This window comes from Salmo salar, chromosome ssa13 (assembly GCF_905237065.1).
Source record: "Salmo salar chromosome ssa13, Ssal_v3.1, whole genome shotgun sequence".
Classification (NCBI taxonomy): domain Eukaryota; kingdom Metazoa; phylum Chordata; class Actinopteri; order Salmoniformes; family Salmonidae; genus Salmo; species Salmo salar.
The window spans coordinates 59,412,653-59,701,010 of record NC_059454.1 but is presented as its reverse complement, the minus strand read 5'-3'; the positions used below and the strand labels follow the sequence as shown (position 1 = coordinate 59,701,010).

The following is a 288,358-nucleotide window of genomic DNA, read 5'->3' as shown; positions in this document are numbered from 1 at the left end:
TACAATACTCTGAAGAGAGCGAGGGAAAAATCTGTGAAGATTTAGCCAGAAGGGCTCTTCCATTTGTTTTGCTACTCTGAGGTTTCAATGAGAGGATGTCATCCTTGATCATCTGCACTGTATGATCTCTGTCGTGTCAGTTAGCTTCCTTATCCTTATTGCTTGACGTCTGTTCAGTTAGCAAGTTCTTAATTGGCATAAGATGTTATCTTTCTTCTGGTGCTCAGTGTCTACATAAGGGCACAGGTTGTGAACACTCACAAAAGCTCTGACGAAGGCCTTGAGGCCGACACGTAAAGCTTAAAAATGAGCAGTGATACTCGCAAGAGCAGTGTGCGGGTTTCTTCTTTTTCTCATCTTATTCAACTGTTACCGTGCACCTGCAACAAAGAGAGCTCAGAGGTGCGAGTGCCTTTTGAATTTTTACTCTTTAACTATCCCAAAGCCACAGACATAGAGTGATATTCAACGGGGCAATCAGCAGTTGCTACGACCTGGTAGAGTCCATGCCCTAACGAATTGAGGCTGTTCTGAAAAACACTGTATAGCCTCACGACATGGTTAAAACTATAATTTTGGGATCATGGATGCTCAGACCTTGCATCCATAGCTCTGTTTATGAATTTGCTTGGTAATTGTGTCTACTGCTGAGTTAAAGTATATGGTGTTTTCTCTTCAGGTATAGAGAACAAGCATATAAGAAGTGCATGAATAAAAATGGGACCATTTTCTAGGTCAGTCTGTTCAGTCAGTGTTCCTAAAACAACAACGAGTGGCAATGGGATTGAGCGATCTGACGCAAAGCCAGATCATGTGCAGTGTGTGCAGCACTCACATCCCTCAAAATGCGACTCGTCGCCAAACTGAGTCAGGCACCCACTCTGTGTAAGATGTCATCGCTCTGTGGCCAATTGTCCTGCCTCCAGGAGATTAGTGGTGAAGGATGGAGAAGCTGATCTAAACCCACAGGCAGGCAGGCCGCAGCCATGCCCTCTGCTTTGTGCCAGTCTCCCAGCCAGGCAGCTAAGGTCCAGACTGACAGAGACAGAGGGATCGGGAGACACGAGGCCCCGGCTAGCATTGTCCTGGGCTGTCCCCCAAATGGCACCCTATTCCCATATATTGTGCTCTGCTTTTGACCAAAGTATTGCACTATATAGGGGATAGGGTGCCATCTGAGACACTGCCCTGGTCTCCCTCTGCCCAGGTCCGCCTGGGTATCTCTGGAAATTAGTCTCTGACTGAGGGAAGACAGTGAAGACCAGGCCAGAGCACAGAGCAGATGCACTTTCATCCCAGAGAATGGGATTGGTCTCAGATGAAATTGTATTGACACAGATTTTAGGTTGGGGGATAAATAACACTCATGGGATATTGAGATGTTATTCCCCACAAATATTGTGAGCTGCATTCAAACTAAACAGAAATGGTCAAAAGTATAGAAAATGTAAACAAACTTGCTAACCCCTATTCTATCTTGGATCCCTATTCTATCTTGCAATGATTTGTTTTTGAGAATGGTTTTTTTCCCCCACATCTGTCTCAAAGGACCATGAATAAGAGTGTAAATGAATAATTTCCTCTGCAGTTTATGTGAATCAATATAAGACCTGATCATCTGAGATAATCTGCGGACACTAATAAATAATTTTTTAGAGAACATTAAAACCAAAACACAGAGTGGAAAACAGAGCGACCCTATAGAAGTCTCATTTTACGATTGATTGATTGATTGAAATACCAGCAATTGTGGAATCTTCCCACACCCAGTGTCAACCAACAGACGTTCCATCTATGGCCTTTTGGAGGGAAATGTCAGATCAACAGAGGGAGGGAGGGAGGGAGGGAGGGAGGGAGGGAGGGAGGGAGGGAGGGAGGGAGGGAGGGAGGGAGGGAGGGAGGGAGGGAGGGTCTGACGAGCAGAGCAGTCGATGGGCAATTCAGCATACTGACAATTACCAGTTCTCCTTTCCTATGAAGTGGCTAAGGCAGCACACCGCTTACATACAAGTCAAGTACCAGTAAACACAGATTCAGACATCTCAATTATGAGAGCCAGCTGTGAGGAGCATTGTGACTGCAGTATATTAAAAAAATACAGTACATACTGTTACTCTATTGTGCGTTTTGATGATCAGGAAACAGTGGTGCACAGAGATTAAACCGATTCATGGTTTAATGAACAAATTGTGTATATAAAGAACTGTTGCTATGGCAGCAGGCTGTCAAACAAATTAGATGTCATTTTACATTCCAGGTCCGTGTGCAGATAAGACAGTTAAACATTAGAAAATTAAATGGAATGACAACCTAGAACTTTAATGTGTGAGCTATCATCAAGAACATGTAGCTACTCTTGGAAAACAACTTCCATTGTTCTTCAAGAGTGGCTACATAGCCTACCTCTCACATAACAAATATTTTCTCAATTATTGCACATTGGTTGGACTGCAAGGTAGTAAATACTGATTCCTTATCCTAAGAATGTAAGCCATGTACATTAGACATTACAGTAGCACATTAAACCCATCCATACTACAGTACACGCATCAGGGATAGTTCCAGACTCCACCGCAGCAGCTCAATGTGTCACTGCACAGTCCGCTAGACCACCCAAGCCAAGTGCCTTCGGAAAGTATTCACACCCCTTTACTTTTTCCTAATTTTGTTGTGTTCCAACCTGAATTTAAAATGTATTCAATTTAGATGCTTTGTCACTGGCTAAAACACAATACCCTATAATTGTGATGGTTTTCATAAGGTGAAGGAGACCAAGGTGCAGCGTGGTAAGTGCTCATGTTCAGTATTTATTATAACTCAGAACACTAAATCAAAATAACAAACAATGGGAAAACGACCGTCACATTCTGCAGGCTTTACTGAGCTGTACAAAAAACAAGATCCCACACAGAAGGACGGAAAAAGGGCTGCCTAAGTATGATTCCCAATCAGAGACAACGATAGACAGCTGCCTCTGATTGGAACCCATACTCAGCCAAAACAAAGAAATACAACACATAGAATGCCCACCCCACACCCTGACCTAACAAAATAGAGAAATAAAATGTCTCTCTCAGGTCAGGGCGTGACAATAATGTCAAAGTGGAATGATGTTTTTTATTTTATTTTTTACAAATTAACACAAAATTGAAAGCTGAAATACCTTGAATCAGTAAGTATTCAACCCATTTGTTATGGCAAGCCTAAATAAGCTCAGGAGTGAAAATATGCTTAACAAGTCACATAATAAGTTGCATGGATTCACTCTGTGTGCAATAAAAGTGTTTGACATGATTTTTGAATGACTACCTCATCTCTGTACCCCACACGTACAAGAAAGGTCCCTCAGTCGAGCAGTGAATTTGAAACACAGACATGGGAGATTTTCCAATGCCTTGCAAAGAAGGGAACCTATTGGTAGATATTTTTAAAAAGCAGACACTGAATATCCCTTTGAGCAAGGTGAAGTTATTAATTTCCCATTGGATGGTGTATCAATACACCCATTCACTACAAAGATGCAAGCATCCTTAGCACCCTAACTTAGTTGCCGGACAGAAAGGAAACCGCTTAGGGATTTCACTATGAGGCCAATAGTGACTTTAAAACACGCAAAGTTTCATGGCTGTGATAGGAGAAAACTGAAGATGGATCAACAACATTGTAGTTACTCCACAATACTAACCTAATTGACAGAGTGAAAAGAAGGACGCCTGTACAGAATACAAATATTCCCAAAACATGCATCCTGTTTGCAACAATGCACTAAAGTAATACTGCAAAGCAATTAACTTTTGTCCTGAATACAAAGTGCAAATCCAATACAACACATTGCTGACTACCACTCTCCATATTTTCAAATAGCGGTGGCTGCATCCTGTTATGGGTATAAGTGTAATCATTAAGGACTGGGGAGTTTTTCAAGATAAAAAAAAATAAGAAATGGAATTGAGCTAAGCACACGCAAAATCCTAGAGGAAAACCTGGTTCATTCTGCTTTGCACCAGACACTGGGAGATAAATTCACTTTTCAGCAGGACAATAACCTAAAACACGGGGCCAAATCTACGCTGGAGTTGCTTACCAGGAAGACAGTGAATGTTCCTGAGTGGGTATTCATACTTTCTGAAGGCACTGTATATTCCCATGTTGACCTGAATCGTTCCCTCTACTTCAATATGAAAGAAGAAACAAGCAACAGCATTTGAAAGTCTTTCGCTTACCACGGGTGCCTTTGTAGAAAGACATATATTAAAAAGAGAGTCAACTGCTGTTGGTAATCAACAACTACTTACATCTAATTAAACAAAACTCAATCAAAACTTTTCATTTTCAGCTGGTGGTAAGTGGTATTTTCAGCTGGTAGCAAAATGGTAAGTTGTAGAACTTGTCCCCCCAAAATAAATGTATAAAAAAATGTTGTGATGGCCAACAGCTAGGAGTTGTAGAGCTTTCTCCTGAATTATGCCATTTGTTTTCCAATTCTAAAAGCCTCCAAGGGCCGCTTTCAACATATTTCAGAAGCTCTGCAAAGTGAGAGGGAGGAGGAGGGGGAGAAGAAAAGAGGAGAGGATAGGGTGGGGGAAGAGGTAGAGGGAAAGGAGAGAGAGAAGATGAGGGAGAGGGATAGAGAGAAAGAAAGAGAGAGAAAAGGCATTAGAGGGAGCAGAGGGGTTGTGGGGCATCATGTATTCCTAATAGAGCTGGCTTCAGAGGGTATTGCATCCTCCTGTGGAAAGAGAGAGAGCAGAAGACTGAGTGTGTCGCCCATGCAGCCTTCCTCTCTCCTTTACCCTCTCTCCTCTCCTCTGCCGTCCTCTCTCCTTTCTCCCCTTCTTCCCTCCTCAACTCAGAGCTCAGACAGACACACATGTCATGGTTTGAGGGCTTCTCTGTGTGATACCACCGCCTGATAGCTTATCTGCAGGGTTCTTCTTTGGTTGGAGTTCAGTCCAGTAATCAGAGGGGCGGGGGAGGGAGGACAGCCATTGACAAAGGCCCGCCGATGAGGAGATCAGATCAGGTGATAGGGAACACGGGCACAAACATGGGAGGTACAGGCTGGGATGGCAGGGGCCAGGAGAATGGCCCGGCATTAGAAAAGAGTTGGGCGTTCATGGTAAACGTGATCTAAATGCGCCATAATTGAGCGTTACCTGTCCCAGTGGCCCGTTGTATAAGTCACATTGTGAGCCTTATCTCTCTCAACACATGGCTGCGCTCGGGACTCAAATCTGCAGCCAATCACTCCCCTCAAAATAAAGAGAAACACGGCATCGGGCAAGCAGGCAGCCTATAAGCCTTGAGTCAACCGCTCCAGCATCCAGCAGCTCGCCTTCAGCCGGCTTCGCCTCCCTCACACAGCTATCGCCCTCCTCTCCTCATGGTGCAATGAGTCCCTGTGCCAGAGTGGAGCTTCTCTGGATGGTATTGTTGAAACACGCGGCGGCAGCCTGAGCCTTTCCTCTGATTAAGTCATTACAGGCCAGGGGAAGAATGAGCAGAGCAGGCCCTGGGTGGAGGAAGAAAGCCCTGATAGGGATTATGACTGCACCCTAGTGGCCACAGATGGATTTAAAGAGGCCTTGGCCTGTAGGGATTTGTTTTACATCTCCTATCATGCTCTCAAGTTTTATTGTCTGTGACTTTGAGATTGGGATTTTCTATTGACTTTGAGTCGCTTAAGAAGGCTTGACATATACTCACCACTCCCCCCAATGCGAGACACAATCACACACACACACACGAAACAAAGCAATACAAGCAAAACAACAAATTCGGAGACCTTGACTAATGAAGGCAATTGTGTTGATGTATGTAGCTCGGAGGGCTAAGAGAATGTACAGCACAGCGTGTTTCACCTTGTTTAGCCCATTGTTCCATTTGATATGGAGTTAGGAGAAATAGCCATTTTTGTCCGGCGCACAACAGCCCATGTTTCTTTATGAATGTTAATGCCCTCCCAGAGCACACAAAGTAGTCTGGGAGCTTCCAGGGAGGGAAGGCTGGTGCCTGGTCAAAAATAAGGCCCAAGAAGAAAACCATGTAATCCAGCTTTTCTATAAAATCCTTTTTTCCTAAATGTCACGTTGAGTCCAGACAAAGCCTTTACATGGCAACATGTAACAACGTAGCATTATTTTCCAGTTAAGATGTCAAGGGAGTGATTTAGTTGTTGGCAAAGTGGATTTGGAGCATGATTCACACACCCTTTCTGTCAGAGTGGAATGAACAGCATGTTTACAAGGCAGGTATCGACCCAGTCCACTGGGATGAGCTTGTTTGATGCTTGTCTGGTCTGGAGCATTTGACTCAGATTACTGTTCATTTGATTGATATGGGGAGAGAATTCCATGTAATGTCCTGAGGAAAGAAAAATATAATTATATAAGGTAAGACAAAATAGATCACAGGATTTAGAGTCACCGCTACAGTCCCCGCAATCAATTTACTTTTCCGTGGTAGAACGTTACATTGTAGCTGGTCTCATTAGATAACCTGGCACATTAGACTTAACCTCACCAGTTGACAACAAATTTTGCATCAGCCTATCAAAGAGTCTTTATATCCACCAAACAATGGCATTTCTTAAAAGGTGCAATATGCAGAAATGGCTCTGCCATTTCCTGGTTGCTAAAAGAAGAAAGAAAATGAAACTTAAGAATGGGAAGCACAGAAATAGTGCACATAGAACATATCTGCACACTTTTTAGACTTGCTTTCAATGAGAATGACAGATCTATAACTCACATTACTATGTGAATTTGGTCAGGTCACACACAAAATTACATTCAGCAGATTTAAAATAGGTCAACCCTGGCCACAAGAGGGATATTTTAAACTAAGGTTTACTTTTGTTCCGTGGGTCTGTAACAAAACATTGTGTGCCAATATTGCATTGATAGATCCTTGACTAAACTACTAACTACTAGTACTAACATTAGACAAAATGTTCACGTTTTCGCATATATAACAAAATCCCATGTTTTTGCTCATCTGTTTCACCCACATCCATGTGCTTTTCCGTAAAAAATATAAATGAGGTCATTACAAGATGTACGTTTACTGCTGGTACTTGATGCTCGATTCAAAACGTATATGTGACAAAGTGGATGATTTATAATAATGCATACTAAAAGTTGTACATCTACACTGAGTATACAAAACATTAACAACACCTGCTCATTCCATGACATAGACTGACCAGGTGAATCCAGGTGAAAAGCTATGATCCCTTATTGATGTCACTTGTTAAATCCACTTCAATCAGTGCAGATGAAGGGGAGGAGACGGGTTAAAGGAGGATTTTTAAGCCTTGAGACAATTGAGACACAGATTGTGTATGTGTGCCATGTAGAAAGTGGAATGGGCAAGAAAAAACATGGAAGCGCCTTTGAATAGGGTATGGTAGTAGGTGCCAGGCGTACTGCTTTGTGTCAAGAACTGCAACGCTGCTGGGTTGTTCATGCTCAACAGTTTCCTGTGTGTATCAAGAATGGTCCGCCATCAGCCACCAGCCAAAAATGGACATCCAGCCGTACAGCGTTGCTTGATACATCCAGCCAACTTGATACAACTGTGGGAAGCATTGTAGACCACATGGGCCAGCATCCCTGTGGAGCGCTTTCGACACCTTGTAGAGTCTATGCCCTGACGAATTGCAACTGTTTTGAGGGCAAGCGAGAGGGTGGGGTGCAACTCAATTTTAGGAAGGTGTTCCTAATGTTTTGTGTACTCAGTGTAAGTTTAGCCTACATAAGAAATGAAGTGGTGTTTCTGGTCCAACAGTGTTGTTCGCATAGGGTTAAATTTACCATTATTATCTGATGGGAAAAGCGAACAAGTGGCGTTTTATCACGGGAACTACACATAGGATTTTAATTGGCTGATGTGGATTTTGAGGCTGAGAAACAGTAAACTGTTTCTAATGTCCCCAGTATATTTTGACAGCAATTTTATGCACCATAAACTAAACCATATCATCCAAGCACCTCACATTAACATAATCTCCCATTTTATATGACTGGTTTTACCTCAGCAGCCAGCGTAACAGTCAAGTGTTTGACTCCCAAGGTTATTGCCTGTATGAGATGTGCAGTATGAAACCAGGGAAAGCTCTGTCAATCATCACTGTGTTAGCCAGACATTGTACATTGAGACTTTACTCAGCTAAACATAGTCTTACAGGGGTTGGTGGTAGGTCTCTGTCTGACTAGTCCTCTGGGTCTTTCAACATTAACGTACTTTCTCCTCCCGTGCTCCCGAGACCATGGGAGAGAGTGAAATTAACATTTCATTATACAAGTATCGATTTGTAGCTTTTCATGTTGCCGATGTACATTTTCTCAAGGTGATGGAGATGATCATATGAAGACGACTTCTGGAAAAAGAAAATAGATTTTCAAATCAAGGAGGTGTTGAATGGAGAGAGGTGAACAAACACCCACACATCAGGTCAGAGAGAAAACAGAGGAAAGAGAGTCCCAGGGGAAAAGACAGAGAAACATACAGTATACTCAGTTCCTGTCTTCATTTTATATCAGTATTTCACATACTCAGGTCAGTAAAGTGTAGAAGTGGTCATTATGAACTCCATGCTGTCTATTTCTCATCCCTAAAACACTAGTTGTCACTGGTTTGTAAAGTATGTGTCAAGAACAGATAGCATGGCTTCATGTTGCTGCGGCAGAGACTGTCAATCAAACACACACGCAGAATGACCATGAGATCCCAAGTGGATGGAGTGGCTACTTGAAAGGCTGCAATGGAAGATGAGAAAAAACAAAGACTCCGCCTGTCCAGCCTTCTCTCTCTCTCTCTCTCTCTCTCTCTCTCTCTCTCTCTCTCTCTCTCTCTCTCTCTCTCTCTCTCTCTCTCTCTCTCTCTCTCTCACAGAAGGCCTCTGTTTTGATCCTCAGACATTGCCTACATATTACATCGAGAGGGACACAAAATGAACAGTCCTTCATAAATGGGCTTCCCTGTAAAAGGTTTCATGACGACGACGATTCAGACTATGGATGATGAGAGTGAGAGACACGGTTGTCGTTTGCGTCCTCCAAACCTCTAATCCTGCCATTCATTCAAAGTAATACAGCCTCTCTTTAGGGATCACAAGTTAGAGCAGGACAGAGAGAAACTTTGAAACGTCAATCGTCACTACCACATTGTCCCAAATAATGCATTGAGTCCTTTCCTAGACAGATAATCGGTTACAATTTGTTCAAGCCCCTCTTGACAAACTGCTCCATTTCTCCTGTTTAGAGCAGTGTGCAGCGTCGTAGTCTAGCCTGGCGCTCCTCAGCGACTGTCATTGTTTTCCATTTGTGACGACAGCACCACCTCCTCCACTCAGGCAGCACACTCCGGGGAGACGAGGCTTCGAGATCTGCTGCCGATCTGCTGTGCTCCAGCGGCCTGGGAGTGGAGTCAATCTGCCTCCCGAACTCCATCTCCATATGCAGCAGGAGGAGGGAGCGACAGACACCATTGCGGCACTATTCGAGACTGAGAGTGCCTAGTGTGAAACTGCTGTAGCGTGCCACGCTACCGGTGCTTACAGGAGTGCCCCTGCTGTGCATAGAATTCAATTTATTTTCTTTTTTACATTCAGGGGAAGTCTACTTTACGCTTGCACGTACTCTGTTCCACTAGTAGACCTTGATTTTGCCAGGAAACCTCTCTGAGAATGTATGAAAGTGTGTACTGTGTGATCAACTGTGAAATCCTAGCAGTTGTTTGATCTTAATGTACCTCTTTTCAAACAACTGCCTCAGAGTTCTGGTATGATAGATAGAGATGATGGACAATCACACACATTCACACATAGGAGAACTCAATTATAAAGCCTTTAATGGGTCATATGTCCTATGATGGAGTCTATATGATGTATTGGGCAATCTCTGCACTGCACTGCCCCGAGCCCTCAATCCTCCCCCTTTCAAAACATTCACATGATCTAATTCCACCTGCAGCGCCGGGAAGAGAGTGTGTGATGCATGCCTGTGCCAGCCTAATGTTGTTGCAGAGGGCTCAATAACCCTGTACCAGACTCCCTGGATGACACAAGACCCCAAAACTGCAGGCTTTACAGTCTCATGCTCTCCACTAGGCTCTGGCCATCAGTCATCTTATTGAGGTGTGATTCCCAGGTAATGGTCTTATTTGGGTGTGTGCCTCAGCAGTCACACTTAGCTTTCAGTAGGGGTCTGTGATGATGCCGGGTACCTCTGCTCTCTCTCCAGCTCGAAAAATAACAGAAGGGACACTGCAGGCCACTGTGTAGGGTGGAGACAGGAAAGAGGTCGAGGTATAACAAAGATTATTTACTTCTATTTACCAAGTCTAGTGAACGCTAATCATGTTGAAATACAATAACTATCAGTTCAAAGTGACTTGTAACCTGGACATCAATCATGATAAATGAAACATGCAGTGTAGAATGGAAGGTTAGAATGTAGAATGTGTGTACTGTAGTTCATACCTCCGGTGTAGAATGGAAGGTTAGAATGTTGAATGTGTGTACTGTAGTTCATACCTCCGGTGTAGAATGGAAGGTTAGAATGTAGAATGTGTGTACTGTAGTTCATACCTCCGGTGTAGAATGGAAGGTTAGAATGTTGAATGTGTGTACTGTAGTTCATACCTCCGGTGTAGAATGCAAGGTTAGAATGTAGAATGTGTACATTTACATTTTAGTCATTTAGCAGACGCTCTTATCCAGAGCAACTTACAGTGGTGAATACATACATTTCATACATTTTTTCCAAGTACTGGTCCCCCGTGGGAATCGAACCCACAACCCTGGCATTGCAAACACCATGCTCTACCAACTGAGCCACACGTGACATTTGGGATAAGTACTCAGTGAATGGTGGAGGGATTATACAACAGCAAGCATCCACCGCACCGCTTTTAAACGCACCATATATATATATAAATAGAAATGATTCCATGTGTAATGATCTAAACCTAACCCAGCCGGTGACTAAGCCAGTGACTAAGCAACTCTGATTGATTGATCTTATTTTAACGAATACACCAGAGAAATATTCTTCTACCGGTGTCTTCGCCCCCCTGAGATATTAGTTACCATTGCCCAGTTCTTTGTGTTAGAGATGTAAGAATACAAAAATCTAAGTATTGTGTCATCACAAGGAGGAACTTTAAAAACTTCAGTGAACAGGCTTTTTTACATGATCTTTATTTTAGTGACCTTGATTGTATTTCAGCTGTCCCTGAACCTGATTTTAGGTTTGAGCCTTTTTGCAGGTGTCTTCAAAACTATTGTGGATAATCATGCTCCCTTCAAAAAATGAAGGGTTAAAAGTTGGTTGAATGCCTGGTGAACTCCAAAATGATCAGAAGTCATTCATAAAAGAGACCATGCTTGGGTTAAGGCCAGGAACACAGGTTTAGACCTGGACTGGTAAGCTTTTAATTTAGCACCTGATGAATCATTGTGTAAGACAAATCAGAAAAGCTGAATCTGATTATTATGTAACCGCTCTTTTGGATTGTATTGGGTATCTGGCTAAATTCTGGAAAACTTTCAAATGCCTGAAGGGTTCTACTTCCTCCTCTCTGCCACAACAAATGAATAGAGACACTGGCCTCATTACGGGGGGAAAAATCTGTCATTGAAATAACTTTGAAAGAACTTCTAAACCTATTCACAATGATATTGGGCTTGATGCTGATATGGGAAACTTGCAGAATGATCAGATAAATTATAGTTGAAGCTTTTCTTTAGTAGATAATAGTGATCATAATATTCTTATAAGGCATTCTTATCTAGCAAAGATTCTTGAGTCCTTGGTAAATGTACAACTTTGCTCATTTTTATCTGAGAAATGTATTTTGAATGTAAACCAATCAGGGTTTGGACCTGGGCATAGCACTATTACTCCAACCACTTTAGTTCTTAAGGATCTAGTCAATGCTAGACACTAAAATGAAATGTGCTGCTTTGTTTGAGAACCTGTCAAAAGCTTATGATACTGTTGATCATGCTGTTTTATTTAATAAGTTGTCCTCGATAGGCCTGAGATCTGATGCCTGTTCATGGTTTCTTGATTATCTTAGTGACAGAACTCAGGCCATCGTGATTGATGGGTTTAAGTCTGAATTTCTTGACGTACATAAAGGTATACCAAAGGGGTCGATTTTGACCTGTTCTCTTCACTATTTATTTAAACACCATTGGTCAATCTGTTTAATATTGTAAAGTTAACCTATATGCGGATTGGCACTATTACGTATGCACTACAGATGGCTATATCTATATCGGTCAGTTTTTCACAATTCTTGACATTTAATCCTAGTAAAAATTCCCTATCTTAGGTTAGTTAGGATCACCACTTTATTTTAAGAATGTTAAATGTCAGAATAATAGTAGAGAGAATGATTTATTTCAGCTTTTATTTCTTTCATCACATTCCCAGTGGGTCAGAAGTTTACATACACTCAACTAGTATTTGGTAGCATTGCCTTTAAATTGTTTAACTTGGGTCAAACGTTTTGGGTAGCCTTCCACAAGCTTCCCACAATAAATTGGGTGAATTTTGTCCCATTCCTCCTGACAGAGCTGGTGTAAGGGCAGGGCAGAGTGCAATAGAGATTACATCATCTGTGGATCTGTTTGGGTGGTATGCAAATTGGAGTGGGTCTATGGGTTTCTGGGATAATGGTGTTGATGTGAGCCATTACCAGCCTTTCAAAGCACTTCATGGCTACGGACGTGAGTGCTACGTGTCTGTAGTCATTTAGGCAGGTTTCCTTTGTGTTCTTGGGCACAGGGACTGTGGTGGTCTGCTTGAAACATGTTGGTATTACAGACTCAATCAGGGACATGTTGAAAATGTCAGTGAAGACACCTGCCAGTTGGTCAGCACATTCCCTTAATTGCAAAACAGTGTTTTAATCAATTATTTGGTGAGTGAATACATTTAGTATAGTTTTATCTAAAAATGATAACTTTTTGATGTTTCACTATTTTCATTTTTATTTAAATTCCCTGAGGAGGATGGTCCTCCCCTTCTTCCTCTGAGGAGCCTCCACTGATACATTGGTGCAATGCATTCTCACCAGCAGAGCTGTAGTTGCTAGTTGGAAAATCACTTTCTACACTGTGAAATGCCTTTGGATAGGAATGGAATACCACACTGGGATTCACCACAAGATATTGGCACTGTGACAGAAGACATGGCTGCATCTGTGGTCCCCTCAGCATAAGGCCTGTCAAGCCAACTCCCCCACCCTACCTCTCCTCCTCCTCACCCATCTCCCCCCTAGCCTTACCGTCTTCAACTGTGGGGAAGAGACTTTCTCTTCCTTCCTTCCTCCCACCCTCCTTCCTCCCACCCTCCCTCCTCCCTCTTGCTTTATGTGCCTTTAAAGAGGGGCCTGGGCAGAAAAATCTAATTATTTGTTAGCTAATAGCAGCCTCCATCTCTGGTTCACCCATCACTCTGCTGGTCAATGACCAGACATTAATCCCGAAGGGCATTCAAACATGTTTACCACAGCTCCTATACTGCACAGAGTTGTCACCAGAATACTGAGATGATATGTCACTCTAAGGGGTCACATGGTCAACCACAGTGACATCACACAGTAAATTCGTCGCAGCAGCTACTGTATACTAAACCACTGACACTGTACAGTAAGACATGTCAGTATTGGTGATGATTTCATCCAGAAGAAACTGGGAAGATCATGACATTTTTATTTCCTGGTATTTCAGTCTAGATTTTCACAGAATCCTTAAATCCAGGTAAAACGCCATAATCTCCTTTTCATCAATGTGTACCTGATATCTCATCCCTTTCACACCCTGAGGCCTTCTCATCTAATGAGAGCTGGTAATTCCTTCCATAGTCCCAGCTAGCCCAGTGCAGTATCAAGACATCAATATCCACTAAACTACTATAATTTAAGTCAAAATGGATTGTGGAGAGGACCATTCCCAAAAGTGGATTATCATTGGCTTGTCTAAAAGATGTAATGGTTTCTCTCAACGGACCAGAACATCCCAGTTTATACATGATCAGTTGAAAGAAGTTATATAGACATCTGAAACAACTGAGGAATATGGCTGCATCCCAAATTGCACCCTTTACAGTGCACTACTTTTGATCTGGGCCCATAGGGCTCTGGTAAAAAGAAAGTAGTGCACTATGTAGGAAACAGGGTACCATTTGAGATGCAACCTATCTGTTCTCATCGAGAAAGACTGTAGTTTAAAAATGTGTTGTGCATGACCTCTAAACAATGATCAGACCTCCAGTTTTAATGGCTGTGCCCTGGAGAGGTTAATTAACACAGAATAGAACATTTTCAAAGTGAGAAAACAGCAAACTATTGTCTATTCTGCAGTACATCAAAGACAACTAATGCACTATTGGAGACATTATCAGGCGGCATGGCACAAAGTACGAGCATATAAGCATGGTTTGCTGAGGCAATTACTTTAGGATCACGTTTATTCTGGTGTCAAAACATTTAAATTAATCTAGTTCGTACTGCTGCGCAGCTTAATTAATGTTTGCCTCTCTTCTGAACATGATGTCTGCAGCTGCAGAGTCTCAGTAAATACTCAGTGTCAGCGACAGAGTACAGAAGCTAGCAGCACTCCACCCATGCCTCCCGTCTCTGTCAATCCCATTCACGGTAGTGGAGACATGTACAGAAGGAGGCATCATCCAATACTGCTGTGTCAAAACCACAAACATCCAGAATGAAGTGTAACCACACTGAGTTTAAAAAGAAAAATCACAATCTCACTTCCATTTTTTAAATTGATTCCACAGATTTGGGATCATTGGAATTGGCATGGAAGGAAGAAGGAGGTCTGTTTTGATCCCATGGCGGTAGATGGCAGACAGCTTAAGGAGAGTGAGTGAGAGGGAAAGATTAGATGAGTGGAGGGGAGGGAAGGAGGGATGAGGAGTGGATGGGGAGGGAGGGAGGAAGAGATGCCCAGACTTATAAGAGAATGGTACATCTCTTGGCCTGATTTCCATGTGTTGGGTGTGGAAGGAATGGAGGGATGACAGGGATGGAAAAGAAGTGGGGAAAGTAGGGAAAAGAGGGATGAAGGGAACAGATGGAGGGAAAGGAATGATGCAGTGGAGGCTTGTGGTAGGGGAGATCTTCATGGGCTATTGATATCCCTCTGCTGGTGTGGGGACAGTGTTTTGGCCAAGTGTGTGGGGTCATGTCCTGCCTGATTGGCTCTGTCCGGGGGTATAGTCAGACTGGGCCCTGACCCTCCTGTCTCAATCTCCAGTATCTGTGCTGCAATAGTCTATGTGCTGTGGGGCTAGGCTCAGTCTGTTATATCTGGTGTAATGCTCCTGTCTTATCTGGTGTCCTGTGTGATCTTAAGTATGCTCCCTGTAATCCTCCCATCTCTCGCTCGCTCTCCCTCTCCCCTCCCGGAGGACCTGAGCTCTATGACCATCCCTCAGGGTTACCTGACTTGAGGACTCCTGGCTGTCCCCATCCAAAGTCCATCTGGTTGTGCTGCTTATCCATTTCTGTTGTTCTGCCTGACGTCAGAGTGCGCAGCTGGACACTGTATGCTGGAAAGACTTGGTTTGTTATTTTTTACTAAAACATAACCAATATTTGTTCAACATAAATACCGAACTTGTTTTTGCATGGATTCCGCAACGCGGGTAGCTTTTAACAGCTAGGACCATTATTTCTTGTCCCGGAATCCCGCTTAACTGACAGGTTAAAGTCTGCTTGAAACAGCTGCTAGCCATCAAGCTAACAAAGTTAGTCCCAGATGACTTTTCCAATGGAGACCTCCAGGTCTGGAGAAGTCAATGAACGGTTCCAGGGCTGTAGGAGCTGTATCTACTATGCTTTGTTTCGGGACAAACTGTATCATTCAGAGTTACAATGCGGAAATTGTTTGCTTGCCGAGGATTATAGGCTTGAGGTGGCTTCCTTGATCACGCAGGTTGTCAGCCTACGTAAGGAACTGGGGAAAATGCAGAGTGGAATGTTTACCTTTTCTACACCGGTGGCTGGGTGCCGTTCGCGCTTGTTGGATGCATCTCCGCCTTGTTGTTTGTCTTTATCCGACTGGCCAGTGTTGCCCGGTGTTTGTTTGCCAAGGGAGCCATCTCCTACCTCTCCTCCCCCGTCTGATAGCGGAGTTGAAGGAGCACAGCAAGAGGAGCATGGCAAATCAATGATGGTCGCATGTAGGGCTGCGGTGGTCATGAAATTTCGTTGGTCATGAAAATTGATTAACATAAACACATTTAGCAACTCCTGGCTTCCACACATAGCCTACAAGCCACTGATGCAGACCTTTGGAACATCTACATTTTAAAAAATCTAATAAATCTACGGATTTCTGAATAAATTGTTAATAAAATTTGATCTGATCTTCATCTAGGTCACAACAATAGACAAACACAGTCTGCTTAAACTAATAACACACAATTAATTATACGTTTTCATGTCTTTATTGAACACACTGTGTAAACAGTGTGGGGAAAGTATGTGAATCCTTGGATTTAATAGCCAGTTGAGCAGCAATAACCTCAACCAAACGCTTTCTGTAGTTGTGGATCAGACCTGCACAACGGTCAGGAGGAATTTTGGACCATTCCTCTTTACAAAACTGTTTCAGTTCAGCAATATTCTTGGGATGTCTGGTGGGAACTGCTCCCTTGAGGTCATGCCACAGCATCTCAATCGCGTTGAGGTCAGGACTCTGACTGGGCCACTCCAGAAGATGTATTTTCTTCTGTTGAAGCCATTCTGTTGTTGTTTTGGGTTGTTGTCCTGTTGCATCACCCAACTTCTGTTGAGCTTCAATTGGCGGACAGATAGCCTAGCATTCTTCTGCAAAATGTCTTGATAAAATTGGGAATTCATTTTTCTGTCGATGATAGCAAGCTGTCCAGGCCCTGAGGCAACAAAGCAGCCCCAAACCATGATGCTCCCTCCACCATACTTTACAGTTGGGATGAGGTTTTGATGTGGGTGTGCTGTACCTTTTTTTTATCCTCACATAGTGCTGTGTATTCCTTCCAAACAACTCAAATGTAGTTTTATCTGTTCACAGAATATTTTGCCAGTATCGCTGTGGAACATCCAGGTGCACGTTTGCTTCAGACATGCGGCAATGTTTTTTTTTTGGACAGCAGTGGCTTCTTCCATGGTGTCCTCCCGAGAACACCATTCTTGTTTAGTGTTTTACGTATCGTAGACTCGTCAACAGAGATGTTAGCATATTCCAGAAAGTTCTGTAAGTCTTTAGCTGACACTCTAGGATTCTTCTTAACCTCATCGAGCATTCTGCGCTGTGCTCTTGCAGTCATCTTTGCAGGATGGCCACCCCTAGGGAGAGTAGCAACAGTGCTGAACTTTCTCCATTTGTAGACAATTTGTCTTTCCGTGGACTGGTGAACATCAAGGCTTTTAGAAATACTTTTGTAACCCTTTCCAGCTTTGCAAGTCAACACTTCTTAATCTTAGGTCTTCCAAGATCCCTTTTGTCGAGGCATGGTTCGCATCAGGCAATGCTTCTTGTGAATGGAAAACTCAAATTTTGTCAGTGTTTTTTATAGGGCAAGGCAGCTCTAACCAACATCTCCAATCTCATCTCATTGATTGGACTCCAGGTTAGCTGACTGCTGATTCCAATTAGCTTTTGGAGAAGTCAAACCTTTTAGGGATAGGGTTGCAGTATTCGGAAGTTTGGATGACTGAGGTGCCCAAAGTAAACTGCCTTTTACTCAGGCCCAGAAGCTAGGATATGCATATAATTGGTAGTATTGGATAGAAAACACTCTAAAGTTTCCAAAACTGTTAACATAATGTTGGTGAGTATAACATAACTGATATAGCAGGCGAAAACCCAAGGAGAATCCATCTGGGATTGTTTTTTTGTTGAGCTCACCACTCATTATAATGGCTGTCTATGGGAATATCAATGGTATACCTCCCAGATTGCAGTTCCTAGGGCTTCCAGTAGATGTCAACAGTCTTTAGAAAGAGTTTCAGGCTTGTTTTTAGAAAAATGAGCTAGGATTTATAGTTTTTTTTAATTGGCTCCCATTTTGGCTGTAGTGTTGTGGTGCGCGTTGCACTTTGTTATTTATCTCCGGTAATGAACATACTATTCTCCGTCTTAAATTGTATAATTTATTTACATATTAGGGTACCTGAGGATTGATTAGAAACGTTGTTTGACTTGTTTGGACGAAGTTTATTGGTAACTTTCGGGATTCATTTGTATGCATTTTGAACGAGGGAAACCGGTGGATTACTGAGTCAAGCGCGCCAACTAAACTGACTTTTTTGGGATATAAAGAAGGACTTTATCGAACAAAAGGACCATTTGTTATGTAGCTGGGACCCTTGGGATTGCAAAAAGAGGAAGATCTTCATAGGTAAGTGATTTTTTTTATCGCTATTTCTGACTTTCACACTGCTTGGTTGGAAAATGTTTGTAATGCTTTCGTATGCAGGGCGCTGTCCTCAGATAATTGCACGGTGTGCTTTCGCCATAAAGCCTTTTTGAAATCTGACAAAGTGGCTGGATTAACAAGAAGTTAAGCTTTTAACCGATGCAAGACACTTGTACTTTCATGAATGTTTAATATTACGAATTTTGGATTTTGAATTTCGCACTCTGCTATTTCACCAGATGTTGTCGAGGTGGGGTGCTAGCGGCACGCCTATCCCTAGGGGTTCACATACTTTTTCCAACCTATACTATGAATGTTAAAATGATGTATTAAATATAGACAAAGAAAATACAATAATTTGTGTGTTATTAGTTTAAGAACACTATGTTTGTCTATTGTTGTGACTTAGATGAAGATCAGATCAAATTTGATGACCAATTTATACAGAAATCCAGGTAAATCCAAAGGGTTCACATACTCTTTCTTGCCTCTGTAGGCTTATGGGCTAGGCTACACGAGGTGTGCAACTATGACTAGAAAAAGTCAACAGAAAAAGGCATTGTTTATTGCCTTAAACTGGGCATCATTCACAAGTGATAATATGTAATTCACATGTGATAAGCTAATATTGTCACCCATCAGACTATTCTTGATTTAATCTGGTCTTTACATATATTATTTAGTCTTTGTGTGAAATTCGTTTTGATTTAGAATGGGACATTATCATGCACCTGTCTCAAAACAGAGGCGGGGGGGGGGGGGGGGGGGGATTCAAATAGCGAATGGAGAACGCTTTCCCTGTGGTTTGTTTTCATGCCAGCCAGGTAGGCTATACTCCTGTTGTAAAGATAAGCAATGTGCTTAATATTTGCTTAATATTCGGAAAGTTGAGAAATAAATATAGTAGCGCTAGCCTATAGAAAGCTGATGAGATCCTCCTCTTTTTAATAGAGAGTATCACTCGGTTTTCTCACGCAATTTCATAGCCTATAGAAATATTGCGCAACATGAGCTCATTTGCTCTCATGAAGTGTTTGATTAGGTTTTCAATTACATTTTCATTGATGTCAGAGTGATTAGAGGAACAATAGAGTGCTGAGTACCAGGCAGTTAGCAAGTTTGGTAGGCTACTAATGACCATCAGCAGCATCAGAGCTTGGAGAAGCCTAATTACCGTGACTAAATGGTCACGTGGAATTTGACTACCTTCATGACCGCCGGTGTGGCGCTAGTCACGAGCCGTGGAAGCCAAAGACAGCAAAAAGCCGTGGAAGCCTCACGCAAAGCAGTCTACACTCCCAACAAGAGGCCCGGAGCGGATACAAACAACAAATAGTTTCGCCGACCTGGAGCCTGATCTTCCTGCACCTTCGTCACTTGGTGTACCTGTGTCTGTGGCCGCTGTGCCTACTCCTACGATTTTGAAGTCGGCAACCTTCCATCCCTGCTCTGGATCGAGCGGGGCTTCTCCATCTGTCAGAGGCCTGCACCGGGTGCTGGGAGCTACGAGCTCAAGTTATCCTGCCTCTTGACCGTCCTTAAAGGGTTCTCAGAATCCTGTGAAGCGTGGGAGGATTTCCTAGTCCTTCTCGCCAGCCGTGATTTTGGGTAGTTCCATGGTAAGAAATGTGACTGTTCCTTGTGCGAAAACAATGTCCTATAAGCTGCTCCCGAATGTACTACGGCAGGACATGGACATCGATTCCATCGTAGTCCATGCGGGTTTTAATGACATTATGAAAGGCAGCTCTGAACAGTTGAAACTGGATTTCAAAGAACTGGTTGACTCTCTGCTAGACACTAATAAAATAACGATCATACCTGAACCTGTGCCCTCTCTGAATCGTGACATTGAACACTTTAGCAGGATTCTTTCTCTTCACAACTGGCTACGTGATTATTGCAGCTCAATTGGTGTAACTTTTGTTTACAATTTGATACCTTTTGGAAACAAAACACGTTTTATAAGGAGGATGGGATGCACCCAAATAATTTGGGTTCCTGGATCCTTTCACAGCATCATGAGGCTGCATTGACAGTGACTTATCAATGACCCAAACCCAGCTCAGTTAGTCCCTACCGTAGTGTCGCTGAGTCACATAATGCTTTAGCAAATATACATTATACTAGGGGCATTGGTAGATATAATGTAAGTAACCTAATGTATGTCCCTCTAACTGCCTTGAATGCCTCTGCTGATCCTACAGCTATTGTATGCAGCAATCATGTGCCTATGAACTAGATTTACACAATTAGCACTGAGGCGCTGTTCCCTAGTAGGAAGTCCTGCACTAACATAAATAACATGACAATATCTACTTCTGCTAAGCTTCCCAGTAAAGCAATGAAAACAAGCAAGCATCCAAGAAGAAAAGTGCTCAAAATAGCCCACCTTAACATATGTCACTTAAGAAACAAGGTTCATGAAATTAATTACTTGCTAGTAACAGATGACATTGTCACACCATGATCTGTTTCACCTGTCTTTGTGCTCGTCTCCACCCCCCTCCAGGTGTCGCCCATCTTCCTCATTATCCCCAGTGTATTTATACCTGTGTTCTTTGTTTGTCTGTTGCCAGTTTATTTTGTTTCGTCAAGCCTACCGGCGGTTTCCCCCCTGCTCCTTTCTGTCTCTAGTTCCTGTTTTCTAGCTTTCCCGGTTTTTGACCATTCTGCCTGCCCTGACCCTGAGCCTGCCTGTCGTTCTGTACCTTGTCACACGACCCTGGATTACTGACACCTGCCTGCCCTGACGCTGAGCCTGCCTGCCATTCTGTACCTTTCGGACTCTGCTCTGAACTACTGACCTCTGCCTGCACTTGACCTGTCGTTTGCCTTCCCCCCTGTTTTTGTAATAAACATTTATTAGTTTGAAACTGTCTGCATCTGGGTCATCTCCTGAGCCGTGACAGTACAAACTGACCATGACGGACCGAGAAGACTCGGACCAGCTCTGCATTGCCGTCTACTCCCAAGGAGCCAGCATTGGAAGGCACGAGGAGTTGCTTCGTGGTCTTATGGAAGGGTTCCAGACCTTGGCCGAATACCATGACTGCGCATTCAACACTTTGCTGGAGCAATTCCTCGGGTTGTCTGTCAGGTAGCATACCATGACGGTAACCTCCCAGCCCCTCAAGAATCTGTCGGGCATTTCTTGCGCAGAGATCTCTCATCATCCAGCTGCAGCCCTCCTCCTTCCCTTCGGACTGCTTGAAGGTGGCGTACCTCATCATGCTGATGTCTGGGAGGGCTCTCGCCTGGGCTACGGCCGTGTGGGAACAACAGTCAGCTGTATGCTTCAGTCTGGAGGAGTTTGTGTCGGAGGTGAAGAAGGTTTTTGATCCTCCATTGTCCGGAAGAGAGGCTGCCCAGAAATTACTCCAGCTTCGGCAAGACTCCCTAAGTGTGGTAGACTATGCTGTGGATTTCTGCTTGTTGGCAGCCGAGATTGCCTGGAACCCAGAATCGCTGTTTGACATGTTCCTGTACGGAATATCGGAGGAGGTTAAGGACAAACTAGCAGACCGGGAACAACCGAAGGATCTCGACTCACTCATTGCCTTGACCATCCGGATCGATGGGCGGCTATGGGAACGCAGGGAGGAGAGGGGGTCCGATTCCACACGCCCGCCCAAGGAATCCACCTGGCCTACGAGGCATCCCGGAAGACCCCGATGTCTCCGTTGCCGAGAGGACCCGAGGCTACCCGAGTTCCCCCAAGAGTCTCCGAAGTCTGCCAAATCACCTCTTTCTCAGCCGATGCAACTCGGCAGAGCTAGCCTGTCCCCAGCCAAATGTCTACACCGGCTTCACACAAAGACTTGCCTATTTTACAGGACTACTGGTTATTTCGTGTCCTCCTGTCCACTAAAAGTCCAGGCTCACCAGTAGCGGCGAGTACTCTAGTGGGCCATACGGATAACTTTTCCTCTCCCCTTACTTGCACCCCTTTCCATGCTGTGGGGGAACCAGTCAAAATCTCTCCGGGTACTCATCGACTCTGGGACCGATTAGAGTTTTATGGACGCTACCCTGGTGTCCGAGCTGGGCATCCCCACTCAGCCCCTCTCCATTCCCATGGACGTTAGAGCGCTGGATGGGTGCTCTATAGGCAAGATCATCAAATACCACTCCCATAAACCTAAGAGTGTCAGGGAACCACAGCAAGGCTATCCATTTCATGCTAATTAAGTTTCCTCAGGTTCCCGTGGTATTGGGATTCTCTTGGCTCCAGCGACACAATCCCCTTATTGACTGGACTGCTGGTGCCATCATGGGCTGGAGCCCATTCTGCCATGCCCATTGCCTGAAGTCAGCGCAGCCTGCCCCGGGATGTCTTCCGGTGGGCTCGGAAGTTGCCCCGGACCTCTCCACCATTCCCGTGGAGTACCGGGACCTCCGGGAGGTTTTCAGTGCGGCACGGGCCACTTCACTTCCTCCACACCGACCATATGACTGCGGGATCGACCTTGTCCCAGGCACCACACCACCCCGGGGACGACTGTACTCTCTGTCAGGTCCAGAGACCAATGTTATGAACACCTACAACAATGACTCCCTAGCTGCAGGGTGTATCCGTCCTTCTGCCTCCCCCGCTGGTGCAAAGTTCTTCTATGTGGAGAAGGACAAAACCCTGTGCCCGTGCATGACTACCGGGGCATCAATGACATCACTAAGATTGAAGAACCACTACCCGCTACCACTCATCGCCTCAGCCTTCGAGCGGCCACCATTATCTCCAAGTTGGACCTGCGGAACACCTACCACCTGGTGCAGACACGGAAGAGGGACGAGTGGAAGACTGCTTTCAACACGGCCAGTGGTCACTACGAATATCTGGTCATGCCATTAGGCTTTACGAACACCCCAGCAGTGTTCCAGGCCCTGGTCAATGATGTTCTTCGCAACATGTTGAATCGGTTCGCCTTCGTCTTCCTTGACAAAGTCCTCGTTTTATCCCACTAGCCCAAGAATACGTGCTCCACGTTCGACAGGTCCTCCAGCGCCTCCTGGAGAACCAGATTTTTGTGAAAGCGAAGAAATGCGAATTCCATCACTCCACCATCCCCTTCCTTGGTTACATCATCGCTGCAGGGAATGTACAGATGGATCCCGGGAAGATGAGAGCGGTGGTGGATTGGACCCAGCCTACATCCAGAGTGCAGCTGCAATGTTTCCTGGGATTTGCCAACTTTTATCACTGCTTTATCCGGGGCTACAGCACCCTGTCTTCCCCCCTGTCTGCAATCACCTCTCAAGGTTCCGTTCACGTGGTCCCCAGCTGCTGACCGGGTGATCCGGGAACTCAAGCACCGCTTCACCAGAGCTCCCATACTGGTTCATCCTGACCCGTCCCGTCAGTTCGTGGTGGAGACCGTTGCTTTGGATGTCAGAGTGGGGGCTCTCCTGTCCCAGCATTCTGCCTTGGACCTCAAGTTACATCCCTGCACCGTCTTCTCCCATCACCTCAACGCCATGGAGAGGAATTACGATGTGGGAAATTGTGAGCTTCTCACAGTGAAGATGACGTTGGAGGAGTGGAGACACTGTTTGGAGGGGGCAGAACAACTGTACATTGTGTGGATGGATCACAAGAACCTGGAATATCTCCGCACAGTCCAGGGTCTCAAGTCCAGGCAAGCTAGGTGGGCCCTGCTTTTCACCCGGTAGAATTTTTCCCTCTCCTACTGACCAGGATCCAAGAATATCAAGCTGGATGCGCTGTCAGGCCTCTATAGCCCGTGGCTACACCCTCAGACCCCGAGACTATTCTTCCTACCTCCTGCCTGGTGATGGCACTCAGCTTGGGAATAGAAAAGCAGGTCCATGAGGAGCAGCGTTCCCAGCCAAACCCCGGGGGGACTCAGATAAACGGATGTTTGTTCCTGACGCTGTCCACTCCTCGGGCCTGGCGTGGGCCCACACCTCCAGGCTTGCCTGACACCCGGTCTCCCATCAGACCCTGGCCTTTGTGTGGCAACGCTTTCGTTGGCCTACCATGGTCCCAGATGTCTCCGCGTTCGTCACCACCTGCACAGTCTGGGCGCAGAACAAGACTCCTCAGCAAGCTCTGGCTGGTCTCCTTCAACAACTGCCTGTCCCTCTCCATTCCTGGTCTCACATATCCCTGGACTTCGTCACGGGTCTTCCACCGTCTGATGGTAACACTGCCATCCAGACAGTAGTGGACCAGTTTTCCAAAGCCGCCCACTTCAATCCTCTCCCCAAGCTACCCTCTGCCAAAGAGATGGCCCAGCTCATTGTGCAACATATCTTCCGGATCCATGGACTCCCAGTGGACATGGTCTCCAACCAGGGATCTCAGTTCTCGTCCCGGAAGGCGTTCTGCACGTTCATTGGGGTCGTCGGCCAGCCAGTCCTCCGGGTTCCACTGTCAGTCCAACAGCCAGTCGGAGCGAGCCAATCAAGACCTGGAGACGACTCTTCACTGCCTTGCCTCCCCCACCACCACCTAGAACCATGTGGGTTGAAGACGCCCGCAACACCCTCCCTCGCTCTGCCACTGGGCTCTCGCCTTTCGAGTGTTCCCTGGGTTATCAGCCCCCGCTCTTTCCACAGGGGTCTGACAAGGAAGAGGTCGGCACCCTCTGCCCAAATGTTTGTCCGCCGCTGTCACCGTACCTGGAAGAGAGCCCGGTCGTCTCTTCTCAAGACGACCTCCAGGTACTGACGCCAAGCGGACCACTACCAGACCCCGGCTCCCCGGTATCATTTCGGGCAGAAGTTATGGCTGTTCACTCGGGATCTGCCCCTCCGGGTGGAGTCCCGCAAACTCTTTCCCCCCCGTTTCAATCGGCCCTTTCCCCCATCTCCAAGATTATTAGCCCCTCTGCTGTTTGTCTTCTGTTACCCTCCGTATACATCCCACTTTTCATGTGTTTAGGATTAAACCTATGTCTCACAGCCCTTTGTCTCCTGTTTCTAGGCCCACCCCTCTTTCCCGTCTCATCGGCAGCCAACCGGAGTACATGGTGAGGCGCCTTCTGATGGTTCGACCACGGGGCAGGGGATTCCAATACCTGGTTGACTGGGAGGGTTATGGCCCAGAGGAGAGGTGCTGGGTCCCTGCTAGGGACATCCTGGACTCAGGCCTTATCGCTGAGTTCCAACACCGGCACCCCTGTCAACAAGGTATGCGCCCAGGTAAGACGACAGGTGGCGCCCCTAGGGGGGTTTACTGTCACACCCTGTTCTCTGTCTGTTGCCAGTTCATTTTGTTTCATCAAGCCTACCAGCGTTTTTTCCCCGTGCTCCTGTTTCTAGTTCCTGTTTTCTATCTTTTCCGGTTTTTGACCATTCTGCCTTCCCTGAGCCTGTCTGTTGTTCTGTACCTTGTCACACCACCCTGGACTATTGACCTCTGTCTGCCCTTGCCCCCCTGTTTTTGTAATAAACTTATGCTAATTCAAAACTGTCTGCATCTGGGTCTATTGAGCCGTGACAGACATTCATATTCTGACAATCTCTGAAACTCACTTAGACAATACATTTGATGATACAGTGGTAGCAATACAAGGTTATAACGTTTACAGAAATGCCAGTGGTGGAGGTGTTGCTGTTTATATTCAGAACTATATTCCTGTAAAGATTAGAAAGGATCTCGTGTTAAATACTGTTGACGTTAAATGGCTACAGGTCCATCTGCCTCACCTAAAGCCCATTCTTGTGAGAAGCTGCTATAGACCACCAAGTGCAGTCAGTATCTGGATAACATGTGTGAAATGCTTGATAATGTATGTGATATCAACAGAGAGGTATATTTTCTGGGTGATTTAAATATTGACTGGCTTTCATCAAGAAAAAGCTTCAAACTGTAACCAGTGCCTGCAACCTGGTTCAGGTTATCAGTCAGCCTACCAGGGTAGTTACAAACAGCACAGGAATGAAATCAACATGTATTGATCACGTCTTTACTAATGCTGCAGGAATGTGCTTGAAAGCAGTATCCAGATCCATCGGATGTAGTGATCCCATTATATTAGCCATATCTAGGAAAACCAAAGTTCTAAAGGGTGGCCTAATATAGTGTATAAGAGGTCAAACAACAAGTTTTGTAGATGATTCCTATGTTGTTGATGCAAAGAATATGTGTTTGTCTATGGTGTGTAATGAGGAGCAAAAGACATTGCACATGACACATTTCTGAAATTGTTTTTCCCAATTACTAATAAGCATGCACCCATTAAGAAAATGACTGTAAAACTGTTAAATCCCAGGGGATTGAGGAGGAATTGAAAAATTGTATGGTTGAGAGGGATGAGGCAAAAGGAATGGCAAATAAGTGTGCCTGCACAACCGATTGGCAAACATACTGCAAATTCAGAAATGTGACTAAACTGAATAAAAAAGAAACTACACTATTAAACAAAGATACATTACATAAAGAATGATAGTAAAAAGCTTTGGAGCACCTTCAATTACATTTTAGGAAAAATGCAAACTCAGCTCCATCATTCAGTGAATCAGATGGCTCATTTATCACAAAACCGACTGATATTGCTAACTTTTTTAATAATTTTTTCATTAGCAAGATTAGCAAACTTAGGCATGACATGCCACCAACAAACGCTGACACTACACATCCAAGTATATCTGACCAAGTTATGAAAGAAAATAAATGTCATTTTGAATTCCGTAAAGTGAGTGTGGAAGAGGGGGAAATAATTGTTGCCGATCAACAATAACAAGCCACAGGTGTCTGACAACTTGGATGGAAAATTACTCAGGATAATAGAGGACGATAATGTCACTCCTATTTGCCATATCTTCAATTTAAGCCTACTAGAAAGTGTGTGCCCTCAGGCATGGAGGGAAGCAAAAGTCAATCCGCTACCTAAGAATAGTAAAGCCCCCTTTACTGGCTCAAATAGCTGAGCAATCAGCCTGTTACCAACCCTTAGTAAAGTTTTGAAAATAATTTAGTTTCACCAGATACAATGATATTTTACAGTTAACAAATTGACAACAGACTTTTAGCACGCTTGTAGGGAAGACACTCAACAAGCACAGCACTTACACAAACTACTGATGATTGGCTGAGAGAAATCGATTATACAGTGGGGGTTGTTTTGTTAGATATTATTGATCATAATCTGCTGCTGGAAAAACGTATGTGTTATGGCTTTCAAAATGTATTTTATTATTTCAAAAATTAACAGCATTGTATTTGGGACAAATCATTCACTAAACCTCAACTAAATCTTGTAATAAATAATGTAGAAATTGAGCAAGTTGAGTTCACTAAACTGCTTGGAGTAACCTTGGATTGTAAACTGTCATGGTCATATTAACTACAACAGTAGCTAAGAACAGGAGAAGTCTGTCCATAATAAAGTGCTGCTCTACCTTCTTAACAGCACTATCAACAAGGCAGGTCCTAAAGGCTCTAGTTTTGTCGCACCTGGACTAATGTTCAGTCGTGTGGTCAGGTGCCACAAAGAGGGACATAGGAAAATTGAAATTGGCTCAGAACAGGGCAGCACGGCTGGCCCTTGGATGTACACAGAGAGCAAACATTAATAATATGCATGTCAATCTCTCCTGGCTCAAAGTGGAGGAGAGACTGACTTCATCACTACCTGTATTCGTGAGAGGTATTGACATGTTGAAAGCATCAAGCTGTCGGTTTAAACGACTAGCACACAGCTCAGACACCCATGCATACCCCACAAGACATGTCACCAGAGGTCTCTTCACAGTCCAAGTCAAGAACAGACTATGGGAGGCGTACAATAATACATAGAACGATGGCTACATGGAACTCTATTCCAATCAGGTAACTGACGCAAGCAGATTTAAAAAACAGAAAAAATAAAACTTATGGAACAGCAGGGACTGTGAAGCAACACAAACATACGAACAGACACATGCATGCACACACGATAACATTCACACTAAACACACACATACACATGGATTTTGTGTTGTAGATATGTGGTAGTGGAGTAGGGTCCTGAGGGCACACACTTAGTGTGTTGTGAAATCTGTTATGAATGTATTGTAATGTTTTTAAAATTGTATAACTGCCTTAATTTTGCCTGACCCCAGGAAGAGTAGCAGCAGCTAATAGAGATCCATTATAAATACAATACAATGGAACCCTGACCTGTTCACCGGACCTGTGCTTCCTTGCTTTCTGTCTCTCTCTCTGTCACAACCTCATCTCTTTCACCTGTCTTTGTGCTTGTCTCTGCTCCACCCTGATCTGTTTCACCTGTCTTTGTGCTTGTCTCCACCTCCCTCCAGGTGTCGCCCATCTTCCCCATTAGCCACCGTGTCTCAACATCTGCATTGCTTGCTCTTTGAGGTTTTAGGTTGGGTTTCTGTATAATACTTTGTATAAGCATCCACCAGCCCAGGGTTTAGAGTTCACACGGTTGTACTTTATGCATTACATATGCACACATGCCTTGCCATTTACACATTACACTATAGTCCCTCTTACACTCCATTCTCTTTTTACTATCTATTTCTGGCACTATTTTCCTGCAGTACATCTGGTGACCTTTATAAGTCATGAAACCTGTCTCTACTCTTGTGAACTAAAAGGTTTCCATTTAAGCTCCCCTTTTCTGTCCTCCACTCTTTTCCCACTACATAGATTGGAAAGCTAGCTATTTGAACCATTTCATTCACACATAAAAGAGGAGGACACACATGCCATTGTGGATAAGACTAAATAAGCCATATACACTTCCTGCTCATGGAGACCTTGTGAAGGGCTTATGGAGACCTTGTGAAGAGCTTATGGAGACTTTGGGAAGGGCTTATGGAGACTTTGGGAAGGGCTTATGGAGACCTTGGGAAGGGCTTATGGAGACTTTGGGAAGGGCTTATGGAGACTTTGGGAAGGGCTTATGGAGACCTTGGGAAGGGGTTATGGAGACCTTGTGAAGGGCTTATGGAGACCTTGGGAAGCCAACACAAAATGACTGGGTGTGTGTCCCAAATGGCGCCCTATCCCCTTTATGGTGCACTACTTTTGACCAGGGCCCATAGGGCAGTGGTCAAAAGTAGTGCACTACGTAGCGAAAAGGGTTCCATTTGCGATGCACTTGGTCTGTATACCTAGGTTTATGCTGTACATCTCTGGTCCTAATCTAATGGCCCCTGGCTGCCCCACACTGATTCACCCCTCATTTGACAATGTCACACACAGAGGTACAGCAGGACAGGAGATAACGGGGGTCCGCACCTGAACAGCACACACATACATACATACATACATACATACATACATACATACATACATACATACATACATACATACATACATACATACATACATACATACATACATACATACATACATACATACATACATACATACATACATAATGAAGCACAGGCAAGAAACAAATGAATGTAAAGAGAAACACCCCAGGTGGTGAGGGTAGGTAGCAACACATCTGCCACGCTGATCCTCAACACTGGAGCCCCCCAGGGGTGCGTGCTCAGTCCCATCCTGTACTCCCTGTTCTCCCACGACTGAATGACTGCAAGTTTTTCACTCCGGACTCTTTATCTGGACATGGTTCGTCAGGACCTCCAACAGCCGAAGCTAAGTAGTAACATTAACCTGTTGGGTCTAGGGGGCAGCATTTGCACGTCTGGATAAAAAAAATTTACCCGATTTAATCTGGTTACTAATCCTACCCAGTAACTAGAATATGCATATACTTATTATATATGGATAGAAAACACTCTAAAGTTTCCAAAACTGTTTGAATGGTGTCTGTGAGTATAACAGAACTCATTTGGCAGGCAAAACCCTGAGACATTTTCTGACAGGAAGTGGATACCTGATGTGTTGTATTGACTTTAAACCTCTCCCATTGAAAAACACAGGGGTTTAGGAATATTTTGGCACTTCCTATTGCTTCCACTAGATGTCACCAGCCTTTACAAAGTGTTTTGAGTCTTCTGGAGGGAGATCTGACCGAACAAGAGCCATGGAACGGTGATGTCCCATTAAACACCTGGGCGCTACTTCATGTTGGGTACCCTCGTTCCAATACGTTATAAAAGGCTATGCATTCGTCCACCTTGAATATTATTCATGTTCTGGTTAAAAAGGCCCTAATGATTTATGCTATACAACGTTTGACATGTTTGAACGAACGGAAATATATTTTTTCCCCTCGTTCATGACGAGAAGTCCGGCTGGCTTACATCATGTGCTAACGAGACGGAGATTTTTGGACATAAATGATGAGCTTTTTTGAACAAAACTACATTCGTTATGGACCTGTGATACCTGGAAGTGACATCTGATGAAGAGAATCAAAGGTAATGGATTATTTACATAGTATTTTCGATTTTAGATCTCCCCAACATGACGTCTAGTCTGTATCGCAACGCGTATTTTTCTGGGCACAGTGCTCAGATTATTGCAAAGTGTGATTTCCCAGTAAGGTTATTTTTAAATCTGGCAAGTTGATTGCGTTCAAAAGATGTAAATCTATAATTCTTTAAATGACAATATAATATTTTACCAATGTTTTCTAATTTTAATTATTTAATTTGTGACGCTGACTTGACTGCCGGTTATTGGAGGGAAACGATTTCCTCAACATCAATGCCATAGTAAAACGCTGTTTTTGTATATAAATATGAACTTGATAGAACTAAAAATGCATGCATTGTCTAACATAATGTCCTAGGAGTGTCATCTGATGGAGATTGTAAAAGGTTAGTGTATCATTTTAGCTGGTTTTATGGTTTTGGTGACCCTGTCTTTGACTTGACAAAACATTACACACAACTCTTGTAAATGTACTGTCCTAACATACTCTAAATTTATGCTTTCGCCGTAAAACCTTTTTGAAATCGTAAAACGTGGTTAGATTAAGGAGATGTTTATCTTTCAAATGGTGTAACATAGTTGTATTTTTGAAAAATTTGAATTTTGACATTTATTTGGATTCAAATTTGCCGCTCTTGAAATGCACCTGCTGTTGATGGAGTGCACCACAGGTGGCACGCTAGCGTCCCACCTAGCCCCAAGAGGTTAACACGATGCCTTCTAATTGCAGTCGCTATACTCAAAAAATACAGGAGAACGATCGCCTTACGGCGAGGATAGCTGTGCTGCAGGCCCAACTTCAGACGCAATCGTTAGGCAAGGGTAATTTCAGTGTAGGAAAGGATGAAACAGCATCTGTGCCACCAGTAAGTACAGATAGTATAAATCCCCTCGCACGGTCCCCACAGCCGGACAACTTTCTCATGGCTTCTGGAGGGAAATGCTGTAGGAATGCTCAACCGGTGTCGCTCATTCAGCTGACAGAAACTTTCAACCGGTTCTCCCCATTAAGCAGCGAGTTGTAGTCAGAGGCCGAGCCTTCTCTGGTCTCTACTCCTCCCATTACGGGGTCTGAGACGCCGAAGCCTCCCACCATTAGCTCTGACAAATTGAAAACCCTAGTCATTGGCGACTCCATTACCCGCAGTATTAGACTTAAAACGAATCATCCAGCGATCATACACTGTTTACCAGGTGGCAGGGCTACCGACGTTAACTTGTTATGGATAGGGGGCAGTATTTTCACGGCCGGATAAAAAACGTACCCGATTTAATCTGGTTATTACTCCTGCCCAGAAACTATAATATGCATATAATTAGTAGCTTTGGATAGAAAACACTCAAAGGTTCTAAAACTGTTTGAATGGTGTCTGTGAGTATAACAGAACTCAAAGGGCAGGCCAAAACCTGAGAAGATTCTGTACAGGAAGTACCCTGTCTGACCATTTCTTGGCCTTCTTTGTCATCTCTATCCAAAACAGAGGATCTCTGCTGTAACGTGACACTTTCTAAGGCTCCCATAGGCTCTCAGAAGGCGCCAGAACGTTGAATGATGACTCTGCAGTCTCTGGCTGAAAAACAGTAGCGCATTTGGATAGTGGTCGATCTGAGAACAATGAGACTGGTGCGCGCATGCACGTGAAGAGGCCATTTTACATTTTCAGTCTTTGAACGAAAACAATGACTCCCGGTCGGAATATTATCGCTATTTTACGAGAAAAATCGCATAAAAATTGATTTTAAACAGCGTTTGACATGCTTCGAAGTACGGTAATGGAATATTTTGACATTTTTTGTCACGAAAGGCGCCGGCGCGTCACCCTTCATTACCCTTTGGATAGTGTCTTGAACGCACAAACAAAACGCCGCTATTTGGATATAACTATGGATTATTTGGAACCAAACCAACATTTGTTGTTGAAGTAGAAGTCCTGGGAGTGCATTCTGACGAAGAACAGCAAAGGTAATCCAATTTTTCTTATAGTAAATCTGAGTTTGGTGAGTACCAAACTTGGTGGGTGTCAAAATAGCTAGCCTGTGATGGCCGGGCTATCTACTCAGAATATTGCAAAATGTGCTTTCACCGAAAAGCTATTTTAAAATCGGACACCGCGATTGCATAAAGGAGTTCTGTATCTATAATTCTTGTTTTTTGTGAACGTTTATCGTGAGTAATTTAGTAAATTCACCGGAAGTGTTTGGTGGGAATGCTAGTTCTGAACGTCACATGCTAATGTAAAAAGCTGGTTTTTGATATAAATATGAACTTCATTGAACAAAACATGCATGTATTGTATAACATAATGTCCTAGGAGTGTCATCTGATGAAGATCAAAGGTTAGTGCTGCATTTAGCTGTGGTTTTGTTTTTTGTGACATTATATGCTAGCTTGAAAAATGGGTGTCTAATGTTTTGCTTTCATTGTAAAGCCTTTTTGAAATCGGACAGTGTGGTTAGATAAAGGAGAGTCTTGTCTTTAAAATGGTGTAAAATAGTCATATGTTTGGAAAATGGAAGTTTTCGGATTTTCGAGGAGTTTGTATTTCGCACCACACCCTATCATTGGATATTGGAGCGGTGTTCCGCTAGCGGAACGTCTAGATGTAAGAGTAAGGCTAATCTGAAGATGGTGCTGGCTAAAGCTAAAACTGGTGAGTGTAGAGAGTATAGAGATATTGTTATCCACGTCGGCACCAACGATGTTAGGATGAGACAGTCAGAGGTCACCAAGCGCAACATAGCTTCAGCGTGTAAATCAGCTAGAAAGATGTGTCGGCATCGAGTAATTGTCTCTGGCCCCCTCCCAGTTAGGGGGAGTGATGAGCTCTACAGCAGAGTCTCACAACTCAATCACTGGTTGAAAACTGTTTTCTGCCCCTCCCAAAAGATACAATTTGTAGATAATTGGCCCTCTTTCTGGGACTCACCCACAAACAGGCCTGTTGAGGAGTGACGGACTCCATCCTAGCTGGAGGGGTGCTCTCATCTTATCTATGAACATAGACAGGGCTCTAACTCCCCTAGCTCCACAATGAAATAGGGTGCAGGCCAGGCAGCAGGCTGTTAGCCAGCCTGCCAGCTTAGTGGAGTCTGCCACTAGTGTAGTCAGCTCAGCTATCCCCATTGAGACCGTGTCTGTGCCTCGACCTAGGTTGGGCAAAACTAAACATGGCGGTGTTCGCCTTAGCAATCTCACTAGAATAAAGACCTCCTACATTCCTGCCATTATTGAAAGAGATTGTGATACCTCACATCTCAAAACAGGGCTACTTAATGTTAGATCCCTCACTTCAAAGGCAGTTATAGTCAATGAACTAATCACTGATCATAATCTTGATGTGATTGGCCTGACTGAAACATGGCTTAAGCCTGATGAATTTACTGTGTTAAATGAGGCCTCACCTCCTGGTTACACTAATGACCATATCCCACGCGCATCCCGCAAAGGCGGAGGTGTTGCTAACATTTACGATAGCAAATTTTAATTTACCAACAAAAAAAAAACGTTTTCGTCTTTTGAGCTTCTACTCAATCACTTTTTAGAGCTACTGTTTACAGGCCTCCTGGGCCATATGCAGCATTCCTCACTGAGTTCCCTGAATTCCTATCGGACCTTGTAATCATAGCAGATAATATTGTAATTTTTGGTGACTTTAATATTCACATGGAAAAGTCCACAGACCCACTCCCAAAGGCTTTCGGAGCCATCATCGACTCAGTGGGTTTTGTCCAACATGTCTCCGGACCTACTCACTGCCACAGTCATACTCTGGACCTAGTTTTGTCCCATGGAATAAATGTTGTGGACTATCGGACCACCATTTTATTACGTTTGCAATCGCAACAAATAATCTGCTCAGACCCCAACCGAGGAGCATCAAAAGTCGTGCTATAAATTCTTAGACAACCAAAGATTCCTTGATGCCCTTCCAGACTCCCTCTGCCTACCCAAGGATGTCAGAGGACAAAAACATAATGTTAACTTTCACTGCTATGCAGATGATGCACAGCTGTACATTTCAATGAAACATGGTGAAGCCCCAAAGGTGCCCTCGCTGGAAGCCTATGTTTTAGACATAAGGAAGTGGATGGCTGCAAACCTTCTACTTTTAAACTCAGACAAAACAGAGATGCTTGTTCTAAGTCCCAAGAAACAAAGAGATCTTCTGTTGAATCTGACAATTAATCTTGATGGTTGTACAGTCGTTTCAAATAAAACTGCGAAGGACCTCGGCGTTACTCTGGACCCTGATCTCTCTTTTGACGAACATATCAAGACTGTTTCAAGGACAGCTTTTTTCCATTTACGTAACATAGCAAAAATCAGACATTTTCTGTCCAAAAATGATGCAGAAAAATTAATCCATGCCTTTGTTATTTCTAGGTTAGACTACTGCAATGCTCTACTTTCCGGCTACGCGGATAAAGCACTAAAATAAACTTCAGTTAGTGCTAAATACGGCTGCTAGAATCCTGACTAGAACCAAAAAATGTGATCATATTACTCCAGTGCTAGCTTCCCTACACTGGCTTCCTGTTAAGGCAAGGGCTGATTTCAAGGTTTTACTGCTAACCTACAAAGCATTAAATGGGCTTGCTCCTACCTATCTTTCCGATTTGGTCCTGCCGTACATACCTACACGTACGCTACGGTCACAAGACGCAGGCCTCCTAATTGTCCCTAGAATTTCTAAGCAAACAGCTGGAGGCAGGGCTTTCTCCTATAGAGCTCCATTTTTATGGAATGGTCTGCCAACCCATGTGAGAGATGCAGATTCGGTCTCAACCTTTAAGTCTTTATTGAAGACTCATCTCTTCAGTAGGTCCTATGATTGAGTGTAGTCTGGCCCAGGAGTGTGAAGGTGAACGGAAAGGCACTGGAGCAACGAACCGCCCTTGCTGTCTCTGCCTGGCCAGTTCCCCTCTCTCCACTGGGATTCTCTGCCTCTAACCCTATTACAGGGGCTGAGTCACTGGCTTACTGGTGCTCTTACATGCCGTCCCTAGGAGGGGTGCGTCACTTGAGTGGGTTGAGTCACTGACGTGGTCTTCCTGTCTGGGTTGGCTCCCCCCTTGGGTTGTGCCGTGGCGGAGATCTTTGTGGGCTATACTCGGCCTTGTCTCAGGATGGTAAGTTGGTGGTTGAAGATATCCCTCTAGTGGTGTGGGGGCTGTGCTTTGGCAAAGTGGGGGGGTTATATCCTGCCTGTTTGGCCCTGTCCGGGGGTATCATCGGATGGGGCCACAGTGTCTCCTGATCCCTCCTGTCTCAGCCTCCAGTATTTATGCTGCAGTAGTTTATGTGTCGGGGGCTAGGGTCAGTCTGTTAAATCTGGAGTATTTCTCCTGTCTTATCCGTTGTCCTGTGTGAATTTAAGTATGCTCTCTCTAATTCTCTCTTTCTTTCTTTCTTTCTTTCTTTCTTTCTTTCTTTCTTTCTTTCTTTCTTTCTTTCTTTCTTTCTTTCTTTCTTTCTCTCTCTCGGAGGACCTGAGCCCTAGGACCATGACCATGCTGGTCATTTATGAACATTTGAACATCTTGGCCATGTTCTGTTATAATCTCCAGCCAGCACAGCCAGAAGAGGACTGGCCACCCCTGTTTCTTCCTAGGTTTTGGCCTTTCTAGGAAGTTTTTCCTAGCCACTGTGCTTCTACATCTGCATTGCTTGCTATTTGGGGTTTTAGGCTGGGTTTCTGTACAGCACTTTGATATATCAGCTGACGTAAGAAGGGCTATGTAAATACATTTGATTTAGGCACTACTCCAACACCATCATTAAGTTTGCAGACGACACAACAGTGGTAGGCCTGATCAACGACGAGACAGCCTATAGGGAGGAGGTCAGAGACCTGGCCGGGTGGTGCCAGAATAACAACCTATCCCTCAACATAACCAAGACTAAGGTGATGATTGTGGACTATAGGAAAAGGAGGACTGAGTATGCCCCCATTCTCATCGACAGAGCTGTAGTGGAGCAGGTTGAGAGCTTCAAGTTCCTTGGTGTCCACATCACCAACAAACTAGAATGGTCCAAACACACCAAGACAGTCGTGAAGAGGGCACGACAAGGCCTATTCCCCCTCAGGAAACTAAAAAGATTTGGCATGGGTCCTGAGATCCTCAAAAGGTTCCACAGCTGCAACCTCGAGAGCATCCTGACTGGTTGCATCATTGCCTGGTACGGCAATTGCTCAGCCTCCGACCGCAAGGCACTACAGACGGTAGTGTGTTCGGCCCAGTACATCACTGGGGCTAAGCTGCCTGCCATCCAGGACCTTTACACCAGGCTGTGTCAGAGGAAGGCCCTAAAAATTGTCAAAGACCCCAGCCACCCCAGTCATAGACTGTTCTCTCTACTATCGCATGGAAAGCGGTACCGGAGTGCCAAGTCTAGAACAAAAAGGCTTCTCAACAGTTTTTACCCCCAAGCCATAAGACTACTGAACACGTAATCAAATGGCTACCCAGACTATTTGCATTGTGTGCTCCCCCCAACCCCTCTTTTACGATGCTGCTACTCTCTGTTTATCATATATGCACAGTCACTTTAACTATACATTCATGTACATATGAACATACTACCTCAATAGGCCCGACCAACAAGTGCTCCAGCACATCTGCATTGTGTCCCGCCACCCGCCACCCACCACCCGCCAACCCCTCTTTATGCTACTGCTACTCTCTGTTCATCATATATCCATAGTCACTTTAACCATATCTACATGTACATACTACCTTAAAACCTCTTAGGGATCCCTTAAAGCGCCAATCCCTTTAGCGGGATCGATTTGACAACATCCGGTGAAATTGCAGAGCGCCAAATTCAAACTACAGAAATATGAATATTCAACATTCACGTTAATATAAGTGTAATACATCAAAATAAAGCTTAACTTCTTGTTAATCCAGCTGCGGTGTCAGATTTCAAAAAGGCTTTGTGGCGAAAGCAAACCATGCGATTATCTAAGGACAGCGCCCCATATACAAATGTATGACAAATCATTTTTAACCAGGCAGTTGCGACACGAAAGTCAGGAATAGCGATATAATATATCCCTTACCTTTGAAGAGCTTCTTCTGTTGGCACTCCAAAAGGTCTCATTTACATTACAAATGGTCATTTTGTTCGATAAAGTCCTTCTTTATATCCATAAAAACTCAGTTTAGCTGGTGCGCTTCAGTCAATAATCCACCAATTTCCCTCCTTCAAAATGCAAATTACCAATAAACTTATCCAAACAAGTCAATCAATGTTTATAATCAAACCTTAGGTACCCTAATACGCAAATAAACGATAAAATTTAAGACGGAGAATTGTTATTGTCTTTACCGGAGATAAATAACAAAGAACGCACTTTCCTCCACGCGCTTGGAAACACTACAGCCAAAATGGGAGCCACTTAGAAAAACTACATCTTCTCCCTCATTTAAAAAAAAAAACAGCCTGAAACTCTTTCTAAAGACTGTTGACATCTAGTGGAAGCCCTAGGAACTGCAATCGGGGACGATTTCACCCTATTATAAAAGTTCCAGCCATTGAAATCAGTGGTATGCTGACATTTTTTTTAGATGGTTTGTCCTCGGGGTTTTGCCTGCCATTTCAGTTCTGTTATACTCACAGACATTATTATAGCAGTTTTAGAAACTTTATAGTGTTTTCCATCCAAATCTACCAATTATATGCATATCCTAGCTTTAGTTTGGGCACGCTTTTCATCCGGACGTCAAAATACCGCCCCCTATCCCAAAGAGGTTATTAATCAGCCTGACTACCCACTGTCTGTATGTAGCCTCGCTAGTTTTATAGCCTCGCTTCCGTATATAGCCTCGCTACTGTTTTTCACTGTCTTTTTACTTTTGTTTTTATTTCTTTACTCACCTATTGTTCACCTAATACCTTTTTTGCACTATTGGTTAGAGCCTGTAAGTAAGCATTTCACTGTAAGGTCTACACCTGTTGTATTCGGCGCACGTGACAAATACACTTTGATTTGATTTGAAGCACTTTTATTCAAATGTAATGTATGTGTTGGCTTTCTTGTGGCGGCAATCGCAGAGAAAAGCTCACATAGGCTGCTGTCTTGAAAGCAGTATTACCCTTGCTTAACCACCGAACATCATTATGTAAAAGTAGATCATGATGCTCAGCAGACTATGAAACAAGCGATGTTGTAGGCTAGATGTTGATAGGATAAAGTGTCATGGTGTTTTTTGAACGAGGGCTTCTTTTGGCACTAAACAGCAGAGTTTTGCAGGGATGCTTTTGCAGATTTCTTTTACACTAAACAAAAATATAAACGCAACATGCAACAATTTCAAAGATTTTACTGAGTTTCAGTTCATATTAGGAAATCAGTCAATTGAAATTAATTAATTAGGCCCTAATCTATGGATTTCACATGACTTGGCAGCCAGGCCCACCCCACAAACAGGCTTTATTAAAGACAGAAATAGTTTTAAGCACCCACCCCACCACAAACACCACCCTCAGATGATCCCACAGGTAAAGAAGCCGGATGTGGAGGTCCTGGGCTGGCGTGGTTACACGTGGTCTGCGGTTGTGAGGCCGGTTGGACGTACTGCCAAATTCTCTAAAACAACGTTGGAGGCGGCTTATGGTAGAGAAATTAGCATTCAATTCTTTGGCAACAGCTCTGGTAGACATTCCTGCAGTCAGCATCCCAATTGAACGCTACCTCAAAACTTAAGACATCTGTGGCATTGTGTTGTGTGACAAAACTGCACATTTTAAAGTGGCCTTTTATTGTCCCCAGCACAAGGTGCACCTGTGTAATGATCATGCTGTGTAATCAGCTTCTTGATATGCCACACCTGTCAGGTGGATGGATTATCTTGGTAAAAGAGAAATGCTCACTAACAGGGATGTAAACACATTTGTGCACAACATTTGAGAGAAATAGGCTTTTTGTGCATATGGAACATTTCTGGAATTTTTTATTTCAGCTCATGAAACATAAGACCAATACTTTACATGTTGCATTTATATTGTTATTGAGTGTATTAATGTTCAGAATTGATCTAAGGGCCATTCTAAATGGATAAAGGGGCTGGATCTGTCCCGCGGGCCACCAGTTGAATAGTCCGTCTGTACGGCATATATCAGCCAGATGCAGTGTTCAGGGTCGAGTTCAAGGTGTCCGAGTGGGATTCATTTTCTGGTGATGCTCCAAATCTCAGTGAAGTATGATGCTCGATATGCTCCCCCACAAATGATGTAAAACCCAGCTGCAAAGAAACTGATCTGAGATGATGTTCAGGCATCACGATCATCATAACCATCATCATTACCACTATGGCTTTTAATTGGCAGAGGCTGTCCTCTTTTGGCTGGGGCTTTTGTAGAATCTGTGAAAAAGCCAGAGTGAGCCAGCTGAAATATGGCAGTGGGCTTACAGGCAGATCGAGCAGCAGTCTACTAGGACACAAACTCCTGACCCTACCTCATGAATCCGGAGCCATCACCATGACTCCAGACAGAGTGTCCTTGAAATGGCTTTGGCACACTGTTTTGACCAGCGCTATAGGCTTGCTACAGGGACATGTTTTATCCTCTTCTCTCTGCTGACAGAATGTAGCCATCCATTAATGACTCTCTCCATTCACAGACTGACCTGCCTGACCCACTTTACTACCAGCAAGACATTTTGTTCTTCTAAAACACACGCACACATCCATGGACGCATGCAAGCACTAATGCACCCACGCGCACATGCGCACCCGCACAGACACACACACACACACGCGCACGAAAGCATGCACGGATACACATACAAACACACACATAAACACACACACATATGTTTGTTGTACTATCCTTGTGGGGACCAAAAAATGTATTCCCATTCAAAATCCTGTTTTCCCTAACGCCAAACCACTAACCCTAAACCTAACCCTAACCCTACCTTAACCCTCAGACCTAAAACTGTCCTTTGATGCGTTGTCAATTTGAAGGTGCTTTGTCCTGTCCTGATATCGGTAATAGGTTAGTAACTTTAGCCACCTGAGCAGTTCATCCTTTCATTTAAATTAAGATACAGTATGTGTCCTAAATGACAACCTAAAAGTAGCGCACTACTTTTGACCAGGGCTCTGGTCAAAAGTAGCGCACTATATAGGGAATAGGGTGCCATTTGGGAAGCACACTGCATAACGTCAAGGTTAGGGCGTTCAGAGGAAATATAACTTCTAAAGGAGTTTGGGCTAGGACATGAACTGATAAATGCACCCGAGCCAGCAATAAACTGATGCTTTCACTGTACTACTATTTGAAACCCTGTGGCATCAGTCTCCATTTCCCCCTGAAGTGTCTAAAAGCTTTGACATTCCCACAAGAGTTGGCTCTCAGGGAGGAAGCCTTTTTATAAACCTCTCACTAACCCATGAGATATTACGTTGACATATAGGGAACCATCGAGGCCTATACAAGCCAAACAAGCCCTGACAGAGAGTGTCCGTTTCCCATCAAGTCCGGCGAGCCGAACGCTTCCGTACTGCACCGTATGTAAATGACAGAGCATCTCAGTGGAGCACGGAGAGCATTGACACGCTGGTCACTGGCTTTTAAAGTCCATTAAAAGCAGCAGCGTGACAAGCTCTCCATAAAGCAACAGCTCCATGACAGAGGAGCGAACCTCTCCCCCCGAGCAGAGCAGGATATGGCCCCTGGATGAGTTATGATAATGGATGCTCTTCAGCCCATGGCGAAACCAAATGTTACTTTGATTTGCATACTCCCCCTCGGCTCCTTCCATTGATTTTTTTTCGCTGAAGAGGGAAGTTGATTGGATTGACAGTTTATTGGATTGATGCTTTATGTCATCTGCAATGGAAATGTAATTTCCTTGTCTCTCAAATTCGATTGGCACCAATCTCCTAACTGCTGAAGGTACACTTATTACATTTAAGCAGCAGAATGCAATCAAAAATTTTTTATGTAAAAAGCATCGTATGTGACTTTTAGAAAATGTCTTGATACTATTACACAAGTCGATTGATGTCATTCCGGCTATACAAATAAATTCAAAAGTTGTCATAAAGATACGTAATACATTGAAACGTTGCGTAACGGCTTTATGAACCCCTACTGCAACGCTCTGGCTGATAAGGACCCGTTGCATTTACTCATATAATATGGCATGCTTAGTCTCTAACAGCAGGCCTGACTATACCAGACTCTCACCAGGCAGTGATGCTGAATGGCAAGCCAAAGCACTCTGAGACTCATATCATTTATATTCATTAGCACATGTTGCTGCCAGACCTCCAGATCTCCCTCCTTCCTGCGCCCTCCAAGAAACGTCCGTCAAGAGGAGATAGTGTTACTCCCCACCCACTAGGGAAGGGAAAAATAAAGCATTGTTCAAAGACATGCCTAGACACTGGTGGTGCATAGCGAAGGTAGCTGTTTGGATGAATGCCAAATACTGTAGGCAAACTCATCCAGTGGACTAGGAAATAGCATTGTCCCTCACTGCAGGGCATAGGCTTCCTCCTGCTACACATCCAACACACAACCTAAAATAGCTGGCGACGAAGCAGACAAACTAACAATCAATTTATTTGGTCTGTGTGGCTATTTCCAGCGGATCAAATCAGATGTACATGCATGGCGTCCCCAGCCAGACTACAGCCCATCTTCTAAGCCTCCAAGCCCCGGCCGCCCGACACGGTCTCAAATGGACATGGAGATGGAGACAAAGTGAAGCAGATCCAAACGTCTATGGTTCTGTGGCAGCTGCACTGTGGCCAACGCCATCCCAGCCTTGACAGGACCAAACTAAAAGCATTATCCTGCAGCAACACGGTCCCGCCATCTGCTCATGAGAAATGACTACGGGCTGCGTCCCAAATGGCACCCTATTCCCCAAATAGTGCTCTACGTTTGACCAGAGCCCAATGGGGGGAAGCACTACATAGGGAATAGGGTGCCATTTGGGATTCAACCTGACTGTTCCTCCTCACTGAAGGCAATCTCTGAGAGATAATCAGCATGTAATAGGAGCAGGAGACTCTCCACTTCAAACAAACACAAGCACGACAACATAGCCTTATAGAGATGTGGATTTATCAGATGGTACATGTTTCAAACCCATTTATTTCCTTTTGTACAATACCAGATGAGATTGGCCTCCACGGGACAGGCCAGCCTCTCTGAAGGAAGAAAGAGAGAATGAAAGAGAGATTGGTTCCTCTCCTATGAGGGCTGCAGATAGGCCTTTCTCTCTGTTCAGAGGAGATTACTACTCAACAGCTATTCAGGCATAGCCACATAGAGGACATGCACTGGTGTATGCTAGTCTTCAAAATCGACTAATTTGGCACGATCAAAGAACTTTCCAGACAGACAAACGGAAATGTTACGCAAGAGTACAAATCCAGAATCAGTGAACAAGTGCTTCTCAGAACAGCAAGAGGGGGAGGCAGAACAGATGCATTGTGTGATGCTCAAGGTGTCCAACAAAGATTTATTGTGGTGCTGCAGCTATTTACAATATAATTAGGGGAGAATTTATGCAGCTGCTGTTTTTCAGCCTTGCCCAGAACCCAAAGTTTTTCCTGTGGCTAGTTTGGTGCCCTTGCAGAAGGGCTGGGTGCCATCACACCTGGCACAGCTGGGGAAACAGATTAGACAGGCATATGCAGTGGATGCCCGTTGGGTTTTCGAAACGCCGCCCGGGGACCAGCAGTAAAAAGAGTAATTCAATCCCCCTTACTCTCCTTCCTCTCCTTCAACCACCCCCACTCCTTTCCTCATCCCCCTCTTCTCCTCATTAGCTAGCGTGTGCCAAGTGTTGGAGATCAGTCAAAGATACGACTGCACACAAAACCTGCCAAGCCTATTAAAGCGGGGTCCTCCATGTTAATAAAGTGGAAGTTCATGGAGTAAGAAGCTATCATTTACTCTCTCATTTGAGCTAGCCTAGCTGTGTGTAGAGCTCTATGCTGTGGTGTGGTTTGTCCACCGGCAAACCTCTAGCTCCCCCTCCTCTCCTCTGGACCTCTCCCTGTTCTCTTTAGGAGTAATAGCCCTGGTCTTAAACCTCATGGACATGACCTTTTCACTGTCTCAATGTGCAAATTATTCTTCATTGCCAAGTATTTTCCCGCATCAGAAATGGGCAGTGCACGAGTCATTCCATGGCCAACCAGTCATATATCACATTTGTAATCTGGGGGTTGTATGGATTTCTAATATCCCGCTACAGCGGTTGTACAGATAGAGCAGATATGGGTTCTGAGCACAAAAAAAAAGATTTCTGTCTGGGAAATCCAAGTAGCCTTCAGTATATACAAGAGATATTAGATTAAACATTTTGTAGTTTAGAGGACCTTGGTATACATTTTGGGATTTAAAATGTACTCGAACAAGCTACTACTGCATTGTGTAATATACAGGGCTCTATTTTCGGCTGGCGTTAAGCCAGCGCAATTGTCAAACGCACGCTCGTTTGCAATTACCTCTTCTATTTTCAAACCTTGGTGCCAGGATTGGTAATTTACCTGTATTATACGAGCTTGCTTGCGCTGAGGTGGGAGGGGTGGCAATATCTGAGTTGTGTCCTTAAAAACGTGAGCCAAAGTGTCAATTTCAGTATGAGATGGTGGGCATATTTAAGACCAAATTGAAGCTGGTCTTAGCGGTAAAGTGGTTGGTTATGTCATGTATTTGGACAACGGAAGTGCAGCCTATACAGCCGTGACATGGAACAAAAGAGACGTGCTTTTTGTGCCTTAAATCTCGTTGTCACGACTCCCGCCGAAGTCGGCCCCTCTCCTTGTTCGGGCGGCGTTCGGCGGTCGACGTCACCGGCTTACTAGTTGCCAACGATCGATGTTTCACTGTTTGTTTGGTTTTGTCTTTATTGTGTACACCTGTTTTTGATTTCCCTAATTATGTTTATTATTTAACCCTCTGCATTTCCTGTTTGTCTTGTACGTGATTGTTTCCTGTTTGGTGTTGTTGGAGGGGTTGTTCCCCAATCCTGTATTTTTGGATTTGGAAGAAGTTTTATTATGAATTTTAGTAAACACGTATTTGTTTACACTCATCCATGTGTCCTGTGCCTGACACCGACACTTCTACTAACTAGTGCATTACACTCGTATTTAGAAACATGGCATGTGAGACCACTTTGAAATAAATCTTAAACACCAAAGCTTTATTGAAAGATTAAGTTTGGCAGCAGCAAAACAGTGAGCGGACACCCATTATTTTGTAAAACAGTAACCGGACGTCCCTTTTTTATCTACAGAGCTTTCAGAAAGTATTCAGACCCCTTGACTTTTTCCACATTTTGTTACGTTACAGCCTTATTCTAAAATTGATTAAATAAAACAATTTCTTCAGCAATCTACACACAATACCCCATAATGACAAAGCGAAGAGCGAATACATTTTTGCTAATGTATTAAAAACAGAAATACCTTATTTACATAAGTATTTAGACCCTTTGCTATGAGACTCGAAATCGAGCTCAGGTGCATCCTGTTTCCATTAATCACCCTTGAAATGTTTCTACAACTTGATTGGAGTACACCTGTGGTAATATCAATTGATTGGACATGATTTGAAAAGGCACACACCTGTCTATATGAGGTTCCACAGTTGACAGTCAAAGAAATTGTCCGTAGAGCTCTGAGACAGGATTGTGTTGAGGCACAGATCTGGGAAAGGGTACCAAAATAATTCTGTAGCATTGAAGGTCCCCAAGAACACAGTGGTCTCCATCATTCTAAATGGAAGAAGTTTGGAACCACCAAGACTCTTCCTAGAGCTGGCCGCCTGGCCAAACTGAGCAATCGGGAGAGAAGGGCCTTGGTCAGGGAGGTGACCAAGAACCCGATGGTCACACTGACAGAGCTCCCAAGTTCCTCTGTAGAGATGGGATAACCTTCCAGAAGGACAACCATCTCTGCAGCACTCCACCAATCAGGCCTTTATGGTAAACTGACCAGATGGAAGCCTTGGAGTTTGCCAAAAGGCACCTAAAGACTCTCAGACCGTGAGAAACAAGTTTCTCTGGTCTGATGAAACCAAGATTGAATTATTTGGCCTAAATGCCAAGCATCACATCTGGAGGAAACCTGGCACCATCCCTACAGTGAAGCATGGTGGTGGCAGTATCATGCTGCGGGAATGTTTTTCAGTGCGAGGGACTAGGAGACTAGTCAGGTTTGAAGCAAAGATGAATGTAGCAAAGTACAGAGAGATCATTGATGAAAACCTGCTCCAGATCACTCAGGACCTCAGACTGGGGCAAAGGTTCACAGCCAAGACAACGCAGGAGTGGCTTCGGGACAAGTCTCTGAATGTCCTTGGGTGGCCCAGCCAGAGCCCGGAATTGACCCCGATCAACCATCTCTGGAGAGACCTGAAAATAGCTGTGCAGCGACGCTCCCCATCCAACCTGACAGAGCTTGAGAGTATCTGCAGAAAAGAAATGGGAGAAACTCCCCAAGTACAGGTGTGCCAAGCTTGTAGCGTCATACCCAAGAAGACTCGAGGCTGTAATCGCTGCCAAAGATGCTTCAACAAGTACTGCGTAAAGGGTCTGAGTACTTCTGTAAATGTAATATTGAATTTTTTGGATTTTGTTTTATTAGCAAAAAATGTATATATATATATATATATATAAAAAAAGTTTGCTTTGTCATTATGGCCTATTCTCGGTAGATTGATGAGGGGAAAAACATTTAATCTATTTTAGAATAAGGCTGTAACCTAACAAAATGTGGAAAAAGTCAAGGGGTCTGAATACTTTCTGAAGGCACTGTATGTAGGCCATGTAATGCCATGCATTAAGAACTATACTCTTTGAAGCCAATTACAACAATGCTGACTGTCAAAACAAATTGAGAAAACACTGGACATTTTTATTTTTCTGTTGCTATCACGTGTTACTGTTGCCTATGCGATGTAATAAGCTGTAGACTCAATCCACAATTAACTAGGACAAGAATATTCTGTGCCCCCAGCTGAATTGGAGTTGATGACAAAGCAAAGACCGTCAATAACCAACAGAACTTGAGACAAACGCATGCAGCATTAAGCCATGGAACGCCTTGATTGGCCTGTGAGTGGCCAAGCCCTCACCAAACCTACAACCTATTTATTCATAAAAACCCAGCTCTTTCGCACCACCTATTGTGCTCATAATAACTTTAAAATGACCAATCCTGGCACTAGGGTTTAAAAATAGAAGAGTGAAATTGCAAACAAGCGTGCGTTTGACAATTGCGCTATGATCGTGAGGATGTTCCATTTTTATGTCACCTAGCAATAAAAACACAGGACGTTGCAAAAATGAATTTCTCTCAACAAGTTGAGGTCAGAAAGGTTAAAATCTAACATTTCAGCAGAGAAAAACAAAAAGAACACCTTTTATTCTCAGGCCTTTCACTGAGAGGTGTGAGAGAGTGATTGGATTCCTTTCTCCTCCTGACAGCCAGACAGTCGCTGATCTGCTCTGCACCACCATTAATTTTATCTACTGTTCTCTCACCTCAAACACCAGGGCTGCGTCCATAATAGCACCCTATTCTCTGGTCAAAAGTAGCGCACGATAAAGGGAACAGGATGCTATTTGGGACGTATCCCTACTCAGCCCACTGGGCACAAACTGGTTGAATCAACATTGTTTCAAAGTAATATGTCAACATATTTTGATGGAAACTATGTTTAAAATACATAGTATTTAAAAAAAGTTATCAATGTAAACTGTTGTTTTGAGGGTGAAATTTCCTCCACAAGATTGTCATCATGGTAACCAATTTTCAACATAAACAAACCTCAATAGACTGGGCTGCACCTCCTACTTCAGAGTTAATCTACAGATTTGTGGTCTCCCATCTAGGGTTTTAAGCAACCCCAGCCCTGCTTAGCATTGATGTATGTCACTGACTACTATCAAATCAAATCAAATTTCATTAGTCACATACGCCAAATACAACAGTGAAATGATTACTTACGAGCCCCTAACCAACAATGCCGTTTAAAAAAATAAGGATCAGAATAAGAAATAAAAGTAACAAGTAATTAAAGAGCAGCAGGAAAAAAACAATAGTGAGACTATATACAGGCAGATACCGGTACAGAGTCAATGTGCTGTGGCACCGGTTAGTTGAGGAAATATGTACATGAAGGTAGAGTTATTAAAGTGACTATGCATAGATGATAACAACAGAGAGTATCAGCGGCATAAAATAGGGGGGGTAATGCAAATAGTCTGGGTAGACATTTGATTAGGTGTTCAGGAGTTATGGCTTGGGGGTAGATGCTGTTTAGAAGCCTCTTGGACCTAGACTTGGTGCTCTGGTACCGCTTGCCGTGCGGTAGCAGAGAGAACAGTCTATGACTAGGGTGGCTGGAGTATTTGACCATTTTTAGGGCCTTCCTCTGACACCGCCTGGTATAGAGGTCCTGGATTGCAGGAAGCTTGGCCCTTTGTGATGTACTGGGCCATTCGCACTACCCTCTGTAGTGCCTTTCGGTCTTCACGACTGTCTTGGTGTGCTTGGACCTTGTTAGTTTGTTGGTGATGTGGACACCAAGCTCTCAACCTGCTCCACTGCAGCCCCGTCGATGAGAGTGGGGGCATGCTCGGTTCTCTTTTTCCTGTAGTCCACAATCATCTCCTTTGTCTTGATCACCTTAAGGGAGAGGTTGTTGTCCTGGCACCAAACGGCCAGGTCTCTGACCTCCTCCCTATAGGCTGTCTCGTCGTTGTCGGTGATCTGGCCTACCACTGTTGTGTCGTTCGCAAACTTAATGATGGTGTTGGAGTCGTACCTGGCCATGCAGTCATGAGTGAACAGGGAGTACAGGAGGGGACTGGGCACGCATCGCTGAGGGGCCCCTTTGTTGAGGATCAGCGCGGTGGATGTGTTGTTACCTACCCTTACCACCTGGGGGTGGCCCGTCAGGACATCCCGGATCCAGTTGCAGAGGGAGGTGTTTAGTCCCAGGGTCCTTAGCTTATTGATGAGCTTTGAAGGCACTATGGTGTTGAACGCTGAGCTGTAGTCAATGAATAGCATTCTCACATAGGTGTTACTTTGTCCAGGTGGGAAAGGGCAGTGTGGAGTGCAATAGAGATTGCATCATCTGTGGATATGTTGGGACGGTATGCAAATTGGAGTGGGTCTAGAGTTTCTGGGATAATGGTGTTGATGTGATTCATTACCAGCCTTTTCAAGCACTTCATGGCTACAGACGTGAGTGCTACGGGTCGGTAGTCATTTAGGCAGGTTACCTTAGTGTTCTTGGGCACAGGCACTGTGGTGGTCTGCTTGAAACATGTTGGTATTACAGACTCGGACAGGGAGAGGTTGAAAATGTCAGTTGCCAGTTGGTCAGCACATGCTCGGAGTACACGTCCTGGTAATCCGTCTGGCCCTGCAGCCTTGTGAATGTTAACCTGTTTAAAGGTAGATAGTGTGGTCTACAGCTTATCATGAGATACTCTACCTCAGGCGAGCATTAGCTTGAGACTTCCTTAGATTTTGTGGACCAGCTGTTATTTACAGACACCGCTGTTCTATCCTGCCGGTGCAGCATATAACCAGCCATCTATATGTTGATAGTGTCATCGTTCAGCCACGACTTCGTGAAGAGTAAGATATTACAACTTTGAATGTCCCTTTGGCAGTTTAATCTACTGCGTAGGTCATCTATTTTATTGTTCAAAGATTGCACATTTGCTAGCAGAATGGAAGGAAGTAGGGGTTTATTCGATCGTCTAGGAATTATCAGAAGGCAGCCTGCCCTCCGTCCCCTTTTTCTCCACCTCCTCTACACGCAAATCACGGGGATCTGGGCCTGTTCCTGAGCAAGCAGTATATCATTCGTGTCGGGCTCATCAGACTCGTTAAAGGAAAAAAAGGATTCTGCTAGTCCGTGGTGAGTAATCACAGTCCTGATGTCTAGAAGTTATTTTCGGTCATAAGAGACGGTAGCGGCAACATTATGTACAAAATAAGTTAAAAATAAGTTACAAACAACGCAAATAAACGAACAAAAACACAATCGGCTGGGGGCACGTAAAACGTCTGCCTTCTTCTCCGGGGCCATTTTATCAACATGTGCTATCGTGAGAATAATTATGGAGAATAATTAATAATTATGGATAATTAATGGATTCACTGTTGCTGTTGAAGTCATTCCAAAGTGTAGATTTAACAGAGCAAATGAAAGGAAACCATACTTTATATACATATATAGAAATGCCTTAAGAAAGTCATCACGCCCCTTGACCATTTACAGCCTTAATTTAAATGTAATTCATTTTTGATTTTGTGTCATTGGCCCACACACAATACCCCATAATGTGAAATTGGAATTATGTTTTACATATATATATGCATTTTACATTTACATTTTTACATGTCTCCGGAAGGTGCAAATATACACAGTTGAAGTCTGAAGTTTACATACACTTAGGTTGGAGTCAGTAAAACTAGTTTTTCAACCACTCCACAAAGTTCTTGTTAACAGACTATAGTTTTGGCAAGTCGGTTAGGACATCTATATTGTGCATGACACAAGTAAAGATGTTTTACAGACAGATTATTTCACTTATAATTCACGGATAGGCTAATTGACATCATTTGAGTCAATTGGAGGTGTACCTGTGGATGTATTTCAAGGTCTACCTTCAAACTCAGTGCCTCTTTGCTTGACATCATGAGAAAATCAAAAGAAATCCGTCTCAGAAAAAAAATGGTAGACCTCCACAAGTCTAGTTCATCCTTGGAAGCACGCTCATCTGTACAAACTATAGTACGCAAGTATAAACACCATGGGACCACCCAGCTGTCATACCGCTCAGGAAGGAGACGCGTTCTATCTCCTAGAGATGAACGTACTTTGGTGCGAAATGTGCAAATCAATCCCAGAACAACAGCAAAGGACCTTGTGAAGATGCTGGAGGAAACAGGTACAAAAGTATCTATATCCACAATAAAACGAGTCCTATATCGACATAACCTGAAAGGCCGCTCAGCAAGGAAGAAGTCACTGCTCCAAAACTGCCATAAAAAAAGCCAGACTATGGTTTGCAATTGCACATGGGGACAAAGACTGTACTTTTTGGAGAAATGTCCTCTGGTCTGATGAATCAAAAATAGAACTGTTTGCATATTGACCATTGTTATGTTTGGAGGAAAAAGGGGAAGAACACCATCCCAAACGTGAAGCACGGGAGTGGCAGCATCATATTGTGGGGGTGCTTTGCTGCAGGAGGGACTGGTGCACTTCACAAAATAGATGTCTTGATGAGGGAGGAAAATTATGTGGATATATTGAAGCAACATCTCAATGCATCAGTCAGGTAGTTAAAGCTTGGTCGCAAATGGGTCTTCCAAATGGACAATGACCCCAAGCATACTTCCAAAGTTGTGGCAAAATTGCTTAAGGACAACAAAGTCAAGGTATTGGAGTGGCCACCACAAAGCCCTAACCTCCACTTATAGAACATTTGTGGGCAGAGCTGAAAAAGCGTGTGCGAGCAAGGAGGCCTACAAACCTGACTCAGTTACACCAGCTCTGTCAGGAGGAATGGGCCCAAATTCACCCAACTTATTGTGGGAAGCTTGTGGAAGGCTACCCGAAACGTTTGACCCAAGTTAAACAATTTAAAGGCAATGCTACCAAATACTAATTGAGTGTATGTAAACTTCTGACCCACTGGGAATGTGATGAAAGAAATAAAAGCTCAAATAAATCATTCTCTCTGCTATTGTTCTGACATTTCACATTCTTAAAATAAAGTGGTTATCCTAACTGACCTAACACAGGGAATTTTTACTAGGATTAAATATCAGGAATTGTGAAAAACTGGGTTTAAAAGTATTTGGCTAAGGTGTATGTGTAACGAGTGTCGTGTGTGGAGCACCAAGACGCAACAGGGAAGTGTATACTCATCTTCTCTTTTTAATATATAAGAATAAGAAACAAAATAAACACGTACACAATTAACCTGTTAAGGCTAGGGGGCAGTATTTTCACGGCCGGATAAAAAACGTACCCGATTTAATCTGATTATTACTCCTGCCCAGAAACTAGAATATGCATATAATTATTAGCTTTGGATAGAAAACACTCCAAAGTTTCTAAAACTGTTTGAATGGTGTCAGTGAGTATAACAGAACTCATTTGGCAGGCCAAAACCTGAGAAGATTCCATGCAGGAAGTGCATAGTCTGACAATTTCTTGGCCTTCTTGATAATCTCTATCCATTACAGGGGATCTCTGCTGTTACGTGACACTTCCTACGGCTCCCATGGGCTCTCAGAAGGCGGCAAAAAGCTGAATCGTGGCTTTGCAGGCTCTGGCTGAAAAAAAGTAGCGCGTTTGGATAGTGGCCGGTAACAGTACTGTGAGACTCAGGCGCGTGCACGAGTGGACTCCATGTTTTATCTTTGAACGAAAACCACCTCTCCCGGTCGGAATATTATCGCTTTTTTACGAGAAAAATGGCATAAAAATAGATTTTAAACAGCGGTTGACATGCTTCGAAGTACGGTAATGGAATATTTAGAATTTATTTGTCTCGAAATGCGTCATGCGCGTGACCCTTATTTACACTTCGGATAGTGTCTTGAACGCACGAACAAAACGCCGCTATTTGGATATAACTATGGATTATTTTGAACCAAACCAACATTTGTTATTGAAGTAGCAGTCCTGGGAGTGCATTCTGACGAAGAACACCAAAGGTAATCAAACTTTTCTAATAGTAAATCTGACTTTGGTGAAGGCTAAACTTGCTGGGTGTCTAAATAGCTAGCCCGTGATGCCGGCCTATGTACTCAGAATGTTGCAAAATGTGCTTTCATCGAAAAGCTATTTTAAAATCGGACACCTCGATTGCACAAAGGAGTTCTGTATCTATAATTCTTAAAATAATTGTTATGTTTTTTGTGAACGTTTATCGTGAGTAATTTACTAAATTCACCGGAAGTGTTCGGTGGGAATGCTAGTTCTGAACGTCACATGCTAATGTAAAAAGCTGGTTTTTGATATAAATATGAACTTGATTGAACAAAACATGCATGTATTGTATAACATAATGTCCTAGGGTTGTCATCTGATGAAGATCATCAAAGGTTAGTGCTGCATTTAGCTGTGGTTTTGTTTTTTGTGACATTATATGCTAGCTTGAAAAATGGGTGTCTGATTATTTCTGGCTGGGTACTCTGCTGACATAATCTAATGTTTTGCTTTCGCTGTAAAGCCTTTTTGAAATCGGACAGTGTGGTTAGATAAAGGAGAGTCTTGTCTTTAAAATGCTGTGAAATAGTCATATGTTTGAAAAATGGAAGTTTTTGTATTTTTCAGGAATTTGTCATTCGCGCCACGCCTATCATTGGATATTGGAGCAGGTGTTCCGCTAGCGGAACGTCTAGATGTAAAAGGTTAACAGAAATGACACTAACAGTTCTGTCAGGTGACAAGCACAAAACAGAATACAACTACCCACAATCCACAATACAAACACACCCCTAATTATAGGACCTTCAATCAGAGGCAACGATAGACAGCTGCCTCCACCTGAAGGCCCCAACACCAATTAACTAAACATAGAAATACAAATGACTAGACAGAACATAGAAATAAACTAACATAGAACAATAACCAAAACCCTGGACTAATAAATCAAATACCCCTCTCTACATGGACACATACACACAACCACCCTGAACCACATAAAACAAATACCCACTGCCACGTCCTGACCAAACTAAACACTAACAAATCATACCTTTACCGGTCAGAACGTGACAGTATGTAAACTTCCGACTTCAACTGTATATATATAAACTCAGCAAAAAAAGAAACGTCCCTTTTTCAGGACCCTGACTTTCAAGGATAATTCGTAAAGGGTTTAAACACTCTTTGTTCAATGAACCATAAACAATTAATGAACATGCACCTGTGGAACAGTCGTTAAGACACTAACAGCTTAGAGACGGTAGGCAATTAATGTCACAGTTATGAAAACTTAGGACACTAAAGAGGCCTTTCTACTGAGTCTGAAAAACACCAAAAGAAAGATGCCTAGATTTCCTACTCATCTGCGTGAATGTGCCTTAGGCATGCTACAAGGAGGCATGAGGACTGCAGATGTGGCCAGGGCAATAAATTGCAATGTCCGTACTGTGAGATGCCTAAGACAGCGCTACAGGGAGACAGGACGGACAGCTGATCATCCTTGCAGTGGCAGACCACGTGTAACAACACCTGCACAGGATCGATACATCCGAACATCACACCTGCGGGACAGGTACAGGATGGCAAAAACAACTGCCCGAGTGACACCAGGAACGCACAATCCCTCCATCAGTGCTCAGACTGTCTGCAATAGGCTGAGAGAGGTTGGACTGAGGGCTTGTAGGCCTGTTGTAAGGCAGGTCCTCACCAGATATCACCGGCAACAACGTCGCCTATGGGCACAAACCCACCGTCGCTGGACCAAACAGGACTGGCAAAAAGTGCTCTTCACTGATGAGTCGCGGTTTTGTCTCACCAGCGGTGATGGTCGGGTTCACGTTTAGCGTCGAAGGATTGAGCGTTACACCGAGGCCTGTACTCTGGAGCGGGATCAATTTGGAGGTGGAGGGTCCATCATGATCTGGGGTGGTGTGTCACAGCATCATCGGACTGAGCTTGTTGTCATTGCAGGCAATCTCAACGCTGTGCGTTACAGGGAAGACATCCTCCTCCCTCATGTAGTACCCTTCCTTCAGGCTCATCCTGACATGACCCTCCAGCATGACAATGCCACCAGCCATACTGCTCGTTCTGTGCGTGATTTCCTGCAAGACAGGAATGTCAGTGTTCTGCCATGCCCAGCAAAGAGCCCGGATCTCAATCCCATTGAGCACGTCTGGGACCTGTTGGATCGGAGAGTGAGGGCTAGGGCCATTCCCCCCAGAAATGTCCAGGAACTTGCAGGTGCCTTGGTGGAAGAGTGGGGTAACATCTCACATCAAGAACTGGCAATCTGGTGCAGTCCATGAGGAGGAGATGCACTGCAGTACTTAATGCAGTTGGTGGCCACACCCGATACTGACTGTTATTTTTGATTTTGACCCCCCCTTTGTTCAGAGACACATTATTCCATTTATGTTAGTCACATGTCTGTGGAACTTGTTCAGTTTATGTCTCAGTTGTTTAATCTTGTTACGTTCATACAACTATTTACACATGTTAAGTTTGCTGAAAATAAACGCAGTTGACAGTGAGAGGACCTTTCTTTTTTTGCTGAGTTTGTATATATTAATTAAAAATGAAAAGCTGAAATGTCTTTAGTCAATAAGTATTCAACCCCTTTGTCATGGCAAGCCTAAATACGTTCAGGAGTAAACATTTTCTTAAGAAGTCACATAATAAGTTACATGGACTCACTCGATGTGCAATAATAGTGTTTAACATAATGTTTTGAATGACTACCTCATCTCTGTACACAACACATACAATTAAGGTCCCTCAGTCGATCAGTGAATTTCAAACACAGATTCAACCACAAAGACCAGGGAGGTTTTCCAATGGCTCGTGAAGAAGGGCACCTATTGGTAGATGGGTAAAAAAAATGTGCTTAACAAGTTGCATAATAAGTTGCATGGACTCATTCTATATGCAATAACAGTGTTTAACATTATTTTTTAATGCAGTTATTAATTACACTATGGATGGTGTATCAATACACCCAGTCACTACAAAGATACAGGCGTCCTTCCTTCTTTACTACAAAGATACAGGCGTCCCTGAGCGGATGACTTCACCATGAGGCCAATGGTGACTTCAAAACAGTTACAGAGTTTAATGGCTGTGGAGAAAACTGGAGAAAACTGAGGATGGATCAACAACATTGTAGTTACTCCACAATACTAACCTAAATGACAGCGTGAAAAGAAGGACGTGTCAAACTCATTCCGTGGAGGGCCAAGTGTATGGGGTTTTTCGCTCCACCCTTGCACTTGATGAATTTAGGTCGCTAATTATTAAGGAACTCCCCTCAACTGGTTGTCTATGTCTTAATTGAAAGTAAAATCCAAAAACCCGCAGACACTCAGCCCTCCGTGAATTGAGTTTGACACCCCTGCTATACAGAATAAAAATATTCCAAAACGCATCCTGTTTGCAATAAGGCACTAAAGTAAAACTGCAACTGTTTGTCCTGAATACAAAGCATTATGTTTGTGGCAAATCGAACACAACACATCACTGAGTTCCACTCTTCATATTTTCAGCATGGTGGTGGCTCCACCATGTTATGGGTACCGTAATTTCCGGACTATTAAGCGCACCTGAATATAAGCCGCACCCACTGAATTAAGAAATATATATTATTTTTAACATAAATAAGCCGCAGGTGCCTACCGGTACATTGAAACAAATTAACTTTACACAGGCTTTAAAGAAACACGGCTTGTAACAAAAATAAATAGGCTTTATCGAAACACGGCTTGTAACAAAAAATAAAAAATGAACAGTAAGCTTTAGTTGTCTTTTTGCACTGAGTCAATTCCTCACGCTGCTGTTTCCAACGTCTTATCATTGACTCATTAAGACCAAGCTCCCGTGCAGCAGCTCTATTTCCTTTTCCAACAGCCAGATCAATCGCCTTCAACTTGAAAGCTACATCATATGCATTTCTCCATGTCTTTGCCATGATGAGGGTGACAAAATGACTACCGTAATCAGAATGATGGGAAGTTTGAGAGCGCTCGATTTAATCTAAACAGTAAACAAAAAAGTTGTTTGACCTTAACCCGTTCGGGCAATTTCATTGGTCTAATGAAAGCTTCATGCCGCCAAAAAACTGAGCACGTCACAGAATGTGTTCTTTTGCAGAATTTTTTTTTTCCGCGTCATTGTTTAAGCCGCGAGGTTCAAAGCCTGGGAAAAAAGTTGCAGCTTATAGTCCGGAATTTACGGTATGCTTGTCATCGGTAAGGACTAGGGAGTTTTTTAGAATAAAAATAAAAATAAATGGAATAGAGCTCAGCACAGGAAAAATCCTAGAGGAAAACCTGGTTCAGTCTGCTTTTCAACAAACACTGGGAGATGAATTCACCTTTCAGCAGGACAATAACTGAAAACACAAAGCCAAATATACACAGGAGTTGCTTTCCAAGATGACAGTGAATGTTATTGAGTGGCCTAGTTAAAAAAAAAATCTATGGAAAGTCCTGAAAATGGCTGTATACCAATGAACAACAACCAACTTGACAGAGCTTGAATAATTTTTTTAAGAATTATGTGCAAATATTGTAAAATCCAGGTGTGCAAAGCTCCTAGAGACTTACCTCTAAAGACTCACAGCTGTAATCGCTGCCAAAGATGTATTGACTCAGGAGTTTGAATACTTATTTATGTAAATAGAAATGTCTCCATTTAATTTTCAATGAATGTCCTAACATTTCTAAAAACATGTTTTCACTTTGTCATTATGGGGTATTGTGTGTAGATGGATGAGAGAAAAAATAATTTAATGCATTTTGAATTCTGGCTGTAACACAACAAAATGTCAAGTAAGTAAAGGGGTATGAATACTTTCTGAAGGTATTTGGTATTTTATTAGGATCCTCATCAGTTGTTGAAAAATCTGCAGCTACTCTTCCTGTGGTCCACAAAAAACACAGCATAATACAGAACATTAATAGGCAAGAACAGCTCAAGGACAGAACTACATCAATTTAAAAAAGGAACACGTAGCCTACATATCAATACATACACACAAACTAGAGAAATAGCATTTTATGTGGTCAAACACAAGTTTTTCCAACAGTTTGCTAAGAGCTGTCAGCAAGCTGATAGGTCTGCTGTTAGAACCAGTAAAGGTCGCTTTACCACTCTTGGGTAGCAGAATTACTTTGGCTTCCCTCCAGGCCTGAGGATTGATGACAGCTTTGCACACTCATGGCATTCTCTCAACCAGCTTCATGAGGTAGTCACCTGGAAAGCATTTAAAATTAACAGGTGTGCCTTGTTAAAAGTTAACTTGTGAAATGTATTTCCTTCTTAATGCATTTGAGCCAATCAGTTGTGTTGTAACAAGGTAGGGGGGTATACAGAAGACAGCTGTCATCACGGAAAAGGGTGGCTACTTTGAAGAATCTAAAATCTAAAATATATTTTGATTTGTTTAACACTTTTTGGTTACTGCATGATTCCATATGTGTTATTTCATAGTTTTGATGTCTTCACTATTATTCTACAATCTAGAAAATAGTAAAAACAAAGAAAACTCCTTGAATGAGTAGGTGTATCCAAACTTTTGACTGATAGTGTATATATATTTTTTTAGCTAAACAGGTGGGGCTCAAAACTGAATGACGGGTCGCTACTGGGTTGCGTTGACAACCAAGCACGTTTCAATATCACTTTTGCAATACAGTAAATAGCTAAAAGTTAAGGCTAGATTACAAACTAATGTAACATTATTTATTCATAGCCACATTTTTATGTTACTGTAACTACAAATGTGTTCTTATGTAATCCTAGAGAGCATACATGTTCAACAAAGGTTGCAGGTCTGTGGAAACCTTCACAATTGCTATAATAATCTGCGCAGAATCTTGAACAGCATTGATCACATGCACTATGTACTTTTAAAGTAATCTCAACTGCAATCCAGGTCATTTGGTTGTGCTATTAGATGAAGCGCAGTGATAACACATGAACTTGTTGTATAAATACAAAATATATGACATTGTATTCCCATTTGTTCTTTTAAATGGTTCAGAAAGATTATTAGAAAAGATTACAATGCATAGTCTTGGTGTTAAACTTTGCTCCTTCAGGGTGGCTCACTGCCAGAGTGAAGCTTCATATGAAGATGATCAAATAACTACAGGCAGTGAGCATGATATACTATACCAAATCCCCTGAAGTAAGAAACACAGAACCCAGACAGGTGGAGGCTGGACGGATGGTGGTTGGGTGTCAGAAAACAGCAAGCACAGCAAGTAACAGCTAGTTACAGCAGCAACGGCAATGGCAGCAAGAGACACCAGCGCATGTGTACGCGTGAGATGCGGCATCGAGGAAAAGCATGTGCAGAACTGGTCAACTTAAATAGACCGCATGTAAGTAGAGGGTGATTCCAATTGGTGCAATGTCAGCTGATGCGATCAGCCGATGCCACCACACTCGGGTTTCCCTTCTGAACCGGCTTCGCTTTGTTTGGAAGCTCAGTGATAACACATTTAGATGACAACTTAACCAAAAATCCGACTTTATTTTTCCATTGGAATTTGGTTGTGCTTTTAGATGGTTGAAAGCATAGTGATAACGCATTAGGAATTCAACAAACTTCTGGCTGTCCTTTTTGAGTGTGTGAATAAAGGTTGAAATCTCATTGACCGACATCCCAACCAAATATTACCCACATTTCCACGTTGAAATGACGTGGCGTGCCCAGTGGGAGGAGCCTTCTGTGCTTCACATCAGCTCTGTGCCATCTATATCTACATGCCATCCTCACCGCTGGAGAAAAATGAAAAGGCATAGACCGCCGGGACGTCCTTGGTTACGGCAAACTCAGGTCATTTGCCTTCCCTCTAAATAGCAACTTCCCTGGCTGATGATAGACCGCCCCGGGTGACATGGAATGCTGCATACTACATTACTGAAATGTTTGCCTTAGCACGGGGCTATGATCCAACACCCCTCCTCCCCAGAGCATAATTGCTGTTGAAGGAGCAGTTGTAAAAGAGGGCCGCCCAGGCTTGCAGAGTGAGAGTAATACAGAGGTCTCGGTGAGTGAAGGACGCCGTCCTTTTCCAGTAAGGTATTCATGTTTGAGGGAGCTCTATTCACAAAGATGAAAAAGCCAATAGCGGTAACAGCTTGCGATCTTATCTAATCACAGGCTCTCATTTCACTCGCAATCCGTCCGTCTCCTCCACTCTGTGATGAGCAAGGCCTGATCGGGACACCCTTCTAGACCTCAGCGGCTCTTTAATCTCCGTTATGAGAGTTGGCCACTGCAACCGCCTGCCTCCCTATGGCTCCTTCTAAACAGTCACAGCTCGTAGGGAAGCTGGTTTAACCTCACACTTTCAGGCTATTACACTCTGCTGATATTCGATAATGTATGGCTGCAACAACTGAGTTGATCTGATGATGCTGACAGTGTGAATATAAAATAGAGACCGGAGGGAGCACTAATGGATGGTTTATATTTAGGAATAAGTGTTATGCACCTTTCATAGCTCTCGGAGCACAGAGCAATTTGAATATTTTTGATCATTGGGTTCATCGCAGCGTGGCGTGCTGCACGGAAGAGAGAAAGATATCTGATCCTCCGGCATGAAATTGTACATCGAGGTTAACATCAGGAGAGTCGCAACGTGCTCAGCAGCTACATGACTGAGACGTCACCGAGGCCTGCTGAAATACCATCACACTGAAATACCATCACACTGAAATGCTGTCATGACAAATCAGAAATATCTCACACAAAAAGAGCCATGCAAACATGTTCTACATTCTGCTGAAGTCCGGTTCCCTTCTACCCCCAACATGGACAACATCAAACCGTTGGAGGCCCTTTCTGTTTTAGTCCAGTATTGATCTTGGCTGTCAATACACAGGGAGGGAGTAATTGGGTTTTATCTTGATGGCTGCATGTTTAATTATGTTGGCGCTGGACATCGATCCTGAGGCTCAGCGCTGCAGGGGAGGCCTTGGAAGACAACGCATGCCAAATGCAGTTTGCCCAAGCCCAGAATAATGGCTGGGACATACATGCTGCTGGCTGGGAAGATGATAGGGAATGATCATGGCCATTATTATAACTCACCCACTCTGTCACATCTGTATTGCCATCACAATTGTTTTGTTTGTCTGAGTGCGGCAGACGAACGGGCTGTGATGCTAAGACAACCTCTGAGATTTCAAATGGATCCTTCAACTGCCAGGGATATAATGTAAACATGTACTAGGGACTGGGAGAGCGAGCCAGTTTATTTATTCTATGGATGCGTCCCAAATGGCGCCCTATTCCCCTCTATAAGGCCCTTTGGGCCCTGTTCAAAAGAAGTGCACTATATAGGGAATAGGGTGCAATCTGGGATGCAGTAGATGGGAAGGAGCAGGCAGATTATAGCAGACTGTTTACCTTCCCTTTATAGGCTAGGATCCTGTTGACATCTCCTCTCTATAGAGTTAGTCATATACAGTACACATGGGAAAGCCCAGGTTTACATATCCAACTGTTTGTCCTGGGATTGGATATGATTTGATCTGCCCCTGCGGAATGCCAGATCTTTATGTCCAGCTTCCATTTTACCTGACAACTTGGCTAGGTACGGCATGACACAAATGTTTTCACTCAAGAACATAGTAGTGATGTGTTCAGCTATACAGTATACAGTACAGGAGTTGAGGTGAAAGGTGATGAACTGAAGGCAGGGCTGGCTCCAGGCCAGTCAGGACTTAGAATAGTAGAATATACAAGGTACAAGTTCGACATTTGGTTGTGCTCAGCAGTCTCTTATGTCAGTCACTGACAGTGACTCAATGAGCAATGTCAGCTAACAATTTTTTGATTAATGTATCAATCTAGCCAGCTACTGTATCTAAACTTGTAATAATCATGGCCGAATACCAACCGGGCACTCAGGACACATGCCCAGGGGCCCTGACCACCAAGGGGCCCCCATTGTTAGTCACTTTCACTTAGATATCATTAGCATGGCATAAGTCATGGCAAAATGTGTAGAATGACAGGAAATGTACTTAAAAACTGCAAAAATGTTTCTCCACCCCATGGCAAAATGGGTAGAATTGCAAGAATTGAGCGTTATATACACTGCTCAAAAAAATAAAGGGAACACTTAAACAACACAAGTCAATCACACTTCTGTGAAATCAAACTATCCACTTAGGAAGCAACACTGGTTGACAATAAATTTCACATGCTGTTGTGCAAATGGAATAGACAACAGGTGGAAATTATAGGCAATTAGCAAGACACCCCCAATAAAGGACTGATTCTGCAGGTGGAGACCACAGACCACTTCTCAGTTCCTATGCTTCCTGGCTGATGTTTTGGTCACTTTTAAATGCTGGCGGTGCTTACAGTCTAGTGGTAGCATGAGACGGAGTCTACAACCCACACAAGTGGCTCAGGTAGTGCAGCTCATCCAGGATGGCACATCAATGCGAGCTGTGGCAAGAAGGTTTGCTGTGTCTGTCAGCGTAGTGTCCAGAGCATGGAGGCGCTACCAGGAGATAGGCCAGTACATCAGGAGACGTGGAGGAGGCCGTAGGAGGGCAACAACCCAGCAGCAGGACCGCTACCTCCGCCTTTGTGCAAGGAGGAGCAGGAGAAGCACTGCCAGAGCCCTGCAAAATGACCTCCAGCAGGCCACAAATGTGCATGTGTCTGCTCAAACGGTCAGAAACAGACTCCATGAGGGTGGTATGAGGGCCCGACGTCCACAGGTGGGGGTTGTGCTTACAGCCCAACACCGTGCAGGACGTTTGGCATTTGCCAGAGATCACCAAGATTTGCAAATTCGCCACTGGCGCCCTGTGCTCTTCACAGATGAAAGCAGGTTCACACTGAGCACGTGACAGACATGACAGAGTCTGGAGACGCCGTGGAGAATGTTCTGCTGCCTGCAACATCCTCCAGCATGACCGGTTTGGCGGTGGGTCAGTCATGGTGTGGGGTGGCATTTCTTTGGGGGGCCGCACAGCCCTCCATGTGCTCGCCAGAGGTAGCCTGACTGCCATTAGGTACCGAGATGAGATCCTCAGACCCCTTGTGAGACCATATGCTGGTGCGGTTGGCCCTGGGTTCCTCTTAATGCAAGACAATGCTAGACGTCATGTGGCTGGAGTGTGTCAGCAGTTCCTGCAAGAGGAAGGCATTGATGCTATGGACTGGCCCGCCCGTTCCCCAGACCTGAATCCAATTGAGCACATCTGGGACATCATGTCTCGCTCCATCCACCAACGCCACGTTGCACCACAGACTGTCCAGGAGTTGGCGGATGCTTTAGTCCAGGTCTGGGAGGAGATCCCTCAGGAGACCATCCGCTACCTCATCAGGAGCATGCCCAGGCGTTGTAGGGAGGTCATACAGGCAAGTGGAGGCCACACACACTACTGAGCCTCATTTTGACTTGTTTTAAGGACATTACATTAAGTTGGATAAGCCTGTAGTGTGGTTTTCCACTTTAATTTTGAGTGTGACTCCAAATCCAGACCTCCATGGGTTGAGAAATTGGATTTCCATTGATTATTTTGTGTGATTTTGTTGTCAGCACATTCAACTATGTAAAGAAAAAAGTATTTAATAAGATTATTTATTTCATTCAGATCTAGGATGTGTTGTTTAAGTGTTCCCTTTATTTTTTTGAGCAGTATATATATATATATATATATATATATATATTTTTTTTTATTCTGCTGCATAGCAAAATGAGTAGAATCGCCAAAAAATTGTTTTAAAATGGCAACATTTTCTCTACACCCCATGACAAAATGTGTAGAATTGCAGTGGGGCCCAACATTTTGGGGCCCCGAGGTGGGGTAGGCAACCGAATCTTGCTTAGGGCCCCCAAAAGGCTAGGGCTGGCCCTGGCTGAAGTTGTCTCCCATCAGAAAAAGATAACATGTCTGGCATGGAGAATCTCTGGAGATTGGCTGTGTGGAGCTGAATCTCCCTGATGGAAATGAAGAAATATGTAGAGTTCCTATAATGGAGGCGGAGGTTGCCAGTGATCCACCATGCATAGAAATGTCTCATATTCAGCCATCGTCATTCCGCCCACCTCTCAGAGGACAAAGTCACCAGAGGGCCATGTCATTTAAAGGTGAGAGCAGTCAGAATTACCCACTCCAAATATTACTTTTATCAATGAACTCCCCTAATGATTGAAAATGTCAACCGACTGTATTCTAGACACTGGGGTGTCGATGTTCAATCACAAATTTATAACAAGTTTATAGCTTAAAGTGAAAATGTGATCTACCGCCCGGACAGACACAGATGCCACAGACACACTCGCCTGCACACACAAAAACATGCACATGTATACACACACACACACACACACGTGCCCGCAAACCCTCATACATGTCCACAAACGCCCACAGACGCACAGTAGTTTCAATCCAAACTTTGAAAACAGAGCATGCTCTATCCCCAGGGGTCTGTCTCTGACCACACCACAGTGAGGGGTAAAATAATGAGGTGAAAGTAATCTAAATGGTGTGGAGAGTGGTCGTGGTGTCCAGAGACAGGACTCTCTCCCCTCAGTACTGTGTAGGATCCCCAGTGTGGTGCTGAGGATTTTCCTGAGGACATGGACACTCACGGGGGGCTGTTTGTTGAAAATGAGTTGAACCCTACAGAGAGGGGAGGTCACTGTGTTTCACTTCTTGTCTCAAGGTCAGTAATTGAGCAGCGAAATTGGTAAATTGCCATGAGTAGAAACAAAGTCACTAAACAACTTTATTTCACATCCCACATGATGACGTGAGAGGGAGACTGGGAACAGATGAGGAGAACGATTGTGTTTTATTTGGTTATTTATTTGTGTTTGTCCTGTCTTTGGTCGTCTGAAGTAATGTCCTCTGTCAGTTATGGTTGTGTTAGTAAAGACATCCTCTAAGTCCCCGAGCTGTTTATGTAGAGCAAGCTTCTCTAGACATCTCCTTCACTAAGCGCATCTTGTTTTCAAGGACAAGGTGACCCAATAGCCAATGGGACAAAAATGAATTGAGTTCACCAAATCTTAAGGGAATGTCAGTGGAGAGGAGCAATTTAGAAATGTCAACAAAATGGTCTAGACCTATACATTTGCAAATGATTTCGTTTGTATGATTGTTTAGCTAGTTAGAGAACCAGGTAAGGCTAGGTCATAATGATTAACTTTACGTTTCAGCTAGGTCATGATGTTTTGATATTTGTCCACATCTTTTCTTAACTTAAAGTGGAACAAATATGTATTAGGTTAAATTATCCATAGAAATGATAGATAAAAGTTCAAAATTATATCTAGTGTATTAGTGCCGTCTTTTGAACCAATGTAGCTGTTTCATTTGAGGCTTACAACTTCACTTTTGCCTTTTAAAAAGAACAATTCCATGTTGCTTTCTTTTCATCCTTTGCTTGCTGATATATTAATAAATCAAATAAAAATGATATCTCAGATGCATAAGATCCTGTCCCAGAGATCTCATTCCTTTGGCTTCGTATCTATAGAAACGTAATCTATGTCTATATCAAAATTCATGGAGACTGGAGACACTTTCATCAAACTCATAGTGTAAAAAACCTCAAATGAAAACTTTAAATGACGATCCAACTTTCAAAACGAGTCATTTTTGGCTAACCACAACAGTCAACAAGCTAGTTGCTAACTTTGCTAACTACCCACTTGGCACACATTGGTTGAATCAATGTTGTTTCCACGCCATTTCAATGAAATTACGTTGAACCAACGTGGAATAGATGTTGAATTGACGTGTTTAGCTTGCTAAAACACTCACTAATTAGTTTGTACCCACAAACAAGTTAACACATGATCTTGTCAAACTGTCAACAAAGTAGCTAGCAATTGATAATATATGACAAATAACAGACTAGAATCTATTTACCTCATCAGGGCGGGAGAGGGTTGGGGCATTTGGGGCAGAGCTTGATCAGGTACGTGCCAGTGGGCATGGGGCAATGGGGGTGGCATGTCCAGACCTGTATCTCTCTGAAGGCATGGAGAGGTGCCAACTGTGTGGACGACTGACTCCAAAATAATCTTAACCCTCCCGGGAGTCACTCTGGACCCTCCATTACCTCCATAGCAACGTGGTGTCCGCTGTCATTCATTTGCCCCTGGCTATAAGTTACATCCATTAAATAGCTTCGCTCGTCACATTACTGTAAGTCACTTTGGATAAAAGCGTCCTCTAAATGGCATATATTATTTATTATTATTGTTTACAACGGGACTAGGCTTTGTTGTTTGTGTCTGAACCACACACACTGCTCACTGTGCAAAAACTGGTTGAATCAACATTGTTGCCACTTCAATCCAACCCAAAAAATCTATGTGATAACATTTTGTCTTTATACTGCTACTACTCGCTGTTTAATATCTATGCACAGTCACTTTACCCCTACCTACACTACCGTTCAAAAGTTTGGGGTCACTTAGAAATGTCCTTGTTTTCCATGAAAACATGCATGAAATTAGTTGCAAAATGAATAAGAAATATAGTCAAGAGGTTGACAAGGTTATAAATAATGATTTTTAATTGAAATAATAATTGTGTCCTTCAAACTTTGCTTTCGTCAAAGAATTCTCCATTTACAGCAATTACAGTCTTGCAGTCCTTTGGCATTCTAGTTGTCACTTTTTTCCAATCTTCCTCTGTCCAGTGTCTGTGTTCTTTTGCCCATCTTAGTCATTTATTTTTATTGGTCAGTCTGAGATATGGCTTTTTCTTGGCAAATCTGCCTAGAAGGCCAGCATCCCGGAGTCACCTCTTCACTGTTGACATTGAGATTGGTGTTTGCGGGTACTACTACTGTATTTAATTAAGCTGCCAGTTGAGGACTTATGAGGCGTCTGTTTCTCAAACTAGACACTAATGTAGTTGTCCTCTTGCTCAGTTGTGCACCGGGGCCTCCCACTCCTCTTTCTATTCTGGTTAGAGCTCCAGATACTCAACTAGTCTGAAGGACATTTTTATTGCTTCTTCAAACAGGACAACAGTTCTCAGCTGTGCTAACAATTGAAAAAAGGTTTTCCAATGATCAATTAGCCTTTTAAAATGATAAACTTGGATTAGCTAACACAACGTGCCATTGGAACCCAGGAGTGATGGTTGCTGATAATGCTGCTATACTGCCTGATCTCTGTGTGAACGAGGTCCTGTTCCCCAGTCTGGCTGCACTTAACAGTGGAGGTGATTGAGTGAGCTGATTGGAAGCTCTGACTAGTGCGATACTTGCGACCTGCTAGCTGGTCAATAATCAACTAATCACGATCTTCAGTTTAGAATGCAATTAGTTTAAATCAGCTGTGTTCACAAGGGATGGGGGAAAAGTGTGACACCAATCAGGCCCCTGAGGACTGGAATTGCCCAGGCCTGTGCTACCCCCATCTTCTGGCCCCCCTATTCTAGCCCCCACGTACCCCTTTCCTCCCTCTCCCTCCCCTCTCGTCCCCTGGTTGCCAGGACTGCAGTTAGTGGCCGTTCATACAGTACAGAACCATACAGCCAGACGAAACCTATTTAGATTTTCCATAAAAAATCAGTTTCGAGCTATAATAGTCATTTACAACATTAACAACGTCTACACTGTATTTCTAATCAATTTGATGTTATTTTAATGGACCAAAAATGTGATTTTCTTTCAAAAAAGAAATTTCTAAGTGACCCTAAACTTTTGAACGGTAGTGTACATGTACAAATGACCTCGACTAACCTGTACCCCCATACATTGACGGTACCGGTACCCCCTGTATATAGACTCGTTATTGTTATTTTATTGTGTTACGTTTCATTGAATTTTTTACTTTCGTTTATTTAGTCAATCTTTTCTTAACTCTATTTCTTGAACTGCGTTGTTGGTTAAGGGCTCGTAAGTAAGCATTTCATGGCATATTTGATTTTGAACATGGAAAACTGGTTGGATTTGCAAAAGGTCATCAACTTAAGGGCATTTCTTTTCACCCAACTTGTAACCTAAATCCAATGACAATGGTGACATTTGTTGTTGATTTCACTTTGAATTCACATTAGTTGACAACTCAACCAAATACAAATCAAAACTAGACGTTGAACTGACGTCTGTGCCCAGTGGGTTGGGTGAGACTGTTACATGTTGACATGGGTTGGGTGAGACTGTTACATGTTGACATGGGTTGGGTGAGACTGTTACATGTTGACATGGGTTGGGTGAGACTGTTACATGTTGACATGGATTGGGTGAGACTGTTACATGTTGACATCGCCTTGTCTCTCAGGTGTCATTTTTTAAACCATGATGAGATATTAATCTCCTCCTGCTTCCTGCCCTCCTGCTTATTTGTTGGCTGATGAATATCTGATTACTGTTGATGAGGTTCTTTGTGCAAATACAAGAGAGAGAGAGAGACAGGGGGGGGGGGAGAAAATGACAGAGGTGGATAGATAAATAGGGAGAGAGAGAAAGATGGAGAGAGAGACAGAGGCATGAGAAATAGGAAAAGACAGAGAGGCAGAGCTAATGTGGTCACATGTACAAAAGTCATATCAGGGGGTCTCAGCACAAGATTGGAGCAGAGACAGCACTCTCTTTGAACAGTCTGCCAGTTGAACAGCTGCATACACCTCAGCTACGACTGTGTGACAGACAGCCTCTGAGCCTTGGAGGGATATTAAGACGGCATGCATCCTCTCTCCTTCTTCTGTTTCCATCTGGGGTTATACATTAATCTGAGGCAGGAGGAAATCACACAGACCAATGTCCTCAGGGGTATAAAGGGCTGCATCCCTTTCATATTTAAATGCCTTTCAAACGCATTATGTTGCAGTTACACACTTCGTTTGGTGAATCAGAGAAATGTCGTCTACATCTCTGTCTTGGCGCTGTTTGTGTGGAGATCAAAATAGGTAATGGTCTGTCTTTGCCTACCTGATGCCACTAGCTAGGTTACCTGTATCTGACTGCCTCACAGCAACATAACTGTACTAGAGATCTGGATTCTCACTATTGGTCAAGGTGAGATTTTCCACCTCCACTCCACCATTCTTTAGATGAGGTAACACAGAAGTAACGGTACTCTACAGCAGAAGACTTTCCCAACTTGGTCCTCCAGTAGCCCAACAGTACACATGTCTGCGCTGTTGGGAGCACTCGAGGACTGGAGATGGGAAAAACTGCTATACAGCCTGATCTCTGTGTGAACGAGGTCCTGTTCCCCAGTCTGGCTGCACTTAACAGTGGAGGTGATTGAGTGAGCTGATTGGAAGCTCTGACTGGTGCGATACTTGCGACCTGCTAGCGGGTCAATAATCAACTAATCACGATCTTCAGTTTAGAATGCAATTAGTTTAAATCAGCTGTGTTTGCTAGGGATGGGGGGGAAAGTGTGACACCAATCAGTTCCCCGAGGACTGGAGTTGCCCAGGCCTGTGCTAGCCCAAAGCCGTACTTTGAGTTTCATAGGGCCTGTTCCCATCATCTGGCTCCCCTCTTCTAGCCCCCACGTACCCCTTTCCTCCCTCTCCCTCTCCCTCCCCTCCCCTGGTTGCCAGGACTGCAGTTAGTGGTTCTTCATACAGTACAGTACAGTACCGTCGAGCCATACGACACCTGTGAGTGCAGGGAGAGTCATCAATCACATTGACAACGCGATTGACCGCAAGCACCTCCAGTAATCTCATCAGGAATATTGATTGATATGGAGGTTAAGGACTCTGTATCATAATGCATCGATTGATTTGGAAGGAACTAGTTTGGGAAATCTCAAGTGAGCTGCACCTCAGTGACCTCTTGAGCAGCATTTGAATAACTGGCAACCATTCTTCCCGGCTCAAATAATACCATTTTATTAAGCAGTTGGGAATTTAAACTCGTCTGGCATTAAGTAATTGTCTTATTCCCTGAAGCAGCCTCCAGTTTATGTTTTTGTTAAAAAATATATATTACAACGTGTGAAGTGAAATACAATTAATCATATTTTCAGTCAAATTGTAGTGAGGATGTCTCAACTTTTTATATTCAGCAATATATATTAGACTAGTCTGCAGTGGTCCCTCAGACTGATTATGTTCAGGCTAGTAGGACTGCTATCCCACCTTTACTCAGTCAGACAGACAGAGTAGCCCTTCTGCAGCCTGAGTCATGCTGTGTATTCTGGGTGGGAGGGAGGGAGGGAGGGAGGGAGGAGGGAGGGAGGGAGGAGGGAGAGGGGAGGGAGGGAGGGAAAGTGGACCGAACGACTAAATAGCCCTCAGTCAGTCTCGGTCTAGACAAAAAAGATCAGCGGAGACAAATTTGGGCATCTGGTGAACCTTGCTCCCTCTCTCACTGAGGTGTGTTTCATCCATTCTCCCTGCATGACCAGAGCTGCAAGCCCCAGCGTGTTGCCCTTCGCAGGGGAAGGACAAAGTGAAGCCCATTAATCCAGCCTGATTGCAGGCTCTTTACTGGGAGGGACACGTAAGTAGAGGAAGAGGGGGGGAAATCTATATGTCAGGATGCATCACTTCCATCCCTGAACAGGCCTATCAATCAAGCCCATCTGGAGCAGCTTAACTCCTTTATTTATCAGCCCCTGGTGCACTCCTGTAAATAAAACACCACCACGTATGGAGAGGAGGCCAGAGAGAGAACTTCCCAGCAGCACTTCCTGGATGAGGGTCGGGAGATGGAGGGGAATCATTAATAGGTGTGTGTGTGTGTGTGTGTGTGTGTGTGTGTGTGTGTGTGTGTGTGAAAGTTGACACACACACACACACACACACACACACACACACACACACACACACACACACACACACACACACACACACACACACACACACACACACACACACACACACACACACACACACACACACAGAGCAAAGCTAAGCATCATGATTTGTCCCTTTTCTATTACCTGCAATAAGATGAAATTCGCAACGATAACCCCCGGACTTTACCTACTGCAGCCGCTCTCACATAGGTCTGTAGCTAGCTTGAACATACATTACACACCGCATCAACACATTTTCAAGGTGACTCCGACGAAAGCCTTTAAATCGACTTCTATTTCGATCAGTCACTGAAAACCTGCACAGGGGCTAGAGTCGCTCGACGGTTCTCGTTTTCCACAGACCTCTTTTACAGATCAGTCTCCCCTGGCTGCTTGTCACAGGTCTTCTCTCTCTCACTCACAAAATAATAATTGTGCACTGTATAGGGGATAGGGTGCATTTGGGATGCAGATATACTGTGGGACTGGGTGTATTCCCTGCTGTGGCATGTAACAGAGGCAGAATGCTCATTACCTGCTAAATTACACCTGTACCGTGGGGAGGCTGTCCCTCTCTCACCGTCTGTGCTGCTCCACCAACACCATGGCACGAGAACTGACTGCAGACTGCACATAGCAGAGAAATAGCATATGACAGAGAAAGAAATTAGAGAGATTGTATCGATATACAGTACGAGTCAAAAGTTTGGACACACCTACTCATTCAAGGGTTTTTCTTTATTTTGACTATTTTCTACATTGTAGAATAATAGTGAAGACATCAAAACTATGAAATAACACATATGGAATCATGTAATAACCAAAAAAGTGTTAAACAAATCAAAGTATGTTTTAGATTTTTCAAAGTAGCCACCCTTTGCCGTGACGAAAGCTCTGCACAAGTCCATGCCTTTTGGGCAGTGTGAGATTTAAAAAAAAAACTTAATTGAAAAGAAATGAAAGGGTGATTGGGATGTTCATGCTGGATGGTGTTGGTAAGGTCATCATGGGTGTCTGGTTGGCTGGGTGTGCTGAGGAGCAGAGAGGGCTGTCCTATCCAGAGCTGTCTCAATCAGGCCAAACCGAGCAGGACGGTCCTTCACCCTCACCTGTTCCACTCAGCCACTTTGGATCTACTGGGGGTTTTATGTCCATGTCAAACTCAGTAAGGTGAAATGCCGCTCACCTCTCTCCCCACCTCACGCTCCATTGCAGCCAAAACATGCATGCACACACACACATACGTGCACGCACACACACAGAAGCACACACGGACGCGCTTTTGTAGGGTGTGGCTCGTCAGTGTAGCAGGTCGCCAAGAGAGCCCATCAAAGAGCACTGTTCCACAGGGCCACGCCTGGTACCAGCTCTGTCAGCCCAGCAGTCACACACGGACTGTCTTTCTCTTGTCTTTCTCTTCAAAGTCTGCGCCTGAAATTAGGTTTCATATCCTGTCCTTTAAAAAGGGAGCGAGGAAGAAAAAAAAAGGGAGCGAGAAAGAGAAAACAGGAAGGAGGAATCCATTCATTTTTATCTCTGGTCCGAGCTCCACTGTAAACACAGCTACATCAATCAGTCCAGTAATCCGTTGTCACTCCAGCTGCACACTAACAGATGTCTGCACGGTCTGCGTGCTCCATGGGCACCGGGCAGGAGCAGAGAGCTAACTCCAGCAGATACTAAACATGTCCACATTCAAGAGGAAAACGGCATATGAAGACCACAGCACACCCATCCGATAGAAACTATTTGCCTTTACAATATAGAGACCCATATCAATGTTGATGTTTGCTGTCAAATGAAGCCGGTTCAAGCTTCATTTAACAGACATAGTTTACACCTCCTAAAATCATTTACTTGCTGAGCTGTAAACTGTTTATCCCAGTCACTAAAATACCCACGGTTTCACTGCTTAAAATGCCATTTGAGTTTACGGATTGTGGATTCGAATGGTAATTTCAGCAAATAGCATTTATGGTTTCCACTTAATTTCCTTCAACCTGAATTGGTAATCTACTGGTAAGTGAGCACTTTCGCTTTTATGGAAGGTCATTTAAATCAGGTGAGAGAGAGAGTAGACCAAGAGAGAAAAACAGAAAGTGAGTGAAATAGAGAGACAGCACAAAAGCCTGCTATCACCACCATTCCCTTACCTCTCCACAGAGCCAGTCCAGAGCAGCAATGTACAGAACCCATTGCCAATAGAACCAGGCTGTCAGACTGTAGGTAGCCCCCATATCCTATCCTATATTACAAAACCCAGACAGAACCTAAGCTGCCTCCCAAAAAGCACAGACACATTACGAACATTGTGCACTACTTTTGACCCAATCCCTACTGACAGAACCTAAACATTGAAATTATACACTGCAGTTTGCAGACTAAATTCTTTATACCTTTGAACAGAGGCAGTCCAAACAGAAGCTGTTGCTGCCACTTTTTGAATGCCAGACAAACTCCTGCTTCCCTTTGCTCATGTACTGGATAAATCATTAGACCTGTGCAATCAGCAGCCCGGGCAGACTGACAGCTGTGACTAATGTGCCCGTGTATCATACTGTAGCCTGGGCAACACAGCAGAGACTGAAAATATTGCACAGTCACACTAGACGTAACATAGTAAACATAAATCCGCGAAACTCAAATGAGTATGATATATTACATTTGGTATGGTTACAGAAGACTGTTGGTTGGTTACTTAAGTCAAAAATGAAAGTAGGGTGGTTGGGGTGTATGGGTGGGCGTATAAAGTGAACGTCGAGCAAACCCAAAGGCTGCGAGTTCGAATCTCAATGCGGACAACTTTAGCATTTTTGCTCATTAAGAACTTTAACTACTCACTACTTTTTAGCTGCTTTGCAACTACTTAGCATATTTGCTAATCCTTCCCCTAAACTTAACCCTTTTAGCTAACCCTAACCTTAACCATTTAACCTAACTCCTAAACTTAACCCTAACCCCTAGCCTAGCTAACATTAGCCAGGTGTCTATGTTAGCCACCTAGCTAGAAATGGTAACATACTGTATCATACATTTTGCATATTTGTAACATATAGTGCATTTTGCGAACTTGCAACATGTAACACGAATTGTAATTCGGAACATATCATATGAAATGGGTGATGAACATCCACAAATGAATACATACCATTTCAAACGTACCATTTCAAACTAAAATGAGCGTCTCGGATTTACGTACAGAATAATACGAAATGCTTTGAGACCAGGTTGTGTGCGCACACACACACACACACACACACACACACACACACACACACACACACACACACACACACACACACACACACACACACACACACACACACACACACACACACACTTAAAGTAAACATTCTGAATGTCACCCAGTGGTGTGAACAAGCAGGAGTTCTTTGAAAACACATGAATATAACAGTCAACTCCAGGCATTAGTCCTTACATTTCAGAATCACACTCAGATCTCATCATTGTGTGTGGGAGTAGAAAGAGCAGACCTAACTCACTCTATTAAATTAATCAAAACAGGAACATTTGGCTAGAAATTCAAAAGGAAATGATCTCAACAGAGAAAAATGTCCTCCTGTGTGCTACCTATATTCCCCCCCACTTTAATGAAGACAGCTTCTCCATCCTGGATGGGTAAATCAATCATTTCCAGGCCCAGGGACATGTACTAGTCTGTGGTGACCTAAATGCCAGAACTGGACAAGAACCTGACAACCTCAGCACACAGGGGGACAAACACCTACCTGGAGGTGACAGCATTCCCTCCCCCATATGCCCCCCTAGGCACAACTACGACAACATAACCAACAATAACAGGTCACAACTCCTGCAGCTCTGTCGCACGCTGGGTATGTACATAGTCAATGGTAGGCTTCGAGGGGACTCCTATGGTAGGTACACCTATAGCTCATCTCTTGGCAGTAGTACTGTAGACTACTTTATCACTGACCTCAACCCAGAGTCTCTCAGAGCATTCACAGTCAGCCCACTGACACCCTTATCAGATCACAGCAAGTCTACTTGAACAGAGCAATACTCAATCATGAGGCATCAAAGCCAAAGGAACTGAATAATATTAAGAAATGATATAGATGGAAGGAAAGTAGTGTGGAAACCCACCAAAAAACAATTAGGCAACAACAAATTCAATCCCTTTATGACAACATCCTGGACAAAACGTTCCACTGTAATAGTGAAGGTGTAAACTTGGCAGTAGAAAACTTAAACAGTATATTTGACCGCTTCCCTATCAAACCTAAAAATGTCAAACAGAAAACCGAAGAAAATGAACAATGACAAATGGTTTGATGAAGAATGCAAAAACCTAAGAAAGAAATTGAGAAACCTATCCAACCAAAGACATAGAGATCCAGAAAACCTGAGTCTACGCCTTCACTATGGTGAATCACTAAAACAATCCAGAAATACACATCAGAAACAGAAGGAACAATACGTCAGAAATCAGCTCAATGTAACTGAAGAATCCATAGACTCTAACCACTTCTGGGAAAATTGCAAAACACTAAACAAACAACAAATACGACATTATAAAATCCATGTACACAAATAACAAGTGTGCAGTTAAAATTGGCAAAAACACACACATTTCTTTCCACCGGGTCGTAGGGTGGGACAGGGATGCAGCTTAAGCCCCACCCTCTTCAACATATATGTCAACAAATTGGCAAGGGCACTAGAACAGTCTGCAGCAGCCGGCCTCACCCTACTAGAATCTGAAGTCAAATGTCTACTGTTTGCTGATGATCTGGTGCTTCTGTCACAAACCAAGGAGGGCCTACAGCAGCACCTAGATCTTCTGCACAGATTCTGTCAGACCTGGGCCCTGACAGTAAATCTCAGTAAGACAAAAATAATGGTGTTCCGAAAAAGGTCCAGTTGCCAGGACCACAAATACAAATTCCATCTAGACACCTTTGCCCTAGAACACACACAAAACTATACATACCTCGGGCCTAAACATCAGCGCCACAGGTAACTTCCACAAAGCTGTGAACGATCTGAGAGACAAGGCAAGGTGGGCCTTCTATACCATCAAAAGGAACATAACATTCGACATACCAATTAGGATCTGGCGAAAAATAGTTGAATCCGTTATAGAACCAATTGCCCTTTATGGTTGTGAGGTCTGGGGTCCGCTCACAAACCAAGAATTCACAAAATGGGACAGACACCAAATTGAGACTGCATGCAGAATTCTGCAAAAATATCCTCTGTGTACAATGTAAAATACCAAATAATGAATGCATGAAGAGCAGAATTAGGCTGATAATTATCAAAATCCAGAAAAGAGCTGTTAAATTCTACAACCACCTAAAGGGAAGTGATTCCCAAACCTTCCATAACAAAGCCATCACCTACAGAGAGATGAACCTGGAGAAGAGTCCCTTAAGTAAGCTGGTCCTGGGGCTCTGTTCACAAACACAAACCACAGAGCCCCAGGACAGCAACACAATTAGACCCAACCAAATCATGAGAAAACTAAAAGACCATTACTTGACACATTGGAAAGAAACAAAGCAAACTAGAATGCTATTTGGCCCTAAACAGAGAGTACACAGTGGCAGAATACCTGACCACTGTGACTGACCCAAAATTAAGGAAAGCTTTGAGAGCATAGCCTTGCTTTTGAGAAAGGCCGCCGTAGGCAGACCTTGCTCTCAAGAGAAGACAGGCTATGTGCACACTGCCCACAAAATGAGGTGGAAATGGAGCTGCACTTCCTGCCAAATGTGTGACCATATTAGAGACACATATTTCCTTCAGATTACACAGATCCACAAAGAATTCGAAAACAAACCCAATTTTGATAAACTCCCATATCTACTGGGTAAAATACCACAGTGTGCCATCACAGCAGCAAGATGTGTGACCTGTTGCCACAAGAAAAGGGCAACCAGTGAAGAACAAACACCATTGTAAATACAACCCATATTTATGTTTATTTATTTTCCCTTTTGTACTTTAACTATTTGCACATAATATAACATTTTAAATGCCTTTATTCTTTTGGAACTTTTGTGATTGTAATGTTTAATGTTTATTTTTATTGTTTATTTCACTTTTGTTTATCTACTTCACTTGATTTGACAATGTTAGCATACCAATAAAGCCCTTAAATTGAATTGAAATTTGAATTGAAGGAGGACGATAAGGAAGGGAAGAGTGAATCTGAATCTATGTCTCAACCACATAGGCCCTATATATCCCTGTCCTCAGCTCCGGTGTCAATACCACTGAGATGGGCTGAGACGAGTTGTAAGGTCCTCGCATGGTGCCACGCACCGCCATCTTATCTCATGTTTCAAAAGAATAACTTCTGATAGAGCTCATGAAGGTTTGTGTGTTCTACCCACCACACTCTCAAATTGCCTTTGCGCTGAATATTTTTATACCGTCCGAGGTAAAATAAATGTGTGTTAGCTTAAGGGATAAAGTCGGAGGTTCGAGAGGAAAGGGTAATGAAAGGGGAAATGAAAAAATCAGCGGGGATGTAACATCCACAGGCGTGACAATCACAATGGGAATTGTTGGAATACAAAACTAACAAACAGGTTTTAAAACAGAAACATTAATCTCTTTATATATCAGATAAGGTGTGACTATTCCTGTAAAATACTGTGAAATAGACCATGGTAGCTTCTGGCAAAAAAACTTTGTAAAATACAGTGAAATAAACCATGATAGTGGTAAGAACCACAAGAACAGTATTCTTTGCAAAACAGGAAAATGACACAGGTGTCATCTCAACCACCATCTTAGCCTACCAATGTATACTGTATGCATCTTTCAGACTCAACCCTCCAAACACACTCTACCTAGACAGATGGCTTACTTCCGAGCTGTTCTCAGCCAAACGACACAACCTCTGTCACTTTAACAAATCACATAGTGCTTTAATCTAGCTCTGCTCTAATGTAATGCATCACTTCCTTTAACGCGTAAATGAAGTGCATCCTCCTCTGGAGACAGATCAAAGCCCTGTTTCCTGCTGGGCCAAGCTGGGGGCACAGGGGGCTTCACACTGAGTCAGAGACCTCTTCTCCTTCCTCTCCTCCGCTTTCTCTCATCACTCTGTTTCTCTCCTCTTCCAGCACCGCCTCTGATCCCTCAGGTGAAGGACTGCCAGGTTGAGAGTGTGTGTGTTGTGTGTGTGTGTAGGGGGGAAGCAGTTGGAGTTAAGGCAGTTAAGAGGGCGTGCGAGAGAAAAGAGCACCTTTTCTTTTCCATGCGACCACCCTTCAGCCCTCACGCTCTCGCAACCCATCTGACCCCCCCCTCATTATTGAAACGCGGCGTAAGGCAACCCCCACGCCCTCTTAGTCATGGGTGGTGTTCTGGAGCCACACACACCTGGTGTGCTCTTTGATTAACCTTCCACTGAGTGAAGTGTATTTCTTCATCGGAGACCAAGACAGAACTAATCACGTCAGGAGATGAGAGATTTACTGTGTAGGCCTACAGCTCCCACAACACTATACGTAATATCTTTGTGCGTATTTAGCAAAGGACCTCCCGGTGATTATATCCTGTATCATTTAACACTGGATAATTGGCATTCTGTGGGAGGGACCTGGAAACAGTTAAGATGCCCTACATGCTGCTGACTGTGTATACTAACTTTTGTTTTGAAGTTAGGGCCCTAGCTGCACTCCCTAAACGAAAGTGATGGTTCTCGTTAGGGGAATGATATAGGTGCTCCCCATTATCAGGTCCTTTACGTGCTGCTCTGACCACCTCTGTATGGCTGGGGAGGGAAGATTATAACAGATGATGGCTTCTCTGTTCACCTCAGTGCTGCACTGATGAGCGGAGCCATACACTCTCAAATAAATACACAAACAGAAACAATTGCGCACACACAGGATCACACACACACACACACACACACACACACACACACACACACACACACACACACACACACACACACACACACACACACACACACACACACACACACACACACACACACACACACACGTTCACATAATTACACAATGTCAAATGCACCTCAATGCCCATTAATAGCAATGACTAAAATGACTGTGTGGAGGACAGGGCCATTTCCCTGGAGTCAACGTTGACTTGTAGAGGGACAATACCCCACAAAGGGCAAAGACAATTGTGACAAATATAATCACTGGCTCGACAAAGTCAGAATGGAATTGTTTCAACACAAACCAATTTTAGCAATTTGTACCTTAATGGGAAGGGCAATCTCCCACGGAAAATATGTTTTCCAAATTGTCCTCCTACACAAATCTTCTTGATTAAAACGTGAGTTTCAGTTTTAGTGGGAGACAAGCTGATAATCAGAGAGCTGGGCATCTGCAGAGGAGGACCACTGCCCCCTGGTGCCTGGTGGAGGACAGAGGGTTTTATCCCATCAACTCCAGGCAAATCAGATGATGAACTACTCTTAAGCTTTGTTTGGACCTCTTCTTGCCTGGCGACTGTGCCCAGGAAGCTACTGTGGGGAACAACATTGTTCAGGATGTGGTAATTATGAGGAAGATCTCAACTATAGCTTTACAGCTGCACTAACAGCACAGGAGAAGCCTTGTCCGAGACAGAATGTTGCATAGGGCAAGAGCCTATCTCCTGTTTCTGTACCGTGAAGAAGCTTATTGTACAAGACAAGTACACTCCTTGTACAGGATGCTAGGAGGAAGAGGTCCAAGGCTGTTCGCAGCACAGGACAAGGAGGTGAAAAGGGACAAAGCCAACCTTGGTACCTGACATGGTCGGTGAAGAACGTCACGCTCAGAGTAGAACTTGTACTCTGGAACACTGGGCTGTCTGAACAGTCATTGATCACCAAGCTGCCCTCCGCCCCTGATACAGGCCAGAATCACCCTGTCCCTTTCCTTCTTTCCACACTAATCTACAGTCAGGACATAAATAGCACTGTCTAGACAACAGGAAGGCTAGGGGCCAAAGGCTGGAACACACACAGGACACTCACTACCTCCACCTTCTCTCGGGAATTGCAAAGGTCAATCCTGCAGACAGACCCAGCACAAGGTTAAAGGCCCACACCAGTAGAAGTCCACTTTTTCTAGCTGAAAGACAATGGCCAGAGCTTACATGATAAAACGATTTACGTCAATAAGTCATCGTTACAGTCCAAGTATGATATGTTTGGCTTGAAGTGACAAATCTGAACTGCCCACTTCGTGCAAATCCGTGTGAATGTGGTGTCTTTTCTTATGATATGACATACACATTATTTTTAGCCTACGTTTCATCAAAGATAGAACAATGAGACAGATATTTCACCGGATGTATAAATGTGATGCCGTTGCCGTTTCCACTCAGTACCAAATATGGTGAGAAGAGGAAGCCCAGTGGACGGCAGTGGGAGAAGTTGGAGTGAGATGGATTTTGGCAGACATTCTGCTAATTTTCTCGTAAATTAAATATTTGATCTCCATACAGTTTTCTGTTTCCAAAACTAGAATCTGTAATAGAGTGGACCGCATTTTGCAGACTTTACCCGTTTCCAAAGTTTCCAAAAACTGTGTTGTTTAGAAGGAGTGCAAGGGAGAATTTAGTTATTGCACAAGGGCGCTTCACAGAGTAGGTGTTCCCTAACGGAAATATGTAAATAAATACTAGAAAGCGCCAATAGGATCTCACTAACTTGTGCTTGGCAACTCCTTGCTTGTTCTGCCCACTATGAGTCATTTGCTCCCATTAGAAACGTCAAGCTCTGGTCTATCTTGGGTTAGTTATAAATATCTTTGGTTTCGTTTCAGGGCTGGGTTTTATTTGAATGTTACCAGCATGGCATTGTTTATTAACCAGAAACAGCTGCAAAGTTATTCCTATTTGTGACTAAGATGAACCAAACAGCCTTGTGTCCACTTGCCTCCTGAGCCATGGAGAATTTTTATTTATTTATCAAATCAAAATCAAATCACGTTTATTGGACACATACACATGTTTAGAAAATGTTATTGTGGGTGTAGCAAAATGCTTGTGTTTCTAGCTCCAACAGTGCAGTACTATCTAACAAGTAAGATCTAACAATTTCACAACAATACACACAAATCAAAGTAAAGGAATATTATTAAGAATATATAAATATTTGGACGAGCAATGTTGGAGCAGCATAGACTAAGATACAGTAGAATAGAATACAGCATATACAAATGAGATGAGTAACGCCAAATATGTAAATGTTTATTAAAATGACTAGTTTTCCATATTTACCAGAAATAAAAGAATAACACCAGAACATGTTCATAATCCATTGGATAATTTGTCAAGTTTGACTCATTTCTGAGCCAGGTTGTATTAATAATATGACAACTTTATAAGTGGTATATTTGCGTTTTACGATAGCATTTTGCAAACCTGCTCCAAGATGAATGGTTTTGACCACTAAAGTTTTGCTTAACTACAAGCTCCACTGCTTTGATTGGTGTAACGTTAGCTAAAAACCACACGTGTCTATCCAGATAATGAAAAGGCACCAGCAAAATAAACTCAAGGAACTTATGGAACGTGTTATTTGGGGTGTGCATGACCATGAGCAAAGTCATTGTAGCCTATCGTTTCACTTCCCCATGAGAACCATGAGCACAGTCTTCCTTGTTTTGCTCTTCCGCAGCCAAAGCCTGTCTGCAGCCTACCAAAGGTTGCACTGTGTTCATTGCAATGAAGAAAAACGCATATCAGCTATCTTCCAATAGTTATACATATTACTGGAGCGTAATCTTCTTTTTTTCAAACAATTTCTATGGGGGATTTGCGGCCGCAATGTATGGCCACAATTTATGGAAGATGACAAAACTTGAGATAACAATAGATGGAAAAGTCAAATACAGGCCAGTGGTTTCCATCTGTGGCAAAGTTAGTGTAGTAAAAAAACCCAGCAACAACATAACATTAGCTAGCTAGATAAGGTTAGCAAGATAGCTAGCTAGCTAGATAAGTAGCAACGGTCATTTCAATTGGTAAAATGTTTTTAAAACATTTTTTATAATCCATCAGATATTGACTGAATTAAAGCACCAAATATTTTACTGGCACAGACAAATAATGAACGGAGTTCAGGGATTTGTTTTGTGTGTGGGAATTCAGGTATTCAATTTGTCAAATGTATTTATTTATTTTTAGAATGCACTCACATTACATTTCTATTTTAGTCGTTTAGCAGACACTTATATACATTTTCTTATTGTATCAGGTATTTTTTTATACAGTACGTGGTGTTAAAATAAATAATAACATGTGCCTAATTTCCGTAAATACACGGGTGTATTTGCATATATGAAATCCTTAACATAAATGGGTGGAACAGGGCTTCAACCACCAAACACTTGCTCTGTCTACCTTACCAGCACTCACCTGTGCAGTTTAGACTGCCTCATTAATTACTGTTGTTGTCACGTTCTCTTGCATAATTCTACAGATATGTCAATAGCAGGATACCCTCAAATTAAAAATCAACACGCTTGGCTTTAAATTTCACCCATCTAAACATACTTTACATTGTTTGCGAGATCACACATAATATCACTATAATCCGAGTGTTCATTTTCAGGAGTTGCTTTCATTTCAGCACATCTAATTTGCAAACATTTCAACTGTACTAAATAATACCTTTTTCAATTATTGTCCTTCTTTTGATGTCAATTTCCTGATGAAGCTTTAGCATTCTTATAGATCAGATCTGATAGAAGTAAGCAAGGAAGCAATGTACAGTGCAGACACCAAATTTATGGCGAGTCGAACTGAATAGAAGTTAAGAGCTTTGCTTGACATACCAATTGTTTCATACAACCGCTCTCAACACGCAGCAGAGAGGCAGAACGACATAGAGAGGAGCGGCTACATCTATGAGCCTCCAACCCAACTCCATCCCTGGGCCCGGCTCCATGAGGGGGCAAAAGGTGGTCTTAGCCCCCTCAGTTGTAACTGTTTTATGTCCCTATATAAAAATAGCCAAAAAGTTCAAATGTTTGAGTGACAGCTTGGCGCAAAATCTATATCTAAGCTGCACTTAGTCGGCACAATGGACAGAGCGTGCCACGGTGTGCGTAGGGGGGCTATGGAAAGCCATAAAAAGTGGGATAAAATGCTTCACATCTGTGGTATGCTAAGTGAATAATGTGATACGCCTCCGCCTGTAATATTTGATTTTTTATGAGGGGGGGGGTTAAGTTTACCATTGAAGGTGCTTCATTCAACTCTGCTTCACACCCCTCCACTACAGAGTTTAGGTAGCTTCTTAGCCTACTTAGCTAGCTGGAACCAACTAATCTGCCACTGCCACAAGGAATATCAGAAATTGGCTTCGCCAAAGGAGAAGGGGACATCTGGCTGGTTGTTGTTAAAAGTTGTGACAGCATTTTGAAGTTCCTCTTTGACACAGAACACACGCCTTTCGTACAACACAGAAGTAAGACTCGAGGCCACAGGGCTGCTGAAGGCGGTGATGGACCCCGGCTTTAAGTTTACAGTCACCATGGTGCACAGAATCATCTCAATCCTCCAAACACATTTCTCCAGTCAAAAGCAACGTATCTTTACACTGGAGTCAACGTGGTCCACAGTGCATTGGAGTGCATCAAGAAGCTGAGGTGTGACATCGAGTCACAGAAAAGCCAAGAAGATCATCAAGGACCTCAGCCACCCGAGCCACGGCCCGTTCACCCCGTTACTATGTAAAAGGCGAGGACCGTACAGGTGCATCAAAGCTGGGACCGAGACACTGAAAAACAGCTTCTATCTCCAGGCCATCAGACTGTTAAATAGTCACCACTAGCCGGCCTCCGCCCAGTACCCTGCCCTGAACGTAGTCACTGTTACTAGCCGACTACCACCCGGTACTCTACCCTGCACACTAGAGACTGCGAACGGCCCTATGTACATAGTCATTGAACACTGGTCACTTTAACAATGTTTACATATTGTTTTACACACCTCATATGTACTACTGCTGTACATTAGAACGAGGCCGGGATATAAATATATTTGTAAAGTACCAGTCAAAGGTTTGGACACACCAAGTCATTCCAGGGTTTTTCTATATTTTTAGTATTTTCTACATGACATTTATTTATATCCTGGCCTCTGACATTGCTCGTTCTAATGTTGCTTAATTTCGCTGCACCTGCTGTAACGTGTATATAACAAAATATGTGTACACAATTTCTCGTTAACAAACTATAGTTTTGGCAAGTCGGTTAGGACATCTACTTTGTTCATGACAAGTACTTTTTCCAACATCTGTTTACAGACAGAATATTTCACTGTATCACAATTCCAATGGGTCAGAAGTTTACATACACTAAGTTGACTGTGCCTGTAAACAGCTTGGAAAATTCCAGAAAATGATGTCATGGCTTTAGAAGCTTCTGATAGGCTAATTTACATAATTTGAGTCAATTGGAGGTGTACCTGTTGATGTATTTCAAGTCCTACCATCAAACTCAGTGCCTCTTTGCTTGACATCATGGGAAAATCTAAAGAAATCAGCCCAAAAAAATGTGGACCTCCACAAGTCTGGTTCATCCTTGGGAGCAATTTCCAAACGCCTGAAGGTACCACGCCTGAAGGTACCACGGTACCAAATATAAACACCATGGGACCACGCAGCCGTCATACCGCTCAGAAAGGAGACATGTTCCGTCTCCTAGAAATGAACGTACTTTGGTGAGAGAAGTGCAAATCAATCCCAGAACAACAACAAAGGACCTTGTGAAGATGGTGAAGGAAACAGGTACAAAAGTATCTATATTCACAGTAAAATGAGTCCTATATCAATATAACCTGAAAGGCCGCTCAGCAAGGAAGAAGCCACTGCTCCAAAACCGCCATAAAAAAGCCAGACTACGGTTTGCAACTGCACATGGGGACAAAGATTGTACGTTTTGGAGAAATGTCCTCTGGTCTGACGAAACAAAAATAGAACTGTTTGGCCATAATAACCATCATTATGTTTAGAGGAAAAAGGGGGAGGCTTGCAAGCAAAAGAGCACCATCCCAACCGTGAAGCACGGGGGTGGCAGCATCATGGTGTGGGGGTGCTTTGCTGCAGGAGGGACTGGTGCACTTCACAAAATAGATGGCATCATGAGGGAGGAAAATTATGTGGATATATTGAAGCAACATCTCAAGACATCAGTCAGGAAGTTAAAGCTTGGTCGCAAATGTGTCTTCCAAATGGACAATGACCCCAAGCATACTTCCAAAGTTGTGACAAAATGGCTAAAGGACAACAAAGTCAAGGTATTGGAGTGGCCATCACAAAGCCGTGACCTCAATCCTATAGAAAATTTGTGGGCAGAGCTGAAAAAGCGTGTACGAGCAAGGAGGCCTACAAACCTGACTAAGTTACACCAGCTCTATCAGGAGGAATGGGCCAAAATTCACCTTATTGTGGGAACCTTGTGGAAGGCTACCTGAAATGTTAAACAATTTAAAGGCAATGCCACCAAATACTAATTGAGCGTATGTAAACTTCTGACCCACTGGGAATATGATGAAAGAAATAAAAGCTGAAATAAATCATTCTCTCTATTTCACATTCTTAAATAAAGTGGTGATCCTAACTGGCCTAAGACAGGGAATTTTTACTAGGATTAAATGTCAGGAATTGTGAAAAACTGAGTTTAAATGTATTTGGCTAAAGTGTATGTAAACTTCCGACTTCAACTGTAATTCCAATGCAAGAACCCAAATGACACCCCTGGGCATAACGACATATCAGTATGTTTCATCATAGAAATGGATACATTCTATTATGGTGTTCGTGGTTGTAAGTGGAACTGTACATATTGGAAACGTGTTTATATTAGGCTGTCATTGCTTAATTGAAGTGTATTGTGCCATTTCAAAACGTGTTGCTGAACTCATGAGCACCTTGATTTTTCATTTTCGAAGCGGACCTATAGGCCTATTTAATTGGCATGACAGCTGTGCATGGCTGCATCTCACTGTAGTAGGCTATAGGCTGTTTTGGATCTCCATTCGCCTTTTGTTTACTGCGTTTGTTTACTGTTAATGTAACTAGCCTAAATATAGATTGTGTCGTACCTTTATCAATCAGATTGGTACCGCTGTTTTGTTCTGTTTGCATTCATTCGGTCGCATTTCTCAGTTGTGTTGGTATTCTAAGCTGTTTTTGTTCATGCATGAATATCTAGGCTACTACTTACCGCATTTAGTTTACATTATTTTGGTAAGACAGCTGTGTGTACAGCTGCATTCTCATAGGCTGTTTGTAATAGGTGAATTGCCTTATCTTGTAGTCTATATTCTTTACCAAAACAACCTTGCTCAGGGCGCAGTCCATTGTGCTGATACATTGCAGCTGAGATAGGCTACAGATTTCACGCCAACCTGTCACTTCAAAAGCACTTAATCAATGGTCTCAGATTCTCGGTATTTAAACTTTATGTTAAGTAGAATTCAATATAATTCCAATGCAAGAACTCCTAAAAAAATGTGGCCCCATCACGATTTCAACTGCCCCCTTAAAGGATCCTGGACTTCCTGACGGGACTCCCCCAGGTGGTAAGGGTAGGTAACAACACATCTGCCACGCTGATCCTCAACACGTGGGCCCCTCAAGGGTGCATTCTCAGTCCCCTTCTGTACTTCCTGTTCACCCATGACTGCACGGCCAAGCATGACTCCAACACCATCATTAAGTTTGCCGACGACACAACAGTGGTAGGCCTGATCACCGACAATGATGAGACAGCCTATATGGAGTAGGTCAGACACCTGGCAGTGTGGTGCCAGATTAACAACCTCTCCCTCAACGAGATCAAGACAAAGGAGATGATCGTGGACTACAGGAAAAGGAGGGCTGAGCACACCCTCATTCTCATCAACGTGGCTGTAGTAGAGCAGGTTGAGAGCTTCAAGTTCCTTGGTGTCCACATCACCAACAAACTATCATGGTCCAAACACATCAAGACAGTTGTGAAGAAGGCATAACAACACCTATTCCCCCTCAGGAGACTGAAAAGATTTGGCATGGGTCCTCAGATCTCAAAAAGTTCTACAGCTGCACCATAAAGAGCATCCTGACCGGTTGCATCACCGCCTGGTATGGCAAAAGCTCGGCCTCCGACCGCAAAGAACTACAGGCTTCCTTCTTTTAACTCTGTCAATTACGTTAGTATTGTGGAGTATTTGGAACCATCCTCAGTTTTCTCTTATCACAGCCAATAAACTCTGTTTTAATGTCACTGTTGGCCTCATGGTGAAATCCCTGAGTGGTTTCCTTCCTCTCCGACAACTGAGTTAGGAAGGATGCCTGTATCTTTGCAGAGACTGGTTGTATTGATACAACATCCAAAGTGTGATTAATAACTTCACCATGCTCAAAGGGATATTCAATACCTGCTTTTTTTTTTACCCATCTACCAATAGGTGCCCTTCTTTGCGAGGCATTTGAAAACCTCCCTGGTCTTTGTGATTTGAATTTCACTGCTCGACTGAGGGACCTTACAGATCACAGAATGAATCCATGCAACTTATTATGTGACTTGTTAAGAACATTTTGACTCCCTATCTTATTTAGGCTTGCCATAACAAAGAGTTTTGAATACTTATTGACTCAATCAAGCCATTTCAGCTTTTAAGTTCATTAATTTAAAACAATTTCTCTCTCTCAAAAAAAAATCCACTTTTGAGGTATGAGGTATTGTGAGCAGGCCAGTGAAAATAAATCTCAATTTAATCCATTTTAAATTCAGGCTGTAACGCAACAACAAGTAAGTCAAGCGGTGTGACTAGTTTCTGAAGACACTGTGTCTATCTCAGTTAGTTTGTATCCTTCACATCGACTCGGTACTGGTACCCTTTATATATAGCCGAGTTTTCATTACTCATTGTGCATCTATTGTTATTTGTATTTTTATTATGTGTTTTACTTTCAATTATTTATTTCTTGTATTTCTCTCTGCATTGTTGGGAAGGGCCCGTAAGTAAGCATTTCACTGTTAGTCCACACCTGTAGTTTACCAAGCATGTGAAAAAAATACAATTTGATTTTGATATGACTTTATTCTAGCGCTGGGTCTGTCCATCCATTCTTCAGTCGGGAGTTACACGTGTGTGTCAGGGCAGCAGCAACACAGGTAGTCTACACTCTAGCTAACCACCATCTACTAAAATATCTACACAAGCCATTGGCCAGACAGCCATTTATCATGAGTTAGATTATTATGGATATTAAATAATGAAGTTATTATTTAAGAGCATTATAGATAAATCACAATCAATGAAAATAACAAAACAATGTAGCCATATAAGGCTGGTATATGTGATTTTCCCTCCATTTCCCAACATAACTCAGAGAGACAAAGTTAAACTTTGTGATGTATAATTAATTTTTGTGTGTAATTTTCAGGGAATCATTTCCAGCCAACTCAACTGGGATGTGAACTTTTACTCTTCGTTCTGATCAATTCTCTGTGAACTCCATCCTTTGAATGTGCTGCTTAACATGCCGGTAGCCACCAACACAGGGAATAGTGAGGCGCTGGACAAAGGCAGACTCAATGCTCCAACATTGTTTTGAGAATACTGATTGGAATATGTTCAAAGATTCATGCACCCCGGACTCATCAATCAACATTGAGGAATATACATAGTCAGTCATAGGCATCATTAGGAAATGTGTTGATGATGTACCCACAATCCCGACATACCCCAACCAAAAACTCTGGATGAGCGGAGATATTCGTACAATGCCGAGAGCCCATACTGCAGCATTCGATGTCAGCAGAACGAACCCTGATGACTCGGTGGCGCGTGACACATACAAGGCAAGCAGGTACAAGCTCTGCAAATCTATTAGGGCCGCGAAAAGACAAATACAGACTCAAACTTGAATTGATGTTCGACAACTCAGAGAAAACTCTCAAAATAGAGAATAGTCAAAAAGCTGCCGGCCGAGATGGCATCCCTGGCTCTGTCCTCAGAGTGTGTGCTGACAAGCTGGCAGGCATCTTGTCGGACCTGTCCCTGTCCCAGGCTGTAGTCCCCACCTGCATTAAGGAGACTACTATCGTCACAGTGTCCAAGAAAAACAAGGCGACATGCCCAAATTACTATCATCCCAACGCGCTCACCTCAGTCATCATGAAGTGCTTCGAGAAGCTTGTCATGGCCCACATCAAGGCCAGCATGCCAGGCACACTGGACACACTCCAATTTGCCTACGGCTCCAACAGATCCACAGAAGATGCCGTTTCCATCTCTATTCACACGGGTGTAACACATCTGGACAAGAGAAACACCTGCAGTACCAGTCAAAAGTTTGGACACACCTACTCATTCAAGGGTTTTTCTTTATTTTTACTATAGAAGAATAATAGTGACGACATAACTATGAAATAACACATATTGAATCATGTAGTAACCAAAAACATGTCAAGCAAAACAAAATATATTTTATTTTTGAGATTCTTCAAAGTAGCCACCCTTCGCCTTGATGACAGCTTTGCACACTCTCGGCATTCTCTCAACCAGAATCATGAGGTAGTCATCTGGAATGCGTTTGAGCCAATCAGTCGTGTTGTGACAAGGTAGGGGTGGTATACAGAAGAAGGCCCTATTTGGTAAAGGACCAAGTCCATATTATGGAGATGGTCCAAGAACAGCTCAAATAAGCAAAGAGAAATGACAGTCCATCATTACTTTAAGACATGAAGGTCAGTCAATCCGACAATCAGTCTGCTGCAGAGGATAAAATAAATGCTCCACAGAGTTCAAGTAACAGACACATCTCAACATCAACTGTTCAGAGGAGACTGTATGAATCAGGGCTTCATGGACTACTAAAGGACACCAATAATAAGAAGAGACTTACTTGGGCCAAGAAACACGAGCAATGGACATTAAACCGATAGAAATCTGTCCTTTGGTCTCAGATTTGTGGTTCCAACCATTGTGTCTTTGTGAGATGCAGAGTAGGTGAACAGGATGATCTCCACGTATGTGGTTCCCACTGTGAAGCATGGAGGAGGAGGTGTGATGGTGCTTTGCTGGTGACACTGTCTGTGATTTACTTCAACCAGCATGGCTACCACAGCATTCTGCAGCGATATGACATCCTGTCTGGTTTACCCTTAGTGGGACTATCATTTGTTTTTCTACAGGACAATGACCCAACACACCTCCAGGCTGTGTAAGGGCTATTTGACCAAGAAGGAGAGTGATGGAGTGCTGCATCAGATGACCTGGCCTCCACAATCACCCGACCTCAACCCAATTGAGATGGTTTGGGATGAGTTGGACCGCAGAGTGAAGTAAAAGCAGCCAACAAGTGCTCAGCATATTTTGGAACTCCTTCAAGACTGTTGGAAAAGCATTCCAGGTGAAGCTGATTGAGAGAATGCCAAGAATGCGCAAAGCTGTCCTCAATGCAAAGGGTGGCTACTTTAACCTGTTAGGGCTAGGGGGCAGTATTGACACGGCTGGATAAAAAACGTACCCGATTTAATCTGGTTACTACTCCTGCCCAGTAACTAGAATATGCATATAATTATTGGCTTTGGATAGAAAACACCCTAAAGTTTCTAAAACTGTTTGAATGGTGTCTGTGAGTATAACAGAACTCATATGGCAGGCAAAAACCTGAGAAGATTTCATGCAGGAAGTGGCCTGTCTGACAAGGTGTCGTTCTTCTTGCCTCTGTTTATTGAAGACTGAGGATCTCTGCTATAACGTGACACTTCTTACGGCTCCCATAGGCTCTCAGAAGGCGGCAAAAAGCTGAATCGTGGCTTTGCAGGCTCTGGCTGAAAAAAAGTAGCGCGTTTGGGTAGTGGCTGGTTACAGTACTGTGAGACTCAGGCGCGTGCCCGCGTTGACCGAATGCTTTGTTTTCTTTCCTCTGTTTACCTAAACGCAGATTCCCGGTCGGAATATTATTGCTTTTTTACGAGAAAAATGGCATAAAAATGGATTTTAAACAGCGGTTGACATGCTTCGAAGTACGGTAATGGAATATTTAGAAATTTTTTGTCACGAATTGCGCCATGCTCGTGACCCTTATTTACACTTCGGATAGTGTCTTGAACGCACGAACAAAACGCCGCTATTTGGATATAACGATGGATTATTTTGGACCAAACCAACATTTGTTATTTAAGTAGCAGTCCTGGGAGTGCATTCTGACGAAGACATCAAAGGTAATCAAACTTTTGTAATAGTAAATCTGACTTTGGTCAGGGCTAAACTTGGTGGGTGTCTAAATAGCTAGCCGTGATGGCTGGGCTATCTACTGAGAATTTAGCAAAATGTGCTTTCACCGAAAAGCTATTTTAAAATCGGACACCTCGATTGCACAAAGGAGTTCTGTATCTATAATTCTTAAAATAATTGTTGTGTTTTTTGTGAACGTTTATCGTGAGTAATTTAGTAAATTCACCGGAGGTTTGCGGGGGGTATGCTAGTCCTGAACGTCACATGCTAATGTAAAAAGCTGGATTTTGATATAAATAGGAACTTGATTGAACAAAACATGCATGTATTGTATAACATAATGTCCTAGGGTTGTCATCTGATGAAGATCATCAAAGGTTAGTGCTGCATTTAGCTGTCTTCTGGGTTTATGTGACATTATATGCTAGCTTGAAAAATGGGTGTCTGATTATTTCTGGCTGGGTACTCTGCTGACATAATCTAATGTTTTGCTTTCGTTGTAAAGCCTTTTTGAAATCGGACAGTGTGGTTAGATTAACGAGAGTCTTGTCTTTAAAATGCTGTAAAATAGTCATATGTTTGAGAAATTGAAGTAATAGCATTTCTAAGGTATTTGAATAACGCGCCACAGGATTCAACTGGCTGTTGAGTAGGTGGGATGAATTCGTCCCGCCTAGCCCAGAGAGGTTAAAGAATCTAAAATCTAAAATACATTTTGATTTAACACTTTTTTGGTTACTACATGATTCCATATGTGTTATTTCATAGTTTTGATGTCTTCACTATTATTATACAATGTAGAAAATAGTAAAAATAAAGAAAAACCCTTGAATGAGTAGGTGTGTCCAAACTTGACTGGTACAGTATGTAAGAATGCTGTTCATGGACTACAGTTCAGCATTCAACACTATCGTTCCCTCCAAGCTCGACACCAAGCTCAGAGCCCTCGGCATATGAATCCTGGACTTCCTGACGGGCAGACCACAGGCTGTGAGGATTGGCAACAACACCTCCTCCACATCAGTGGAGGCTGGTAGGAGGAGCTATAGGAGGATGGGCTCATTATAAGGTCTGGAATGGACTAAATGGAACGGTATCAAACACATCAAACACATGGAAAGCACGTTTGACTTCATTCTATTCCAGCCATTACAATGAGCTCATACTCCTATAGCTCCTCCCACCAGCCTCTACACTGACTCTTAACACAGGGGCACCCCAGGGGTGTGTTCTCGGTCCTCTGCTGTGCTCCCTGTTCACCCACGACTGCAAAGCTTTGCAAGACAAGTTTGCTGACAACACCGCGGTTGTAGGCCTGATAACCATCGACGAGTCAGCCTATAGGGAGGTAAATGAACTTGCATTGTGGTGCCAGGTCAACAACCTCTCCCTCAATGTCAGAAAAACAAAGGAGTTGATTGTTGATTTCAAGAAGCAGAGGAGGGAACATGCCCCGATCAACGGGACTGCAGTAAAGAGAGTCAGACTTGTTATTGACCCAAAACACCCCCGCTCTAGTCAAGAGGGCGCAACAGCATCTCTACTTCCTAAGGTGGCTGAAGAAATTAGGCATTCCTCCTCGGGTCCTCTCCAAATACTACTACTGCACCATCGAGAGCGTCCTGACCGGTTGCATCACGGCCTGGTATGGGAATTGCAAGGCCCTCCAGCGGGTGGTGAAGACGGCCCAGTACACTACTGGGATGGTGCTCCCACCCATCCAGGACATCTACTCGAAACGGTGCATGAGGAAGTCCCGCAGAATCATCTAGGACCCCACACACCCCAGCCACAAGCTGTTCTCTCCCTTACAGTCGGGCAGACGGTATCGGAGCATGAGGTCTGATAACAGGCTCAGAGAGTTTCTATCATATACAAGCCATCAGACTGCTGAACACTTGAACTGGAGTGACCACCTGCTCTGATTCTCCACACATGCACACACCCACACTGAGTGTACAAATCATTAGGAACACCTGCTCTTTCCATGGCATAGACTGACTAGGTGAATCCAGGTGAAAGCTATAATCCCTTATTGACGTCACTTAAATCCTCTTCAATCAGAGTAAATGAAGGGGAGGAGACAGGTTAAAGGATTTTTAAGCCTTGAGACAATTGAGACATGGATTGTGTATGTGTGCTGTTCAGAGGGTGAATGGGCAAGACAAAAGATTTAAGTCCCTTTGAACGGGGTATGGTAGTAAGTGCCAGGCTCACTGGTTTGAGTGTGTCAAGAACTGCAACGCTCCTGGGTTTTTCACGCTCAACTGTTTCCTGTGTGTATCAAGAATGGTCCACCACCCAAAGGACATCCAGCCAACCTGACACAACTGTGGGAAGCATTGGAGTCAACATGGGCAAGCATCCCTGTGGAACACTTTCAACACCTTGTAGAGTCCATCATGACCAAATGAATTGAGGCTGTTCTGAGGGCAAAGGGGGGGGGGGGCTATTTTAAGGTGTTCCTAATGCTTGGTATACTCAGTGTAGATGTATATCTATTTTTCTGATTTCTCTTCAAAGGTGATGGTGAACAATGATACTACAGTAGGTGCTGTATTGTATATAGGATTCTGAGGAGGAATGTGCAAAGGTGAGTGGAATAGAACCATTCAATATCATTCTAATTCTATGATAGAACCCTCCAGCCCTGTAGATCATGGGTAGGGATTTCAGTGCTGAGGAAGAGAGGATGTTGCCACACTTGTGTGAATGCAGCAGACACTGATCAAAGCTCTGCTCCTGGTTGCGCTCAGTGGGATGCAACATCACAGAACCCCCAGATAGAAATATATGTAGAACAGACATGCTTCTTTCCAGTGTGTAGTAAGAACGGTCCACCACCCAATGGACATCTGGGAAGCATTGGAGTCAACATGGGCCAGCATCCCTTTGGAATGCTTTGGACACCTTGTAGTCCATGCCCCAACGAATTGAAGCTGTTCTGAGGGCAAAAGGGGATGCAACTCAATATTAGGAAGGTGCTCCACTCATGCTACATACACACACACGCTAAAATGTTTATTCTATTCTACTGCTGTTGACTTTAAGTTCATATACTTATCTTTTATTTCTTGTTGTTGTTGCATTGTCGAGATGGAACCTGCATGTAAGCATTCCGTTGGATGATGTATACTATGTGTATCCCGTACACACGACTAATACAACTTGTGTGACTAACAAACTCTGAGCACAGCGAGCCACACACACACACACACACACACACACACACACACACACACACACACACACACACACGCCTTGCCTCTCCCTCTGACTCAGGCAATAAACCGTTAACGACTTTAAAAAAACTGACTGCCCTTGAAAACAGCATGCGCTCCAAATGATTTTCTCCCAGCTCAACACCTGATCCAAACAGATATTGAGCATTGCAGGAGGGGGCCCATTTTGAAAAAGAGGGATGATTTCCAAACACTGGTGTTTGCCTTTCTCCGTGTAAATACTATAACAACATTGATGTGAGCGTATCTGTTTTCTCATTAGAATAATATAGACTAGGTGCTGTAATACCAAGCATCAAAATGACATCTCTGAACAGAGAAAACGATGCATTGATTAGGAGTAATATTCAAAGCACACATGGTTGAACAGGAGGCTAAAGGGTCGCATTATTTCGACACACTTAATTAGCTATAGACTGCAGGTGCAAACAGACAAAAGAACAACGTTTAACAGTTTATTATTGTCCAAATTCATATCAGTAGACTTGGAGAAATAAAATTAACTTTTGCTTTTAAACATTCTCTTAAACAAAAATAGAATAAGTATTTACAATCACAGGTAAAAATACAAAAAAGCATACAAGCAAATAATTGTCTTTCTAAAAGACATAAGTTACAACAGCTATGAAAAGTGTCAACCAAAGTAAGCCACAGACCAAATAATACCTTTTGTAACCGACACTGTGCAGTACAATCGCTACAGTCAAGATTACAATTGTGCAGTTCTGCTAAATGCCTATATGTTTTGAGTTACATAACATCATTTCACATCTCACTTATTGCATTCCAGGTAATATGACAGAACCAGAAGCCAGCGGTTAGCGAGCGGTTTATTTAATAATGCCTACGGAGAAAGCCACAGTGTTGTCAGGGGCAACCTTACAGGAATTAGCTTTTGGATAAATTCCTACTAACGTGACATAATCGCTTCTATCCGTGTGTTCCATTACAGATCTATCTGGAGTGGGATTGGCTTTAGCCCCAAAAACTGTTATGATAACAACTGTTATAATATAATTGGAGTGGATTCAACTGCATGTAGGGAAAATATCATTCCGGTATAAAGTCCTTGGACTGAGTACCGTCGGCAATGGTGATCAGCCAATCGAATCTCGACACAGGGAAACTGAACGTACTGATTGAGAAGGCGCCGTTTCAAAGCAAAACTGTTCTAATTGACTGCAAGGGGGTGTTTTAGTTTTCCCAGTGTGCACGGCATGCTATTTATTCAGTCTAGTAGTGGGTAAACAGAGGATTGGTAGGGTTTGGCAATCAATCAATAAAGTGTTCCCTGATCAATATGACCAGCTGACCTGAAGGGCAGAGAGAGGAGCACAGTGAGCCGGGCCATGCAGAGGCAAGCCACACAGTCAGAGGGAAAACACAAGTCAGAACAATATCATCATCCATCGACGAAACGGATGACTTCTCTAGTCTACGGTAAAGCAAATGTCTTGACATTTACACAGCTCTACAGCTGTACACTTAAATAAGGCAACTTATTTAAAATACGAGGGAATATTCCCATTTACACCGAGTATACAAAACATTAACAACACCTGGTCCTTCCATGACATAGACTGAACAGGTGAATCCAGGTGAAAGGTATGATCCCTTTGTTGATATCACTTTTTAAATCCATTTTAATCAGTGTAGATGAAGGGAAGGAGACAGGTGAAAGGATTTTTACGCTTTGAGACATGGCTTGTGTATGTGTGCTTTAAGTGCCTTCGAATGGGGTATGGCAGTAGGTGCCACCGGTTTTTGTCAAGAACGGCAACGCTGCTGAGTTTTTCACGCTCAACAGTTCCCTGTGTGTATCAAGAATGGTCCACCACCCAGAGGACATCCAGACAACTTGTGGGAAGCATTGGAGTCAACATGGGCCAGCATCCCTGTGGAACGCTTTCGACACCTTGTAGAGTCCATCATGAGGGGGGCTATTTTAGGAAGGTGTTCCTAATGCTGGGTATACTCAGTGTAGATGTATATCTATTTTTCTGATTTCTCTTCAAAGGTGATGGTGAACAATGATACTACAGTAGGTGCTGTATTGTATATAGGATTCTGAGGAGGAATGTGCAAAGGTGAGTGGAATAGAACCATTCAATATCATTCTAATTCTATGATAGAACCCTCCAGCCCTGTAGATCATGGGTAGGGATTTCAGTGCTGAGGAAGAGAGGATGTTGCCACACTTGTGTGAAAGCAGCAGACACTGAACAAAGCTCTGCTCCTGGTTGCAACATCACAGAACCCCCAGATAGAAATATATTATGTAGAACAGACATGCTTCTTTATCATGTAGACAAGGGAATACTGAACAGCTCTGCACCTGACATTTCTATCTGAGAAACTGAATGTTGTCCCCTCCAGAAAGTGACCCTGCTCAGTGTGGGGGCTAGTTAGGGGCAGGTGGCAGGGGCTTAGGGCATGTTCAGGGCAACTCTCAGCGCAGAAGGCAACTAGGCCACAGCCAGTGATGGACCTGGGTCCATCTGCGCGCCATAGGGAACATGCCTGTCCAAAATTACCCAGAAGCCCTCAGTCAGGAGGGTTGCATCTGAAATGGCACTCTATGTTCCCTACATAGTGCACTCCTTTTGTGTCAAAAGTAGTGCACTACAGCCCTAGGCTCTGGTCAAAGTAGTGCACTAGAGCCCCGGGCTCTGGTCAAAAGTAGTGTACTATATAAGGAATAGGGTGCCATTTGGGATGCAGCCGAGGTGTGTGAGGCAATTAGGCAGTGATTGCAATGAACCTGGTGAGGGCGGCAGAGTCAATACATACAATAACACCTATACAACAACATATCAGAAGGAGTCAAATCAAAAACAAAGCAGCATATAGATATGTACAGATGGCTGCAAAACAAAGAGAGAGAGAAAAGAAATCCTTAAAAGATTCCTGCCCAATGACAGAAAAGGGGGAATCACAATATTGGATTTTATTATAACAAAATATTAAAAATAGTCTTTATAGAGGACTCTCTTTTCATCTATACATGATCAGTAACATTCATTTATGACAAACAAAAAAAATATATGTATACATTTATATACGCACTGTATATATCGCCATTAATATTTTCAAGTCTTTGTACGGCAAAAAAAATGGAAACAAGCATCACGTACAAACAGCCAAAGAAAAGGATCTCAATGAGATACTCCAGTTATATCCATAATTACAATACCATTCTGCAGTTTAACCCTCAACCCTAGAGGGTAAAACCTGTTCAGACTGTACAAATAATTAGCCTTCGCTTGCAATAAGAACAAACAATTAAAGCAAATTCTTTAAAATACTCTACAAAATGTACTCTTTTTCAAAGTGTAGCTATATTTTGAACAAGGAATGTAGATGCATTGCAAACCTGGCGTTTAAATACATTTTGCCTTGACAAGCATTGCTTTTTCTTTTGTTGCCCTGACTATTAAACAAGAATGGGATAAATCACACACTTAATAGCCAAGATGGAAGAGGTACATTAAAACAAAACACACAAAATGTGTTGTTTATGCTGCATCCACATATTCCTATCGCATACAAAAAGACTTTACATATGAAATTAACCTGAAATCATCATGTTTTTTTTACATTTTAGCCTGTAATTTAATAGACGACTGTTAGTCTAACAAACAAACAAACACTGTAAACAAGTTTGTAAGCATCTTTGTAAACAACTTGGGCTTTTGGCTGCATGCCTAGCATTTAACGCTTGCCAACTCTAATGTTTGTACAGTGCTAATACATTGTTTTACTGTACTGCAATAAAGTAACAACATGTTGTGCTATTTTACAGCAGTGAGCCTTTTTGTTCGTCAACTCATTAAAAACTTATTAAACCATATATTAAACATAGACGTGGCAGCATGACACTAAAGTACCTCATGTTACTGTAGGTTCACAAGAGACAACAAGAGTTAACAAGAGAGAGAGCCTCAATGGATGAGGGTGCCTCATACACAATGGCATGAGACGCGTACTCACCTCACTTCCCCCCACTCACCTCACTTCCCCTCACTCACTCGCCCTCACTCACTCACTGCCCTCACTCACTCACTCACTCACTCACTCACTGCCCTCACTCACTCACTGCCCTCACTCACTCACTGCCCTCACTCACTCACTGCCCTCACAATAAAAATATTTATGGAGAGTTTCTGCAGCCTGCTTGATTTCTGCCTCATCAACTAACGAGAAGAAAAACGATTGTTCAGATTTTCTCCCTTCCTGGATATTGTCATATTACTTGTGTTCGCATGCCATTTAAAACTGAGAGCTTCAAGCAAACGGCAAAAAAACCCCAACAAAAAAACACTTTCAAGCTACGACTGAGGAAAAACTCCTTTAAAACACCTGGGACAAGAGAGCACAAAAGCAAACGGAGGTACTGTTAAAAACACATCAGCGGGCATCGTCCATCCCTTCTTCATCCTCAGCCCAGCGTCTCCAAACGCCTGAGCCATATGCCGTGACGTCACACCACATCTCAGTCTGTATACAGTTATGTTTCAGGGGTGTGGGAGTCTAAAAACGTGGGAGCTTCTAAACCAATTTTAAAATGGAGTAAAACAGATGATTGTACAAGTTCTGTGGGGCGTCGTTGGTTTAGCATTGAGCAGCTGTCGGCCGAGGGCCTAGAGAGGGGCGTGAACCCAGAGGAGAGGCAGCAAGGAAGCTGCTGTAGCTTAGACCACCCCTCCCCCCCCTCTCCAACGGCCCTGCAGTGTCCGTCCAGGCGTCCAGCCAGCTCTACACCGCGGACACCTGCTCATCTGAAACAGACCAGAGGAGAGCGTTAACCCCATAACTGACACAATGATTTCAGACAAAAATCTAGGAGGATCTTACAGTGGTATCATAGACATTATGACACGCTAACTTGGCAGCTCGCATGAGATCGTGTCACTCTAGTTTGACCAGAAACATGAGAAATACTACCGTTCTATACTGTGACCTCTTCTTTTTATTTTTGATAACAGACAGAGAAGAACCAAGAAGCTGAGACTCAGATTACAGATAGCATGAACAGTAGGCCAGGTACATCCAAATCTGAGCCCTTCAATGGTGAACCATCTGCCAGGAACCCAACTCTGACAGTAAGGTAACTACAGCACTCCAGCAGCATCACATAGACCCCTGACCTATAGTCTAGTCTAGTACGACATGGCTGGCGCTATAGTCCTCCATGTTAACCTTGGCTGGGGCTGGTCTCTGTCGTTCTCCACGTACCATCCTCACTATCCCCTAGGCCCTGTAGGCAGACGCTGGCCGGCCGGGACTGGCCCTGGGATTCGTGGTGGAGGAGGTTCACCCCCAGTCTCCGGGCCTCCACCAGGCCTCCGGGGCTCTGTAGCAGCTTAGACCTCTGCAGGGCCACACTATAGTCAGGCGGCCGCAAGTGGGGCGGTCGCAGGGGAGCTCCATCCTGTCCATCGACCAGGGTGAGGCCCTGGTATCCCGGAGGGGTGGGGGGAGGCCCCCTGTACCTATCGTCCTTGGTGGGGGAGGTTACACAGTACACTGGCCGCCGGGAATGGGGGAGGAGACGGGAGGGGGGTGTGACGGTGGATGAATGGGGGAGGAGACGGGAGAGGGGTGTGACGGTGGATGAATGGGGGAGGAGACGGGAGAGGGGTGTGACGGTGGATAAATGGGGGAGGAGACGGGAGAGGGGTGACGGTGGATGAATGGGGGAGGAGACGGGAGAGGGGGTGACGGTGGATGAATGGGGGAGGAGACGGGAGAGGGGTGACGGTGGATGAATGGGGGAGGAGACGGGAGGGGGGGTGTGACGGTGGATAAATGGGGGAGGAGACGGGAGAGGGGTGACGGTGGATGAATGGGGGAGGAGACGGGAGAGGGGTGACGGTGGATGAATGGGGGAGGAGACGGGAGAGGGGTGACGGTGGATGAATGGGGGAGGAGACGGGAGAGGGGTGACGGTGGATGAATGGGGGAGGAGACGGGAGGGGGGTGTGACGGTGGATGAATGGGGGAGGAGACGGGAGAGGGGTGACGGTGGATGAATGGGGGAGGAGACGGGAGGGGGGTGTGACGGTGGATAAATGGGGGAGGAGACGGGAGAGGGGTGACGGTGGATGAATGGGGGAGGAAGGGAAAGAGGGAGAAAAGAAACAAAAATGGAGAAAATAAATCAATGAGATGTTTCACCAGCACCATGTAGCAACTAAACCACTCACATAAAGAGATACTCAGGCGTGGCGGGTGAGATAAATGGCAGCAGCAGATTTGGCCCGTACTGTACAGTACTGCACTTCTCTTTTTAATCATTCTGTCCATCCAGTCAGAGGACAATACATTGGTTTCGTCCCAAGTGGAGTCTGGTCAAACGTAGTACACTATCTAGGGAATAGGGTGCCATTTGGGACGCATCCATTATCTCGGTTCACTGCTCCATCACCAGAACACTGTGCTCCATTAACAGAACACTGTGCTCCATTAACAGAACACTGTCTCTGCTCCATTAACAGAACACTGTGCTCCATTAACAGAACACGGTCTGTGCTACATTAACAGAACACTGTGCTCCATTAACAGAACACTGTCTCTGCTCCATTAACAGAACACGGTCTGTGCTACATTAACAGAACACTGTGCTCCATTAACAGAACACTGTCTCTGCTCCATTAACAGAACACGGTCTGTGCTACATTAACAGAACACTGTCTCTGCTCCATTAACAGAACACTGTGCTCCATTAACAGAACACTGTGCTCCATTAACAGAAGATTACTGAAACAGGAAAAGCCTGATTGACAGGTTAGATAATGGACCAGCTGAAGAATTAAGTATGTGAGCGAGTAATAGTACATGCTTATGATGAAACTACAGCTGTGCAAATAGCAGAAGCACAAGCAGGGGACCCCACTGTACTGCACTTCCAACGACAGTCTCACACAGCATGAGTTTAAAAACACAAGCATTTGAGACTAGTGGCCAGGCACAGCAAGTGCATCAAAAACAACAGAATCTGCTTTTGTCATTCCTCCACACACACCACACCATTGCACGTCACAAGTGGGGTTCACAGTTACACTAACACAACAACACAGTAGCGCTGATGGGAGAGACACACAGAAGTGGGGTTCACAGTTACACTAACACAACAACACAGTAGCGCTGATGGGAGAGACACACAGAAGTGGGGTTCACAGTTACACTAACACAACAACACAGTAGCGCTGATGGGAGAGACACACAGAAGTGGGGTTCACAGTTACACTAACACAACAACACAGTAGCGCTGATGGGAGAGACACACAGAAGTGGGGTTCACAGTTACACTAACACAACAACACAGTAGCGCTGATGGGAGAGACACACAGAAGTGGGGTTCACAGTTACACTAACACAACAACACAGTAGCGCTGATGGGAGAGACACACAGAAGTGGGGTTCACAGTTACACTAACACAACAACACAGTAGCGCTGATGGGAGAGACACACAGAAGTGGGGTTCACAGTTACACTAACACAACAACACAGTAGCGCTGATGGGAGAGACACACAGAAGTGGGGTTCACAGTTACACTAACACAACAACACAGTAGCGCTGATGGGAGAGACACACAGAAGTGGGGTTCACAGTTACACTAACACAACAACACAGTAGCGCTGATGGGAGAGACACACAGAAGTGGGGTTCACAGTTACACTAACACAACAACACAGTAGCGCTGATGGGAGAGACACACAGAAGTGGGGTTCACAGTTACACTAACACAACAACACAGTAGCGCTGATGGGAGAGACACACAGAAGTGGGGTTCACAGTTACACTAACACAACAACACAGTAGCGCTGATGGGAGAGACACACAGAAGTGGGGTTCACAGTTACACTAACACAACAACACAGTAGCGCTGATGGGAGAGACACACAGAAGTGGGGTTCACAGTTACACTAACACAACAACACAGTAGCGCTGATGGGAGAGACACACAGAAGTGGGGTTCACAGTTACACTAACACAACAACACAGTAGCGCTGATGGGAGAGACACACAGAAGACCCTCACCTATGAGGCCTTTCTCTGTGCTTGAGGTGACCATTTTGTAGATGGGATCTGTGCTTTGGGGTGCGTCAGGGCCCTCCCCAGGGGCGGCGGAGACGCCTTCGGCAGTGCGGCGTTTGATGGTGCCGTAGTTCCCCTCGTAGGTGTCCGACAGCGAGGAGGATGAGGCCCAGCTCTGCCGTGATTGGTTTAGCTCGGAACTGTCTCTGGAGAGCCTCTTGGCATCCTCTCCTCCCCCGGACCCCGCCCCCGGTCCTCCCGCTACCCCAACCCAGGCCGGCCCAGCCTCAACCTCCACTATAGGCCCTGCTAGCTGGGTGTGGCGGAAGCCCCCAGGCACTAGGTGGTCCCAGGTGAGGGGTCGGCCCAGCAGGGGGACAGGCAAGCTCTGAAAGCTGTCATGGGAGTTGGAGGAGCAGGAGGTCCAGCTGCCCCGCCCGCTGTCGGCCACACTGTCCAGGGAGACGTGGTCGGGAGTCAGCTCCTCTGTGGAGGTGGAGGAGGTGAAGGTGGAACCCCGCATCACCTGGCCCCGCGCCAACAAACTGACCAGGAGGAGAGAGGAGGAAACACAATGAAACAGAGAAGAACGATGAACCCAACAGAGAAACAAGTAGCAATAACTGACCAGGAGAGGGAACACAATGAAACCGAAGGAAGCAGGACAATCAAAAAGTAAACAGGAGTTCCATTTCCTCTCACCTTGGAGGACAAAGCAACAAGGTGAACGACTCCTCCCTCCATCCCAATACCTCTCAGTCTCACAACACTGCAGAGCACAAAGTGTTTCTAGGATTTTATCACTGTACCCGCCATATAGTAAAGTTGTGCTCCCTCTCCTTTCTTTCATTAACCAGACAGCGTTTCATTCACTGAAATGTTTATTACGAAGCGTAAAAAATAAAATTGATTTAATGAACCGACTGACGCCGCAGCAGGTTCCCAGGTAATGAAATATTACACAAAAGCAGAGTGTGGTCAAGTAAATTATTTATTTATTTATTGTATTTATGTCAGGGATGCCTCATCGTGGAGGGACAGTAAAGGCGGTTGTTTACCTGTTGGAATTTTAAAAAGCTGTGCACATAAAATGAGCAACAGTTCATTTGGGTACGAGAGTAAACATGTGATGCTGAGTGGCCCCTTTAAGTGGCCCCTTTATGATTCCCTGTTCACAGTGTGAACGAGGACATAATTGGAACCCCTTATTAGAACTCCTTTGAGGAAGTATATTATGTGTGTGTGTGTGTGTGTGTGTGTGTGTGTGTGTGTGTGTGTGTGTGTGAGTGTGTGTGTAAGTGAATGAGTGAGTGTGTTGGTTCTTCTATCCCTGTGGGATAGATAGTAAAACAAGGAAAATTCTCCCTTGTGGGGACAAAGGCTATTTTAAGCTTAGGGGTTAGGTTCAGGGTTAGGTTACAATTAGGGTTAGTGTGAAGGAACATTTTATGTTTGTGCTTTAATAATAACGATTTTGACTGGGTTCATGCAAGTGACTGATTAAACGTGCCTGGGAGGAATCCTCACAATCAGTATCTGCAATTTGGCAGTACGGACAGAACATTGTTTTGAGAACGGAAAGGGATATCTCAGTTTCAAAGTCTCAGCTTGGAGAGGCGAAGCCTCGTGAGGTATTGGTCGGTCACACGCACAAACCAAACGTTAACAATTAATTAATTATGAATAATGAATAAGCTAAAATCAGGCAAATATAACTTGTCTGTGTAAGTAGTATATAAGAGATCTAACGGGACTGCCCCGGCAGAGCTCACTTCAGACTGGTACTTTATGCATTTAGGTTTGACTGTGACCTCTCCAGCTTGCTGTTAATAAAGAAGATTCACTTCAGGTGTCCCTGGTGGTATTTCCACAACAATTCTGGTGGTAATTTCCACGACATTAGGGTAAAGGGTTAGGAGTTAGGGTTAAGTTTAAGGTTAGGATTCTTTTATGGAAATACATTTTAGGTCCCCTGTGTGAGTCTAATACTATGTGTATTACCTGGTGCTGGGCTGGCTGCAGTCAGAGTCGGTGTGTGTGAGCTGCGTGGTGGTGCTTGGGGTCTCAGTGGTGTCCCTGATCTTGGTGCCTTGGCGCTCCTCTGCAGGGCCAGCAGGCATTGAGTCCACAGAGCAGTTACTGACGATGCTGGAGCGGGACGAGATCTCACTGTGGCTGGAGTCGGACAGGTTGTCGGATTTCACTGCAGGCATCAGGGCATAGCCTGGGAAGAGAGGACGAGATGATCAGCCTGGAGTTGCCTTCATCTACACACAGCATGTAACAAACTAAATGGGAGACACTGCTTTGTACTACAGGCTCACTACAAAGGCAGGCCAGCAGCATGTCCAACACTGATCCTGACTAGTTTAATGAAATTGTTTATTAAATCGTTCAAAAAATGAGAGAAATGTTTACAACATCTCAGTCATTGTAAATAAGAATTTGTTCTTAACTGACTTGCTTAGTTAAATAAAGGTAATATATATATATATATATATATATATATATATATATATATATATATATATATATATATATATATATATATATATATATATATAGTTGAAGTCGTAAGTTTACATACACTTAGGTTGGAGTCATTTAAACTTGTTTTTCAATCACTCCAAATATTTCTTGTTAACAAACTATAGTTTTGGCAAGTCGGTTAGGACATCTACTTTGTGCACGACAAGTCATTTTTCCAACAATTGTTTACGGACAGATTATTTCTCTTATAATTCACTGTATCACAATTCCAGTGGGTCAGAAGTTTACATACACTAAGTTGACTGTGCCTTTAACCAGCTTGGAAAATTCCAGAAAATTATGTCATGGCTTTAGAAGCTTACATCATTTGTGTCAATTGGAGGTGGACCTGTGGATGTATTTCAAGGCCTACCTTCTTTGCTTGACATCATAGGAAAATCAAAAGAAATCAGACAAGACCTAAGAAAAAAAATTGTAGACCTCCACAAGTCTGGTTCATACTTGGGAGCAATTTCCAAACGCCTGAAGGTACCACGTTCATCTGTACAAACAATATTACGCAAGTATAAGCACCATGGGACCACACAGTCGTCATACCGCTCAGGAAGGAGACGCGCTCTGTCTCCTAGAGATGAACGTACTTTGATGCGAAAAGTGCAAATCAATCCCAGAACAACAGCAAAGGACCTTGTGAAGATGGTGGAGGAAACGGGTACAAAAGTATCTATATCCGCAGTAAAACGAGTCCTATATCGTCATAACCTGAAAGGCCGCTCAGCAAGGAAGAAGCCACTGCTCCAAAACCGCCATAAAAAAGCCAGACTACGGTTTGCAACTGCACATGGGGACAAAGAACGTACTTTTTGGAGAAATGTCCTCTGGTCTGATGAAACAAAAATATAACTGTTTGGACATAATGACCATCGTTATGTTTGGAGGAAAAAGGGGGACGCTTGCAAGCCAAAGAACACCATCCCAAACGTGAAGCATGGTGGTGGCAGTATCATGGTGTGGGGGTGATTTGCTGCAGAAGGGACTGGTGCACTTCACAAAATAGATGGCATCATGAGGGAGGAAAATTATGTCGATATATTGAAGCAACATCTCAAGATCAGTCAGGAAGTTAAAGCTTGGTCGCAAGCTCGCAAATGGGTCTTCCAAATGGACAATAACCCCAAGCATACTTCCAAAGTTGTGGCAAAATGGCTTAAGGACAACAAAGTCAAGGTATTGGAGTGGCCATCACAAAGCCCTGACCTCAATCCCATAGAAAATGTGTGGGCAGAACTGAAAAAGTATGCGCGAGCAAGGAAGCCTACAAACCTGACTCAGTTACACCAGCTCTGTCAGGAGGAATGGGCCAAAATTCACCCAACTTATTGTGGGAAGCTTGTGGAAGGCTACCCAAAACGTTTGACCCAAGTCAAACAATTTAAAGGCAATGCTACCAAATACTAATTGAGTGTATGTAAACTTCTGACCCACTGGGAATGTGATGAAAGAAATAAAAGCTGAAATAAATCATTCTCTCTACTATTATTCCGACATTTCACATTCTTAAAATAAAGTGGTGATCCTAACTGACCTAAGACAGGGAATTTTTACTAAGATTAAATATCAGGAATTATGAAAAACTGAGTTTAAATGTATTTGGCTAAGGTATATGTAAACTTCCGACTTCAACTGTATATAAAAAAGAATCCAGTGTTTCTTTCATCTTCATCAAAAACTAAAAATAATCAACATTAAAACAATAGAAAAACAGGAGCTCCCTTATAATCACATTGCCGTTGACCTGTGAAGTCTCTTTAACACAACCTACTTACCCTAAACATTTTCTTATCTTGTGAATGTAATAAATACAGTCCAATATCTAAGAATCAGTTATTAAATATTGCAATAGTGAAATTTTGAATTATTAACAAATTATTAAAACGGAAGATCGTACTTCATATTAAATCTAGCTGCATTCTATGAATAATTATGCATAGGTTGTCACATTGTTGTAGATCAACTGAACCTTAACCAACATGCACCATACAGTACATGAACACGTTCACCATCTTTCAATGAACTGCTGAAAACTCATGACAAATCTTTAAGTACACATGGAATATTTCCTCAGTTCCCTTCACACAGAATGTACTTTCTCAGTCTATCTCGGTACTCTTAGCCAACTTGTGTTCCGTATTCTACACAGGGAGTATTGTAGTCTCAGTCTGTCTGTCAGATAGTTTTTCTCCTCTTGTGTCTGTCTCTGCAGAGCCATGCCAAGGCCCTGCTGGGGCTGGCTGACCTCCTGGCCTGACCTTTAGCCTGCTCAGCACGTCCCTGTCCTGGGCTACCCTCCTGGGCCTTAGAGGACTCTGTCTGCCCCTGATCCTCCACTGGTGGCCTAACCATCACCAACGCACCCAACTTCTCCTTAGACTGACTCCTCTCTCTCAGCATCCTGAATGGGGAAAGCTCCCTCAACCTCTTCCTCAATGGAGAATCTGGAGGTTTGGGCATGGGGGGGTTTACAGGCGCTGGCCCTTTCTGGGTCTCTGTCTGGGGAGTGGGCGTCCCTCGCCTGGTGGCCTTTGCGGACCCTGATCCTGGGTCTTCATGGGGCCCGGAGTGGAGTGGAGCCCTGAGAGGGCTCATCATCCCTGACCTGGGGCTGAACGCTGGACCTGCCTGGGGGCCTTGGGAGCTCCATCTCCCTAGCACTGACTGCTCTGTCTCCATCTCTCTGTCCCTGTCTTCCTCCCTGTCTCTGCTGTGCTGCCTGGTCATCTGCAGTAACCTCTTGTGGAGGAGAGCCCCACCTATGCCGTAGCTGCGGGTGCCCGCCGTGCCTGCCTTGGTGCTGGCCTCGCTGGTCAGAGAGGACGACGAGCCAGACATGTTCATCTGGCTGTTGGAGTTATGCTGGGGCTTGGCCATGCCACCCACTAGAGACAAACAGGAGAGACAGGGAGAATGATTGAGGAGCTTGATGGTAAAGATTACACTAAATTACAGTATGGATAGGTGAGATGAAGACGCTTGAGTATATGGGCAGTGTATGTATGTGTGTGTATTTTGGGTGTGAGGGATGTTGGTTTGGAGGTGCTGATACAGAGGGTGCGGACTGTGAGGTACAAACCTTGAGGTATGGGTACGAGATGGGTTATGTTTAGTTGTGAGATGAATGAATGGATTTGAGTAGATGCCGCTGTGAGAGGTAATGTGCAGCCAGGATGCAAGGTAATAATGTAAGCTGTAATGTAATGTGCAGTAGCCAGCAGGGTTTGGGTCAATTGTACTTAAATTGTTGTCAATTCAGCAAGTAAACCAAATTACAATGACAAATTGTCCTCATTGAAAAGCATTGAAGAGAATTGGAATCAGTGTACTTCCTGGATTGACAAGAATTGAAATGGAATTGACCCCAACCTTGGTAGCCAGGATGGTAATGCTTTAAGCAGAGGGTAATGTAATATGCAGTAACCAGGATGTAGACCTTTGCGCGGGGAGCCCTGTGGCGAGATGGTGGGGCTGGAGTGCAGGGAGGACACGATGGACACGTTGTCTTCAGCAGACCTCTTCCCACTCCAGGGACTGTCCTCTGATTGGCTGAGCTGGGAGCTGGGAGGCTTCTTTATCACAAGGGGAGAGCTGGAGTCTGGGAACGGGAGAGAGACAGAGATATACACTGTTAGAGAGTGAGACAGAATATTATCAATTTGGCCACGTCTCCCTTGAAAAAGAGGTCTTCTGGCCTCAATTGGACTTCCTGGATAAATAAAAGTAAAAAATAAAAATAAATAAAAAAAGATCACCCACAAGACATCACAATCTCATCTTTAACAATGACTCACTAATACGCAACATGTTTACATTGACAAAGAAATACTGTAGTCAAACTCGATTGTCCTGGAATTGTATACCATATCTTCTGATGCTATTTCTAGGGACCAATATATTGTCAGTATACTGTAACTAACAATTCATTTGGGGGAAAAATTTATGAAGGGATACTTACTCAGTTGTACAACTGAATGCATTCAACACAAATGTGTCTTCTGCAATTCGGTAAAATTCAGGTAACTTTTCCCAAATTCCCAGCTTTTCCTGAAATCCTGGTTGGAAGATTTCTGATTTCCTGCTTATTCCATCCTGATCCCAAGGATCTTCCAACCAGCATTTCTGGAAAACCTGGGAATTTTGTGAAAGGCACCAGGTATTTTGCAACACTAGAAGTGTGTAACAGTTCCAGTGACTCACTGTGTGCGGCGTGAATGTCCTTGGCGGTGCTCTTCTTCCGTTGCGGGTAGAGGGGTACCTGGATCTGTAGCACCTGGGACACGCGGTTCTGGGCCTTCCCCCCGGGCAGCGCCGAGCGCAGCGACACAGGAGATATGTCCGACTTGGTGGACCGTCGCTCGCTCAGGTTCTTGGACACTGCAGTCATGGAAACAGGAAATAATGAATCTTGCACCAGGCATTGCAAGATTATTATGTTCCCGACAGTAATAACAGAAACAGCAGCGCTATCAATGGCCTGACCAGGAGATGAGTTACTTCAGAGGGTTGGTGTGTAAATATAGAAAACACAGAGAGAGGAAAATAAAGAAGGTAGTCATAGACAGGAAATTGAAATGTATCTTACACATTTATAGGAAGATTAATGAAATGGGTATATTTGTATGAAAAACATTTATTTGTATGTACACTTGACTCATTTCTAAGCAACAAGGCATAACTCCCGCCTCTCTCAATAGGGCAATGCAGAAGGTTCTTCTCAACTGTGAAACATCTGAAGCCCACTAGGTGGCAGTGTCGGGCAAGTTAAACACCCAATAAGTGTCAAAACGCTCAAGTGAAAAACACAACTTCATTACAAGTGCATTGAGGAAATGTTGTCCCACAGCTCTCTCAACTGAAATTACTATTAAAGTGTGCCTTTTGTAGGAGAGTAAAATAACCTTCAGTTCTGTGAGAGAAGAGCTCTGCGGGAGGCTGGGAGCATCAGAGTCGAGAGTATACCCAACCCTGCACAGAGTGACGGCAAGGGGATGATATAGCCTAGTAACACCTGGTGTTTCTAAGTGATTCTAGGTGATTGTGTCATACGGGGTCGCATTTGGCCACCGACATTGTGATTACGGTGTAGACTCACATGTGCTGTAAACAGGCTCACACTGTAGAGACATAATCTGGTGTTTCTCCTCGTCCGTCTCCACCGCCAGGTTGGACAGGTACTGCTTGACCTTACGGGCCATCTGAGCGTCCTCGTACAGCTTCTTAGCGTTGAGCAGCGAGCTGCGACGCACGCGCTTCTTGTGGGCCCCGCCCTGCACGTCCAACATGTTGGAGTTGGTGCTGCCCTGACTCAGAGACCTGGAGAGAGGGAGGGACAGATGGAGGGAGGAGAAAGGGGTGTTGGAGGGAGGAGAGAAGTGGATGGAATGAGGAACGGAGGGAGGGAGCCAGGGTTGAGAGGAAGGCAGGGCATAATGGAAGGTGGGGTGAAGTGAAGAACGGAGGGAATAAGAGAGGAAGGGAGGGAGACGGGGTCAGTCCTCCAGGACTCCAGTGGAGGCACTTAATAGACATGCTGCAGGTTATGGTGTTTGTGCAGCCTCTCAGTATCAACCCTAGCACTACCTTGTTAAACAGTCACTGTGGCATACACTCTGGACATTCAGAGAGAACACTTTATGGGCAGGTCACTAAAACACCATTCTGCTGCTGACTGTATACAGAGCACTGGAGCACAGCAGGTTATAACAACCATGCAACAAGGCCGTCTCACGCTGATGCACCATGCTTAGACATGGGTCGATAAATAACAAAAATAACATTCTGTATGACGAAGACAGTCGAAAAGGGTTAGAAAATGAAATGAATGAAAAATCAGGGGAAAATGGCAGGATGCACAGACAACGCAAAACGGACTCAAGAGTCAATGGTGACCTTTGGGAAAGGATGGAGACAGGCGCACACTGTGAATGAAAGGGTTAGGGACTGAATGATACATGTAGGGGGCATGCGGTTTGGGAGGACACTGGCTACGTGGGGGGGGGGGTGCATGGTGACTGGATGACTGGACTATTACCAGGGGACTTACCCTAAACTCTTCCACCTCTTCTTCCTGCAAGCAAGACCCAATGACATTGAAGCAACGTGGCTTACAGAGACAGTACAGTCAAGGAAGGACAGGGGCACAGTGACCACAGGAGGAGATTGGGACAGAGCATGGGGACACACCGGGAACTCTCCACATTCCTTATATCAACTGTGTGTGTGTGGGACATTTCATGCCGAATGTGACTCTGTGAATCCACCTTGTGTTTTGACATTATGTCCAGTAGCAGTGAGAAGTGTGAGAGATGGGTGTGTGTATAATCTGTTTTAAGAATGGATGTACAGTGCATTCAGAAAGTATTCAGACCGCTTGACTTTTCCCACATTTTGTTACATTACAGCCTTATTCTAAAATGTAATAATACATTTTCCCCCCCCCATCAATCTACACACAATACCCCGTGATGACAAAACGATAATGGATTTTTATACATTTTTTCACATTTATGAAAAAAAAAAAAAAAACTTATTTACATTAAGTATTCAGACCCTTTGCTATGATACTCGAAATTGAGCTTAGGGCCATCCTGTTTCCATTGATCATCCTTGAGATGTTGCTACATCTTGATTGGAGTCCACCTGTGGTAAATTCAATTGATTGGACATGATTTGGAAAGGACTCACACCCGTCTATATAAAGGTGCCACAGTTGACAGTACATGTCAGAGCAAAAACCAAGCCATGAGGTCGAATGAATTGTCCGTAGAGCTCAGAGACAGGATTGTGTTGAGGCGCAGATTTGGGGAAGGGTACCAAAACATTTCTGCAGCATTTATGAGTAATCAGGGGAGAAGGGCCTTGGTCAGGGAGGTGACCAAGAACCCGATGGTCACTCTGACAGAGTTCCAGAGTTCCTCTGTGGAGATGGGAGAACCTTCCAGAAGGACAACCATCTCTGCAGCACTCCACCAATCAGGCCTTTATGTTAGTGGCCAGACGGAAGCCACCCCTCAGTAAAAGGCACATGACAGCCCGCTTGGAGTTTCCATAAAGACACCTAAAGGACAAAGACCATGAGAAACAAGATTCTCTGGTCTGATGAAACCAAGATTGAACTCTTTGGCCTGAATGCCAAGCGCCACGTCTGGAGGAAATCTGGCACCATCCCTACGGTGAAGCATGGTGGTGGCAGCATTATGCCTGAGGAGATGTTTTTCAGTGGCAGGGACTTGGAAACTAGTCAGGATCGAGGGAAAGATAAACAGAGCAATGTACGGAGAGATCCTTGATGAAAACCTGCTCCAGAGCACTCAGGTGCTCAGACTGGGGCGAAGGTTCACCTTCCAACAGGACAACGACCCTAAGCACACAGCCAAAACAAAGCAGGAGTGGCTTTGGGACAAGTTTCTGAATGTCCTTGAGTGGCCCAACCAGAGCCTGGACTTGAACCCGATCAAACAAGCTCTGGAGAGACCTGAAAATAGCTGTGCAGTGACACTCTCCATCCAACCTGACAGCGCTTGAGAGGATCTGCAGAGAAGAATGGGAGAAACTCCCCAAATACAGGTGTGCCAAGCTTGTAGCATCATTCCCAAGGAGACTCAAGGCTGTAATCGCTGCCAAAGGTGCTTTAACAAAGTACTGAGTAAAGGGTCTGAATACTTGTGTAAATGTGATATTTCCTGTTTGTTTTTTTCATACATTTGCAAACATATCTAAAAACCTGTTTATGCTTTGTCATTACGGGGTATTGGGTGTAGATTGATGAGGATTTTGTTTTGTTTTGAATCCATTTTAGAATAAGGATGTAACGTAACAAAATGTGGGTAAAAGTCAGGGGGTCTGAATGCTTTCCGAATGCACTGTATTGGGAGACACTGGTGCTGCTTGGTGTGGAGGGAGCCTGAAGGGGGCAGGCATGCACTGTCTGTGACAGGCTGGACTGTAGGACACACTGGGTAGTACAGAGGGCAGAGAGTAGGCAGATGACACCTCTAACCCCTGATACCTGATCAGCTATTATTTCATCCCCCTAATGTTTAAGGGTAGGATTGGGAGAGGGCCCGTACTCATAAAGCCTCTCAGGTTAGGAGTGCTGATCTAGGATCAGGTCCCCCAAGTCCATGTAACCTTATTCAATATGATCTAAAAAGGTTAAACTGATCCTAGATCTGTGTTTAAGGGCAGAAAATGTAGCCAGGGGAGCGAGCACCCACCTCTGTCGGAACATAAGAGCTGGGTCCATGTTGGCTGAGGTCATACGGACAACATGACGGATCTCCTTGGCGATCATCCTCAGCTTCTCAAAGTTCACCAGACCGTCTACTTTAGAGTCATTACCTGCGGGGAAAACAGTCAGGTGAGCTTTTCTTCATCTTCATTAAATGGGTTTTTGAAAAACAACAAAGCGGTCACCCCATCACTTGTTTTAGTAAATATCTGAGGGATGGGGCTGGAGATATGTAACACTCAAACACTAATGATTGGTTCCTTCCTTCAGCCTGTTTAATTGGGTTACATTTAAGAGCCGAGCGCTGGTGTTTGAACCAGAAGGGAGCGAGCGCCACTTAACGTGTAGCTGTTGATGTGTTCTCACAGCTTTTCGCATTAGACGGGAGTGATTGATTTAGTTCTCACATTATCATGCATCATCTACACTTCTGCTAACACCGTGTGATGACAATGGGTTCCCTGGCCTGTGCAACATCTCACTGTGAGGAGATAATGGCAAACGCACGCTAATGGGGGAAAATCATAAGAAACGTCATTAACGTCCTCCGTCTGTCATCCCAATCGCCAAACGATCCGTTTCCTGTTTTAGTACTACACCGTTTTTGGACTTTTTTTTGTGGTTGAAATTTTGCATAATACAGAAATCTCTGTGGTTGTTCTAACTTGGTCTCATACGGGATGCCGAAGCAGAAAGGGAAGCAGAAAGGGAAGCAGAAGTAAAACCTCTTGAGCAAGCTTGAGAGTGACCTCCGTTTCAGCTGAGCCAGGGGGAAGTGGAAAACCAAGGCCCATATGGAAACCGCCCGGAAACAACATGTCAATGACCCCAATATGGTATGAAAGCTTTTTCCATCTTCAAACAGCAAGTCTGTGCAATGCTAATGCAGCTAATGGACGGAAGATTAGTCCTTTGTCTAATGAGTGGCTGAGCTAGGCATGATTCACTGTATATATGCTAACACGGTACATGCCAATAGGAGTATACTGGTGGAAGGTGCAACAGTCTAGATGTAAAAACACTGGACTTTAACTAGCTAAGAACTCAACACGAAAAGTCAACATTATGAGGTTTCAGTCAAAACCATGACCTTGAATCACTGTGACAGTGATCGCTCTTGCAAAATATATCGTATAACATCTTAATCCGACAAGCGTGTATAAATAAAGGTTAAATAAACAGGTAACAGTTTATTTGGATAGTCCCGAGCAGATGGTTTATAGATGTTCAGTCGATGTCCAATAACTGTCGACAACATTTCTACTAACTATCTACTAACCCCTATCCTAACCCTAATCTTGACCTTATAACCCTAACCCTAACCCAACCCTTTTTCTAACCTTAGCAAGCAGTTGCTTATCAACAGATGGTTTGTTGATAGTATGACCATCTGTAGAGCATCTTTATGGGACTATCCAAGCAAAGAGTGACCAATAAGTTAATCCGATATTGTTTCCAATGGACAAGATGAATGGATTTTAGGCGGGCACTGAGAAAGGCATCCATACCTTCATGTAGGAAGGTGAGGTCCTTCTTGACGACGGGGAACAGGGGGATAATGGGCGGCTGCATGCTCTGGCTGCTCAGGACGTTGCGGTACTTGGCCATGTTCCTGGACGGGTCGAAGATGTCCTGCAGTTCGCGGAACAGTTTGTCGTACTTACTGGGCAGCTTCTCCCACGACGACCTGAGACGAGCTATTGGAGCCAGATTCAGACCACTGTAGGGCAGGAGACAAGGAGGAGAGGTCAGGAGTTAGGGTTCAGACCACTGTAGAGGAAGAGACAAGGAGGAGAGGTCAGCAGTTAGGGTTCAGACCACTGTAGAGGAAGAGACAAGGAGGAGAGGTCAGGGGTTAGGGTTCAGACCACTGTAGAGGAAGAGACAAGGAGGAGAGGTCAGCAGTTAGGGTTCGGACCACTGTAGAGGAAGAGACAAGGAGGAGAGGTCAGGGGTTAGGGTTCAGACCACTGCTATAGAGGAGAGATGGTAAGGTTGGTAAGCCTTGTCCAAGCTAGAATGGCCTATAGAGCAGCAAGCGCTCATCTCCTGTTTCTGTAGCGTGAGGCCGCTTGATGTACACCCTGGACAGGACGCTAGAGAGATTGGTTAGGGCTCAAAACTCTCCTTCAGTGGTTTTCTGCCCTGGTCTACTTTCCTTCATCCACACTCATCCAAATGAAGTGGACAAGTGAGAGGCAGCCCACTGTTAGACCTCATCCTCTTACCCTCTCAGTCTTTTCACATCAAGGCAGATGAGAGGAAGCAAGGAAAGGAAACGACACGAGAGTATTGAGACACCCAGAGGCTAGGAAAAGGTGAGTCCACTCTGAGCTGAACGGGAGAGGAGTAGGGAAGCGGGGCTAGCTGGCCAGATGACCACTACACTGCCCAGGCCAGCCCAGACACAACATGCACACAGTACAGAGACACACTTCAGGGAATACAGAAGTGAAAGCTGAAAGCAATGTGTACCACTTAGGGGATGATGCACATTATCACAATTGAGGAGTACTCTCTTTCTTGAATGTACACCCATTCACTCACTAGGGTTGGGCGGTATGCAGATTTTCATACCGTTCCTGTACCATACTGGTGTATAAAGCTGTATTGCATACATTTCTGCCGTACCTTACCTCATTGTTAACCTATAGATGTATAGGCTACTGGACCCGGGCTCAGGGACGGCCAACTCTGGAGAACCGTTCCATCTCTACTGAGATGGGTCGATCTGCTTTTTTTTTTTTTGCACCTTAAGTGTGGAATGATCTAGAATGCACTTTAAAATTGGAGGGAAAAAAGGGTCAATAAAAACCTAAATAGGGGCGCTATTTCTCTCCAAATACATATATTTTTTTTACGCACAAAACAACTTCAGGCAGCAGGGATCTTGATCCAGGGGGGCATTGATCGTCTCTGCTGAAACCATGAAGCTTGGTCTTGCAAGCTAGCAAACTAAATCCATAGCTTGAGTCCTGAGCTGGAGATCATTTATTTGGCACATCTGAGATAGTCAACTTACAGTTAGTTCTAAGCAGTGGTGTACCACTCCCCCTGCAGTTTGTTTTTATTATATAGAATTCTTTTCTACACTATTTTTCAGTAAATCATACCGTCTGTATTTCAGAATAACCTGGTATACATAGTATACTGCCCAAGCCATTTGCTCACAACAAAACATGCCATCCAAAAACGATGCATCTTCAGTGTTTGTTTTCCCATTTCCTCAATGAGGTCCTGTGGCTTTGTGACCTCAGAGCAGATTCATTTAGAGAGCTGCAAATTATGACTGGTGTTTCCTCTTTCCTCTCCTCCCTCCCCCCCAACCCCCTCCTCTCCCCCTCCCTCCCTCCCTCCCTCTCCTGACAGACCTGGCAGCGCTGCTCTAGAATTACCCTCATTGTTCTCTGCTCTGAAGTGGAGTCTCCAGCCAGCCAGCCAGCCAGCCAAGCCCATCAGCCAGCAGGGGTACTGACTGATCTGACTGCTCTAAAGAGGGCTTGAGTCAGAGGGCCTTGTTACACATTGGATGACACAGACAGTAGGGAACACACACGACACAGACACGCAGAGTCAGGCAAACACGCACGCGCTCCGGCAGCCAGGCCGTTCCATGGCTGAGTGAGGAGACCACAGCGAGCCTAACCAGACTCCCATTGTCAGAAAGCTCTCAGAGGACATCCTCTGCCTCACACACACACACACACACACACACACACACACACACACACACACACACACACACACACACACACACACACACACACACACACACAGTTCCCTGAAGATTCATGTCAAATTAATAGCACAACGGACAACAGAAGCTCAATGTAACCCAACCATAGAAGGCAGAGTTAACAACATAACAAAGCAGACATGTAATAACTGTTTTGGGACTCAATTTTGACAGGCAATAAGTCGTAGGGACAGATATAGGATTGCGGGGCACGCTGACGCAACAAACTGCTTAGAATGGGAACAGATAGAGGACAGAACAGGGAGTGTTGCCTTGGGAGGGAGGGAGGGACTGGTCTCCTGGTCTCCAGCCCCCAACTAACTCACCTGATGATGGCGAACATGGAGTTGAAGTTCTTGCACTCTCTACAGTTCAGAGCGATCTTGATGAAGTGTTTGATGGTCTTCATCCTTTTCATGGCATTGGGCTCCCTCAGGATCTCCGTGGCGACCCAGAAGGTCTCCTGGTTGATGACCTCCTCAAACTGCTTGAGGCGTGTCTGTTGGACTCCCCCCGAGGAGTCCAACAGCTTGAAGAGGTCGTCCACGTACTCGGTGGACTCGATGTTACGGAACAGCTCAAAGTCCCTCATGGAGAGCTGGGCGGCCACCTGAAGAACAACACGGCGACTTTATTAACGCATACGAGACGGGGAACGTGTCTGCTGCTGTACAGTCTTCAAACCCTGTGTTAAACACACAGAAATACACAAACACACACACGCACGACACACACACACACACACACACACACACACACACACACACACACACACACACACACACACACACACACACACACACACACACACACACACACACACACACACACACACACACACACACACACACACACACCTCCACGGTGCTGAGCTGGAGCAGGGTGATGTGACTCTCCTTCAGCAGCTCCTGGGCGTCATCGTCTGAACACAACGTCTCCGTATCCATGTTGTTCTTCAGGTAGTACCTGGAGACAGGGAGGGACACACACACACACACACACACACACACACACACACACACACACACACACACACACACGGTAATAATAAAGGTTTATACCGGGAAAACGACGTGTTGATTACAAAGCAGACATAACATCAAGACCACGTCTAGAAATGATACGGGATCTTTATTTATTTAGTTTAGTTATTATGAGCCCTGAATGATGATTGGCTGAAAGCCGTGGGATATCACGGAAATGACAGAAAATGACTAACTACGTCGGTAACCAGTTTATAATGGCAATAAGGCACCTCGGGGGTTCGTGGTATATGGCCAATATACCACGGCTAAGGGCTGTTTGTAGGGACGATGCAACGCAGAGTGGTATGTTGGTCAAACACCACAAACCCCAGAGGTATCTTATTGCTTAATTATAAAATGCATCATTATCATTAGAAATATATAACCACATGAATAAAGATGCCACCGTTATTTTCTGTATTTTCTGTATGCTATGTCACCTCCCTGGTCGACACCACCAGGGCAGCAGCAAACAGCAGCAGTATTAAGATGTGTTGGGGGGGGGGGGGAGGCACTGACAGTGGTGATCCATTACAGCCATACATTTTCCCATGGGTGGGTGAGAGAGAGAGAGAGAGAGAGAGACACATTTCTCCCCGATGCTCTTTTCTGGGAGAGCGTCCAAGAGCAGCACATTGGACTAGCGCTTCTTAATGGAGCCAAAATGTGTCTACAGCTAAACCTAGAATGCAACGCAGCGGCCAGCAATACATTTACAGTGTGCCACTTTTCAGGGGCAACGTCCGGGCGCCCGTTATCGTACTTGATGTGTACTTAAAATGCCCTGGCCGAACCTGCCAACTCAAGGCATCAGGGATGGGGATCTGAATAAGTAATGATTACAGTAGAAGGGACTAGGTCTCTGCTGCTTGGCCCCCTGGAAGGAGGCCTGCTGCTGCTTCTAGCCGTCTGTGGCTGATTGGAGGGCCACCGGGGCTGATGCTGGGCCAGGGGCTGATGCTGGAGCTGGTTGGGGAGACTCCCCTGGCTAGATGAGTGTATGGGCTTGACCGGAGTGAGGACTGGAGGGTTTCTGCTGGCTAAGCTTGTGTGTCACCCACCAAGTCAGATCGAGGGTCAGTTACTCAATGCATAGAGAAGTCCCAACAGGCACAGCTCCATTTTCATGGATAAGGGAGGCAACAAAGAGAGGGATGTTGGATAGAGGGACATGTATAATACAACACACAACAGGTGTTGAATGTAACACGGTGGGCTCCCGAGTGGCGCAGCGGTCTAAGGCACTGCGTCTCAGTGCTAGAGGCGTCACTATAGACCCTGGTTCGATCCCGGGCTGTAACACGACTGGCCGTGATCGGACGTCCCATAGGGCGGCGCACAATTGGCCCAGAGTCGTCCGGGTTAGGGGAGTGTTTGGCCGGGGTAGGCCGTCATTGTAAAATAAGAATTAGTTAAAGGTTAAATATATATATATATATTTTACATTCACCTTAGCCAAATACATTTAAACTCAGTTTTTCACAATTCCTGACATTTAATTCTAGTAAAAATTCCCTGTCTTAAGTCAGTTAGGATCACCACTTTATTTTAAGAATGTGAAATGTCAGAATAATAGTAGAAAGAATGATTTATTTCAGCTTTTATTTCTTTCGTCATATTCCCAGTGGGTCCAGAAGTTTACATACACTCAATTAGTATTTTGGTAGCATTGCCCTTTAAATTGTTTAACTTGGGTCAAACATTTTGGGTAGTCTTCCAAAAGCTTCCCACAATAAGTTGGGTGAATTTTGGCCCATTCTTTCTGACAGAGCTGGTGTAACTGAGTCAGGTTTGTAGGCCTCCTTGCTTGCACATGCGTTTTCAGTTCTGCCCACACATTTTCTATAGGATGGAGGTCAGGGCTTTGTGATGGCCCCTCCAATAACTTGACTTTGTTGTCCTTTTTTGCCACAACTTTGGAAGTATGCTTTGGGTCATTGTCCTTTTGGAAGACCCATTTGCGACCAAGCTTTAACTTCCTCTCTGATGTCTTGAGATGTTGCTTCAATATATCCACGTAATTTTCCTCCCTGATGATGCCATCTATTTTGTGAAGTGCACCAGTCCCTCCTGCAGCAAAGCACCCCCACAACATGATGCTGCCACCCCTGTGCTTCACGGTTGGGATGGTGTTCTCCGGCTTGCAAGCCTCCCCCTTTCTCCTCCAAACATAACGATGGTCATTATGGACAAATAGTTATATTTTTGCTTCATCACACCAGAGGACATTTCTCCAAAAAGTACGTTCTTTGTCCCCATGTGCAGTTGCTAACCGTAGTCTGGCTTTTTATGGCGGTTTTGGAGCAGTGGTTTCTTCCTTGCTGAGCGGCCTTTCAGGTTATGTTGATATAGGACTCGTTTTACTGCGAATATAGATACTTTTGTACCTATTTCCTCCACCATCTTCACAAGGTCCTTTGCTGCTGTTATGGGATTGATTTGCACTTTCACACCAAAATACGTTCATCTCTAGGAGACAGAATGCGTCTCCTTCCTGAGCGGTATGACGGCTGCGTGGTCCCATGGTGTTTATACTTGCGTACTATTGTTTGTGCAGATGAACGTGGTACCTTCAGGCGTTTGGAAATTGCTCCCAAGGATGAACCAGACTTGTGGAGGCCTACAATTTCCATTCTGAGGTATTGGCTGATTTCTTTTGATTTTCCCATGATGTCAAGCAAAGAGGCACTGAGTTTGAAGGTAGGCCTTGAAATACATCCAAAGGTACATCACCAATTGACTCAAATTATGTAAATTTGCCTATCAGAAGCTTCTAAAGAATTTAGAATTTCTAAGCAAACGGCTGGAGGTAGGGCTTTCTCCTATAGAGCTCCATTTTTATGGAATGGTCTGCCTACCAATGTGAGAGACGCAGACTCAGTCTCAACCTTTAAGTCTTTACTGAAGACTTATCTCTTCAGTAGGTCCTATGATTAAGTATAGTCTGGCCCAGGAGTGTGAAGGTGAACGGAAAGGCTGGAGCAACGAACCGCCCTTGCTGTCTCTGCCTTGCCAAATCCCCTCTTTCCACTGGGATTCTCTGCCTCTAACCCTTTTACAGGGGCTGAGTCACTGGCCTACTGGTGTTCTTCCATGCCGTCCATGGGAGGGGTGCGTCACTTGAGTGGGTTGAGTCACTGACCTGGTCTTCCTGTCTGGGTTGGCGCCCCCCTTGGGTTGTGCCATGGCGGAGATCGTTGTGGGCTATACTCGGCCTTGTCTTAGGACGGTAAGTTGGTGGTTGGAGACATCCCTCTAGTGGTGTGGGGGCTGTGCTTTGGCAAAGTGGGTGGGGTTATATCCTGCCTGTTTGGCCCTGTCCGGGGTATCATCGGATGGGGCCACAGTGTCTTCTGATCCCTCCTGTCTCAGCCTCCAGTATTTATGCTGCAGTAGTTTATGTGTCGGGGGGCTAGGGTCAGTCTGTTACATCTGGAGTATTTCTCTTGTCTTATCCGGTGTCCTGTGTGTATTTAAATATGCTCTCTCTAATTCTCTCTTTCTCTCTTTCTGTCTTTCTCTCGGAGGACCTGAGCCCTAGGACCATGCCTCAGGACTACCTGGTATGATGACTCCTTGCTGTCCCCAGTCCACCTGGCCGTGCTGCTGCTCCAGTTTCAACTGTTCTGCCTGCGGCTATGGAACCCTGACCTGTTCACCGGACGTGCTTGTTGCACCCTCGACAACTACTATGATTATTATTATTTGACCATGCTGGTCATTTATGAACATTTTAACATTTTGACCATGTTCTGTTATATTATTCACCCTGCACAGCCAGAAGAGGACTGGCCACCCCTCATAGCCTGGTTCCTCTCTAGGTTTCTTCCTAGGTTTTTGGCCTTTCTAGGGAGTTTTTCCTAGGGAGTTTTTCCTAGCCACCGTGCTTCTTTCACATGCTTTGCTTGCTGTTTGGGGTTTTAGGCTGGGTTTCTGTACAGCACTTTGAGAATATCAGCTGATGTACGAAGGGCTATATAAAAATAAATTTGATTTGAAATTTGATTCTAAAGCCATGACATAATTTTCTGGAATTTTCCAAGCTGTTTAACCTGTTGGGGATAGGGGGCAGTATTTGCACGGCTGGATAAAAAACATACCCGATTTAATCTGGTTACTACTCCTGCCCAGTAACTAGAATATGCATATAATTGTTTGATTTGGATAGAAAACACCCTAAAGTTTCAAAAACTGTTGTCTGTGAGTATAACAGAACTCATTTGGCAGGCCAAAACCTGAGAAGATTCCAAACAGGAAGCGCCCTCTCTGACCATTTCTTGGCCTTCTTGATCATCTCTATCCAAAACAGGGGATCTCTGGCATAACGTGACATTTTCAAACGCTCCCATAGGCTCTCAGAAGGCGCCAGAACGTTGAATGATGACTTTGCAGGCCATGGCTGAAAAACAGTAGCGCATTTGGTAAGTGGTCGATCTGAGAACAATGAGACTGGGGCGCTCGTGCACGAGACTCCACCATGTTTACATTTTCAGTCTTTGAACGAAAACAGGGTTTCCCGGTCGGAATATTATCTTTTTTTTACGAGAAAAATCGCATAAAAATTGATTTTAAACAGCGTTTGACATGCTTCGAAGTACGGTAATGGAATATTTATAATTTTTTTGTCACGAAACGCGCCGGGCGCGTCACCCTTCTTTACCCTTCGGATAGTGTCTTGAACGCACAAACAAAACGCCGCTATTTGGATATAACTATGGATTATTTGGAACCAAACCAACATTTGTTATTGAAGAAGAAGTCCTGGGAGTGCATTCTGACGAAGAACAGCGAAGGTAATCCAATTTTTCTTATAGTAAATCTGAGTTTGGTGAGTACCAAACTTGGTGGGTGTCAAAATAGCTAGCCGTGATGGCCGGGCTATCTACTCAGAATATTGCAAAATGTGCTTTCACCGAAAAGCTATTTTAAAATCGGACATAGCGATTGCATAAAGGAGTTCTGTATCTATAATTCTTAAAATAATTGTTATGTTTTTTGTGAACGTTTATCGTGAGTAATTTAGTAAATTCACCGGAAGTGTTTGGTGGGAATGCTAGTCACATGCTAGTCACATGCTAATGTAAAAAGCTGGTTTTTGATATAAATATGAACTTGATTGAACAAAACATGCATGTATTGTATAACATAATGTCCTAGGAGTGTCATCTGATGAAGATCATTAAAGGTTAGTGCTACATTTAGCTGTGGTTTTGGTTTTTGTGACATTATATGCTAGCTTGAAAAATGGGTGTCTGATTATTTCTGGCTGGGTACTCTGCTGACATAATCTAATGTTTTGCTTTCGTTGTAAAGCCTTTTTGAAATCGGACAGTGTGGTTAGATTAACGAGAGTCTTGTCTTTAAAATTCTGTAAAATAGTCATATGTTTGAGAAATTGAAGTAATAGCATTTCTAAGGTATTTGAATATCGCGCCACGGGATTCCACTGGCTGTTGAGTCTAGCCCATAGAGGTTAAAGGCAGAGTCAACTTAGTGTATGTAAACTTCTGACCCACTGGAATTGTGATACAGTGAATTATAAGTGAAATAATCTATCTGTAAACAATTGTTGGAAAAAATGACTTGTGTCATGCACAAAGTAGATGTCCTAACCGATTTGCCAAAACTATAGTTTGTTAACAAGAAATGTGTGGAGTGGTTGAAAAACGAGTTTTAATGACTCCAACCTAAGTGTATGCAAACTCTGACTTCAACTGTATATGTATATTGTTTTTTTATATACTGTTGTCTACACAGGCTAGCTATACGCTTACTAGACAAGAATGTCTTTCCGCTTCCATTGTCTAACCTAGGCTGCTCTATTTTGGACGCTGCACAGCGCCAAGGGGCTGTCTATTACCCATAAGGCACCAGGGCTCTGTGTGCTGCCGCTGGTTGTGTATGTATGAATAATTCCAGGCGTGCAGTCAGTCTGCAGAGAGAGGCACACACACAGTGACAGAGGATCAAATATTCATGTTAAGCTAGTTGGGATGAGTCTGATGTGGGACGAGAGGAGCAGGGGAAGAGACGGAGAGCGGCGGCAGAGAGGGAGAGAGGCGGCAGAGAGGGAGAGAGGCGGCAGAGAGGGAGAGAGGCGGCAGAGAGGGAGAGAGGCGGCAGAGAGGGAGAGCGGCGGCAGAGAGGGAGAGCGGCGGCAGAGAGGGAGAGCGGCGGCAGAGAGGGAGAGCGGCGGCAGAGAGGGAGAGCGGCGGCAGAGAGGGAGAGCGGCGGCAGAGAGGCGACAGAGAGGGAGAGCGGTGGCAGAGAGGCGACAGAGAGGGAGAGCGGTGGCAGAAAGGTAGAGCGGCGGCAGAGAGGGAGAGCGGCGGCAGAGAGGGAGAGCAGAGACAAAGAGGGCAGACGTTTTAACTGACGAGGGCATTTCTGGGAATGAAGAGGCGGGGATGGGGAGGAAGGAGGAGGGGGAGGCTTAGCAGTCCCTCCGTCTCACTACAAGCTAACTCATTTTCAGACCTGAGGGGAACCAACTGGGAAGAAGTTTCCCCAAACAACTGATACAGGGTCAGATCATATTATCCCATTTTGTATCCCTTTAAGGTTAAAAGATAGGATTGGGGTGGGGTAATCTGATCGCAGACCTGTATTTAAGACCACAGTCCAGTGTCTTACCTGCCGTTTAGCTGGATGCGGTCAGCCAGCTTGGAGAGCTGGTCAGGTAGCCTGCGTTGCTTGATGACGCCCTCGGGACTGACCGACACCTCACAGAGGGAGTAGTTCTCCGGGGCCGCGCTCAGGCCAAACTCGTTGACCACGTGACTGACCACATCCTTGGCCGTGGTGTCCTTGCTGATGATGATGTAACAGCTCTGCTGGTCAGCCTTGAACACCCGGATCACCTGGTCTGGAATGTCTGACGAGCGGAGGAGAAGAACAGCTTCGGAGACTTAGGATGGACGGAATACCAGAATGCACCAGATGAGTCCCAAACGGCACCCTATTCCCTACAGAGCGCACTACTTTTTGACCAGGGCCCAAAGAGCTCTGGTCAAAAGTAGTGCACTATAATACAGGAAACAGGGTGCCATTTGGGACGCAGATCTCTTTCACACAGAAGGGTGAATATAGTGAACCAAAATAAAAGTCTCCGGCAACAAAAAAAGTTTACAATTTCCATGGTAACCCAAAAGTTAAAAATAAGGAAGCAAACCGCCCTCGTGGCTAAAGGATACGCACGCGAGATGCATTTCCCAATATGCCAAAGGGAACAAGCACTTCAGACTTTCTCTGCTTGCACATGAAAGTGCTTGTGGTCCATTGCACACTCAGCAGGGTAAAACAACGAGGCATGAATAGCGGAGGACGATAAGCGGTATGGGTGGAGGGGAAGAGCGTGGATAAAGGCATGACATTGGAGGGAGTGAGGACAGGCGGGGAGGGATCGTGTGCCTGGGAGCAGTCATGCAGGGAGCCTAATGACTTCAAGAGGAAAATATAAATAAAAGGGGGAATGGGCTTGGCTGACAGATGACCGTATCGAACACGGCACTGCTCCCTCCGTGTTTTCCAGGGAGTAGAGTGAAGCATGCTCAACGGACTGTGAGGCACAGCCATTATGGAATCTATGTGCTCCTTTCTGGCCTCATCTCTCACTATGTCTGAGCCCATAACTAGAAACCCCATTCATTATTCCCATTACAGCAGCAAGATCAGCAGAAACAAATCGCTGAGGCACAACAATAACACTGCTGCAGATGAGTCTAAATACAGTGCAGTGGCTAAGCCATAATCAACCATTTCAACCTACTTAAACTAAAAGTGGGGGCGATTTGTGCCGAGGGTCTAGAGCAATCATATATAATAATCATCTATACACCTCCTTGACAGGACTAATACCGCCCTAAACGAATGAAAACGATTAACAAACCAATTATTTATTGTGTCGTGAGAAAGATGGCGTCCACACAGGAAAAGGCCGTTTTCCACTGAGAAAAGACTCCTGGCTCTGGGGGCGGTTATCTTCGGAAGTTTCTGCTGACGCAACACTATTTGGGTCCCCCCCCCCTAACACCTAACACCCCCTAGGCCTGCCTGCTAAGCCTTTTTCCTGTTCCCTCTGTCACAGAACCACTAGATATAAATCCCACCTAAAGCAGCATTAGCAGACAGGAGCAGAGCAACAGAGCTGGGAGGAAAGCACATGGCCAGGCGCGGCACGGCGCTTTAACGCGAAGCTCCTTTAACACAAAAAAATAGTCAAACACATTCAGCCATCACGAAGGATAGGTCCCAATTAGTTGCACTACATTTCACCAGGTCCCATAGGGCTCTTTTCAAATGTAGCGCACTATGTAAGGGAACAGTGTGCTATTTGGAACGAGGCCCAAGACCTTCACGCAGAGCCCAACTTAGACTTTGGTCCATGACGTATGACACAGAGAGAGACGGAATTCGAAAGCTCATGAATGAAGAGGGGGGAAAAAATGACGGGATGGGAAACTTGGAAGCATAAACTGAATGTTGCCAAAACGAACAGAGCCCCGGTCTTCCACTGAGACTGGGAAGAGAGCACGTAGATACTTACAGTAGAAGCTCACGGCTGGGGAAGCAGGCAGAGGAGGAAAGAGAGAGAGAGAAAGAGAGAGAGGGAGGGAGTGAACAGTGGTTGGAAACATGGAAGAGAAAGAGAGGACTTTGAACGACAGCTTTCCCGTTGTGGGAGGACGGAGAACGTCAGCGGGGCAGAGGGACTTTCACTAAAGCATCTGTTTATAATCAGATCAGTGTACTGGAGAGAGGGAGGGCACAGTGTGTGTGGGACAGAGAGCTGGGATCTGAGTCTGCCGCAGTGACACACATACACGAGCCCCCAGACAAGCCTTCTTACACCCAATCAAAGGCCTAGAAGAATAACACCGTATTTAACTCCAAACTCCAGTTTCTCTGATCCCCCCCCCCCTCTTAATCTAATTTGAGGCCAGGCTTTGTGAGGGATTACTCCTCACACTGAGAGGGCCGCTTTGAAATGAGTGGGAGGGGGGGGGTCTGCACTTGTCACTGAACACCCCCCCCCCTACCCGTCAGTCACAGTGAAAGAGCCAGAGCGCGGTCGGTGGAGAAGAGAAATGGCACTAATAGAAGATGATTTATCTCCTATCTCAGTGGGCTTGGAGGAAGGTGGGGGGGGGGCAGTCTTCTACAGGCGTGCGTGATGTATTGGGGCTGCAGACTGGACCCTCTGACTGCGGGCTGCGCTGAATGACAAATGATTGGGGAGGATAAATCAAAAGCATATTCCCCCCTCCACTCTCCTCGGGGAGGCCGCTTAGTTGTTTCAATAATTATGGGCTCTGAAATCTGTCAGCGTTTAATCCCTTTCATATGGCTCTAATTCGGTTTCATGTCCGAGCTCTTGAAATGGAAATGCTTGAGACACAGAGGAGAAACGGAACACCGGTGTGTGTGTGTGTGTGTCTATGTGTGTGGCGTGCTTATAATGATCAATTCTGTGATTAACCCGAGGGCCTGCGAGGCAGAACAGTGAGAGGAGTTTCTCCAAGCAGGAAGTGCTTTCACTCTCTGTGAGAAGTATTCCTCCCTGAGTAATTACTGCTGTTTTCCCACCGCAGAGCTCCAAAGTTACGCCTATTGCCAACATAACCCAGTCTGAAGAGGCCACACGCTTGAAAAATGAACAAGATAAACACTTGTGTAAAGTGCGCCCATCTTCAGTTGGTAATTGTCTCAGTGGAGTAGTGAGCAGTCTTCACTACCCAAGCAGTGATCGCCGTGTGGTGAGCATGAGAGTGAATGGTCAGATGTTGGCCTAGCGGCAGTGAGTGCTTCTGCCTCTGTGTTTTTATCTCACCCTTATTTAACCAAGAAAAGAGAGTGTGTGTGTGTGTGTGTGTGTGTGTGTGTGTGTGTGTGTGTGTGTGTGTGTGTGTGTGTTTCACCTGCTGGATTGGAGAAGTCCAACACATTAGTGGCTGGCTGCAGCAGGTCAGGGCTGCTGGATGAGAGGCTGCCAGGGATGGGCATGATGGCCACGCTGTGCCTGCACTGTTTCGTGCCCACGATGCTGTCATCCTGAGACTGGCCCACGCCACCATCACTGTGGCACAGAGAGACAGAGAGTGGGAGAAGAGAGGGGACGTCAGATCACTTACGACAAGGGGCTCGAGTTTTCCCTGGTCAGAAACTCCTGGCCCCGGAGTCATATTCAATCACGCCGCATTCAAATAAACAGTTAAAAAGAAGCATTCCTGGTCTTCTTGATATCCCTACAATGCACCGCAATCACAGCAATCCTTTCATAGGTAGTGATGGATACTCGTGGGGTTGGCTAAGATCCATCCATGAAAGATCACATGAATGATGCGGCTGACGAGCAGGGTGCACCGAAAACCCAACACAAACCAGGCCCAGGAATGATGATGACAGCCCAGTGAGCACACATACACACATCAACAAGACACGCACAGACACCCAAACAAACACTATGCATGATTGATGGCAAGGATGAGGAGCCTTTGTACAGACACCGAAAAAAGAAAAAAAAACCTTTATGCGTGACATTCAATCTAAGACAGACGTTTCAATGGGGCTGGGATGAGAGGTCTTCTTGCCTGGCCTGCCTCTCTGTGAGTCTGTCTAGAGTCAACTCTCGAGGGTAAACAGGGACAGAAAGAGACATCAGCATTAAACGGGTCTGATATGCAAATGGGATCCTTTTGACGAATGGTTTCATTACGATTGGGGGATGCGGTGTGTCTGTGTGGCTGGATGCCACTCCCCTGGCGGTGTCAGAACACCAACATCAGGCCTCCAGGCTACGGCTCTAATTGACTGTTTCCGTACTAAACGGCCCTCGCAGCTGCTGGAGACGGAAGGGGACATGGCTGACGTGTAAAGCGATACTTCGGCCTAGGTCTAATTCTCAGAATGGGTTAAAATTAGGTTACAGTCAGTAAGAATTTGGCTTATGGTTAAGGTAAGGGTCCGTTTAAGATTTTGGGATTCTGGTCAGAAAAGTCCCCCCCCCACACAGGTGGACTAACTGATTGACCCCAAGGCCCCTCCTCCCCCAAATGACAAACACAGACTGATACGGGACCAACATAGCCTGCTGGTCCCAGATCCTTTTGTGCGGTCTTGCCGACTCCAATGGTTTGGCGTGACAATGACCATAGGGCTTGACAAGACAGTACAAAGAGACCAGGGACCAGGCAAGCACGGTTAGCAGAGCGCACATAACAACTTACCGACATTGACACAGCATAAACAGAATGTAGACATAAGACACACAGAAACATACACACGTCATAGATAGGATTCTATCATATGTACTACCGCAGAAAGCCCGAATGACAATCACATTCCTCAGTAACTTCTGATTCAACCAAACGTTTAAACTCTACTTCCTCAAAACTCAGTCTTAGCCCTACACGGCCCAAGGTGATTCAGATGTCTACATTACGCCTAGGTTAGGTACGTGAGCACTTTTCAGAATACTTTTCAGAGTACTTTTCAGAATACGATTATAGGCAAGCACCTTATCATGTTACACTTCAATCCCTATCAAATGCATACATGCCATTTCCTTTAGACTACGGTGTGTTGCATGCATAAAATGTGGAGTGAAGCACTATGGGATGTGAAGCCGAGAAGAAAGCTGCACACGGAAGCACAAACGAGCGTAGAATCACATCACCCTGAAGTCGACGCAATACTTCACCGTATTCTCGAGCTCTACTCTAACCGACCGTGACGCTGCAGAGAACGCTACAGAAACGCTACACGTTTCAAGGAGCGCTCCAATCTGTTAAGTGCCTCGGTAGCTTTAGGAACGCGTGCAGAGATTCTGAAGGATTTTTAAATCGCATGAAGATCCCAATGCAGTCCTCCGGCTTTCCGTTAAAAAGGTCATTGCTGAATTCCTCCCTGCCTACAATGACTGTGTGCGCCCGCGTCAGAAATGGCACCCTATGCCCTACGTAGTGCACTGAATGCCCAGGGCCCATATAGGGAAAAGGGTCCCATTTGGAACACATACTGTGTTTTCTCCACGTTGCCAGTGAATGAGGGAACTAAATTACACAACAAGTGTCTTACCCAAAGAGTCCCCTGTGCAGGTGAGGCAGTTAGAGGAGGGACAGAGGACAGTGAAGAGCATGAGAACAACAGAACAACAAGGCTGCAGTACAGTACAGTGTGCCAGCGGCATGTTAGCACTGAGCAGCAACAACACAGACAGGCAGAAAATGAAGAGACGACGGGCAAGGCCACAGTATCCAGACACTGGACGTTACACACACACACACATACAGATGGACATTCAGTAAATGTACCCCAGTGGAGGCTGCGGAGGGGAGGATGGCTCATAATAGAGGCTGGAACAGAGCAAATGGAATGGCATCAAACCAGCTGCTTGATACCATTCCACGGATTCCGCTCCAGCCGTTACCACGAGTCCATCCCCCTGCCAATGAAGGTGCCACCAACCTCCTGTGATGTAGCTACACACATCTCAGTCAAACACACATGGGCAGACACAAAAGTAGTGAAAAACGATTGTTTCCTTATTTAATTGAACCAGTCATCATTGACGTAACTGATAACCTCACACTAATCAAATATACTAAAAGCATTGAATATACATTTACACATCCAATATACACTGAGTGTACAAAACATAGAATAACCAGGTGAAAGCATTGTTCCCTTATTTATGTGACCTGCTAAATTCGCTTCAATCAGTGTAGATGAAGGGGAGGAGACAGGTTAAAGAAGGATTGTGTATGTGTGCCATTCAGAGTCTGAATGGGCAAGACAGAATATTGAAGTGCCTTTGAACGAGGTATGGCAGTAGGTGCCAGGCGCACCAGTTTAAGTGTAAAGAACTGCAACGCTTGCTGGGTTATTCACGCTCAACAGTTCCACGTGTGTATCAAGAATGCTCCGCCACCCAAAGGACATCCAGCCAACCTGACACAACTGTGGGAAGCATTGGAGTCAACATGGGCCAGCATCCCTGTGGAACGCTTTTGACACCTTGTAAAAGTCCATGCTCTGACGAATTGAGGCTGTTACGAGTTTAAAATAGGGTGCAAACTCAACATTATATCGCAATGTTTTGTACACTCAGTGTACATTTACATCAGGAAAGGACAGGACGGCCTGCTTTTGACAAATGGCTGATATTTCTATTTATACACTTTGAAACACAGATAATGAGAATAAGAATGAGCGTTTAAGAGGTTAGATGATACATGCCCTGGCTATCCCTCGCAGTCGTCTCGTCGAATCACCACCATTCGCGTCCAGCTCAATCTACCTAGTCTATTGGCTGCCAATGGAATCCCAGTAAATCAACTGGTTGATCAATATATGACCCAGCAGCAAAGCCAGGCTGTCATGTGACTTGCCTACTGTAGAATACTGCAGGGAGTAGCCTACTTAAAAAAAATTTTTATTTAACTAGGAAAGTCAGTAAAGAACACATTTTTATTTTCAACGATGGCCTAGGAACAGTGGGTTAACTGCCTTGTTCAGTGACAGAACGACAGATTTTTATACCATGTCAGCTCGGGGATTCGATCTTGCAACCTTCCCGGTTACTAGTCCAACGCTCTAACCACTAGGCTACCTTCCCTGACCTGTCCATCCTCCTGTTTCCATCGCCATCAGAAAAGGCACATGGCTCAAGTATCACACAAGTGGAATAAAGATGGAGACCTGTGCTTGCCCTTTGTACGGTCTTCACCACTGTTTATTACACTAAGCCTGGGTCCCAAACGGTTCACCATTCCCCTATGGGCCCCGGTCAAAACAAAACGCAGGGAATAGGGTGCCGTTTGGCACACAGCCTAAGTAGAGAGAAGAGGATATGTTCCATCACATCAGTAGCCCGATGAGTTGACAGTATAAGGCCAAGCATTAGAAGTGACTGACGTCTTAAATCATACACTGACTTCACTACCCCAGCACGAAGAACAACCACACATAAAGCTGTTGATGACTTTTACCATAATCGCTAGCTACTAGCATCCGCCGTGGTGCGCTACTACCACGTTCTCGCACATTGTCGGTTTATAATAGATAGACTACTAAAGAAGCGTGATGCTCCCCAATCAGTCTCTCATCTCCACTTTCTCTAAGTCCCCGCAGAGTAAATGGAATAAAACATGAATGAAAGCGATGTGATTTAGATACAGTTGTTGGTTGGCTATGGCAGATCAATGCCTCCAATGATGCTAAACGGTTTCATGAAATGCAGGGTAATTACACTAGATGAGCTGACGGAGCAGAGCATGCGTCGAGGGGAAAGGCAGAACTTTACGTGAGACCGTTGCCAACGTCTCCCTGGGCAAGTAACACTGTTTCGTTCTCACCCTGCACTGAAACAGTACGGATCATAATGAGTCCAATGGAGGTATGAAATGGGACTAAAATTGCATGTTTATGTTTTCAAAGAACAGACCCTCCTCAAAAACGCTTTTCCTTTAATCTACAATAACTTTAAAAGATTTTAAGGGTAGAGCGAATGAGAATGGTCTAGCTGTCGCTGATATGGAGCGAAATCGAGGGTGATGATCATGATGATGACTCCCTTTTACCTTAAAGCCCAGTGAATACAAACAAATAAAACACGATACTCTCCTACCTGAAGGGTTTAGGTGGTAGGATGCTGAAGCGGGTCTTCTCGAGCATCTTCCTGATCTTGTTCCGTCCCCCAGAAACGGTGTTGGCCTTCATCTTCTTGGTGGCCTTGTGGTCTGTGGGGAACTCCATGTCTCCAGGCAGGTCAGGGATGGAGAAGCGGTTGCCCTTCTTCTCCTGGATCTTGGGGATGTGCGGAACGCCATTCTTCTTCTCGTGAACGATCCGGCTCAGCAGCTCTTTGAACACTGGGGAGAGGAGGGATAGTGGGTGAATGGCAAGACGCAGGTCACAGAACTAGGGTTGTAAAATCCTGGTAACTTTTGCAGAATTCCCAGGTTTTCCAGAAAGTATGGTTGGAAGACTTGGGAAACTTGAGAAAGTTACAAGCATTCTGCAATCCAACACACGACCGGCCACAGATACCGACACAGGCACTGACCCAGGTACAGACTACTGTTGACATCTGGCATTTTAATTTCAGATGGTCCTGCATCGTTAAAATGAAATAATTCTAGTTATGGTAAGAGGGCAGATTGTACTAACCGAAGATGTTGGTCTTGACTGTGATGGAGAGGTGTGTGTTGTTCCTCAGGAAGTCCATAGCTTTGACGTAGGAGATGTTCTCAAAGTTCTGACCATTGATCTCCATTATCTGAAGGAGGAAAACACAAGAGAGATTTCAGTCAACTGCACTGTTACTGATACTACCCACACAGGCCATCTGAACAGCAATCTAAACGGTATGAAATGTATGGAAGAAAAACAAAGCAAAAGCCACACCGTTTTCTTTGAATATTAAAAGTACAACGTAAAAACATTACAACACGAGTAAACACGTCTCCTACCTGGTCTCCCCGTTTGAGTCCAGCCTCCGCGGCCTTGCTGCCCCCCTCCACCAACTCCACGAAGATGCCGAAGCCCCTCTCGCTGCCGCCATGCAGGCTGAAGTAGAGCGGGGACTCTCTGGACGGTTTCTGCAGGGTGATCTGCCTCCACTTGGCCTTGGCTGCACACGCTATGTTCAGTAGCCTCAGGTGACCCTTCATTTTCTAAAAGGAACAGAACAGGCTTCAACACCTACTCACTCACTCACTCAACTGACCTGGGCTAACACATCTGGTTCAACCGCAGGGTTGTTACACCCACAGACAGAAGCTCGGTACGTCTGTCTGACCACAGAGTGAAGCTGAAGGTGTGAGGCTTTAGTTTAGTGACGGTGTAAACACCTATTCATTATATAGTGCACTACTTTTGACCAGGGCTCATAGTGCTTTGGTCAATAATAGTGCACTATAGGGAATAGAGTGCCATTTGGGATGCACAGTTAGTATAGACACAATATGGGAAAGGTGATCTTACTGTGGTTTCCAGCAGCTTCTCAAAGTCTTCAAGGAATCTTGTCATGGCTGGGTCACCTTCAAAGTCGTTGAAATGGTTGTTCACCCATAACAACACTATGCGTGTCACCTGCACAGCGAAACACAACGCTGTCAAAGCTTAGTCAACAAACTTCATAGAGAATCCTGTATAGTTTCTAAAAAGCAGCAAGCTCCAAACATTCAATTTTAGCAGAGGCTAAAGATACAGTGCCTTCAGAAAGTATTCATACCTCTTGACTTATTCCACATTTTCTTGTGTTACACCCTGAATTCAAAATGGGTTAAATATATGTTTTACTCACCAATCTACACACAATACTCCATAATGACAAAGTGAAAACATGTTTCTAGAAATATTAGCAAATGTAATGAAAATTAATTAATCATCGGGAAATGGAAAAAATATGGAACTACACAGACTCCTGCCTAGAGCTGGCCGTCCGACCAAACTGAGCAACTGGGCAAGAAGGACCTTGGTCAAGGAGGTAACCAAGAACCAAATGACCACTCTGACAGAACTACAGAGTTCCTTGGCTGAGATGGGAGATCCTCTACAGCACTTCACCAAACTGGGTTTAAGGGGAATGTGGACAGATGGAAGCCACTCCTGAGAAAAAGGCACCGTTTGCAAAAAGGCACGTGAAAGACTGAGAACATAAGGCAATTGATTCTGTGGTCTGATAAAACAAAAATGTAACTCTTTGGCCTGAACGCAAAGCACTATGTCTGGAGAAAACCATGCACAGCTCATCACCCATCTAACACCAACCCCACCGTGAAGCATGGCGGTGGCAGCATCATGTTATGAGGATGCATTTCAGCGGCAGCATTATGTTATGGGGATGCATTTCAGCGGCAAGGACTGGGAGACTGGTAAGGATAGGGGGAACAATGAATGGAGCCAAATACAGGTAAATCCTGGATGAAAATCTGCTTCAGAGAGCAAACAACCTTAGACTGGGGCGAAGATTTACATTCTAACAGAACAATGACCGTAAGCATAGATACAAAGCAATGCTGTAATGGCTTCAGAACAAGACTGTGAAAGTCCTTGAGTGGTCCAGCCAAAGCCCAGACTTTAATCCCATTGAAAATCTGGGAAAAGACTTGAAGATTGCTGTTAACTGCCACTCCCCATCTAATTTAACAGAGTTTGAGAAAATCTGCAAGGAAGAACGGGAGAAAATCCACAAATCCAGATGTGCAAAGCTGATACAGACATACCCAAGACGACTCAAAGCTGTAATCACCGCCAAAGGCGCTTCTACAAAGTACTAACACTCAGGGGAATGAATACTTGATATATCTGTATTTCATTTTCACTAAACTTGCAAACATTTAAAAAAAATATGTTTTCACTTTGTCATTATGGGGTATTTGTGTGTAGATGGGTGAGATAAAAAAAATATATGAAATCTATTTTGAAATCAGGCTGTAACACAAACATTTTTGGAATGAGTCAAGGGGAATGAATACTTTCTGAATGCACTCTATCATAGAGGTGAGATGACAAAAATATATTTCTCCGTAATCTTTCTTTGACCTGCAAGAGTCCGGAAATGCAGTGGCTGAAAAAAACCAATAGTAGCATAGTTCCAATCTAAGCAAAGGTCATCTTCGCACACAATGAAGCAACCACACCGCAGACAGAGCAACAAACAGCGACTCTCTCTTTGAGGGGAAGGGCCCCTTTAAGAGGAAGAATGATTACGCGACAAATGACATCCCAATAAACACTATTGACAGCACAAGACTAATCTTATGTTAAATCATTTATGCACTATGAGAGTATCTGGACGGGACAAATCCCCCATACAACCAAGAACGCTGACCTGGCACAAGTTGTATTGATTACTGTGTAGTATACCCACGCCTTCACATAAGGAAGCAGGCACAACGCAAACACACACACACACACATGTACACGCGCACACGCACACACAGTACTGTACACACCGTGTCTCTGAGGCTGTCGACTTTGAACCACTCGAGCAGCTTCTTGCCGACCTCCATGGGGCTGGAGAGGAAGGTGCGGTAGGTGAGGAGGAAGTCTTCGATGTAGGTGGGGTCAACCACCGATGGCTCCTCCACCAGGTGCAATATCAAACGCTCTGGGGTGCCCTGAGTGGACAGACACACAATAATCACGGCTGCATTCCAACCCTCAATTCAATCCAATACAACTTCATATAAGTCCCCTCGGCAGCAATTAAGACAGTATTTTCACCAAGGAGACCAGAGTCATTTTGGATAACTTTAAGAAAAAAACGGATTTTGGGCGAAAGGATAGCACTTCAAAGCAAACCGTGTGTGAGCAGTCACCTGACAAGAAGAGATCGCCACGGAAACCGAGTGTGTTTTTAGGGCAATAGTAATTAAAGTGAGCAGTGTTCAAATGAATGAAAGACGAGAATACAGAAGTGAGGATCAGATCAGCAGCAGCCACCTATCTGTACTGTAGGTGTTTGGGGGGAGCGAAGGAGTCTTAGGAGATAAAGACAAGGAAAGCAGTCTAGTCCATCAGTAGATTAATAGCTGGCTGTTTCCTGAGTCTTGGAGAGCGATTAAGGGGCTGGACAATAGGGCGCACGGAAAAACAATAGCGTCTACAGGAGCGACAGCAGAACACAGTGGCAGTCACAGGTAGGTAGTCTCTGCATACATTCAAACCAGCCAATTATGACCATTCGAAGACGATTTCTCAGACAGATTACACCCTAAACCTAGACCTGGACTGACATGTAAACTCAATGGGGGGGGGGAATCACCATTCAGGACTAGGGATAGTCTAATCTGTGTCCGGGAAACTGGCATTTTTAACTCTTATACTTTGTCCCTCACCTTGATGACGATGTGTCCCTTCCTGGTGCCGCTGCGGTCCAGCTCGCGATGTTCCTTCACCATCACGATCTCTCCCTCCTCCTCCACCTTGTGCGTGTTCTTCTCCACGTGGTTGAGGATCCGCCAGTAGTCCTCTTGGGCGATGCACACAAACTGGTCCACAATGACATGGGGACAGCGGATGAACTTATAGTACAGGAGCCTGGTGCTCCGCACTAGAGCTGGGTACTCAAACAGTAACACGGAAGAACCCCGGGAGCAGGAGAGAGGCATGGCAGGGATGGGTGACTGGTGGCTAGTGCTAATGGTCCAGCCACGCTCCTCTAGCTATTGGTCCAGCAATGCTAGTCTACACGCGAACAGACTAGCTCCACTCCCTTGGCAACTGGTCCGGCTATGATAGTAAACACTAGCCACAGTATGCTATCTTGGTCCTGCTACTCTCCCCTAGCTAACATACACCTGGCTGATCGGTCAAGCTACACACTGGCGTTCACCTTTCTGCCTGCGGCCGTCTCACTGAGCTGTCGTTCAGGTTGTGAAACAGTGACAGAAAACAATGCTTCTGGTGAAAGAGCTCTTCGAGGAACTAGACATTGTCTGTGTAGAAACTGATTAGTGACCGAGAGAGTAGCTCAAACCACTTCTCAAGCGGCAGGCTACTTTTACAACTGCTGCCTCCTATCTCTATATTTAAGACCTGGTTCCTCTACTGTATGACTAAGCAACAGCTCTTCAACCTAGCCCTCCTTTGCTTGTGAAAGTCAAGACCATTTTAAAAGAGATTAAACAGGATCTGAAGAACTTACGAATTGGAATTTCGTAACATATCATATGAATTGCAGATTATAATATTTTGATTGCAGGATGTGATATATCATAGACATGGAATACGTCGTACACAATTGTGCTCAATTTTCGGGGACCCGTTTTGGCTCTTGGGTGCTACTTTGAAAACTACTGGCTGAAATTATACAAAACCTCCGTAGCATCACTTACATTTACACCATAGATCCCAATACTACGTTTATACCACTCATCTCTGTATTCGCAAGGAATACAAGAACACTGCCATCTTAATCTTCCAACCCCATTGTCAAAAGGGAATGAGAAGTTCCCATTTCATTTCTCGATGAGGCTGCTCCTTGCTCAGTATAATGGGGTTAACATAACAGTCTGACAAGAGGTCGAGCGAGCCGTCTCGACTCGAGTGGCCATTCACAGTGAAATGAAAGTCAGCGCCACAAACGGCAACCCTAATCACGATATAGTGTACTGCTTTTGAGCAGGATCCATTAGGGTCCCAGGGCCCGTAGTGCACTATATAGGAAATAGGGTGCGATTTGAGACTCAGGCCTAGGAGTCCAGACGCTAGGAATCCAAATATCTCTGAGAGAGAAGAGCATCTCACCTGGCAGTCGTCCCCCTTGGTGCTCACCACTCCGCTCATGTACTGCTTGTCCAGGGAGGGGGAGATGCCGAAGCTGTTTCCCATGCAGAGGGTCTCCATGCGGCTGTCTGGGTGGCTGATCTCCACCGCCCCGTTCAGGATCACATACCACAGGTCCAGCTGGGAGGGGGGGGCACAGTGATGTCAGCAGCAGTGCCAAACACCATCACTAAAACAGGGACTGACTGGCTGGCTGACAGGCTGGCTGACTGGCTGGCTGGCTGAACTTCATAATAGAGGAGATGCTTTTATGCACCTTCACTCACAGTGATCATTGTTGCCTGGTATTATAATGTGCCACTGGATGTGGTGTACAGAGCTTGAGCGAACAGAAGACGTTCTCCAAAAGCGAAAGCGTGTTGTCCGACCTGATGAATCTCGGCACTAACGTGCGCAGAACAGAAGACACTGAAGTCCCCATATCAGACTGCAGACTAAGGGTGAGGTGTGTGTGCAGAACTCCGCAGGCGGGGAAGTGCTGGTCTCAGAGATGAACATCTTAGCTTACGTCCACAGTAACTCTGAGACGGATGGAAATGGCTTTCTCAACCATGAAGGCGATAAAGGCTTTTTAAACGCGGAACGCAGACAGGCAGCGCTCTATCACAGGGAAGCGTTGTGAAGGACGGCGACGGAGGAAATGTGATGAGCTGCCTTGACCTTTCCCCCCCCCTCCTACACTATTTATTTCCTCTCCCCCTCATTATCTCGTAGCAGCGTTAAGGATCCTGCAGAGCAGTGGTGGCTGACTGATTCCCCCCTGACCTTCACAGCAGCCCACAGCGGGCCAGGCAGCAGGTCTAGGAAACCTAGCATCGCCAACCTGTCTGTCATACTGAACTCACACACACGCACATCGCCTCGTGTAGCTGTCCCCTGCTTTACACGTGTGTGTGTGTGTGTGTGTGTGTGTGTATGTATGTATGTCACCTGCTGCCTCACTTTAATAACGCAGATCCCATCCACTTGTGCTAAAGTAAGCGGTGAGGCCATTCAATGTAATATACTATGCTGTCGGCTGGGCACTGCCTTTTGCAGACAGCCGTGACAGATTCCCTTTTTCCCAGGGATGTAGCTTCATTAATTCGTTGTGTAAGAGTCTGGTTAAATGACTGAAGGTTGCTGCTCTGCTACATACTGTACATACTGTACATCCCATTCACTGGGAGATGAAACCTTGTGACTACAGGGTGAAACATGGTGTTTTCGAGATGTGGTTGTGATCACTGGTGGCTGCTGGACGGAATAATGTTATCACGTAACCAGACCAGGGAAAACTCTGGGCCCTAGTTACAGCCCGTATAACTTCAACCCCATCGGTTATTCCCGGTAACGTCACATGGTCAGGGAAAGCTCCCAGGTGTAGTGAGGTGGAGTGGTTGATCGGGGAGGTGTGTGTTCTGTCTATGGCCCCGTACCTCCTGTTTGTCCTTCAGGATCGTGGTCCCCGCCTGCTCCACCACCTCAAACACCATGACAGTACACAGGTCCCTCCGGACTGACATGGTCATGTTGGCAAAGGCTGGCAGCTGGTGCATGAACTCCAACAGTTGTTCTGGATGGGGGGGGGGGGGGGGAGAGAACATGAGAGGAGAGAGCAGGATCAAAAATGGACTTAGGTGGCGGGCGTGGCAGGAGACTCGGTCGGCGCAGCTGAATTTTAGGGAACATTCTAGAGGCCCCCCCATCTTAGCGGTGTAGTTTTTTGTTTTTTTTTTGCATTTAAGCCAATTTTCAGCAATTCTACCAATTTCTCCATGGAGCTGTGAGAAAACGTTGCAGTTTTAAAGCTAATTTGGCCACGGCTAATGCTGTGCCCTATTGCTCAAACACAATAACAAAATCTATACAGCTAAGTTCATTGTCTTGGGAACTTTTATTTCTCCCTGACTGTCCAAATTTTATTTTGGTGATTGCTAGTTCTCAAAGAATACATATAAAAGATGTAGGCCCGTTATCATTTCTACATACTTTATATCTGGTTATAGTCGTTCAAGTTTACACTTAGTGTTTTTCCATCACATTTTTAGGCGACCTGAAAAAAACCACTTAGGCGGCCCGCCCAATGATTTCAATGACAGAAAAATCCCCAGAGAGAGAGCGAGAGAGAGAGTAAGAAACGGAGAGAAGATATGTGCCTACTGCCTAACAAGCCAACAGCAAAGGAGACTTTCAACCCAATCATCCCACAGCCCCCCAGGAAGGCCTCTCTCTGGGTCCTCTGATGTGTGGCCATGCAGCTTTCCCCCTCCCCCAGGAGGTCCCCTGGACTGCACTGCTAATGAGGTGGCCCGGGTGATTGTCCGGCGCAAATATAAAAACGGGAAAATAAAAAGGAAGGCCCTTAGTATTTATAGAAACAGAGGGAGGGGGTGTGGTAGCGTGTGTGTGAGTGAGTGAGTGAGTGAGTGAGTGAGTGAGTGAGTGAGTGAGTGAGTGAGTGAGTGAGTGAGTGAGTGAGAGAAAGAGATTGTGTGTGAGAGAGAGAGAGAAAGTGTGAGAGAAAAAGTGTGAGAGAGGGAGAGACACCGCGACTGAGTATAAGGGGGCATTCAGGCGAGAGTGTGGCGTGCGGCTCACCGATGTCGTCATCGTTGCGGTCCACGGGGTCCTTCTCCAGACACTCCCGGACAAGGTCTCTACCCAATAGGGTGTCCGACGTCCTCTCCAGGTCTTCATCCTCCTCCTCCTCCTCAGAGTCCACCGCCGCCTCCGGGAGCCCAGACAGGTCCACGTCACCCATCTCGCTCTCCGTGGCCTGCAGAGGGGACAGACATAAACATGGTTATTGTTTTAACTAACACAACAACAAAAACATAACATAATGTCAGAACAGAAACCCTGTGCAAAAAAACAAGAGATTGCCAAACACGTCGCTAAGCATTACGCATACGCTAATTATTCATATTGCCCATTTTCTCCATGCTGTTTGGCCAGATGGTTGGGAGGGTTGAAAGGAGCTGGTTCTGAGGCCTACGGTCGTTTCAGATCAACTGGGATTTGAACCCACAACCCCAGGTTAGGAGACGAGCTCTCCAGTCACTGTAGCAATATTGCATGCCATCTGTCTGCCCCCTAGGACACAGTAACAGAGACTACACCTGCCTGCTCTGCTCTGTTCAACTCAACAGCTTCCCTTAACACTAGAACTGCTAAAGCAGTCATTTTGACTGCTCATCAATACATTTTTTACACCGTCATTTTTAAAGTCATTCCCCCCCTCCATCCTTTACTTTGTCTAAATAAGTCTGTATGAGACACTGCTGTTGTAAGAATCGTAATATCACAAGCAGAACTGGAGTTATAACCCCGTTTTAGAAGGGCATTGCATTTTTCTCCCGACTGTAGGGTTTGTTCCGCTCCTTCTCCAGACGGTAAGGTTTGCTCCGCTCCTTCTCCCGACGGTAGGGTTTGCTCCGCTCCTTCTCCCGACGGTAGAGTTTGCTCCGCTCCTTCTCCCGACGGAAGGGTTTGCTCCGCTCCTTCTCCCGACAGAAGGGTTTGCTCCGCTCCTTCTCCCGACAGAAGGGTTTGCTCCGCTCCTTCTCCCGACAGTATGGTCTGCTCCGCTCCTTCTCCCGACAGTATGGTCTGCTCCGCTCCTTCTCCCGACAGTATGGTCTGCTCCGCTCCTTCTCCCGACAGTATGGTCTGCTCCGCTCCTTCTCCCGACAGTATGGTCTGCTCCGCTCCTTCTCCCGACAGTATGGTCTGCTCCGCTCCTTCTCCCGACAGTATGGTCTGCTCCGCTCCTTCTCCCGACAGTATGGTCTGCTCCGCTCCTTCTCCCGACAGTATGGTCTGCTCCGCTCCTTCTCCCGACAGTATGGTCTGCTCCGCTCCTTCTCCCGACAGTATGGTCTGCTCCGCTCCTTCTCCCGACAGTATGGTCTGCTCCGCTCCTTCTCCCGACAGTATGGTCTGCTCCGCTCCTTCTCCCGACAGTATGGTCTGCTCCGCTCCTTCTCCCGACAGTATGGTCTGCTCCGCTCCTTCTCCCGACAGTATGGTCTGCTCCGCTCCTTCTCCCGACAGTATGGTCTGCTCCGCTCCTTCTCCCGACAGTATGGTCTGCTCCGCTCCTTCTCCCGACAGTATGGTCTGCTCCGCTCCTTCTCCCGACAGTATGGTCTGCTCCGCTCCTTCTCCCGACAGTATGGTCTGCTCCGCTCCTTCTCCCGACAGTATGGTCTGCTCCGCTCCTTCTCCCGACAGTATGGTCTGCTCCGCTCCTTCTCCCGACAGTATGGTCTGCTCCGCTCCTTCTCCCGACAGTATGGTCTGCTCCGCTCCTTCTCCCGACAGTATGGTCTGCTCCGCTCCTTCTCCCGACAGTGCCCAGTTGATAATCACCCTGATAATTGCCTCGAAAACTGAACCTAAACCGAAACAACTTTTTCGCATATACAAGTAAAGTATGATGGGGGAGAAAGGGGGAGAATGGGTGAGATGATGAGCGAGGGGAAGCCAACAATGCATAATTATTTAACCAATTGTGACTGAAGAACAGTGCGGCCATTCAATTGTATTGGTACATTGTAATTCTAATCTCTAAATGGTTTGTACCCTGTATCAGTCCACTGAATCAAAGCAGCCTCATAAGTCGACTCTGGCCTACTTGGAGTATTTACAATGGCAAGAACAACAAGACAAATGGATGCACGTGCTGTGTTAGCTCTGCTACACGATCTGATAAAAGCGACTCCGATGGTGGGGGAAGAAATGAATCGTGACATGTCAGCATGGACGACAACTTCACTTCACCGTCACTGGCGAACAAGTTGCTGGCAAATAAAACAAAGCACCGTGAACAAAGCGAGACGGGGGCTCCCTCCTTCTGCGCAAAACAAGGCGCCTCCCCAGCGGTGCTGAGGAATGACAGGAAAACAGTCGCGCTGTACCAAGGCAAGAAAGAAGGGTTCTGTCATGAGCACCATGGCATCCGACTGTTGCCATCGACTAGGATACAGTACATTTATACACTGCCTTATGCTCTTCTATATAACACGTGCTGTTTTTCCTATGGGGGAAAAAAATCCTAATGTATTCTACTCTATTCTGTTCCATAGGTTGGCGTGGATGTTCAAGATCAGACGACACGGCTAGAAAGAAGTCACCCGCCCGCCCGCCGCCGGCCTGTTGCTGCTGGACTTGGCTGCTGTCAACGCACACGTGTTGTTCAAGCAGTGCATCAACAACACCCTCTGCCCATCAAGAGTTTGGCACACGGGCTACGTGAGGGCCAAGGCAGCAGCAAAGATTCCAACGTGCCAAATTGCGCGCACAGCTCCCGGGGAGGAGACAGTGCCAGGTGGCCAGATGCACTAAGAGCCCAAGACACTTGTGTCACCTGCATGCGACGTGTTCGTGGGAAGTGTGTCAAGATATTGAAAGTGGCAAGGATGTGTGTCGACTGTTAGGTCAAGGCCTAACTGCTAAATGAAATCCAGCTGATGCCACTGCGTGAAAATGCACACCATGGTGGCACGAGCAGACAATAACAGGCTATTTTGGACCGCTGTCATAGCGACACTTTTGTTCTGATTTTCACAATTTATCAAGCACACGTGGCGCTTACAATGCCGTTTAAGCTACCGATGTTCTCATTTTTACATATAGCCTACAGTAACATAAACTAATGAAAATGCTAATGTCTTATTTGAAATAAATAAAACCTGCATTCTAATGTTACCTAAGACCTTCATAAACACTACCAGATTATTATTTTAGCAATAGCATATAGGAAACGTATTAAGTACATTGCTGACTGACTGACTGCTCATTAGCTTGAAGGTGGAGGAAGGGGGGGGTCCCTCGAGGCCCAGCGGTTCTCGTGTTAAGGTCCAGGTATGAGCCTAAACATAGTCTTAGGTTGGATGATTGACAGCAAGGTGAGGGCGCACACTCAAGCCTTTATCTGGGTCAAGCCCTCCTATGATCTACTTACAACCAAAGTAGCCCTATTGAAAACGATCCATATATCCCCCAGTTTGACTGAATGGAGACAGTGCTTCCTGAGAAGTACAAAAACATTAGCGCACAGTTTTTTGAGATCTTACAACTGCCTTACAAGAGTTGACAATGGCCAAGTAGAGGCAGATGAGAACTAGGCTAAAGAAAGACTGTCTGTACAGACGGTGTGAAACCCTGAGAGGATCAGTGTCCTCTTCGCCTCTCTCCTCATCTCTGGATCCCTTGTGCTTTTGTCTGGGGGTCAGACTTTAGAGCAGCTCGGTTCTTTCAGCATGTGGAGGAGGAGGAAGAGCGAGAGAGACCCAGAGAGAGACAGAAACAGAGTGAGAGAAAGAGAGCAAGAGAGAGAAAAAGACAAACAGAAAGAGAGAAACACAGAGAGAGAGAGAGAGAGAGAGAGAGACACACACAGAGACAGAAAGCGAGAGGGAGGGAGGGTTTGGGCCCATGCAGGTCTCAGAACAGTTACCGGGGCAGCTCTAAACTGACAGGGACATCAGTTCCTGCTTGTGCAGGAGACTGAGCCAGAGCCATTCCATCCCCCAGAGAGAGAGGAGAGAGAGGAGAGGTGGGAGAGGTACGGCTGGGTTAAAGGTATATGTAATGATGAGGGTTGGGGGTGGACTGGAGTTAAAAGGTAAGGGTGGGTGGGGTTAGCGATGATGATGCAGTAGGAGTAGGGCGGGGTCCTGTGTGCTCTGACCTTTAGCACACAGCGCTACAGGAGGGACAGAGGGGCCCCTCAAAACCACAGGAGGCCCAGCCAACACACACTATAATTAACAAACCTGGACGGAAGGCAGAGGAGGAGAGGACGTGTTCTTTCCACCATCGCTGCCATTGAGCTAGAGAGGCAGGGGGTAGTCGGGGAAGGGTGGGGAGAGGGGTGAGGAGTGGCAACAAGAGGGCTAGGGAGAGCGCTTGGGGAGAGCGCTTGGGGAGAGCGCTTGGGGAGAGCTGGGTCAGTCAAGCTGGGGAAGCCTCAGATGGCGAAGTCAACACCTTTTCTTCCTTCCTGCTTTACACGCAGATCCAGTACATTCACCAAGAAAGCATTGACTGACTTCAAAGTCCTACAGTACTGAGAGAACAAAAGGCTTGGAGCATTACTTAAAAATAATGGAACTTCAAAAGCTTTTGAAATGGGATGTTGTAGGCCTACAACCAGGGTGGGAAATTAACTTTTTGGTCCAGCAGCCACTCAGATTAAAAACTCTACGAGCCATAATTACACCAAAAATGTAATTTAAATAACGATGAGCGTGCTTTCTAATGTTTCAAAAACAAGAAGCGTATTACTAGTAAGAAGTAAACGGGGTATATAGCTTCATTTCATTTCCTTTTTTAACCAACGTATGTTTAAATAAATAATTTCAATCCAATAATAAAAGCAGATAAATAGTTCTGCAACTGAACATCAAGTTCTACAACAGAACATCAAGAGCCCTGCAACAAGGAGTACATGATGTGCTCCTAAGTAGAAATGTAGAAGCACACAAATACATCTAGGAGAACGACAAAGTGAGTGAATTCAAGTTTTTGGGAGTGTTCCATGCTCAATCAAGCACAATCATTATGGCGAGACAAAAAATGTCAACTGGCCCTTTAAGGAACGGGCCATCACCGTGGTAACTTGGGCACTAGCTTGTGATGAAAAAAAATTGCGGAACTGCAATGTCTTCCAAGCAGCAGACAGTTGCAGCTAACACAAACTAACACTGTAGTGCTGAGCGATTAATTCTTTTTGAGGTCGTTTCGTTGGATTATACTTTTATTTTTAAATGACAAATTATTATAATGAAATATTTTTTTTTTTTAAACATTACATTCACTATGCATTATGTGGGTAGAATGTTGCAACACAGAATAAAATAATTTCATAAAAGTCCCATGATGGTAGTGACTGCCCATTACTGCTTATCACTTATTAACCATCATTTATTTACGACTTTATTTAATAAAATATTTAATTTGTTATGTATATTTGTTTTATTTGATGACTTTATTAATGAATTCTAAGTCATCTCATCTCTACAGAGCTGCTGTCTATGCTGTCTGAAAAAAAATCTCTATTTTATTAGTTCTTCAAAGTAAATAAGGCATACTTTTATGACTGCTGAATACCAATACCTCACGAAGCAACTGCTCTCTATGTAACCCCTCTTGATTGCGCGTTCTTCTGTCTCTTAAGTAGCAGGCCGGACAAGTAGGCTGCAATGGATTATGGTCATTGTAGATAATTATCACGTTTTGTGTGCTAAACTACGTAGAACATTGGCCTGTTGGAAACTACAACTCCCTACTACATCGCAGAGTTCGGGCATGATCTGATTTATCTCTAGAGAAACTGCAGCGCATTAAGCTCAGAGGGGGGAAAAAAACTAACGAAAAGGAATTCAAATAATTGAAGTGATTGTCCGAAAAATAACTGACATTTCAGGTTAATTGTTCAGCACTATAACATTGAAAAACAACCTAGCATGTGAACAAAACGATGCAACCGGCCAAGAAACACGAGGACAAAGTCACACTTTCTAGCCTTTCTTGTCAATTCGACCAACTTCTACATGTGGGCAACAAAAATAATGAACTGTTCCCAAATGCTCCATGTGACTACCCGCCAACGTGGCTGCTGAAATATGCATTCTTACCCACTAATGTCAAAATCTACCCGCATTTGGCGGATGATCCCTTTAAACCCTGCCTACAACATCAGCTCAGTTTGTGAATGGTGAATGACATAATGTGTGTATAGACCTGGTAGATGTCTGATAGGCTACTGCTGCCCGAATCACTGGCGATGCTGCATCCTGATTGGCTGGGCGGCACGTGCATCCCCTGGCTGTGGGGGTGGTCTGTAAGGTGCATCTTGTTGAGGTCTCCGGGAAGCTGCTCAGACACACAGACAGGAAGAAAGGACAGCTGTTAATACCACAGGACACACACAGATGAACACGCGCGCACAAACACACACACACAGACACAAATAGACACACGTGTGTTGTTGCAGCTGCCTTTGTGCCGTCGACTTGGCAGCATGAAGCTTGATACCAGAGTAGGCCACATCATCAAAATGAAGGAGGGGGACGGAGACAAAACTTGAGAGGATTATAAATAATGGGGAGCGTGGCACTGACCCTCAGTGAAAGGTCATACTTCACCGAGGGTAAAAAAAAGGGTGTTATGGTTGCCGGGTGACCTTAGGGAGACTGAAGACAGAGATGTGACAGTAAATCTGGACCAGTGACCGTGCCACAAATGGCACCCTATTCCCTATTCAGTGCACTACTTTACACCAGGGTGCCATTTGGCATGCACACACTGCCTGGCCTCCCAAACTCCTCTTTCTTACATTACCTACCCAGGCCCACTGTCTGTCTGTAACAATGTCATTCATACCGTTTGTCATAGCTCAACAGGCACTGATCAGCCGCTATGATACAGCCCTATCAATATGACAGGCAGCAGCTCACTGAATGACTTAGTGCCTGGATGCTTTCTCACACACACACACACACACACACACACACACACACACAAAGAAACACTAAGCAGTTTGATCTCGTTCAAGCTTGGCGACTTCGCTTGGAAGCTAAACGTAAGAACGCTCTTAATTAAAAAACAGAGAAGAAATCTATTTGTCATGAAAACATTTAGTCGGTTATTCCTTTCATAACAAAGACAGTAAACCAATTTGTCCCCTGGCGAAATGAGAAGAGGATAAAAAAGATAAGCTGTAATTGAAAGAAAAATGTATCACTGTCGTCGTTCTCTTTCAGGACGCAGATTTGTTCTCTGAGATGTTATAAAAACAAACAACCATCACAGCCATAAGCTACAACACAACAGATCAATACTGATCACCTCACAAAGACTGGAGGACAAGATAAACTGCCAATCAACCTGAATAACGCCACAACAGCCCGGTGTTTCATCAATCAACCAAGCAAACCATCCCACCTCCGAGAGACTCAACACACTAGTCCACAAAGGCCAATCAATCCAAAAGAGACAAAGAGCAGTCACCAATGCCTTGCTAACAACCAAACCACACACATCCAACGTGACCCAGTTCAGCTTCTATATTCCATTGATCAGGTATTCTTCCAGCTCCAGTCCAGCGTGCCCAGGTCTTACCAGTTCGCAGCGGGTGAGGGAGCTGGTCCGGTTGCGTCGACAGCGGGTGAACCTGCAGCACACCTCCTCCATAACCTCTGCAAGCTTGGCGCTGCCGGCCAGACAACAAGCCACTCACCCAACGCTGGCGCCGGAGCCATCACCGTGCCACCATGCAATATTAAACAAGTTAAGTCTACGGTATGTACGGGTGGGGGCTAGGCTGCCCCACTACCTCTACAACCCATCCCCCACAGGGCTGAGGAGTAGGGCTGTGACGATTACGGAATTTGGGGTACAGATTCATTGTCATGCAAATGTCCGCGATTCATGACAGAATTGTCATTTTAAAAAATCATCATTTCATAATGCATATTTGCAAATTCGTCACCACAGCTTTGGTGACAACCCCGTCTTAAAAAAATAATAGTTTTGACCACTTGGAACATTTGAAAAAGAAGCTTCTCCTCCCATCCGTGCCGTTCTGCTCTTAAAATGATTACCAACTTTACCCTATTCATGTAATAATGAAAACAGATGGGTAAAGTATATCTACTTGAATATAAAGTTAAATCTCCCCTACACCAAGAAAACAATGTATTTAGATGGTTATGCCGCAAAAATATGTTTTGTTATTGTCGGTTATACGATTACACAATAATTGTGGTAGCCCTACCGGGGAGAGCCCATCCTCCAACCATGAACCAGCAAACCTCTCTGACACACACTTGAGAGAAAACACAGCCTGTAGAAGGAGAGAGGAGAGCCAGTTTTCATGAGAATGACACTCGACTCAATAACTCCTAGTTGGAGCTGCAGAAATCATACACTGACCAGAAGGTTAGACAAATAGTCATTGACCAGACAGACAAATCGGTCTCCTGGATGGGCTGGGCTCTCCCACCTCAGTCCTATGTAAAGAGACAGGCTAGTGGGGTGAAGGGGTCCAGACGTGGCTGTCAGAGCAGCCTAACTATGAAAAGTGTTGCCAGCCAAACAGAGGCCCGGTTAGAACGGACTCTTTCTCAGCGTTTCTACCAGCGCTAGAGGGGCGGTCCATTCTGTTTATTCCACAGCCAGGTGGGTCAATATTGATTCCTTTATGATGGGGTCAGGTTTCACACAATGGACCAATCTCCCCCCTGCATCCATTAAACAAATCTATCCGATTCCCAGAGGACAAAACTAATGTATGCATCCATCCTCCATGGCCTCCAACCCATGAAAGTACATATGGACCGTATAGGATCTCTATGCTCCAACCACTCAGGTTAAAACTCACACCATCAAACCACAGCAATAACAATGCTGCAATTATCTACAATCAGGAACATTAGTGGTGACACCAGAGCGGGTGTTGATGTCACGGGGCACGGCAGCCAGAGTCTTTTATCCTGTGGATGTAGTCTAATGACATATGAGAGGCAGCGGGAGGGTGGGATTGGCTAATGAGGGCGCCAGGGGGACAAACGAGCCAATGAAAAGGGAAGACCTCGCTAATAGCTGCAGCTCCGTAGAGCTAATTTACATTTCACACCAGCAGCAACTTAAATCGCACTCCAGTCCCCTCCCACATACCACCGGCTGGGGAGGGGCTCTCCTCCCATTCTGCTCATGAATTAATGACGGCCGTGTGGGGTGATTAAAAATAAATGATTGCCTCCTTCTGCTGTATGAATTCATCACGTCAACAAGGGGACGCGAGTCGAGCCAGGAGCGATCCTTTAACGCTCATCTCCAAACATCCAAACATAGTCTGAAGAGTCACAACAGAGAATTTGTCATTTATTCACTTGTGTTCTAACCTTTTCTTGAAAATACGACTATTATACTGAACTCATTTCATCTCCGCAGACTGGCTACAGTAATTAACTGTCGCGGGGTTGAACCTGCAGTCGCATTGTTCCCGTGAGACCTCGCCTACGTCCCAAATGGCACCCCAATTCCCTTTATGGCGCACTACTTTCGGAACAGGTCCCTGTTAGGCACTATAAACGGGAATAGGGAGCCATTTGGGACGCAGGGATGGTATGAAGCAGTGAGAAGCCGTTTGGGTGTGATGCTAGTAATGGCTCTGGTTCACACAGACAGGCGAACGGGTCCAGAATAGGCCGCTCCATCAGAGGCAGGGGAGTTAAGGCACTGCTACAGGATCCCAGCAGGGGCTCCGTCATTAAAACATAGTGGAGCTTCCCAACTACGAACTAACTACCTCACTGCTCCAGCTCACCACAGCGAGGGAGGGCTAGCGTTAGCCTAGTTACAGAGACTGCTGGGCGCGTAGCACATTCAACAAGCATGGATCCGCGCCATTTCTTTTCCCAGCTTTCATCCGGGGGGGGTTCAAAACGTCATATTCTGTTTGATAGGAGAAAAATCCTCCCACCCCAAAATGAAAGATATAGGCTGAGAGAAATAAGCCAAAGGGAGAGGCTGTCTTCCTTTCATCACAGAGCAAAGCAGTCCACGGAGACAGAGACACGTTGGCCTGGAGGGTTGGCTGTGCTCGGGGTTGAGGAGGTAGGACTTCTGATGAAGTCACAGGAGCCATCATCATCATGTCTAAATGATTCACTCCGGTCCCCTCCCCCTAGCGTCAATTACACTCCCAGACAAACATTTGTCACCCGGAGGATTGGACTGTCCCTTCCTCCTCCCACATGGCGGCAGGGCGGGCACGTTAACCCTGGGCTGACTTTGAGCTGCCGCAGAGGGTGGGGGGGGGGGGGGGGAGAAGAGATGAGATGGATCCATTTTAGATGTAGAGACTGAGAATACCGGTTACAACTGATCTGATCTCCATTTCCTATGTATCAAGACAAGAGGTAACCAGTGTTGACGCTGTATTCATTTCGCAGCAGCGCACTTAAAGTATACACTTAAATGACTAAAACCAGAGAAAGTTTGTAGAAAATATTATTGACCTACATATAAATAATATCTTTGAAAACTAGAAATCGCCCAAAAAAAAGTTAATGCGATGAAACCAATGAAATAAAACAATGAATTTAGGAGTACTTTTGGAATGGCTGGATTACCAACCGGGAACACATGGCACATGCCCAGGGGACTCAATTGAATTTGTTATAATGTTTAAGCATAAGAACACAGAATGCCCAGTGACATCCCCCACCCCCATTCCAAGACCCTTGCTAAAAGAATCTAGGGGAAACACTGAAGAAGTACTGGTTTAAGATTCCAACAAACTGTCCCAAAGCCACTTCGTCTCAGCCATAGCTATTATGGATCCCCATAATAAATGCCCCTCTTCTTGGGGTCCAGCAAAATTAAGGCAGTTTATACAATTTAAAAACATTACAATACATTCACAAATTTCACAACACACTGAGTGCCCTCAGGCCCCTACTCCACCACAACCACATATCTACAGTACTAAATCCATGTGTGTGTGTGTTTTTATTTTATTTATTTCACTTTTATTTAACCAGGTAGGCCAGTTGAGAACAAGTTCTCATTTACAACTGCGACCTGGCCAAGATAAAGCAAAGCAGTGCGACACAAACAACAACACAGAGTTAAACAAACGTACAGTCAAAAACACAATAGAAAAGTCTATATTCAGTGTGCGCAAATAAGGTAAGATTAGGGAGGTAAGGCAATAAATAGGCCATAGTGGCGAAATAATTACAATTTAGCAATTAAACACTGATAGATGTGCAGAAGATGAATGTGCAAGTAGAGATACTGGGGTGCAAAGGAGAAATAATATATATATATATATAATATTTCTATATATATATATATATATATGGGGATGTAGTAGATGGGTGGGCTATTTACAGATCGGCTATGTACAGGTGCAATGATCTGTAAGCTCCTCTGACAGCTGATGCATAAAGTTAGTGTGGGAGATATGAGTCTCCAGCTTCAGTGATTTTTGCAATTCGTTCCAGTCATTGGCAGCAGAGAACAGGAAGGAAAGGCGACCAAAAAGGAATTGGCTTTGGGGATGACCAGTGAAAAATACATGCTGGAGCGCGTGCTACGGGTGGGTGCTGCTATGGTGACCAGTGAACTGAGATAAGGCGGGGCTTTACCTAGTAAAGACTTAAAGATGACCTGGAGCCAGTGGGTTTGGCGTTGAATATGAAGCGAGGGCCAGCCAATGAGAGCATAAAGGTCGCAGTGGTGGGTAGTATATGGGGCTTTGGTGACAAAACGGATGGCACTGTGATAGACTGCATCCAATTTGCTGAGTAGAGTGTTGAGACTATTTTGTAAATGACATTGCCAAAGTCAAGGATCGGCAGGATAGTCAGTTTTACGAGGGTATGTTTGGCAGCATGAGTGAAAGATGCTTTGTTGCGAAATAGTAAGCCGATTCTAGATTTAATTTTGGATTGGAGACTCTTAATGTGAGTCTGGAAGGAGAGTTTACAGTCTAACCAGACACTTAGAATATGTGGACAACTACAAATACCTAAGTCGGAACCGTCCAGAGTAGTGATGCTAGACGGGCGGGTAGGTGCGGGCAGCAATCAGTTGAATAGCATGCATTTAGTTTTACTTGCATTTAAGAGCAGTTGGAGGCCACGGAAGGAGAGTTGTATGGCATTGAAGCTCGTCTGGAGGTTAGTTAACACAGTGTCCAAAGAAGGGCCAGAAGTATACAGAATGGTGTCGTCTGCGTAGAGGTGGATCAGAGAATCACCCGCAGCAAGAGCAACATCATTGATGTATACAGAGGAGAGTCGGCCCGAGAATTGAACCTTGTGGCACCCCCATAGAGACTGCCAGAGGTCCGGATAACAGGCCACATCCGATTTGACACGCTGAACTCTGTCTGAGAAGTTGGCGAACCAGGCGAGGTAGTCATTTGGGAAACCAAGGCTGTTGAGTCTGCCGGTAAGAATGTGGTGATTGACAGAGTAAAAAAAAGCCTTGGCCAGGTCGATGAATACGGCTACACAGTATTGTCTTTTATCGATGTCGGTTATGATATCATTTAGGACCTTGAGCGTGGCTGAGGTGCACCCATGACCAGCTCGGAAACCAGATTGCATAGCGGAGAAAGTACGATGGGATTCAAAATGGTCCGTGATCTGTTTGTTAACTTGGCTTTCGAAGACCTTAGAAAGGCAGGGTAGGATAGATATAGGTCTGTAGCAGTTTGGGTCTAGAGTGTCTCCCCCTATGAAGAGAGGGATGACCACGGCAGCTTTCCAATCTTTGGGGATCTCAGACGATACGAGAGGTTGAACAGGCTAATAATACGGGGTTGCAACAATTGTGGCGGATAATTTTAGCGAGGGTCCAGATTTTCAAGCCTAGCTGATATGTAGGGGTCCAGATTTTGCTGCTCTTTCAGAACATCAGCTATCTGGATATGGGTGAAGGAGAAATGGGGGAGACTTGGCAAGTTGCTGTGGGGGGTGCAGAGCTGTTGACCGGTGTAGGGTTAGCCAGGTGGAAAGCTTATTGAAGCCAGGTGGAAAAATGCTTATTTAAATTCTCAATTATTGTGGATTTATCGGTGGTGACAGTGTTTCCTAGCCTCAGTGCAGTGGGCACCTGGGAGGAGGTGCTCTTATTCTCCATTGACTTTACAGTGTCCAATAACTTTTTGGAGTTTGTGCTACAGGATGCAAATTTCTGTTTGAAAAAGCTAGCTTTTGCTTTCCTAACTGCCTGTGTATATTGGTTCCTAACTTCCCTGAAAAGTTGCATATCGCAGGGGCTATTCGATGCTAATGCAGTACGCCACAGGATGTTTTTGTGCTGGTCAAGGGCAGTCAGATCTGGAGTGAACCAAGGGCTATATCTGTTCCTGGTTCAAATTTTTTTTTGAATGGGGCATGCTTATTTAAGATGGTGAGGAAAGCACTTTTAAAGAATAACCAGGCATCCTCTACTGACGGAATGAGGTCAATATCCTTCCAGGATACAACGGGCCAGGTCGATTAGAAAGGCCTGCTCGCTGAAGTGTTTTAGGGAGCGTTTGACAGTGATGAGGGGTGGTCGTTTGACCGCAGACCCATTACGGACGTAGGCAATGAGGCAGTGATCGCTGAGATCCTGGTTGAAGACAGCAGAGGTGTATTTAGAGGGTAGGTTGGACAGGATGATATCTATGAGGGTGCCCGTGTTTACGGATTTGGGGTTGTACCTGGTAGGTTCCATGATAATTTGGGTGAGATTGAGGGCACCTAGCTTAGATTGTAGGACGGCCGGGGTGTTAAGCATATCCCAGTTTAGGTCACCTAACAGTACAAACTCTGAAGATAAATGGGGGGCAATTAATTCACATATGGTGTGTGTGTGTGTGCCTATGTTTGCCAAATAGTTGGCACATGCAGTTGTGCCCGTTTATCATGCAGTCGTGCCCGTTTAGCTTAAATCCCCCCCAACTCAAATCAGGTGTGTTAGAATAGAGTGGATCTCTAGAGGTGTCTGCTAGTCAGCGAGGAGAGGGCAGCCATCAGACAGACACACACGTGATGTGTGTCTAACAGGTAACAGGTTGTAGGTAACAGGCTTGCCAGTTTTAGGGCCGAGCAGCAGGGCGGAGCGTTCCAGGGCGGAGCGTTGCAGGGCGGAGCGTTGCAGGGCGGAGCGTTGCAGGGCGGAACGTTGCAGGGCGGAGCGTTCCAGGGTGGAGCACTCAGAGTGAAAGATCAGGTTATTGATATACAGCCGATTGCTCCACTAGCCTGTCAGCTTTCCATCCCTTCCACGAGACCCAAACAGCTAAAGCAATTACGCTAACAGAAATAAAATGAGCGTCACTCCTGGCTGCCACCCCCTCATTAGGCTAACTTTAATGGCACAATAGACGGACGCACTGGAGGTAGAGCTGCAACGTAGCAGAGGACGGGAGGTGCAGACTAAACGCTGAGCTGAATCTCAAACACTGGGCCCAGCACCACAAGAGTCATTATGCATTCTATTTGGGTGGCGGCGAGTCATGCTAATTAGCAGCTTATTATGGACCATTGACTGCTGAGTTCTACTGGAGGACAGAAATGAGTACACACTAAAACAAAGAAATGGTTGTAGAAATGGATTGGCCAGAGGCCCCATTTACATAAAATTGCCGGTAGAAGTTGTCATTCTCTCGGAATTGGAGCGTCTGAACAGTATGTCTGAATAATGACACCACCACAATGTTAGAAAGGGACACGACGCGAACTTCAATGGCACGCCAGTACCCATGAACCCAAAAACCAGAGTCCAGCATGTGCCAACCACTTGGCAAACAGTGTCATTGTTAATGTCATAATCTCAATTCCAAACCATGCAAACATACTGAGAAAGAGAACAATCTCCAGTATTTCAACATGTTACACAACTGTTATAAAGCCAACATAAGTGGAGAAAACAGTACAAGGCACACTCTGTAGTTCTCCTTTGATGTCGGTCCATTCTGCTCCTGATTGGCGCAGCGGTCTAAGACACTGCACCTCAGTGCAAGAGGCGTCACTACAGTGCCTGGTTCCAATCCAGGCTGCGTCACATCCGGCTGTGATTGAGAGTCCCATAGGGCGGGGCACAATTGGCCCAGCGTCGTCCCGGGTTTGGCCGTCATTGTAAATAAGATTGTGCTCTTAACTGACTTGCCTAGTTAAATAAAGGTTCAATAAAAAATAGATTCATTCCATCTTTATTTAGAGATCGCCCTCTTCCACTCACGGCATCGGAGCTAAATGCTAAATAAGAGTAGTCAGAAGTCAGGTGTGAGCAGTGCCTTGCACACACGCAGAGAAGGCGCGCACACACACACACACACTCACTCACTCACTCACTCACTCACTCACTCACTCACTCACTCACTCACTCACTCACTCACTCACTCACTCACTCACTCACTCACTCCAAAGAGCGAGCGCGCGCGCACACAGTCGGAAATTAGCCCTGCGGCTACAGACCGCTTCGGTTGGCTCAATGGTGTTAGAGAGGTACAGCGGACCGGTATGACGTCTCACACGTTAAACTCTCTGTGAACCAGCCTGCCCTGAGAGCATCCCGACCCTCCGCTTCCTAACACCCTGACCTTTTCCCCCCGCTCCCAAAACACCTGCTGCACTCTCACACAACAGAGCTACAGAGCGAACTAAAGTCTACATTAAGATACAGTAGAGGGAGTAAGAGAGAGAGAGAGAGAGAGAGAGAGAGGGGGCAAGAGGGGGAGGGAGAAGGGGGGGTGGTGGTATTCTCTTTTAAGAACCCCCTTTCCTCCTCCCCCGCTCCCTCTGAAGTGAACACACGGGGCTTTGGCGGAGAAGAGATTGCGGGTGAGAGGGAGGTGTAATGAATTGAACTTGGAATTGGAGTTGACGCGTGCGAAGAAAGGCGGGCGGGGCTGGGCGAGGGAGAGAGCAGGGGCCGTGCCACACGGGGAGACGAGAGGAGAGTAGGAAAAGCTGTCAGGAGAAAACCCTCACATCTCTCATTCATCTCTCTCCCTCACCCCCTGAGTAATGAGGACTGAATCAAAGGGGTGGGTAGTTACTCTCTGTGCCCCTTTGGTTTTACGCCAGCGCACAAAATCAGAGCCAGCAGCATAAGCATGACAATCAAAGTAGTGTCACATTTCATATCACAGCCTGGTCATCATAATATCGCATTTAACTCTCATCTCGAGAGGCTGCTCCTTGCCTAGCGTCTAGCCTAGCACGAGTGTCACAGTCCGCCTGGCCCCAAAACAGGAAATATTAACACCAAAATATTGTCATTATCCTATCCTAGGGATGATGTTCCTGGTCCTAAAGAGATTCCAGGGAGCTGAATCACCCTCTTCCTGTGTTGTAACAGAACAGATTCAGAGGAGGAAAGGGTTGGCTTCACTTTGGAGCGGGCACTGCCAGTATTGTGATAGCCAGGATGTTAAGTGGCGGCCTGGTGCTGATTCTGGCCCCGCTAGCTAAGGGCTTTGACTTTTGCCCAAGGTAGAGCCTGGAGTCAGTCAGAGTGGCAGCCAGGACTGACTAACAGGCAGACACAGAGTCAGAAGCTGTCTCTGTCTCAGGTGTGACAACAGTGACTAATAGTGTAAGGGCCATCCATGTTTAATCACCCAGCTGGAATTACACTACACAATGGATTACCAGGTTGTGTGTGTGTGTAGGTTTAAAGGCATTGCGTAATCACTCATTTCATTTACCCTCTTCTGCTAGTCAGTGAGAAAATTACATGAGGTCAAAACTCTAAAGCGAAGTGTTCCTGTATCATCCCTCTTCAGGAATGGTTACATATTAAAATCTCCTGGTTCATTTACATCAGTGTGGGGGTGAGGCTGTGCTCTGTCTCAAAGGGATGGGTCCAGTTCCCTGCCAGGGAGGTTTGATGTGTCTGTCTCCAACATGAATATTCATGATGTGGCATGGCTGAGACCGATCGCAAACCTCCTCTCGCCCTGGCCTGTGTCCCACATTCAAACAGCACTGGAAGGGAGAGAGGGGGAGGGAGCGAGAGAGAGAAGATGTGAGGGAGGATGTGAGAGAGAGAGAGGATGTGAGAGAGGGAGGATATGAGAGAGAGCAGCAAGATGTGTGACCTGTTGCCACAAAAAAAGGGCGACCAGTGAAGAACAAACACCCTTGTAAATACAACCCACATTTATGTTCATTTATTTTCCCTTTTGTACTTTAACTATTTGTACATCGTCAAAACAGAGTACTTAGCCGTAATATGACATTTGAAATGTCTCTATTCCTTTTGAGAGTGTAGTGTTTCCGGTAAATTTTTGATTTCACTTTTGTTTATTATCCATTTGACTTCATTTGTCAATGTAAACATATGTTTCCCATGATAATAAAGCCCTTAAATTGAAATTGAAATTGAGAGAGAACAAGAGCGATAGACCACGGACTCCAGACCGCCTCCGTGTGTGTGTGTGTGTGTGTGTGTGTGTGTGTGTGTGTGTGTGTGTGTGTGTGTGTGTGTGTGTGAGAGAAAGAGAGAAACAGGAAGGAGGGAGTCTGGGCCTCTCAGGAAAGAAGGCCATGGCCAGTGCTACCTGTATGAAGGACACAGGAGGCTAAACACGGTATTTTAACACAGCCCAATCCGTCCGGCCGCCCAGCCAAACCCAGCGAGAGGTCACTCCAGAGCCCCCTCCTAACCCCCTCTCCTCACAGATGCTTCCTGCCCTCGTACCCTACTCCACCCCCTGCCAGGCACAATCATAATAACAACAACAGGCCCAGGGAGGGACCACCGGACTAAAACAAGGGGGACCAGCCACACCCTTCTGTTCTCGTGTTGTTGCTGGAGCTGGACCCTGTTCTCCACAGTTGGTACAGTCCTCTCAGCCCTCCAGATGGTGGAAAACACTGCAGCAGAGGGAGTCCTGTCTGACAGCTTAGTGTGGAGTCCTAACTAACAGAGTGGATCGTGTGGATAGCGATACAGTCCACACAAACACACTTCACAAACATCCTTCCTCAGAGGGAAGAAATCCTACTTTACTTCCAAATCAAATCAAATTTGATTTGTCACATACACATGGTTAGCAGATGTGAATGCGAGTGTAGCGAAATGCTTGTGGGGGTTTAACTGGGTGTTATTGGACGAACTGACACCGGGCTGTAAGCGGCGGTTGGGTATACAGGCTCATACAGGCCCAAGGATCACAGTCAATTAGTACTGTATGTGAACCCCTGTAGGAGCAAGCGGACAAAGACAGGCCTAAACTCAATCTGCCTGGAAGGACAGGCACAAAGCGCTCGCATTTTTGTATTTATAAACGCCCTTGAAAATGATCCAGAGAGAGAAGGGCCTGCTATGTATAGGCCTACCCAGTGGCGGAAAGAAATCAATAGCACTAAGATAATGGAAACAGCTGGAATGGGTGAAGCTACCCTGGCTGAAATATCATCAGCTCCTGGGTCTGGTGGGGAGGGGGCACATGGTTGACAGAGCTGTGGGACTGTGGAGGGTTCACTGTGTGTGTGTATGTGTGTCAGGGGGATGGCTAAGTAATGGGATCATCTGCAGTTAGCATGTCTTTGAGACTACACTAGTAGTCTGAGGCCATTTGGTCCTATAATGGCAGCACTAGCAGCACAGTGGGCATACCAATAAAGAGGGGGGCCAGGGACGCATCCAAAATGGCACCCTATTCCCAATTTAGGGGACTACTTTTGACCAGGGCCCATATGAGTCTGGTCAAAAGTAGTGGACTATATAGGATAAAGGAAGCCATTTGGGACGCAGACCTAGATCTGAGTGCTCAACAACGCTCATCATCACATTTATTGGACAGCAATTACACAGGCCCGAGAGCTAGACAGTGTTTTTCATCATGATACCAAATCTCTTCCACTTGTACAACAAAAAATAAACCGTAAAAGTAGAGCTGTAAGTATAACGCTTTCAAATGATATATCGCTTCAATATTGCAGAGTAGTGCATTATCAAAATCTTACGCATCGTAATGGTAAGGAGGATGCGTTCATGCATGGTTCTCACAAGATTATGCAAGGCGAGAGTAGCTTACAAAGTCAAAATAGGCACACGGTTTCTGCAACAGCACAACTACGACGCTCTACAACTTTTTTAGGGGGGACCAAATCTCATATTTTTGGGGAATGTTATAGACGTGTCCAGATACTTTTTTGGTGGTTTTACTTTGGTTTTGAGAAACTTACCCCACCACCAAGAGTTTCTCAGTGCTCGGGGACCACACGGGGACCACAGATACACAGGAACAAAGGCTCCAAAAACACCCATATACGATCTTCTGTACACATGAAATTTGTGTCATTCCGAACGTTATCTGCTACATTAATAGTCACTTTTGTTGGACTCGAGAGATTCATTTCCATGTTTCAAGTATCATAGTATAACATACTACTTACATAAAAAGAGAACGAGACCTGGTTCAAAACAAGTTAACTTGTCATTTAAAGGTAGCCAAATGCCTCGTCATCTAATTAGTAGAGTGCATGAATGGATGAACGAGAGGCATAATTCGAATAATACGATGTATTATAATGCATCAAAATAATAAAAAAGGACAATTCAGGCTAGTTTTTGTTGTTGTTGTTACTTGAAACATCTTAATATTCTACTGACAACAGCAGACGGAGAGATGCTCTGGTCTGGGCTGGTAGACAGCTTTCTGTGTCCAGGGAGGTCTAGGGTGTCATCTGGACAGGAAGGCGATAAGGATCGATACGCCATGCATTAGGCTTTTCAATAAGTTCCACAGCCCAAAAATGATTCTAAAATGAGCATAAAATATTCATGAAAACAAATATTTGCTATTCGGTCTTAATTTAAAATTAGAATTAGGCATAAGGTTAGCGGTGAGTATTAAGGTTAGGTTTAAAATTTGACTGTTAAGAAATGAAATTGAAGAAATAAAAGGGCAGGGTTTCGCCATAATTATGACCATGCATTAAGCCTCCGGCCCATCCCTCGTAAATTACCATTCACAACAACAACTTTCTATGGAAGTGTTCCCTTTGCACACTGGTCAAATTTCATAGCCTCGCAAAGCTGCCTGATCCAGCGAGCTTACACTGAACGTTGCTCCACAGACATCAGCAACATTCATTGTAAGCACGCGGGATCAGGTGGCTTTGCAAGGCTACAAAAGTAGTCCACTATAGGGAATAGGGTGTTATTTTTGACACACCCTATGTCTCTCTGCTGTGTGTGTTGTGAGCCTGAAAAGGCCCTTTACTTTGAATCCTTTGTGAAAAGGCGTACGTCTGTTTGGGTTGTGAGAGAAAATGTACACAGTGTACAGAACATCAGGAACACCTTTCCGTGACAGACTGACAAGGTGAATCCAGGTGAAAGCTATGATCCCTTATTGATGTCACCTGTTAAATCCACTTCAATCAGTGTAGATGAAGGGGAGGAGACAGGTGAAATAATATTTTTTAAGCCTCGAGACAATTGAGACATGGAGTGTGTAAGTGTTCCATTCAGAGGGTGAATTGGCAAGACAATAAATTGAAGTGCCTTTGAACGGGGTACAGCAGCAAGTACAAGTACAATGCGTATTCCTCTAGACACAAGTAAGTAGAAGGGTCAATCAATGTACAGTAATCAAGTATTTGTGAATTAGGCCTATCTTTTGCACATTGCGGCTTCACAATGAACTGCCATGTTATTGAAAATGATTAATTGTACCAAACAAGTATTTAACAATCTTCCAAGGCCAATACATCACAGCGGCAAAGATGTATATAGATTTTTCACATTTTGATTTCCAATACTTTCCCCCTCATCTAAACCTACCTAGAATACTCTTATATAATACCTTGGATATGATCTAATGCTTCACATCGGACTTCATCCGTCCTGATAATAATAGAATATGATCGGATGAGAAGGTCCACATCCAGTGAGAGCCAGAGCCCGGTCTCATAGATTAGACGTAACCTAGTAAATGTAAATCCGGAACACTCAAATTAGTATGTGTTACATTTGGTATGGTTGCATAAGACCAGTTACTTAAGGCAAAAAAAAATGAAAGTAGGATGGTGGGTCGGGGTGGATGGGTGGGCGTATAACGGGAACTTCTGGCGTCCCAAAAGGTTGCAAGTTCGAATCTCAACCCGGACAACTAACGTTTTAACAACTTTGAAATGGTTTACTGCTTTTTATCTCCTTTCCAACTACTTAGCATGTTAGCTAACCCTTCTCCTAACTTTAGCCCTTCTAGCTAACCCTAACCTTAACCGTTTAACATAACTCCTAAACTTAACCCTAGCTAACTTTAGCCTGCTAGCTAACCCATGCCACCTAGCCACCTAGCTAGAATTCGTAACATATCATATATTTCCGCAAATTCAGAACATATTGTACATTTTTGTAAATTTGGAACATATAATATGAATTGCAATTCTTAACATATCATACAAAACGGGTGATGGACATCTACAAATTAATACATACCAAACAAAACATAACTTATCATACTAGGACACCTGTAGCACCCGATGTCACAGAAGGCCAAAAAGACAATCAAGGACAACAACCAATCGAGCCCCTGCCTGTTCACCGCGCTATCACCCAGAAGGCGAGGTCAGTACAGATGCATCGAAGCTTGGACTGAGAGACTGAAAAACAGCTTCTATCTCCAGGCCATCAGACTGTTAAATAGCCCTCACTAGCACCTTAGAGGCTGAAATCACTGACCACTTTAATATGGGAACATTGGTCACTTTAATGTTTACATATTTTGCATTACTCATCTCATATATAAATACTGTATTCTATTATATTCTACTGTATTTGAGTCTATGCTGCTCGTCCAAATATTTCTATATTCTTAATTCCATTCCTTTACTTTAGATTTGTGTGTATTGTTGTGAAATTGTTAGATAGATACTACTTGTTAGATATTACTGCACTGTTGGAGCTAGAAGCACATGCATTTCGCTACACCTGCAATAACATCTGCTAAACATGTGTATGTGACCAATACAATTGTATTTGATTTAACTGGAGTACCTCGGATTTACGTACAGAATAATACAAAATGCTCTGAGACCAGGTTGGGCTGAGAGACAGTTACCCCACCAAGAGAGCCTGTCGATTGGGCACCCTCCCTGCCTGACTGCCCTGGATCCATTTCACTGCAGATATTTCTCCCCTCCGCTTCCATTACTATTCAAAGGGGCATCAATCCAACGTTCTGCAAGCCCATTGATTGCGGAGGTAGCAAGACTAAGCACTCTGCACTCGAGCAGGGAAACACTCTCCCCTGAGGGAAGGAAAGGCATTCAGCGGCCAAGTAGATAGTAAACACCTCAACGCAGCAGAACAGAACAAGGCAACAAGCCTTATCAACCAGCTGACCTCTGTCCTGATCCCAGAGCAGAGCCGTCAACAGGGGACAACGGATGGACGCTAAAAGCTAACGCGCTCCAGGCTCCATTAATAACCCTCGCCAAGGCTGCGCCCCCAAATGGCACCCTATTCCCTATACAGTGCACCACGTCCGATAAGGGCCCATAGGGGACAGACTGCCATTTTGGGACGTCCAGACGGGATGGCCTATAGTAAACAGGAGGAGGCTTAAAGACGCAAGGGAGCAGCACCCCACAGCAGCAGCAGTCCCCATTACTGTGGCCCAGGCCTGAATTGTATGATTGGAGACCATTGACTCTGGTCTCTCTCGGATCCCATCAAAACAAACTAGAGCCTCCTCAGGCAGTCAGACCAGGAAGTTTACAGTGACACAGGGGGATGGAGACAGGCTCCAGGGAGGTTCACGGGGTTCAGGCCAGGGAAAACAGTGGGCCGGATATTGGCTTCTGTCATCTGAAGCCATCCATAGTGAATCAGTGTCACTTTATAATTGCGTCGCTCACTTGTTAATCTTATTCCAACGTGTTTGAGTATTCATTAAGGCATGATCTGCTATGTCAATATTGAATACCAACTCATGAGCTGTGTAGCAGCCAATAGTCCCGTTTTTGCATGCTCCAGTTTGGAAGTAGTTAATTCATTCGCAATAGCATTCACACAGTAGCCTAACAAGTGAAAAGAGTTTGTCCAGCACTGCCACAGATGAGAAGGACTCCGGTAGATGAATACTGGCAGTGACCATCATGTTCAGGGGAAAAAATGGAACGGCATAACATAACCATTTCCCAACCACATAGCAGTAGATCAAAGGAGATGGGAGTCAATACCCCGGACGGCCAACCGGAAGTGAGCGTCAGAAACTCGCTTCTCAAAAAGAGGATTCCTCCTTAGCTCGGGCACAACACAAATGATCATGACCTTCATGCTATTTCTGTCCATACTGTAGCTTCAGTTAGTCTTGTGCTCGAGCTGATGGGCTTAAAGTGAAACTTCATTAACCTTTCTCCTCAGGTCTGCTCGTCTCATCAACGACGGGCGGCACACATCGACTCTTATTAGCCACGTCTTCAAAACAGGCTGCTTCTCATCTCAAACAGACGGATGATACACAAGACTCCACTGTGGATGAAGAGGTCTTGTGCGTGATGATGGGATGTGTGATCTCTTATCTCACCTATCATAGATGTGTCTTAGTTAGCAGTAAAATGCAGCCATTCCAAGTTCTTTTATAAAAAAAAGCAGTGGATAAGATACTTTACTAGGCCACACGAGTTGGAAATTTGTCTTCTGCGTTTTCCCAACCCCCTCCAAGACACACACACACACGCACACACACACACGCGCAAATGGTGTGCGCCTACGGTCAAATGTTTTTGACAGCACCGCGCTCAGAACTTGTGGTGCATAGACCGAAATTAAAGAGCAAAGGCCTAACATGATCTACCCTTTCCATAAATTATACAGACATTGATTTCTGAGCATTAGCTTGTGGTTTAGGCTATAGAGCCATTTATTCATTTCAATCAATGGAAACATTTAGTCAACCTTACGCTAATTCTGAAGAACAACAGAGCCTAAAAGCTGATGTGTAGATCACAAATCCATTCAACACAAAATGTCCAGAACCCATAACTTGGTCAAAAGGAGTTCAACGGAAAATGGAGTAACTTGGAACGCAGACCAGGAGTGACAAGAGATTGGCATTAACGTGTCAACCATCTTCACACTCCTCCCTCATTAAGACAGTTCTCATAATGAAGACAAGCATCTTGGAAGGTCTCAACACCAAGATGTCTGGTCCCTTGGCGACACTGTGATTTTACTGGCAGTCGCCTGTCAGGACGCCTGAGTAACCTGTGATTAGGGGCCTACTTGGCCCTCAGGCTGGATGGATGGACACCTTAGCACAGGAGAGAGACAGACAGCCACCGGTCCTGCAGCTCAGGTGGGCAAAATGTTGTCAGACGTCAAGTAAGAGGACAATCAACCAGTCCAGAACAGCCCAACCAGCATAGTGACAGAGCCATAGACACTCCCTCGCATTTACCTTTCATGCTGTGCATTCCAAATTCAACCTCATTATGCATAGTGTAAAGACTCATTTCATCATTCATACCATTCAAAATAGGACATGGGCTCTACCACACAAACCTGTCACTCTGTAAATTTTTTTGCAGAATGCATTGTGAAATCTGAATATCCAATTAAGAAATACACGCCCGTAATCTAAATAATGCATTTGAATTTACGGCAAAGCATGTATGAATAAACGATAAAAGCAGCGGTTGAATGTGGGCTGTACAGTTCACACCTAAACGCAGAGCATCACACACACACACACACAGCATCCTAACCCAGCAGAGTGCGCTGGCCACAGAAGGGATTACGACATCGCTTACTTTGGAGGACCACGGCTGCAAGCAGTTGGCATAGCAACGGACAAGGAAAGCCATGTTCAGAGCGAGAGCAGGGAGGCAAAGTTTCCCCTTTCGACACCGAAAGACAGGGGGAAAAAAAGGGAAAGGAGGAAAAGAAAGCAGACGCCGATAAGGCGGGAGTCAAAGGGGCGCGAGGAAATCGCCCCCGAAAGAGATCAAATCCTCAACGTTGTCCAAATGTCCTCGGGCGTTAGTTGTCAGTTTGCTATTGTTTATTCAGGTTCTGGCAGTGACTGTCACACGTCAATCAAGAGGGAAGCCAATGCCAATGGCGAGAGAGGCATTTAGAGGATCACTAGTGACCCTCCACATTCAAATTAAGAAATGTATTTAAAAAACTCAGACTCAGAAACAATTATCCATTCGACATCTCCAGAGTGCTAAATGCATTAAATCCCAAAGACATAGCAGGTTGCATGGCCACAGCCTCAACGATCAGCGATCCTGCAAACTTGCTCAAGTTCAGTCGTGCTGTAAAACTGCAGACAGGAGGATCCTTAGAGAGAAGTCAAAGGGTTGAGGAAAAGTCATTTAAAGTCCCTGGTAGTTCTCTTTCCATCTTTTCAACCTGTTTGTAACTATGGCTGACAGACAGCTAATTCTCCAGGGCTGAGCCAGCGGTGCTGTCACTAGTCAATAGTCCCAGAGAGAGAGAGAGACCACTAGCAGGACTTCCAGTCAGTCAGCATGCACTCATCTGTGTCTATTTCCCTCCTCACACCGCCTGGCTCACTGCAGCTCTCTTCCTCCCTCTCTAGCTCTCTCTGTCTATAGCGCTCCGGCAGCACGTGTGTGTGTGTGTGCGTGCGCGTCCGTCTCCAGAGGGGCCAGACTGCTTGCTCCCGTTGCCCAGCTCAGAGTGCACAGACCCAGGCTAGCGCACTGCTCCCCCCCCCCCTTGGAGAACCTCCCATCGATTTGACGGTTCACTGCAAAGAGCCAACGGCTAATAGGCGGAGGGAGGGAGGGAGGGAGGGAGGGGGAGGGGAGCCCGGCTGAAAAAGAATGACATCACCTGGGCAGGGAGAGGGATGGGAGGAGGGATAGATGGAAGGAGGAAGAGGAGGAGAGAGCAAGTGCCAGGGGGAAACTGCATTAGACCGATTGGCTGTCTAGCGGGAGCGGAGAGAGGGAGAGAACTGAGAGAGGGCGACTAGAAAGAAGAGGAGCGGGAGCATCTTTATTGATCAGGCAGCAACATAAAGCCTTGTGCATTCAGCCACCTCCACTCCTTTAAATAAATGGCGAAATAACTCAAGAAAAAAAAAAAATGAATAAATCACAGCACGTTATCTGAACCCAGAACAGAGGGCGGCAGCACGCAGCACGCAGCACGCGTCTGCTTGGGAAATATGCTAATGCCTTGCCTTTCACAAACGCTCCAAATCATGTGCCTGGTTGTGAACAAGGATTTGAAATAGAGTAGAAGGCTTTGATTTTGCAGCGCAGGCGTATTATCCCAGTTGCACTGTGAAGCACACTGAGTTATACCTGGGCCAGAGACTGCGGTACCGAAGCGAGATATGCGAAAATGTGTACTACTTAAAGGAAGAGTACTAAACCCTTTCGCTGTAACAAAAAAAACCAAACCTATACAACCACTACTCCCTTATGGAGAGATGCAGAATGCAGCCGAAGGTGAGGGAGGTGGATGTGAAACTTTGTAAATCATTAGGTTCTCTACTTCAGTCTGCTGTCGAGTAAATGTGTCCGTGTCGGAAAGTCTTCTCTCCCTGCACCACTGTTCTGAAGAGAGGAATAACTCAAGCCCAGTATCCCCGCTCCGCGCGCTACCGCGTGCTGCTAAAGGATGACATCATTCTTTTAGAGAGCAGCCAATAGGAGGCCAGCACATAGAGCCTTTCTGGGAGCGCGGTCCGTAAAGAGAAGAGCTATTTTTCTTGGGGATCTCTCCCTCCACACCCACTCCTAACCTGACTCCAGCCCCTCAGCGTGAATAAAATGACCTTTCATGTAACTGATTAGAGGTTGGTAGACGAAGGAGGGGAGGGAGGGAGACAGCGAGCGGGAGCGTGTGTGACGGTGAAAGCCAGCTGCAGCCTCGTTCAGAATTGTGTGGGGGCTCTCCCCTCCTTTTTTTATTTTTTTTTACAGGAGGCACAAACACATCTCAGCAAACCCTGTTTTACCATCCACGACTCAAAACACAAAACCAAAGGGAGGCATTCTGCTAATCACTGAATTCCTTCTCAAAACAGTCAGAGGAACCTTGAGGAGTGCCTGTTCATGCAAATCCTTCCAACCCCCCCCCACAAACAAACACAGTCATCAGTTGCATCTACTAACTGCTCTACTGACACCATTTCACAGCCTTTTCTCATGCTTAAAAAGAAAAATGTGCTCTGATTCTGAGGCAGGCAAGGCAGCAGAGAGAGTTCAGGCAGGATGTACATCCTGTGTGTAAGAGAGTAATGTGAACAGATAGGCCTAAGCCTAGCAAGATAATGAACGATACCAACATGTCCATGAGCTAAAACTGCCAACGCAGGCAGGCAGCACCAAGGAGACATGATTGCATCATTCCACAGGCCAGTCATCAGGGGACTTCAGTCAAACAACTGGTCTCCAGCTGCAACAGCGCTGCTTGTGAACACCCATTAGAGTATGTATTGAGAACCAGGAAGGAAGCTATATACAGTTGAAGTCGGCAGTTAGCCAAATAAATTTCAACTCAGTTTTTCACAATTCCTGACACTTAATCCTAGGTCAGTTAGGATATCCACTTTATTTTAAGAATGTGAAATGTCAGAATAATAGCAGAGGGAATGATTTATTTCAGCTTTTATTTCTTTCATCACATTCCCAGTGGGTCAGAAGTTTACATACACTCAATTAGTATTTGGTAGCATTGCCGTTAAATTGTTTAACTTGGGTCAAACGTTTTGGGTAGCCTTCCACAAGCTTCCCACAATAAGTTGGGTGAATTTTGGCCCATTCCTCCTGACAGAACTGGTGTAACAGTCAGGTTTGTAGGCCTTCTTGCTCGCACACACTTTTTCAGTTCTGCCCACAAATTTTCTATAGGATTGAGGTCAGGGCTTTGTGTTGGCCACTCCAATACCTTGACTTTGTTGTCCTTACGCCATTTTGCCACAATTTTGGAAGTATGCTTGGGGTCAATGTCCATTTGGAAGACCCATTTGTGAACAAGCATTAACTTCCTGACTGATATCTTGAGATGTTGCTTCAATAAATCCACTAAATGTTCCTCCCTCATGATGCCATCTATTTTCTGAAGTGCACCAGTCCCTCCTGCAGCAAAGCACCCCCACAACATGATGCTGCCACCCCCGTGCTTCACGGTTGGGATGGTGTTCTTCGGCTTGCAAGCCTCCCCCTTTTTCCTCCAAACCTAACGATGGTCATTATGGCCAAACAGTTATAATTTTGATTCATCAGACCAGAGGACATATCTCCAAAAAGTACAATCTTCGTCCCCATCTGCAGTTGCAAACCGTAGTCTGGCTTTTTTATGGCAGTTTTGGAGCAGTGGCTTCTTCCTTGCTGAGCGGCCTTTCAGGTTATGTCGATATAGGACTCGTTTTACTGTGGCTATAGATACTTTTGGACCTGTTTCCTCCAGCATCTTCACAAGGTCCTTTGCTGTTGTTCTGAGATTGATTTGCACTTTTCACACCAAAGTAGGTTCATCTCTAGGAGACAGAATGCGTCTCCTTCCTGAGCGGTATGACGGCTGCGTGGTCCCATAGTGTTTATACTTGCGTACTATTGTTTGTACAGATGAACGTGGTAACTTCAGGCGTTTGGAAATTGCTCCCAAGGATGAACCAGACTTGTGGAGGTGTACAATTTTTCTTCCTGAGGTCTTGGCTGATTTATTTTTATTATCCCATGATGGCAAGCAAAGAGGCACTGAGTTTGAAGGTAGTCCTTGAAATATATCCACAGGTACACCTCCAATTGACTCAAATGATGTCAATTAGCCTACCAGAAGCTTCTAAAGCCATGACATAATTTTCAGAAATTTTCCAGGCAGTTTAGAGGCAGAGTCAACTTAGTATATGTAAACTTCTGACCCACTGGAATTGTGATATTGTGTTAAGTGAAATAATCTGTCTGTAACCAATTGTTGGAAAAATGACTTGTCATGCACAAAGTAGATGTCCTAACCGACCAAAACTATAATTTGTTAACAAGAAATTTGTGGAGTGGTTGAAAAATGAGTTTAAATGACTCCAACCTAAGTATGTAAACTTCCGACTTCAACTGTATACTGTACAATGGCCATCCCTGCTCTGATCAACAAGATTGTGATTCTAATTGGAATGTATAGAGTGTGTGTGCATCAGTGTGTGTGTGTGTCTGTGTGTGTGTGTGTATGTTGGGATTTCTCCCATGGGACTCATTGTCCCTGCAGTGCTCAGGAGAATGACAGTGGCGAGATGGGATCCCTCGATATCCCTGAGCCATAGCAAGGCTCAGTGAACACTGAACAATAACACACACACACCCCCACCCGCTAGGCCGCCTCTGTGTGTGTGTGTGTGTGTGTGTGTGTCCATCAAGCTATGTTGGGTATACTATCACAGACAAAAGTGCCGCGTGTGTGTGTGGGGCACCGGGCTTACATTCACAGCTAATCAGTTGTGTGCGGAAAATTAGAATGTGTGAGCTGCCGAAAGCCCCTCCAGCCTGTTTAAAAAAAAAAAAGGCCAGCAAAGCAGAATGCTGAGTTCTGTGAAAAGCTCTACAACTTCCACACAGAGAACGTTTTTTTCTTTCTTCACCTGCCACTTGCATATATTTTGGACCACTGCCTATTTCATTAAATGCAACAACAACAAAAATATCTGGAATACAATTGGTTCTCCCCAACTAATCTTCCCCTACCAAATACCTCCTGCAACAGTGAACGCAGAAAGTTGCTATTCTAATAATTGGTGTTACGCAATTTATTTTTTTTCCTTTCGAGAGCTTAGAGAAGCAAAATGAAACATATTGCCTTTGGTCTACAGCTCTTTATAGAATCCGTATTATACAAAATAATTCCACGCTTGAGAGTGCAGACCACCGTTCCCTCAAATTATTTGGGGTACTGAGCAAATGGTTGGTCTTGTGAGCGGAAACTTGAACGTTGTGAGAATTTGGTGCAACTTCCAGCATGCGTTTACAGAGGCTGTACCCTTACAATTTTAGACAGTAGCCAATAGGCCATTGTGGTTATTTCAGCATAATGTAGACCTACCAACAAAACCAATGGAGCAAAACCCAGAACATTTTCACATAGAAATAGCTTTTGATTTCTATGATATAGTCTACAATAGCTTGTATGTGGTGGTCAATGCAGGTCTATATTGCATGAGACTTCATTATTATTATTATTATGCTTTTTCTCCCCAATTTTATGGTATCCAATTGGTAGTTACAGTCTTGTCTCATCGCTGCAACTCCCCTACGGACTCGGGAGAGGCGAAGGTCGAGAGCCGTGCGTCCTCCGAAGCTTCTTGACACACTGCTTGCTTAACCCGGAAGCCAGCCGCACCAATGTGTCGGAAGAAAACACCGCACAGCTGGCGAATGTGTCAGCGTGCACTGCGCCTGGCCCGCCACTGGAGTCGCTAGAGCGCGATGGGACAAGGACATCCCGGCCGGCCAAACCCTCCCCCTAACCCAGACGACACTGGGACAATTGTGCGCCGCCCCATGGGTCTCCCGGTCACGGTTGGCGTGATGCCTCAAGCACTGCAGTGCCTTAGACCACTGCGCCACTTGGGAGGCCCGTTTTGACATTATGAAGGGCTTGACATTAATTCATTTACTTGGTCTGTAACAATACAATTCCATTTTATTGTGTTGAATGATGCAAGAAACCACTTTACAAAATAAAATCTCTTATTATTACCATACAGAGAATTACACAATGTAGGCTATCACTCTGCATATTGGCTTATTTGCATATTCAACACTGTCTCAAAATACAACACTGCCCCTTTAATTAATACATACGCTTTTTACCTGACTGGCTTTTCAAAGACAGCTTGAAATGTAGCCTACCCGTTGCAGGAAGCAGTAACTCCCCACTGCTGACCTATACTTATCTATAACTGGGATAATAACTCGCTAACTAGCAAAGAATATCAACAAATGTGCACACGCACGGCTCTGAACTGAAAGACTGCTCATGGACTACCCTCGTAATAGAATTATACTCCATTGTACACCGTCTCTGCCTATAACAAAATCACAGTCTCCGTCTGGCAAAGTCAGATTTGTGTTGGTTTGTTGCATTAAAAAGGGGCTTATATAATGTTGATTCGATCACAGAGAAAACATCGATCTATACAGTGCAAACTAAAGGGGCAAACTCAGTCAAGTTCAATGTCTTGCACCTGTGCGCGGCTTGGCATTTCTTTTGCGTGGCAGTCCTAGAGGAGGTGCGCGGACACACACGCGCAGCTTCGAGGGAACATTGGTCCAGACCACTAATACTCCCTTGGTTTAAACAGGCAAGCCCCTTTGGCCATATGAATAGCTGATGGAGGCTCCATCATCTTGTACTTGGCCGTCACAATGCTTTCCTGCCCCACTACCTACACAAAGTGCTCCAGCAGACCACTGTGCTGTGGTATGGTGTACTGTACTGGGTACAGGTCTCCGGTTTGGAGCCCACTTCTGTGAAGTAGAGAACCTAATGATTTACAAAGTTTCACATCCAGGAGAGGGAAGAAAAGAGAAGGTGAGGGGGCAGTGAGAGGGAGAGGAGAGAGCAACGAGAGAAGGATAGGAGAGAGAGGGGGAAGAGAGGGGAGAGAGAGGGGAGGAGGCCTGGAGGGAATTTGTTGCCTGTGTGTGAGGGTGCATGTCTTGGACTGGTGATCCCCGAAGCCCCATGGTAAAGTGCCTGCCTGGCTTGAGCAGAACAGTCCGGCTCCATAGCACTCCAAGTACTATGAAAATAAGAGCCTTTCCCTGGAGCTGGGGGGGGGGGGTTCAGCAAGGCTGTCATCTTAGCTACGATGATGTAATCACTAAAATTAGCTCCAGAGGCAGCGGCGGGCAGCAGCGGTAAAGCAGCACAGAAGGAATGATGTTAACATTTAGATGTAGGTCTGGCCTGGATCGTTGCCTGCGGTATCTTCTCAGGTCCCAGATCCACTCGCCCTGGTCTGCTTGTTCCCGCTGCTTCTCACCGGTTTCACATGACACACTATCTCCAGGGCTTTCACTTGTATATATCGGTAGTCAAAGTGCCTGGCCTGATAACAGTGTTTTACAGTGCTGTTGCTACAGCTGCTGTGCTGTTATTATGGAATATCAGAGCAGTTAATTACAGCGTTGTTAAAAGCCTTGTAGTGTTTGTATAATGGTACATCAGCACAGGCTGGTGTTGTGTGTGTGTGTGTGTGTTTGCCTGGTGTGCTGGGAGGCTGAGGGGTGGTGGCTGGGTGGAGGGGGGCTGGTTCCAGAGGGGAAAGACATGATAAATCACCCAGCAGCCTCAGGCCTCAGTAAAGGGGGGAGCGTGGAAGTGAAAACCCCCAGAGGTCTCCTCTGCTCCCAACCCCCTCTCCCCCTTCCTCCTCTCACCGCCCCCTCACCGCCACACCACTGGCCAACATCCCTGCTCTATCCCTCACCCCAGGGGCCGTTTGGCTCTGACAGAGGGGCACACTACGACCCCTGCCGCTCGGGGGTTAAATGTGCATTTTGATAGGACGAGACGGGATCGCGCTAGATAGCGAGATGGAGCGAAGTGGACGTGTGCCACAACAAGTCACATCTCAGACAAGGTCACGGAGAGTAGGGGGACAAGACAGAGAACATCATGCTCACCTCTAAAAGATGGCACAAGGGTCTCTGTGACAGCAAGTCAGCAAGCAGCCATTTGCAGCACGACGCCATGAGACACATCCCAATGTCATCATGACCTACAGTATCTACAGAGCCCGGCGGAGATGTGGAGCTGACGTGTAAATTAGCACTGGGATCAGGGTACAGACAGACAGCCCTCTATGTAATGCAACCCAGCCAGCAGCGCACTGACTCATCTCTAATGGCTGAACACCTCAGACTCTGTGATGATCGTGAGACCAAAATACACAGAGATACAATATCCGCCGAGACCTGATGATTAGTCACTAACCAACGAGCGACTAGCGCTGAAGCTACGCTAAAGCTAGGCTGCGTTCCATTAGCCGTGAATGTTTCCACACACGTAGATGCTAACGCTAGCTAAGTGACTAGTGGAGGTGCTGGTGCCGGAGAGGTTAGAGGACAGGAAGGGTAAGAGGAAGAGAGGCACAGCCTGCAGCAGACGTCTTGCAGACTGACAGGAAGTGAAATACCGCAGACCGTTGACTAGCCTAGCGACCTGCTTCTGCTACGAGCTGGGTGTCATGCGCCAAGACAAAGCAGAGACGTGCAGACGAGTGATCATCTCTCTCCAACATGAATGTAGTCTAGTCATTCTATTCAGGCCAAGTTGAGACATTCATGGGTCAGTTACCGGGTAGACCATGTCTCGTAGAAACGTTATGATCCACGTAATAGTGTCTTGGCTAGGAAAGCACTTAGTACATAATTCTGAAGGCCAAGTGAGGTGATGTGTCCTTTTAAGGCATTGTGTGTGTGTGTGTTTGTTATTGAGTAAGGCAAGTAGGCAATTGATGTCCTAATAAAGTGGGGCAACGGAGTCATCCTTCCGTTCATTCGTCAGCATCCGTATATTAAATCCCATGGTGCATCATGGTAGTAATGCACCCCAGGTCTCCAGGGGGCTAGCCTGGAGGAGGGTGATATTTCTGGATCAATGACAGTCAATATCAACAGCACGTCATAGGGATACTCATCAATTAGGGCCACGCGTAGACACAAAGACACCGCTTTTGTCTGGTATACACATCATAGCCTTGATGGTCCAGTTTGTTTGTGCTTTAGCCAAGTCCTCTTAAAATCTATCCTGGCCGACCTTACGGGTCCTTGAGGCAAATTTGTTCAGCATGAGGAAAGACACCAAGACACAAAGTCTCAAGTATCTAGAGGTCAAACGGGCAGCGGATGTCTTCCCTGTGGCTCAGTTGGTAGAGCATGGTGTTTGCAACGCCAGCATGGTGTGTGCAACGCCAGGGTTGTGGGTTTGATTCCCACGGGGGGCCAGTACAAAAAAAAATTACAAATAAAATGTTAATGCGTGAAATGAAATGTATGAAATGTATGCATTCACTACTGTAAGTCGCTCTGGATAAGAGCGTCTGCTAAATGACTAAAATGTAAATGTAAATGTGAGCGTGTAAGAGAGACTGTGTAGATAATTTTTTTCCTGTGTCGATGAAACATTTTGTCAGTGTTATTTCCTGTGACTGGTTGAAAACGCAATCTACAATGGATCTTCTAATCAGCAGGTTTTCATGAGTTTTAGGGTTTTTCCCCTCCCCACTCACAGACAATCCTAGCAAAATTCTTGACTGAGAAATAGTTCTTTGCTAAAAAAAAAAAAAAGCTTTTGCACCCATTTTAATAGAAAACTATTACAGTAAGGTAATTCATTGTTACCCAGAAATGACTTGATATCGCTATAAAAACATCTGCATTGGGTCTTTAACATACACCGCCACACTCAGTGAAGAAGTCAAGCTTCCCACGTACCTGGTTATACGCATAATCCTAAAGGACGACCACAGCAAGCATCGGGGATGGATAGGGAGAGATGGAGGGACGGAGAGAGAAAGACAAGGCATCAGGAGGATCAACAGAGGACAAAAACATAACTTATGACTTCACTGTTAAGGCATTTATCAGTTTGGCTCTGTGATCAGGTGGCTGGTGGTGGGAGGAAGGGAGGCTATGTTGAAGCCAGACTTTATTGACAATCCCAGCAGGAGAGGGGATGGGACGGCGCGGAAATGGGGACGTCAAGCGCCTTGTCAGGGGGCGTGATGGAGCATGGGCCGGGGTGATTACTGAGAAAAGCAACTGAAACACGGCAGTGTCTGCGCCCAGCGATACTATCAGCAGCATGAGGGAAACTCCCCCGACTGACAGGAGGGGAAACCAGGGAGCTGACACACACAGATGCATCACCCACACAGGTGTAACAGACACACAAACACAGAAACACACACACACTCACTCATATGCTGCACTCACACGCAACACACACCCCAACAGTTCACACACTACTTGTCAAACACAGTGTAAAGTATTCACACCCCTGGACTTTTTCCACATTTTGTTCCGTTACAGCTTTATTCTAAAATGTATTAAATCACTTTTCCTCAGCAATCTACACACAATACCCCATAATGACAAAGCGAAAACAGGGTTTAAGAAATTTTTGCAAATTTATAAAAATAAACATAAAAAATACCTTATTTACATAAGTATTCAGATCATTTGTTTGAGACTCGAAATTGAGCTCAGGTGCATCCTGTTTCCATTGATCATCCTTGAGGTATTTCTACAACTTGATAGGACTCCACCTGTGGTAAATTCAATTGATTGGACATGATTGGAAAGGCACACACCAGTCTATATAAGGTTCCACAGTTGATAGTGCATGTCAGAGTAAAAACCAAGACATGATGTTGAAAGAATTGTCCGTAGAGCTCCGAGACAGGATTGTGTCGAGGCACAGATCTGGGGAAGGGTACCAACAAAATTCTGCACCATTGAAGATCCCCAAGAACACAGCGGCCTCCATCATTCTTAAATGGAAGAAGTGTGGAACCACCAAGACCTTTCCTAGAGCTGGCCACCCAGCCAAACTGAGCAATCGGGAGAGAAGGGCCTTGGTCAGAGAGGTGACCAAGAACCTGATGGTCACTCTGACAGAGCTCCAGAGTTCCTCTGTGGAGATGGTTGTCCTTCTGGAAGGTTCTCCCATCTCTGCAGTACTCCACCAGTTAGGCCTTTTGGTGGAGTGGCCAGACGGAAGCCACTCCTCAGTAAAAAGGTACATGACAGCCAGCTTGGAGTTTGCCAAAAGGCACCTAAAGACTCTCAGACCATGAGAAACAAGATTCTCTAGTCTGATGAAACCTAGATTGAACTCTTTGGCCTGAATGCCAAGCGTCACATCTGGAGGAAACCTGGAACCATCCCTACAGTGAAGCATGGTGGTGGCAGCAACATGCTGTGGGGATGTTTTTCAGTGGCAGGGACTGGGAGACTAGTCAGGATTGAGGCAAAGATGAACGGAGCAAAGTACAGAGAGATTCTTAATAAAGACCTGCTCCAGAGCACTCAAGACCTCAGACTGGGATGAAGGTTCACCTTCCAACAGGACAACAACCCTAAGCACACAGCCAAGTCCTTCAGTGGCCCAGCCAGAGCCCGGACTTGAAACCGATCAAACATCTGAAAATAGCTGTGCATCAACGCTCCCCATCCAACCTGACATATCTTGAGAGGATCTGCAGAGAATTAAATGGGAGAAACTCCCACAAATACAGGTGTGCCAAGCTTGTAGCGTCGTATGCAAGAAGACTCGAGGCTGTAATCACTGCCAAAGGTGCTTCAACAAAGTACTGAGTAAAGGGTCTGAATACTTATGTAAATGTGATATTTCAGTTTATTTGGAATAAATTAACACAAACTTCAAAAAACTGTTTTTGCTGTGTCATTATGGGGTATTTTGTGTAGATTTAATTTAACACAATTTAATCAATTTTAGAATAAGGCTGTAACGTAAAAATGTGGAAAAAGTCAAAGGGTCTGAATACTTTCCAAAGGCACTGTACTTTCCTCACAGCACACATACCCCATTTCATACTGACACAAATAGCAAGCAAGCCCTGCAGAACATGGAACAGGCTTTATAGAGCTGCGGTAGTTCAGCGTGGATTAAAATGTAGAATACAGGCATGAAATCTACAAAACAATTATTCCTACGTATGTATCCTGGACACATTGGAAGCTGTAGAACAACATCTCAACCACAACCCGCTCTTAGACCTTTAACTATCACATAACAACCAGTACTTCGTTAAGCCGTCTGTCCAACCTTCATAACTTCACCACAGCAGTCAACTCTACTCACTCCACACAGAGACCTAAGTACACCGACACCTTGGCTTCCACACTGCTGTCAATGGTATCGTCCTGTCCGAGCCTAGTAGACGTCCTTTAACTTCAGCAACAGTGATAATGAGTAGGCTATACATTAGCGTTAGTCCTTACCGTGGGCTCCTGGCCGTCAGTGATCAGTTCCCGCTCTCCCCGGGGGTTGACTTTGCGAAAGCGTCGGCGGGAACGTCTCTGGGATGCCTCCCTCTGCAACGCCCTCTCCTCGACCTCGCTGGCATTGTCCACCTGAAACACATGACCAAGCTGGGCCTCAGCGCTAGAGCTCTGGGTCGGGAGCGCAGAGCCTCCACCACTACTAGACTGTCCCTGTTCTGAGCTCAGCGTCAGCTGTTCTGACTGATCACAGCTCTGACTGGCTGCTGGTTCTGAGATCTGATCCTGGATCTGGTCCTGTTCAGGCTCCTGGTTGAACATCCAGTTCTTCCACAGCACAGAGAGCCTGTGTAAGCGCAGCGTCATGGGGACGGCATCCAGAAGACAGGCGAGAGAAGAGGAGATATAGACGAGGACGGTATGAGGCGCTCTCTCTATCTCTCTTCGAGGCTGTGACGAGAATAGCTCTAGTCATTCTGTCTCGGTCTGCTGTCTAAAGTCAGGAGGCTGTTGCTGTACAACAGAACTCACAGTGAGGCCACAGTTTCCTGCAGGAAACCGTCAATATACAAATATCCTCTCCGAGCAGAACAGAAAAAAGAAAAGAAAAAAAGATTCCGGCCATACAATTAATTCCTGAGCGCTTTGTACTACTACACTGTTGTTATTGCTGGGGAATATGTTTCCTTTTCACGTTATACAGAGTGTACAAAACATTATGAACACCTGCTCTTTCCATGACAGACTGACCAGGTGAATCCAGGTGAAGCTATGATGTCACCTGTTGAATCCACTTCAATCAGTGTCGTAAGGGAGGAGACAGGTTAAAGAACGATTTTTAAGCCTTGAGACATGGATTGTGTATGTGTGCCATTTAGAGAGTGAATGGGCAAGACAAAAGATTGAAGTTCCTTTGAACGGGGTATGGTAGTAGGTGCCAGGCGCACCGGTTTGTGTCAAGAACTGCAACGCTGCTGGGATTTTCAAGCTCAACAGTTTCCCGTGTGTATCAAGAATGGTCCGCCAGCCAAAGGACATCCAGACAACCTGACAACTGCGGGAAGCATTGGAGTCAACATGGGCCAGCATCCCTGTGGAACGCTTTCGACACCTTGTCCACAAATTGTAACTATTGAAAAACATTGAAACTATGAAAAAAAATGTAAGGAAGAATGCTTCAACTGTTCAAGAGTCACATATTTTAAGAGAGTATTTTCACTAGAACAACAGAGCTTTTTTGACGGTCATTGTCATTCGGTGGGGTTTTGACTTTTTTTTTTAAGTCATTCTTGTTTGAGAGGAGGCTTTACGAGGCCAGAGAGTGGGTTAATCAGGACAGTGGAGGAGCTGATGTAGCCTTCCAGTCTCTGTGGTGTGTTTGTAAACCCATCAAATGCTGCTTGTTTGGACACAGTGAGGGCCAAATGCCATCGCCGACCTAGCTGGAGTAAAGAAAAGCGGGAGCCGAAAAAAAAAATAATAATAACTCAGTTAACAGAAAACATCTGCACTCGTCTGAACAATGCTGGGCTTCTCCCCCCACAACTCCTCTCTTTCTCGCTTTCCCTTTCCTTCTCCGAGTCGTGAAATCCCTGCTTACGCAAATCAACTTTTTCCACAGTATTTTACGCATCACGGGTGGACAATTACGTGTGCAAGAACACTTTTTATTGCCGACTGTTTCGCTACGCTCAATTACTTAGATGGCATTTCTAGTTCATATAGGAGTGGGTGGGGAAAACCCCTGAGCCTGGAGTAGAGTGGGATTGAGGAGGAGGATGCAGAGGAGGGTCAGAGTGGGGAGGGTAGTCTGCAATACACAAACCCAACCCAAAGAATCTGTGTGTGTGTGTGTGTGTGTGTGTGTGTGTGTGTGTGTGTGTGTGTGTCTTGGTGTACAGACTGCAGGGCTGTCATCTCTGTGAGCTCCAGTCATCCATCAGGATGTAATGAAACGCATGATGGGCACAGAGGATGAGAAGAGATGGGAGAGGCATGACAAGGGTGTGGCCCCGGGACCCCTCTCCTCGGCACATCAGCTGGCCGGGACAGACGGTAGAGACTATATGCACACTGCTGACGTGCAGAACGACTAACCACAATCTGAAACTGACCCTTAGCCCCAACCAAAAGCTTAAAGGACAAGGCTGACATTAATAACCAGTTATTATGCTGTTAGTATATATGCACTACTGTAAGATTTGAAACGCATTGATGTCTTATCGTTTTAAGTCATACTGGACAATTCCTTGTTTTTGTCATTTTGAAAAGCCTGTATTGCCCTTGTCTACAGCATACACCGATTCCCAGGGTGCATTCCATCTCCCATGATGCAATTCTCCGCCTAGTTAGCCTGCAGTTTGCTTAGCAAGCTGGCTATCAGGCCCAGACGAAACTTAGTCTAAATATATTGCTCATGTCATAAGTTATGAGTGGACTTCACATTACTTTTGGGTTGTAAATATATTATAATGCTTGCATGAACGTCTTGCTGAATAGATATGTTCATGTCCTTATCACCAATCAACTGCAATACACCATTTATTTTTATGCAGAAACGCTCCACATCCAACCTGACAAAGCTTTTGCTTTGTCATTATGGGGTATTGTGAGTAGATTGATTAGGGGAAAAAACGAGTTAATCCATTTTAGAATAAGGCTGTAACATAACAAAATATGGAAAAAGTCAAGGGGTCTGAATACTTTCCATATGCACTGTACATTTCTTGAGCGGTAAAGCTTTGTGTGTTGTGTCGCTCACGGGACTCAAGCATTTTCTGCTTTGTTTAGGCTACAGAGAAAGGCATTAAAGGAGATAAACGGACTCTGACAATAGGCCTACAGTAAAAGACGTTGTGTTGGGTGATGTGATAAAGTCTGTTGTATTTTGAAAAGTAGACGGTGACAGTGTTGTGTCGGTGACAGTGTTGTGTTTATGTGGCGTGTTGTCGCGCGCGCAGGATGCCCACGGCTGTTGTTTCCAGCGTGCTTGGCAGAGTTCGCAGAAAAGGTCAAATTGTGAACCCCGTGACCCAAATTGATCACATAAAATGTATACGTCGTATCTCACAATCGACTGGGCTTCCCGAATTTAGTACGCTGGCAGTGACAGAAAGCTTATTTTTCGTCGTTGTAGATTTGCAGCATTCCACAAAGTTCTACCTAGCGCTGCAGCGAGGGGGAGGGGTGTATAACCTTGTGACCGCGCTCTCGCTCTACCTCCCTCTCCCTTAGCGAGACAGGTGCACACTTTGACAGACAGTCCAACACTAAGTCAGAGAGGCTTTTTCCTGCAGAGACCACTCCCATGTGTGCTTGTGCTTGTGCGTGCGTTAGCCACTAACACGCGTGTGCGACAGCAAGGGAGGACAGCCCACACGTCAAGGCCGTGCTGTAAAAGCCTGGCCATTTGGCCTGTCACTAGAGATTAACAGAGAAACGGACCCCGCTGTCACAGAAACGAGGCGCAAAGATTTTCTGTCATGGTTGAAATGTACTGAATAAAAACTCTAGGAGGGGTTGGTTTATGGAACAGCACATGCTGCGGTAATGAAAAACCAACCAGACTGAAAGCCTAACAGTGTTATCACTGCAAAGTCACCAACAGAAGACTGACTGAGCATCTCAATCTAACAAACACTCTTAAGGACTAATAACTGTAATAACGCACATACTAGTAAACAGAAAGTCTCAACAGTGTTGTTCACGAAGAGTCTGTCCATGTGGAGAGATATTTCCTGATTGGACCATTCACAAGTTATCTCCTGGATGGACCGGTCTCGGTGCATGAACTACAAGGCTCCCTGACAAACAGGCCGAGACAGACAGACAGACAGAGGGTGGGTAAAATGCCAGACATCTCCAACCAGTCCAACCACTGGCCTGGCTGCGCAAATGACGTGAGCAGTTAGTCTGCGATAATTCCCCAGGCCTCAATTAGCTAATTGGTTGGAATGTGAGTGATTTGACTGAGTGGTGCAGCGGCGAGAGTGAGGAGAGGGAACCAAAGTGAGTGAGTGAGTGAGTGAGTGAGAGAGAGAGCGAGAGAGAGCGAGAGAGTATGTGTTTGTGTGTCTGCGTGACTGTCTGCAGTGGCTCAGGTTCCCTCCATTACTACCCCTGGAATATTAATGGGAACGAATTTCCTTTTCAGTCATGCAACATGGCTTCATTTGAACACACATGCAGTGGCTAAGCATTAGGCACGACTAGGCTGTTCAGGAACGCACTGAGGCCACAATTGGGTGTGGGAATGATGCAAAACGCACGTCCATTAAAATAGTCAGCCATGTAAAGGTACTTGATTGACACCTTTGTCAGTTTAGAACTCAAGTGATTATTCTCCAATGACTTTGCTACGACGCCATCAATGAAGGGTCATCCCAGCAGTCCCCGTCTCATTTCACTCACTCTCTCTCCCCGTGTGGACCGACAGCACCCACAACACCGGCTGTGGTTATTAGCAGTCCTACGGACGATAGGGTGAGGAAATGGGCGGAGAGGAACAACAAACAAGCAGCTTACGTAATGCCCCCCCCCCCCCGTCCCATCCTCCCAGGCACAGGTAATCAGCCAGTCCATCTGCACACGGTGAAGACTTTCATTTCCCCCCCCCCCATAGAGGAGGGGGGCTCTAGCGGATGATAACCAGCGGACGGACAGAGGACCTAGGCCAGCAGGCCAAATCTAATAGAGGAGCTCATTTCCTGCTTCCTCCCTCCCACCCTCTGCTTCAGATGCAGCGGTGCGCCGTGCTCGCTGGGCAGGCCTGCTCAGGGAGATGGCTCAAGTTGATTGCTGTACCTGCCCCGGCCTCTGAACGGTGTGCTGGAACTATGACGTGCTGTAGCTGCCTTGCAGACAGACAGACGTCAACATAGGCCTACGCACTGATTAGATGACTTTGTGGGCATCGCATCGAGTTGTATTATCGTCTTCCTAAGATCAAGGCTATAGGCCTCGTTCAGATGATGCTGATAAACTCATGGAGAGGAGAGCTTCGGGACAACAATCTAATTCTCTAGGAGCTGTGTGCATTTTCTTTGCCTGGTGACCCAGACACCTCGCTCCGGCCAAACGCTATGCCACGCGCCCATGGATGTTCATTCCCCCCCAACGATTTCTAGACCGCACGTGGGTAAAGCGGCTTCCTACCGCCACAAGTCACTGTTTTTGTTCTTGTCTTTCTGTACTGAGTCGGTAGATATGGAGAAAGAGAGAGAGAGAAAGAGAGAGAGAGAGAGAAAGCAAGAGGGGACGAAGCGGCGACTCAACTCACCACGATCATTTCTGTCGGCTCCAAAGTGATGCATTCACAGCCTCGCCTGCCCCCCAGCTGCTTGCCAAAGCTGTGGGGAGAGAGAACACACAGCACAGAGGACACAGAGTGTTAAACCAAGAGGCAGAGAGACATCTTCACATGGCCAGGGTGGCACCCACCCACGTCCTGTACAACACTGAATACACTTTGACATAGCAAATTAGAGATGCTGCTTTTTAGTGGCAGCTTCAATGTATTGCAGATTCAGTCAATACTGATGTCTGTGTCCACGGATGCAAAGTTCCAAAAGTTCCAATTCAAGCAACAATAGGCCTATTTCTAATAGTGATCCAGAGAAATCAACAATCATTCTCCGCTAAGGCGGAGTTGAACTGGAATGTCATTTAGTGCCAGGCTAAAGTTGAGGGGAAAAAATGTCACCTTTAACTAGACAAGTCAGTTAAGAACAAATTCATATTTACAATGACGGCCTACCAGGGAACAGTGGGTTAGGTTAACTGCCTTGTTCAGGGGCAGAAAGACAGATTTTTACCTCCTCAACTCGGGGATTAGATCCAGCAACCTTTCGGTTACTGGCCCAACGCTCTAACCACTAGGGTACCTGCCGCCCGCTCTATCAGTGGGATGCTTTTTAAACAAACAGAGTTAACGCTTGTTAACAAATAAAGGATTGGTAGGAGGACAGGTTCACAGTGAGTCAACTGCTCCCCTCTGGACAACAAGCTCATGTTCGACTAGGACCACAAATTTGCTTATTGATCTCCACACAGCACTGGGCAGCGTCCCAAATAGCTTCCCCAAATTCCCAATACAGTACACCATTTTCGCCCAAGGCCCATCGTGCACTACTTTTGACCAGAGCCTATGTAGGGAACAGGGTTGCCATTTGGGACAAACGACAGGACTCAACCGTTTTACTGGTTGCCCACCACCAAAACACAACAGGCTGGCTCGGATGGCATCCACACTTCTTTCAGATCAAATCACACGGTATAATAGTAACACATTAGTCAGCCCAGTGACTTCCCCATTCACAGGAATGGAGCGGTTCTCTGTACCATGATTTTCTCATGAGATACCAAACTAGTCATTAACTAATTCAACCCAACGGGAAGTGTGAGAGAGGAGGAGATAGAACGCAATCCATCTGCAATCAGAAAGAAGCAGATTGCGCCGAAAATAACCACGCTCCAATTATGAGAGAAAGCAAAGCCTCAGCACTGTGAAGCTACTGCTCTGTGACACTCACTGATTCTAATTAGGAGACGCGTGCTGAGCAAGGACAGTCCCGTATCGTACCTTCCTATTCTCATCGTCACGGACTGTGCGCTCTTCCTCTCAGTGGGCGATGTGATAAGTAATTTAAGCTTGTTCACCCTATCCCAGTGTGTTGTCCTCACTTGCTTCAAGATGTCCACCATTGCTCCTGTACCCAAGAAAGTAAGAGGTAACTGAACTAAATGACTATCGCCCAGTACCACTCACTTCTCTCATCGTGAAGCGTTTTGAGAGGCTAGTTAAGGATCATATCACCTCCACCTTACCAGGCACTCTTGACACACTACAATACGTGTATCGCCCCCAACAGATCCACAGACGACACAATCGCCATTGCACTGCACACTTCCCTATCCCACCCGGACAAGAGAAATACCTACGTAAGAATGTCTTTCATTGACTACAGCTCAGCCTTCAACCCCATAGTGCCCTCCAAGCTCATCACTAAACTCAGGGCCCTGGTTCTGAACTTCCTGACGGGCCGACCCCAAGTGGTTGGGCGCTATCCAGATTTTCATATCGTCATACCATCCTTCTCTCATCCTGGGATTTAGGGTATTGCCAGCTGAGTACACAAGGGAGCACCATTGAAAAAAACGCAAAAAACCCCATTGGGAGTCTAAAACCAGAATGCTAACTAAACTCTATAGCGAATTTCTATGGAGGCTGCTAGCTAAGTATGCTAACGAGCGCAAACAAAAATAAACTAAATTGCAAAGACAACCACAAGAGCATTTTGTTTTTGTAAATAAGAATAGGATGTTTCAAACCACTTCTACATTAATATGGATGCGGTCATGATTACGAATAGTCCTGAATGAATTGTGAATAATGATTAGCGAGAAAGTCAGAAGCACAAATATCATACTCCTCCAAAAAATGCTAACCTCCCACGCTATTGTAATGGTGAGAGGGGAAAGGGGGGATACCTAGTCAGTTGTACAACAATGCATTCAACTGAAATGTGTCTTCCGCATTTAACGCAACCCCAAAGGTTAGCATGTCTTGGGGATATGATATTTATGCCTCTTAACTTTCTCACTCATGATTATTCAAGATTCATTCAGGACTGTACGTAATCATTGTAACATCCGGATTGACGTAGAAGTGTTTGGAAACATATTCTAGTCGTATTTACAATAAAAGTGACTCCAAAATGACAATACATTATTTACCATTCATTTTTATTGGGCACAAAATCATCTGAAACGCAACCCAAAACAAACAACACAAGCATCCAACAAGTGTGTGGAGTCACAAGCCTGATGTAATCATCGCGTGCTAGGAATCTGGGACCAAATAATACACTTTTGACTACTTTAATACACATAAGTGAATTTGTCCCAATACTTTCAGTCCCCTAAAATGGGAGGACTATGTACAAAAAGTGCTGTAATTTCTAAAGGGTTCAACCAATATGGGATGAAAATACACTCAAATTAAAGCTGACAGTCTGCACTTTAACCTCAAAGTCATTGTATCATTTCAAATCCAAAGTGCTGGAGTACAGAGCCAAAACAACCAAAACATTTTCACTGTGCCAATAATTACGGAGGGGACTGTATATAACGTATCTTTATATTTCAGTCTCTGACACTGCTCTTTCTGAATGTCTTTCTTTTTTAATTTCGTGACCAATAAACTTTGATTTTGATTCGATTTGCCTGCGTACCAAACGGCATCTTATTTTCTACATAGTGCACTACTTTTGACCAAAACGTTTCATTACACAATAACGTTCAAACTTTGTAATGTCTGAGAATGGAATCCACCCGCAACAAAGGAACCATTACGTAAACATTGGGAAATATCAAAGCTTGTGTGTAAACTAATTTGCCAGGTGAAATGGTAGGTTTCTAACTAAGCCACGGGTCTGGTAGCCTGACGTCATCAACATGGGCAGTGTGTGAGAGACTGAAACTTCCACTGTTGCAATATGTCCCAGAATCCTGGGCATCATATCGTGCCAGCGGGCACGACTTAAGGCTCTTTCTTATACAGTCAAACATATGTTTACATTGCCAAAGCAAGTGAAATAGATAATAAGCAAAAGTGAAATAAACAAAAAATGTACAGTAAACATCACACTCAAACATTTTTGGGAATAAAGAAATTTCAAATGTCATATTATGGCTATGTACAGTGTTATAACGACACAAAAGGGAAAATAAACAAACATAAATATGGGTTGTATTTACAATGGTGTTTGTTCTTCACCGTTTGCCCTTTTCTTGCGGCAACAGGTCACAAATCTTGCTGCTCTCTCACTCTTTCTCAATAGCAAGGCTATACTCAGAGTTTGGACTTTCCTTAATTTAGGATCTCTCTCTGTGCTCGCGCATCTCTCTCTCTCTCTCTCTCTCTCTCTCTCTCTCTCTCTCTCTCTCTCTCTCTCTCTCTCTCTCTCTCTCTCTCTCTCTCTCTCTCTCTCTCTCTCTCTCTCTCTCTCTCTCTCTCTCTCTCTCTCTCTCTCTCTCTCTGCGCGCCCCTCTCGCTCTCTGCGCGCCTCTCTCTCGCTCTCTGCGCCTCTCTCTCGCTCTCTGCGCCTCTCTCTCTCGCTCGCTCTCTGCGCGCCTCTCTCGCTCTCTGCGCGCCTCTCTGTGCGCCTCGCTCGCTCTCTGCGCCTCTCTGCGCGCCTCGCTCGCTCTCTGCGCCTCTCTGCGCGCCTCGCTCGCTCTCTGCGCCTCTCTGCGCGCCTCGCTCGCTCTCTGCGCGCCTCTCTCTCTCTGCGCGCCTCTCGCTCTCGCTCTCTGCGCGCCTCTCGCTCTCTGCGCGCCTCTCGCTCTCTGCGCGCCTCTCGCTCTCTGCGCGCCTCTCGCTCTCTGCGCGCCTCTCGCTCTGCGCGCCTCTCGCTCTCGCTCTCTGCGCGCCTCTCGCTCTCGCTCTCTGAGCGCCTCTCTCTCGCTCTCTGCGCGCCTCTCTCTCTCGCTCTCTGCGCGCCTCTCTCTCGCTCTCTGCGCGCCTCTCTCTTGCTCTCTGCGCGCCTCTCTCGCTCTCTGCGCGTCTCTCTCACTCTCGGCGCACTCTCGGCGCACTCTCTGTGCGCCCCTCTTGCTCTCTGTGTGCCCCTCGTGCTCTCTGCGCGCCTCTCTCGCTCTCTGCGCACTCTCTGCGCGCTCTCTGTGCGCCCCTCTTGCTCTCTGCGCGCCTCTCTCGCTCTCTGCGCGCCTCTCTGTGCGCCTCTCTCTCTCGCTCGCTCTCTGCGCGCCTCTCTCGCTCTCTGCGCGCCTCTCTCGCTATCTGCGCGCCTCTCTCGCTCTCTGCGCGCCTCTCTGCGCGCCTCTCTCTCTCTCTCTCTAGCTCGCTCTCTGCGCGCCTCTCTCTCTCTCTCTCTAGCTCTCTGCGCGCCTCTCTCGCTCGCTCTCTGCGTGCCTCTCTCTTGCTCGCTCTCTGCGCGCCTCTCTCTCTCGCTCTCTGCGCGCCTCTCTCTCTCGCTCTCTGCGCGCCTCTCTCTCTCGCTCTCTGCGCGCCTCTCTCTCTCGCTCTCTGCGCGCCTCTCTCTCGCTCCCTGCGCGCCTCTCTCTCTCTCGCTCTCTCGCTCTCTGCGCGCCTCTCTTGCTCTCTGCGCGCCTCTCTCGCTCTCTGCGCGCCTCTCTGTGCGCCTCTCTCTCTCGCTCGCTCTCTGCGCCTCTCTCGCTCTCTGCGCGCCTCTCTCGCTCTCTGCGCGCCTCTCTCGCTCTCTGCGCGCCTCTCTGCGCGCCTCTCTCTCTCTCTCTCGCTCGCTCTCTGCGCGCCTCTCTCTCTCTCTCTAGCTCTCTGCGCGCCTCTCTCGCTCGCTCTCTGCGTGCCTCTCTCTTGCTCGCTCTCTGCGTGCCTCTCTCTCGCTCTCTCTGCTCTCTCTCTCTCTCTCGCCTCTCTCTCTCGCTCTCTGCGCGCCTCTCTCTCTCGCTCTCTGCGCGCCTCTCTCTCGCTCCCTGCGCGCCTCTCTCTCTCTCGCTCTCTCGCTCTCTCGCGCCTCTCTCTCTCTCTCTCTCTCTCTCTCTCTCTCTCTCTCTCTCTCTCTCTCTCTCTCTCTCTCTCTCTCGCTCTTGCCCTCTCGCTCTCTGCGCGCCTCTCTCTCGCTCTCTGCGCCTCTCTCTCGCTCTCTGCGCCTCTCTCTCGCTCTCTGCGCCTCTCTCGCTCTCTGCGCGCCTCTCTCTGCGCTCGCTCTCTCTCCGCGCCTCTTCGCGCGCTCTCTTCTGCGGCTCTCTGCGCCTGCGCTCTGCCTCTCGCTCTCTGCGCGCCTCTCGCTCTCGCTCTCTGCGCGCCTCTCGCTCTCTGCGCGCCTCTCGCTCTCTGCGCGCCTCTCGCTCTCTGCGCGCCTCTCGCTCTCTCGCGCCTCTCGCTCTCTGCGCGCCTCTCGCTCTCTCTCTCTGCGCGCCTCTCTCGCTCTTCGCGCGCCTCTCGCTCTCCTCGCGCCTCTCTCGCTCTCGCGCCTCTCTCTCGCTCTCTGCGCCTCTCTCTCGCTCTCTCTGCGCGCCTCTCTCTCGCTCTCTGCGCGCCTCTCTCTCGCTCTCTGCGCCTCTCTCTCGCTCTCTGCGCGCCTCTCTCTCGCTCTCCGCGCCTCTCTCGCTCTCTGCGCGCCTCTCTGTGCGCCTCGCTCGCTCTCTGCGCCTCTCTCCGCGCCTCGCTCGCTCTCTGCGCCTCTCTGCGCGCCTCGCTCTCTCTGCGCCTCTCTCTCTCTGGCGCCTCTCCTCGCTCTCTGCGCCCCTGCTCTCGCTCTCTGCGCCTCTCGCTCTCTCGCGCCTCTCGTCTCTGCGCGCCTCTCGCTCTCTGCGCGCCTCTCGCTCTCTCGCTCTCTGCGCGCCTCTCTCGCTCTCGCGCGCCTCTCGCTCTCTCGCTCTCTGGGCGCCCTCTCTCTCGCTCTCTGCGCGCCTCTCTCTCTCTCTGCGCGCCTCTCTCTCTCGCTCTCTGCGCGCCTCTCTCTCGCTCTCTGCGTCTCTCTCTCGCTCTCTGCAGCTTTCTCTCTCGCTCTCTCGCGCCTCTCTCTCGCTCTCTGCGCGCCTCTCTCTCTCGCTCTCTGCGCGCCTCTCTCGCTCTCTGCGCGTCTCTCTCACTCTCGGCGCACTCTCTGTGCGCCCCTCTTGCTCTCTGTGTGCCCCTCGTGCTCTCTGCGCGCCTCTCTCGCTCTCTGCGCACTCTCTGCGCGCTCTCTGTGCGCCCCTCTTGCTCTCTGCGCGCCTCTCTCGCTCTCTGCGCGCCTCTCTCGCTCTCTGCGCGCCTCTCTGTGCGCCTCTCTCTCTCGCTCGCTCTCTGCGCGCCTCTCTCGCTCTCTGCGCGCCTCTCTCGCTATCTGCGCGCCTCTCTCGCTCTCTGCGCGCCTCTCTGCGCGCCTCTCTGCGCGCCTCTCTGCGCGCCTCTCGCTCTCTGCGCGCCCCTCTCGCTCTCTGCGCGCCTCTCTCGCTCTCTGCGCGCCTCTCTCTCTCTCTCTCTCTCTAGCTCGCTCTCTGCGCCTCTCTCTCTCTCTCTCTCGCTCTCTGCGCGCCTCTCTCGCTCGCTCTCTGCGTGCCTCTCTCTTCTCTCGCTCTCTGCGCGCCTCTCTCTCTCGCTCTCTGCGCGCCTCTCTCTCTCGCTCTCTGCGCCTCTCTCTCTCGCTCTCTGCGCGCCTCTCTCTCGCTCCCTGCGCGCCTCTCTCTCTCTCGCTCCTCTGCGCGCCTCTCGCTTCGCTCTCTGCGCGCCTCTCTCGCTCTCTGCGCGCCCCTCTCGCTCTCTGCGCGCCTCTCTCTCGCTCTCTGCGCCTCTCTCTCTCGCTCTCTGCGCGCCTCGCTCGCTCTCTGCGCGCCTCGCTCGCTCTCTGCGCGCCTCGCTCGCTCTCTGCGCGCCTCTCGCTCTCGCTCTCTGCGCACCTCTCGCTCTCTGCGCGCCTCTCGCTCTCGCTCTCTGAGCGCCTCTCTCTCGCTCTCTGCGCGCCTCTCTCTCGCTCTCCTGCGCCTCTCTCTCGCTCTCTGCCGCGCCTCTCTCGCTCTCTCGCGCCTCTCTCTCGCCTCTCTCTCGCTCTCTCGCGCCTCTCTCGCTCTCTCGCGCCTCTCTCGCTCTCTCGCGCGCCTCTCTCGCTCTGCTGCGCGCCTCTCTCGCTCTCTGCGCGCCTCCTCTCGCTCTCTGCGCCTCTCTCGCTCTGCGCCTCTCTCGCTCTCTGCTCTCTGCGCGCCTCTCTCGCTCTCTGCGCGCCTCTCGCTCTCGCTCTCTGCGCGCCTCTCTCTCTCGCTCTCTGCGCGCTCTCTCTCTCGCTCTCTGCGCGCCTCTCTCTCGCTCTCTCGCGCCTCTCTCTCTCGCTCCTGCGCCTCTCTCGCTCTCTGCGCGCTCTCTCTCGCTCTCTCGCGCCTCTCTCTCGCTCTCTGCGCGCCTCTCTCTCTCTCCCCGCCTCTCTCTCTTCTGCGCCTCTCTCTCTCTCTCTCGCCCTCTCGCTCTCTCGCCGCTCTCGCTCTCTCTGCGCCTCTCTCTCGCTCTCTGCGCGCCTCTCTCTCGCTCTCTGCGCGCCTCTCTCGCTCTCTGCGCGCCTCTCTCGCTCTCTCGCGCTCTCTCTCTCTCGCTCTCTGCGCCTCTCTCTGCGCTCTCTGCTCTCTCGCTCTCTGCGCTCTCTCTCTCTCGCTCTCTGCGCCTCTCTCTCTCGCTCTCTGCGCCTCTCTCTCTCGCTCTCTGCGCGCCTCTCTCTCGCTCTCTCGCGCCTCTCTCTCTCTCGCTCCCTCGCGCTCTCTCTCTCTCGCTCCCTGCGCGCCTCTCTCTCTCTCGCTCCTGCGCCTCTCTCTCTCTCTCGCTCCCTGCGCGCCTCTCTCTCTCTCGCTCTCTGCGCGCCTCTCTCTCTCGCTCTCTGCGCGCCTCTCTCTCTCTCTCTCGCTCTCTGCGCGCCTCTCTCTCTCCCTCTCTCCCGCTCTCTCTCGCTCCGCACCCCTCTCCATCCTGCCTCTCCCTATCGCCCCTCCCCTATCCGTCGCGCCTCTCCCTCCGCCCCTCTCCGCGCCCCTCCTGCACCTCTCACCCCTCTCTGCGCCCTCCTGCACCTCTCACCCCTCTCTCGCCCCTCTGCCCCTCACCCCCCCCGCCTCTCCGCAACCACCCCTCTCCCTCCCGCCTCGGCCCCTCTCACTCCTTTGGCCCCTCTCCCCCCGCCTCACCGCGCCTCTCACTCCTCTGCGCCCCTCTCCTCCCTCCTCTCTGCGCGCCCCTCTCGCTCTCTGCGCGCCTCTCTCGCTCTCTGCGCTCTCTGCGCGCCCTCTCGCTCTCTGCGCGCCTCTCTCGCTCTCTGCGCCTCTCTCTCGCTCGCCTGGCGCCTCTCTCGCTCTCTCGCGCCTCTCTCTCGCTTTGCGCCTCTCTCTCTCTCTCGCTCTCTGCGCGCCTCTCTCTCTCGCTCTCTGGCGCCTCTCTCTCTCTCGCTCCCTGATTCTGCCTCTCTCTCTCTCGCTCTCTGCGCGCCTCTCTCTCTCTCGCTCTCTGCGCGCCTCTCTCTCTCTCTCTCGCTCTCTGCACGCCTCTCTCTCTCCCTCTCTCCCTCTCTCCCGCTCTCTCCTCTCTCCCGCTCTCTCTCGCTCCGCGCACCTCTCATCCTGCCTCTCCCTATCGCCCCTCCCCTATCCGTCGCCCTCTCCCTCCGCCTCTCTCGCGCCCTCCTGCCTCTCACCCCTCTCTGCGCCCTCCTGCACCTCTCACCCCTCTCTGCGCCCCTCTGCCCCTCACCCCCCCGCCTCTCATCGCCACCCTCTCTCCCACCCGCCGCGCCCCTCTCACTCCTCTCGCCCCTCTCCTCCTCCTAACTGCGCCCCTCTCGCTCTCTCGCGCCTCTCTCGCTCTCTGCGCGCCTCTCTCGCTCTCTGCGCGCCTCTCTCGCTCTCTGCGCGCCTCTCTGCGCGCCTCTCTCTCGCTCGCTCTCTGCGCGCCTCTCTCTCTCGCTCGCTCTCTGCGCGCCTCTCTCGCTCTCTGCGCCTCTCTCTCTCGCTCGCTCTCTGCGCCTCTCTCGCTCTCTGCGCCCTCTTGGCGCCTCTCTCCTCTCTGCGCCTCTCTCGCTCTCTGTTTGCGCCTCTCTGTCCCTCTCTCTCGCTCTCTCGCGCCTCTCGCTCTCTGCGCGCCTCTCTCGCTCTCTGCGCCTCTCTCGCTCTCGCGCCTCTCTCGCTCTCTCGCTCGCTCTCTGCGCGCCTCTCTCTCTCTCTCGCTCGCTCTCTGCGCGCCTCTCTCGCTCTCTGCGCCTCTCTCTCGCTCTCTGCGGGCCTCTCTCTCGCTCTCTGCGGGCGCCTCTCTCTCGCTCTCGAGGGGCCTCTCTCTCGCTCTCTGCGGGCGCCTCTCTCGCTCTCTGCGCCTCTCTCTCTCTCTGCGCCTCTCTCTCTCTCTCTGCGCCCTCTCTCTCTCTCTCTGCGCCTCTCTCTCTCTCTCTCTGCGCCTCTCTCGCTCTCTGCGCGCTCTCTGCGCCCTCTCGCTCTCTGCGCTCTCTCTCGCTCTCTGCGCCTCTCTCGCTCGCTCTCTGCGCGCCTGTCTCGCTCTCTCGCGGCTCGCCTCTCTGCGCCTCTCTCTGCGCCTGCGCGCCTCTCGCTCCTCGCGCCTCTCGCTCTCGCTCTCTGAGCGCCTCTCGCTCTCGCTCTCTGCGCGCCTCTCTCTCGCTCTCGCGCCTCTCTCTCGTCTCTGCGCGCCTCTCTCTCGCTCTCTGCGCGCCTCTCTCGCTCTCTGCGCACTCTCTGCGCGCTCTCTGTGCACCCCTCTTGCTCTCTGTGCGCCCCTCTTGCTCTCTAGCGCCTCTCTCGCTCTCTCGCACTCTCCGCGCTCTCTGTGCGCCTCTTGCTCTCTGCGCCTCTCTCGCTCTCTGCGCCCTCTGCTCTCGCCTCTGCGCCTCTGTTGGCCTCTCTCTCGCTCGCTCTCTACGCGCCTCTCTCGCTCTCTCCCGCTCTCTGCTCTGCCGCACTCTCTCGCTCTCTGCACGCCTCTCGCGCTCTCGCTCTCTCTGCGCCTCTCTGGCGCTGCTCTGCGCGCCCCTCTCGCTCTCGCTCTCTCGCGCTCTCTCTCTCGCTCTCTGCGCGCCTCTCTCTCGCTCTCTGCGCGCCTCTTCTCTGCGCTCTCTTCTCTCGCTCGCGCCTCTCTCGCTTCTCTCGGCTCTCTCGCTCTCTCGCCTCTCTCTCTCGCTCTCTGCGCGCCTCTCGCTCTCTCTCGCCCTCTCTCTCGCTCTCTCGCGCCTCTCTCTCGCTCTCTGCGCCCTCTCTCTCTCTCTCTCTCGCGCCTCTCTCTCTCGCTTCTGCGCGCTCTCTCTCTCGCTCTCTGCGCCTCTCTCTCTCGCTCTCTGGCGCCTCTCTCTCGCTCTCTGCGCGCCTCTCTCTCTCGTCCTGCGCGCCTCTCTCTCTCGCTCTTGCGCCTCTCTCTCTCTCGCTCTCTCGGCGCCTCTCTCTCTCGCTCTCTGCGCCTCTCTCTCTCTCTCTCTCTCGCCTCTCCGCTCTCTCGCTCTCTGTCGCCCTCTCGCTCTCTCCGCGCCTCTCTGCTCGCTCTCTGCGCGCGCCTCTCTCGCTCTCTCTGCGCCTCTCTCTCTCTCGCTCTCTGCGCGCCTCTCTCTCTCTCTCGCGCCGCTCTCGCGCCTCGCTCGCTCTCTGCGCCTCTCTCGCTCTCTCGCGCCTCTCTCGCTCTCTCCGCGCCTCTCTCTCGCTCTCTGCGCGCCTCTCTCTCGCTCGCTCTCTCGCGCCTCTCTCGCTCGCTCTCTTCGCGCGCTCTCTCTCGCTCTCTGCTGCGCCTCTCTCTCTCGCCTCTGGCGCCTCTCTCTCTCGCTCTCTGCGCGCCTCTCTCTCTCTCTCGCTCCCTGCGCGCCTCTCTCTCTCTCTCTCTCTCTCGCTCTCTGCGCGCCTCTCTCTCTCCCTCTCTCGCTCTCTCCCGCTCTCTCTCGCTCCGCACCCCTCTCCATCCTGCCTCTCCCTATCGCCCCTCCCCTATCCGTCGCGCCTCTCCCTCCCGCCCCTCTCCGCGCCCCTCCTGCACCTCTCACCCCTCTCTGCGCCCCTCCTGCACCTCTCACCCCTCTCTGCGCCCCTCTGCCCCTCACCCCCCTCGCCTCTCCGCAACCACCCTCTCCCTCCCGCCTCGCCCCTCTCACTCCTTTGCGCCACTCTCCCTCCCGCCTCACTGCGCCCCTCTCACTCCTCTGCGCCCCTCTCCCTCCCTCCTCTCTGCGCGCCCCTCTCGCTCTCTGCGCGCCTCTCTCGCTCTCTGCGCGCCTCTCTCGCTCTCTGCGCGCCTCTTTCGCTCTCTGCGCGAACTCTGCGCGCCCCTCTCGCTCTCTGCGCGCCTCTCTCTCGCTCGCTCTCTGCGCGCCTCTCTCGCTCGCTCTCTGCGCGCCTCTCTCACTCTCTGCGCGCCTCTCTGCGCGCCTCGCTCGCTCTCTGCGCGCCTCTCTCGCTCTCCGCGCGTCTCTCTCACTCTCGGCGCACTCTCTGTGCGCCCCTCTTGCTCTCTGTGTGCCCCTCGTGCTCTCTGCGCGCCTCTCTCGCTCTCTGCGCACTCTCTGCGCGCTCTCTGTGCGCCCCTCTTGCTCTCTGCGCGCCTCTCTCGCTCTCTGCGCGCCTCTCTCGCTCTCTGCGCGCCCTCTGTGCGCCTCTCTCTCTCGCTCGCTCTGCGCGCCTCTCTCTCGCTCTCTGCAGCGCCTCTCTCGCTATCTGCGCGCCTCTCTCGCTCTCTGCGCGCCTCTCTGCGCGCCTCTCTCGCTCTCGCTCTCTGCGCGCCTCTCGCTCTCTGCGCGCCTCTCTCGCTCTCTGCGCGCCTCTCTCTCTCTCTCTCTCTCTAGCTCGCTCTCTGCGCCTCTCTCTCTCTCTCTCTGGCTCTCTGCGCCTCTCTCGCTCGCTCTCTGCGTGCCTCTCTCTTGCTCGCTCTCTGCGCGCCTCTCTCTCGCTCTCTGCGCGCCCTCTCTCTCTCGCTCTCTCGCGCGCCTCTCTCTCTCGCTCTCTGCGCCTCTCTCTCTCGCTCCCTGCGCGCCTCTCTCTCTCTCGCTCCCTGCGCCTCTCTCTCTCGCTCTCTGCAGCCTCTCTCTCTCTCTCTCTCTCTCTCTCTCGCGCGCCTCTCTCGCTCTCTCGCGCCCTCTCGCTCTCTGCGCCTCTCTCTCGCTCTCTGCGCCTCTCTCTCTCGCTCGCTTCTCGCGCTCGCTCGTCTCGCGCGCTCGCTGTCTGCGCAGCCTCGCTGTTCAGCGCGCCTTGCGCGCTCTGCGGCGTCTCGCTCGCTTCTGGGCCTCTCGCTCTCGCTCTCTGCGCGCCTCTCGCTCTCGCTTCTGAGCGCTCTCTCGCTCTCTGCGCTCTCTCTCGCTCTCTGCGCGCCTCTCTCTCGCTCTCTGCGCACTCTCTGCGCGCTCTCTGTGCGCCCCTCTTGCTCTCTGCGCGCCCCTCTCACTCTCTGCGCGCCTCTCTCGCTCTCTGCGCACTCTCTGCGCGCTCTCTGTGCGCCCCTCTTGCTCTCTGCGTGCCTCTCTCGCTCTCTGCGCGCCTCTCTCGCTCTCTGCGCGCCTCTCTGTGCGCCTCTCTCTCGCTCTCTGCGCGCCTCTCTCGCTCTCTGCGCGCCTCTCTCGCTCTCTGCGCGCCTCTCTCGCTCTCTGCGCGCCTCTCTGCGCGCCTCTCGCTCTCTGCGCGCCTCTCGCTCTCGCTCTCTGCGCGCCTCTCTCTCTCGCTCTCTGCGCGCCTCTCTCTCTCGCTCTCTGCGCGCCTCTCTCTCTCGCTCCCTGCGCGCCTCTCTCGCTCTCTGCGCGCCTCTCTTCGCTCTCTGCGCGCCTCTCTCTCGCTCTCTGCGCGCCTCTCTCGCTCACTGCGCGCCTCTCTCTCTCTCTCTCTCTGCGCGCCTCTCTCTCTCTCTCTCTCGCTCTCTGCGCGCCTCTCTCTCTCGCTCGCTCTCTGCGCGCCTCTCTCTCGCTCCCTGCGCGCCTCTCTCGCTCTCTGCGCGCCTCTCTCGCTCTCTGCGCGCCTCTCTCTCGCTCTCTGCGCGCCTCTCTCTCGCTCTCTGCGCGCCTCTCTCGCTCTCTGCGCGCCTCTCTCTCTCTCTCGCTCTCTGCGCGCCTCTCTCTCTCGCTCGCTCTCTGCGCGCCTCTCTCGCTCGCTCTCTGCGCCTCTCTCTCGCTCGCTCTCTGCGCCTCTCTCGCTCGCTCTCTGCGCGCCTCTCTCGCTCGCTCTCTGCGCTCTCTCTCTCCTCTCTGCGCTCCTCTCTCGCTCTCTGCGCTTCTCTCTCCTCTCTGCGCCCCTCTCTCTCTCTCTCTCGCTCCTCTGCGCCTCTCTCTCTCTCGCTCCCTCGCGCCCTCTCTCTCTCTCGCTCCCTCGCGCCTCTCTCTCTCGCTCCCTGCGGCGCCTCTCTCTCTCTCGCTCTCTGCGCGCCTCTCTCTCTCGCTCTCTGCGCCTCTCTCTCTCTCTCTCTCTGGCGCCTCTCTCTCTCCTCTCTCCGCCTCTCTCGCTCCCACCCCTCTCCATCCTGCCTCTCCCTATCGCCCCTCCCCTATCCGTGCGCCTCTCCCTCCCGCCCCTCTCCGCGCCCCTCCTGCACCTCTCACCCCTCTCTGCGCCCTCCTGCCTCTCACCCCTCTCTGCGCCCCTCTGCCCCTCACCCCCCGCCTCTCCAGTAACCACCCTCTCCCTCCGCCTCGCCCCTCTCACTCCTTTGCGCCCCTCTCCCTCCCGCCTCACCGCGCCCCTCTCACTCCTCTGCGCCCCTCTCCCTCCCTCCTCTCTGCGCGCCCCTCTCGCTCTCTGCGCGCCTCTCTCGCTCTCTGCGCGCTCTCTGCGCGCCCCTCTCGCTCTCTGCGCGCCTCTCTCGCTCTCTGTGCGCCTCTCTCTCTCGCTCGCTCTCTGCGCGCCTCTCTCGCTCTCTGCGCCTCTCTCTCTCGCTCGCTCTCTGCGCGCCTCTCTCACTCTCTGCGCGCCTCTCTGCGCGCCTCGCTCGCTCTCTGCGCGCCTCTCTCGCTCTCTGCGCGCCTCTCTCTCTCTCTCTCGCTCTCTGCGCGCCTCTCTCTCTCTCGCTCCCTGCGCGCTCTCTCTCTCTCGCTCTCTGTCGCGCCTCTCTCTCTCTCGCTCTCTGCGCGCCTCTCTCTCGCTCTCTGCGCCTCTCTCTCTCTCTCTCTCTCGCCTCTCTCTCTCCTCTCTCCCTCTCTCCCGCTCTCTCTGGCTCCGCTCCCTCTCCATCCTGCCTCTCCCTGTCGCCCCTCCCCTATCCGTCGCCTCTCCTCCACGCCCTCTCCGCGCCCTCCTGCACCTCTCACCCCTCTCTGCGCCCCTCCTGCACCTCTCACCCCTCTCTGCGCCCCTCTGCCCTCACCCCCCGCCTCTCCGCCAACCACCCCTCTCCCCACCCGCCGCGCCCTCTCACTCCTCTGCGCCCCTCTCCTCCTCCTAACTGCGCGCCCCTCTCGCTCTCTGCGCGCCTCTCTCGCTCTCTGCGCGCCTCTCTCGCTCTCGGCGCGCCTCTCTCGCTCTCTGCGCGCCTCTCTGCGCGCCTCTCTCTCGCTCGCTCTCTGCGCGCCTCTCTCTCTCGCTCGCTCTCTGCGCGCCTCTCTCGCTCTCTGCGCCTCTCTCTCTCGCTCGCTCTCTGCGCGCCTCTCGCTCTCTGCGCGCCTCTCTGTGCGCCTCTCTCGCTCTCTGCGCGCCTCTCTCGCTCTCTGCGCGCCTCTCTGTGCGCCTCTCTCTCTCTCTCGCTCTCTGCGCGCCTCTCGCTCTCTGCGCGCCTCTCTCGCTCTCTGCGCGCCTCTCTCGCTCTCTGCGCGCCTCTCTCGCTCTCTCGCTCGCTCTCTGCGCGCCTCTCTCTCTCTCTCGCTCGCTCTCTGCGCGCCTCTCTCTCGCTCTCTGCGGGCCTCTCTCTCGCTCTCTGCGGGCGCCTCTCTCTCGCTCTCTGCGGGCGCCTCTCTCTCGCTCTCTGCGGGCGCCTCTCTCGCTCTCTGCGCGCCTCTCTCTCTCTCTGCGCGCCTCTCTCTCTCTCTCTGCGCGCCTCTCTCTCTCTCTCTGCGCGCCTCTCTCTCTCTCTCTCTGCGCGCCTCTCTCGCTCTCTGCGCGCTCTCTGCGCGCCCCTCTCGCTCTCTGCGCGCCTCTCTCTCGCTCTCTGCGCCTCTCTCTCGCTCTCTGCGCCTCTCTCGCTCGCTCTCTGCGCGCCTGTCTCGCTCTCTGCGCGGCTCGCTCGCTCGCTCTCTGCGCGCCTCTCTCTCTGCGCGCCTCTCGCTCTCGCTCTCTGCGCGCCTCTCGCTCTCTGCGCGCCTCTCGCTTCTGCGCGCTCTCGTCTCTCGCTCTCTGGCGCCTCTCGCTCTCGCTCTGCGCGCCTCTCTCTAGCTCTCTGCGCCTCTCTCTCGCTCTCTCGCGCCTCTCTCGCCTCTCTGCGCACTCTCTGCGCGTCTCTCTGTGCCGCCCCTCTTGCTCTCTCGCGCTCTCTCTCGCTCTCTGCGCGCCTCTCTGCCGCCTCTGCGCGCCTCCGGCCCTTCGCCCTCTCGCTCCTGCGCCTCTCTCGCTCTCTGCGCGCCTCTCTCGCTCTCTGCGCGCCTCTTTGGGCTCTCTCTCTCGCTCGCTCTCTGCGCGCCTCTTCGCTCTCTCTGTGCTCTCTCGCCTCTGCGCCCCCTCTCTCGCTCTCTGCCCGCCTCTGGGTCTCTGCGCGCCTCTCTGGCCTCTTGCGCCGTCTCGCTCTGCGGCCCCTCTCGCTCTCGCCTCTGCGCGCTCTCTCGCTCTCGCGCCTCTCTGCGCGCCTCTCTGCGCCTTCTTCTGCTCGCTCTGCGCTCTCTCTCTCGCTCTCGCGCTCTCTCTCGCTCTCTCCCGCCTCTCTCTCGCTCTCTGCCGCCTCTCTCGCTCTCTGCTTGGCCTCTCTCGCGCGCCCTCTTCTCTCGCTCGCGGCGCCTCCTCTCTCCTCTCTCCCTCTCTCTCTGCGCCCTCCGCCCTCTCTCTCTGCGCTCTGCGCCTCTCTCTCTCTCTGCTCTCGCTCTCTCCGCGCCTCTCTCTCTCGCTCTCTCGCGCCTCTCTCGCTCGCTTCTCTGCGCCTCTCTCTCTCTCTGCGCCTCTCTCTCTCGCTCTCGCGCCTCTCCCTCTCTCGCCTCGCGCTCTCTCTCTCTCGCTCCTGCGCCTCTCTCTCTCTCGCTCCCTCGCGCCTCTCTCTCTCTCGCTCTCTACGCGCCTCTCTCTCTCGCTCTCTCGCCTCTCTCTCTCTCTCTCTCGCTCTCTGCCGCCTCTCTCTCTCCTCTCTCCCCGTCTCTCTCCCTCTCTCGCTCTCTCTCCTCGCACCCTCTCCATCCTGCTCCCCTGCCCTCCCCTCCGCGCGCTCTCTCCTCGCCCCTCTCCGCGCCCCTCCTGCCTCTCACCCCTCTCTGCGCCCCTCCTGCACCTCTCACCCCTCTCTGCGCCCCTCTGCCCCTCACCCCCCGCCTCTCCGCAACCACCCTCTCCCCCCTACCGCCCTCTCACTCCTCTGCGCCTCTCCCTCCCCCTAACCGCGCCCTCTCGCCTCTCGCTCCGCGCCTCCTCGCTCTCTGGCGCCTCTCTCTCGCGTCCGCGCGCCTCTCTGGTCGTCTCTGGCCTCTCTCGCTCTCCGCGCCTCTCTCCTCTCTCGCTCTCTGCGCGCCCTCTCGCTCTCTGCGCCCTCTCCTCTCTCGCTCTCTGCGCGCCTCTCTGCTCTCGCTGTGCGCCCTCTCTCTCGCTCGCTCTCTGCCCGGCGTCTCTCGCTCTCTGCGCCTCCGCTTCTGCGCCTCTCTGCCCCTCGCTCCGGCCTTCTCTCCCGCTCTCTGCGCGCCTCTCTCTCGCTCTCTGGTCTCTCTCTCGCTCCCTGCGCGCCTCTCTCCGCTCTCGCGCCCTCTCTCTCTCTGCGCCTCTCTCTCTCTCTCCCTCTCTCTCTCTCTCTGCGCGCCTCTCCTCTCTCTCTCTCGCCCCTTCTCTCTCCGCGCTCTCTCTCGCTCGCCGGGCTCTCTGCGCGCGCCTCTCGCTCTCCGGGGCCTCTCTCGCTCTCTTCTTCGCCCCTCCGCCTCTGCGCGCCCTCTCGCCTCTCGCTCGGCCTCTCTCTCTCGCCTCTCGCGCCTCTCTCTCTCCTCGCTCTCGCCTCTCTCCGTCTCTCTGCGCGCCTCTCTCTCGCTCTCTGCCGCCTCTCTCTTTCGCTCTCTGCGCGCCTCTCTCTCTCCTCGGCCTCTTCTTGCTTCCTCTCTCCTCTCCTCTCTCGCCTCCGCCTCTCTGCTCCGCACCCTCTCCATCCTGCCTCCCCGCCCCTCCCCATGCCTCCCCTCGCCCCTCTCGCGCCCCTCCTGCTCTCTCACCCTCTCTCGCCCCTCCTGCACCCTCCCCCTCTCTGCCCCTCTGCCCCTACCCCCTCGCCTCTCCCAACCACCCCCTCCTCCGCCTCGCCCCTCTCACTCCTTTGCGCCTCTCCCTCCCCGCCTCACCGCGGCCCTCTCGCTCCTCTGCGCCCCTCTCCCTCCCTCCTCTCTCCCCCGCGCGCCCCTCTCGCTCTCTGCGGCCTCTCGGCTCTCTCGCTCTCGCGCCCTCTCGCCTCGCGCCTCTGTCGCTCTCTGCGCGCCCTCTCTGCCTGCGCGCCTCTCCTCTTTTCTGCGCGCTCTCTCTCCGCTGCCTCCTCCTCGCTCTCGCGCCTCTCCTCGCTCTCTGCGCGCCTCTCTCACTCTCTCGCGCCTCTCTGCGCCCTCTGCTCTCGCGCGCCCTCTCGCCCGCGCCTCTTCCTGCTCTCTGCGGCCTCTCTCGGCTCTCTGGGCCTCTCTCCTCGCTCCTGCACCTCTGCTCCTCTCGCCCTCGCGTCTCTCTCGCTCCCGCGCCTCTCTCGTCTCTTACGCCCTCCCTCTCGTCTCCTCTCTCTCTGCGCTCTCTCTCGCTCTCTGCGCGCCTCTCTCTCTCTCTCTCTGCGCCTCTCCCTCTCGCTCTCTCGGCTCTCCTCGCTCTCTGCTCCTCTCTCTCCTCCCTCTCCCTCTGCGCCCTCTGCCCCCCCCCCCCTCCACCTCTCCGCGCCCCTCTCTCTTTTGCGCTCTCCCTGGCCCCTCCCTCTCCTCGCTTCTCCCTCTCTGCGCCCCTCCTCCTCCTCCTGCGCGCCCCTCCCTCGGCCTCTCGTCTCTCTCTGTCTCCGGGCCTCCTCTGCCGCTGCTCGGCCGCGCCCGCCTCCTCTCCGCCCCTCTCGCGCGCCCCTCTCTCTGCGCGCCCCTCTCTCGTGGGCCTCTGCTCTCTGCGCCCTCCTCGCGTCTCTGCGGCCTCGCTCTCCCGGCTCGCTCTCTGCGTCTCTCGCTCGCTCTCTCCGCGCCTCTTCTGCTCGCGCCCTCTTTCTGCTCTCTGCGGCGCCTCTCTCTCGTCCCTGCGCCCCTCTCTGGCTCTCTCGCTCTCTCGCTCTGCGCGCCTCTCTCTCGCTTCCGGCTCTCCCGCCCTCTTCTGCTCTCTGCGCGCCCTCTCCGCTTCTGCGGCCCTCCTTCTGTCTGGCCTTCTCTCTGCTCTCTCCCGGCGCCTCTCTCTCTCCCTTCTCGCTCTCTCCGCTTCTCTCTCAGCTCTCTCTCTCCTCCCTTCCCCCCCCCTATCGTCGGCCTCTCCCTCCGCCCTCTCCGCGCCCCTCCTGCGCCTCTCACCTCTCTCTCGCGCCTCCTGCGCCTCTCCCTCTCTGCGCCCCTCTCCCCTCTCCCCTCGCTCTCTCCGGCGCCCTCTCTTCTCCCGCTCTCGCCCTCTCTCGCTCCTTCTGCCCTCTCCTCCCCGCCTCCCCGCGCCCCTCTCGCTCCGGTCTCTCTGCTCCGCGCCTCTCTCGCTCTCCGCGCCTCTCTCTCTCTCTCTCTCTCTGCGGGCTGGTTCTTCTCTTCGTCTCGCTCTCTCTCCGCGCTCCCGCTCTCTCTGCGCGCCTCTCGCCTCTCTCGCTCTTGCGCCCTCTCGCTCTGCGCGCTCCTCGCTCTCTCCGCTCTCTTCGCGCGCCTCTCCTCTGTCTGGGCGCCTCTCTCGCTCTGCGCCTCTCTCTCTCCCTGGCTCCTCCTGTCTCTCTCTCTCGTTCTCTCGCGCCTCTCTCTCTTCTCCCCCTCTCCTCTCCCCCTCCTCTCCGCTCTCTCTCTCGCCCGCACCCTCTCCATCCGCTCTGCCTCTCCCCTATCGGCCCCCCCCTTCAGTCGCGCCTCTCCCTCCGCCCCTCTCCGGCCCCTCCTCCTCTCCCCCTCTCTCTGCGCCCTCCTGCCTCTCACCTCTCTGGCCCCTCTGCCCCTCTCCCCCGCCTCTAGCCACCTTCTCCCACCGCTCGCCTCTCATCACTCTCCGCTCTCGCGCCCCTCTCACTCCTCTGCGCCCCTCTCCCTCCCTCCTTCTCGGCGCCCCTCCTCTGCGCGCCTCTCTCGCCCTGCGCTCCCTGGCGCCTCTTCTCTGCGCCTCTCTGCGCCCTCTCGCTTCTCTGCGCGCCTCTCTCTCTTTCTCTCCGCGCCTCTCTCGCTCGCTCTCCGCGCGCCTCTCGCTCTCTGTCGCGCCTCTCTGCGGCGCCCTCTGTCCGGCTCTCTCTCTCTCTCTGCCGCGCCCTCTCACTCTCGCGCACTCTCTGTGCGCCCCTCTTTGCTCTCTGTGTGCCCCTCGTGCGCTCTGCGCCTCTCTCGCCTCTCTGCGCTCTCTCTTGCGCGCTCTCTGTGAATAGCCCCTCTTTGCTCTCTCGGCTCTCTCGCTCTCTGCGCGCCTCTCTCGCTCTCTGCGCGCCTCTCTGCGCCTCTCTTCCTCGCTCTTGCTCTCTCGCTCGGCCTCTCTCGCTCTCTGCGCGCCTCTCTCCGCGCCTCTCCTGCGCCCCCGCGTTTCTCTGCGCGCCCCCCTCTCGCTCTCTGCGCCCTCTCTCGCTCTCTGCGCGCCTCTCTCTCTCTCTCTCTCTAGCTCGCTCTCTCGCGCCTCCTCTCTCTCTCTCTGCTCTCTGCCGCGCCTCTCTCGCTGCGCTCTCTCGTTGCCTCTCTCTCTCGCTTGCGGCCTCTCTCTCCTCCTGCGCCCCCTCTCGCTCTCTGCGCGCCTCTCTCTCTCGCTCTCTGCGCGTCTCTCTCGCTCTGCGCCTCTCTCTCTCTCTCGCCTCTTCGCTCTCTGCGCCTCTCTCTCGTCTCTGCGCGCCTCTCTTCTCTCTCTCCCTCTCTGCGCGCCTCTCTCGCTTCTACGGCCTCCGCTCTCTGCTCTCTCGCTCTCTTTCCTCTCTTCGCCGCTCTGCGGCTCTTCCTCTCGCCCTCCGCTCTCGCTCTCGCTCTCTGCGGCCTCTCGCTCTCTTGTCTTCTCGCGCCTCTCTCTCGCTCTCTGCGCCTCTCTCTCGCTCTCTGCGCCTCTCTCGCCTCTGCGCGCCTCTCTCGCTTTCCTGCGCGCCTCTCGCTCTCTCGCGCCTCTCTCGCTCTCTGCGCCTCTCTCGCTCTTGTCGCCTCTCTGCCTCTGCGCGCCTCTCTCGCTCTCTCGCGCCTCTCTCGCTCTGCGCGCCTCTCTTCCTCTCTCGCTCTCTGCGCGCCTCTCTCGCTCTCTCGCCGCTCTCTGCGCGCCTCTCTCGCTCTCTGCGGCCTCTCTCTCGCGCTCTCTTGCGCCCTCTCTCTCGCTCTCTGCCGCCTCTCTCGCTCTCTGCGCCTCTCTCTCTCCGCCTCTCTGCGTTCACTCTCTGCTGCCTCTCTTCGCTCTCGCGCCTCTGCTCTCGCGCCTCTCTCTCCTCCGCCCTCTCGCCGCTCTCTGCCCTCTCTCGCTCGCTCTCTGCGCCTCTCTCTGCCTGGCGCCTCCTCGCTCTCTGCGCTCTCTCTCTCAGCGCTCTCTCGCTCTCTGCGCGCTCTCTCGCTCTCTGCGCTCTCTTCCGCTCTCTCGGCTCTCTCTCGCTCTCCTGCGCTCTCTCTCTCGCTCTCGCTCTCTGCGCCTCTCTCTCTCGCTCTCGCCTCTCTCTCTCTCGCTCTCTGCGCGTCTCTCTCGCCCTCTCTGCGGCCTCTCTCGCTCTGCGCCTCCCTTACTCTTCTATCGCCTCTCGTCGCCTCTCTCCGCCTCTCCCCTCCGCTCACGCCTCTCTTTCTCGCCTCTCTGCCTCTCTCTCTCTCCCCGCCTCTCCTGCGCTCTCTCCTCGCCTCTCACTCTCTCTCTGGCGCTCTCCTCCGCCTCTCCGCCTTCCCTCTCGCTCCTCTGCGCTCTCCCTCCCTCCTCTCTACGCGCTCTCTCGCTCTGCTACTCCGCTCTCTCTCTGCGCGCCCCTCTTCTCTCGCGTCGCTCTCGCTCTCGTGCCTCTCTCTCTCGCTCTCGCTTCTCGGCCTCTCGCTCGCTCTCTGGGCCTCTCCCTCTCGCTCTCGCCTCTGTCGCGCCTCTCTCACTCTCTGCGCCTCTCTGCGGCTTGCTGCTGTCTGCGGGCCTCTCTCGCTCTCTGCCTCTCTCCCTCTCTCGCTCTCTGCGCGTCTCTCTCTCTCGTCCTGCGCCTCTCTCTCTCTCGCTCCTGCGCCTCTCTCTCTCGCTCTCTAGGCGCCTCTCTCTCTCGCTCTCTGCGCGCCTCTCTCTCTCCTCTCTCGCTCTCTGCCACGCCTCTCTCTCTGTCTCTCAGGCCTCTTTCCTCTCCGCTCTCTCTCCTGCGCCCCCGCCTCTCTCTGCCTCTCGCTCTCGCTCTCTCTGCGCCCCTCTCGCTCTCTCGCCTCTCTCGCTCTCTGCGCGCCTCTCTCTCGCTCTCTTCGCACTCTCTCGCTCTCTGCCTCTGCTCTTCTCTCTTGCGCCCCTCTCGCTCTCTGCGCGCCTCTCTCGCTCTCTGCTCTCTCTCTGCGCGCTCTCTCTCGCCCCCTTGTCTGTGCCTCTCTCGCTCTCTCTCGCGCCTCTCTCGCTCCTGCGCGCTCTTTCTCTGCCTCTCTCGCTCTCTGCGCTCTCTCGCTCTCTGCGCGCCTCTCTCTCGCTCTCTGCGCTCTCTCTCGCTCTCTCGCCTCTCCTCGCCTCTCGCTCTCTGCGCGCCTCTCGCTCTCGCTCTCTGCGCCTCTCTCTCTCGCTCTTCTGCGCGCCTCTCTCTCTCCTCTCTGCGCCTCTCTCGCTCTCTCTCGCTCTCTTTGCTCTCTGCGCCTCTCTCTCGCTCTCTGCGCGCCTCTCTCGCTCACTGCGCCTCTCTCTCTCTCTCTCTGCGCCTCTCTCTCGCTCGCTCTTTCTCCTCTCTCCGCGCCTCTCTCTGCGCTCGCTCTCTTGCGCGCCTCTCTTCTCGCTCCTGCGCCTCTCTCGCTCTCTCGCTCTCTCGCTCTCTCTCGCTTCTCTCGCTCTGCGTCCTCTCTCGCTCTCTGCGCCCTCTCTCGCTCTCTGCGCGGCTCTCTTCCTCTCGCTCTCGCCCGGTGCGCCTCTCTCGCTCTCTGCGCGCCTCCCTCGCTCCTCTCTGCGCGCCTCTCTCGGCTCTCTGCGCGCTCTCTCTCGCTCTCTGCGCTCTCTCTCGCTCTCTCGCCTCTCTCTCGCTCTCTGCCTCTCTCTCTCTCTCGCTCCTGCGCCTCTCTCTCTCTCGCTCTGCGGCCTCTCTCTCTCTCTCGCTCCTCGCCTCTCTCTCTCGTCTCCTCGCGCCTCTCTCTCTCTCGCTCTCTGCGCGCTCTCTCTCTCGCTCTCTAGCCTCTCTCTCTCTCTCTCGTCTCTGCGCGCCTCTCTCTCTCTCCTCTCTCCCGCTCTCTCTCGCTCCGCACCCCTCTCCATCCTGCCTCTCCCTATCGCCCTCCCCTATCCGTCGCGCCTCTCCCTCCGCCCCTCTCGCGCCTCCTGCACCTCTCACCCCTCTCTCCGCCCCTCCTGCACCTCTCACCTCTCTGCGCCCTCTGCCCCTCACCCCCGCCTCTCGGCAACCACCCTCTCTCCCGCCTCGCCCTCTCATCCTTGGGCCCTCTCCCTCCCGGCTCACGCGCCCTCTCACTCCTCTCGCCCCTCTCCTCCCTCCTCTCTCGCCCCCCTCGCTCTCTGCGCCTCTCTCGCTCTCTGCGGCGCTCTCTGCGCTCTCTCCGCTCTCTGCGCGCCTCTCTCGCTCTCTGGCGCCTCTCTCTCGCTCCAGCTCTCTGCGCGCCTCTCTCGCCTCTCTGCGCCTCTCTCTCGCTCGCTCTCTGCGCCTCTCTCTCCTCTCTGCCGCGCCTCTCTGCGCGCCTCGCTCGCTCTCTGCGCGCCTCTCTCGCTCTCTGCGCCTCTCTCTCTCTCTCGCTCTCTGGCGCCCCTCTCTCTCTCTCGCTCCTGCGCGCCTCTCTCTCTCTCGCTCCCTGCGCCTCTCTCTCGCTCTCTGCGCGCCTCTCTCTCTCGCTCTCTGCGCCCTCTCTCTCTCTCTCTCGCTCTTCTCTCTCTCTCTCTCTCCCTCTCTCCGCTCTCTCCCTCTCTCGCTCTCTCTCGCCCCCTCTCCATCCTGCCTCTCCCTATCGCCCTCCTATCGTCGGCGCCTCTCCCCCTCTCGCGCCCCTCCTGCCTCTCACCCCTCTCTGCGCCCTCCTGCACCTCTCACCCTCTCTGCGCCCCTCTGCCCTCACCCCCCGCCTCTCCGCCACCCTCTCCCACCGCCGCCCCTCTCACTCCTCTGCGCCCCTCTCCTCCCTCTAACTGCGCGCCCCTCTCGCTCTCTGCGCGCCTCTCTCGCTCTCTGCGCCTCTCTCGCTCTCGGCGCGCCTCTCTCGCTCTCTGCGCGCCTCTCTCGCTCGCTCTCTGCGCGCCTCTCTCGCTCTCTGCGCTCTCTCTCTCTCGCTCTCTGCGCGCCTCTCTCGCTCTCGCCTCTCTTGCGCCTCTCTCGCTCTCTGCGCCTCTCTCGCTCTCCTCCGCCTCTCTGTGCGCCTCTCTCTCTCTCTCGGCTCTCTGCGCCTCTCTCGCTCTCTGCGGCGCTCTCTCGCTCTGCGCGCCTCTCTCGCTCTGCGCGGCTCTCTCGCTCTCTGCGCGCTCTCTCTCCTCTCGCTGCTCTCTGCGCGCCTCTCTCTCGCTCTCTGCGGGCGCCTCTCTCTCGCTCTCTGCAGGCGCCTCTCTCGCTCTCTCTTCTCGGCCTCTCTCTCTCGCTTCTGCGCGCCTCTCTCGCTCTCTGCGCCTCTCTCTCTCTCTCTGCGGCTCTCTCTCTCTGTCTCTCTGCGCGCTCTCTCTCGCTCTCTGCGCCTCTCTCTCTCTCCTCTGCGCCCTCTCGCTCTCTGCGCGCCTCTCGGTCGCCTCTCTCTGCGCCTCTCTCTCGCTCTCTGCGCCCTCTCGCTCTCTGCGCTCTCTCGCTTCTGCGCCTCTCTCTCGCTCTCTGCGCCTCTCGTCTCGCTCTCTGCGCGCTCTCCTCGCTCTCTGCGCTCTCTCTCTCGCCTCTCCTGCCTCTCGCTCTCTGCGCGCTCTCTCGCTCTCTGCGTGCCTCTCTGCGCTCTCTGTGCGCCCCTCTCGCGCCTCTTGCGCGCCCCTCTGCCTCTTGCGCCCTCTCGCTCTCGCTTGGCGCCTCTCTCTCGCTCTCTGCGCGCCTCTCTCTCGCTCTCTGCGCGCCCTGCGCTCTCTCTCTCTCTGCGCTCTCTCTCTCGCTCTCTCGCCTCTCTTCGCTCTCTGCGCGCCTCTCTCGCTCTCTGTCGCGCCTCTCTCGCCTCTGCGCTCTCTGCGTCTCTCTCGCTCTAGCGCCTCCTCGTCTCTGCGCGCCTCTCTCGCTCTCTGCGCCTCTCTCGCTCTCTGCGCCGCCTCTCTCGCTTCTTCCTCTGCGCGCCCTCTCGCGCCTCTCTCGCGCCCCTCTCTCTCGCTCTCTGCGCGCTCTCTCTCTCGCTTCTCTGCCGCTCTTCTCGCTCTCTGCGCCTCTCTCTCTCGCTCTCTCTCGCTCCTCTCTCCCTGCGCCTCTCGCTCTCTCGCCCGCGCCTCTCTCGCTCTCTCGCCCTCTCTCTCGCTCTTGCGGCTCTCTCTCTCCTCGCCCGCGCGCCTCTCTCGCTCTCTGCGGCTCCTCTCGCTCTCTCCGCGCCTCTCTGCTCTCTGCTCCTGCTTGGCCTCTCTGCCTCCTCTCGCTCTCGCCTCTCGCTCTCTGCGCCCTCTCTGCTCTCTGCGGCCCTCTCTCTGCTCGCTCTCTGCCTCTCTCTCTCTCCTCTCTGCGCGCCTCTCTCTCTCGCTCTCTGCGCCTCTCTCTCTCTCGCTCTCTGCGCGCCTCTCTCTCTCTCGCTCTCTCTGCGCCTCTCTCTCTCGCTCTCTGCGCCTCTCTCTCTCTCGCTCTCTGCGCCTCTCTCTCTCTCGCTCTCTGCGCGCCTCTCTCTCTCTGCTCTCTCTCTCTCTCTCGCTCTCTCCCGCTCTCTCTCGCCGCGCCTCTCTCTCCTGCTCTCCTTCGCTCTCGGCTCTCCTCCGCCCCTCTCGCCCTCTGCGCCTCTCACCCCTCTCTCGCCCTCTCTGCCTCTCTCTCTCGCCCCTCTGCCCTCTCCCTCGCCCTCGCCAGCGCTTCTCTCCTCTTCTCGCCCCTCTCCGCCTCTCTCTCCTCCCGCCTCCGCGCCCTCTCTCTCCTCTCGCCTCTCTCTCCCGCGTCTCTGCGCCTCTCTCTCTCCTCTCTCGCTCTCTCGCGCCTCTTCGCTCTCTGCGCTCTCTGCGCGCCTCTCTCGCTCTCTGCGCCTCTCTCTCGCTTCGCTCTCGCGCCTCTCTCGCCCTCTCTCTGCGCGCCCTCTCTCGCTCTCTGCGCGCCTCTCTCGCTCTCTGCGCCTCTCTCTTCTGCGCTCTCTCGCTGCGCCTCTCTGCTCTCTCGCGCCTCTCTCGCTCGGCTCTGCGCGCCTCTCTCGCTCGCTCTCTGCGCCTCTCTCTCGCTCTCTCGCGCCTCTCTCTCTCGCTCTCTCGCGCCTCTCTCTCTCGCTCTCTCGCCCTCTCTCTGCTCTCTGCGCGCCTCTCTCTCTCTCTCTCTCTCTCTCGCTCTCCGCGCCTCTCTCTCTCTCTCTCTGCGCTCTCTCTCTCTCTCCTCTCTCGCTCTCTCCCGCTCTCTCTCGCTCCGCACCCCTCTCCATCCTGCCTCTCCCTATCGCCCCTCCCCTATCCGTCGCGCCTCTCCCTCCCGCCCCTCTCCGCGCCCTCCTGCACCTCTCACCCCTCTCTGCGCCCTCACCCTCTCGCCCCCCACCCTCGCCTCTCCAGCCACCTCTCCCTCCGCCTCGCCCCTCTCACTCCTTTGCGCCACTCTCCCTTCCGCCTCACCGCGCCCCTCTCACTCCTCTGCGCCCCTCTCCCTCCCTCCTCTCTGCGCGCCCCTCTCGCTCTCTGCGCGCCTCTCTCGCTCTCTGCGCGCCTCTCTCGCTCTCTGCGCGCCTCTTTCGCTCTCTGCGCGCTCTCTGCGCGCCCCTCTCGCTCTCTGCGCGCCTCTCTCTCTCGCTCGCTCTCTGCGCGCCTCTCTCGCTCTCTGCGCCTCTCTCTCTCGCTCGCTCTCTGCGCCTCTCTCGCCTCTCTGCGCGCCTCTCTGCGCGCCTCTCTGCTTCTGCGCCTCTCTCGCTCTCTGCGCGCCTCTCTCGCTCTCCGCGCCTCTCTGCCGCTTCTGGCGGCTCTCTCGCTCGCTCTCTGCGCCTCTCTCTCGCTCTTGCGCCTCTCTCTCTCGCTCCCCTGCGCCTCTCTCTCTCTCGCTCCCTGCGCGCCTCTCTCTCTCGCTCTCTGCGCCTCTCTCTCTTCTGCACCTCTCTCTCGCTCTCTGCGCGCCCCTCTCTCTCTCTCTGCGCCTCTCTCTCCCTCTCCTCTCGCTCTCTCCCGCTCTCTCTCGCCGCCCCTCTCCATCCTGCCTCTCCCTATCGCCCTCCCCTATCCAGTCGCCCTCTCCTCCGCCCTCTCCGCGCCCTCCTGCACCTCTCACCCCTCTCTGCCCTCCTGCCCTCTCACCCCTCTCTAGCCCCTCTGCCCCTCACCCCCGCCTCTCCACAGACCACCCTCTCCACACCCGCCTCGCCCCTCTCACTCCTTTGGCCCCTCTCCCTCCGCCTCACCGCGCCCCTCTCACTCCTCTGCGCCCCTCTCCCTCCCTCCTCTCTGCGCGCCCCTCTCGCTCTCTGCGCGCCTCTCTCGCTCTCTGCGCGCCTCTCTGCGCGCCTCTCTCTCTCGCTCGCTCTCTGCGCGCCTCTCTCTCTCGCTCGCTCTCTGCGCGCCTCTCTCGCTCTCTGCGCCTCTCTCTCTCGCTCGCTATCTGCGCGCCTCTCTCGCCTCTCTGCGCGCCTCTCTGCGCGCCTCTCTGCGCGCCTCTCTGCGCGCCTCTCTGCGCGCCTCTCGCTCTCTGCGCGCCCCTCTCGCTCTCGCTCTCTGCGCGCCCCTCTCGCTCTCGCTCTCTGCGCGCCTCTCGCTCTCGCTCTCTGCGCCCTCTCTCTCTCTCTCTCTCGCTCTCTCTGCAGCCTCTCTCTCTCTCTAGCTCTGGCTCTCTGCGCGCTCTCTCTCTCTCTCGCGCTCTCTGCGCGCTCTCTCTCTCGCTCTCTGGCGCCTCTCTCGCTCGCTCTCTGCGCCTCTCTCTCTCTCGCTCTCTGCGCGCCTCTCTCTCGCTCTCTGCGCGCCTCTCTCTCGCTCTCTGCGCCTCTCTCTCTCTCGCTCTCTGCGCCTCTCTCTCTCTCTCGCTCTCTGCGCCTCTCTCTCTCGCTCTCTGCGCCTCTCTCTCGCTCCTGCGCCTCTCTCTCTCTCGCTCCCTGCGCCTCTCTCTCGCTCTCTGCGCCTCTCTCTCGCTCCTCGTTCGCGCTCTCTCGCTCTCTGCGCGCCTCTCTCTCGCTCTCTGCGCCTCTCTCGCTCTCTCTCTCTCGCTCTCTGCGCCTCTCTCTCTCTCTCGCTCTCTGCGCGCTCTCTCTCTCTGCGCTCTCTGCGCGCCTCTCTCTCTCGCTCCTGCGCGCCTCTCTCTCTGCGCTCTCTGCGGCTCTCTCGCTCTCTGCGCTCTCTCTCTCTCTCTCGCTCGCTCTCTGCGGCTCTCTCTCTCTCGCTCTCTGCGCGCTCTCTCTCTCGCTCTCTGCGCGCCTCTCTCTCTCGCTCTCTGCGCGCCTCTCTCTCTCTCGCTCCCTGCGCGCCTCTCTCTCTCTCGCTCCCTGCGCGCCTCTCTCTCTCTCTCTCGCTCCTGGCCCTCTCTCTCTCTCGTCTCTGCGCCTCTCTCTCTCGCTCTCTGCGCCTCTCTCTCTCGCTCTCTCGCGCCTCTCTCTCTCGCTCTCTCGCTCTCTCTCGCCCCCCCTCTCCATCCTGCCTCTCCCTATCGCCCCCCTATCCGTCGCGCCTCTCCCTCCGCCCCTCTCCGCCCCTCCTGCACCTCTCACCCCTCTCTGCGCCCCTCCTGCACCTCTCACCCCTCTCTGCGCCCTCTGCCCCCTCACCCCCCTGCCTCTCCGCAACCACCCTCTCCCTCCGCCTCGCCCCTCTCACTCCTTTGCGCCCCTCTCCCTGCGCGCCTCTCTCTCTCGCTCTCTGCGCGCCTCTCTCTCTCTCGCTCCTGCGCGCCTCTCCTCGCTCTCTGCGCCTCTCTCTCGCTCTCTGCGCCTCTCTCGCTCGCTCTCTGCGCGCCTCTCTCGCTCTCTGCGCGCCTCTCTCTCTCGCTCGCTCTCTGCGCGCCTCTCTCTCGCTCGCTCTCGCTCTCTCCTCGCTCGCGCCTCTCTCTCGCTCGCTCTCTGCGCGCCTCTCTCTCTCGCTCGCTCTCTGCGCGCCTCTCTCTCTCGCTCGCTCTCTGCGCGCCTCTCTCGCTCGCTCTCTGCGCGCTCTCTCTCGCTCTCTGTGCGCCTCTCTCTCTCTCGCTCTCTGCGCCTCTCTCTCTCTCGCTCCCTGCGCGCCTCTCTCTCTCTCTCGCTCTCTGCGCGCCTCTCTCTCTCTCTCTGCGCGCCTCTCTCTCTCGCTCTCTGCGCGCCTCTCTCTCTCGCTCTCTGCGCGCCTCTCTCTCTCCCTCTCTCCCTCTCTCCCGCTCTCTCTCGCTCCGCACCCCTCTCAATCCTGCCTCTCCCTATCGCCCCTCCCCTATCCGTCGCGCCTCTCCCTTCCGCCCCTCTCCGCGCCCCTCCTGCACGTCTCACCCCTCTCTGCGCCCCTCTGCCCCTCACCCACCCCGCCTCTCCGCAACCACCCTCTCCCTCCCGCCTCGCCCCTCTCACTCCTTTGCGCCACTCTCCCTTCCGCCTCACCGCGCCCCTCTCACTCCTCTGCGCCCCTCTCCCTCCCTCCTCTCTGCGCGCCCCTCTCGCTCTCTGCGCGCCTCTCTCGCTCTCTGCGCGCCTCTCTCGCTCTCTGCGCGCTCTCTGCGCGCCTCTCTCGCTCTCTGCGCGCCTCTCTCTCTCGCTCGCTCTCTGCGCGCCTCTCTCGCTCTCTGTGCGCTCTCTCTCGCACCTCTCTCGCTCTCTGCGCGCCTCTCTCTCTCGCTCTCTGCGCGCCTCTCTCGCTCGCTCTCTGCGCGCCTCTCTCGCTCGCTCTCTGCGCGCCTCTCTCTCGCTCTCTGCGCGCCTCTCTCTCTCGCTCTCTGCGCGCCTCTCTCTCTCTCGCTCTCTGCGCGCCTCTCTCTCTCTCGCTCCCTGCGCGCCTCTCTCTCTCTCGCTCCCTGCGCGCCTCTCTCTCTCTCGCTCTCTGCGCGCCTCTCTCTCTCTCTGCGCACCTCTCTCTCTCGCTCTCTGCGCTCTCTCTCTCTCTCTCTCTCGCTCTCTGCGCGCCTCTCTCTCTCCCTCTCTCCCTCTCTCGCTCTCTCTCGCTCCGCACCCCTCTCCATCCTGCCTCTCCCTATCGCCCCTCCCCTATCCGTCGCGCCTCTCCCTCCCGCCCCTCTCCGCGCCCCTCCTGCACCTCTCACCCCTCTCTGCGCCCCTCCTGCACCTCTCACCCCTCTCTGCGCCCCTCTGCCCCTCACCCCCCCCGCCTCTCCGCAACCACCCTCTCCCACCCGCCTCGCCCCTCTCACTCCTTTGCGTCCCTCTCCCTCCCGCCTCACCGCGCCCCTCTCACTCCTCTGCGCCCCTCTCGCTCTCTGCGCGCCTCTCTCGCTCTCTGCGCGCCTCTCTGCACGCCTCTCTCTCTCGCTCGCTCTCTGCGCGCCTCTCTCTCTCGCTCGCTCTCTGCGCGCCTCTCTCGCTCTCTGCGCCTCTCTCTCTCGCTCGCTATCTGCGCGCCTCTCTCGCTCTCTGCGCGCCTCTCTGTGCGCCTCTCTCTCTCTCTTGCTCTCTGCGCGCCTCTCGCTCTCTCTCGCTCTCTGCGCCTCTCTCGCTCTCTGCGCGCCTCTCTCGCTCTCTCTCGCTCGCTCTCTGTGCGCCTCTCTCTCTCGCTCTCTCGCTCTCTGCGCGCCTCTCTCTTGCTCTCTGCGCGCCTCTCTCTCTCTCTCTCGCTCTCTGCGCTTCTCTCTCTCTCGCTCTCTGCGCGCCCTCTCTCTCTCGCTCTCTGCGCGCCTCTCTCTCTCTCTCGCTCTCTGCGCCTCTCTCTCTCTCTCGCTCTCTGCGCGCCTCTCTCTCTCTCTCGCTCTCTGCGCGCCTCTCTCTCTCTGCTCTCTCGCGCCTCTCTGCGCTCTCTCTCTCGCCTCTCTCTCGCTCTCTGCGCTCTCTCTCTCTCGCTCTCTGCGCGCCTCTCTCTCGCTCTCTGCGCGCCTCTCTCTCTCTCTCGCTCTCTGCGCGCTCTCTCTCTCTCTCTCGCTCTCTGCGCGCTTCTCTCTCTCTCGCTCTCTGCGCCTCTCTCTCGCTCTCTGCGCGCCTCTCTCTCTCTCTCGCTCTCTGGCGCCTCTCTCTCTCTCTCTCGCTCTCTGCGCGCCTCTCTCTCTCTCGCTCTCTCGCGCCTCTCTCTCTCTCTCTCTGCGCCTCTCTCTCTCTCTCTCTCTCGCCTCTCTGCGCCTCTCTCTCTCTCTCTGCGCCTCTCTCTCTCTCGCTCTCTGCGCGCCTCTCTCTCTCGCTCTCTGCGCGCCTCTCTCTCTCGCTCTCTGCGCGCCTCTCTCTCTCGCTCTCTCGCGCCTCTCTCTCGCTCTCTGCGCCTCTCTCTCTCTCTCTGTCTCTCTGCGCCTCTCTCTCTCTGCTCGCTCTCTGCGCGCCTCTCGCTCGCTCTCTGCGCCTCTCTCTCTCGCTCTCTGCGCGCCTCTCTCTCTCGCTCTCTGCGCGCCTCTCTCTCTCGCTCTCTGCGCGCCTCTCTCTCTCGCTCTCTGCGCGCCTCTCTCTCTCGCTCTCTGCGCGCCTCTCTCTCTCGCTCTCTGCGCGCCTCTCTCTCTCGCTCTCTGCGCGCCTCTCTCTCTCGCTCTCTGCGCGCCTCTCTCTCGCTCTCTGCGCGCCTCTCTCTCTCGCTCTCTGCGCGCCTCTCTCTCTCGCTCTCTGCGCGCTCTCTCTCTCGCTCTCTGCGCCTCTCTCTCTCGCTCTCTGCGCGCCTCTCTCTCGCTCTCTGCGCGCTCTCTCTCTCGCTCTCTGCGCCCTCTCTCTCGCTCTCTGCGCGCCTCTCTCTCTCTCGCTCTCTGCGCGCCTCTCTCTCTCCCGCTCTCTGCGCGCCCCGCTCTCTGTGCGCCCCTCTCTCCCGCTCTCTCGCTCTCCCGCTCTCCCGCTCTCTCCCGCTCTCTCTCGCTCCGCACCCCTCTCCATCCTGCCTCTCCCTATGCCCTCCCTATCCGTGTCGCGCCCCTCCTGCACCTCTCACCCCTCTCTGCACCTCTCACCCCTCTCTGCGCCCTCCTGCACCTCTCACCCCTCTCTGCGCCCCTCTGCCCCTCACCCCCCGCCTCTCCGCAACCACCCTCTCCCTCCCGCCTCGCCCCTCTCACTCCTTTGCGCCCCTCTCCCTCCCGCCTCACCGCGCCCCTCTCACTCCTCTGCGCCCCTCTCCCTCCCTCCCTCCTCTCTGCGTCCCTCTCCCTCCCACCTCTCCGCGCCCCTCTCCCCGCGCCCCTCTGCGCCTCTCCCCTCTCCCTGCCTCTCTCCCTCCCGCCTCTCTGCGCCCCTCTCTGCCCCCCTCCCCGCGCACCTCTCCTCCCGCCTCTCCGAGACCCTCTCCGCGCCCCTCTCCCCGCGCCCCTCTGCGCCCCTCTCCTTGCCTCTCCACCTCTCCACACCCTCCTGCCTCTCCCTCCCGCCTCTCCGCACCCCTCTCTGCCCCCCTCTCCCTCTCTGCCCCTCCGCGCCCCGCTCCTGTTTTTGTCTCTGCGTGGATTTGTGATGTCGTATGTTTTTCCCCCAACACCACTTTCCATCAAGTTGTATAGCAGACCCTCATGCCAAATTGAGTCGAAAGCTTTTTTTGAAGTCAACAAAGCACGAGAAGACTTTGTCCTTGTTCGGTTTGTTTGTTTGTCAATTAGGGTGTGCAAGGTGAGTACGTGGTCTCGTATGGTCATTTGGTGAAAAGCCAATTGTACATTTGCTCAGTACATTGTTTTCACTGAGGAAATGAACTAGTCTGCTGTTAATGCAGAGGTTTTCCCAAGGTTGCTGTTGAGGCATATCCCACGGTAGTTATTGGGGTCAAATCGAGGATGATGTTAAAGAGTTTAAGTATAGCCAATTGGAATTTGTGGTCTGTATATTTTATCATTTCATTTAGGATACCATCAACACACTCTCACTGTCTCTCTGCTCAGATCGGGTTGGAGGGCTGCTTGGCTTAATCAGCTGTGAGAGCCAGAGGTCAGCCTTGTTTGGACTACTCTCCACACTCCAGTGAGGCTGGGCCCGGCCTTGTGCAGCCTGTCAGCTGATGGGAAATGCTGCCTGCCAAGCCTTTCTGCATGCCTGCCTAGCTCCCTCCATCTCACCCCCCCAGGAGCTAATATATGCCTACTGCCTATGCCTCACTCCAGCCCTCCATTATCTCCTTCTCTCCCCCTATCTGACACTACAGCGACCCACCACAGCAAAGGCATCAGCAGCTCTGGCCCCTTGGGTGAGGCAAGAGTGACTGGAACACAGAGATCCTATTTTTCACTCAAAACGCTGTTATCAAAACAGTTCTGTGGTAAAATAACTGGATTATGACAAATCTAAAAAGCCAAAAGCAACTTACTGTGTCCTTTAGAGTCCTAACTCTGTGCAGTAAACATTTTTGGGGGTTTTTACTGACAGATAGGTCTTTCAGCAGCTGTTGAGGGGTTTCTCTCTCCAGAAGATGTACAGTAAGAGAAGAGGTTCAACCCAAACCTCCAGACAGCTGCAAAGCCTAAGGCCCTCGGTAAGATACTAAAGCCACACACACACACACGTCTTTTAGCCAAATATAGACACTTCTTGGGGTAGTCATGTTACCCTCCTGGTAACCAAGCCCAGTAAATAAGTAAACTCAGTTCGGGAACAGCCTGGTTAGAAACTAAAAAGAAAACAGAAGTTGTTTAAAAAGACGTTGAAACAGTAGTTGTTTAGCGCCCGTGTCTCCACGGTAACGATGACTAACAATGAAGAGAGAGAGAGAGTGACCACAAACCACTGTCTAGCTGGAGCCCAGCATCTTGCGCTTAGCTCGGACTGTTCTGCTCTCATGGACAAAACGCCACACAGTCATTAACACTACAGCCAAGACCATATCGGCTAGCGATAAATTGACCGTCATGAAAATAACACAATGCACTGAACCTAGTACTAGATAGGCCTAGTGCTCACAACGTTTAGAAATACTCATCAACTAGCCTAACCCATTTTAGATACTAGAAACACATGACTGCTACTTTACAACTGTGTAAAACGTACTATTGTTACTATGCCCAGCAGCAACAATCACAAAATAGCATCAATTTAAGGGGGGGGTGGTTCAATAAACTATTTAGGTGAAATGTAATGTCATTCTATCAAACTCAAGCCACAGGGTTGAATATTGACATTGACAGAAAGGACAGAGGCTTTTTGTTACCCCCAGCATACTATTTCTATATTTATTTTTATTTCACCTTTATATAACCAGGTAGGCCAGTTGAGAACAAGTTCTCATTTACAACTGCGACCTGGCCAAGATAAAGCAAAGCAGTGTGACAAAAACAACAACAGAGTTACACATGGAATAAACAAACGTACAGTCAATAACACAATAGAAAATCTGTATACAGTGTGTGCAAATGTAGTAAGGAGGTAAGGCAATAAATAGCCCATAGTGGCAAAGTAATTACAATTTAGCAATTAACACCCCCATTGATAGATGTGCAGATGAGGATGTGCAAGTATAAATACTGGTGTGCAAAAGAGCAGGGGGTAAAAAAATAAAAAAATATGGGGATGAGGTAGGTAGTTGGTTGGATGGGCGATTTACAGATGGGCCGTCTACAGCTGCAGCGATCGGTTAGCTGCTCTGACAGGCGATGCTTAAAACTAGTGAGGGAGATCTGAGTCTCTAGCTTCAGTGATTTTTGCAATTCGTTCCAGTCACTGGCAGCAGAGAACTGGAAGGAAAGGCGGCCAAAGGAGGTGTTGGCTTTGGGGATGACCAGTGAAAAATACCTGCTGGAGCGCGTGCTACGGGTGGGTGCTGCTATGGTGACCAGTGAGCTGAGATAAGGCGGGGCTTTACCTAGCAAAAACGTATAGATGACCTGGAGCCAGTGGGTTTGGCGACGAATATGTAGCGAGGACCAGCCAACGAGAGCATACAGGTCGCAACGGTGGGTAGTATATGGGGCTTTGGTGACAAAACGAATGGCACTGTGATAGACTGCATCCAATTTGCTGAGTAGAGTGTTGGAGGCTATTTTGTAGTAAACAAATGAGTCAATAAAACCACTAGTCTACATTACTGAGCAAGAATACTAATGATGTTTACTTTAGAAAAACACAAACAAATGTATGAGATTCTAAGGAACCTGCTCCAGTGTCAGATAATCAACAATCTCCGTACATGAGAAGGGCTGTGGTTTCACCAGAATAAAAACTTCACAAGAGCTGAGAAGATAACCTGCCCATCAGGTATAGGATCACTTAGTCTTGTGTTCATCAAGGCTGTGGTGAAGTTAAGATTAATCCGTTTTTTTTAACTGCGAGTAGAAAGAGACACTTCCAATGGGCTATTGCTGGCTCAGTAATTTCTTGCTAAATGTGCCTTTCCCTGAGTAGTAGCAGGCTTACCTTTCAGATGTTGAGAGTAGATTTAAAATCGACATAGTACGGTATCACTTCAAACCACACAGGCCCGATGGCATCCTGCCAATGCGTGCCTTACCGTAAGGAATTCCAAAACATTTAGTGCATGGGTTCCCGTTCCCAACCTTCCTTGATTTGAGGGGTCAATTTTCAATTCGTTTTTTACAATTCGTGATTGGTACAAACCATCTAAATCGCCGATGCTCTAAAATAAAAACAAAGTGGTAAAATGTCAGAGGAAGACGCGACTCGGATGCTGCACATGGGAATATCTTTGGTTTGTCATTCAGAAGCTGAGCTGTGTCCTAAAGTAGACGAGTCAAAGACATCAGACTTTCCTTGGGAATAATCTGATTCATTGTGTGAATCTGTCGCTATCAATTGATCAAATCACTTTCTTTAAAATCTGTATATTTAAATTTAGGTTTCACATAAATGACCATAAAAAAAACATTTGGTAGCGGAATAACATTTGGGGGAAAAAAAAAAAAAAATCGGGTGTATCGGGTTACTTTATTTGGTATTTAATATTTGCTCTTAATAACCAATAATTCAAATTAAAGGGAGGGCGTAACATTTTTCAAATGTGAAAAAGGGGGCTCTTGGGGAAAAAAAATAATTATTGGTTGGGAACCACTGATTTAGCCCATAGCAGCGTTTAGATTCCCATGCCGGCTTCAGTCCACAAGCAGAGAGGGGGGAGTTAAAAAGCTCCTTAATGACTTACTAAGGCATACATCCACGACTCCAAGTCCTAGGGCTCAACTCCTAACAGAACGATAAAAACATGTTCCACAAGGGAGGAACACGTAAACACCAACCTGACAAACAGCTATGTACAGATCTGCTTCTCTGGGTCTCTTTGAGGGGAGATGATTTCCAGCATATCCTCAATTGTTTTGTAAGTAAATAGAATCGTACAGGTCTCGACCCAAACTGTTGTAAATCCAAGTCCAGTCTGTTTAGAGATCCAGTGGGAAGAGGAGGCGAGTCCTTGTGGGCTTGAGCCTTTTCTACGGGACGGAGTGTGTTTCTCTCTCCGGTCTGTGTGTCCGATGGCTCCAGGGCGTGTGTGTGTGTGTGTGTGTGTTTTCTGTGTGTGCTCATTTCCTGCCTGGATATGCTTCTGGGCTACAAGCTGCTCAGGAACACATGGCCATTCCCAGTCCTGCCAGGAGTTCCGCATTCCCCACCGCCCTCTTCCCTTCCCCCTGCTCACTGCCCTCCTAGCCCCCCCTCCGCCCCAACAACCCCATGGACCCCTGCAGAGGCAGCACCCCAACCCCACCGCTCTGCTCTGTTTGTCATCAACTGCCCCGCACAGACGCAATGTTCACAGTCATGCATAGGTCTACATGCACAGTCACACACACACGCCTACACATTCACACACGCGGGCATAAACACACAGACACACACACTTCAATATCTCTTCAAGTCAGTCGTGGTTGCCCACCTTCTCCTTCTGCACTGAAGCACATGGCGGTCACCTCATGTGCGCCCAATTGCTGCCAATATGCAGATTCAGCTTCACACAGTGTTTTTCAATGCTTTTTGTCCCCATTTCCCATTTGTGTCATCCTCAATGCTTCAAATCTGATATATGCTGTGCAGTAGGGTAGAGGAAGTGGTACCATGTGCAAATTGTCTTTCAAAAGCTTTGTGTTTCATGGCTGGGCAGGAGGGGGGGGAGAAGGCTGTGTTGGAGTGACCGACCCATGCAGGAAGACGAAAAGCATTAATAAAGCGGTGAAAATGGGCCTGGCTCGTGTGTCTGTGTCCGAGACATCTGTACTCAATCAGCAAACACACACACACACACACACACACACACACACACACACACACACACACACCCTTCATTATCAGTGACTGCAGTTATTATAGCCATGTGGTGCTAGAGGAATCTCACACTTGCCTCAAAGCTGCACTGCACCAAAAAGACACGATCCCTACTTAACGTGTGTGTGAGACAGAGAGAGTGAGTGAGTGAGACCGTGACAAAGTGTGCATGTGTGTGTTAGAGACGTGTGTCTGTCCGGCTCTCCCTCTTCCCTCGCTCTGACAGACAAGCCAGTGAACTGTTGCAGAACCCACTCAGTTCAGAGCTCACTCCTTGCTCTAAAAAACAGACACTTCATCACAAGCCCTTATCAAAATCCCACACAGATCTGAAGCACACTGCCGCTTGCTGCTGCCTTCGGCCAGACAGGCCGGTGGTCTATCTCCTACCTGGCTGCGTCCCAAATGGCACCCTATTCCTTATATAGTGCACTACTTTTCACCAGCACCCTATGGAACCTGGTCAAAAGTAGTGCACTACATGGGGACTAGGGTGCCATTCAGGATGCCGCGGCCTCTCTCCTTACCCCGTCCAGTCAGTCTGTGTCTGTGTGAAGAGGCTGTGTGCTGATCAATGGACGATAGGTGGTACCTACCAGCATCTAGCCAAGTACATGTGCTCCTTGACGAAGACTGAGCCGGAGAGGAGGATGTACCAACATGTGGCGAGGCTGTCTTGGCTGTAGGGGGAGACAAGATTACAAGGAACATCGTGTTAGTCTACATCAGGGTTCCCCAACTGGTGGCCCCGCGGGTGCTTTTATTTGGCCCCCCTTTCTGAGCAAATTTAAATAAAAATACAAATTCTTGGACATAAGAAATTTGTTCCCAAGTATTCCCATGCATAATAGAGAGAGAGAGTGATCGTATACAACTGTAAGCAAGGTTTGAAGTGATTAGGTTTTAGTAAACATATGTTTGTTTGTTTGTTTGTAATTATGTTCCGACACCCCAACCATCCCCTCCAAAAAGAAATTGTCCCGCGGCTGAATCTAGCTGATGATCCCTGGTCTACATATTGCCGTTTGTGGACACGTCTGCATGGTGACGTCACATGTGTATTATATTTGAAAAGGATAGGCCCTGAATTTTTCCTCAACAGGGTAAAAAAAATATCTGGGCACTAAAAACAAGTCTTGAATGTTGCTTGAGGTGGTACAGTAGATGCATTAGCATCATTTAAGTAGAGGCTGAATTGCCTTGAAGAAATCCACTTGCATGGCTTCGATAGTCCTGTTGATATTCTGTCGAAACAGGGCACTTCATTAGCCGTCTACCATGAGGAGAGGCAGTAGCATCAGTCTCCTCCTCAGAGAGGGAATATGCAGCCGGGGCAGCCTTAATAACAGATGCAATATGGATGGAGGAGGGTAAAGTTTAATAACAATAAAGATACATATACGTCGGTAGCCTAATGTATGAACCAAATACATTAGCAGGTTCACATGGGCTTTGGTATTTCATAAGAAATCCAGCTTTTTTTTTCATATGCTGTTTACTACCTCCAGTATGTACAGTATTAGAACGCTGACTGAGTGCTAAGGTGTCAGAGTACAGTGAGACCATCTCTGGAGACCTCCCATTCCTCACTTCCCTCAACTCATCCCTGACCACTGGCTGCGTCCCCTCTTACTTCAAAACGGCCAGAGTAGTGGTCTAAGGCACTGCATCACAGTGCTAGTTGTGCCACTAGAGATTCTGGGTTCGAGCCCAGGCTCTGTCGCAGCCGGCCACGACCGGGAGGCCCATGGGGCGGCGCACAGTTGGCCCAGCGTCGTCCGGGTTAGGCCGGCAGGGATACCCTTGTCTCATTGCGCTCTAGCGACTCCTGTGGCGGGCCGGGCGCAGGGCGTGCTGACACGGTCGCCAGGTGTACAGTGTTTCCTCCGACACATTGGTGCGGCTGGCTTCCGGGTTGGACGGGCATTGTGTCAAGAAGCAGTGCGGCTTGGTTGGGTTGCATTTCAGAGGACGCATGGCTCTCGACCTTTGCCTCTCCCGAGTCCGTATGGGAGTTGCAGCGATGAGACACGACTGTAACTACTACCAATTGGATACCACGAAATTGGGGATAAAAAAGGGGTGAAAAATACAACAACAACAAAAAGTCCCCTCCTCAAGAAACTGCAGACCGGTATCTTTACCTTTCTGTTCAATAACCCTTAAGCGTGCTGTCCCTGACCAACTCTCTCGCTACCTCACTCAGAACCATCTACATGACCCTAACCAGTCAGGCTTCAAGACGGGTCACTCAACCGACTGCTCTCCTCTTCGTCACAGAGGCTCCACGCACTGCCAAAGCTGACTCTCTCTTATCTGTTCTCATCATCCTAGATCTATCCGCTGCCTTCAACACCGTGAACCATCAGCTCTTCATCTCCACCCTCTTTGGGCTGGGCGTCTCAGGCTCTGCACACTCTTGGACTGCATCCTACCTGGCAGGCTGCTCCTTACAGGTGGCGTGGAGAGAATCTGTGTCTGCACCACGTACTCACACTACTGGTGCCCCCCATGGCTCTGTTAGTAAATCAAATCACTCGACTCATTTCCTCATCTGGTCTATCCTATCATTGCTATGCGGATGATGCTCAACTGCTTTCCCCCCCGATACCCAGGTGGCGACACGCTTCTCTGTGTGCCTGGCAGATATCTCAGCTTGGATGTAGGTCCACCACCTTAAGCTCAACAAGACGGGGCTGCTCTTCCTCTTGGGGAAGGCCGGCCAGCTCCACGACCTCTCCATCTGATAAGGGATTTATATGTTTAAATGTAATGATTAAATAATTCTACCCTGAAACCTAACTAATTAGTAATTAGTAGTTTAGTTGGCATGTATAATGAATAATTAAAGTACTAAACGTAAGTCCCATATAGTTTAGTAGAGACCCGGGAGGAAGAGAAATGCGTGTGTGTATGAGTGTGCCTAAGAAAATAGCGAGAACAATTAGACTGTGTTTGACCCGACCTAGCGAGAACTTTGAGAAACTTATGAGAAGAAAGGGAGTAACTCTCAAGGTTCCTCTGATCCCGGGGGAAAAGAACGGACAGCACTGGGTAGTGATTAACAGTGGTGAGAACTCCGGGGAGGGATACAACTCACCTACTGTTCGTGTGTATGTATGTGTGTAGGACATCTACTGTTTGTGTGGAGGTATGTGCGTAAGTAGGGAGTGAGCATAAAATGAATGTCTTTGTATTATGGACTCCAGAACGTTCTCTGAATAAACTGTACATCAAAGCAGTGACTCGCATCAGCAGGTTCACGCTATACTACACACGTAGAGTACGACCCTATCTCACACAGGAAGCGGCACAGGTCATCTCCCATCTGGACTATTGCAACTCACTTTTGGCTGGGCTCCTTGTGCCATCAAAACACCTGCAACTTATACAGAACGCTGCAGTCCACCTGGGGTTCAACCTTCCCAAGTTCTCCCATGTCACCCCGCTCCTCCGCACACTCCGCTGGCTTTAGAGTCGAAGCTAGCATCCACTACAAGACCGTGGTGCTTGCCTACGGAGCAGCAAGAAGAACTGCCCCTCCCTACCTTCAGGCTAGGCGAAAACCCTGCACCCCAATCCGAGCACTCCGTTCTGCCACCTCTGGTCTCTTAGCCTTCACACCCCTACGGGAGGTCAGCTCCCGCTTAGTCCAAGCTCTTCCCTGTCCTGGCACCCCAAAGGTGAAACTAGCTTCCCCCTGAAGCTAGGACAGCAGAGACCCGTTCCGAAAACATCTGAAACCCTACCTCTTCATAGAGTATCTTAAATAATCCCACAGCACCCCCCCCCCTTTAAATAATAAAGTCATCAAATAAAACAAATATACAGTGTCTACACAACATATTCAAACCCCTTAAGTTCAAGTAACAGACACATCTCAACATTAACTGTTCAGAGGAGAATCAGGCATTCATAGCCCAATTGCTGCAAAGAAACCCCTACTAAAGGCCACCAAGATGAAGAAGAGACTTGTTGGGGCCAGGAAACACAAGCGATGGACATTAGACCGGGCAAAATCTGTCCTTTGGTCTGATGAGTCCAAATGTGATTTTTTTTTGCTTCCGCTGTGTCTTTGTGACACACAATGCGGGTGAACGGATGGTCTCCGCATGTGTATTTCCCACCGTAAAGCATGGATGTGGTGGTGTTATGGTGTGGGGTTGCTTTGCTGGTAACACTGTCAGTGATTTATTTAGAATTCAAAGCAGACTTAACCAGCATGGCTACCACAGCATTATGCAGCGATATGCCATCCCATCAGGTTTGGGCTTAGTGGGACTATCATTTGTTTTTCAACAGGACAATGACCCAACACACATCCAGGCTGTGTGAGGGCTATTTTACCAGGAAGGAGAATGATGGAGTGCTGCATCAGATGACCTGGCCTCCACAATCCCCCGACCTCAACCCAATTGAGATGGTTGGGATGAGTTGGACCGCAGAGTGAAGGAAAAGCAGCCAACAAGTGTTCAGCATTTGTGGGAACTCCTTCAAGACTGTTGGAAAAGCATTCCATGTGTGTTATTTCATAGTTTGTCTTCACCATTATTCTACAATGTAGAAAATTGTGAACAAATAAATGAAATAAAAAACCTTGAATGATTAGGTGTTCTAAACCTTTTGACCGGTAGTGTATATATCACATTTACATAAGTATTCAGACCCTTTACTCAGTACCTTGGCCTCGAATACAGCATCAAGTCTTCTTGGGTATGATGCTACAAGCTTGGCACACTTGTATTTGGGGAGATCCTGCCATTAATCTCTGCAGATCCTCTCAAGCTCTGTCAGGTTGGATGGGGAGCGATGCTGCACAGCCATTTTCAGGTCTCTCCAGAGATGTTAGATCGGGTTCAAGTCCAGGCTCTGGCTGGGCCACTGACGGACATTCAGAAACTTGTCCCGAAGCCACTCTTGCGTTGTCTTGGCTGTGTGCCTAGGGTCGTTGTCTTGTTGGAAGGTGAACCGTCGACCCAGTCTGAGGTCCTGAGAGCTCTGGAGCAGGTTTTCATCAAGGACCTCTCTGTACTTGGCTCCATTCATCTTTCCCTTGATCTTGACTAGTCTCCCAGTCCCTGCCACTGAAAAACAACCCCAAAGCATGATGCTGCCACCACCATGCTTCACCGTAGGGATGGTGCCAGGTTTCCTCCAGACGTGACGCTTGGCATTCAGGCCAAAGAGTTTAATCTTGGTTTCATCAGACCAGAGAATCTTGTTTTTAGGTGCCTTTTGGCAAACTCCAAGCGGGCTGTCATGTGCCTTTTACTGAGGAGCGGCTTCCGTCTGGCCACTCTGCCACTAAGGCCTGATTGGTGGAGTGCTGCAGAGATGGTTGTCCTTCTGGAAGGTTCTCCCATCTCCACAGAGAAAATCTAGAGCTCTGTCAGAGTGACCATCTGGTTCTAGGTCACCCCCCCTGTCCAAGGCCCTTCTCTCCCAATTGCTGAGTTTGGCTGGGCGGCCAGCTCTAGGAAGAGTCTTGGTGGTTCCAAACTTCTTCCGTTTAGGAACAATGGATGCCACTGTTCTTGGGACCTTCAATGCTGCAGAAATGTTTTGGTACCCTTCCCCAGATCTGTGCCTCAACACAATCCTGTCTTGGAGCTCTACGGACAATTCCTTCGACATCATGGCTTGGTTTTTGCTCTGACATGCACTGTCAACTGTGGAACCTTATACAGACAGGTATGTGCCTTTCCAGATTATGTCCAATCAATTAAATTTACCACAGTTGGACTAAAATCAAATTGTAGAAACATCAAGGATGATGAACGGAAACAGGATGCACATGTGCTCAAATTCGAGTCTCATAGCAAAGGGTCTGAATAGTTAAGTAAATTAGATATTTCCGTATTTCCCAGAGTGGCGCAGTGGTCTAAGGCACTACATCACAGTGCTAGTTGTGCCACTAGAGATTCTGGATTAGAGTCCAGGCTCTGTCGCAGCCGGCCGAGACCGGGAGACCCAATGGGCGGCACACAAATGGCCCAGCATCGTCCGGGTTAGAGGAGGGTTTGGCCGGCAGGGATGTCCTTGTCCCATCGTGCACAAGCGACTCCTGCGGCGGGCCGGGCGCAGTGCATGCTATCACGGTCGCCAGGTGTATGGTGTTTTCTTCCGACACATTGGTGTGACTAGCTTCCGGGTTAAGTGGGCATTGTGTAAAGAATCAGTGCAGCTTGGCTGGGTTGTGTTTTGGGAGGATGCACGGCTCGCGACCTTTGCCTCTCCCGAGTCCGCACGGGAGTTGTAGCGATGAGACAAGACTGTAACTCCCAACTGGACACCACGAAATTGGGGAGAAAAAGGTGTAAATAAAACATTTTATAAAAAAAAGAAATCCGCGGGACATAAAACAATAGAGGAAAGATGGAAATAAATTGAGACGTAGCATTTTAATATTTTAGTATACGCTTTTCATATTAATATGAAATTCCTGTTATTTTTCTTAGACTTTCACAAAAACAAGTGTAACTCTGAAATGTCAACGGACCACTGAACGTATACCAAGTTTTTTATTTTCAAAGCCTTTTACATTTAATTCAGCATGTGTCGTGCGAATTTCACTTTTTGCGACCTGCAGAAACAACTTTGAAGACAACAACCACAAAATGTAAAATCCTAAAAAGCTGTTACGAGAAACCTGCACCCACAGCTGTGCACATGCCCAGACTTTTTGGATATAATGTTAAAAGGTTATGTTAAAGTAAGACCCCTCTGAATGAGTCAGAACATGAAAAATCTTATTTGCCTTGGTAAAAAAAAATCTATTTTATAACATAAGTGGAATTTCATCACCAAAGCGTGTTTTCACCCACTTTGGCAGAGTGGGTGGACACAACCATCATCAAAAATGTGTACGCAACCAATAAATGTATTTGACCCTGCAGACAAACAGAAAAGGAAAACAATGTTCTTCAAGAGAAGCAAAGGAGATGTTTAGGTTTTCCTGTGTGTGTGTGTGTGTGTGTGTACTTACTAGAACAGGACGTGGTTAGCTTCGTGTCTCTCATACCTGGCTGAGGTACACATCGACCTGCACAACAAAACAACATCTTTATTACGACTATCAGTTCATACATTATCAGTTTCATACATTACCAGTTTTATAAATTATACGCGGATACATTATCAGTTCATAGATTATACATTTACACACACGACAGGTTTTTTCTAGATCAGAAAAGGGGCATAGGTGTTGGACACGGCAATGGTCGTGGATCGGCCTGTCAGCGCGGCTGAATTTTAGATAGCATTTTAGAGGCCGCCATTTAAGCTGTAGATAACTTTTTGCAATTTTAAGCCAATTTCCTGCAATTCTGAATTTCTCCATGGAGCTGAGAGACATTTTTGCAGTTTAAAATTTTGTAGTTTGAAAGCTAATTTCCTGCAATTCTACGCATGTTGCAATGGTTAATGCTGTGTTCTTTTGCTCATACATAATAACGAAATCAATACTGCTAAATTCATTGGTTTTGGAATTTTCAATTCTCCTTGGCTGTTTAGCTTTTATTTTGTTGATTGTTGATTCTCAAAGATTATATTGCTGAAAAAGATGTAGGCCCGTTAACATTTCTACATACTTTATATCTGGTTTTAGTCGTTTCAATTTACACCGAAATAGTTTTTCCATCCTGACCCCACCCCCCAAAAAATAAATATATATTTTTTCCTCTACTGTTTGGACATTAGCGACCTGAAAAAACACTAAACGTATGAACTAGTAGTGTCTGAGTTATCAGTCCATACATACGTTTCCTACATGATCAGTTTCATACATTACACGTTTACGCATCATCAGTTCAGATTAGTGATGGGGAAACAAATTACACAGTTACATATCGGGATATTATTTTTAACAAAATATTGTATCGTTTTGACAATATCACAATATTATTTTGGCACTAGTTGGATGTACTTGAGCCAAAACTCTGTACAGATTGTTCTCCATCTTTTTAAATAAGAAGCCAAATTGTCTTCAGCACATTTATTTATATGACTGACCAAAACTATCGTCCTTCTGCAGCAGACATACGATGAGCAATATGTTTGAAAGATCGAATCGCAATAAAAATCACAGTATCACAATACATTTTGAATCATAAGAAATCGCAATACATATCTTATGAGTAGTGTTTCCCGGTATACCAGCGCCAAGGTAATATCACGGTGCCAAACTGTCATGATACTTATGACACCAACATTTTAGAATACTGTAGGATCATTTCATATGACACTACCAACTTTTTCAGCCCTACCGGTCTAAAGAACCTGCTGGTGCCTGTTATAAAATGTTTATAAAGTCAGTTTGGTTTATTAACTCAGTTGAATTTAAGCAACAGCCACTGGTCTCTTGTATGCGGATTAGGGCTGGGAAATGCCTGGGACCTCACAATACAATATTATCACAATACTTTGGTGCCGATACGATATGTATTGCGATTTAATACTGCGATTTTATTGCAATTCGATGTTCCAAACACATTACTCACCATATCTGCTAAAGAGGGACAAGAGAGAGCCATGAAAAAAAAACTAGTTTGAATCAGTCAGAGAAATAAAAGTGCTAAAAACAAATTGGCTCCCTGTTTAAAAAGAAGATGGAGAACAAGCTATGAAGAAGGAAAAAAACGCTGGAGTTCTGGCGCAGGTACAGCCGACTAGCGGAAAAATAATATTGCGATATTGTCAAAACAATACATCGTCAAAAAGAATATCCCGATATTCTGCAATATCCCGATATGTAACTGCATCTATTTTTTCTCCCATCACTAGTTCAGACACTACCAACTTAAAGACGATCAGTTCATACATGACCACAACCAGACTGACAGCTCTCATATCCGAGTGTTGATTACGTGGAATGGTAGTGGTTAATGTCTCAGAAGTGTATGGCCGCGTGGCCTGGCCTGCACGTCGGCCCCAGCGTGCGCAAGTCAACTCTGCCCTATGTATGAACAGGAGATTGGACTGGAAGGGTCATGTAGATGAGTCACAGAACACTAGTTGCAGCTTCCACACCTGGGCCTGTATTCATAATGCCTCTCATCAGAGTAGGAGTGCTGATCTAGAATCAGGTCCCCCGCCCAGACCATGTAGAAAAGCCCAATCTCATTCATGATGTTTTTTAAAAAAAAGGCCAAACTGATCCTAAATCAGCGCTTCTACTCTAAGATGTGGTGTAGGCAGCTTTAGCAGGGTGGGTGTTTTGGTGTAATGGTTGGACGGAGAGGTAAATCTGACCTGAGCTGGTGCTCCCTGAGGTGGGACAGGACATCCATGTGGTAGAGGTGACAGTAAACGGTGTGCAGGTCCTGGAGGAGGTTAGATAAAACAAATAAATAAAATAAAAAAGGTTCAAAACAGACATCTCACCTCACCCAGAGGCAAGGCAACACAGGTTGATTGACAATTGAAAGACCTGGAAAAATGCAGCTCGGGGTCAGCTGTGGTTGGATTGAAAAAAAGGTCTCTTACTCTAAAGCAGGAACTGGAGACGTAAAAACCGTAAGTCACACGTACACTATAGGCCTAATACTCTCAGATACGTACACTATAGGCCTAATACTCTCAGATACGTACACTATAGGCCTAATACTCTCAGATACGTACACTATAGGCCTAATACTCTCAGATACGTACACTATAGGCCTAATACTCTCAGATACGTACACTATAGGCCTAATACTCTCAGATACGTACTGAACCACGGCGCAAAAATGTTTGGGCACGCAGGCTCTCGGTCAGGATTGACCAAAGAGTCTCAAAACGCTGGAGGATTTGTACGGACTACCAAATGACTGTCAATCAACCGTTTTTCCACAAGACACTTTTTTCCAGAACACACTTTTTTTTTTTTACCTTTATTTAACCAGGTAGGCTAGTTGAGAACAAGTTCTCGTTTGCAACTGCGACCTGGCCAAGATAAAGCAAAGCAATTCAACACCACAGAGTTACACATGGAATAAACAAAACATACAGTCAATAATACAGTAGAACAAAAGAAAACAAAAAGTCTATATACAGTGAGTGCAAATGACATAAGTTAAGGCGATAAATAGGCCATGGTGGCGAAGTAATTACAATATAGCAATTAAACACTGGAGTGATAGATGGGCAGAAGATGAATGTGCAAGTAAAGATACTGGGGTGCAAAAGAGCAAGATAAATAAATACATACAATATGGGGATGAGGTAGGTAGATAGATGGGCAGATGAGCTATGTACAGGTGCAGTGATCTGTGAGCTGCTCTGACAGCTGGTGCTTAAAGCTAGTGAGGGAGATATGAGTCTCCAGCTTCAGTGATTGTTGCAGTTCGTTCCAGTCATTGGCAGCAGAGAACTGGAAGGAAAGACAACCAAAGGAGGAATTGGCTTTGGGGGTGACCAGTGAGATATACCTGCTGGAGCGCGTGTTACGAGTGGGTGCTGCTATGGTGACCAGTGAGCTGAGATAAGGCGGGGCTTTACCTAGCAGAGACTTGTAGATGACCTGTAGCCAATCGGTTTGGCGACGAGTATGAAGCGAGGGCCAACCATCAAGAGCGTACAGGTCGCAGTGGTGGGTAGTGTATGGGGCTTTGGTGACAAAACAGATGGCACTGTGATAGACTGCATCCAGTTTGTTGAATAGGGTATTGGAGGCTATTTTATTGATGACATCACCGAAGTCAAGGATTGGTAGGATAGTCAGTTTTACGAGGGTATGTTTGGCAGCATGAGTGAAGGATGCTTTGTTGCGATATAGTAAGCCGATTCTAGATTTAATTTTGGATTGGAGATGCTTAATGCGAGTCTGGAAGGAGAGTTTACAGTCTAACCAGACACCTAGGTATTTGTAGTTGTCCACATATTCTAAGTCAGAGCCGTCCAGAGTAGTGATGCTGGACGGGCGAGCAGGTGCGGGCAGTGATCGATTGAATAGCATGCATTTTGTTTTACTTGAGTTTAAGAGCAGTTGGAGGCCACGGAAGGAGAGTTGTATGGCATTGAAGCTCGTCTGGAGGGTAGGTAACACAGTGTCCAAAGAGGCGCCAGAAGTATACAGAATGGTGTCGTCTGCGTAGAGGTGGATCAGAGAATCACCAGCAGCAAGAGCAACATCATTGATGTATACAGAGAAGAGAGTCGGCCCGAGAATTGAACCCTGTGGCACCCCCATAGAGACTGCCAGAGGTCCAGACAACAGGCCCTCCGATTTGACACACTGAACTCTATCAGAGAAGTAGTTGGTAAACCAGGCGAGGCAATCATTTGGGAAACCAAGGCTGTTGAGTCTGCCAATAAGAATGTGGTGATTGGTATACAGTCATCCCATATCAGAGCAGCACAACGCTCTTAAAAGATTAACCTCTGGCTGCTTAACAAGGGAATAAATGAACCTTTGTACATTAATTTTGTGTCAACTCAGCACTATGCAAACCAGACCAAGGGCAAGAGCGAATGTCCATTTTCCTTGAGGAATTTAGGCCCATTGCGTAAAGGCATGTTCCCTATCAAATTGACAAATTTAATCCGGAGCGACAAACACTCACTGTCACACAAAGTGCTTAAAAACAGAGTCCTATCAAACACAGCTGTTCAAACATTAAGAGCAGAAAGCCTGAAGAATGCATGTGGAAACTTCCATGCGGCCATATGGTGTGGTAGGACAAGAGGAGCTATTGAGCCTACGGGCAACTAACATTAACAGGTGTGGCACATTCCCTCAGTGACTTCTGCCAAGCGCGTGCGCACACACACACACACACACACACACACACACAAACACACCGATGTGTGTGGCAGCAAAACAGCAAGTACTAGTTAGCTGAGACTGCTGAGGGTCAAATTCATCAATAATATTAAACCTCTGGGTTTTTGTCTTTGTGGACATCCTAGGGTATTTGCTGAGCGAGTCATGGTGTATCGTAGTCAGATGTGTGTGTTTGTGCAGTGTAATACAGCTGGGATGATAAACCGAAAAATATCGGACACAGACCATACCGATGACTTATCGCAGGCATTTTGCTAATATAGGTGATTGTTAAATGGGACAATTGATGGCTACAACCATTACAGTTGTAGTAGTAGTTTAAAGGATAATAAAAAAAAAAACGAAAGAATATTTTAAACATATCATTTTACTTATCATTATCACAGCAATTCAGGCAATTTATCGCAATAGGGATTTTTGTCCATATCGCCCGGTTCTACCGTGGACACAAAATGATTTCTCAGTGTTGAATAGACAGATCCTAAAGAAAACCAACAAGAGCCGGTAAAAAAATTAAAAAAAAACACCAGGCAACGCTGGAATGTGGCACAGGAGACTAATAAATACAGGGAGGGGTAGAAGTAAGTGACTGTGTGTGTGTGTGTGTGTGTGTGTGTGTGTACACAGCATAGACCTCCTGTACGTGTGCGTGGGGTTTAACCATGAATAACAACACATCAGACCCATGGCAGGCTGGGCTCCTCAGCATTAGCCCCTCCTTCCGCTAACACTTCCTGGGAGAGCTCATCTGGCCTGAAAACCAGAGGCCAGCCAGGATTTGCTGATAGAAACCCTTTGACTGTCGGTCACTCTATACTCCTTCCTTCTACTTCAAACAAAGAAAAATCAGGAAGAACAGGTGGAGGGAGTCCACCTATAGCAGGGGTAGGTAACTAGATTCAGCCGCGGGCCAACTTTAGTCGGAACAGATGGTTGGGTGGGCGGAACATAATTATAATAATTTGTACACAACAAATTGACCACAACTACGCCCAAAAAGAGATTGTATTTTCTATACAGTACCAGCTAAAAGTTTGGACACACCTACTCATTCAAGGGTTTCTTTATTTTTACTATTTTCAACACTATGAAATAACACATATGGAATCATGTAGTAACCAAAAAAGTGTTATACAGAATATATTTTATATTTGAGATTCTTCAAAGTAGCCACCCTTTGCCTTGATGGCAGCTTTGCACACTCTTGGCATTCTCTCAACCAGCTTCATTAGGAAGTAACCTGGAATGCATTTCAATTAACAGGTGTGCATTGTTAAAAAGTTAAGTTGTGGAATTTCTTTCCTTCTTAAGTGTTTGAGCCAATCAGTTGTGTTGTAACAAGGTAGGGGTAGTATACAGAAGATAGCCCTATTTTGTAAAATACCAAGTACATAATATGGCAAGAACAGCTCAAATAAGCAAAGAGAAACGATAGTCCATCATTACTTTAAGACATGAAGGTCAGTCAATTCGGAAAATGTCCAGAACTTTGCGATTGAAGAAAATTTCAGTCGCAAAAACCATCAAGCGCTATGTTGAAACTGGCTTTCATGAGGACCGCCACAGGAAGACCCAGAGTTACCTCTGCAGCAGAGGATAAGTTCATTAGAGTTAACTGCACCTCAGATTGCAGCCCAAATAAATGCTTCACAGAGTTCAAGTAACAGACACATCTCAATATCAACTGTTCAGAGGAGACCGCGTGAATTATGCATTCATGGTCGAATTGCTGCAAAGAAACCCCTACTAAAGGACACCAATAAGAAGAAGAGACTTGCTTGGGCCAAGAAACACGAGCAATGGGCATTAGACCGGTGGAAATCTGTCCTTTGGTCTGATGAGTCCAAATTTCAGATTTTTGGTTCCAACCTCTGTGTCTTTGTGAGAGGCAGAGAATGCGAACGGATGATCTCTGCATGTGTGGTTCCCACCATGAAGCATGGAGGAGGAGGTGTGATGGTGCTTTGCTGGTGACAGGGTCAGTGATTTATTTAGAATTCAAGGCACACCTAACCAGCATGGCTACCACAGCATTCTGCAGCGATAGGCAATCCCATCTGGTTTGCGCTTAGTGGGACTATGACCCAAAACACACCTCCAGGCTGTGTAAGGGTTATTTGACAAAGAAAGAGAGTGATGGAGTGCTGCATCAGATGTCCTGGCCTCCACAATCACCCGACCTCAACACAATTGAGATGGTTATGGGATGAGTTGGACCGCAGAGTGAAGAAAAGTGCTCAGCATGTGGGAACTCCTTCAAGACCGTTGGAAAAGCATTCCTCATGAAGCTTGTTGAGAGAATGCCAAGAGTGTGCACATCTGTAATCAAGGAAAAGAGTGGCTACTTTGAAGAATCACAAACATAAAATATATTTTGATTTGTTTAACACTTTTTTGGTTACTACATGATTCCATGTGTGTTATTTCATCGTTTTGATGTCTTCACTATTATTCTACAATGTTGAAAATAGCAAAAATAAAGAAAAACCCTTGAATGACTAGGTGTGTCCAAACATTTGACTGGTACTGTATGTATATATTTTTGGGTGGGTAAAAAATAATAAAGTTGCGGGCCAGTTTTGACCTGTTACTGACCCCTGACCTACAGTGTGACTCAGCCCCACCCTCCTCCTGATAGTCTGTACATGGAGTAGTCTGGACACAGGTCTGTCATCAACAGTCATAGTCTGGATAGAAAAACACTTGTTCTGGACAGGGCTGTACTTGGCTATTCTTTAGAAGTTGGGCTAGGCCTATTTCCTGACCATGTGACCTGACCAGTGAAAAACCCCTGGCCCTATATTATCTGGTAAGATCTGTGTTCTTTATGAGGGTCTTGTTCAAGGAAACTGCTAGGAGGGGTTCCCGGTCTTCCTCCTATAACCCTTATGATCAGAGATTTACAGGCAAGCCTGTATTTTTATAGACTATATTACCTCATGTTGAAAAGTAGACCTCTTCATCCACCGGCTTTAAAACACAAGCACCACTGAATTGGATAGGGAGAAGATGCCAAATGACGATCTGAAAACGCACACTACGGTACAATTCACCTGCAGCACTGTCTGTATGAAATAGCCCTAGGCCTGCCCCACTTATAGATAGGAATAAAACTACAATTCTTGATAACACTGGCAGCAGCATACTGTACACCGACGTCGTCGAGCTACTAAAACCGTATTGACTTTCCCTCAGAGCTAACTGGGTTAGCGAAAGCAGCTTCTGCTGTGGCAAGCACTATTCTTTCTGAGGCCAGAGGAGTTGCCGGGTGAGCGCAGTGGTTGCGTTCCAAATTGGACCCTATTCCCTATGTAGGAAACTACTTTTGAACAGGGCCCATAGGGATCTGGTCAAAAGTAGTGCACTATATAGGGAACAGGGTGCCATTTGGAACACAGCCAGTGAGTGCAGTATGGGGCCGGCCGGGCCAGGACCCAGAGGTGACTGAGGCCAGTAGTGTGTTCAGGTCATGCCAGACAGACCCCTGTCCCCTACAGTCAATGTGTCCCACATGACCTAGGGCAGGGGTAGGGGTCCACTCAATATGCAGGCGCCGCTTGGAGCTTCCTCTCACTGGGGGGGGGGGCAGGCCAGGCCAATGGTCGCCTATATTTAAAACACTGATGTCTATAGGCTTAGGTCTACAAGTGGCCTCCTTTCCAGAGTCCACCCCACCTCATCATGGCAAAAAGAAAAAAAAATACTCTGCTCCCCTTCAGTCATTGATCAGATTGAAACTGATCATCAATAGCCCCAGACAGGATGTCAAAATCACCAGCGTGAACCTTTTCAATAAAATTGTCTGTCTCCCCCATGGAGTGCTGTAACTCAATCACACTACAGTCAAAGTCCAGCTCTCCTGTACTAACAAGGCTGCTTTGCATGGTGAGGGGTTTAATTATGTTTCAACTAGTCTAATCTAAATAAAGTCATGCAATAGACAAATTCCAATTCTATAGGCTATTTAAATGCAATTCACCCCCACCCTGCTTCTTTGGCTTTAACTGTGTTGGCGTCGGGGGGGTAAGAAGCACTCTAGGATAACCTTTGACCTATCGTCTCCCTAGAGGTTCACAAAGTGGCCTGACCCCATCTGTGACATCATCACAGCGTTGAACCGTCCATTAAAACACATCACCAGCTAACTACAGAAGGGACAAATAGCTCATCACACAAACTGTACGTACGATCAGCTGAACTGTCAAAACATTCTATTTTTCAACGTGTCAGTTTACACTAAATCAAATGTACAATGATAACAAAATAATGTTCTTCATTTCACATAGGACTATGCCTGACAAAAATGATGCCGTAAAAGATTAGGAATGTAATCAAAGTGTGCTAAACATAAAACTAAAGAAGCTGCAAAAGGACAGCAGCAATCTTGCAAGTGGGATCATACAATTGAACAGCAAAATGTAAGCAACGTCCTTTTGTTTATATGTGTAGAACAGTGTGACATGCAGGTACAGTGTTGCTGCCACCTTCTGGCACACAGGCTGCCTTCTCCTCAGGTGGCCCTGTGCAATAATGACAAGCAAGCTCTTTCTCGCTACAGAAGCACAACCCTGTCTGTAGACTAGAGTTCAAATGGTCTTTCAAGCCTACATAAAATGTACAGTATGTAGACCTTACAGAGAAGGGCATTGTACTTAACACCACAGCACAGCCATTCAGGTTGCAGAATAAACATCCTCCTAGCCATTTCCATAGACTTCTAAAACTTCTATCAACAGTAAAAGAATAACACATCTGAAGACTTCACACATTCACTGCAATTCACCCCGGTATCGTAAAACATGACGGGAAAAACAGCAGACTCTTTATACCTCATTTCATAATACACACATTATTTGAGGCTTGGAGTACGCCCAGGCAGAAATGAGCGTAGGCTAAGGCAGTGAATTAGAGGCCTGTGGACTCGGTGGCAACATGTGACCGCTTCACTGTATTGTAGGGCCAACTGAAGAGATCTACACACCCATTCAGGCATTTAAGCATTTCAGATAGAAAACTCTAAAAACCAGGGAGGATGTAGAAGCACTACGCTACAAATCTCCTTACTTGACATTAAGAAGGCTTAACTTCTGTGAGATTTTTGTTTGTTTCCATTAACGGTTTGACATGCACGCCTGTAAGGTCAGATATGACCAACGGTCTTAAGAGGAAATAAAATCAAAAGCAGCAAAGTGCTTGGGTAATCCTCTCTCCTGTTAGCGCTTTATCAAGGAGTCCAGAGTGGCGCAGCGGTCTAAGGTACTGCATCTCAGTGTTAGAGGAGTCACTACAGACCCTGGTTTGATTCCAGGCTGTATCACAACCGGTCCGTGATTGGGAGTCCCATAGGGCGGCGCACAATTGGCCCAGCATCGTCCGGGTTTGGCCGTCATTGTAAAATAAGAATTTGTTCTCAACTGACTTGCCTAGTTAAATATTTATGTTTTTTTATAAGAGAGTCAGAATCATGCTTGGCTTTCAGGTAGGACTACAGCGCTTACATTTTGCCATGGTACGGAACGTCAAACTAATCAAATGGTGCCTAGCCTAGCCTTTATGCAGTGGTATAAAATACTAAATTAAGTAAAAATACTTAAGTAGTATCTGTACTGCACATAATTGACAACTTTTGGATTACTACATTCCTAAAGAAAATAACCTACTTTTTACATTTTCCCTGACACCCAAAAGTACTCGTTACATTTTGAATGCTTAGCAGGACATGAAAATGGTCCAATTCACACACTTAAAAGAGAACTTCCCGGGTCATCCATACCGAGTGACCTGGCAGACTCACTAAACACAAATGCTTCATTTGTAAATTATGTCTGAGTGTTGGAGTGTGCCCTTGACTATCTGTAAAAGAAATTTAAAAACAAGACTATTTTGCTGTTTGGATTGCCTAATAGAAGTAATTTAAAATTATTTATACTTTTGATACTTGAGTATATTTAAAAACAAATACTTTTACTCAAGTAGTATTTTACTGGGTGACTTTCACTTGAGTTAGTTTCAAATAATGCATCTTCACTTTACTCAAGTATGACAATTGGGTACTTTTTCCACCACTGCAGTATGGCGCTTTTATAAGGGGGCAGTCAGGTTCCTTGGCCCCCAAAGTCGATACTTTCAACGCGGTTGATCCCTTATGGAATAAAAAATAAAAGTGGGTCTTTAGTGAAATCCTTAAAAGCCTGTGGGGAAAAAAACAAGAAGTTTATAGAAAGCCCAGGGTAGTAATGGGGCATCATGGAGAAAAAAAGGTAGAGTGCTTCTGTACCACCACACTACAGTACAGCTGTCATCTATCCACCAGCCCCTGTGCCAGACAAGACAGCCAAAAGCTCGGCTGGAAAACACAAATCCTGACGCTGGAAATTTTTTTGCCATTATGTAATCTTAACTAATTCGCAGAGACTGACATTTCAGACTTGACAAAGGCTGAAGAGAACAGCAAAGTTTTGACAGCAACTTAGGATGTCAAACTTGAGCAAAGGCTCTAACTCCAAGTCATAATCCAAGCTATGAAAAAAGAACTCTGGATTTAATCTTTATTCTAAATTGTAGATATAACAAAAAAGTTAAAAAGGGCGGTTGTTTTCTCTCTATCCATAAGCCTGGAAGACACCTTGTGAGGGAAGCAAAGAGTGGTTCAACTACAAAAAAAACACAGATGTTCGAGAGAGAGAGAGCAGAGTGCTGAGCTCACTTTGGTGAGGCTGTAGTCCGCTGCCAGCCCGAAAATAAGTGTTTGAGGGTGGGCGGCTGGGCTTACAGTGTCTTCAAAGTATTCACACCCCTTGACTTTTTCCACATTTTGTTCTGTTAGAGTACGCATTTAAAATGGCTTACATTCAGACGTTGCGTCACTGACCTAGACACAGTACCACAATGTCAAAGTGGAATTAAGTTCTTAGAAATGTTTACAAATGAATACAAAATGAATGGCTGAAAGGTGTTGAGTCAATAAGTATTCAACCCCTTTCGTTATGGCAAGCCAAAATAACTTCAGGAGTAAAAATGAGCTTTACAAATCACATAATAAGTTGTATGGACTCTGTGCAATAAAATTATTTTTGAATGACTACCTCATCTCTGTTCAAAGAGATATTCAATGTCTCCTTTTTTTTTTTACCATCTCCCAATAAGTGCCCTTCATTGGAAAACCTCCCTGGTCTTTGTAGTTGAATCTGTGTCAGAAATTCACTGCTCGACTGAGGGACCTTACAGATAATTGTTTGTGTGGTACAAACAATTATCTGTAAGGTCCCTCAGTCGAGCAGTGAATTCCTGACACAGATTCAACCACAAAGACCAGGGAGGTTTTCCAATGCTTTGCAATGAAGGGCACTTATTGGGAGATGGTAAAAAAAGAAGGAGACATTGAATATCTCTTTGAACATGATGATGTTATTAATTACACTTTGGATGGTGTATCAATACACCCAGTTCCTACAAAGATGCATGCATCCTTCCTGGCGAGGAAGGAAACCACTCAGGGATTTCACCTTGAGGCCAATGGTGTAACTGAAAACAGTTACAGAGTATAATGGCTGTGATAGGAGAAAACTGAGGATTGGTCAACAACATTGTAGTTACCTCACAATACTAACCTAATTGACAGAGTGAAAAGAAGGAAGCCTGTACAGAATAAAAATATTCTAAAAAAATGAATCCTGTTTGCAACAAGACACTAAAGTCAAACTGCCAAAAACGTGGCAAATAAATGTACTTTATGTACTGAATATAAAGCGTTATGTTTGGGGCAAATCCAACACATCACTGATTACTACTGACATTTTCAAGAATGGTGGTGGCTGCATCATGTTATGGATATGCTTGTCATCGGCAAGGACTAGGGAGACTTTTAGGATAAAAAGAAACAGAATAGAGCTAAGCACAGGCAAAATTCTAGAGAAAAACCTGATTCAGCAGGACAATTATCTAAAACACAAGGACAAATATACACTGGAGTAGCTTACCAAGACGACATTAAAATGTTCCTGAATGGCCTAGTTAGAGTTTTGACTTAGAAATCGGCTTGAAAATCTATGCCAAGAAAATGGCCGTCTAGCAATGACCAACAACCAATTTGACAGAGCTTGAATCATTTTGTAAAGAATAAAGTGTAAATATTGTAGTCCAGGTGTGCAATGGTCTTAGAGAAGTACTCAGAAAGACTCACTCACAGCTGTACTCACTGCCAGAGGTGATTCTAACATGTATTGACACAGGGGGTGTGAATACTTACGTACATTCGATATGTCTGCATTTCATTTTCAATCAAAAAAAATGTGCAAAACTTTCTAAAAACATGTGTTCACTTTCTCATTATGGGGTATTGTGTGTCGATTGGTGAGAGAGAAAAAAAACGATTTAATAAAAATGTTCAAATTCAGGCTGTAACAACAAAATGTGGAATAAGTCGTATGAACACTTTCTGAAGGCATACAATACCGTAGCTAGCTACATAGATCTGTGACAGAGGCCAACTGCAGGTTCTGTGAGCCTGCGGCATACATGCTTCTACTTGTCTGAGTCCACAGGTTGCATGCGAGGCCTAGCTAGTTGTTTAACTTGAAGGCAAATCCGCTTCTGTTAAGACATTTAGTCAATAAGTCAGGTACAATAAGATTTTACAGACAACCGTGTGGCTGGTGGATACTAAATATACAGAAAAAGGACACTTTTTAAAAACAGGGAACGGGAGATAACTAGTCAGTTGCACAACTGAATGCATTCAACTGATATGCGTCTTCCGCATTTAACCCAACCCCTCTGAATCAGAGAGGTGCGGGGGACTGCCTTAAAAATCGACGTCATCAACATCCGGGGAGCAGTTATTTGGTGGTTAACTGCCTTGCCGGCTCGGGGATTCAAACCAGTGACCTTTCAGTTACAGGCCCAACGCTCTTAACGGCTAGGCTACCTGCCGCCCTAATAAACTGCAGTGATATTATAAAAAGGGACGTCACAATAGGGATTAGCCCAATTTTAAAGAAGAGCCCTCAACCACACCCCCCCGGTTTGAATACATTTGCATGGGAAATAAGATGGTATGTTGACTGAACATGGCTGCCGTGATGGTGACAACAGTGTCACTTATCACCTTGGCAGCACAAACATGTCGGTAGCCCTGGGGGAATGGCATCTTATCAGGGGGACATAACAGCATTTGGTGCACTGGGAAGGAACACGCAGAACAACATATTGTACTTCGAGTGCATCTATCGCTTGCTGCTTAGTCTTTTGTTCAAAGTCCCAAGCAATACATTCTCTGTGCAGGACTGATAGAAGTTCAAGCGCTGAGAATTTTGGAATTGTGATCTTGACACATTGTTACTACTAACATGATAATTGGCCTAGGGTGAAGGTTAGAACACAAGGCCCCCGTGAAGTCTGAATTGTTCATATTTCTTAACTAATCAAAGGCAAACAAACTATACTGAGCAAAAACAAAAAACGCAACATGCAACAATTTCAAAGATTTCACAGTTCATATAAGGAAATCAATAAATTGAAATAAATTAATTAGGCCCTAATCTATGGATTTCACATGACTGGACAAGTGTACACCCATGGGTGGGCCTGGGAGGGTATAGGCCAACCCACTTGGCAGCAAGGCCCACCCAAAGGGGGGCCAGGTCCAGCCAATTAGAATGAGTTTACCCCCCAAAAAGGGCTTTATTGCAGACAGGAATGTATCATCAACGCACAGATCAGGGGAAAGGTACCAAAACATTTCTGCAGCATTGAAGGTCCCCAAGAACACAGTGGCCTCCATTATTCTTAAATGGAAGAAGATTGGTTAACACCATGACTCTTCCTAGAGCTGGTTGCCTGGCCAAACTGAGCAATCGGGGGGAAAGGGCCTTGGGCAGGTAGGTGACCAATAACCAGATGGTCAATCAGACAGAGCTCTAGATTTCCTCTGTGGCGTTTATTTATTTAGGTTTAGGTAATATATATTGTTGCAATTTTGGCACTGAAATATCACATGAATACACATTACAAATGGCAAAATGTATGGAAAAGCAAAAAAAAATTGCTTTAAAAAACTGCTAAATGTTCTTTGCACCCCATGACAAAATCTGTACAACTGAAGGAAATAAGCTTTTAAACCTGCAGAATTCTCTCATGAACAGTACTTGTGCCCAAATGTTCCCCAATGCTGGAAGGGAGGCCCCCAAGTGAAAGTTTGGGAACCCCTGTTCTACACTATACATTGCTTGTTTTGTCATAAACTGAAATTAGGCGAACTATTCGAATTTTAGCAACCAGGAAATGCTGGAGCGATTTCTGCATTATTGCACATTTAATGTTGTTGAAATATCATAGCTCTTTTGTCATGTCTATCGCATTAACAAATATGTATTTATCATTGTCGTTACACTTTTTTTCCCCCAATTTGTCTCAACAGATGTCCCAGAATGTTCCATTCCTGACCACATCAGTAGTGGTTCACCTGATGAGAAGAAGTGTCATGTTTGGTGACATCACTGACATTGCAACCGGCATCAGAAATACATCCAGGGGCCAACCTCTACAGAGGAAGCATCTCCCATGTCATATTTTCCAAGTTGCAGAAATGTCTACACATACAGCAAAGCAGATGCAAGCAGGGGTGTAATCATCATGCCGATTCTGTAAAATGTTTAGTCTGTTGCAATACCGTTTACTCCAAACGGAAAACACAAACAAGCGTTTCCATTGGACAAATTCGGGTAGGTCCCTCACCATTTTAGTTTCTCCATTTGCTTCTGTTTGGTTCTTAAATGGAAAAAGTTTTCTGTAATGAATACACCCTGGTCTAGTGAGGGGGAGAAAAAAAACTTTAAAAAAAACTTTAAAAAAACAAACATACTGAGGCGAGACTGAGCTTTGGCTTCTTCCTGTCCAACATGCAGGATGCAGTACAGGAGGGAGATGTTGAGGTTATACACTGTAGCTCTGTTGTTCTACAATGCCTATGGTCATAGCCAATATCCCCACTAGCTGGCTTCTAGACAACCAATATAACAGTTGGCCCTAAATCTTTTTGTAGGGAGCCAAGAAAAGCAACTCCTGCATGTATCAGTGATGGACACTAGCTAGAATGTGGACCAATACTTTTACAGCAATATAGCTAGCTACTAATACAATAGCCCAACTTCTTGCACAACACATAAGGTTGTCACTTCCAAATCATAAATAATACTATATACCAAATAAATTGCCTAACAATAAATATATAACAACGTATACATAATAAGTATATGATAAGGAACATACATTATCAAACTTCATACATGTACTGTACTACATTGTCGATCTGCAAGGAGTGCAAAATTACTATTTAGCTTGTATTATCCGAACAATAACAGCAGTATAGCTGTAACAGATTGTGTATACTTTAATATACAGTGCATATTCAGACCCCTTGCCTTTTTCACGTTGTTACGTTACAGCCTTATTCTATATTGATTAAATAAAAAATGTTCCTCAATCTACACACAACAACCCGTTTTGTTTTTTTGCAAATGTATTAAGACACATAAGTATTCAGACCCTTTGCTATGAGACTCGGGTGCATCCTGTTTCCATTGATCATCTTTAAGATGTTTCTACAACTTGATTGGAATCCACTTGGGGTAAATTCAATTGATTGGACATGATTTAGAAAAGGCACACACCTGCCTATTTCCCACAGTTGACAGTGCATGTCAGAACAAAAAGCAAGGTATAGCCATAAGACAGGATTGTGTCGAGGCACAGATCTGGGGAAAGGTACCAAAACATTTCTGCAGCATTGAAGGTCCCCAAGAACACAGTGGCCTCCATCATTCTTAAATGGAAGAAGATTGGAAACACCATGACTCTTCCTAGAGCTGGCCGCCAGACCAAACTGAGCAATTGGGGGAAAGGGCCTTGGGCAGGTAGGTGACCAATAACCAGATGGTCACTCAGACAGAGCTTTAGAGTTCCTCTATGGAGATGGGATAACCTTCCAGAAGGACAACCATCACTGCGGCACTCCACCAAAAAGGCACATGACAGTCCACTTGGAGTTTGCCAAAAGGCACCTAAAGACTCTCAGACCATGAGAAACATGATTCTCTGGTCTAATGAAACCAAGATTCAACTCTTTGGCCTGAATGCCAAGCATCACGTCTGGCGGAAACCTGACACGATCCTTAGGGTGACGGCAGCATCATGAAGTATGGTGGTGGCAGCATCATGCTGTGGGAATGTGTTTCTGCTGGGAGACTAGTCAGGATCGAGGGAAAGATGAATGAAGCAAAGTACTGAGAGATCCTTGATGAAATCCTGCTCCAGAGCACTCAGGACCCCAGACTGGAGCGAAGGTTCACCTTCCAACAGGACAATGACCCTAAGCACACTGCCAAGACAATGCAGGTGTGGCTTCAGGACAAGTCTCTGAATGTCCTTGAGTGGCTCAAACAGAGACGGACTTGAACCCAATCGAACATCTCTGGAGAGACCTGAAAATAGCTGTGCAGCGGCCGAATGCACAGTAATTGTATGTGTGGGGTACAGAGAAGAGGTAGTCATAAAAAAAAAAATCTGAGTGAGTTCATGCAACATGCAACTTAAGCAAATGTTTACTCTTGAACTTAGTTAGGCTTGCGATAAAGGGGTTGAATACCTATTGACTCAAGACATCTTAGTTTTCATTTATCAAATTTGTTAAAACATTTTTTAAAACTTAATTCCACTGACATTATGGGATATTGTGTGTAGGTCAGTGACAAAAAAATCTCAATTTAATCCATTTTAATCCATTTTAAATTCAAGTTGTAACAACTAAATGGGGAAAAAGTCAAGGGATGTGAATACTTTAAGGCACTGTACGTCAAGTTAACATTTGATTATTTGTGTATGGAGGTTGTTATTATAGGCTATTGGCTCCTTACTCAGCCCGCAAAGGAAAGATAATAATAATCCGCTATTGAAATAATGCATGCATCATCAGCTTTTCTGAAAGATCTTGGCCCGGGATAGTATTTTTTATTTTATTTGGGCCAGTAGCCTTCATTTGGCACTGGTCCGGTGTGCCACTGGCAAATTTACCTACATTTCAAGGCCTGCAAAGCATGTCAACCTGGGCCCTGCATGACCCTAATGCATTTATAACTTTTTTTTCCCTCGCTGGCCCAGACAAGTTTAACGTTGGACACTGCTCTCTCTTCTCAAAGGCTTGAATCAACAGACCAGCCTTCTCCATTGAATCGCAGCATTGAAGAAAACCTGATTTCCTCCTCAAGAATGGGAAGACACCTGGGCCGTGCCCCACATGACAGAACAGGAAGGGGGAGCGCTAAGTCACTTCCCAGGTCACAACCTCTGCTCTATGTAGCCCATAGCGACAGGGTCAGTGCTCATGAGGAGCTCAACAGGATCCACATGACGCTCCCTGCTGCTGCTCCCATCCTCCTCGTTACCATCCAGCAGCACTAACTAAACAAGGTGATCCAGAGGAGGCGCAGTGGGCTAACTGGAGTCTAAACACAGGAGGACTGAAACCGACCTCATAACTCACACAGTATGGGCAGAGCCTCTGAGCCAGGAGAGGCATAAAGCACACCGCTGGCTGCATTTAGTGTGTGCTGCTGCTGCTATTTTCTGATAAGAAGATGATAAAATGTTAACAAGCATTGGGCAATACATGTGTGTAATCCTTAACTATGTGTCAAAGGGCAGGAAGTGAGAAGTGACTTTTACAATAAGTCTGAACATCCTGCAGTAGGGTTACCCTAGGTGACTTCCTAGCTGGCAAAATCCTTCCAGTTCACTTTCAACTAGACATTTCATTCAACTTGAAGCACACCTTCATAACATAAGCCAAAAGGTACATAGCCATGACAACCCAATGTTTTACATGTCTCCATGTACATGTCTATTTACCAGTCTTGTGGGAAAGGTGTGCCGATGCCAAACAATCCAAAGCTAATGGGATTCGCAAACATATAAAAGGATCAACCAAATGACAGTATATGAATGGACAAAAAAAAACATTGATCACATGACACAATTAATTCCTCCCCTTCAGGAGGCTGAAAAGATTTGGCATGGGACCAAAGATCCTCAAAAGGGTATACAGCTGCACCATCAAGAGCATCATGACAGGTTGCATCACCTAGACTTGGTGCTCCGGAACGGCTTGCCTTGCGATAGGAGAGAGAACAGTCTATGACTAGAGTGGCTGGAGTCCTTGACAATTTGTAGGTGCTTCCTCTGACACTGCCTGATATAGAGGTCCTGGATTGCAGGAAGCTTGGACCCAGTACTTGGCTGTATGCACTACCCTCTGTAGTGCCTTGCGGTCAGATGCCGAGCAGTTGCCATACCAACAGTGATGCAAGCAGTCAGGATGCTCTCGATGGTGCAGCTGTAGAACTTTGAGGATCTATGGCAAATCTTTTCAGTCTCCTGAGGGGGAATAGGCGTTGTTGTGGCATCTTCACAACTGTCTTGGTGTGTTTGGCCCATGACAGTTTGTTAGTGATGTGGACGCCAAGGAACTTGAAGCACTCAACCTGCTCCACTGCAGCCCCGTCAACGTGAATGGGGGCTTTCTTGGCCCCCCTTTTCCTGTAGTCCACGATCAGCTCATTTGTCTAACTCCCATTAAGGGAGAGTTTGATGTCCCGACACCACACTGCCAGGTCTTTGACCTCCTTGCTGTAGGCTGTCTCATCGTTGTTGGTGAACAGGCCTACCACCGTTGTGTCATCGGCAAACTTAATGATAGTGTTGGAGTCATGCGTAGCCACGCAGACGTGGGTGAACAGGGAGCACAGGAAGGGACTAAGCAAGCAACCCTGAGGGGCCACCATGTTGAGGATCAGCGTGGCAGGTGCATGTTGCCTACCTTTACCACCTGGAGGCAGCCCGTCAGGAAGTCCAGGACCCAGCAAAGGGAGGTGTTTAGTCCCAGGGTCTTTAGCTTAGTGAGGGCACTATGGTGCTGAAAGCTGAGCTGTAGTCAACTAACAGCATTCTCATGTAGGTGTTCCTTTTGTCCAGGTGGGAAAAGGCACTGTAGAGTGCAATGGAGATTGTGTCATCTGTGGATCTGTTGTGGCGGTATGCAAATTGTAGTGTCTCTAGGGTTTCTGGGATGATGGTGTTGATGTGAGCCATGCCCAGCCTTTTAAAGCACTTCATGTCTACAGACGTGAGTGCAACAAGCAGTAGTCATTTAGGCAGGTTACCTTCGCTTCCTTGGGCACAGGGACGATGGTGGTCTGCTTGAAACATGTAGGTATTACAGACTCGGTCAGGGAGAGTTTGAAAATGTCAGTGAAGACACTTGCCAGTTGGTCAGCACATGGTCAGAGTACGCGTCCTGGTAAACCGTCTGGCCCTGCGGCCTTGTGAATGTTGACCTGTTTAAAAGGTCTTACGCACATCGTCCACGGAGAGCATGATCACACAGTCATCTGGTACAGCTGGTGCTCTCATACATGGTTCAGTGTTGCTTGCCTAGAAGCGAGCATAGAAGGCATTTAGCTTGTCTGGTAGGCTAGCATCACTGGGCACTTCCTGCTTGAGTAGTCGCACCGGGTTTGGAGAAGGTAGTCGCACTTCGCTTCGCTCCACAGGTAATATTACATTTCATTACAACGGTTTGATTTGTTTGATCTGAGCAATTTTTTCTTAGCTAGCTACATAGCCGTCTTTGTATCAAAGATAATTGTGTAGTTTAGAGTAATTATCGAGGCTAGCTAGCCAGCCAGCTGTTTTCGTCCTCCTAACTTAGTCAACACTGCTAGCTAGCCAACTAGCCAACTTCTACTGACTAGCAGCACTGTAGAAACTATTACATTACAACGGAACGACTTGATTAGTGTAGTGCTAGCTAGCTACATAGCTGTATTTGCTGTCTTTGTATCTAAGATAATTGTGTAGTTTAGAGTAATTATCGAGGTTAGTTAGCCAGCCGCGCCGCGACGCCGTTGTCCAGACTCCAGACTTAGTCAACACACCTAGTCATCATCAAACCCACTGCTAGCTAGCCAACCTTTACTGACTAGCAGCACTGTAGAAACTAATACATTACAATGGAACGATTTGACTAGTGCAGTGTTAGTTGACTTTGTCATAGTTTGATAATTGTGTAGTTTGGAGTAATTATCGAGGTTAGCTAGCCAGCTATTTTCGTCCCCCGCGACGAAAATAGGTTACCTAGCCAGCTAAACGTTCAAACAAAGTCAACAACGCAGCCACTGCTAGCTAGCCTACTTCACCAGCCAGCAGTACTGTATCATCTTCGTCATTTTTTGTCTATTTTTGCAACGTAAGCTTAACTTTCTGAACATTCGAGAAGTGTAGTCCACTTGTCATTCCATTAGCGTAGCCTCTTCTGTAGCCTGTCAACTATGTGTCTGTCTATCCCTGTTCTCTCCCCTCTGGACAGGCCACACAAACGCTTCACACCGCGTGGCCGCTGCCACTCTAACCTGGTGGTCCCAGCGCGCACGACCCACGTGGAGTTCCAGGTCTCCGGCAGCCTCTGGAACTGCCGGTCTGCGGCCAACAAGGCAGATTTCATCTCAGCCTATGCTACCCTCCAGCACCTCGACTTCTTGGCACTGACGGAAACATGGATTACCACAGATAACACTGCTACTCCTACTGCTCTCTCCTCGTCTGCCCACGTGTTCTCGCATACCCCGAGAGCATCTGGCCAGCGGGGTGGTGGCACTGGAATCCTCATCTCTCCCAAGTGGACATTCTCTCTTTCTCCCCTGACCCATCTGTCTATCTCCTCATTTGAATTCCATGCTGTCACAGTTACCAGCCCTTTCAAGCTTAACATCCTTATCATTTATCGCCCTCCAGGTTCCCTTGGAGAGTTCATCAATGAGCTTGACGTCTTGATAAATTCCTTTCCTGAGGATGGCTCACCTCTCACAGTTCTGGGTGACTTTAACCTCCCCACGTCTACCTTTGACTCATTCCTCTCTGCCTCCTTCTTTCCACTCCTCTCCTCTTTTGACCTCACCCTCTCACCTCCCCCCCATACTCACAAGGCAGGCAATACGCTTGACCTCATCTTTACTAGATGCTTTTCGTCCACTAATCTCATTGCAACTCCCCTCCAAGTCTCCGACCACTACCTTGTATCCTTTTCCCTCTCGCTCTCATCCAACACTTCTCACTCTGCCCCTACTCGGATGGTATTGCGCCGTCCCAACCTTCGCTCTCTCTCTCCCGCTACTCTCTACTCTTCCATCCTATCATCTCTTCCCTCTGCTCAAACCTTCTCCAACCTATCCCCTGATTCTGCCTCCTCAACCCTCCTCTCCTCCCTTTCTGCATCCTTTGATTCTCTATGTCCCCTATCCTCCAGGCCGGCTCGGTCCTCCCCTCCTGCTCCGTGGCTCGACGACTCATTGCGAGCTCACAGAACAGGGCTCCGGGCAGCCGAGCGGAAATGGAGGAAAACTCGCCTCCCTGCGGACCTGGCGTCCTTTCACTCCCTCCTCTCTACATTTTCCTCTTCTGTCTCTGCTGCTAAAGCCACTTTCTACCACTCTAAATTCCAAGCATCTGCCTCTAACCCTAGGAAGCTCTTTTCCACCTTCTCCTCCCTCCTGAATCCTCCTCCCCCTCCTCCCTCTCTGCGGATAACGTCGTCAACCATTTTGAAAAGAAGGTTAACGACATCCGATCCTCGTTTGCTAAGTCAAACGACACCGCTGGTTCTGCTCACACTGCCCTACCCTCTCTCTCCAGATGAAATCTCACGTCTTGTGACGGCCGGCCGCCCAACAACCTGCCCACTTGACCCTATCCCCTCCTCTCTTCTCCAGACCATTTCCGGAGACCTTCTCCCTTACCTCACCTCGCTCATCAACTCATCCTTGACCACTGGCTACGTCCCTTCCGTCTTCAAGAGAGCGAGAGTTGCACCCCTTCTGAAAAAACCTACACTCGATCCCTCCGATGTCAACAACTACAGACCAGTATCCCTTCTTTCTTTTCTCTCCAAAACTCTTGAACGTGCCGTCCTTGGCCAGCTCTCCTGCCATCTCTCTCAGAATTACCTTCTCGATCCAAATCAGTCAGGTTTCAAGGCTGGTCATTCAACTGAGACTGCTCTTCTCTGTGTCACGGAGGCTCTCCGCACTGCTAAAGCTAACTCTCCTCCGCTCTCATCCTTCTAGACCTATCTGCTGCCTTTGATACGGTAAACCATCAGATCCTCCTCTCCACCCTCTCCGAGTTGGGCAACTCCGGCGCGGCCCACGCTTGGATTGCGTCCTACCTGACAGGTCGCTCCTACCAGGTGGCGTGGCGAGAATCTGTCTCCGCACCACATGCTCTCACCACTGGTGTCCCCCAGGACTCTGTTCTAGGCCCTCTCCTATTCTCGCTATACACCAAGTCACTTGGCTCTGTCATATCCTCACATGGTCTCTCCTATCATTGCTATGCAGACGACAGACAATTAATCTTCTCCTTTCCCCCTTCTGATAACCAGGTGGCGAATCGCATCTCTGCATGTCTGGCAGACATATCAGTGTGGATGACGGATCACCACCTCAAGCTGAACCTCGGCAAGACGGAGCTGCTCTTCCTCCCGGGGAAGGACTGCCCGTTCCATGATCTCGCCATCACGGTTGACAACTCCATTGTGTCCTCCTCCCAGAGTGCTAAGAACCTTGGCGTGACCCTGGACAACACCCTGTTGTTCTCTACTAACATCAAGGCGGTGACCCGATCCTGTAGGTTCATGCTCTACAACATTCGCAGAGTACGACCCTGCCTCACACAGGAAGCGGCGCAGGTCCTAATCCAGGCACTTGTCATCTCCCGTCTGGATTACTGCAACTCGCTGTTGGCGGGGCTCCCTGCCTGTGCCATTAAACCCCTACAACTCATCCAGAACGCCGCAGCCCGTCTGGTGTTCAACCTTCCCAAGTTCTCTCACGTCACCCCACTCCTCCGCTCTCTCCGCTGGCTTCCTGTTGAAGCTCGCATCCGCTACAAGACCATGGTGCTTGCCTACGGAGCTGTGAGGGGAACGGCACCTCCGTACCTTCAGGCTCTGATCAGGCCCTACACCCAAACAAGGGCACTGCGTTCATCCACCTCTGGCCTGCTCGCCTCCCTACCTCTGAGGAAGCACAGTTCCCGCTCAGCCCAGTCAAAAGTGTTCGCTGCTCTGGCACCCCAATGGTGGAACAAGCTCCCTCACGACGCCAGGACAGCGGAGTCAATCACCACCTTCCGGAGACACCTGAAACCCCACCTCTTTAAGGAATACCTAGGATAGGATAAAGTAATCCTTCTAACCCCCCCCCTTAAAAGATTTAGATGCACTATTGTAAAGTGGTTGTTCCACTGGATATCATAAGGTGAATCCACCAATTTGTAAGTCGCTCTGGATAAGAGCGTCTGCTAAATGACTTAAATGTAAATGTAAAAATGTTTTTGCTTGTAAGCAGGAATCAAGAGGGTACAATTATGGTCAGATTTTCCAAATGAAGGGCGAGGGAGAGCTTTGTACGCATCTCTATGCGCACGCGATATGCTGATAGAAATGAGGTAAAACAGATTTCAGTTTTTCTGCATTCAAGTCCCCAGCTACTTGGAGTGCTGCTTCTGGGTGAGAATTCTCATTTTCTTATGGCCTTATATAGCTCGTTGAGTGCAGTCTAAGAGCCTGATTCGGTTTGTGGTGGTAAATAGACAGCTTCGAAAAATATAGATGAAAACTCTACCTCAGGCGAGCAAAACCTTGAGACCATGCCAAGACAACACAGGAGTGCACGTCTCTGAATGTCCTTGATTGGCCCAGCCAGAGCCCAGACATCTCTGGAGAGACCTGAAAAAAGCTGTGCAGAGAAGCTCCCCATCCAACCTGAGAGAACTTGAGAGGATCTGCAGAGAAGAATGAGAGAAACTCCCCAAATACAGGTGTGCCAAGATTGTAGAGTCATATCAAAGAAGACTCGATGCTGTAATCGCTGCCAAACGTGCTTCAACAAAGTACTGAGAAAAGGGTCTGAATACTTATGTAAATGTAATATTTCAGTTTAAGGCTACTGTGTGTAGATGGATGAGGTGAAAAAATGATTTCATCCATTTTAGAATAAGGCTGTAACGTAACAAAATGCCTGCTTCGAGGGTGGCTGTTGTCGATGTGTTCCTGGTTCGAGCCCAGGTAGGAACGAGGAGAGGGACGGAAGCTATACTGTTACACTGGCAATACTAAAGTGCCTATAAGAACATCCAATAGTCAAAGGTATATGAAATAGAAATCGTATAGAGAGAAATAGTACAATAATTCCTATAATAACTACAACCTAAAACTTCATACCTGGGAATATTGAAGACTCATGTTAAAAGGAACCACCAGCTTTCATATGTTCCCATGTTCTGAGCAAGGCACTTAAACGTTAGCTTTCTTACATGGCACATATTGCACTTTTACTTTCTTCTCCAACACTTTCTTTTGCATTATTTAAACCAAATTGAACGTTTCATTATTTATTTGAGGCTAAATTGATTTTATTGATGTATTATATAAAGTTAAAATAAGTGTTCATTCAGTATTGTTGTAATTGTCATTATTACAAATAAATACATTTGAAAAAATTAAAACAATTGTAATTTTTTTTTTTTTACAAATTTTAAAATTCGGTCGATTAAACGGTAACGGCTTTTTTTGGTCCTCCAATAAATCGGTATCGGTGTTGAAAAATCATAAAATCGGCCGACCTCTAATGCAGAGCAAGGGGAACAACTACTCCAAGTCTCAGAGCGGGTGACGTTTGAAACGCTATTAGCGTGCACCCCGCTAACTAGCTAGCCATTTCACATCGGTTACACCAGCCTAATCTTGGGAGTTGATAGGCTTGAAGTCATAAACAGTGCAATGCTTGAAGCACAGCGAAGAGCTGCTGGCAAACGCACGAATGTGCTGTTTGAATGAATGCTTACGAGCCTGCTGCTGCCTACCACCGCTCAGTCAGACTGCTCTATCAAATCATAGACTTAATTATAACATAATAACACACAGAAATACGAGCCTTTGGTCATTAATATGGTCGAATCCGGAAACTATCATCACGAAAACAAAACGTTTTTATTTTCAGTGAAATACGGAAGCGTTCCGTATTTTATCTAACGGGTGGCATCCCTAAGTCTAAATATTCCTGTTACATTGCACAACCTTCAATGTTATGTCATAATTACGTAAGATTCTGGCAAATTAGTTCGCAATGAGCCAGGGGGGCCCAAACTGTTGCAAATACCCTGACTCTGCGTGCAATGAACGCAAAATGACAATTTCACCTGGTTAATATTGCCTGCTAACCTGGATTTCTTTTAGCTAAATATGCAGGTTTAAAAATATATACTTCTGTGTATTGATTTTAAGAAAGGCATTGATGTTTATGGTTAGGTACAGTCGTGGAACGATTGTGCTTTTTTCGCAAATGCGCTTTTGTTAAATCATCCCGTTTGGCGAAGTCGGCTGTCTTTGTTAGGAAGAAATAGTCTTCACAGTTCGCAACGAGCCAGGCGGCCCAAACTGCTGCAAATACCCTGACTCTGTTTGCAAGAGAAGTGACACATTTTCCCAAGTTAAAAGAAATTCATGTTAGCAGGCAATATTAACTAAATATGCAGGTTTAAATATATATACTGCTCAAAAAAATAAAGGGAACACTTAAACAACACATCCTAGATCTGAATGAAAGAAATCATCTTAATAAATACTTTTTTCTTTACATAGTTGAATGTACTGACAACAAAATCACACAAAAATAATCAATGGAAATCCAATTTATCAACCCATGGAGGTCTGGATTTGGAGTCACACTCAAAATTAAAGTGGAAAACCACACTACAGGCTGATCCAACTTTGATGTAATGTCCTTAAAACAAGTCAAAATGAGGCTCAGTAGTGTGTGTGGCCTCCACGTGCCTGTATGACCTCCCTACAACGCCTGGGCATGCTCCTGATGAGGTGGCGGATGGTCTCCTGAGGGATCTCCTCCCAGACCTGGACTAAAGCATCCACCAACTCCTGGACAGTCTGTGGTGCAACGTGGCGTTGGTGGATGGAGCGAGACATGATGTCCCAGATGTGCTCAATTGGATTCAGGTCTGGGGAACGGGCGGGCCAGTCCATAGCATCAATGCCTTCCTCTTGCAGGAACTGCTGACACACTCCAGCCACATGAGGTCTAGCATTGTCTTGCATTAGGAGGAACCCAGGGCCAACCGCACCAGCATATAGTCTCACAAGGGGTCTGAGGATCTCATCTCGATACCTAATGGCAGTCAGGCTACCTCTGGCGAGCACATGGAGGGCTGTGCGGCCCACCAAAGAAATGCCACCCCACACCATGACTGACCCACCGCCAAACCAGTCATCCTGGAGGATGTTGCAGGCAGCAGAATGTTCTCCACGGCGTCTCCAGACTCTGTCACGTCTGTCACGTGCTCAGTGTGAACCTGCTTCATCTGTGAAGAGCACAGGGCGCCAGTGGCGAATTTGCCAATCTTGGTGTTCTCTGGCAAATGCCAAACGTCCTGCATGGTGTTGGGCTGTAAGCACAACCCCCACATGTGGACATCGGGCCCTCATACCAACCTCATTGAGTCTGTTTCTGACCGTTTGAGCAGACACATGCACATTTGTGGGCTGCTGGAGGTCATTTTGCAGGGGTCTGGCAGTGCTTCTCCTGCTCCTCCTTGCACAAAGGCGGAGGTAGCGGTCCTGCTGCTGGGTTGTTGCCCTCCTACGGCCTCCTCCACGTCTCCTGATGTACTGGCCTGTCTCCTGGTAGCGCCTCCATGCTCTGGACACTACGCTGACAGACACAGCAAACCTTCATGCCACAGCTCGCATTGATGTGCCATCCTGGATGAGCTGCACTACCTGAGCCACTTGTGTGGGTTGTAGACTCCGTCTCATGCTACCACTAGAGTGAAAGCACCGCCAGCATTCAAAAGTGACCAAAACATCAGCCAGGAAGCATAGGAACTGAGAAGTGGTCTGTGGTTACCACCTGCAAAACCACTCCTTTATTGGGGGTGTCTTGCTAATTGCCTATAATTTCCACCTGTTGTCTATTCCATTTGCACAACAGCATGTGAAATTTATTGTCAATCAGTGTTGCTTCCTAAGTGGACAGTTTGATTTCACAGAAGTGTGATTGACTTGGAGTTACATTGTGTTGTTTAAGTGTTCCCTTTATTTTTTTGAGCAGTGTATACTTGTGTATTGATTTTAAGAAAGGCATTGATGTTTATGGTTGGAGCAACGTATACCTAAGCGATTATATGCAACGCAGGACAGGCTAGATAAACTAGTAATATCAACCATGTGTAGTTAACTAGTGATTATGATTGATTGATTGTTTTTTTATAAGATAAGTTTAATGCTAGCTAGCAACTTACCTTGGCTTCTTACTGCATTCGCGTAACAGGCAGGCTCCTCGTGGAGTGCAATGTAAAGCAGCCGGTTAGAGCGTTGGACTAGTTAACCGTAAGGTTGCAAGTTTGAATCCCCGAGCTGACAAGGTAAAAATCTGTCGTTCTGCCCCTGAACAAGGCAGTTAACCCACCGTTCCTAGGCCGTCATTGAAAATAAGAATGTGTTCTTAACTGACTTACCTAGTTAAATAAAAGGTTAAAAAAATTAAAATTAAATAAACAATAAGAAAAAAGAAAAAATTAAGAAAAAAAATTGCTAAATCAGTGTCCAAAAATACAGATTTCCGATTGTTATGAAAACTTGAAATCGGCCCTAATTTATCAGCCATTCCGATTAATCGGTCGACCTCTAACCCATAGACAGGAAAACCAGTAGATACTGATAGCACTGCCTTAGTCACCAGCCGCTCCAGGACTGAAAACTTCCATCACAATGAGTGAACAGCCTGAGGGGTGGGCACTTCACGGAACCAGCTTATATTCCCGGCATGCAAGAGGTGTGCACGTTACATTCTTGTCGCACGCGTCAGCTAAGTTAGGGCTTGAAAGAGTCAGTTCCGGTACGGCTTCATTCTTTCATGTTAGTGCTCTGAGGTGGACTGCCAGTAGAGTCAATGTTCAGAATCGGCACACATTCTGTGGGTGTGTGCGTCAAGTTGTCAAAATTACCACTTGTAAAGGTATTTTAAAACGAGTGTTTTGAAGCAATGCCAGAAAAAATATTTTGGTGTCTTGCCCATATTTGTGTCCGAAAATGGCCTTTTAGAGATGACAAAAGAACGTGTGAGAGGGGTGGGTGCATAGCCTTGCAATTAAACCAAGGAACAGATGTTCCACTTCCAGAGCATTGTTTAGAGGAGGACCAGACCGAGAGGAAATGTGGGACTCACTGCAATAAGGTGTTGTGTTGTACTGAGTGACTCAGCTTTTCCATAGTACCATTAAAAGGGGGGGGTCTCAAGATTGACAAAATGGTACTGCCTTAAGACCAATGACAGTACATAGAATTCAACCCTAAACAAGTTCACCTCAAATAATAATGCCAATATATTAATGGAAGGGAAAATAAAGGCAGCATGGCTCATCAGCTCAGGAAACTGTGGTTGTTTAGACTTGCTGCATGAGCAGTGTTCTACTCCAAATTGTCCAGATCTCAAATATAGATTTTTTTTTATTTATTTAAACTTTATTTAACTAGGCAAGTCAGTTAAGAACAAATTCTTATTTACAAATGGCGGCCTACCCCGGCCAAACCCTAACCCCGGACGACGCTGGGCCAATTGTGCGCCGCCCTATGGGACTCCCAATAACGGCCAGTTGTGATACAGCCTGGAATCAAACCAGGGTCTGTAGTGACACCTCTTGCACTGAGATGCAGTGCCTTAGACCGCTGCACCACTCGGGAGCCCTATCACTAGCTTTATTTATATAGCCTAACTTCTTAATGGGAACACAATGCAAAAGAGAAAGAATGGACAAAGCCCAATGTAGACATTCATGTCCAAAAATACTTAAACTTCACATTTTCCAGGTCCTTCTCTAGTGTACCTGTGCAAGGCTATTGAGCGGAATGTTATTGTGCTAAATTAAGCCGCAATGGGTTGTTCGCAGGATGTTTGTGACCTACATATTTGAGCTGCCTTGAAAGAATAGGAGAGGAGTCGCGCCTCGATCAGCCCGACAGCGTCATTGCATCAATGCCGCGTAACAAAATTCTGCAGTCAAACATTTTTCATTACGCAATCCACAATTTTTACTGGCTGTGTGTGCAACAGAAGTTCAACATTCCCCTTCTGCTACTATTTCTGTCATGTCCGCACATACAATTTGACACATACGGTGGGTATATATAACCTACGGACCACAAAATGCACTGCAACGCTGCAAGACAAACGCAGCATTCCATTGGAAATCAGTGTACTTCTGGTGTACCAAAACGCAATGACGCTGTCTGTGTGATAGAAAAGGAAAGTGGGCCTTGTAACGCCTCTATAACTCACACAGAGGGGAGTCAAACTGACAGACAGGGATTCCAGACCAGTTTTGCAAAGTAATAAATACACTTTAATAAGACTACCATGGTGACAGTTTTAAAAGCAAGAGCTTGTAGTCTACTTCTCTGGTAGCCCCTATAGAGGGATAAGAACAATAGAGACAAACATCAAAACGACAGTCTAAAAAAACCTTAATGCTGTGAAAATTGTTTGGACACATGCTCTGCGTGTATACTGAACAAAAATATAAAACGCAACATTTAAAATGTTGGTCCCATGTTTTATGAGCTGAAATAAAATACCCCACAAAAAGCTTATTTCTCTCAAATGTGGTGAACAAATTAGTTTACATCCCTGTTAGTGAGCATTTCTCCTTTGCCAAGATAATCCATCCACCTGACAGGTGTGGCATATCAAGAAACTGATTAAACAGCATGATCATTACACAGGTGCACCTTGAGCTGAGGACAATAAAAGGCCACTCTAAAATGTACAGTTGTGTCACACAACACAATGTCTCATGTTTTGAAGGAGCGTGCAATTGGCTTGCTAACTGCAGGAATGTCCACCAGAGCGGTTGCCAGAGAATAAAATATTAATTTCTCTACCATAAGCCGGCTCCAATGTTGTTTTAAATAATTTGGCAGTACGTCCAACCGGCCTCACAACCACAGACCACGTGTAACCGCGCCTGCCCAGGGCCTCCGCATCCAGCTTATTCATCTTCGGGATCGTCTGAGACCAGCCACAGACAGCTGATGAAACTGAGGAGTATTCCTGTCTGTAATAAAAGCCTTTTTGTTGGAAAAAACTCATTCTGATTGGCTGGAGCTGGCTCCCAGTGGGTGGGCCTGGCTCCCAAGTGGGTGGGTATATGTCCTCCCAGGCCCACTCATAGCTGCGCCCCTGCCCAGTGATGTGAAATCCATAGATTAAGGCCTAATGAATTTATTTTAAATTTACTGATTTCCTATATGAACTGTAAACTCAGTGAATTTGTTAACATTGTTGAATGTTGCGTTTAGATTTTTGTTCAGTATAAATAAACAATCTGGCAAAGCGTCTACAATTTACTTTCAGGGTGTGTTGTTTTCAGGAATTCAACAGGAATTCCCATTGCTTCACCACAGTGACACGTTGACCTTTGTGACTAATGTAGCCTGCCTACTTCAGAGTGGCCCTGCAGCGTCTGCTTTCACTATCAGTACTGGCTCTGAGGGAATATGCCTCTTCACGCCCTGAGTCCTGCTTCACACGCAGGCAGCCTTCACACGCAGGCAGCGTTCACACAACACAGCCAGTACAGGCTGGAAATACGTGCTTGTCTTGTACCAATACAAATGTAAAAAATAAATTATATCCGCTTCCTGTTTTGTTTCCTTGCCACAATACTTCCGAGTAGTGCGGTACTGATATCGTAACAACCCTACAGTAAGTCATTCAGTAGTGGGCACCTCTACTGGCACAGCCTCTTAGTGGATAGAGCAGGATGATTAACAGGAAACTCAGGACACGGACATCATTGTGCATCGCAAATGGCACCCTGTTCCCTAGCGCAATACTTTTGATCAGGAGTTTATTATGTAATATGTAGGGAAAAGGGCACCATTCTGGACGCAGCCCATACCTGCAGCATAAAAGTCAATCATAAAGCCCTACATCTGAGAGCAACGCATGCAATGCCTATGTCTGCCTACAAGATAAGCACCAATACCACATTTTAAGTCATATCACTCACCTGACAAACTTATCCTCCTCAATAGTAATTTTACACAGCTATTTGTTTATGTTCGAGGACCAAAACATGTTGCTTAGAGTGTGTTGTCACTTTGTATTATGCACTCACCCTCTCTCAAAAGGTGCAAAGAGGGCTTTCTGTTCATTGAGCGAAAACAGTGGATCAGTGAAAGAAATTGGGTTTTGAACTAGGTTGTAGGTAGGATTTAGCCAATTGTGCCTTGAAAAGTGCTTGCAATTCAAAATGTTCTGCAGCTGAACAGAGTAGGCTATTAGGGGAAATAGTATGGCAATTCCACAGTAACAGAGTGATGCTGAAACTCAGATTTTTACACTTTAAAAAAGTATGTGAAACAAAAACCAATGAATGCAGAGTTAAACAAACCATGCACAAGGCCTACATTTTACAAAAACATTTACTTGTAGAACAGTGCAAATGAAAAGTTTGGTAACAGAATGACACACAAACAGTAATTCTGTTATAAAACTGTGCACCTGAAAATGTTCTTCAAGTAAGTCTGTTTCATTAACATTCACTCTGTTACTGTGGAATTGCCTTATGGCAAAAGCAATGCCAACTAAACTGGGCTGAGGTTTGGCTTGTCAGAGAAGAGCAGTGACTAAAACTTAATTTAAACTGAGGTTTAGATAAATAACTTCTGCATCTCTGTGGGATGACAGGGGAAAGAACGAATCATGGATTATGAAAGCATTCTAAAAGTAGACGCAAACAAGCACATTCAGAAGTCAGAGAATTTGGAAATAGTCTATCAAATGGCACATAATATAAAGGCTACTGTTGATAAAGGATGATTGTGTGTGTACAGTTGCCTTTTAGAAACATCTGAATATCCTCAGATGATAGATCCCTTGTGATGACGACAGACCCACAAAACCCTTAACAGTAATCAAACTGATAGCCACAGAGAGATACTATTGACCATATGACCGGAGGCCCCCATAATAGAATAGGACAACAATTGCATAATCGTTGAATCTTTAAAGTTTTCAGAAAACTTAAAAAGTGAAAGCGTACTGAATGATATTCATGGCGTCATGTAAATAAGAACGACAACTCACTTTCCATTGCAGTAGTTAGCAAACTCGCTCTCAGGTTGGATAGCTAGCTAGAGTAACTTCAGTGTGTGTGTGTGTGTGTGTGTATAACACACACACACACCAAGGTGGTTCATTCTCATTTTCCTGGAAATAAAACCAACTGAGTGACTGGCTGGGTGAATGGATAAAACATTGCTCCTCGTCAACTAGTGCGTTAGAATGCTAGCTAGCAAGTGAATTATTCCAGCTAGCTAGCTAACTTTTTGACTTGAGAAATTCAAACCAAGAACACATAACTAACGTTAGCTTGCTTACTTACCTCTGTTGTCCTTTGTGATGGAGGTTTCTTTAAAGCTTGTTTGAAAGAAGTTTCCATCGATCCAGTCATTGTCATAACTTCACACCAGAAACAAATCCAAGAAATCAATGCAATGATCCCATCTCACTTTAGGCCGATACCGCTATACACCCATCCCGTTGCTATCCCGTTTCTTTGCCCGAGCATGGAGGGAAAAGTCCTTGTTAAAATGAGAACAAAACTAACCTCAATAACGCAACTGGTTTACATCAACTTGACCGAAAGTACATAATACAAAAATGGATATGTGAAAATCCTAGTGAAGAACGATATGCATATTTAGCATCCAGTTAGAAAGTTGCCTCCCTCTGATCAATTCTTTGGGAAGAATTGACTGCTGACACTACTATTCTGCTAGCAGCACTAACGATGATGTCACTTTCCTATGGTAATGACCCTTCAAAATAAAAGCCCGTATTTCAAAACATTGCAAAGAGAGGAACTCATTCAAAAGATACATGTTAGTCGATTTGTATTGTGCTTACAATGAAATGCAAGAAGGAATATATTTTGAAATACGTTTTTAAAACATTATTTTAAGACCACTGTTGACAAATACAATGTTCAGACTGGTATGTTGACAATATAGGGCTTATAGTGAAAAAACTATTATTTGTGCCAATATAAAAGTTGGGTTTGGAGTACTCAGTAGGGTCTGTAGAATCTATCAGTTGAGGCTCCTCAGAGTTGGAAGGAGATGACCATCCTCCAAAGTGAATTTCATTTTTTTTTTAAACAGACCATTTAAAAACTTCTCCTTTTTAGATAAAACTATACTAAATATAATCACGTCACCTAATAATTGATTAAAACACACCATTTTGCAATGAAGGTCTACAGTAGCCTCAACAGCACTCTGTAGGGTAGCCCCATGGTGTAGCCAGAGGACAGCAAGCTTCCATCCTCCTCTGGGTACATTGACTTCCAAACAAAACCGAGGAGGCTCATGGTTCTCACCCCCTCCCATAGACTTACACAGTAATTATGACAACTTCCGGAGGACGTCCTCCAACCTATCAGTGCTCTTGTAGCATGAACTGACATAATGTACACTGAATCAAACAATCAGAGAATGAATCTAGTACTGAAAGTATAAGCTACAGCTAGCTAACACTGTAGTGCATAAAATGTGGTGAGTAGTTAACTCAAAGAGAGAAAAAAACATAGTTGAACCGCTTTGAACAAATTAATTTCTTCCAAAATGAAGGAGAAGCAAGAGAGGTAGAGAGGGATTTCATCATTATTTTTCACTTTCACTTACTTAGCTAGCAAATTCAGCAAGCTAGTTTAGCCTACTCAAACACCCTGCTTAAACAGAGCTAGCTAGCTGGCTATGTCTATCCAACACTGGAACTCTTCCTAGTCAAGGTAATATTTTGGATTTACTTGTTTATTTTCCACAGGGGCTCGCCGGTGTAACTGCTTACTGACTGTACACTGTAACGTTACTGCATAATTGTAGTGGGTTTACTATTGCAGAAGTTATATTAGCTATGTTGACTTCGATGTTACTTTAGCTAATATGGTGACAAGGATGTAGGCTGTGTGTAGCAGTTATGATATGGTTTGGCTTGGAAAGGTTTTTTAGCCTGGTCACATACAGCTGATGTGTTGTGCATTGAAGTAAACAAGCAAAGGGAAAAGGTGAGAGGAGGAGAGCGCATAGACACAAGAAGGAATACAACGTCGCTGCTATGAGTCACGACAAAAGATGGCACCTACAGATATGGCAGCTCTGATCTACCTCCTAATCAACTTTGTAGTATATTTTTTTTTGTGTATGTTATTTCTTACATTATTAGCCCAGACATTTTTTTATGTTATTACATACAGCCGGAAAGAACTTCTGGATATCAGAGCAGCGGCAAGTCACCAGCATTACGACCAGGAATATGACTTTCCCGAATTGGATTCTTTTGCTTGTACCCCCCAGGGCAATTGAACTTATTCCAGAGGCTGCTCCAAAACACCGCCGGCGGAAAAATAGCTATTCGGAGTGGACTTCTAGTCCGACTCAGGAGGCGTGCACTCCATCCACCGCTTCCGAGTATATTACTCGCTAATGTTCAGTCTCTGGATAATAAAGTAGACCAGCTCAGGGCGAGGATCTCCTTCCAGAGAGACATCAGGGACTGTAACATACATGAATCTCTTGGGATATACTGTCCCCATCCATACAGCCAGCTGGGTTCTCAGTACATTGTGCAGAAAAAAAAGTACTCTCTGGGAAGAAGAAAGGCTGGGGTGTATGTTTCATGATTAACTACTCATGTTGTGATTGTGATAACATACAGAAACTCAAGTCTTTTTGTTCACCCAACTTAGAATACCTCACAATCAAATGCCGACCGTATTACATTTACATTTAAGTCATTTAGCAGACGCTCTTATCCAGAGCGACTTACAAATTACCTCTCGAGAGAATTCTCTTCGGTTACAGTCACAGCCGTGTATATTCCCCCTCAAACCGATACCACGACTGCTCTCAAAGAACTACACTGGACTTTATGCAAACTAGAAACCACATATCCTGAGTACACATTTATTGTAGCTGGGGATTTTAACCTCTATGGGATCGGTGTCCCCCCGCGGGACGGTTGAGCTAATGTGCGCTAATGTGATTAGCATGACGCTGTAAGTAACAAGAAAATTTCCCAGGACATAGCCATATCTGATATGGCCAGAAAGATTATATTCTTCTAATGGCACTGTCCAATTTACAGTAGCTATAACCATGCTATTGTTTGAGGAGAGTGCACAGTTATGTACTTGAAAATGTATAAACAAACCAATTAGGCACATTTGGGCAGACTTGATACACCATTTTGAACAGTAATTCAATGGTTCATTGTTTTTTTTGGGGGGGGGGCTGATCCAATCACATACACTGCTGCCATCTAGTGGTCCAAATCTAAATTGCGCCTAAACATTGTGGACTTTCTCTTGCATTTCAAAGATGATGGAGAAGAAAAAAAATTCAAGAATGTGCATATCCTTGCTTCAGGCCCTGAGCTACAAGCAGTTAGATATGGGTATGTCATTTTAGACGAAAATTGAAAAAAGGGTACGATCCTTAAGAGGTTTTAACAAAGCAAATGAGGAAAATGCTACGGAAGTTCTATCAACACATTGACAGTAATACTCACACTGGAAAAACATTGAACCACTGCTACTCAACTTTTTGAAATGCCTACAAGGGCCTCCCTTTGGCAAATCTGATCACGACTCCATTTTTCTCCTCCCTTCCTATAGGCAGAAACTCAAACAGGAAGTACCCGTGCTAAGGACTAATCAACGCTGGTCTGACCAATCGGAATCCATGCTTCAAGATTGTTGTTAGCCTTTGAGAATAACGTCGACGAATACACGGATACGGTGACTGAGTTCATCAGGAAGTGTATAGGAGATGTTGTACCCACTGTAACTATTAAAACCTACCCAAACCAGAATCCGTGGATAGATGGCAGCATTCACGCAAAACTGAAAGAGCAAACCGCTGCATTTAACCATGGCAAAGTGACTGAGAATATGGCCGAATACAAACAGTGTAGTTATTCCCTCTGTAAGGCAATTAAACAGGCAAAACGTCAGTACAGAGACAAAGTGGAGTCGCAATTCAACGGCTCAGGCACGAGACGTATGTGGCAGTCTCTACAGACAATCACAGACTACAAAGGGAAAACCAGCAGCGTCACGGACACCAACGTCTTGCTTCCTTCGGGACAAGCTAAACACCTTCATTGCCCGCTTTGAGGATAACACAGTGCCATGTGGCCCGCTACCAAGGACTGTGGGCTCTCCTTGTCCGTGGTCGACGTGAGTAAAACATTTAAGCGTGTTAACCCTCGCAAGGCTGCCGGCCCAAACGGCATCCCTAGCCGCGTCCACAAAGCATGCCCAGACCAGCTGGCTGGTGTGTTTACGGACATTTTCAATCGCTCCCTATCCCAGTCTGCTGTCCCCACTTGCTTCAAGATGTCTACCATTGTTCCTGTACCCAAGAAAGCAAATTTAAGTGAACTAAATGACTATCGCCCCGTAGCAATCACTTCTTTCATCATGAAGTACTTTGAGAGGTTAGTTAAGGATCATATTACCTCTACCTTACACCCTAGACCCACTTCAATTTACTTACTGACCCAATAGATCCACAGACGATGCAATCGCCATCGCACCGCACACTGCCCTATCCCATCTGAACAAGAGGAATACCTATGTAAGAATGCTGTTCATTGACTATAGCTCAGCATTCAACAGCATAGTTCCCTCCAAGCTCATCATTAGCTCAGCATTCAACAGCATAGTTCCCTCCAAGCTCATCATTAAACTTGGGGCCCTGGGTCTGAACCCCGCCCTGTGCAACTGGGTCCTGGACTTCCTGATGGGAAGTCCAGGACCCAGGTGGTGAAGGTAGGAAACAACACCTCCACTTCGCTGATCCTCAACACAGGGGGCCCACAAGGGTGCTCACTCAGCCCCCTCCTGTATTCACTGTTCACACATCACTGTGAGGCCACGCACATTTGTGGCCACTTAAGTTTGCAGACGACACAACAATAGTAGGCCTGATTACCAACAATGACGAGACAGCCTACAAGGAGGAGGTGAGGGCCATGGGAGAGTGATGCCAGGAAAATAAACTCTCACTTAACGTCAACAAAACAAAGGAGCTGCTCGTGGACTTCAGGAAACAGCAGAGGGAGCACGCCCCCATCCACGGGACCTCAGTGGAGAAGGTGGAAAGCTTCAAGTTCCTTGGCGTACACATCACTGACGATCTGAAATGGTCCACCCACACAGACAGTGTGGTGAAGAAAGCGCAACAGTGCCTCAACCCCAGAAGGCTGAAGAAATTTGGCTTGGCCCCTAAAACCCTCACCAACTTTTACAGATGCACAATTGAGAGCATCCTGACGGGCTGTATCACCGCCTGGTACGGCAACTGCCCCGTCGCAACCGCAGGGCTCTGCAGAGGGTGGTGTGGTCTTCCCAAGCATCACCGGGGTCAAACTACCTGCCCTCCAGGACATCAACCACCCAAGCCACGGCCCGTCACCCCGCTATCATCCTGAAGGCGAGGTCAGTCCAGCTGCATCAAAGCTGGGACCGAGAGACTGAAAAACAGCTTCTATCTCAAGGCCATCAGACTGTGAAATAGACATCACTAGCTGGCTTCCACCCGGTTACGCAACCTTGCACCTTAGAGGCCGCTGCCCTTTTTTTGGTCACTTTAGTAATGGAACACTAGTCACTTTATATAGAGAAAGTTTGAGTATTATGTAATAGAATTAACCTAGCGATGTTATATTGAGCTGGGTGAATAGAATATGAATGACAGTCATCCAATATGCTGTAATAGAAATAAGGCCATGCTCATGAAATAAAAAAAATAAAAGTGTTCTCCCTCATCACCGAGCGCCACTGGAATCTAAATGTTGTGTCACTTCATGGGGCACTGAATAGATTGTTTACTACACCCATTCCATAGGCCACAAAGCAAATCATTGGCTAAAAAAGGTGAGAAGTGAGGGGAATTAAGGTTTGGAATGTTCACGTCGAGGGTCTGGCGTCATTGTGCTTTTGTACTGATTGTGCTCTTGACCCAAATAACAATATCAACAGGTGAATAACATGATACAAAGACAATGGAATTATGGTTTGTCGTTAGATAGTGCTAACAGACAGGCATACCTGTTCTAGGCATCTGTCTAGATTAGAGTGCTGCTGGCCTTTCACGCTGCCCATTCCATTGTCCCGAACACATTACACTGTAAATGAAATACATAGAAATGCTGGTATTAATACAATATTAAAATGTCAAATTATCCATACCTTTTAAGGTGGTTGCAATGTTGTGAAAAACAAGTAGAGTGCAGAAAAAAATATATTTCCCAAGTTAAGCATGTCTTTGTAAAAGGACTCTTATATTATCTGCGATCCTGTTGCCAGCATAATATCCAGTGGTGTAAAGTACTTAAGTAAAAATACTTAAAGTACTATTTTAGTTTGGGTTTTTTTTTTTGGGGGGGTACTTTGACATCACTACATTCCTAAAAACAAAATAATCAGCATTTTAATTTTGAATGCTTAGCAGGACAGGAACAGGGTCCAATTCACACTCTTATTAAGAGAATACCCCTGGTCATCCCTACTGCCTCTGATCTGGCGGACTCATGCAACACACATGCTTCGTTGGTAAATTATGTCCGAGTGTGCCCCTAGCTTTCATTAAATAAAAAGAAATTTACAGTGTTCCACACGTTTGCTGAATCTTTGGCCCATTTTCCCAAAACTCTATGAATCTCTAGCAAAAGCGAACACTGCAGTCAAGACTGTTCTCTCTCCAAAATGTTTTTTTAACACTGTAGCCAGTTGTAAAAGATTGTTACAGTAATGTACTCAAATATAAATACACACAAATGCAATACAGTAACAAAAACATTCATTTCCAAAATGCTGTATTTTTGAACACTAGTGTTTTGTATCTAACACTTTCCATACCCAACAGGAGAAAACCTGGAAAAACATTCAGTAAGATAAAGGGTTTTCTGTACAAAAAAAGATAGTGGCTCATTTTTTCTAAACTCTAAACACAAAGACGAAAACAAACGCAAAATGTAAGAAAAAATACATTAGGCTGCATCAGGCCTCCTATTTTGGTCTGGCCACAGCACCTCATTTACACCACAAGCGATGTTTCTCCCTGGCTAAACAGCTTGGAAAGAATCTTCTGGAGTGACAGCTCCAGCCGCCGAAAGTCCCCACATGCATCCGCCATTGCCTGGAGAAGAGGCATGCGTGCGAGGGGATGGCGGTCATACACCTTCCATCGCCATGCTGAAAAAACCTCTTCAATTGGATTTAGGAATGGGGAATATGGTGGGAGGTATAGAACAATAAATTGTGTGTGGTCAATGAACCAGTTGCGGACCAGAGCAGCCCGGTGGAAACTCACGGTGTCCTAGATGACAACATACCTGGGCTGCTCTGGTCCACCCCTCTGCTCGGCTAGAATGAGGATGCCATGTAGTGTGTCCAGGAATGTGATGAGGAAGGCAGTGTTGTAGGGACCAAGGTTGGCATGGTGATGGAGGACGTCTTGCTGGTTAATGGCCAGCATGGTGATATTCCCTCCACGCTGTCCAGGGATATTCACAATGGCCAATAATGTTCCACCCCCTTCTTTTGGCTAGGTTGAAGCCAGCCTCAATGTAAATATAAACATGCTGAATTGCAGTGGCATCCAGCTCCAAGACTCTCTGAAATAGACAAGACAATGTGACACAGACCTAGAGCAGTCAATATGGTGACACAATACACGGGATTACAGTACTGTGTCTATACAGTGCTGATATGATAGTAAATTCACAGTATAGGACTTACTTGCACATATTCATAACTCTGTTCTTTAACCCTCTGACTTTCGCTCAAATGGCACCCTGTAGACCCGTTTCATCCAGATTCGGTTGCACTGTAATACACAGTCCAATGTAGACAAGCCCACCTGGTGAATGTTATTGAATATTGTGTTTGTCTGCAATTAGGTGTTTCTGGATTTCTCATAGTCTAATGGTATCGTTTGCCACCACCATGTTCAGAATAGCAGTATCCTGTTCTGGTGTGAACAGCCGGTGTCTTCCACCATGGCCTGGCCATCTCTCAGTTCTGCAGAAGATCAACAAATATATGATTGGTTACAGTAAGCTAAAATAATACATTTTCTTTCAATATGAAATTACATTATTGTAACATTGGTCAACAATCACTGAGTAACATGCCTAGTAATATGTCAGACTGCAGTATACATACATAAAGAGCATAGTGTAGATGGTAGGTAACGTACCGGTTCTCATTTCTGGACGTACGGATGATAGATGCAACCGTGTAGCGGCTCAGGTTGGGCTGAACTCTGCCCAGCCTCCCTCATACTCAATACATGGTTGAGCACATGGTCAACCAACGTGGCCCTGATCTCATCTGAGCCGTCCGTCCCCTCTCCCTCTCCCTCTTCCTCTTCCTCTTCCTCTTCCTCTTCCTCTTCCTCTTCCTCTCCCTCTCACATCTAGCTCTTGCTTCACCATTGGTTTCCATTTTCCTCCAAAACAGGAGAGCTCATCTGTGGCCTTTTATAGTGCTAAAGCTCTGATTTGTAAGTGAACAATTCAGCAACTAGTGTTTACACCTGTGAGGAGTGGGTGTGTGATATAGAATTGAAAGCTGGGTGTAAAGCAGGAATTGTGCTTGCAATTTTGCAGACTTGGCTTAGGGATTTGGTACATGAGTTTCAGGTTTAGGTGATTGCGTTTCAAGTTCCAATTTTAGTGTGTAAACAATTGGGAAAAACTGTAAAACCAAATACTTTTAGACTTTTACTCAAGTAGTATTTCCGTGGGTGACTTTTAATTGAGTAATTTTCTATTAAGGTTTCTTTACTATTATTCAAGTATGACAATTGGGTACTTTTCCCACCACTGATAGTATACTGCTGCCAGGAGAGCGGTAATCTCGCCACGGTGTGATAATAGGAGCGTTTTTGGAAAGAGCGCTCCATAAGCCACGCCCCAGTGGGCGGATCTAGGCATGGTTGCCTGGGACACATTTTAATACAGATGTAGGCCTCTCATTTTACAATGGTATGAGTCCGCAGTGGTTCTGTGTAATTACGCTAGTATATTTCAAATCAAATCATATTTGTCATATACACATGGTATATGTTAATGCGAGTGTAGCGAAATGCTTGTTTGAGACAAGTGTATTGCAGTTATTTTTGTCTTAGACTTAATAAGTAAAATATGTTTGAGTAACACATTGGGAAATAACGAGTTATTTGGATTTTAGTTACCACCAGTAACTTGGATAAATTGTGCTCGTTGACATTAAATTCACATTATTGTCATTGACCCGTGTCCTATCTCTGTACACTTTTGCTGCGTATTGACCAGGGGAGAACAACTGCCCACTCTCATCGAAGCCACGGAAGTTAAAGGCCGACCGAGGTACTGCATTGTTAGCAAAAAACAGGATCCCCTATTACAGTGAATGGAAATTGTCAATCTTCGTGTAAATAAAATAAAAATGGAAGACAATCATGGTACCAATAGTTGCTTCTAAAACAAGAGATGTACGTCCTATAAACAATTATTTTAAAATCGCACACAGAAGAAGTTAACTTATTTTAGATGCTAATGTCAGCCTGCAGTAGCCTGGTCGTCCTTCAATTTGAGTTCAGGTGTCTGCATACTAGGTTCGGTTTGCTCCAAACAGAACTCAGCTAGGCGAAGTGAACGTCTTTGCCTCCCATAGTCCCTTAAAAGACCGCTTGAAAAAATAGGCAATAGTGCTGTTTGTCCTTCTTGAGACGCCTTAGCTAGTATAGCCTTAACAAAAATAACTCAAGAAATCTGTAATTAATGTAGACGTTTTTGCTGAGAAGGTCTTAATCACGCAATTGTACATCTAACTATGATGTTTGGCGCAGCATTTCTCAAGTGGAAAAATGTGCATGAGAACAAGTCGTCTCTCGTTGAATGATAGACTTATTAATTGAAGAATCCCTACTGTTGACCAATCACCGACGAAGGGGTGTAGACTTCGGGCTACTGAATTTCGGCTTGCCTCAAGGGAAAAAAAGATGTGTGTACGAACAGCACCCCCAAAACTAACAAAAACGGCACAGAATGTCATAATAGATGCACCAATTGTTTTGTATGGGAAGCATGTAGACGCCTTTAGTCAATGAGAGGAGGCAGCACTGAGCTAACATGCAAAGTCACTCCCTGAAGTAGCTCAAACTGCGCATGTTATCAGAGAGAAAAAGACGAAGCGAGAGGTTTTACTCCTCCCAAAATCTGTTCACGAAAATAAGCCCTGTCAGGAACGTTTGTATGGTGGTCATTGAGAAAGTGTAGAATTTGGTAAACAAAAAATGTAATTGCTCATTTGCTACGTGAGGTTTATTTGATTTAACATCCGTTTCGTAATGGTTAGGTTGTTACGAATGCACTGACATAAGTGGACGCACGTGGCATTTCGGCAACTTTGAAAAAAAAAAGACTTTGTATTGGAGCTGTAACTGTTGTCATAGAGAGAGATTAAGAACTCATCATGGATATAACCAATTTTAGCATGGACATTGCCATTGAGGGCTTCCACAATTTAAAGTGCGGGAATTCCTATGAGTTGGGAGAAATCAGCCAATGAAGAACAAGAAAATGGACTACTTTAAAATGGTGATCGCCTCAATGGCACTGCACATGCTGTAGCAGATGCGACAAAGATCCATCCTCTATTTATCGCTATGGCCCGTTGTTCACGTGCGTATCTGCCCTCTCATTGGCTAGAATAGTCCCACATGATCTCGACTCCTCCCGCCTGACTTTCATCTTTGAGGACATGTATTTTTATTGTTAGAGTGGTCACATTGAATATCTTGTTAATATAGTTTTGTTTGATAAAATCAATTTTTATCAATGTTGGAACTGGGTTCTACAGTTTGAACCCGTGCTGTTTCTGGCTCCACACCCACCCTGCCCGGCAATCAAGATGTTTGAAAGTTAGTGTTAGTTAATGATCCATCATGTATGACATTCCTGGGAGTGTGTAAACTTACATTTTGTATGACCATTTTTGTATGTTCTCTATAGTTATGTACTTGGAAATGTATCAATTGACCAATTCGGCACATTTGGGCAGACTTTATTGTCCAGTATTGCAATTATTCACTGGATCAATCTGAAACTTTGCACACACACTGCTAGTGGCCAACATCTAAATTGCGCCTAAACTGCAATATTATATTAGGACCTTTGTCTTACAAGTTAAAGATGATCGAACAAATGATCTTTTACCAGATCTAATGTGTTATATTCTCCAACATTAATTTCACATTTCCACAAACTTCAAAGTGTTTCCTTTCAAATGGTATCAAGAATATGCATATCCTTGCTTCAGGTCCTGAGCTACAAGCAGGTAGATTTGGGTATGTAATTTTAAGCGAAAATTGAAAAAAGGGGTCCGATCCTTAAGAGTTTTTTTAAACAGACAGCCCAATTCAGAATTATTTTTCACTCATTGTGGCATTTTGCCACTGATTATAGCACTGAAATGTATAGTTCCGTTTTACGGGCTCCTGACCAATTCTGCTATTTTGTGTGTTTTTTTTCACTGATCTTAACTTTTTTTTTTACATAATGTTTCCGCCACCGTTTTCTATGACCAAAAAGAGCTGGGCATCAGAACAGCGATCACTAACCTCAATTTGGATGAAGATTTGTACTTCAATTAATTGGCAGCACAGGACATACTGCTCACCCCGGACTAGGTCTAATCCCCGACACTTGTAAGAGAAAGAGTCCGCAATATAGAGGCCGACGTGCCGGTGTCCTGATGAAACTACGGCAGCGAGTAAGTAATCCGCCTCTACCCTCTGTTCTATTGGCGAATGTACAATCACTGGAGAACAAACTGGACGAGCTCTGTTCGAGACAATCCTATCAACAGGACCTGAAGAACTGTAATATCCTATGTTTCTCTGAACAAGGACATGGATAATATTGTACCTGGTTTTTCTGTGCTTCGGCAGGACAGAACGGCAGCATTGGGTAAACTCAAGGGGGGTGGAGTGTGTCTCTTTGTTAACAACAGCTGGTGCACAATCTCTAATATTAAGGAAGTCAAGATTTTGCTCACCTTTTTCTTCCTCATCAATCTTTAAAAAAATATTTTTGGGGAGAGTTTTACCCCTTTTTCAGTCTTGTCCCATTGCTGCAACTCCTGTACGGACTCGGATGATGCGAAGGTCGAGAGCCCTGCATCCTGTGAAACACGACCCTGCCAAGCCGCACTGCTTCTTGACACACTGCTCGCTTAACCCGGAAGCTAGCTGCGCCGATGTGTCGCAGGAAACAATGTGTAACTGGCGACCAAAGTCAGCCTGCATGCTCCCAGCCCGCCACAAGCGATGGGAAAAGGACATCTCGGCCGGCCAAACACTCCCCTAACCCGGACAACGCCGGGTCAATTGTGCACCGCCTCGTGTCTCCCGGTCGCGGCCGCCTGCCTGGGATCAAACCCCGGTCTGTAGTGACGCCTCAAGCATTGCGATGCAGTGCCTTAGACCGCTGCGCCACTTGAAAGGCCCTTTCCTCATCAATCTACACACAATACCCCATAATGTCAAAGCAAAATCATTATAGGGTATTGCTCCATCAGGTTCAGGTCCAGGATCTGGCTGGGACACTCAAGGACATTCAGAGACTTGTCCTGAAGCCACTCCTGTGTTGTCTTGGCTGTGTGCTTACTGTCGAACCTTCGCTCCAGTCTGAGGTCCTGAGTGCTCTGGAGCAGGCTTTCATCAAGGATCTCTCTGAACTTTGCTCCGTTCATCGTTCCCTCGATCCTGACTAGTTTCCCAGTCCCTGCCACCAAAACACATCCCCACAGCATGATGCTGCAACCACCATGCTTCACCGTAGGGATGGTGCCAGGTTTCCTCCAGACGTGACGCTTGGCATTCAGGCCAAAGAGTTGAATCTTGGTTTCTTCAGAGCAGAGAATCTTCTTTATCATGGTCTGAGACTCTTTAGGTGCCTTTTGGCAAACTCCAAGCGGGCTGTCATGTGCCTTTTACTGAGGAGTGGCTTCCGTCTGGCCACTCTACCATAAAGGCCTGATTGGTGGAGTGCTGCAGAGATGGTTGTCCTTCTGGAACGTTCTCCCGATTGCTGAGTTTGGCCGGGCAGCTAGCTCTAGGAAGAGTCTAAGTAGTTCCAAACTTCTTCCATTTAAGAATGATGGAGGCCACTGTGTTTCTAGGGGACCTTCAATAATGCAGAAATGTTTTGGTACCCTTCCCCAGATCTGTGCCTTAACACAATCCTGTCTCAGAGCTCTACAGACAATTCCTTTGATCTCATCACTTGGTTTTTACTCTGACATGCATGGTCAACTGTGGGACCTGAGATAGACAAGTGTGTGCCTTTCCAAATCATGTCCAATCAATAGAATTTACCACCGGTGCTCTCCAATCAAGTTGTAGAAACATCTCAAGGATGATCAATGGAAACATGATGCACCTGAGCTCAATTTAGAGTCTCATAGCAAAGGGTCTGAATACTTATGTAAATAAAGTATTTCTGTGTTTTATGTTTAATACATTAGCAACAATTTCTAAAAACCTGTTTTCGCTTTGTCAGCATGGTCCTAAATCACACATACAACACTTTGTTTGTATAACATAGGGGTGTGGGACCTTGAAGGCTCTCCACCACAGGCGAAATCCCCCTCACTCCCAATATTCAGAAAAAGTAGATTCACTCACCCCCCCAGTCCTTTTTCCACATAACTTCATGAATGAGTTTCTTGTAAACAATAGATATTATATTCCTTCTCTTTTCGCCAGGTAAATACTGATCGTCTTTTCTTATTATCTGTTAAGCCATTGCAATTATAACTGTCAATACTTATTTACCATTTACCATAATGAGATACAGGAGTGCAACTTTGGTCATAGACCTGGCAGGGGGTCCTCCCTCAGAATTCTTTTGAGCATCTATAGCTAATTTCCTGCATTTCTACGAGGGCTGTCCCCCGACCAAATACAAATCTTGGTCCACCAAGAGAAGTCTTTTCTTTCGACCAATTGATTGGTTGAAGTTTGAAAATGTGTAATTTTCCATATATAGGCACACCCTATGTGTTTGAATAAAATCAACTGTATGTACTGAACCAGTCTGATGCTTTAAGCACGCTATTTGATTAAATAATGAAGACACACAAATGACTCAAGAGGGAGCCAGAGATCTAGATAGCCTAACCAGAATTTAAAAACCTGTTTCCATTGCCCTCCTTTTCCTGCTGGCCTTCGCATTATGCTACTGAGGTTGCCGACCGCTCCTGAGGTTGCCGTTAAGGCTAGACCAGCGGTCGGCAACCTTTTCCATTTGGAGAGCCAATGTATCTTACCATTTATACCAATCTGCGTGCCAGTTATGATTTTCATATGCACATTTTCATGGAACAGTTTCATTTAATTTATAATAGTCTTTGTATCTCAAAATCATTGTCTGTGGTTAATCTACATTCTATCTAAATCTAAATTAAAATTATACAAATCTAAAGGTAACTTTTATTGCCATTGCCAACTATGCAATAATAATACATAAAAACAAATCACATTGGCTACGCATGGCCTTTCTGCAACGATCTTGAAACATTGTATCAACTATCAACTGGGTCGCCCCAAAACTCGGGACAGACACATCTGTAGGATATTAAATAGTTCAAGGCATAGGAAGTAATCAGGTATTTTATGATGTTTCCACTGGATCAGAGCATTACATTTTTCAGTTTCATGCCGAGTGGTTATCAAAAGGGAGAGAGCAGGAAATGTTGTTCCAATACTGTGAGCAACTATTGTCATTCTCATTTGATTCTAAAAACAGACTTTGTTTACTTTCTGTTTGAGGTGAAGGAAAATTACTTTGAGAAGCTCCACAGCTAATTAGCGGTGGTGAGTTAAGACAATCAGAAATACTATCAGACATCCCCAAAGGCGCACATTTATAGGCTTACATTTGCACGCCGGCCAGGTAGACTAGTCCTAATTCTATACGCGTAATCAGGTGCGCGTCCTTACACAACATTGACAGGAGCATTTCAAACAAAAGACGATTGACATAACTCGTAAATATGATGAAATAAACAAAAAATAGTTTCTCACAAGTGAAGCATAGGTTGTAAGTTCTGCAAAACACATGTCCACTCCAACAATGAGAACGAACAAACGGTAAATGACGGTAGCAAAAATATATTGAATGCAGTAACATAAATTACCATAACCAAACAAACATTGCAGATTTGAAATTATGGGAATTAACGGTAAATGTAGGCTGCTACTGGTGATGTATGTAATGGGGAATTGATAGACACAGCAAACAATACAGACAATGAAGTTATGAAACAATAAATACTCAGGAAATGGCGGGAGAGAACATATTCTGGAGAGAGGTGTGCCAAGAAAGAGAGTGATGGAGTGCTGCATCAGATGACCTGGCCTCCACAATCACCCGGCCTCAACCCAATTGAGATGGTTGGGGATGAGTTGGACTGCAGAGTGAAGAAAAAGCATCCAACAAGTGCTCAGCATATGTGGGAACTCCTTTAAGACTGTTGGAAAAGCATTCCAGGTGAAGCTAGTTGAGAGAATGCCAAGAGTGTGCAAAGCAGTCATCAAGGCAAAGGGTGGCTATGTTGAAGAATCTAAAATAGAACATACAGTGCCTTGCAAAAGTATTCATCCCGCTTGGCATTTTTCCTATTTTGTTGCGTTACAACCTGTCATTTAAATTGATTTTTATTGGGTTTTCATGTGATGGACATACACAAAATAATCCAAATTGGTGAAGTGAAATAAAAAAATGTACTTGTTTAAAAAAATTCAACAACAAAACAAAACTGAAAAGTGTATGTATTCACCCCCTTTGCTATGAAACCCCTAAATAAGATCTGGTGCAACCACTTACCTTCAGAAGTCACATAATTAGTTAAATAAAGCCCACCTGTGTGCAATCTAAGTGTCACATGATCTCAGTATATAAACTCAGAAAAAAAAGAAAGGTCCTCTCACTGCGTTTATTTTCAGCAAACGTAACATGTGTAAATATTTGTATGAACATAACAAGATTCAACAACTGAGACATAAACTGAACAAGTTTATGTGACTAACATAAATTGAATAATGTGCCCCTTAACAAAGGGGGGTCAAAATCAAAAGTAACAGTCAGTATCTGGTGTGGCCACCAGCTGCATTAAGTACTGCAGTGCATCTCCTCCTCATGGTCTGCACCAGATTTGCCAGTTCTTGTTGTGAGATGTTACCCCACTCTTCCACCAAGGCACCTGCAAGTTCCTGGACATTTCTGGGGGGAATGGCCCTTGCCCTCACCCTCTGATCCAACAGGTCCCAGACGTGCTCAATGGGATTGAGATCCTGGCTCTTCGCTGGCCATGGCAGAACACTGACATTCCTGTCTTGAAGGAAATCATGCACAGAGCAAGCAGTATGGCTGGTGGCATTGTCATGCTGGAGGGTCATTTCAGGATGAGCCTGCAGGAATGGTACCTGATGAGGGAGGAGGATGTATTCCCTGTTGAGATTGCCTGCAATGACAACAAGCTCAGTCCGATGATGCTGTGACACACTGTCCCAGACCATGACGGACCCTCCACCTCCAAGTCAATCCCGCTCCAGAGTACAGGCCTCGGTGTAACGCTCATTCCTTTGACGATAAACGCGAATCCGACCATCACCCCTGGTGAGACAAAACCGTGACTCGTCAGTAAAGAGCACTTTTTGCCAGTTCTGTCTGGTCCAGCGACGGTGAGTTTGTGCCCATATGCGACGTTGTTGCCGGTGATGTCTGGTGAGGACCTGCCTTACAACAGCCTAGAAGCCCTCAGTCCAGCCTCTCTCAGCCTATTGCGGACAGTCTGAGCACTGATGGAGGGATTGCGCGTTCCTGGTGTAACTCGGGCTGTTGTTGTTGCCATCCTGTACCTGTCCCGCAGGTGTGATGTTTGGATGTACCGATTCTGTGCAGGTGTTGTTACACGTGGTCTGGCACTGCGAGGACGATCAGCTGTCCGTCCTGTCTCCCTGTAGCGCTGTCTTAGGCGTCTCACAGTACGGACATTGCTATTTATTGTCCTGGCCACATCTGCAGTCTTCATGCCTCCTTGCAGCATGTCTAAGGCACATTCACGCAAATGTGTAGGGACCCTGGGCATCTTTATTTTGGTGTTTTTCAGAGTCAGTAAGTTTTCCATTTTTCCATTGTTAAAAAATGGAAAGAATGTGGCGTCACAACAAACCAACCAAGAGAGGGCCGCCCACCAAAACTCACGGACCAGGCAAGGAGGGCATGAATCAGAGAGGCAACAAAGAGACCAAAGATAACCCTGAAGGAGCTGCAAAGCTCCACAGTGGAGATTGGAGTGTTTGTCCATAAGACCACTTTAAGCCGTACACTCCACAGAGCTGGGCTTTACGGAAGAGTGGCCAGAAAAAAGCCATTGCTTAAAGAAAAAAATTATCAAACACGTTTGATGTTCACTAAAATGTGGGAGAGTCCCCAAACATATGGAAGAAGGTGCTCTGGTCAGATGAGACTAAAATGTAGCTTTTTTGCCATCAAGGAAAACACTATGTCTGGCATAAACCCAACACCTCTCATCACCCTGAGAACACCATCCCCACAGTGAAGCATGGTGGTGGCAGCATCATGCTGTGGGGATGTTTTTCATGGGCAGGGACTGGAAAACTGGTCAGAATTGAAGGAATGATGGATGGCGCTAAATACAGGGAAATTCCTGAGGGAAACCTGTTTCAGTCTTCCAGAGATTTGAGACTGGGATGGAGGTTCACCTTCCAGCAGGACATTGACCCTAAGCATACTGCTAAAGCAACACTCGAGTGGTTTAAGAGGAAACATTTAAATGTCTTGGAATGGCCAAGTCAAAGCCCAGTCCTCAATCCAATTAACTTAAAGATTGCTCTACACCAGCAGAACCCATCCTACTTGAAGGAGCTGGAGCAGTTTTGCCTTGAAGAATGGGCAAAAATTCCAGTGGCTAGATGTGCCAAGCTTATAGAGACATACCCCGAGAGACTTGCAGCTGTAATTGCTGCAAAAGGTATTCACCCCCCAAAGGTATTCACCCCCCAAAGGTATTGACTTTGGGGGGTGAATAGTTATGCACGCTGAAGTTTTTTGTTTTTTGTGTTATTTCTTGTTTGTTTCACAAGAAAAAATATTTTGCATCTTCAAAGTGGTAGGCATGTTGTGTATATCAAATGATACAACTCCCCCCCAAAAAATCTATTTTAATTCCAGGTTGTAAGGCAACAAAATAGGAAAAATGCCAAGGGGGTGAACACTTTCGCAAGCCACTGTATTTTTTTATTTGTTTAACACTTTTTTGGTTACTACATGATTCCATATGTGTTATTTCATAGTTTTGATGTCTTCACTATTATTCTACAGTGTAGAAAATAGTCAAAAGTAAAGAAAAACCCTTGAATGAGTAGGTGTGTGTCACGTTCACTGTCCTCAAACTCCCTGTCATATATAAGCCAAGGCGCAGCGTGCCGGTAATTCCACATACTTTATTGAAGAAAACCGAACAAAACAATAAACAGGTAAACAGAAAGAAACGTGACGCAACTGTGGTGCACACAAAACACTCACAGAAATAATAATTACCCACAACTACAGGTGGGGAAAAGGCTGCCTAAGTAAGATTCCTAATCAGAGACAATGATAGACAGCTGCCTCTGATTAGGAACCATACTCAGCCAAACACAAAGAAATACATCACATTGAATGCCCACCCCACATCACACCCTGACCTAACCAAAATAGAGGAAATAAAATGTCTCTCTCAGGTCAGGACGTGACAGTGTGTCCAAACTTTTGACTGGAACTGTATGTATCCCCTTTCAGGTATGACCCAGATGCAGACAACGTTGAAGTAGCAACAGTTTATTAATCAAACAGGGGCAGGTAAAAAGCAGGTCAAGGACAAGCAGAGGTCGGTAATCCAGATAGGTGGGGCAAAGGTACAGCACGGCAGGTAGGCTCAGGGTCAGGGCAGGCAAAGGTCAGTAATCCAGAAAGGTGGGGCAAAGGTACAGGACGGCAGGCAGGCTCAGGGTCAGGGCAGGCAGAATGGTCAACACTGGGAAAACTAGGAAACAGGAACAATCGAGAGACAGGAGCAGAGGGAAAAACACTGGTAGGCTTGACGAAACAAAAAAAACTGGCAATGACAAACAGAGAACACAGGTACAAATACACAGGGGATAATGGGGAAGATGGGCGACACCTGGAGCGGGCGACACCTGGAGCGGGGTGGAGACAATCACAAAGACAGGTGAAACAGATCAGGGTGTGACAGTATGTTTTTTTCTGTTAAGTCAAACAGCAGTTACCTTGCCAGCTACATCAGTCAAATAAAGAGTAGCCCGTTTCTGCTCTGCTTGCTTTTACAATTCAGCAGCACTGTGCTGGTCCTGCCGTCCCCTACCCGACTGCTCTGAGGTATCGGCATGGTTCTAAATCACACCAATGATGCTTTTTTTGTGCAATGATAAAACTGGGCGGGGCCAAAATGCAATTTTAGAATGTGTGGGGGGGGTCATGTCCCCCATCCCCAGTGAAAGTTGTGCTCCTGTCAACAACACTGTCAATAGTTAATTTAACATACCTGATTCGCTCATCAAGTACAGAGCTATTGCACGGCGCATTTGTTCTAGGTGTTTTTCATTTCCATAGGAGAAAGCAAGTTTCTTCCCCAAACTGAAAATAAGAAAAATCTTAAATCTGACAGAAGAAAATGCAGGACAGCAACTATATACAGGAGAATGCTCATGTCCACCTATTGTGCACACAAACGCTCCACATGCATGATTATCAGGCTGATAGGGGTGTGGGACCTTGAAGGCTCTCCACCACAGGCAACCCCCCCCCCGTCATTCGTAAGTACTGCACCTCTTACGCTCAGCCTAGAGCCCGCGCCAGACAAAGATCAGCAGTAGGGCATTTTGTTCAAAGGCGGGGGACACAATGTTTTATGCCAATGCACCACATAACCAATAAGCATTCAGATTACCAACTTCGAGTGCTTCAATATCATGGTTTGCGTTTTCAACATTCAAATAAGCTAATGTCAATCTTGACAAATTGAAAATGCATCCCTCCCTAGTTTATAGTTGGCCTTATTATATGCCTACTGTACCCAATAATTTGATCATCATTAGGAAGTTATCATTATTGGTTGCCAAAAGGTAGGCCTAATTCATTAAATCAACTTGATGATAAACATTTAGGCTATTAAAGCATTAGGTTCTAGGTGTGGGAGGAATAGCACTCGGAGGGTAGAGGAGGGAGAGCGTGCGGTAAGCTATAATACTGGAGACTTCACATCTCAGTATCAGAAGTCAAAATACACCCAGACTGGCCTGCTAATGTGCCTTTCTAGACCTTGTAAACTGTCTACAGTAGACCCACGACAGATCCAAATGGTTGCCAGGGCAGATGTAGTTGTTTCGGAATGAAACATTCAAAGAGCAGGGCTTTTGGTGAGCTTCAAAATGACATTGTCACTAAAGTTTTTAATTTTCTACTCACTTGAAAATAATGGTAACACTTTACTTGATGCCCAGCGTCATAACACTTTACGACACTGTCATAGCCATGTCATTACATGTCATAACAGCTGACACAACTTGTCATAACCTGTCATAATACGGTCATAACACTGTCATGACACAAATATTTAGACCTGTTGTGACATGAATTGCATTATTTAATGGTTGATTATGACAGCTACATAAGAGTGTCAAAACCCATTAGGCAAACAATTCCATTACACCATAGCTTACTTGTCAATACTATGTTTATGTTATATAACATTTTCACAAATTGAGCATATTAAATGATCATTGTAATTGCGCACAAATTGATGTCAGACAGGCACCTAACACAATGCTCTATTGCTGATGACTGGGATGAATGCAGGAGCAGATTTCAGGAGCAGGACAAGACACCCTCTTTTTGACTGGTGACTGACATAAGGGCATGTACTGTACGTGATAGGCCCATCTGGCTAATGTGAGTATGATGGTCATAATGCTTCATGACAGTGTCATAAAGTGAATTTTCTGCAAGTTATTTAAAATATGATGAGAACATGACTGTAAAGAGAATTCATTACTACAACCATAACAAAGGATTTAAGAAACAAACTTTCAAATGAAAGGAAACTTATTTTCAGGGTAAAAACACATTTGAATGAATGTGGGTTTTGACACTCTTACGTAGGTGTCATAACCAGCCATAAAATTACGCAATATATGTCACAACAGGTGTAAATATATGGGTCATGACAGTGCTATGACCATATTATGACAGGTTATGACAAGCTATGTCAGCTGTTATGACATATTATGACGTGGTTATGGTCGTGCCATAACGTGTTATGACGCTGGGTGTCAAGTAATGTGTAACCAAAAATTCTGCTCACCCCTTAGCAAAATGTGTAGAATTGCAGAAAATGTGAACTAAAACTGCAACAACAAAAATATTCTGTAAAGAAAAACGTATTTGTTAACCTTTTGTTAATAAAATAGTTTTTTGCTAACAGATGCCTCTGTACGTATAGAATTATAGTTTTTAATATCGGTGCTGAGTTAGTTTGCTCATATGTAGTGGCTATAATTGTATAGCTATAAAAACAAAGGTGTCCATGCATGCCGATGACTCAAGTTTTATATTAAGTCCGCAAGCTAGATCCCTGCAATGTCTCATTGATGTTTCAGATAACTTTTCTGGACTCTCTGGACTAAAACCTAATTATGATAAGTGTACAATATTACCTATTGGATCTTTAAAAAATACAACTTTTACATTACCCTGCAGTTTACCTATAAAATGGTCTGACAGTGAAGTAGACATACTTGGTATTCATAACACAAAATATATAAATAAGCTCTCCACAATGAATTTCAATAGAAAACTTGTAAAAATAGACAAGATCCTGCAACCATGGAGAGGTAAATACCTGTCTATGTATGGAAAAATTGTCCTGATTAACCTCTTAGTCATCTCAGTTTACTCACTTATGGCGCTGATCATTTGTTTTTCAAATCATATGAGCAAAATATATTTTGCTTTATCTGGGATGCTAAACCAGACAAAATAAAGTGTGCCTATCTATTTAATGACCATGAATTGGGTGGGTTGAGATGATTAAATATAAAAGCACTAAACCTCTCTCTAAAAGCTTCACTTATTCTAAAGTTTTATTTGAACCCTAAATGGTTCTCAAGTAGATTACTAAGAAAAGCTCATCCATTGTTGAAAAATGGCCCTTTTGACTTTGTGCAGATTGCCATGTCTCATTTTCGATTAATTGAAAATTATACTTTTTTCAAAGTATCTCTCTTTTTCAAACAAGCATTGCAGAGCTGGCTACAATTTAAATTTCATCCCCCTGAAAAGATAGACCAAATACTACACAAATAGTATGGCTGAACTCAAATGTGCTGGTTGATAAAACACTTGTACAAGGATATTTTGTTTTTCAATTATATTGTAAATGGGAATGGTAGAATTATGTCTTTCATGGAGTTATCAGAATTGTACCGGAAGGTCTGCTCATGTCACGACTTCCACCGAAGTCGGTCCCTCTCCTTGTTCGGGCGGCGTTCGGCGGTTGACGTCACCGGCCTTCCAGCCATCGCCGATCCACTTTTCATTTTCCATTTGTTTTGTCTTTGTCTTACACACCAGGTTTCAATCCCCCAATTACTTGTTCATTATTTAACCCTCTGTTCCCCCATGTTTGTTTGTGAGTAATTGTTTGTTTGTAAGACGGTCCGTTATGTGGGCTCGCTTTATTGTATTATATTTGTCTATTTTGAGTAAATTACGTTTATTTACTTATATCTGCTGTCCTGCGCCTGACTCCTCTACACAAGCTACACGCAGACCACATTACAGCTCAATCCAAGATTACAACCAATTGATTAGAGCATTGCCCTGAACATGGAGGAGGCAGGTGGCAGTGGGAGGAGGTTGGGAACTTGTCTGTCTGCATAATATAAAGGATCAAAACTGGCAGAGGAATACAAATAGCATAAATAGGAAAGTATACAAGTTTAATTTGAGGACCAGGATGTTGACAGCTGTGCCATACAGAATAGTTGGGAAGAGATTTTTGATGTACCGATTCCATGGTACATGGTGTTTGAGTTGATATATAAAACAACATAAGATTGAAGACTTCGTGCTTTTCAGCTAAAATGATTATATAGAATTCTTGCCACCAAAAAAATTGTATTTGGGGCATAAAATCATCGAAGCTCTGCAGATTTTGTTGTGAGGATACAGAATCAATAGACCATTTATTTTGGTATTGCCCTCAGGTAGCCTATTTCTGGTCTCAGGTTCAGGAATGGCTGAAAATGCAGAACATTGATCTAAAATTTATCCTAGAAATAGTACTGTCAGGAGATCTGGAGAGACCGGGTCAGTCAATTACTAATATACTAATACTCTTGGTAAAAGTATTTATCTTTAACTAGCAATCTGTGGATTCGATTCTATTCGATTAGATAGATTGAAATTGTATATTAAACATCACAGCATAGTTGAAAGATATATGGTGTGTAGAAATCCGAAGAGGGTGGCCAGCAGAGATAGGTAGGAAGGGCTGAGGGAAGCTGAGGGTTGGGGTGTGGAATCGGGATAAGTTGGAGGGGTTGCTGAGCGAGGGATAGAATGACGGTCAAAAATGTAAGTCAAAAAGTACGTTTGAATGACACTGAGGGGCAGTGTTGTTACAACTAATGCCGGTTTGCCTGAGGCTGATGCCGTGCAGGTGTTTGTACACATGCATATAGTACACATGCATATACACACACTCTCATTAAAATCCACACACGTGCACATACACGGACACACACACATGTAAATAGTGCCATAAATGCACTCAACATATTCAGTTGGCCTTGCTGTTATGATTTTTGTTGTCCTTTGTCTTTTGTTTTTTGCATTGATGGTTTCTGTTGTCCTCTGTCTTTGCCTTTTGTTAATTTTGTTGGTTGTTGGTGAATTGTATGGTCTTGGGGGTGGGGAATGTAATTTTTTATTTTATATACAGTGGGGGAAAAAAGTATTTAGTCAGCCACCAATTGTGCAAGTTCTCCCACTTAAAAAGACGATAGAGGCCTGTAATTTTCATCATAGGTACACTTCAACTATGACAGACAAAATGAGGGTAAAAAAAATCCAGAAAATCACATTGTAGGATTTTTTTATGAATTTATTAGCAAATTATGGTGGAAAATAAGTATTTGGTCAATTACAAAAGTTTATCTCAATACTTTGTTAAATACCCTTTGCTGGCAATGACACAGGTCAAACGTTTTCTGTAAGTCTTCACAAGGTTTTCACACACTGTTGCTGGTATTTTGGCCCATTCCTCCATGCAGATCTCCTCTAGAGCAGTGATGTTTTGGGTCTGTCGCTGGGCAACACGGACTTTCAACTCCCTCCAAAGATTTTCTATGGGGTTGAGATCTGGAGACTGGCTAGGCCACTCCAGGACCTTGAAATGCTTCTAACGAAGCCACTCCTTCGTTGCCCGGGCGGTGTGTTTGGGATCATTGTCATGCTGAAAGACCCAGCCATGTTTCATCTTCAATGACCTTGCTGATGGAAGGAGGTTTTCACTCAAAATCTCACGATACATGGCCCCATTCATTCTTTCCTTTACACGGATCAGTCGTCCTGGTCCCTTTGCAGAAAAACAGCCCCAAAGCATGATGTTTCCACCCCCATGCTTCACAGTAGGTATGGTGTTCTTTGGATGCAACTCAGCATTCTTTGTCCTCCAAACACGACGAGTTGAGTTTTTACCAAAAAGTTCTATTTTGGTTTCATCTGACATTCTCCCAATCCTCTTCTGGATCATCCAAATGCTCTCTAGCAAACTTCAGACGGGCCTGGACATGTACTGGCTTAAGCAGGGGGACACGTCTGGCACTGCAGGATTTGAGTCCCTGGCCGCGTAGTGTGTTACTGATGGTAGGCTTTGTTACTTTGGTCCCAGCTCTCTGCAGGTCATTCACTAGGTCCCCCTGTGTGGTTCTGGGATTTTTGCTCACTGTTCTTGTGATCATTTTGACCCCACGGGGTGAGATCTTGCGTGGAGCCCCAGATCGAGGGAGATTATCAGTGGTCTTGTATGTCTTCCATTTCCTAATAATTGCTCCCACAGTTGATTTCTTCAAACCAAGCTGCTTACCTATTGCAGATTCAGTCTTCCCAGCCTGGTGCAGGTCTACAATTTTGTTTCTGGTGTCCTTTGACAGCTCTTTGGTCTTGGCCATAGTGGAGTTTGGAGTGTGACTGTTTGAGGTTGTGGACAGGTGTCTTTTATACTGATAACAAGTTCAAACAGGTGCCATTAATACAGGTAACGAGTGGAGGACAGAGGAGCACCTTAAAGAAGAAGTTACAGGTCTGTGAGAGCCAGAAATCTTGCTTATTTGTAGGTGACCAAATACTTATTTTCCACCATAATTTGCAAATAAATTCATAAAAAATCCTACAATGTGATTTTCTGGATTTCTTTTCTCATTTTGTCTGTCATAGTTGACGTGTACCTATGATGAAAATTACAGGCCTCTCTCATCTTTTTAAGTGGGAGAACTTGCACAATTGGTGGTTGACTAAATACTTTTTTTCCCCACTGTATTTTTTTCTGTGGGGTGGACTGTTGGGGGAGTCTCGGATGGTTGAAGGGCAGCTCTTGGGAAACTGTGGGGATCTTGGAGGGCTGGTGGCCTGGCGGTTGGGAGCTTGGGCCGGTGGCTGATGAATCGCTGGTTCGGGTCGTCGTTTTAGTTCTTGAAGGAGAACTGTCGACGTGCCCTTGAGCAGGATGTTGACCCTGGTTGCTTCTGTGTGTCGCACTGAATGGGAGTCTGTTAGATGACTGGTGTGATGTAGTTGTTGAGCGGCTTCACTGCAAGTATATTGTATGTTTTAAATATTCAATAAAATAAAAAATAAAAAAATATATAAATATGCTATGCGTTTATAGATTGACTGAGGTGAATGAAGCTACAGCAACCAATGTGATAATGGCTGGGGTCATTTTTGCTTGTTTTTGCTGTTCTCCAATAGCACTTTAGAGTTTATAAATTGTATAGGAATGCATTTAAAGCGCTTCAACTCCGGACCTCGCGAAAACTGTTCTGGAGAAGTGTATACTGGCTATGTTGTTGCTACAGCATCTCAAGAGGGACATACAGTAATATTGCAGTTTTTCAAGCGAAGGTGTTTTAAGGGAGTATGCGAGGCACAGACGTTCGCTATGCCTAGCCGAATTCTGCTAGGAGCAAACCGAACCTATGTATGCGGACGCCTTTAGCTTACCTTAAAAGACAGACCTAAAGTCTCCTCTGGACAGCATTGTTCAGGAACCAAACGAGCACAATCCCGCTCCTTGCGTTTTCCTTTAAGCTGGGAAGCAGAAAGCTTACTAAACTAACTAGATTTTTGTCAGACTGTAGTGTAGACTAGTTTGCGTGGGCGTGACGTGAAAAATGCTGCGACTAATGTTGTAGTTCCATTTCTCTGACAGTTAGCGACTCGTTAGCAGCAGATTTATTTTAAGCACATAAAGGCTTTATAATTCCTGAAGGTCATGTTAACTGAGAGTAAGGGTTAAGGGATAGGGTTAAAACCAGTGTCCACGACTAGGATTAAATGTACAACCTGATCTAGAGTCATAGGATTACGCCCTTTCACCACTCCGTCCACCATGCCCTAGCAAAACCCAAGCCCGCTTGATGATGATAATAGCACTCAAACTGCCCCTAGTGGACAGTTTTGAAGGCATTTCCCGACATCCTCCAATTTCAATGTCAATCTTGAAAGACCTGGCGGAGCTAGCGTGTTCTTCTGTAAGAAATGCCATTATACTACACGTGTTAAGCTCCTGCATAAATTAAATATTAGTATACAGTATTAGCATCTGGTAGCTGAGTGCCGTTTTTTGTTGTGCATTGAAAAGGTAAAACCTTGATTGCATAACTTCGTTCATTTCCAAAATATTACGAGAAAAACATGTCCCACTAAATGCATCACTGACAACAGGAGCATTTCTATACCTGTGCAGATCAGGTATAACGAAAATAGTTAATCAAGAACGTAGTACAGTATTTCAAGTCAGTCATTTTCTGACGTGGAATTATTTGTTAAACTGCAGTGTAGAGATGCTGCATCAGTACATGTGAAAAACGTCCACCTTTCCTTGATCGAAAATAATAACCCAGCAGCATCCCTAGTAGTTTGTTTGAAAATCCATTATGAGAGTCTATAGCGGCTAAATTAGGCATGAGAGACCATGAGTAAAAACACCTACAGTACATTAGTTGTTTAGCAGTGACTTGGCATGTTGAAAAACCCTCAATATAAGTTAACTGATAATATAAAGGTGGTTTTGTATACCAGGCTATGACAAAACTCCCAAGGCACTTCCCCAGGTTAAAAGGTAACGCAGTCAGTTGCAGTAGCTTACTGTATATGTATGTATGCATGTTAGGTGCCTTCTGAAAGTATTCAGACCCCTTGACTTTTCCCACATTTTGTTACGTTAGCCTTATTCTAAAATGGATTCAAAACAAATCCTCAGCAATCTACACACAATACTCCTGAATGACAAAGCGAAAACAGTTAAAAAAAAACATTTAAAAAAACCTGAAATACCTTATTTGCATAAGTATTCAGACCCTTTGCTATAAGACTCGAAATTGAGCTCAGGTGCATCCTGTTTCCATTGATAATCCTTAGATGTTTCTACAACTTGATTGGAGTCCATATGAGGTAAATTCAATTGATTGGACATGATTTGGAAGGCACACACCTGTCTAAGGTCCCACAGTTGACAGTGCATGTCAGAGCAAAAGCCAAGTGATGAGGTTGAAGGAATTGTTGAGACAGGATTGTGTCGAGGTAGAAAAGATTCTGCAGCATTGAAGGTCCCCAAGAACATATTGTTCTCCATCATTCTTAAATGGAAGAAGTTTGGAACCACCAAGAGTATACCTTGAGCTGGCCGCCCAGCCAAACTGAGCAGTCGGGGGAGAAGGGCCTTGGTCAGGGAGGTGACCAAGAACCCAATGGTCACTCTGACAGAGCTTCAAAGTTCCTCTGTGGAGATGGGAGAACCTTCCAGAAGGACAACCATCTCTGTAGCACTCCATCAATCAGGCCTTTATGGTAGAGTGGCCAGACGGATGCCACTCCTCAGTAAAAGGCATGACAGCCCGCTTGGAGTTTTCCAAAAGGCACCTAAAGACTCTCAGACCATGAGAAAGAAGATTCTCTGTTCTGATGAAACCAAGATTTAACTCTTTGGCCTGAATGCTAAGCATCACATCTGGAGGAAACCTGGCACCATCCCTATGGTGAAGCATGGTGTTGGCAGCATCATGTTGTGGGGATGTTTTTGAGCAGCAGGGACTGGGAGACTAGTCAGGATCGAGGCAAAGATGAACAGAGCCAAGTACAGAGAGATCTTTGATGAAAACCTGCTCCAGAGTGCTCAGGACCTCAGACCTCAGAAGGTACACCTTCCAACAGGACAACAACCCTAAGCACACAACCAAGACAACGCAGGAGTGGCTTTGGGACAAGTCTCTGAATGTCCTTCAGTTACCCACCCAGAGCCCGGACTTGAACCCAATCGAACATCTCTGGAGAGACCTGAAAATAGCTGTGCAGCAACGCTCCCCATCAAACCTGACAGAGCTTGAGGATCTGTAGAGAAGAATGGGAATAACTCCCCAAATACAGGTGTGCCAAATTTCATGACGTGACCCTTTCTGGGTATATAGCGTGGCATCCCCCTCTCTCTCCCTCCAACACCCAGGTTCTGTTATCTCAGGTCGTAAATTCCTGGAGGAGACTCTCTCCTCCTGGCCATGCAGAAAGAGACACAGAGAGAACAAAGGAACTTATTCTACATCCCAGAACTTGAGAACTGAACAATATTCATGTTTTGGAGAATGTGTAAACGGTCGGTGGAGAAGCCAGCTACGACCCGGTCCGTTTTGTTTCATGTTTGTGATCTCATGAAAGACAATACAGCCACATTACCATAACTCTGTTTATACAGGAGCCTCCGTTATGAGGTTTGCGTCTAATTATTGTATAAAATGAATGAGTAAACATG

General features: G+C 46.8%; 1 protein-coding gene across 9 annotated transcripts; it reads right to left on the bottom strand.

Moving 5' to 3' along the window:
- Nucleotides 1-94,149: 94,149 nt before the first annotated feature.
- Nucleotides 94,150-259,914, bottom strand: LOC106567521 (rap guanine nucleotide exchange factor 6). 9 transcript variants are annotated; one of them, XM_014136858.2, is made up of 33 exons: nt 259,514-259,914; nt 228,436-228,506; nt 226,172-226,228; nt 219,783-219,866; nt 182,334-182,403; nt 177,056-177,187; nt 174,524-174,541; nt 146,310-146,441; nt 140,160-140,337; nt 138,998-139,134; nt 137,541-137,699; nt 136,130-136,282; nt 135,245-135,409; nt 133,269-133,376; nt 132,755-132,958; nt 132,453-132,561; nt 131,911-132,154; nt 127,202-127,359; nt 125,830-125,844; nt 123,918-124,158; nt 117,117-117,225; nt 116,586-116,869; nt 114,032-114,243; nt 112,510-112,633; nt 110,337-110,360; nt 109,386-109,606; nt 108,491-108,667; nt 107,727-107,888; nt 107,050-107,175; nt 103,751-103,973; nt 101,753-102,294; nt 98,907-99,233; nt 94,150-98,485 (listed from the first exon to the last, which is right to left on the bottom strand). In XM_014136858.2, the coding sequence occupies exons 1-33, from the start codon at nt 259,586-259,588 to the stop codon at nt 98,463-98,465; spliced, it is 5,064 nt and encodes a 1,687-aa protein (XP_013992333.1). In that variant the 5' UTR covers nt 259,589-259,914; the 3' UTR covers nt 94,150-98,462. The 9 variants fall into 9 exon arrangements, with proteins under 9 accessions (XP_013992333.1, XP_013992337.1, XP_013992340.1 ...); XM_014136862.2 differs by having other exon boundaries at nt 98,943-99,233; XM_014136865.2 differs by lacking the exon at nt 98,907-99,233.
- Nucleotides 259,915-288,358: the final 28,444 nt, after the last annotated feature.

Coding starts and splice junctions, on each gene's coding strand:
- LOC106567521 (XM_014136858.2), bottom strand. CDS start 259,588: ATGACAATGACTGGATCGATGGAAACTTCTTTCAAACAAGCTTTAAAG. Junction 109,607..110,336: donor AAGAGGTGGAAGAGTTTAGG/GTAAGTCCCCTG, acceptor CCCTCTCTCCAG/GTCTCTGAGTCAGGGCAGCA. Junction 102,295..103,750: donor TGCAGCCAGCCCAGCACCAG/GTAATACACATA, acceptor CCTCCTGGTCAG/TTTGTTGGCGCGGGGCCAGG.